The sequence below is a fragment of the Vombatus ursinus genome, unplaced genomic scaffold, assembly GCF_900497805.2.
Source record: "Vombatus ursinus unplaced genomic scaffold, bare-nosed wombat genome assembly UNPS02014794.1, whole genome shotgun sequence".
NCBI classification, from domain to species: Eukaryota; Metazoa; Chordata; class Mammalia; order Diprotodontia; family Vombatidae; genus Vombatus; species Vombatus ursinus.
In genome coordinates this window covers 11,618,355-11,906,712 of record NW_020954572.1, presented here as the reverse complement: position 1 = coordinate 11,906,712, position 288,358 = coordinate 11,618,355, and the positions used below count along the sequence as shown (strand labels likewise).

At 35.9% G+C, this 288,358-nt stretch overlaps 2 protein-coding genes and 1 pseudogene across 8 annotated transcripts; all 3 read right to left on the bottom strand.

Annotated features, from left to right (window-relative positions):
- Positions 1 to 26,132: 26,132 nt before the first annotated feature.
- On the bottom strand, positions 26,133 to 127,180 carry SCFD1 (sec1 family domain containing 1). 3 transcript variants are annotated; one of them, XM_027870101.1, is made up of 25 exons: positions 127,080 to 127,180; positions 120,424 to 120,494; positions 118,940 to 119,028; positions 116,565 to 116,655; positions 115,062 to 115,184; positions 108,553 to 108,640; positions 106,036 to 106,125; positions 102,244 to 102,299; positions 99,858 to 99,943; positions 97,355 to 97,454; positions 79,236 to 79,375; positions 76,899 to 76,989; positions 75,902 to 75,975; positions 73,230 to 73,311; positions 71,422 to 71,518; positions 58,170 to 58,240; positions 48,491 to 48,570; positions 47,458 to 47,520; positions 46,143 to 46,218; positions 35,050 to 35,103; positions 30,932 to 30,984; positions 29,577 to 29,610; positions 28,530 to 28,595; positions 27,489 to 27,557; positions 26,133 to 26,373 (listed from the first exon to the last, which is right to left on the bottom strand). In XM_027870101.1, exons 1-25 carry the CDS (start codon positions 127,135 to 127,137, stop codon positions 26,350 to 26,352), a joined length of 1,926 nt encoding a protein of 641 aa, XP_027725902.1. In that variant the 5' UTR covers positions 127,138 to 127,180; the 3' UTR covers positions 26,133 to 26,349. The 3 variants fall into 3 exon arrangements, with proteins under 3 accessions (XP_027725902.1, XP_027725903.1, XP_027725904.1); XM_027870102.1 differs by lacking the exon at positions 28,530 to 28,595; XM_027870103.1 differs by lacking the exon at positions 118,940 to 119,028 and having other exon boundaries at positions 127,080 to 127,161.
- Positions 127,181 to 130,348: 3,168 nt separating this feature from the next.
- On the bottom strand, positions 130,349 to 196,246 carry G2E3 (G2/M-phase specific E3 ubiquitin protein ligase). Of its 5 annotated transcripts, XM_027870126.1 has the most exons (18): positions 196,174 to 196,210; positions 190,233 to 190,352; positions 173,709 to 173,772; positions 172,777 to 172,874; positions 168,130 to 168,231; positions 165,110 to 165,234; positions 162,503 to 162,668; positions 159,430 to 159,536; positions 157,034 to 157,150; positions 154,088 to 154,212; positions 153,861 to 153,993; positions 151,234 to 151,365; positions 149,434 to 149,493; positions 146,614 to 146,909; positions 144,810 to 144,991; positions 144,306 to 144,478; positions 137,472 to 137,671; positions 130,349 to 133,828 (listed from the first exon to the last, which is right to left on the bottom strand). In XM_027870126.1, the coding sequence occupies exons 3-18, from the start codon at positions 173,743 to 173,745 to the stop codon at positions 133,575 to 133,577; spliced, it is 2,307 nt and encodes a 768-aa protein (XP_027725927.1). In that variant the 5' UTR covers positions 173,746 to 173,772; positions 190,233 to 190,352; positions 196,174 to 196,210; the 3' UTR covers positions 130,349 to 133,574. The 5 variants fall into 5 exon arrangements, with proteins under 5 accessions (XP_027725927.1, XP_027725926.1, XP_027725928.1 ...); XM_027870125.1 differs by lacking the exon at positions 190,233 to 190,352 and having other exon boundaries at positions 196,174 to 196,246; XM_027870127.1 differs by lacking the exon at positions 190,233 to 190,352 and having other exon boundaries at positions 196,155 to 196,238.
- An 11,259-nt stretch (positions 196,247 to 207,505) lies between these two features.
- Positions 207,506 to 251,232, bottom strand: LOC114048998 (annotated as a pseudogene).
- Between the last annotated feature and the right edge of the window lie 37,126 nt (positions 251,233 to 288,358).

Here is a 288,358-nt window from a genome sequence, read left to right as displayed (position 1 = left end):
CTACTGTTGGCCAATCAATGAGACCAAGAGTCAGGGTGATTTGAGTTTAAGGTATGGTCCTTCAAAAAAACCTAGGCTGAAAACCCCAACATATCTGGTGAGAATGTACATCAAAATGTACATTCCTTTGGGCAGAGCACCTGCAGGTAAGGATATGATACCTTATGTGGACAGAGGGAGAGGAGAGAGGAAATAGAGGGAGGGAGAGTAGAGAAGAAAAGGGAAGAGGGAAGGGAAGGGGAAGGAAAGGGATTCCCTTTTAAGCAAAGACTGGATGACCACTTGTAAAGTACATTCTAGATAGGGCCTTTATCAGGTAGAGTTTAGACTTAATGGCCACTAAGATAATAATATTTATCACTTATACAGTATTTTAAAGATTGCAAAGTACTCTACATCGGTTATATCATTTGATCTTCACATCTTGATCTTGATCTTGGGAGGCGGGGGCAATTATCATTGCCATCTTACAAATGAGGAAGCTGAGGCAAACAGAAATTAAGTGGCTTGCTAGTAAGTGTCTGAGGCTGAATTTGAGCTAGTTCTTCCTGACCCCCAGGTCCATGCTCTATACTCTGTGCCGCCTAGCTCTATCAATCCTGAAATGCTGTCATCGTTCTTTACCAATTTTGCCCGTTTGCTGGGACTCTTATTTACAAGACTGAATTTATTTTGGATCAACATGTAAACATTATGAGCAGTTTCCAGTATATTTGAGGAGGTGGGAGGTGCATGAAGGACTGAGTAGGAGAGTAGAGAGTAGGATTGTAAGAGGAGAAGGGGAGTGGGATGCTGCCTGGGCTGGACAGCAGACAAAGGTCCCTTTGCTGTAGAAGGTTATTTTTACTCTTTGAAAAACATCACCCTTATTTTTCTTGCTTTAGATCAAAGGTGATCTGCTTCACTCTTTCCTTTGAGTTATTTTCCCTCTAAACACAGGGAATTTATTAGAAACAGAACGATTGTCTCTGGAGCTGGATCTGTTCTGAAGTTTGGCATTTTGGTTTTAGGAATTCTGGGCATCAGATATTTCTCTGAGCTCGGGAAGCCTGTGAATGCTGGGGCTTGTAAGGATGAATCTTGATCTTTGTGGAGACTGAGGAACAGGTTCTTGTTGTCATGACGGGAGTTCAAGTCCATGCCAATGTAGATAAATGGGCTGTAGAAACTGGCAGCTTTGGCAAAAGGACTGGCCAGGGTAGAAGCAACAGTTGGCACCTGCTGCCTACATACACACCACAAGAGGATGATCGAATCAAGAGACTCTGCCAGGAGGGAAGCAGAACAAATCACAGATGACACCTGAGAAACAGAGAAAATTTGTTTATACTTACTTCCATTTCTTCCTGTTGCTATGGTTTGGCAACAGTGCTTGGCATTTGGCTGCACTCGGATCCCTTTGGAGGGCGAGATGTACCACGAGGAAGAGAATACTCAGTGAACCTTAAAGCACTACATAAACGTGAATGAAGATTCAATGAGACTGAAGGAGAGTGGAAACAATATTGGACTGGGAGCCAGGAGACCACTATTGGATTACAGGCTTACAAACTTTTTAGTTGTGTGACCTTGGAAGAATATACCTTATATTTTCTTTTGCTTTTCTTTTTTTGATTTTGCTTTAAAAAATAATTATTGATGTTTTTTGTTTTTTTTAACATCACAAAAGTTTCCCCCCACTATCCCTCCTCTTCCTCTTTCACAGAGCAATCCATTATAGCAAATAATATTTCAAAACAAAAAAAAGAGATAAAATCAGCAAAACTGACCCATGTGTCACAAAAGTCTATAAATATATGCCATGTACCACTCTCATGGACCTCCTGCCTCTGTAAAGGGTTGTGTGTGGGGTGGTCTTCTCATATGTCTTCTTTGGAGGCATGTTTGTTCTTTTCAACTTTGCAACATTCACTTTTGTGTGTGTGTGTGTGTGTGTGTAGTCACCCATTGCACTTATATTGTTGTAGTTATTGTGCATGTTGTTTGGCTCTGCTTACTTCACTCTGTATCAAGTCTTGGTTTCTCTGTATTCATCATGTCATACAGTACAGTAATATTCATTATAGTCACATACCACAATTTTTTTTTAACCATTCCTCAATTGATGGACATCTACTTTGTTTCCAATTCTTGGCTATTAGGAAAAGTGCTGCTATAAATGTTTCTGTGAATATCATGGTTTTCTCCTTATTAATGGCCCCTTTGGAATAAAAGCCCAGTAATGGAATCTCTGGGTGCAAAGGTTGGACATTTTAGTCACTTTATTTGTATAATTCCAAAACACTTTCCAAAGTGGCTATATTGATTATCACTCCACCAACAATCCACTAGTGTGTATATCTTCCCAGAACCCCTCCAACAATAACTATTCCCAACTTTAATAATCTTTGCCAAATTGGAGGTTAGAAAGTAAGATGTGAGGGTTGTTTTTATTTGCATTTCTGTTATTATTAGTGACTCGGAAATCCTTTCATATGGTTGTTAATAATTTGCAATTTTTTTTGACAACCGTTCATATCCTTTGAGCATTTTGCTATCAGGGAAGGCTTTTAGTTTGTGTGCATTTGTTTATATGCACACATACACATGTTATAATTTATAATATATTCTAATAATAGAATTTATTTCTATAAATCATATAAATATTACATAAAAATAAATATATAATATGAATTGCTATAATTAAATAATTAATTATTAAATGAATTAATATAGGATAAGAAGAGATGGTAAAATGGAGGGAATCTTTGTATCAGGTTCTCTGAAAAAAAATTTGTTGTTCAATTGTGTCACCCCATTTGGGGTTTTCTTGGCAAAAATACTGGAGCAGCTTGCCATTTCCTTACTCAGATCATTTTATAGATGAGAAAACTGAGGCCAACAGGGTTAAGTGACTTGCCCAGGGTCACACAGCTAGTAAGTATCTGAGGCCAGATTTGAACTCAGGAAGATCAGTCTTCCTGACTCCAGGCCTGGTACTTTATCCACTGTATTGCATAACTGCCTGAAAAGATTTTAGACTATATATAAACAACATATAGATGCATGGTATGTGTATGTATGGGCTTGTTATCCAATACATAAATAACATATAGGTCTGTTTCTTACATATCTTACATACATATTTGTATTTATGTTCATATGCATACACATATGTATCTGACACACATATGTATATCTTACATGTGCATGTATGTCTATACACTAACATATTAATTGTTTGTATATCTTGTACACTAAATTTTTTTCAGAGAATTTGATACAAAGATTTTTAGAAGCTTTTCACTTTCATGTAACCAAAGTTATCTGTTTTATGTTTTATAATAACCTCTCTCCCTTTTTTGGTTAGGAATGTATCTCCTACCCATAGCTATGAAAGGAATATGATTTGGTCCTCTTCTAATATTTTATGGAATCATATTTAATATACAAGTCACATATTCATTTAGAATATATAGTGTATTATGGTTTAAGGTGTTTAAGCCTAATTTCTTCAGGACCAGTTTTCCCAAGAGTTTTTTTTGTTGTTGTTGTTGTTGAGTATGAAGTTTTTTCCTAAGTAATGTATGTTTTCTGATTTTTTAATATTAGGTTATTGAGTTCCATTGTTTCTGATTCTCTGTTGATTACATCTCAATTTTTTAAACTAATTACCAGATGGTTCTGATGACTGTCATTTTATAATTTAATTCCGCGTCTGGAAGTGCCATTCTCTCTTCAGTCCTTTATCTTTTCAATATTTCCCTTGATATGCTAGACCTTTTATTATTCAAATGAATTCTTTATTACGGTATTGAATTCTATAAAGTTTCCCTTTGATTGTTTGGTTGGTATAACATTAAAACTGTAAGTTAACTTTGGTAGTATTGTCATTTTTATTATATTGGCATGGCCCAGCCAGGAACACCGAATATTCCTTCATCTATTTAATTTGTTCTTTATTTCCTTAAGGAGTATTTTGTAGTTGAAACGATGAGTATTTTATGTGTTTTAATAGACCAATCTCTAAATATTTTATGTATTTTGTTATTATTTTGAATGGGACTTCCCTTTCTATTATTGACTCTTGGATTTTGTTATTATATGGAAAGGCACTATATAAAATATATAATGCATTGTATAAATTGTATCATACAGAAATGTAATTGATTTTTTTCATCTTTAATATTTTTTCCAATTGCATGTAAAAACATCTTTAACATTTATTTTTAAAATGTTGAATTCCAAATTCTCATCATCCCTCTTGCCCCCCTTATGTTGTGAAAGAAAACAAAGACTAACAAAAAAAATAAGAAAAATAAAGAAACTTTAAAAAATATGCTTCAATCTGCATTCAGACTCTATCAGTTATTTCTACAATTGATTTTTTAGGGTTTGTTTTGTAGCTTGTGACTTTGCTGAATGTATTGATTGTCTAAATGAGTATTTTTGCTGAGTCTCTGGGATTTTTTAAGTAAACCATTATTTCATCAACAAATAGAGATAGTTTTATCTCCTCTTTACACCATTAATTTCTTTCTCTTATCTTATTGCTATTAGCATTTCCAGAACTATTTCAAATAATCATGGAGAGGGTGGGCTTCTTTGCATGGCATTGTTTTTGTTTTTATTGGGAAAGCTTCTAGTATATTCCCGTTGCATATGCTATTTGCTTCTGGTTTTAGATAGACACATTTTATGATATTTAAACATCTATGCCTATACTTTGTAAGTTTTCTTTTTCAGCACAAAAGGATGTTGTACTTTATCAGAGGCTTTTTTCTGCATTTAATAAGATAATCAGTTGGTTTTGTACGTTTTTCTTTTCAATACGATTAATTATGTTGATTGTTTTCCTAATATTGTACTATCCAGGCATCCCTAGCATAAATAAAAATTGGTCGTAATGAATAATTTCTTGGATGAATTGCTATAGCCTTTTTGACAGGATTTTATTTAAAAATTTTAATCAGTATTCATTAATGTTATTGGTCTATAGTATCTCTTCTGTGCTTTATCTTCCTCTGCTGTAGGTATTAGGACTCTGTCTCAATTTTTGATATAGTGTTGGTATTAATTATTCTGTAAAGATCTGATAGAATTCTTCTATGAATTTATTAGGAAGAGGCAAGTTTTTTTTTATTAATTCTAGCTAGTTTAATTTATTTTTCTGAATTTAATCTCTTTTTGGTCTTCTATTACTTTGAGCATTTTTACATTTTTGAAAGTATTACTCTATTTCTTTTGTGTTCTGTTTTGGTAACATGTAACTGTGCCTAGTAAGTTCTGATCTATGTGAGAGTGTGTGTGTGTGTGTGTGTATGATTTTGCCTTGTTTATTTGCTATTTTGTTGATTTAATTTTCTCCCTCTTTATAATCAGATTGTTAAAGGTTTCTCAATTTTATTAGTCTTTTAAAAGAATCAGTTTTTAGTTTTATTGATAATTTCATTAGTTTTTTGTTTTCAGTTTATTTCTCTCATTTTTAATATTTCCTCTTTTGTGCTTATTTTAGGTTTGTGTATTTGTTGAATTTCTAATTTTTAAGATGCACAATCAGTTCTTTAATCTTCTCCTCTTCTATTTTCTTTTTTAAAAATCTTTTTTCCTCTTCTATTTTCACTAATTTAAATTTGTTGGGATATAATTTCCCCCTGAAAACTGCTTTAGATGAATCTTGGAACTTATGGTAGGTTGTTCCACTGTTATTATTTTCTTTTATGTAATTACTGTTTGTGTGATTTGTTCTTTGAACTTATTCACTATTTAGAATTTTCATGTTAGATTTTCACTTGGGTCTGTGTCTTTTGCTTGTGTTCCCTGTACCAACGAGTGTTTTTATTGTCTTATGGTCTATAAATCATGAGTTGACTTTCTACATTGCTATTTTTGCATTTATTTGCACTATCTCTGTACCCTGACCCATGGTCACTTCTGCAAAAGTTGCATATGGTGCTGAAAACTTTGTATATTCTTTAGTCTTTTTGCTCTAGTTTCTTCAGCAATTTATTCAATACACTATTTTCTTTTTTATTAATTTTTCTGCTAGAATTGTCCATAACTAAGGGACATTAAAATCTCCTTATACTTTTGTATTAATGTCTTTGTCCTCTTGCAATTCAGGTAATTTTTCATTTTTGGATTTAGATGCTGAAGCATTTGGTTTAATATTGATATGATTTCTATTGATATTGGTCTGTTATCTGTGGTTCCTTTCAGTATAATGTAGCTTGTTTATCTCTATGTTATGGATGTTATTTTTTGCTTTATCTGATAGCATGATTGAAAAGACTCCTTTTTTGGAATCTCTTGTAACATAATAAATTTTTCCAGTCTCTAATTTTTATTCTATGTGTGTTTTTGTTTTTTAGATATGCTTCTTATCCAATCTGATACTCTATTTTATGGGATTGTTTAATCCATTCATGCGTAAAGTATTGAGAGTTGCATTTTTTATTTTCCTTTATTTTTCTCTAATATTTTTATTTCAAAATCAGAATTTCCTGCCTCTTTTTCTCTAAAGAGAGTACTTTGCCTCTTCAGTTCTTTTATCTTATTCTTCTATAACGTCATGCTATTTCCAATGGCTCTCTTCCTTTCTTCCTCACACCTATCTCCTGTTTTTCAACCCTTTCCTTAGTCTTGGAGTTTTGCTTTACTTACTGCTTTTTCTTTGTTCTTTTATCTAGTTTTGTAACTCTTCTTTTTTTTTCTCTCAGTTAAGTAGTCAAGTAAAATTCCCCTTCTCTCTTCTCCAGTAGTTTTTAAAAATTAATTTTTAATGTGTTTCTTTTCCTTATTCTTTCCATTGCTTCACTTCCCTTTTCACCTGTTCTAGATTTTTATTCTCTGATTCATGGCTTTTAAACTTATGTGTTTCTTTTTTAATCTCTATATTTCTCATAGAATTCAAACTTCTAAAGTACCTATTTGAAGTTTCCTCTAGTAAAACAGTTTCTATGTCATTACCTTATAGTTTTTGCCCTCATGCCACCTTTTTTTATTTCCAGTTGTGCTTCATTCTTAGAAATTCCAGTTTCTGCAGGTGGTAAGAGAAGAAGAAATATTCCCCAGTGGTAGGCATTTCCCCATGTTCTTAATTGTGCAGTTCTTTACTACCTTTTGCTTCCTCATGATCATCTTTTCCCCACTTGCCATGAAATTTCCTCTCTGGATTGATACCTTCACACCTTTTTTTGGATATAGTTGGCCCTGAGAGCTCTGATTCCCCTTCCACGAAGGCAGGAATAGTGGTTCCCCTGAACACCAAATCCCTGTAGATTATAACCAATATAAGGTCCTTTCTCATTCCAGAATATTTCTCTTCTCCTGTAGGAACATTCTTCAGTGGGATCCCTTCCTATCAATGAAATGAGATTTCTCCTTTTCTTTCTCCTCATTTAAATTTCTCCTTTGCCTTCTCATCCATTCACCAATAGGCCCTGTTCTTCCTTAGAGGCTACAGGAGTTATTATCCCTTTACTGTGAACTATTGACTTCTGTAGGACTATATCATACATTTTCCTTCTCTCTTCTTCCTCTCCTCTCCCTTTCTATGTGCCCTCTCATTTCGCAGTTTAGTCCCACAAAAAAACATTGATTCACCTATAGGCAGGGTTCACCTTCACTTCTATTTGATTCTGCTTTCACTCATGTCTCCTGGTATACTTTTAGAAAGAAATCTTTAATGATCTCTCTGGAACAATTGTGTTGTTCTTTGTTGTTAACCCCATGGGTATCTTTCTCTTTTTAGTTTTTTTCCCCTTTTTTGGTGGTAATTTATTTTGTTACCTGTGCCTTCCTTGTTTGCTGTATTTGTTTACCTTTTTTGTATTTCTGTTGTCTAGGGTGTTTGCAAAGCAATTGATTTGTTCAGGTCTGGTTTGCTTTGTAGGAACGCACCAAGTGTCTCTCTATTAAACATTCGTCTTTTTTTGTTAATGCTTAGGATCAGGTTTGTCACTCTGGCTTGCATTTTGAGCTCATTTGTACATATTATTCCATTCCCTCCTGAGGTTTGTGGTGGTTGCTGAATAGTCTTGTTATTCAAATTTCCTTTCCTTTACATCTGAAGGTCTTTCTCCAGCTTGTTTAAAGAATTTGTTGTTTGTCATTGGAATTATAAATTTAATCAGTATAATTTGCTATCACATTATTTTCTGTGTTCACAAGTCCTGGGTAATTTTCTTGTATTATTTCTTGAATTATGGTGTTCAGGTTTTTTTGACTTGTAGTTTTCTAATCTAGGATCTATAATCTGGGAGATCTTGAGTTGTTTCTATATAACCTGTTTTTGCGGTTGATATTTTGAAAAAAATACATAAACATGATCAAATATATACATAATATTTAAGTTTTATCACTTTTTGCTTCTCTTTGTCCAGATTGTGTTTCACTTTGCATTCCCAATCTGTTGCTCTCTCTTTTGCTCCTTTATTGAGGTTTGCCAGTGTGACTTCAAGTTTTTCTATTCTGCCAATTATTTCTGCTGTGTAGGCCATAAATTCTGTTTTCACAATTTTTCTTCTCACACCACTCAGGAAAATTCTGCTGTGGTTCAAAACTCTCTTGAGAATCCATGGGATCCTTTGTCTCATCAGGTGTTGATTCATTTTCCTTTGTCTTACAATATTTATTCATAGATGTTTGGAGTCCTTTATGATCTGGGGGTCATCTTCTCTTCAGTTAACAAAATCTTCCCTGTTGCTTTATATCTGTATGCTCTAAGGTTTTGATTGAGTTTTCTTCCTTCTGAGACCTTTAGTAATTTTATTCTTTTTTCCTTATTTTCCTCTATTGTTCACATTCTGGGTATGAAATCTTTATCAGATAAAATTATTGTAAAACTTTTCTTCTCATTTCCCATCTCCCTACTAATTCTAACTGCATTAAAAATTTCAATTTGATGTAATCAGAATTGTCCATATTATTTCCTTTGATCCCCTCTTTCACTTTAGTCATGAAATCTTCCTATATCCATAGATCTGAAAGCTCTTCAGATCTGAAAGATCTTCCAAAATTTCTGCCAAACTGCTTTCTAGTTTTCCCAGCATTTTTTTTTTAAAAATCAAGCAATGAATCATTATCTCACTAATAGGAGTTTGGGAGTTTATTGAACACTAATATAAATTCATATTAATTAATACATTAATATAAGCTATATACATCTATACATATTATATACATATACAAATAAACATTCACATATTAACTTACTTCATTATGTTGCCTACCTAATCTGTTCCCCTGATAAATTTCAGTACTTTTAGACAGATTGTTTAAAGGATAATTTCTTTGTAGTATGGTTTGAGATCTAGTACTGATAGACTATTTTCCTTCCCAGTTCTTTGTCACCATACTTTGTCACCACACTATAAATATTTTTGTATATATGGGTCCTTTTCCTCTTTCTTGGATTTCTTTGGAAGTATGTCAAGTCAGCATGCATTTATTAAGCATCTACTATGTGTCAGGTACCATGCTGAGCACTAAAGATACAAAGAAAGGCAAAAGACAGTCCCTGCTTTCAGGGAGCTTACAGTCTAAGCAGTGGTGTCAAACTCACATAGAAATGGATCCCCATGGGCAGCATGTTGACATAGAAAACCAGAGATTGACATTATCTATGTTGTATTGTATTTTAATTTAATTTGTTCAGCATTTCCAAGTTATATTTAATCTGGTTTGGGCAGCACTCTGGAGTTTGTCTTTTTTTTTTTTTTTGGTTAGGCAATGGCGTTAAGTGACTTGCCCAGGGTCACACAGCTAGTTGTACTATGTGTCTGAGGCCAGACTCAGGTCCTCTTGAATCCAGGGCCAGTGCTCTATCTACTGCGCCACTTAGCTGTCCCAGCACACTGGAGTTTTGCTGGCTGCTTATAGCCCTTGAGCCACAAATCTGATGCCTCTGGATGGATAGCTTTTAGTCTAATGTATAGGCCTAGAAGCAGTAGTATCACTGGGTCACAGGATTTGCACAATTTAGTAACTTTTTGGGACATATTTTTTTCTTTATCACCTTTAATAAGCTTGCTCTCCGTATCATCAAAATATCTCTTTGGCAGAAATAACAGATATACTCTAATGAGTCTGGCATCCTCTGTTTTGGGGAATAATATAATAGCTTTTATTTAGGATAGATGTGTGAATCGTTCCAGAAGAACCTAGCCTTCACACGCATTTTCCAGCAAAGATCTAAAAAAGAGCACCATACTGAATAATGATCAGGCAATCCAAAGAGAAACTGTAGTAAGCACCCTTATCCATCCTAGGGATCTATCCGGGGAAGAAACCTGTGGGCACTGAGAACTGAGTCTCACCAGAGAAGTTAGCATGAGTGCAGTTGAACAAACTAGAAGACTGCCAGCAAGATGCTCCAAAGATACCTTAAGCCTGAAGAATTCTGTTCCCAGGGGCTGGATGACCTTTAGCTCTTTAGACTAGGAAACTTTCAAGTGAAACCCAGAGTTCTGACCATTGACCCTGGACCAGGAACTGGCTTCAAGCAGGGTAAGACATTCCAGGGGCTACAGAATTTTTCAGCACTCAGATCTGAGATTCTTCTGAGGATCCTACAGAATCCTGTGCTTTGAACCCAGATGATCTGGATGGGTTGAAACCTAACAATTCTCTGAGTGCAGATACAGCAAGAAAGTTAGTTAGCAACAAGAATCTAGAAAATCAAGGTCTGCCTATTCCATCTAAGGATACAGGAAGGGTGTGGTACAGAGTTGAACATCAGGATCTAAATCTGTAAATATGAGTAAACAAAAAAAGTTACTGACCACTTTAAAGAAATATTATAGATCCAGAGATAACCAAGAGACCAACCCAGGAGATAAAAGTAACTTTACAGTAACCACAAGTGGAACCCCACAGCAAAAAAGATGCCTGGCCACAGGACTATAAGAGAACTTAGAAGAAATTAAGCAAGAGATAAAAAATGATATTAGAAGTACAGTAAGTGCTTTGGAGGAAAAAAAAATGGAAGGACAAATATCTTAGAACAGAAGATGGTCAACCTTACTCCTGTAATGGATTCTCTGAAAATTAGAATGGAACAAACAGAAATCAATGACTGTATGAGACCAAAAAAAAAAAAATGAGAACGAAATTCAAAGACTGGGGGAAGAAAGAAAATTCAAAATTTTGTGGGGGAAAAAGGTCAAAAACAATTGACCTGGAAAAAAGTTCAAAGATAGATAATTTAAGTATAATCTGGCTTTGATCATACTCAATTTACCTAACATGGAGCCTGCTGTGTTCCCTAACAAGTGGGTGGAGGTAGCCTCCTTTAATTTCCTGCCTGTCCTCCATCTCATCTGTACCTGGATGCTCATGATCAGTTCTCTGGTTGGTCATTATGCTGATCAGAATTCTTAAGTCTTTCACTATTGTTTGTCTTGATAATGTTGTTTTCATGCAAATTGTTCTCCTGCTTCTGCTCACTTCATTTTGTATTAATTCATATGAGTCTTCTCAGGTTTCTCTGAAACCACCCTTTTTCATGATTTCTTACAACATCCCATTGCATCCATATACCAATTCAACTTAATTAAATAAATATTTGTTAAGCACCTATGATGTGTGGCACTGCTATACACTGGAAATATAAATAAGAAAAAGAATGTCAATCCCTGCCCTCAAGGAGCTTACAATCTAATGGGGAAGACAACACACAAAGAGAAGCTGAAAAATGTGGAGCGAGGAAGGCAGAGAGGCCACCAGGGGTATGTTCCCTGGAGTCTAAACCAAGTAGAATTACTAACGGAAAGTGGAGAGTTATCTGATGGTACCATGTACCATAATTTGTGGTCATCCTCTACTTGATGGGCATCCCCTTAGTTTCCATATCTTTGCTGCAAAAGAGTTGCCATAATTATTTTTGTACAGATAATTGTTTCCCCTTTTTCTTGGATATCTTTGTTCTAGTAATGGTTTCATGTGATATGTGACATTTAGCGACTTTTGAGGTATCGTTCCCAATTGCTTTCCATAATGGCATAACTCTACCAACAATGCATTAATGTACCTGTCATCTCACTGCCTCTCCAATAACTGTCAACTTTCCTTTTTTTATAATATTTGCAATTTGATAGGTATAAGGTAGAACTTCAGAGTTATTTCAATTTGTATTTCTTTTATTATTAGTGAGTTAGAAAATTCTCCCCCCCTTCATATATATGTGTGTATATACATTTATATATATATGTGTATATGTATATATATATATGTTAGATTTCTTGCTTTAAGAAGTTCCTGTTATTTTCCTTGACTATTTGTTGAGTGACTAGCATCTGTTCTTAAAAATTTGATTATCTATTTTGTATATTAGGCTTTTATCAGAGAAACTTACTGCAAAGATTCACCAGTTAAATGTTTCACTTCGATTTTTTTTAACTTCATTGATATTGTTAATGCAAAACCTTTTAAATTTTATGTAAATTGTCCCTTTTATATTCTATGACCCTCTCTATCCCTTGTTTGGTCCTGAATTCTTTCTCAATCCATATACGCAAAAGGTATTTTCTTTCCTGCTTCTATAATTTGCTTATGATGTGATTTTTCAATATATGTTATCCATTTGAAACTTATTGTGGTATATAGTATGAGATGTTGGTCTCAACCTAGTATCTGTCAGACTGCTTTCCAGTTTTCTCAGCAGTTTTTGTTAAAAAAGTAAATCCTTACCTCAGTAGTTTGGATCTTTGAGCTTATCAAACACTATGTTCTTCTTTGTGTTGTATACCTATTCCACTGATTGACTTTTCCATTTTTAATTAAATTTTTAAAATTATCAAAAATCCTTTTTCTTTCCCTCTAATGCTTCAATTCCCAAATGAGAAAGAAAGAAACAAAGCCCTGTTACAAATATGTGTAGATAAACAAAACAAATTCCCACATTGACCAGCTTAAAAAAGTCATCTTCTGCCCTCTTGAGCCCACCTTTCTATCAGAAGATAGAAGGTATATTTTATCATTAGTCCTCTAGAATTTTAGGTAGTTATTGTGCTGATCAGAATACCCAAGTACTTCATAGTTTTCAAATATTGTGGTAATTGTATGAATTGTTCTCCTGGTTTTGCTCACTTTACTCTTTATCAGTTCACACAAATCTTCCCAGGTTTCTCTGATACAGTTTTCTTTGTTAGTTTTTACAGCACAATAGTCTTTCATAACATTTATTTATTGTAACTTATCCAACCCTGTCTCAGAAGAGAGGGCACTCCCTCAGTTTCCAGTTCTTTGCCATAAGAAAAATGGCTTCTATAAATATTTTTGTAAAATCTTTGTAGTTAGAATTTGCTCTGCTTAGGACTTATCCCTTCATCAATCTACCCTTATCTCTTATTACTCCCTCTTCATCTCTCCTTTCCCTACTGTTTCTCTATTTAATGAAATGTTTTTCTGTACCCACCTGTACATGTGGGTACATGTACTATTCTTCCCTACTTTGACCTGTTCAGATTAGAGTGAGGTTCAAGTGCCAGCCATTCCTTCAATGCCTTCCTCCTTGTTTGTATAGACTTCTCCTTGTGTACCATAATTATGCAAGATCATTTTTTCATAAACTTTTTCCTTCTCCCCCACAGTGTATTCCTCTTCTCTTCCTTTTCCATTTTTCTTTTAAGAACATCAAGACATAACAGAACCACTCACATGCTGTGTCTTCTAATTAAACTCCTTCCATGAACCCTAATGATTTTATGGTTTGGAGGAGACATATGTATCATTCCCTCTTATTAGAGTGTAAACCGTTTAGCCTCTTACCATTGTTTGCTCATGTTTACATTTTTATCTTTCTCATGGCTCCTGTGTTTGCACTGCAAAAATGCTTGGAAGTCCCCTATTTCATTAAAGGTCCTTTCTCCCCCTTTGTAGGATTAGATTCCGTTTTTCTGGGGTCTGTGATATTTCAGTGCTCCCACATTGGTCTAATCCAGAACAAAGTTTGATCACTGCCAACCTCCACTCACTCCCCTTCCAGCGTCTGAACTTTGCAAGTTCCTGATCTAGATTTGGGTATGAGAAACACACCTGTGGGCTTGCTATATTTAGAATTTCAGTAGACTATTTTGGATTCAGCCAAGTCAGAATCGATTGGAAAAGGAGTACGACAAGGTTGTATATTGTCACTTTATTTGACTTATATGCAGAGTACTTCATGCAATATGCCAGGCTGGATGAACCAAAAGCTAGAATCAAGGTTGTTGGGAGAAATCTCAACAGTCTCAGATACACAGATGATACCACTCTGATGGCAGAAAGTGAAGAGAACTTAAGAAGCCTCTTGATGAGGGTGAAAGAGGACAATGTAAAAACTGGCTTGAAGCTTAACATCAAAAAAGCCTAAGATCTTGGCAACTGGTCCCATCACTTCTTGGCAAATAGAAGGAGAAGAAATAGAAACTGTCAGATTTTATGTTCTTGGGCTCAAAGATCACTGCAGACTGAGACTGCAGCCATGAAATTAAAAGATGATTGTTCCTTGGAAGGAAAGCTGTGACAAATCTGGACAGCATACTAAAAAGCAGAGACCATATAGTCAAAGCTACGGTTTTTCCAGTAGCTGTGAGAGTTGGACTATAAGCAAAGTTGAGCGCTGCAGAATCGACACTTTTGAATTGTGGTGCTGGTCCTTGGACAGCAAGAATATCAAATCAGTCAATACATGAAGAGATTAATTCAGACTATTCACTGGAAGATGAAATATTGAAGCTGAAGCTTGAATACTTTGGCCACATAATGAGAAGACAGGACTCATTGGAAAAGACCCTGATGTTGGGGAAAATAGAAGGCAAAAGGAGACAGGAGAGGATGAGATGAATAGATAGTAGCATGGAAACAATGAATGGGAACTTGGACAGACTTCAGGAGACTATGGACGCTGGAAGGTGCTGGTGTGCAATGGTCCATGGGGTCACAAAGAGTTGGCCTTGACTGAATGACTCAACAACACCAGCAATGATCAGCCAGCTGGAAAGCTTTGCTGGTTCAGAGTGACAGAACTGCAGGTTTGTCCTTGTCCAGGATTTTTGACATGGCTCTTTTGCAGCAGGCTTCAGACTGAACTGGAGGCTGAAATTAGGCCCCTGCTATGCTCCTGGGGGTGGAGCCACACCACTACTGCTTGATTTTAAACTTGCTCCTTGTTCAGTGTATATCCTAGGGCCCATTACCGTTACTCACCCTGGAATGTCACCCCTCAGCACAGGTCCCTTCCTCAGTCCACCCTGGATCTGTGACTCAGAACTGGGTAGTGAGCAACGGAGTTGTTAGTTGGCACCTGTTGCTGTATGCCACAGAAATGTATGCCTCTCTTGGACCTGGGACCTCTTCTTACCCTGGTGCATAGCCTCTGCATGGCTCTTCTTGGCCAGAGCCCATCTCCAGTGTCCAGAGACTTCTCTGTCTATCTCTAAGCAGACCTGGGCTGGAATAATGGCTCATGGTGATTTTTCTTGGATTTTTGGATCAGGACTCAGTTTAGTGAGCTTTCTAGATGTTCAAGGTAGGGAGGTGCATTTTGTACTTCTTTCTGCTACGCCACCATCTTGACTCTACCCTTTTCTTTTTTAAAAACCCTTGCCAAATGGTTTCAATGATAGCTGCTTTATAGTAGTTTTCCACTAAAGGAACTACTAAACCTCTTTCCTTACTACCTTTTTTGATTATTTTCCATAAGATTCTTGATCATTTCTTCCCTCAAATGAATTTTAGTATTATTTTTATCTAGCTTTATGAAGAAATCCTTGGGCAGTTTGATTGGTATAACACTGAATGAGCAAATTAAATTGGGCAGTATTGTCGTTTTTATTACATTGGCTTGGTGTGAGCTATCACTTCATGTGTGGACTTTTTAAATTGCCTTTTGATTGGTCTCTCTCTGTCTCAAGTTTCTCCCAACAATACATCCTCTACTAAATTTCAGTGGGTGCCTGTCATCTCCAGGATCAAATATAAGACCTTCTGTTTGGCATTCAAAGCCCTTCACAACCTGGCCCTCTCACTTCAACAGTCTTCTGATGCTTTACTCCTCCCCTCCCCCAAGTACTCTGTGATCCAGTGACACTGGTCTCCTCCCTCTTCCTGGAACAAGACCCTCTCCAAACTTTGGGTGTTTTCACTGGCTGTTCCCCATGCCTGCAATATTTCCCACCCTCATCTCTGCCTCCCAACTTCTTTAGTTTTCTTCGAATCTCAGCTAAAATCCCATCTTCTACCAAGAGGTCTTTTGTGGTCCTCCTTAATGCTAATACCTTCTATTGATTTTCTCCTATTTATACTCTATATATCTTTGTACATGGTTGTTTTCTAACCAGGGACTATCTTTTGTCTGTCTTTTTATTACCAGGACTTAGCACAGTGTGTGGCATACAGTAGGAGCTTTATTTTATTTTTTTTGCTAGGCAATGGGGTTAAGTGATGTGCCTACGGTCACACAGCTAGTGTCTAGTGTCTGAGTCTGGATTTGAACTCAGGTCCTCCTGACTCCAGGGCTGGTGCTCTATCTACTGCGCCACCTAGCTGCCCCCTAATTGATATGTGAGATATATATATATTTTTTTTTTTTGTGAGGCCATTGGGGTTAAGTGACTTGCCTTGAGTCACACAGCTAGGGTCAGATTTGAACTTGAGGCCTACTGACTCCAGGGCGGGTGCTCTATATGCTGCACTACCTAACTGCCCCCAGTAGGAGCTTTATAAAAGCTTATTGACTAACTGGTTGTAAGCCTTCATCTCTTACCTTTTGAAATATCATATTCCAAGATCTGTTCTGAATAATGGTGGGTGCCAAATCTCATGTGAACTTGTCTTATTGCTATAACTAGCATTTCTAGTACAATATTGAGTAATAATGGGCATCCTTGCTTTACCACTTCTAGTTCATCCCCATTATTCATAATGCTTATTCTTGGTTTTAGGTAGATATTAATTATTTTAAGAAAAGCTCCATTTATTTCTGTACTTTCTAGTGTTTTTTTTAAACAGAAATGAGCTTTATTTTGTCAAAAGTTTTTTCTGTATCTCTTGAAATAATATTTTTGTTGTTTTCATTATTTATATGGACAATTGCTTATAATGTTTACATGGTCAGTGCTTATAGTTTTCCTGATATTGAACCAGTTCTGCATTCCTGGTATGAATCCAGCCTGATCATAGTGTAATCTCTTTGCTAGTATTTTATTTTAAATTTTTCTATTAATATCCCTTCAGGGAAATCAGTCAATAGTTTTTTCTTTGTTTTGGCTCTTTGGTTTAAGTATCAAGGCCACATTTGTGTTATAGAAGGTATTTGGCAGGACTCTTTCTTTACCTATTTTTTCAAATAGCTTATGTAGTATTAGAATTGCTCTTTAAACATTTGGTAGAATTTGCTTGTAAATCCATTTGGTCCTGGGTTTTTTTCCTTAGGAAACTCACTTATGGCTAGTTCTGGCATTCACACACTCTCTCTCTAATTTAAATATTCTACTTCCTGTTCTGTTAATCTGGGCAATTTACATTTTTGTAAATATTCATCCATTTAATTTAGATTGTCAGTTTTACATGTCATATTTTCTAAAATGGCACATCATTGGGCAAAATAGCTCCCAACAATGGCTTTTATTTCATCTTCATTGGTTGCAAATGAACACTTTTTATTTTTGAAAATGGCAATTTTCTTTTTTTCAGCAAGGCAATTGGGGCCATGACCTGCCCAGGGTCACAAGCAAGTAAGTATCAAGTGTCTGCGGCCAGATTTGAACTCAGGTCCTCCTGACTCCAGGGCTGGTGTTCTATCTACTGCACCACATAGCTGCCCCTTATTTTCTTTTAAGAAAATAAAATTAGCAAATGGTCTATTTTATTGTTTTTCTCCCCCTACCCAAAACCAGTTCTTAGTTTTATTAGTTCAGTTTTAATTTTCAATGTTACTAATCTTTTGATTTTCAGAATTTCTATTCTTGTATGATGTTGATTGAGGTTCCTTATTCTATTTATTCCTGAATTCTATTTATGGCTGCTTACAATAGTTTTTTCTTTAATCTGTACAGTCTGTCTTTTGACTATGACATTCCCTGGAGTTTTCACTATGGTTTCTTTCAGAAGGTGACAAAATTTTGTTTTCACTTTGAGTTCTGATTCTTTCAGGTCAGAGCAGTTGTCATTTGATTTCTTGAAATATAGTGTCATTTTTGGTCATGGTTTTCAGGTAATCCAATGATTTTTTTCTAGGGGAGGGGGAGTAAAGGATGGAATCGCCCAATCTTGCACAGCTTGGAAGTACAGTGGCTACTCATAGGCCCAATTACTTTACTGATTGGCACAAGAGCTTTCAGCCTATTCCATTTCTAAACTGGGCTGGTTTTTCTGCTCCTGGAGGCATACCATAATCAGACATAGTAGGACAACTAGCTTACTTCAACTCAGAACTTCCAAGCTCAAGCAATCTGCTGCCTTCAACTTCTCCACTAGCAGGGATTATAGAAATGAACCACCATGCCAATTACTGTTAAATTAACCTCTCCTTGACCTGTTTTCCAAGTAATTTGGTCCAACCTAACTTTTAGGGAGTCCATTACTTACTTGGGTTTGATTTGCAACTCCTGTTTATTCTCCTTCTATTTCTTACCTTACAGCTCTCATTTAACTTATAATATCCTTTAAAACATCTTGTTTCTTATCTTCTAGGAACTATAATATATAAGACCTTGTGGCTAAACCCTACCTTGGGCAGATGCTCTACTTATTGTAGTTGTGGAGTTATTCTCCTCCCCTTGGCTTGAATCTTAGGCATTCCTGGATCCATAACATTTATCAATGCTATGTTGTATATTTACTCTTAATTTGCATCAGATAGTGGGTCTTTGTTCACGAACTGTATCATCTGGGGTCCTGCTACTCATCCTTCCTTTCACTTATGTATATCATGTCCTTGTCTTCAGGTTCCCCTGATTTAGGGGTATGCTTGATCACCCCAGGACTTAATACCTAGAGCCCTTCTGGGCCATCATAGTGGCAAGGCCTTTGAAAGCTGTGCTGCCTTCACCCTGGCTCCTATGGCTGGGCCCGCTTTATGCTTGCAGGTTTTAGAATATCCCCTTTTGCCAAGCTAGAATGGATAAAGGTGTTTATGGTAGTTTTGTCTTTATTTCTTAATTATTTAGTATAGAGCTCTTTTATAAGGAATTTGGGAATTTAACTTTTCTGCTCCTATTCACTTTATTGTCTTGATAGGTAGTCTGCTTTTGACACTGAAGCATTTAAAAGAAAATTACAGGATGACAGAAGAAAGTTCAGAAGGAACCACAGACCAGCAGTACAACTTTGTAAGTAACAATTTAAAGTTATTGTATAACTTTTAAAAAAGTAAGCTGTAATAGGGATTCCCATTTCATAAACATTTTTACCATATACATGAATATAGTATTTTTTTTATTCTTTTGCTGCTTGTTAGGTGCTGAATTTAAAACAAATTTAAAACATAAAGAAATGTACAATCGCTCCCCATATTTTGGTTAAGAAGTCATGTAGATGAGTTATGTAGCTCAGATCTCTTCCTTATGGGAAACTCAAAGACGGGAGTAATGGAGGAGCCAAGATGGCAGAGTCCAGGCAGAAACCCAGATGAACTCTCTCAACATGCCCCTCCAAACAACTTTCAAATAATGCCTCAAATCAAAGTTTGGAGCGGCAGAGCCAACAAAAGGTCAAGCTGAGACATTTTTCCAACCTCCAACAACTTAGGAGGTCACCAGGAGAGGTCTGTGACACCAGGATGGGGGCCGACCTGTATGTAATTCATGGGGCAATGGCATCAGCAGTGGATAGTGGCAGCAATAGTTTCAGGAGCTTTCATTGCAGAGATGGTAAGCGAGTTAGACAGTTGGTCAGAAAGAAATTACAGGAGACCCTTGGCCAGCACTGGTTGCAGCTGGCACTAATTGGCAACTCTGTTGCCTATACACAGTTCTGGGTTGCAGTTTCAGGGTGGAGACAAGTACTAGTACTTGTGGCTGCAGGGGAACAAGAGCCTTTCCTGGATGAAGACTAGAGTGTACACCTCCTTGGAAGATCAAAAGCTTGCAGACAGACCTTTAAAACTAATGCTCAAAACAGCAGCACAAAAAAGCCTGAAGCTTGGGATGTTGCCTCTCCACTCTCAGGTGAGCAGAGCCCAACTTTAACAGAAAGCTTAAAGTCAAGCTGGAAAACAGAGGAAAGAACGAAAAAAGAACTCGACTATAAAAAGCCACTGTGGTGGCAGGGAAGATCAAGACCCAAACTCAGAAGGCAATAACATGAAAACAGTTACAAGCAAAGCCACAAAGAAAAATGCTAATTGGACCCAAGCTCCACAAGAATTCCTGGAAGAATTAAAAAGATGAGTGGTAGAGGAAAAACTGGAAAACAAAGTGAAAGTGATGCAAGAAAACTATGAAAAGAGAATTTACATCTTGATAAAAGAGGTGCCAAAAATACTGAAGAAAATAACACCTTAAAACAGAATTGGCCTAATGGTAAAAGAGGCACAACAATTTACTGAAGAAAAGAATTCCTTAAAAATTAGAACTGAGCAATTGGAAGCTGACTCTATGAGATTCCAAGAACAATAAAACAAAGTCAAAAGAATAATAAAATAGAAGGAAATGTGAAATCTCTTATCAGAAAAACTAGAAAATAGATCAAGGAAGCTATGACAAAAAAAGAACCTATTCATATTTCAAGAAATTGTAAAGGATAATGGTCCTGATATCTTAGATCCAGAGGGCAAGATAGAAATTGAAAGAATCCACTAATCGTGTCCTGAAAGAGATCCCAAAATGAAAACTCCCAGCAACATTTTAGCTAAATTCCAGAGCTCTTGGGTCAAGAGGGAAAAAACTGCAAGCAGCCAAAAGAAAACATTAAATATCAAAGGTGTATTTGAATAAGATGTAGAGCCACAGTCAGAATCAGACAAGATTTAGCAAGTTCCATATTAAAGGAGTAGAGGGTTTGGAATACAATATTCCAGAAGGCAAAGGAGCTAGGATTACAACATATGAAATAATTCTCAGTATAATCCTTCAGGAGGAAAAAAAAACCCTGACATTTAATGAAACAGAAGATTTTCAAGCATTCCTGATGAAAAGACTAGAGCTGAATAGAAAATCTGACATTCAAACAAGACTCAAGAGAAGCATAAAAAGGTAAACATGAAAGAGTAATCATAAGGGACTCAATAACATTAAGCTGTTTACATTCCTATACAGGAAGATGATAAATGTAACTCCTAAGAACTTTATCATTAGGGCAGTTAGAAGTAGTCTACACAGATGGGGGAATGAATGTGAGTCAATTATGTTGGGAAGATCTCCAAAGCGGGAAAGATGAAGAGGTGAGGAAAGAGGAATGCCCTGGGAGAAGGGGGAAGAGAGAAATTGAATAGGGAAAATTTTCTCACATAAAAGGCAAACAAAGGAAAGCTTTAATAGTGAAGGGGAAAATAAGGGGGTGGTAGCAGGCAAAGCTTGAATCTCTGGATTTCGTTTAAATCTCACTGGAATTGGTTTAAAGAGGGAAGAATATAAATACACACTCAGTTGCATATAGAACTCTATCTTACCCAATAGGGAGACAGGAGGGGAAAGGGATAAGAGTTACGAGGGGAGGTGAGGAAGAAATGATATTTTATCCTGATAAAAGAGGTTAAACAGAAGAAAATAGTATAGAAGGAAATACACAGTTAGTGATCATAACTGTGAATGTGAATGTGATGAAATCACAGAATCCAACAATATGTTGTTTATAAGAGACACACTTGAAAAAGACACACACAGAATCTATTATGCTTCGGCTGAAGTAAAAAAGGCAGGGGTAGCAATCATGACCTCAGACAAAGCAAAAGCAAAAATAGACCTAATTAAGAGAGATAATTAATTATATTTTGCTAAAATGTAGTAAGGAAGTAATATCAATTTGACAATGAAGTAATATCATAAATTTTTATAGCAAGTTTCTCTGATAAACACATCATTTCACAGACACATAGGGAATGCATTCAAATTTATAAAAATAAGAGCCATTCTCCAACTGATAAAGTCAAATGATATGAACAGGCAGTTTTCAGAAGAAGCGATCTATAGTCATATGAAAAATGTTCTAAATCAGTATTAATTAGAGAAATGCAAATTAAAATAACTTTGACAAATGGTGGAGATGGGGGAAAGTAGGTACACTGATGGACTATTGGTGGAGTTGTAAACTGATCTGACCATTCTGGAGAACAACTTGGAACTATGCCAAAATAGCTATAAAACTGTGCAAACCTTTTAACCCACCAATACTATTATGAGAAATCAAAGAAAAAGGAAAAAGGCTGTATATATATACAAAAATACTTACAGCAGGTTTTTTTTTTTTTTTTTTTTGGTGAGGCAATTGAGGTTAAGTGACTTGCCCAGGGTCACACAGCTAGTGTCAAGTGTCTGGTCTGAGACCAGATTTGAACTCAGGTCCTCCTGACTCCAGGGCCAGTACTCTATCCACTGCGCCACCTAGCTGCCTGACTTTTTTTTTTGTGGTGGCAAAAAATGAACAAATTGTGTCGTATGATAGTGACTGTTATTCAATTGTTTCAGTTATGTCCAACTCTTCGTGACCCCATTTGGAATTTTCTGGGCAAAGATAATAGAGTGGTTTGCCATTTCCCTCTACAGCTCATTTTACAGGTGAGGAAACTGAGGCAAACAGGGCAAGTTAAGTGATTTGCCCAGGGTCACATTGCCAGTATCTGATGCTAGATTTTTAACTCAGGAAGAGGAGTCCTTCTGACTCCAGGCCCAGCACTCTATCCACTGAGCCATCGACCTGCCCCTGTGATTGAATACTATTGTGATATAAGAAACGATGAGGGCAGTTTTCAGAAACACATGCCAAAACCTATATGAACTGATGTAAAGTGAAGTGAAAAGAAACAGGAGATCATTGTGCACAATAACAGCAATATTGAAATGATAATCAACTGTGAAAGACTTAGCTACTCTGATCAACACAATGGTCCAAGACAATTATTCCAAAGGATTCATGATGAAAAAATGCTATCAGCCTCCAGAGAGAACGGATGAACTCTGAGTGAAAATTGAAGTCTAATTCACTTTTTTTTTTTTTTGGTGATATGGCTAATATGGAAACGTTTTGCATGATTTCACATCTAATTGACATATTGCTTGCCTTTTCAGTGGGTGGCAGGGAGGAAGAGAATTTGGAACTCAAAACTTGAAAAAAACTCTTAAAAATAAAAAAAAAGAAATGCTTATTGTGATTATAAAACTCAGGCTTCTATCATTCCCTCTGACTACCACTGAACTTTCTCTTTTAGTTGGCCATTGGGAGATGACATAAAAATTGAGTTTTGGGGACCAATTACTGTAACCAGGGCTGTGGAGCTGTCCATCAGCACTGCCTCTAACTACTCACTTGCTTTTCAGTAGATACCCATTTAAAGGACAGAAAAAATGAAAATTATTTTCAGGACCTCTGAGTTATCAGCCGGTCACCCAGGTTCACATCAGTATCATCTTTGATTTTTCATTCTCACCCTACATTGATCTCTTTGGACAACTTCCATTTTTTCTTTTCATTGGAATGGTGTCCTTTTTAGGCTAATTTTCCCTATAGAATTTTAGTACATGGCATATTATCCTTTCTCTGAATGCTTTGCAATCTGCTTTCCAGATGTTTAGAGTGTTTTTTGTTTTTTTGCTTTTTGGTGAGGCAGTTAGGGTTAAGTGACTTGCCCAGGGTCAAAAAGCTAGTGAGTGTCAAATGCCTGAGTCCAGATTTGAACTCAGTATCCACCTAGCTGTCCCTCTAAAGTGCACTTATGCCCAGTTTTCCTTAACCTCCACTGCCTTGAGATTCTACCTCCATAAAATCTCTTCTATCCATCTCTTTTTCTTCTGTTTTTAAAAATTTATTTTATTAATTTATATTTAGTTTTCAACAATCACTTCCACACGCTTCTGAGTTTTAAATCTATCTCCCCCTCCCTCCCCAAGACCATGTGCAATCTGATGTAGGGTCTACATATACATTCCTATTAAACATATTTTCACATTAGTCATGGTGTAAGGAGGAATTAGAACGAATAGGAGGAACCACAAGAAAGAGGAAACAAAACAGAAGGAAATAATAAGTAAATAGTATGCTTCGATCTGCACTCAAACTCCATACTTCTTTCTCTGGATGTTGATAGCATTTTCCATCATGAGACCTTTGGAGATGTCTTAGAACTCGCACTGCCGAGAAGAGATAAGTTTATCAGTGTTAGTCATTGCACAGTGTGGCTGTTACTGTGTACAATGTTCTCCTGGTTCTGTACACTTCACTCAGCATCAGTCCACACAAGTCTTTCCAGGTTCTTCTGAAGTCTGCCTGCTCATTATTTCTTACAGCACAATAGTATACCATTACATTCATATACCACAACTTGTTCAGCCATCCCCCCAATTTCCATTCTTTGCCACCATAGAAACAGTTGCTGTAAATTTTTTTTTTATTTTAGGCAATTGGAGTTAAGTGACTTGCCTAGAGTCACACAGCTAGTAAGTGTCAAGTGTTCGACCTGAGGCCAGATTTGAACTCAGGTGTTCCTGACTTCAGGGCTGGTGCTCTATCCACTGCGCCACCTAGCTGCCCCTAAAATGTACATGTGGGTCCTTTTCCCATTTGTATGATCTCTTTGGGATATAGCCTTAGGAGTGCTATATTAAAGGGTATGCACATTTTGATAGCCCTTTGGGCAGTTCCAAATTGCTCTCCAAAATGGTTGGATCATGTCACGACTCCACCAACAACGCATTAGTGTTCCAATTTTCCCACATCTTCTCCAGTATTTATTATTTTCCTGTTTTGTCATGTTGGCCAATCAATCTCATAGGTGTGATGTGGTACCTCAGAGTTGTTTTGATTTGCATTTCTCTAATCAATAGCGACTTAGAACATTTTTTCATATGACTATAGATGGCTTTAATTTCTTCATCAGAGAACTGCCTGTTCACATCCTTTGACCATTTATCAATTGGGGCATGACTTGTATTCTTATACATTTGACTTAGTTCTCTATATATTTTAGAAATGAGGCCCTTGTCAGAGAGACTGGTTGTAAAAATCCTTTCCCAGTTTTCTGCTTCCCTCCTAATCTTGGCTGCATTGGCTTTGTTTGTGCAAAAACTTTTCAATTTGATATGATCAAAGTTACCCATTTTGCATTTCATAATGTTCTCTATTTCCTGTTTGGTCATAAGTTCTTCTGTTCTCCATAAATCTGACAGATATACTATTCCTTGCTCTCCCAGTTTGCTTATGGCATCAGCCTTTATATCTAAATCATGAACCCATTTTGACTTTATTTTGGTATATGGTGTAAGATTTTGGTCTATGCCTAGTTTATGTCATACTCTTTTCCAGTTTTCCCAGCAGTTTTTGTCAAATAGTGAGTTAACCCAGAAGCTGGGGTTATCCATCTCTTCAATAACATGGCTGCTGCCTTTAGAATTCAGGACCTCATTATCTTTCCTGGACTATACTACAACAGCCTCCCTTCTTCTAAATAGTGCCCTTTCCAGCTTCCTTCTCAGAGCTGCTTAAATAATTTTCCTAAGATACAAGTCTGATTATATCACTCAAAAAACAATATTTCAAAGATAAAATAAGTTCTTCAGCATGATCAACCTGGAGTTCTCTCCATATTCACCTTTATCACAAATTATTGCCTTTCATGCACTTTACATTTAAGCCAAATTAAACTAGATTTTCTAGAATTTGATACTCCTCCTACCTGTCACTTTGCATAGGTTTTCCCCTCCTACCTCGAAATGAATTCCTTCAAGGCTAAGTTCAAGTGTCATCTTCTATGATACATACCCTTAGTTATTACTGTTTTGCTTTTCAAATTATGCTCTATTTATCTATACATACGTTATATTTTACCAATAAACCTTGGGCTCCTTGCCCACAGGACAGCTAGAATCTGCCTTGGAGACCAACTAAACACCTATGAGGAAGTCTTAAAGCAGCCACAGTGGGTGATGAGGTGAGCAAATTAAGTAAAGTATATAACCATATTGTATTTAAACAGAATCTTTTTTTAAAGGCATTTTTTCATTTATCATATACAAGGGAGATAACATGGCTTTAAAGGTTTATTTCTGAAATATTTTTAAATCAGTATACATTATATTAAGTACAATATTCTGTTAAAAATTATCAAATTAATGGAACGGTATAAGTTTCAATGCTATGACAGACAAGTTATTGACAGGGAGGCATCTGGCTCTTCTGACTTTATTTTTACATTTTGTCCAAGTTCCAAGTGGATTCAGATATTGAGGTTCTTCTGAGCTACTTTTGTCCAAGTAAGGATAGCTTAGGAGAAAACAAACCAGCAATCTATTAGTCATTTTAAATTCTTAGTTTCATCACTAAAACAATGAGTAGAAAAAATGTTCAAGGGAACATGAAATTTATCTTCTCTTCTACCCCCAATCTCACTATAAATTATATACCAGTGTTTTTTATTACTGTTCATTTAGAGGACATATAACATGGTACTTAATAAATGCTCATTTCTTTTTATGACTTTTAAGTATATATTAGGTATGAAGCTCCTACGTTAAACATTTTTACAAATACCTCCTTTGATTCTCACAACTTTGAGAAGAAGGTCAGATCTCTATTATCATCCCCTTTCTACAGCTGAGAAAACCAAGGCAGAGAGTGGTTACTTAGGTGACTTTCCCGGAGTCACACTGCTAGCAAACGTCTGAGGCCTGATTTGATACTCAAGTCTTCTTGATTCCAGGCCTAGTACTCTAACCACTGTGCATTTAGCTAAAAATGTTAACAAAAATTCAAGGTGAAAATGTATAAATTTGTACTGTGTGAAAACATACTTTTCTTTAGTTTTTAATATTATTAAAAGACAATGAAGATTATTTACACAGGAAAAAGTATGACTCAATGTTTGAGTATGAATAATCAGTCTTTAAGTCACTGCTCATCACTGGTCAGGCTTGTTAGTGCCTCAGTCATATTTTAGAAAGGCCAAGTCTAGGCAAAATTCTTAGCAATTAAGCACTGAAGACATGGTGAAACCCTGCAGCAGGTAGCAGTCATTCAGAAATTTAAGCTTCAGTGGTACCATTATCTTGCAATGTGGCCTTGAGGAAGAAACAACTTTCTCAGGGATGAATTTGCTTAGAAGTAAAATAAAGAAAGCAGAATGGCAAGCTTGGTAAAGTCAGAAACATAAGTACTTCACAAATAGAATCAATGAAATAGAATTCTGCCTAATAGAGGAAATAAAGAGTAAATAAAATAGTTTATCTCAGTGTACAAATGACTTCAAATTACAGATTTTGTTACTATCAATATAACTATGTACTTTAGTTTCTTTCCGTCAACTTAGTTGAACAAATCCTTAAAAAAGTGTGACAGGGTGATAAATAAGTTATAAAATTACCTGCAGCATAAAACTTTACCTGTTTTATAAACTGCGAAGCATTGAAAAGCTCACTGCAGCCATATAAGACGTGTTTACCTTGTTTGCCCTATGAAAAAGAGAATAAGGAATCAAGGAGAGCTCAGACAATGTGAGTAGTAGTGTATCTTTAAGGATGCTTCCAGTTCTAACACTTTATGTTCCAATTCATCTAGAAGTAGGTAATAAAATGATGGCTTACAATATAACACAAAGGATAGTAGTACTTTTACTTCCATGGAAGATCATGAAAAATGTACAATACACAGACTGCATATCAGAACTGCACTAACTCTGTCTAAAAAGTAAAGATGTAGTACACACAATTATAGATTATTTTCTGAATTATGTGGTATGTACTTAAAAGAATATGATCCAGTCTTGAGAGAAGCTTTGCACAAATCAGATTTGCTTAAAGTCAATTCAGGTAAATAATCACATCCATAAAGCAGAGGAAAAATTCTCATCACTCATATATTCCAGAAGTATTAATTTTTCCAGGCTACTGAAGTTCCTTTATGGCTTCAGCACACTAAACTAAAATTTGGCAGTGTTACCTACCACAAACTTTTTTTTATTGTCCATTTCAATTAATGATATCTATTTGAATAAGCTCAATGTTATTACACAGATTTTGCTACTTGGAGGTTGGTAATTCTTACCTAAGGCTGATTCACCAAGAGATTCAAAGTTTTTGAGGAGTTAAGAAGTAGGTAGAGGAGGGTGTCTCAGAGACCTAAGCTACAGCATTCTCTAAGGAGCTGTTCAATAGAGATGGAAAGACAAGCCATTTGTGAATTACTTTCCCCCTGTTACCACTGTCTTTTCTAATGTCACCTGTGTCCATTTTCCTACTAGCTCTCTCTTCCTGACTATTCTTGAATGGGTAAAACCTGCTAGTATTTTTTTTGGGGGGGGGACATCTTATAGGAGTGATATTTGGTGATAAAGGGATCTTTGGGGATTGTGAGATTTTTAAAAGCCTGAGAACTTATTCAACGCTATGAAATGACTAAATTAAAAAAAAATGACTAAAATGTACCTTTATGTAGTCAATAAGATTTTGATATTCAATGTAGTTGCCTCCTCCTACTACAAAAACAATTGCCTGAAGTGTAAACATAAAACAAAAAGTAAGTTAAATAAGAATGCATGTATTGAAAGCACGTTATGAAACAAAACCTTAACCATGAAGATATGGTTTTTAACACTCAGACTATACTAAGACTGAGGTCAGTTAACATGATGCCAAATAGGAATGCCAATACAAGGGATACCTATTAATATAAGAATGTACCTAGCGCCATTTAATGATCAAATGGACTTTAACTATAATTTCTTGTAAGAAATAAAATGAAGTTTGAATTTTTAGAAACTAAAGAAAAAAGTGATTATAGGCTACAATTAGCTAACAGCAAATAATGAGTTCTCTGCACTAAAGCCCTATTGTGAAGCCTTATCATTGTGTGGAGGTGACTAGAAGCTAGAAAGGATTTAAGTGTAGGCCTGGTGATGGACCATAAGTGTGCTATCTTAGGACCAAATCAGCCATGCTGTCTAACACATCACTATCAAGGTGCTATCAATTCACAAAGATCACTCACTAAAGGTATGGAAGGAAGTGCTAGAAAATAAATATCTATAATCAACAAAACCTGTTTTACTGAAGTAAATAAGAAGCTTACATTCACATTTCTAATTTTTTTTTTTTATAATGCACTTTAAAATGTAAACCTATTTCTCAGGTAGAGAAAAAAAAGAAACTGTAGTTTACTACAACGTATTTGTTTTACAAAAAAAAGTAATTAAAATCTCTTTACAAATGTTTAGAAACCAATTTTATAAAGAGGCTTCTCTTCACCCTTCCCCCTTTATAAAACTCCTACAAAAATAATCTTAACAACTTTGTTTTCTAGCGTTTTCATTAATGCCATTAGCAATATTCAAATTTATAACACTGAGAATGATTGTAAATAAAATACACAACAAAATGTAATTATATTAGTAAGTCTTATGACAGATCTGAGCACTGATCAAATCCGTTTACTTCTACTCTTCTTTTTTTTTTTTTTCTAAGTGAGAGACTTACCTCCTGGAATGGATTTTTGTTTCTTGGAACTGAGCTGGAAAAAAGACAGCAATGTAAATCCTACTTGTGGTTTTTAGAACTGACAAAACAAACACTTAAGAAATGTTTATTTACAGAATCCATGTTTTGCTTTCCTTTTACTGTAGTCTGGAAATATGTAGTTCAGACAGAACCTGGGTTTGTTCCTCAGGGATATCTTAACATATCATAAAAGTTTTTAAAAATACTACGTTCTTTTTGTTATAGCAAAGAACTGGAAACAAAGTATATTCTATCAACTGGGAAATAGCTAACATATTGTGGTATATGAATGAATGAAAAAACATGTATTAAATGCTTACTACACACCAAGCACTGTGCTAAATACTGGGAATACAAATACGAGAAAGAGTCTCTATACATTCCAATGGGTGAAGTCAAAATATGTGGGTGGAGGAGTAGTGGTCTTTGATGATTTATCTTATGTCACTGCTAGCACAAAAATCATTATTAAGTAATATACTGCAGTTTAATTATGTCCACCATGTTTTTCCACTCTCTGTTGGGTAACCTACAGTCCTAAGTCTTCTGATTCATAGCCCGTGAACCAGGCTATAAAATGAACTTTCATCTTTATCTTTTGGTTTTGATATGCCACCTGCTTTTAGCCCTTAATTAACATCTCCTTTAATCTTCACAACAACACTGGGAGGCAGGTGCTATTACTATCATTTTACAGTTGAGGAAACTAAAGTTAAGTGCCTTGCTGCCAAGGTCACACAGCTACTAAGTGTCTGAGGTCTATTCTGAACTCATAGCTTCCAGACTCCAAGTCCAGCACTCCACCTACTGCATCATCAGCTGTTTGTATGAACAAGTGTCCCATAAAAGGATGCTCAGTGCATGTGAGTACTTGATGAACTGATCCCATCTACTCCTTTATTCACATCTCTGGAAATACAGGCATTGTGTTCCCATTCAGCAACCAATTTGTCTTCTGGTTTCCTTTATTATAGACTGAATATGGATGTGGTTTTTCTGGTGATATTCCAAGGCTGTATGGATCTAAGAATCCATATGATCTACGAACCAAAATTATAGGTGGAATGTAAATGTTAAGTAGAAATGCTAAAAGGAGGTGGCTCAGTGTGAAGGATACCAGAATGACAGCCTGAAGGTTTCATTAGTATCCTAGAAAAATTAAAAGATACAAAGGCAAGCTTTTATGGAAAGGAATGGATGGTCTTTGAGCTAAATTGAGAGAGGGAATATCTATAATGATGAAAATATAATTCCACTACAGTATTAAAAATAAAGTAAAACAATTTTTAAAAGAATCTTGAAAAATTCAGATTTTTACGTCAAACGTAGCTTACCTGTCACTGCCCCGTAGCATTTTGGGATCAAAATATCTGTAGTCATCAGTTTCCTATTAATAAGATAGAACTTTATTAAAGCAATACATCAAATGGATAAAGTATCCATATTCTAATAAACACAAGTCTACAGTTTCCATCTGTAATTGCTAAACAAAAGATCTCTAATTAAAAAAGAAAAGCCTTCTTCAAAGAGTACTTCAAATTGACACTACAACAGTAAGAAGTAATGTTTTGTGGTGGCCAGAGCACTGAAGCAGAAGTGATATAGGATACTATTCCCAGAATGACCTTGAGAATGTCACTATCTTGTCTGACTTCAACTTCCTCATCTGAAAAGGAAGGGAGGGAACAATCATCTCATAGATTCATGACCACAGATTTAGAGGCTATCTAGTCTGGTCCCCTTATCTTACAGATGAGGAAACAGAGACATAGTGAGTTACCCAAGTCACACAGCGATTAAGTAGCAGCTAGATTTGAACTCAGGCTTTGTGATGACAAGTTCAGTACTTTCTCCAAGGCACCACCCTTCTCTAAGGTCCTAATCAATTCTAAAATTTTACTATGATTTTAATAAAAATTTGTGATTTGCTACTATCATAGAAACAAAATTCAATTTGAATTTTCCAGTATCAAATGATTAAATTCTTACATCTACATAAAATATTTATTCCATGAAAAGTGTATCAAATGTTTTCACCAATATTCCAATATACCAACAAAATGTTTATTTTTTGAACTATGAATTCTATAAGAGAAAACTTTATTTCAATACTCGTTCCATTTGGATAAGGATGTTACTCAATATTAAATTTCTTTTCCCTCTTAAAAGAGGATTGGATATATGTCAAATTAGTTCATATTTACAGAACGCTTCACTTGTAAATCGTAGTATTTTCCCTTGATTCCTCTCAGTTCCAGATTTAGTTACAAGAGTTCATTGGCACTCCCCACCTCCAAACACTTCCTATATTGTCCCTGTTTTCCCTGATTTCCCCAAGTTCAGTGATGTCAACAAAGCTCAAGTTGACTTCATAATGAACTCCCTTGTCACTGAGATTATAAGGGGCTTACCTAAGCTATGGGCTTGACAATAGTGACGGCAGTCTGCCCCAGTAACTCCATGGGGCACAAGGTCAAAGGATAGCATGAGAATCAAAGAAAGTCAGAGTAGAATGACACTTAAAGATAAAATAATTCTCAGCCCTCTTAAAAATAAAAATACCTGTAAAAACAGGTAAGGGAACTGAGACCCAGTCTGAGCTAGGATTATAACACAAGTCTCTTGATTTCTAGTCCAAAACTCTTTCCACTGCATGATAGAGTCCTTCTCTCCACTTTCTTTGTAGAATTTTTCTCAGGGGTATCAAGAAAATGCTGTGTAGTCTTCTCCCAGTAGACTGTGAACACATTAAGGGTGAGGGTACTGCTTTTGTCTGGGTCTCGGCATACAAGGTACACTTACCAACTACCTGGTGAACTAAACAAGGCTGAATTTATTGGCAGGAAAACTGTAGCTATGAGAGAGTACACTTATAAATGAGGGGAAGAACTGTACAAGATGATCTTTCATGTTCTGTTCATTTCTAATATTCTATATTAGTATGATATCTAAGCTCCAGCTAGTGAGCTGTGTTTAATGTGGAATACTGTGGTACAACCAAAGGGTCTGGATTGCCCCTTAGAGTTTATCATAACAAGATGGGACCCATAATCTAATTGAAAAGAGAAAAGTGATGAAAATCAGTAAAAAATTCCTCCCCCCCCATTAGGCAATCAGGGTTAAGTGACTTGCCCAAGGTTACACAGTTAGTAAGTGTCAAGTGTCTGAGCTTGGATTTGAACTCAGGTCCTCCTGACTCCAAGGCCGGAGCTCTATCCACTGAGCCACCTACCTGCCCCTAAAAAATTCTTGAAGTACAGAGGTGGCAAGCAGTATCATTATCTCACAAAAAGATAGCAAAAAAACTCACACAATTCTGTCTTTTAAAACAGCCAACCAAACAAAATAGTGAATTTTTATCAGCTATTCTTTTCTTATCACAATAGTACACTGTGTGGTAATTAGGACCTTTAATAAAAACGAAAAATAAGACCATACTTCCTTAAAGATTCTAATAATTGCTGCCTGCCTTCTTTCAATACTATCCTGATTTCTAATTTGCATGGCATTAAGACATAACTGAATTTTACGCTTTATCATCAAACAGAAATCATAGTTAACTCTTTCTATAAGGCAAACACAAATTAATACTACTACCTACATTTATGTAGAATTTTATACGATCTTCCTCTACATTAATTACAGCATTTGATGCTTAAAACAACCCTGTGAGGTAGGAAAATCATGTAGAATCCTTATTTTACAAACAGGAAAACAGCCTCTTCATGTTTTCAGCTCTACTAGCAAAAATAGGATGTGTGTAGCAACTAAGGTGTGATTGTAGCAAGTATCTGTCAATTTTGCTAGTTCTTTACTAATGTCTAGTGGTTACAAAGTGGCTACAAGGATGTGATGATTTTCTGTGCATTTAAAGTAATGAGCCTGACTTTGGAATAATCATTACTAGGATTTATATACCCAAGTGATTGAATACTTTGGTGGGAAGTGAAGGTTATACACTTATTACAAAGATCCTGCCATTACTCAAAATATTTTTGTTATAGACTTTCTGGTGGTAAAAAATGTTCTCAGAAAAAAAGTACCATCAAAATAAATGTACATTTTATTCTGGGGATGATTTTATAGGGGGACTATTTTGAAAAGAACATCTGGCTCTGCCAGAACCAGATGTGTGACCCTGTGTAGGTCATGTCATGTCTCTGGTCTTTAGTTTCTTCAATTATAAAATGAGATGACTGGCCTCGATGGTCCTGCAGGTCACCTTCCAGCCCTGATATTCTAGGGTCTGTGAGGTCATTCATGTTGTGGTTTAAAAAAAAAAAAAAAGCCACAGTTACCATGTTATAATCAAAGTGTATACACTTCAAGGACAGCATCACGAAGGGGGCATGTCCTCAATTTGGAGTAAGAGGACCTTGGCTCAAATCCCAGGTTTTTCACAGGCTGACCAACAGGCGGTCACATAATCCCTTGTCTTGAGCATCCTCATCTAAAAACGAGGAGGATGGTGTAAGGACCCTTCCAGCTCTAATTCTACGCTCTCATGAAAAGCAGGTGAATATGCAGTACTAGATAAATAAACTTTGCTTACTTTTCCAAGACCTATTCTGATTCAGAATAAACATTAAGCTGTTAAGTGTCTACCTACTATAGGTACGACACGAGGGATATGAAGTCAAAATTGTAAACAGTCTCTGCTGTCAAGGAGATTACATTCTGTCAGGGGAAATAACATCCACACATAAGTAAATACAAAATAATTGGAGGGAGGCATAAATAAAGACAATACAGATGGTGGAGGTGAGAAGTGAGTTCATTCCAGGAATGTGGCAAAGCCTGTGAAAAGGCAGTATATGCAGAACACCAGAACAGCAAGTGTACCAGTCTGGGTGGCAGGTAGAGTCTATGAAGGAAATAATGTGTAAAAAGCCTAGCAAAGCAGGCTGGAGCTAGTCAAAGGGAGATCTTCAAGTCCAAAGAATCTGTTTTATCCTAGAAGCAATATAGAGCTTCCAGAGCAGAGGAGCCAATTGCAGAATGTCTTCCCCTGATTGTGTCAGGAGTCAGATATCACTATATCCATGTTAAGTTATTTTAAAAGACTTTCTATTGTGTACCTAGTTTTTCAAAGTTCTCTCTGCTAAATGTTTTGCTTTAAGGTCAATTATCTAATGTTATCACTTCTTTTAGATAATGCGTGCTGGAAAAGAAGGTAAGTGATGCAGTTAATAGGGAGGAACAATATATAAACAATCCAAGTGATTCAACGAAAGATGACCAAGAAAGATGATCTAGGAAGACCTCCGGCATGTTGGACGAATCATCTAGGGAGGATTTATGAAGACAAGACAAGAATTACACAGGACATGAAGACACAGATGGATTGCAACCTGTACCCTTAGGAATAAGATCACTGATCTAGCAAAGTATAATATTAGATATAGTTTTATTTTTTCACAAATGCGTAATTATGCCATTATACAGTACTCACAGGATTTGACTTCATTTCCATAAGACTGTCTAAAATACGAGTAACTGGTAGATTCTGTGGAAGATAAAAAGGATTTTGTTAAATCACTGAGATAGTAAGATAGTTTTTTTAAAAAATCACAAAACATGATTTTGTTATCCTAGGTTCATTCCATAAGACTTTTGGGTGGAGACATGGTAAGTGATCACAATAGGTTAATATGCATCTAAATCATTGAAAAATTAATATTTGCTTTTCACCTAAATATATTCCAAGTTATACTATTCAGTTTTACATTAAAAAAAAAATAACCCAACAAAAACAAAACACCACTAGCAAAATTTCAAATAAAAAGCTCTCTTTAGTGCTCAACTATTCAGGATTAAGCCAGTCCATGTATTTCTAAACTACAAGCTTGAAAGTATCTCTCTTTTGGTTAAATGTAAGGACCATACCATATAATTTTAATGCTATGATGCTTTTAAAATTGTTCTGATTATACCATAATACAGAATTTTTGTTAAGTAACTATTGTGGACATTTAAAATTCATTCCCTACTGAGGTGGTATTTTTCTCTGCTTTGAACTGGCATTTCCTTTCGGTGAACTGTACAGGATGTTCTGGAAGTAAGTTTACCATCTTTGAGATTTTCTACAACAAAATCTGAACACTCAGAAGAACTGAGTAGATAACAAACATAACAATCTGAGTCAGAGGCCTTTTAGTTTTCTTATGTCATAAAACATTTTGCTTTTACTGAAATGGAATTCCAAAGAAGAAATGATGCTTTGTCCAGATAAAGAATGTGTGTTTTCTTTCTCAAGATCAGTAAATAAAAAAGCTTCTGAGATCATCCCAGGCAAATACAGCTATCTGGTTACTTGCTGATATTTTTATTGGCTAGAAACTTGGTAAATAAACATACGCACCAAATCTTCAAGCTGATCGAATGTATTTCCAAAGCTGCAGTTTCTAAAGCACACCATTCTACACCATATATTTTAATGATTTAGCATCTGTTTCTACATTGTAAAATTCACAAGACCATTTTAGGTGAACTTGCATTTCCTAGTTAAGATATATTCCATTAATAGCTACCATATTAAGAGGAGGTATAACTTAAATAGAATATGCTATACATAGAGGAAGGACAAGATAATTTGATGTTAATACTTCACACGTCATTAACACCTATGCAATACTGAATTAGAATTGTCAAATTAATAGTGACTAAGCAGAAGTGCATACTTGTGTATGTCTGTGCCCACAATCTTTCCTTTCATGAAAAGAGATATATCTTTCGTGGTACATCAGAATCACTATTTAATCTTGTTACAATGAGGAAGGTCATTGATCTTAATAATCAAGCTGAGTCTGTTATCTATGCCTTCCTTCTGATTATATGAACAATGAAAACCTGACTATAGCACATAAATAGTATGCTTTGCTACTTTCTAGTTGTCCGAAACGTATCTTATTGCCTGGCATATTATATAACTGTTGGCAGACAAAGAATATGATTTAATAATCCCTAGATATAACTGTGCCAGTGCTACTGTAATCCTTAAAATACAAAAAATTTGCAGGTATATGTTTCTTTTAAGGAGTTATGCATAATGTGATCATTATAAAATACGTTTAAAACTACACTGTATAAACCACAATTTTCTCATAACCTTTTTTTTTTTTTGGTGAGGCAATTGGGATTAAGTGACTTGCCCAAGGTCACCCAGCTAGTAAGTGTCAACTGTCTGAGGCCAGATTTGAATTCAAGTCCTCCTGACTCCAAGGCTGGATTTCTATTCACTACGCCACCTCGCTGCCCCTCTCATAACCTTTTTATGAGGTATATGGTAGTTATGCCCACTTAAAAATAAAATGAACTGGCTCAACTGAATACCAAAAAGCAACAGAATTCTAGGATTCCAATTTGATATCTAATGATACAGGGTAAAACGTGTCTTACAGAATTCTTTTTTTTTTTTTTTTAAACCAAGAATTGTAGTAGGGGCAGTGAGACAGTATAAATAAGAATGATCCTTGCTCTAGTGGAACCTAACAGTCTAGCTGAGTGTAAGACACTGATAATTATTATATACATGGGATATGTCCTTTTCACTAATTTTCACTCCACTAACATATATTTTTAAAGAAAGAAAAGAAATTCTGTTTCTTTGTAGGATTTCAAGGGTAGCTGTGAATAGGATGAGGCAACATTACAATGCTGACCACATGTTAAGAGCAACTTCCTTAAAGGCTTGTAACATAAAATTCAATAGCTACATGTGATGATATTAGCCTAATGTCTTCATATCCCTTTTTGGGAAATTTTATATTTAATTATATTAATTATCTTTCATGCAAAAACAATGTCTTCAAGATAAAAGGAGATCCCAGATTGTGAAAAGCAGATCTTAAGATCCCTGCAATGTTCACATAATCTATTTTGAATACATTTCAACACTCTATTGCAGTTAAGTAACAAAATATACAAAATCAAAACATCATTTCAGTACTTAAATGGAAAAAGGGAAAGCACATTTTATTATTGGTGTTCCGAGAACAAAAAGGTTCTAAATAAAAACTAGCTTAATGACCTAACATTAGTCTTAACGGAAACTCCTTTGATGAGCAACTGGTTGAACAGAAGTGTCACTACACTGTATTAGAAAACATGAATAAAAGGGGATGGAACTAGAAGTACTTACTGTACTATAATATGGATAAAATAGGGACTGAAAGAATTCTGGGGACACTGATTACTGGGGCAGGGAGAAATCTTCAGTATAACTGTCTATTTTCAGGTAGTTTCAAGGGTCTATTGAAACTTCAAAATCCTGACTTGCCAATTTCCCATGCAAATTCTGACATCAATATTAATTTCAAATAAACAACAAAAATAAGGGTTTACCAGACATTTTCAGAAGTAATAATTCTGGTATACTTTTCTTCCCCTAAAGGACGCTAAAATATGGAAGTATTTAACTATTTCACGTATTTTAAGAAATACATGAAATTTCCCTTTACCAACCATTGACTAGTTATGACTAAAGGCTGCTTACTAGTCTAGCAATAAGTGTCACTTTGGTATTTAGTATGAAAAAATACATATTCATTATAAGAGTGAAGTAAAAATAATTTAATAGCCCCAAAGAATTTATATGCCCTTAAAAGAGCCCATTTAAAGCAAATTCTTTTTTTGGCTTAATATCACCTATAATTTCTAATGTATCTCTTCCCTTAAGATACTTTATATCAAAAAAAGGTCAACATTATATACCCTATTGAATCAAACAATAAATCAATTCATTACTTATTGAGCACCTACTACATGCCTGACATTGTGCTTGCCACTGTAAAAAACTACAAATGGAACACCATAAATCAAACAGTCCCTACTTGCAAGCAGCTTACATTTCATTGGATAAGATAACATATAAAAGCATATACAAAATAAATACAAAGAGAACAAACAGTATTAAACACAAGGTAGCTTGAGAGGAATAGCACTAGCAGTTGAGGTGATCAGGAAAGGCTTAATGTCCAAGGTTATCCTTAAACTGCATCTTCAAAGAAGTGAGGGATTCTATAAAGTGAAAGTAAGCATGAGTACAATCCAGGCATGGGGGATGGTGACTTCAAAGGCAAGGGACGCGAATGTCATTTGTAAGAAAGAGGAAAAAAAGCCAGTTTGGTTACATCAGAGTGGAAGGGGAAGAGGAATAAAGGTTGGGGCAAAGTTGTAAAGGGCTTTGTGAACAGAGGCCTATATCGAGAGGCAGTAGGGAGCCACTGAAGTTGACTGAATAGGAGAATGATTTCGTCAGATGTCTCTATATTGAAGGAATATCACTTTGCCAGCACACTGCCATGCAGATGATGGTCTAAAGTGGGGAAAGACTTGAAGAAGGAGAGAGCAATTGGAAGGCCAATGTAACAATCCATGTAAGAGGTCATGAGGGCCTGAACTAGAGTGGTGGCTGTGAGTGGAGAATATTGGGCCTACGGGAGAGATGTTGAGGAGTTAGAAATGACAAGATTTGGCAACTGATGAGAGATGAGGATTAAGTGAAAGTGAAGAGTCAAGGATAATATCTCGTATGCTCTTGGGTGACTGGAAGAATGGGGGTGAAAATAAAGGCTTGTCAACAAAAAAAGTAATTTTTAAATTAACTTTTTAAAAAGTTAATACAAATATAAGAAACAAAAAAGAAAACTACAGGTTGAACTTATATTTTAGAATAAAAGCATATTGTACATAAGAGACCTACAATTTCCTTTATTCTTTTTCTATTCTACTATGTATATGGAAATGCCCATTTTATTTGGTGGTGAAGTTTAGAATAATTTTTTTCTTGTTTCAAAAACAATAAATAAATCAGGCCTTCAACATTAACAGGGAAATTTAGAAGAGGGGAAGGTTTGAGGAGAAAGATGTTGGGCTCTGTTTTGGACATTCTAACTTGAGATGCCTGTGGGACATCCAGTTTAGAATGTCCAATAGGAAACTGTTGAAAAGAATAGTGTCACAAAAGACTGCAGAGGAGAAAGTATCCAAAAGAATGTTGCCAACAGTGTCAAATGTAGCAGAAAGAGAACTGAAAGAAGGAACATTAAATATGGCAATTTGGAGAACACTGAGAACTTTGGAGAAAATGGTTTCAGTGGAGTGATGAAGCAAGAAATCAGTATGCAAAGATTTAAGGAGTGATTGAGAAGAAAGAAAGTAAAGGAAGTGATTGTAGCCAGCTTTTTATGGGAATCTGGGAGAGAAAGAGGAAAGATACAGAATGATGGTTTAAGGGGACGGCAAGGGCTAGTAAAGTATTTTTCCTTTTTTTAAAGAACAGGGGAGACTTTGGGCATGTTTGAAAACAGGAAAATAAAGGGCAGATAGGGAAAGACTGGAGGTGGGAGGGAAGGGAGAATGGTTGATGCTGTAACTTGCTAGAGGATAAGAGAAGGAATGGGATTAAGGGCATGTGTAAAGGAACTAGCCTTGCTATGAAGAAGGGCCATCAGATGTTTTCTCATGTCTCTTCTCTGGAGCCAAACTTAAGTCAGCCTAATGTTTTGGTATTCAGTTTTTACTATTTTATTATTATTCTTTCCATTTCAGTGGTTGTAGAAATTGTGTATATTGCTGTCTGGTTCTGATTACTTTGCTTTGTATCAGTTCACAGAAGTTTCTTTATGCTTCTCTGTAGTTAGTAGAATATTTTATTAATCCATATATTATAATTTCTTTATTCATCTCCTGATTTATGGGCATCTAATTTATTTCTACTTCCGTGCTACTACAAAAAGTGTTACTATAAATATTTTGGGGTATATGAGACCTTTCCTTTTGTCCTTGACTTTCTTGGGGATATAGTATTTCAAGTATACCTTGAAAATATTTTGGGCACAGTTCGAGACCCGCAATAAAACGAATATCACAATAAAGCGAGTCTCACATTTTGGTTTCCCCATACATTTAAAAGTTATGTTTACCCTATACTGCAGTCTATTAAGTGTGCAATAGTATTATGTCTAAAAAAAATGTACATACCTTAATTAAAAAGTATTTGATTGCTAAAAATGCTAACCATCACCTGAGCCTTCAGAGGGTCTTACTTTTTTGCTGGTAGAGGGTCTTACTTCAATCAATGGTGGTTACTGAAGGTTGGGGTGACTGTAGCACAATGAAGTTTGCCACATCAACTGACTCTTCCTTTCACTTGAATACTTAGAGGCCCTCGTAGGGTTATTAATTGGCTAAATTTCAATATTGTTTTAACTTGGTGAAAAGGAAGGCCCAAGGAGGGGGAAAGACAGGAGAATGTCCAGCGGATGGAGTAATCAGAACTTATACAACATTTATCAATTAAGTTTGCTGTCTTATATGAATGGGGTCGTGGCATCCCAAAACAATTACAACAGTAACATCAAAGATCACTAATGACAGATCATCATGACAAATATAACAATAATGAAAAAGTTTGAAATACTGTGAGAAATAGCAAAATGTGACACAGAGACACAAGGTGAGCATATGCTGCTGGAAAAATGGAACCAAAAACTTTGCTTGACACAGGGTTGCCACAAACTTTCAATTTTTAAAAAATGCAATGTCCACGAAGTACAATAAAGTGAAGCACAACAAAACAAGGTAAGCATATATGCCTATCAGTGTGGGACCTCTTGCTCAAAGGGTGAGGACATTTTTCATGTTCTTTGCATAATTTCAAACTAAAAATTTTTTGGTTACATTTTAAGTTCCAAATCATCTCCTTCTCCAACCTGCAGTAGAGAAGGCAGTCATTTCACTCATGTACACACTTATGTATGTATATATGTAAAACCATACTATGCATGCTTCTCTTTATCAGTTCTTTCTCTGGAGGTGGAAAGCACCTTCCTTCATTAGTCCTTTGTAGATCATTTGAGTATTTATGCATAATTCCAAACTGAAGAGCATACTTTTTTAAAGTGACACTGTCACACTACATAGTTCTCATATACTTCTGTGTAAAGCTGAAGCTTCTGCTGAATCAGAATACTTAATTTCCTCTTCATTTGAGGAAGTACAATATTTCTTTTAAAAGATGAGAATGAGCATTTCAGAAAATTCTCTTTAAAAAACCCATGTGTTCTGGAAAAATAAAAGCTGTATGCCTTTAATAATTAGCTAAAATATCTTGCAGAAGCAAACAGAAAAGCAGAGAAAAGACACAGGAAGGGCAATTTTCTTGGGTAAACAAAAAGTGCATTGTCCCAGGAATCTTTATAATCACAAAAGCAATTTGTTAGGGAGAAATAATAATAGTCATCAATGAACTTTAACCAGATGAGAAAATATGCCATATGTATTTCTGTAGGTCTGTGTGTGTGTGTGTGTGTGTATGCCTCCTTTCAAATAAAATCAAAAGAAAATAAAGATCTTTGTCCTCAGATATCTTTACAGATATCTTTCCACTTTCATTATCTTTTAAAAAATTATACTAACTTTGTTTTATAATACAGTGGTGGGTACCTGTCTAAAACTAGTATCTAGGAGAGAAAGTAGGAGTAAGAGAATTTGGATTTAAAAATAAAATTTAAAGAAAAAAAACCTCTAGCATTTGAGTGAAACTAACAGATGCAATTTCAGAATACAATTTGGAAAGCCAGGTTCATTGTTATATCTTTATCTATATATGCTCTATAAAGTGTCACCTTCTTAAATAAGGAAAACACAGATTTAATTTTAAATACAAGAAATAGATTATTTCATCTCAATAAAAATAATACTAGAAGAAATTTGCCAAAAATTCTTAACAAGTGTTATGACCTTAGTTACTGCAAAAGTTGAGACAATAATATTAGCCTTGTGTGTGACAGGTTATTCTCCAAAAAATTAAATCTCAAGTAGTATGTTTTTTTGTTGCTGTTGCTGTTCAGTCATTTTCAGTAGTGTCTGACTCTTTGTGACCCCATTTGGGGTTTTCTTGGCAAAGATACCAGAATGACTTGCCATTTGCTTCTCCAGTTCATTTTACAGATGAGGAAACTGAGGTAAACAGAGCTAAGCAGCTTGCCCTGGGTCACACAGCTAGTAAATTCAGATGAGTCCTCCTAACTCCTGGCCTGACAGTGTGGTACTGTTCTGTTCTCAACAGTTAGACTAACACTGTGCCCATTCTTTCCCTCATCAAATGACTTCTGAAAAGAACATGAAACTTAGTCTATGGTTACTTCCTTCTACATCATTCTTTACTTTCTAAGTTTGAACTTGCAATGATATCCTGCTATTAAGGATGTTGCTGTGCTAGCAATAGTGTAGAGATAAGCAAGAGTTTCTACTGTCCTGGCTGTCAGAACTCCTGTATATCTAAAAACACAGGTCTCATAGAAGGGGGTGCTTAGTTTGGAACCAATGTTAGTACTCCCATAGTCCTAGCAAATAAATTAAGACTAAGATGAGAAGTGTAAGGCAACTGTGACATAAAAGCAGAGGGGTGCCAAAGGAGCCTTCAGTGGCATAAAAACAGGAAGTAGAGCTTTTGGACATTTTAAAACTGAATTCCATGATAGTGAATAAAGTAAAGTAAGACAACATTACGCTCTTAATGACAATCAACAAGAGAGACTGCTGAGGAAAAACAGAGGATTTGCAGATATCTGTTATTACATGAAAGGCAGTGACTACCACAAATATTTTGCACATTGAATTACAGAATAAAAAAGAAAGATAATGAATAGAAGAACATTTCTATTTCTGGATATGTAATACTCATTCCCTAAAGAAAAAATGAAAATATGTAGCATATATCATAATGAACACCAAGGTTGAATACTTGATACCAACTGACGGAATTTGCACAAATCTGTATGGTCACAGCAGGTCTAACATTTAAGCGTTAACACCTTTTAACAGAAGGAATTATTTTGGCAAACAAATCTGAGTGAAACAGAAGGCTTTCAAATTATGCAACTCATTGTACTACATTATTCATCACCACATTCTTGCAAAATTATCTTCATATAAATATCTTCTAAAGCTGTTAATATCATTCAAGATTTTATGTGACAGTTGATATCTATAATGCACACAACTCATGTTGCCCATAAAAAGACGGCATTAAAATCCCTTCTAAGTTTACTAGAAAAAGAAAAGTCAAACAAACATGGTTAATCCTCCCTATTTTCATGCCCCATTGCCTTATTCAGCTTAGAGTTTAAAAAGTTCACGTGGATAGAAAAAGAACTTTAAAAACCCAGAACGTTTTAGAAACCAAAAAATGATCCCAGTATAACTTAATATATCAGTAGTTTTCATTTCTGAAACAACAGTAAGTGTATACTACAATTTGTGGGGGAGGGCAGGAAAGCTATCGTGGAAGTGTATACCTTATTCAACAAAAAAGACCCCCAAAAGATGAAAAAAGTAGTAGAGTAGCATTATAAATTAAGAACATGTACACGGGTGAGAAAAGCCAGGAACCAGAGTGGGAAACATTTGATTAGGTTTATGAAGAAAGAAACAGAAGTAATATGACGTATGCTACAGACCATTTGGATGGGAGGAGAAAAGAGATGAAGAAGGTAGCGAAATAGCACAATAAATAGCATGCAGGACCTGGAATCATAAAGACTAGAGTTCAAATTTAGCCTCAGATACTTCTTAGCAGTGTGACCCTAGGCAAGTCATTAAATCTGCCTGTCTCAGTTTCCTCAACTATAAAATGAGGATAATAATAGCACCTACCTCGCAGGGTTATTGTGAGGAGCAAATTTGATATTTGTAAAGTGTTGAGCACAGTGCCTAGCACGTAACAGGTGCTTAATGTTTGTTTTCTTCCCTTTCCTCACATGAGAAACAGATCACATCAATACAGTGATCCACCACAATTCCGAAGTACTCATGATGTAAAGTGCTATCCACCTCCAGATAGAGAACTGATCATCTCAGAGTGCAAAAAGAATCATATTTTTATTTCCTTTCATATTTCTTGCCTTCTCTCAATGGGTGGAGGAAAGGGTGGAGGGAGGAAGAGAACTTGGAACAGAAAATTAAAAGTAAATTAAAAAAAGAGAAAAAGATCACAAACCAAGCAAAGAAGTTCGATAGTTTTATGATAGTAACTACAGGGGCGAAAGCAAGTATCCCGACATTTGCAAGGGCTTTCTAAGTTTCTCTCTGCCAAAATCAAATTCTTAATGACTTAGTGATAATTTTATTTCTCAAACGGTGAAGGAAACACACGAATACATTGCTGGTGGAGCTACTAATGGTACAATCATTTTGGAAAGCAATCCGGAATTAAGCAAAAAAAAAAGTGACTACAATGTCCAAACCCTTTGTGAACAAGACATGCCACTCCTGGGTTTATTATCCCAAGGAATCCATCAACAGGAAAAGTCTCCATATACTCCAAAATATTTATAGCAGCACTTTTTGGGATAACTAAGAATTGGAAAAAAAGCAGATGTCCATCAACTGGGGAATGGCTAAACAAATTGTGGTACATGTTATCTAGTGGAATATTACTGTGCTATAAGAAAAAATGTGTGATGAATACAGAGAAGAACGAACTTATGTAGAGTGAAGTAAGCAAAGAATATACACAGTAACTACAATAACATAGATAGAAAAAACAACTACACAACAAAAAATCCAAAGTAAATGTATCAAGATTATAAAGATTAAGCAAGACTCAAATGAAGAGATATGAGAAGATGCCCCCAACCTATGCCTTCATGGAGGTGGGAGGTCCACAGGTGCTACACATTGCACAAGTTATTGGACTTTTTCAATGTACTGATCAATGGTGCTGACTTTTTTTCCTCTCTAAAAAATACCATTTGTCATATAAGATGGCTCTCTAGGAGGGCTAAGGAAAGGGATATTTAGATAACTATGGTAATGTAAGAAACAGAAAATATCAATAAAACTTATTTTTAAGAAAAGCAAAAGGAAATAAGAGCCCTTCCCAGAATGACTGGATTCTAACCAACAAAGAAGAAATGATGGTAGGGAGTGAGCATGTGATCTCTGAATTCATGATAAAGGAACCAAAACATTTATAGCATTCCTTCTATGATGAAAAATCATGTTAAGTTACAATTGACTTACAAATGGACCTTTAAGTAATTACAGTACAAAGCAGCAAACTCACAGAAATGTTTTAATAACGCAAACTGAGAAAAGGTAGATGGCTTATACTACAAACAGTAGTAAGTGTATACTACAATTTGTGGGGGAGGGCAGGAAAGCTGATTTTACTTCAGTTTGATTTGAAAACAAATCAACTTATTAAAACTGAGTTCAATTTGTCCAACTATTTGTGTTTATTACACAATAGCATACCTTTCATAAAAGTCAGTGTGGTACAGGAAATAGAAGAGTTGACCTTGAAGCCATGAAGACATGGGTTCAAATCCTGACTCTAACACATACTAGCTATGTGACTTGAGTTAAGAAACAATCTTTCAGCGCTTCATGCAACTCTCTATGCAAGTATAAATTGCATAGAAGGTAGAGGAAATTCACTGATGGAGTCCTACTTCACTGGTAGAGGGAATTCCCTATACTAATGAAATCACAGATGGAAGGCCTTCTCCTATCACCCCTCCTAATAATCTTACTTACTTGTTGTTTCAATACTAAGTTCTTCACTCCTTCCATCACAAACTGTGACCCTGTGTTCATGACCCGGGATAAGAGACTAGGGGCAAAAATACAAAGATAGATTACTAAATACAAATGACTTGTACAGATTCTCAACAGATTACCTTCATTTTCACAGAATATGAATAGTAATAATTTGTTTTCATAGATTTCTGTAATTTTGTTGACCATTATAATATTCACAACTATTTTTCTGTCAATAATCACTAACAAAATAATTAGCATGATGAACAGTCATTAGAATATTTTGTCTTGGGGCAGCTAGGTGGCACAGTGGATAGAGCACCAGGCGTAGAGTCAGGAGGACCTGAGTTCAAATCTGACCTCAGACCAGACACTTGACACTTACGAGCTGCGTGACCCTGGGCAAGTCACTTAACCCCAACTGCCTCACCCAAAAGAAAATTGTCTTTTAGGTATTTTCCAATTTTAAGGAACTTCCTTTGCTCTTTTCCTATATTCTTGATGCTGAGATATAACTCTGAAGAAAGCAATTTAAATACCTTGCTTTTGCTAAGTAAAACAAAATGAAAGAAGATGTTGAAAACAAACATATCTTTTTATGCCTGTTAACTATTAAAGAGCTACAACTCATTTCATATTTGAAAAATATTTTGGATTTGTCATCTGAACTTAAAGTGTTCAGTCTATTCTCATAATGGCACATGACTGATGCATCTTAGCCTGAATAACTGCTATATATATATATTAAATTTTCAAAAGCAGTCATATTGTTGAAACATTCATCATTCTTAGAAAATTTCATTCAATTATGCCATAAAGCAGTCTTCCTAATAATGTGTACTATCTGAATTATTTGACAAAATAAAAAAAAGCATCATAATGGATTAAATAGCAATTTTTGAAGGAAATAACCATTAGCAGGTATACAAAATGTTCTAACATTATCTTATAAAACCTGTTCACTTACATTTTTTTAAAATTAGAATTTAAACTACTACAAATACATCACAACTTGTGATTCCCAAATGAAACTTAGCATACTTTGCTATAGTTAATAACCGTTTATAAAAACATAAAGGTTTATCAATCTTTGGTGAGAAGAGTTTTACCACACGCTGATGCTACCCAGACTCTGGTGGTCAGGCTGTCCCCTACTAGCATGACTGTACCTTTGGCAGGATTCTCCTCTGGATTGCTGTGTTGTCTTTCCCAACAAGTGAATGTGCCTCGGGTGTAGTTTAAATTAATTATATTTCTGCTTGGTTAACTGAAGCAAGAAGAGTTAGATAATCATTAAAAAAAAGTTACTTACCCCATTGGTTTAGTGGCAGTATTTCCATAGCTGGTTGGAGCTGAAGCCATCTTGGCAAAAGCCCTACGAAATGACAACACGAAGATAAAGGCTGACTTTTAAAACTGGCTTTGAGAATCATGTTATTATAATTGTACTTAAGAATATTACTTTTGACTGTGGCAAACTCTGAGAATAGAGATGATTCCGCCACTAATTTCAACCTACATATTAAAAATAATTTAAGGGAAAATTCAAACTCTTGACAACATTCTAAAATTTGCTGGCTTAAAAGAGAACATAAATGGTCAAGTTTGCCTGAAAGGGATCTTTCAATGATCAAGATGCTGTGAATAAAGCATTTAGTAAACTGAAAAGCATCATGTAAATTTTAGTCATCATTATTATTACAATCATTCTAAAGGGAGGTAGAACAATGAACTTAGGAGTCAGGAAGACTTGAGTTCAAGGCCTTCCTCTGACACTTACTGTGTCACTCTGGGCAAGTCACTTAACCTCGAAGTGAAATGGGCAACTTTCTAAGCCTTAATCTGCTATGCACACCCATTGTGATCTGTGTTGGTAGAGAAAGCTCCTACCACAGTAAGTCTCATTCTATTTCTTTTTTTTTTAGACCAAGTACCAAAAAAGGATACAAGGATGGAGTGGAAAGAGTACTCACTTGGAAGTCAGGAGACCCTTACTTGGTTGGTTGTCATATGAGTAGAGAAAAGGAGACAGATAAGAGGGATGTTGTGGGCAGATTTGAAAAGATGTGGTAACTGATTGGATGTGTGTTTTTAAGTTTAAACTAAGAGATGTTATGAAGTAGTTATTCAAGGGGGACAAATAATAGTACACAAAAAGGGAGAGAGAGATGAAGACGAAATGGCGTTGTCTAGATGTTTACTATTTTAAATAATGTTATGAGGCATTGGGAGTAGAAAGACTAAGGAAGAGAGTTCTGACTCCACATCTAAACAGTGTTCTGCCCCATCATATTAAATGACACCTCTCAAGTGATAAATTTAAAGGACAGGTAAAAAAGACTTACTTCCACTGTTTGATATACTGCAAAGGAGTGAGGTTGCATCCTGCCTCAGTCAGAGCCTTTTTGTACTGTTCCAAGTCAGCCTGGAATCATAAAAAGGGATATATCAAGGAAATAATTATAAACTATTCCTTATGTCAATGAACAGAAAGAACATCTCTTCACTATAAATTTACTAAATCAGAAAGTTTGACCAGTGGCTGTAACTTTAAATTCCCAGAGATCCCATCAACTCTTGGCCCATCTCCAGAAATATTTTGGGCTTTGCACCCTAGAAGGCTCCTTCCCTTTGTAGGTTCCAAAACATATCAAGGTCTGATGGTGATGTCTTATGGATTTATCATTAATAGTCATATTTTACTAATAATTTGTTTATAATATATTTGACAAATGGAAAGACTTATAAACTATGCCTTATGCAGGCAGCTAAAATAAAAAAGTTAAATTCTCTTTGAATCAAGTTAAAAAAATTAAGGACCTTTTGAATTAAAAATATTAAAGCTTTTGTTCTTGGTAAATTATTTTACATAGCCTATTTTATAAAATATAGGTATAACTAAATTAGCAAGAAGTACTTATTAAGGCAAAATGCATTTATTTACACTAAAATTTAAGAGGTATGTTTATAGAGAAAAACATTTTGGTCACAAGCTTATCTGGTCTGTTGCCATTATACCTCAGGTTTCTAAAATGCAGAAAGTTATAAAGAAAAAAACACGAGCATGCTTCAAGCCTTAAACTAGCTATCTTAGGGAAGATAACACACCTTTGGGACCCTACTGAGGTATGTAGGATCAAATGTTCTCCCCCACCATCCCAGTTAAAATGGCAGCTTACTTAAATTGCAAGCAAAGTGAACAACTATAAACTAGATGTGGACAGGAATCATTCTCAACTGCTTCTTGCTCTTTTATAAAGTAATGCTGCTCATAATTATCCATCATCCTCTTTTTAAAGTTTGTACAAATGAGTTTAGATTTTAAAGTTGCATATTGTTCTTGGCCGTAATATTTCTTCGTATGGCAAGGAAATGAAGTGTTTGCTGACTGAGATGGCTTTCTATTCTATTTTCACCTCGTAGTTGTGGCAGTTAATTTATACTGGTTAAACTTCTTTAGGAAATGGTGAAAATCTGAAAGAACAAGCTATTTGTCTTTTACACTTATTTTTCATTTCTGCGCGTGTGTCAACAGCTTACTTAAAATAAGTTCAGTGATTGTTGCCTCACTATATCATCTTTCTTCTAATTTGTTGTTAGTTTTGTTCTCTGATCTAACTAGTCAGAGGTTTGACTATATATACAGAGAACTGATTTGGAAATGAGTACTCTAATAGTAACTAGCTGTTACTGCCTGTTAAAATATGTAATTAAATTCATTTTTGTCATGTTAATTAGTGCTTAAAACATCCCCAGCTTATCAATTATCTTCCTCAAGAATGTATTCATGAGAAACAGGGACAAGCCTTATCTTTATAAGCTTTACAAAGCCTTTGGCCTTTCTTGTTTCTTACAACCGAAACAACATTTCCAACACATTTTTCACCTTCCTTCTATACCCACTTTTCACAATGGCGTCACTGAGTTTTAAACATTAAATTACATGTCTCTTAACCTCTTCCTTCTCTGCACCAAATGTTGCCCTTATACCTCAAATACTTTCACCGTGAGCTTTTTGAAGATATATATCATAAGCTTGTGACAAGAGAGGATAAAGTGTTTCCTGAAATAACATATACCCATTCTACATTTTAAGGATAAATAGAGGTAAAATTAAGAAAGGTTCACAAATGTTTTTTCTCAAATGCAAAATAAAATAATTTAAACTCCATGTAAAATTTTTTCTTATAATTTTATTCTTGATATTTTTTTTTAACAGTTTGGCTTTAGATATTTTTTTATCCCTCAAAACAAGGACATAAGATTCAAGGCCAATACAAACAATAATACACATCTTTAAAAATGCCAGAGGGCAGCTAGGTGGCGCAGTAGATAGATCGCTAGCCTTGGAGTCAAGAAGACCTGAGTTCAAATCTGACCTCGGACACTTGACACTTACTAGCTGTGTGGCCCTGGGCAAGTCACTTGACTTCGACTGCCTCAACCCCCCAAAAAATAAAAATAAAAATGAAAATAAAAATACCAGGATAATCTGTCTTTAAGGGAGATATTTAAATAGAAGTATGGAAATAAAAAACTACTTATAATACTAAACTAGTCCTATAGAATAATATGAATTACCCGAAGTAAAACTGATTATTTTTAAAATAAGACAAACAAGATAATATGGTAGACAGTTTAATAATAGTTGTGACTGATTTATTATTTTAACATAAGTATTAATTCACCTATAATCACTAAGGGAGCTTACTTAGATAGGGCTAAAAAGAAGTACAAATCTGAGACTTTAATGATATTATATTGCAAGTTTTGATGTTTACCAATTTTCATTAAGTTTTTTTAAGGGAAATAATCACTCTCAAATTTAAAAAAAAAATTCATTTTGAACTTAACTACAAAAAGACCAAAAAAAGGGAACATTTTTATGTACACAGGACAACATAAAAAGAGGGTTCAATATAAAACCATGAATTTCCATTTCACACTATTAAAAAAAACCAACTGTAATGCATACTACACATTGTTTTCAAAACTACCCTGCTTTTCTGTGCTTCCAAGTTTTATTTTGTTCTCCGCTATTCACTTTTTTTCTCCCTCCCTCCCTCCCCTGCCCCAGGCAAAGCTACCATTAGACACAAATATGTCTGTATCTATTTATCAGTACTATCTCTGCATGTGGATAGTGTCTTCCTTCATAGCTCTTCTGTAGTTGATTTGAGTATTTATAATACTCAAAATGACTTAGTCATTGAAAGTTGTTCTTAGAATAATACTGTTACTGTGTACAACATTCTCTGGGTTCTGCTCATTTCACTCTTCATTATTTCATGCAAGTATTTACATGTTTTTCTAAAATCAACCAGCTCATTATTTCTTATAGCACAGCAGTATTCCATCACAATCATATACCACAACTTGTTTAGCCATTTTCCAGTTGACAGGCATCTCCCTCAATTTTCAGTTCTTTGCCACCACAAAGAGAGCTGTTATAAATATTTTTGAACATATAAGTTATTTTCCTTTTCCCCTAATCACCTTGGGAAACAGACCCAATAGTGATCATTGCTGGGTCAAAGGATATCCAAAGTTTTATAACTCTTTGGGCATAATTCCAGATTGCTCTCCAAAATGATTGGATCAGTTCACAGTTCCAACAACAGTGAATCAGTGTCCCAATTTTTCCACATTGCCTCCAACATTTGTAGTTTTCCCCTTCTATCATTTTAGCCAATCTGATAGGTGAAAGATACCTCAAAGTTGTTTTAACATCTCTAATCAATAGTGGTTTAGAGCATTTTTTCATATGACTACACATGCACACACACATGCACGCACATACATTTTGATTTCTGCATTGAAAAACTGCCTGCTCCTATCCTTTAACCATTTATCAATTGAAGAATGACTTGTATTCTTTATAAATTGGAGATATAAGACCTTTATCTAAGACACTGTCTATAAAAGTTTTCTCCCAACTTCGTTTTCCTTCTAATCTTGGCTATATTGGTTTTGTTTGCACAAAACCTTTTTAATTTCATGTAATCAAAATTATCTATTTTATACTTTACAATGCTCTCTCTTCATTTATTAGAGTTTATTTACAAATTGTTTTCCTATCCTTAAGTCCAATAGGTAGTATGTTTCATGTCCTTCTGGTTTTCTCAGGATATCTCCCTTTATACCTCTGTCATATATACATTGTGATCTTATCTTGGTAAACAGTGTAAGATTGGTTTATGCCCAGTTTCTATCAGAGGCTTTCCAGCTTCCCCAACAATTTTTTTTTAAACAAATAATGAATTCTTATAAAAAATTCTTATTCCAAATACAAGGTTACTATAATCATTTGCTACTGTGTATTCTATGTCATATCTGTTCCAATGATCTATTTTTCTATTTCTTAGCTAGTGCGAGATAGTTTTGTAAATACTGCCTTATATAGTACAGTTTAAGATCTAGTACTGCTAAACCTCCTTCCTTTACATATTTTTTTTTCTTTAATTCCTTTGATAGTTTTGACCTTTTGTTCTTTCAAATGAGTTCTATATAATTTTTTCTAGCTCAGTAAAACATATTTTTGGTAATTTAATTGGGATGGAAATGAATAAATAGATTAGGTAGAACTGCCATTTTATCATACTGACTCTGCCCACCCATGAACAATTAATATTTCTCCAATTATTTAAATCTGACTTTATTTGCATAAACAGTGTTTTATAATTATGGTCATGTAGTTCTCAGGTTTGTTTTGCTAGGCATACTCCCAAGTATCTTACACTATCTATAGTTATTTTAAATCTGGTATCTCTTACTATCTCTTCTTGTAGGGTTTTGTTGCTGATATATAGAAATGCTGATGATTTATGTGGGTTTTATTTTATATTTTCTAAAATGACTGTTTCCACTAACTTTTTAGTTGAGTATGTAGGATTTTCCTAGTATATTATCACATTGTCTGCAAAAAGACAGTTTTATTGCTCATTGCCCATTGTCATTCCTTAAATTTCTTTTTCTTCTCTTATCGCTAATGCTAGCATTTCTAATACAATACTGAACAATACTGGTGACAATGGACATCCTTGTTTCATTCCTGATCTTATCGGGAAGACTTCTAGCTTATCCCTATTACAAATAATGCTTTAATTACAAATAATAGTTTAAGGTGGATGCTTCTTATCATTTTAAGGAAAAATCCATTTACACCTATGCTTTCAAGTGTTTTTAAAAGGAATGAATGTTGTATTTTATCAAAAGCTTTTTCTGTATCTACTGATATAATCATATGATTTTTGTTAATTTTGTTATTGATATACTCAATTATGTTAATTGTTTTCCTAATGTTAAACCATTGTTGTATTCTTGGTATAAATCCCATTTGGTCACAACATATAATCTTTGTAATATATTATTATAGTCTCCTAATTAGTATTTTATTTAGGATTTTTGCATCCATATTCATTAATAAATTGATCTATAATTTTCTTTCTCTACTTTGCTCTTCCTGGTTTAGGTATCAATACCATATTTGTTTCATAAAAGTAGTTTGGTAGGACTCCTTCTTTGCCTTTTATTCCAAATAATTTATTTAATATTGGAAATAGTTATCTTTAAATGTTTGGGAGAATTCACTTGTAAATCCATCTAGTCCTGATGCTTTTTTTCTAGGAAGCTGATATATGGTCTGTTCAATTTCTTTTTCTAAAATAGGTTTATTTAGATATTTAATTTCTTCTTCTGTTAATCTAGGCATTTTATATTCTTCTATTTCACTTAAACTGTTAAATTTACTAGCAAATAATTGGGCTAAATAACTCCTTATAACTGCTTTGATTTTATCTTCATTAATGGCATGTTCACCCTTTTCATTTTTAGTACTAGTAATTGTTTTCTTCTCTCTTTTTTCTAATAATATTAACCAAAGGTTTATCTATGTCATTGGTCTTTTTTTCCCCCCATAAAACCAATTCTTAATTTTATTTATTAATTCAATGATTTTCTTATACTCAGTTTTATAAATCTCACCTTTAATTTTTAAGATTTTCAATTTGATGTTTAATATGGGAATTTTAATTTGTTCATTTAGAGACATAATTTTTCCTCTGATTACTGCTTTTGCTGCATCCCACAGACTTTGATATGTTGTCTCATTACTGTTATTCTTTAATGAAATTATCTATGTGTTTCTATGGTTTATTCTTTAACTCACTCTTTTTTTAAAATTAGGTTGTTTAGTTTTCAATTATATTTTAATCTTTGTTTCCATGTTACCTTATTGAATGTAATTTTTATTGCACTGTGATCTGAAAAGGATACATTTAGTATTTCTACTTTTTTACATTTAACTTCTAAGTTTTTATGCCCTAATATATGGTCAATTTTTGTAAAAGTATCATGTACTGTTGAGAAAAAGGTGTATTCCTTTCTATTCCCATTCAATTCTCTCCAGATAGCTATCATATCTAGTTTATCTAAGATTCTATTCACCTCTTTAACTTCTTTGTTGTTTAATGTTTGGTTAGACTGATCTAATTCTGAGCAGAAAGGTTAAAGTACTTCACTATTTTAGTACTCTATATTTCCACTTGAAATTCATTTAACTTTTGCTTTAAAAATTTAGATGCTATACCATTGATGTTGCTTCATTTTCTATGATACTTTTTATCATAATGTAGTTTCCCTGTTTATGTCTTTTAATTAAGTCTATTTTAGCTTTAACTTTGTCTAAGATCATGATTGCTATCCCTGTTTTATTTGCCTCAGCTGAAGCATAATAAATTCTACTGGAGCCCTTTACTTTAACTCTGTGTGTATCTCTCATTTTTAAATGTGTTTCAACAACATATTGTTGCATTCTGATTTTTAATTCATTCTGTTATGTTTCCATTTTATGGGTGAGTTCATCCCATAAACATTCAAAGTTTTACAATAATTAAAATACACAACTAATAACGTATATTTCCCTCTATCCTATTTTTCCCTTTTTACCCTATAGTTCTCCTTACACATTTGATTTGCTTTTAACCATTACCTCCCTAATCAATAACTTTTAAAAGAATCTCTCCCATATCTTTTCCCCTTACTGTCCTAGGTCCTTAATCTACCCACCCCTGTGAGAACCCCTCCCTTATTCCACTCCCTTCACTTCTTTTTTGAGGCAATCAGAGTTAAGTGACTTGCCCTGGATCACACAGCTAGTAAATGTGTGAGGCCAGATTTGAACTCAGGTACTCCTGACTCCAAGGTCAAACCCTCTTACTTCTTGATTTATATACTCTTCTAAAAATTCCTCTCTTAGCCTATCTCTTTGCCTTATTTCTTTATAAATTTAGAAGACTTTTACAACCTTCTACATTTATGCACCTGCACCCCCACCTCCTTCCACTGTAACAATTCTTTCATTCACACCTCATTTGCATGAGATAATTTCTCCATTTTACCTCTACCCACCCAATTTTATTTTTTAGAATCATCCCATCAAACTCAACCCCAAGCCTTTCATCTATATATACTTTCAAACTACATAAGTAATGATAACATTCTTAAAGAGTACAAATAACATTTTCCCATATCAGAAGTAAACAGTTTGACCTTAATGAGTTCCTTATAATTGGTCCTTAATATTTATCTTACTTTTCTCCTGGATCTTTATGTCAAATTTTCCATTGAGTTCTGGTCTTTTTATCATAAAAACCTGAAAGTCTACCAATTCATTAAATATTATTATTTGTTTTTTAATTCAGAACTATACTCATCTTTGCTGAGTAAGTTATTTCTGGTTGCAAACCTCGCTCCTTTGGTCTTTGAAACATGTTCCAAGCCCTCTGATTCTTTAATATAGAGGCTGCTAGATCTTGTGTTATCCTGACTGTAGCTCCACAGTATTCAGATTGCTTTTTTTCCCCTTATTGCTTGTAGTATTTTCTCCTTAACCTGGGAACTTTGAAACTTTGCTATGACGTTCCTGTGAGTTTTCATCTTGTGATCTCTTTCAGGTGGCAATCGGTGGATTTTTTTCTATTTCTATTTTACTCTTTCTTTCTTCAACTTCAGGGCAATTTTCTTGAATAATTCTTGTAATATTGTATCAAGCATAATTTTTAATCATAACTTTCAGGCAGTCCAATGATTCTTATATTGTCTCTTTTTGATCTGTTCTCTACACCTAATTTTTCTAATGAGATATTTCACATTCTCTTTTTTTTTCATTCTTTTGATTTTATCTTATAATGCCATTAGCTTCTCCTTACCCAAGTTAAGTTTTTAAGAAGTTATTTTCTTCCTTAAATCTCTGGATTTCTTTTTCTAATTGGTTGACTTTCTTTTCATAATTTCCTTGCAATGCGCTTATTTTTTCCCCTAATTTTTCCTCAATCTCTCTTGAGTTTTAAAGTTCTTTTTAAGCTTTTCCAAGAACTCTTTTTGGGCTTATGATTATTTGGCATTTTTCTTTGAAGTAGGAATGGCCTTTTTAACTTCACTATCTTCTTCTGAGCATGAACCTGTATTTTTTCTATCTTCATAATAGCTATCTATGGTTGAGTTCTTTCTTCTTTGTTTACTCATCATCATTATTATTATTATTATTATTATTATTTTCAGCAACTTATCATTATACTCATATTCTAGTCCCAAGGTGCAGGGATACTGCCTCAGACTTCAGGTTTTTCTTACTGTTGTTTTCTGAGCCCCAAGGGGCAGTGCCTGACCTTGGACACTCCTCTCCATCCCATGGCTAGGGCCCTGAGCCATGCGGCCACTGCAAATGTTCTTATTCCCAGCTGTTTCTCCTGTAGCTGCAGACTTCAGCTCATCCCTCTACCCTGGAAGCACAACTAGGAACTTTGTTTTCCTGCAAGTGCCCACAGCCAGTAGGGCTCCTCCTCACCAAAAGCCCAAGCTCAGGACTGAGTCTGGTCAGCACAACTGGGCCTGGCATCCCCTGACAGTGGAGGGTCCTTAAATATTCCCCTAGTCAGCTGCCCCCTGGGCTTCTTTTTTGTTAATTAAGCAGAGTCTGCCTGGAGGTGTCTGTACTTATCTTGGGCCAAACCTCTGCCCCTGGAGATTGAGTCTTTCCTGAGGTCCTCTCAAGCTGTCTTAGGAGGACAACTGTTTTATCCCAAGTTTTAATTATTTATGCTGTTTAAAGTTTACTGTGAGGTGATACTTTGTCTTGTTTGAGGGAGAAATCTGGAGAGTTCAGTATTTCCTGTCTTATTCTGCTATCTTCCCAGAACCCTCTGAGACATTATTTCTAAAATTACATCTACCTGGAAAAATTTCTAATGGTCACTTCAATTAAAAGATTTCTTTGGGGAAAGGGAAAAGTGCAACTGCCTATGACTTAAACGAAATGGGTTTAAAACCAGAATTTCAAGAACCATAAAAGCTACTTGTAGGTAAGGAATTTTTTCATATTTGCTCGGCATTCTCAATGCCTGGAATATAACTGATGCTTAATAAATGTTTGATGACTGAATGGATAGAGTGTGTTTTAAGTATATAGTTGTTTTTTGATGAGATACTAGAGTTACACACATTTCTTAGAAAATTAACTCAATTTGTCAAAAAGAGTAACAAAAAATTTGGTTTCAATAACTTGGAAAATAATATCTTCTGGTAAGATTTTTTCCTTTACTAGAATTATGTTCACATTTCATCAAATTAGAAATAGAAAGACAGTGGGCAGCTAGGTGGTGCAATGGATAGAGCACCAGCCCCGGAGTCAGGAGGACCTGAGTTCAAATCTCGCCTCAGACACTTGACACTTTCTAGCTGTGAGACCTTGGGCAAGTCACTTAACCCCATTGTCTAGTAATAAATAAATAAATACAAGTAAAAATAGAAAGACATGTTATGAATGGACTTTCCTACCCTCGTGACAAAAAAATGCTTACATAAAAATTGGCAGTATCTATGCACCAAATCTTACCAAACTTTCTTTTAATGAAAGGAATGAAACAGATAGTTGGTTAAAGTGACTTTTATTCTTTTTATGAAACTCCAGCTGGCAGCAGTTATTCTTCAAACAAGATTTTTTCAAAATAAATACAAAAAACATACCTCAGAGGGAGCTTGTTGTGCGCTTATGTAATAGATAAGGAACAGTCTCATTTTATCTTCTGGAGTCCCTGCTGTGTAGGGAAAGTATGGATTTTGTTAAAAAACAAAAATCTCATATATACGTACCACCATGTTGTAATAGATAGCTGCATACATTAACCTGAACGTCAAATTTACAGATAGAAAGAAAAATTCTAAGTATTTGTAAATAGAACAGAAGAAATAATGGCTCCAGGTATAACTGATCTAGAAAAAACTTACTGAGTTAAAATTAAAATCATCAGTTAGGCAATTTCTGACTAAATTCTATCTAAATTAAAATGGGATTAACTTAGACAACTTCTACCAAACGAATAACAACTTCATTCCTTACCACTTCAGTATTATTGCCATAAAGTACATCCTTCTGATTAGTAAGAATGAAGTTTCTATTTTACTGTAGGATAAGGAAAAAAAGAGACTTCCTTTCATAGGTGACGGATGATGAACCATCAACAACTAAGAAAAAAAAAATCTTTTTGCCTCTTGAATATAACAAAAAAATGACAAAATAAGAACAAATGACAGGGCCAATTCCAGACTATCTTAAACAAAACAAGCAATTGTACTGATTCCAGACAACCTCTTAAAAATGACAAAACAGCATTGAGAATTATCAATAATACCTCACATTGATGCAATACTTTAAGATGTGCACAATCTTACCACTCACCCCTTGTAATGTATAGAGCATGAGTATTATTATTCCAGTTTTAGAAATGAGAAAAATGAAGCTCAGAAAGGTTAAACAAAGTTCCCACAGTCCCATGGCTGGTAGCAGGGCCATGCCTCAAACCTGCATCTTCAGATGAGTTCTGTGCTCCTCCCCTGCCTCTTCACTCTTCCTTGGGATGTAGGCACATGTTCCTCATGTCCCCAGACAACCATCATTATTGCAATAATAAAATACTAGGGAGAAGGTGTAGAGCCATCACAATGTGACTTCTCATATACTTATGTCTTTCTTTATCCTTTCTTTGACATCAAATATACACATCAGAAAGAATTTCCTTAATATTTGTTTGTCACATTCTTCTTCTGGAATAAGCATGAAGCTTTTTATTTTATTTCTTAAGCCTTATGAAATTTGGATGGGGCAATAAATTTGGTGCTAAAATTTCAAAATGGGTAAGACAAGAAGACACCTGATTAGCAAAAGGCAAAAACCCCAAAACTTTTAATTGACTATTTTGATGTAAATACTTTATTTTTTATTTTACCAGAATGCAAAAGAAATAGATATTTAGATATGCCTATGTGTATATATCTACATAGAGGTGATATCCCTAATTTTTTGAGGTAAACTACCAATTTTTTTCAACCAAAAGTTTCTTTTGTGCCCCTATGAGACAAGACATTTGGGCTAGAAGCAAAACTTATGTCGTTGAGTTAAATTTTATTCAGTTCTTTATGCCACTAGAAGTTGAGAGTATTTTTTAGTTTAACTAGCCAAAGTTGATGTATTTATATAGTTTAACAGCTTTCAAGTGTTCTATATTCCACCTGTGTAGTTCCTTCTGTACCATAAGAATGAAAGCACTCAATGATACTTACTATTCAATTTATATTAAATGTTAAATCTCAAATGTCTATCCAAATCCAGCAGAGCTTAAAGTATCCAATAAAGAGGAAGTCTCTGGAGTCTGGATAGTTATCTCCTAAACTTTACAAATTGACTTTTATTATTATTATTTTAACCAAACCCAGGTGCCATTTATTACTCTATGCAGGGCTGGCACAAACATGCAACTGGTCACTTGGAGCCTTTAGGCTGGCTGGGCCTCAGTATTGATAGTAGCATGCCCAAATACTGAGACTGTTTTTTCATCATCTTAAAGATCCACCACTCATTCTTCAGTGCACCTTAGCAATACACGAAAGTTTTCGTGTTCAACACAACTGCATTTTCATTCAGCCACTTCACATATATTTCCACATGAAAGTGTTTGTCCAAAACAGTTATCTATATAGCCTGTGTTGATGACAAAGATGTTTCTGTTTTTGCAGGCCTCCACAGAGGCCTGAAGTATGATATTATGCAATATATTGATGTTAACTGATGTCTGTAATAATGAGCAGGATTCCAAAGTGGCAAAGGCTTGAGCATAACCTTTGCACACATCACCACAGCATGGAACCACAGCCACTTTGTCCATGATCACATTTGTGAAGCATCTGAGGCTATCAATGAGGAACTCGTGGTAGTGGTATAGGTTGTCAAAGCTTGCTCTTGGTGAAAGAACCATTCACATTGATGGCTAAATTGGAGATGTCCTCACCATCATCCTATTTAGAGAAATATTGCAGCAAGACCACTATTTCTTGGCAACCAGGGCCACTAGTGTCTCAGTAAAAACAGCTATCTCCATGGCCATGTGAAGGTAGCCACCTATGTGAAAATCTTTCAGAAGGGCTGCAGTCTGAGAACTATCTTTTGAAGTTTCATCAAACCAGGCATCTTATCTTGATGATGTTCAAGATGATGTCCTAGCCCCTAGGGAGCTAGGCTGATGTCAGCTGCAAATCTGTAAGACATGCTGGGACCTCGCCACAGTGACCCATTTTGCTATTCAATCATTTCATTAATGTCCAACTCTTCATAACTCCATTTAGGGTTATCCAGTTGGCTTTGTGACCTCCTAATGGGGTCACAAAGATTTGGACACAACCAAACAACACTCTGGGCAAGTCATTTAATCTCTGATTGCCTTAATCCAATGGAAAAGGAAAATGTTTTGAGGAAAAGCAGTTTTAACAGTAGGTAAACTGAAGTTTCAAGAAAACCCCAGAGACAATATGGTACTTGGGGCCATGAAGAGTCAGACATGACTAAATGACAGAACAACAATAAAATGTGAATTTGTAAGTAAATGTACCCATGTATATGCAAGGAATGATAAAGTCTAACTAGACACTAGTCTCTTAGTTAATAAATATTTGAGAATTAGAATTCATTATCTGCTGATAATTAGCTATAATTATTTAGTCCTTTCTCCAATCTCTTGGAATTGCCAAATAATACATGTCGTTGATTTGATATATTTGATACCTGTAACTCTTTTACGTATCTTCAAAACTGTGAAAACCTCTTCCTATCACTAAATTCATTATGTGGTTTTTGTCAGGAGGTGGAAAGATCACAATTCTAACTTCCTCCCAATTCTATGATAAGTCATTTCTCTATCTAGGATAAAGATGTACTCCAAATTCAAAATGTATCTAATCTTAACATTCAAATTTTTATAAACAGGATCTAAAATTTCATTTGCAGTCCAAAGGGGGAAAAAAAAGAACGAAAAACTGACATTAAAATACCAAGACATGTAGTAAAACAGTAAGATCACTAGAGAAAGGAAGTCTTACTTGTCTTTACAGGGGGAAAAAAATCATCTTAGAAAAAAAACCTTAAATAAAATAAAGCAGATATAAAGAAGGGAAACCTAAAATTAGAAATCTATTTATACTTCTCTCTGTGAAGGCTTTAACATGATATTGATAAAACAATTACTTCTCTTTAAATTAATTTTTATTTTGAATCTAATGATTTGTTATGAATAGAATGGGGCAGTGAGATAGAGGGGAATTTTAAATGATGGAATCAATATAAATTGTATGATAGGAAATGTATGTTGTGGGAATGGGAAATGAAATCAGGAAAAGTAGGAACAAAGAAAGGATTGACTGACTAGTATGAATGAAGTCTGTGAAAGAAAAAAGGAAAATGAAAAGTTCCACAGTTGAAAGAACTATACTATTCTTTTAGAACTTAGATGAGGTATTTTCTTCTAACTTCTTGAAGGAAAAATGATTTAATGTGCTTACTTTCTCAACTTCAGAGTAAAAGAAAAAGACAAGAGTTCTCGTTTTTTAGCCTAAATCTATGGAGTGTTATTAAAAGCATATAGCATAAAATAAAAGAAAAATGTTAATGCCAGTTAATCAACAAAAATTTACTGAGTGCCTACTATGTGTCAGGCACTGTGTTAAACACTGGGGACACAAAGAAAAGCAAAAGACAGCGTCTGCTGTCAAGGAGTTCACAGTCTAATGAGGAAAGCAATAAGCAAACAACTATGTACAAGCAAGCTAAATATGTGATAAATGGGAACTCATCAACAGAAGGAAGGCACTAAAATTAGGAGGAAAAGGCTTAACATTAAGGGAAAGGCTTAAAAAAAGCGAAAGGAAAGGCCAAAATTTTAGCTGGGATTTGAAGGAAGCCAGGGCATGTGGGTTAGCCAGAGGAAATGCTCAGAGTTGGGAGACAGAGTATCTTGTTATAGGAACAGCAAGGAGGCCAGCGCCACTGGACTGAGGAAGGGGAAAGGGAGAGAAGGGGAGGGAGGGAGAGAGAGAATGAATGAGAATGGTATGTGTGTAAGAAGGATGGGGGGGGTGGGAGTGGGGTAAGAGGGGCTAGGTTATGAAGGTTTTTGAACACCAAACAGGGTTTTATATTTGGTCCTTGAGGTTAAGAGGGAACCACTGGAATTTACTGAGTGGGGGCAGTGTCATGGCAAGGCTGGTGCTTTAAGAAAACTGCCTTTATAGCTAAATTGAAGATGGACTAGAGTGAGGAAAGACTTGAGGTAGGCAGACCAATCAGTAGCTATTGCAATAATCCAGGCATGAGTAGATGAGGGCCTGCATCTAAGTGGTAGCAGTATGAGAGGAGAGAAGGGGCTGCACATAAGAAATGTTACTAAGACAAAACTGAGAGGCCTTGGCATCTGAATAGATATGCTGGGTGAGAAAGTACAGTAGAGGATGACCCTAGGGTTGTGGTCCTGGGATGGTGGTCCCTCAAATAGTATTATTAAAGTTAGGAAAGGAAGAAGGACTTTTTTGGGGGGAAGATAATGAGTTCAGCTTTGGACACATTGAGCTTAAGATGTCTATTGGATATCCAGTTCAAGATGTCTACTATGCAGTTACAGATGTGAGTCTGGAGATTGGCAAGAGAGACTGGGGCTGGAAAAGTAGATCTGAGAATCATCAGCACAGGGATGTTAATGGAATCCATGCGGAACTGAGATTAGCAAATGAAATACTACTGAGTGAGAAGAGGGATCAAGACAAAACCCTGTAGGATACTGAAGGTTAGTGTGTGTGACCTTGATTAAGATTAAGCAAAGGAGTCTGAGAAGTGGTCACAGAGGTAGGAGAAGAACCAGGTAAGAATAGCATTCTGAAAAACTAGAGAGAGAAGAGGTTTAAAGACTATGTTACAGTGTTAAAGCCTGCAGAAAAGTCCAGATGGATAAGGATGGAGAAAAGGTCATTAGATTTGGCAATTAAGAGATCATTAGTAATTTTAGAGACAGAAAAGAGTGAGAAGATAAGAAGTGGAGGCACATATTGTAGATGGGCCTCTCAAGTAGTCTGGCAACAAAAAGTAGGAGATATATGAATAGAGGGGATAGAGGGATCAAATAAGGGTTTTCTGAGGATGGGGGAGACATGGGCATGTTTGTGGGCAGGTGAGAAACAGCAAGTAGACAGGGAGAGAATGACGATAAGTGAGAGTGGGTAAGATAGAGTGAGCAATCTGCTACAGAAGTTAAAATGGAGTGGAACTGTAGAGGGCTGGTTTGGTAAGGAGAATGGCCACTTAACTATACAAGACAGAGGTGAAGAGGGATATTGTGGCAGAAGGCATCTAGGCCATGTGAGATGAGGAGCAGAGAAAAGGGAACTCACAGCAAATATGCTTTGTGATGAGATTTACCATGAAGTTAGCTTTATTTTCCCCAATTATGTGATCCAAAAATAAACTGTGGAAAAGGAAGGAAAAGACTATAGAGTTCAGTGTTCTGCACAGTCTGCAGTTGAAGACGTTTGCCATAGACATCAGGTTCAAAACTAAACAAGTAAGATGAAACTTGGGATAATTCTTACTCTAAAAAATTTAAGAACACACTCCAAAGTGGATATAATATGGATGAGGTACTGTGATTTCATCACACATTTAAAGACTCATTTTGCCTAGGCATCTTAGGAAACAAAGCACTTTTTGAAGTCACTGTAAAGAAGTATTTATACTACAATGAAGAAGCCTATAAGAATCTCCATCACCCTATACTGTTCCCCCTAAACAACTCTCCACCATAAAAAAATCCCCTTCTATAAAAAGAATTTAAGACCAACATAAAGAGGTATTTAATTTTCTACTCATCAAAAACTAAATAAAATATACTTTTCTGTGGAAAATACCCCACACCAGGATAATTTCTGATTGAGTCAACATGTATAGTGTTAGTAAATAATTTCTAATACATATAACTAAACCATTAAGCCAAATTATTGACTTTAAATGCCTCTCCTGACATGTTCATTGCTAAGATCAAACCTTGAAACTTTTCCAGCTTGGGAGGATTTGCCAGAGCTTCCGCTATGCTACCATTACTGTCAAGAAGCCCATGGTCAATTTCATGGCATAATAAGACATCACAGTAGGATACCTTTATTGGAGGAAGCTACAAAATGTTTAAATGAAAAGTGTATTACATCTATACAGCAACTTTCAGTGGATCTTAAAGGTTAAGCTTCACAACACATATATATAAGGAATTATCCAAAGCTCAAATGCATTTTTTTTAGTTGAAAGAGAACTTTATTCTCTAAGTTAACAAAATGATAGTAGAAGCACAGGTTATTTCTCAGGGGATACTTTCTAAAATGTCTTTGGGGTAACAATTTCTGTAAGATTTAAGGACAAAAATCTACATTCTTGACTTTAGTCCAATGAACAAGCTTCTATCACAACTTTATAATAGCTTCCAAAGTCAAGCTGAGATGAAATAAATAATAAGGATTTTCTCAAAATGAACCTTCTCCTTTTTTAGTTCAAAATTCTGTCAGAAAAGATGCTGTGCCCTATATCCTATGGTTACATTGGCAGTACTATTTAGGCTACTGGTTAGGATATCCTAGGACTACAGTTCCTAATTTCATCATAATTATAAAAATAAACATGTCTAATAACAAGATCAAAAGCCATTTGGAAACCAAAGAAATATTTGGTCTGACAAGCTCAGCAGGCAACTGGAAAACAAATCAGTCTGAATAAGATACTTAATGTTCTATATTCACATTATGCATATTTTTGTGGTCTTTGTAGTGATGAGAATAATAATTAAAAAGTCAAAATTTGGGCAGTATGTACTTTGTTATTTCTAATTTTATCCTATGAAAATATAGCTGAATGATGACAGCACCTCTGATTGCTGTTATTCTGCATTTATATGGGACTGGTTATTATTTATGAATTAAAGCACAACTTAAACTTCTTTTCTACGTTGTGAACCACATTTTTGGATAACAGTACCAGCAGAATTGTTAGGAAGAGGTTCTTACCAATTTGCTTCCTGAAAGTTTATTGACTGGGCTGTGCCTCTGCTCTAGTGGCAAAGAAATAAATGAAGGCCTCAAACTAAGAAGGTACTACACAAAATCAACAGAGTCAAGCAAAATCTTGTTCACTTATCTCTAACATGGGAATTGTTGATTCTATGGTAATACTTCACATTTTACTTTTTTTAAACCATCACAACTCAAAAGCTGTTTCATACAGTAGTCCCTGAGTTATTTTCCAAATATCAGATATTTCTAAAGCATTTGGCTGAAAAGAGGTCTAAAGTACTAAATATTAAGAGGTCTTTTGTAAAAGGAGAATCCAGTGATTTACAGTACCTGAGAACTTCTGGGATTATACAGTTTTCATGTGTGCTGGCTTCTTGCTCATACTCTCTTGCTCTCTCTGTATATGTATGCATATGCATATACATATACAAACATACTACACATATACAGATACAATATTAATAAAATATATTAAAATTTTTTTTCCAGCATAACAGCATTTCTGTGTGTAAGGACTAAATTCTCTTTGATTCCCAATACAAGAAAAGTCTACTGATCTTATATATATGCTATTAAATAAAAAAGAGTTTAATTAGATAAATGTAATTCCAGTGCACTATTTATTTTGGAGTTAATTTTGGTGGGTAAAATTTTCTTCTACCAATTTAAAATTTAAAGAGCCTTTTGGTATGCTTTTTAAAACTAAAAGGGCCTGCAATGGATGCTTCCTTTCATTTCTTTTAGTGGGGAACAGAAAGTTCAATACCTTAGCACAAACTACTCATACTTGGATCATTTTTCAGGTACCATCTAATGCTCAAGAGATTCCATTCCATCCTATCCTCTTCAAAATACTGCCCTTTCCATAATCCCCATTCTATCACTTATTTTCAATTTCTCTCTTGTTTACTGGCTCCTTTCCTACTGTCTACAAATATGCTCATACCCTATCATCGAAAATCCCTCACTTGATCCTTCCTTCCCTTCTACCTATTCTCCTATTATTTCTTTTGCCCTTTGTGGCTAAACTCCTTGAAAAGGCCATCTACAAAAGGTACCTCCACTTTCCTTCCTCTCACTACCCTCTTCTTAACCCTTACAATCTAGTTTCTGATGTCATTATTCCACTGAAACTTCTCTCTCCAAACTTAGGAAATCTTTCAGTTGTCAAATCCAACAGCCTTTTCTCAATCCTCACCCTCCTTAACCTCTCTGAGCTTATGAAACTGTTGATCACCTTCTCCTTAATACTCTCTCCTCCTACCTATTTTTACTCCTTAGTCTCATTTTTTTTGCTAGATCCTCTTTCACACTGTGTCATCTAATTGTAGATTTCCTATAGGCTTCTGTCCTCTGCCCTCTTTTCTTCTCCCTCTACACTCATCAACTCCCAAGACATTAATTACCATCTCTATGCTGAAGATTTCTCAAATCAACCTATCCTGATGTGACCTCTCTGCTGACTTCCCATATTGCATCTTTCCAACTGCCTTTCAGACATCTTGAACTAGGTGTCCAGTAGACATCTTAAACTCACAATGTCCAAAACAGAATTCTTTATCTCTTCCCTTAGACCCTTTTCATTCTCCCACCTTCTCCATTCATGTAGAGAGCAAAACTATCCTCCCAGTCTCTCAGGCTTGCAGCTTAGGATGTATCCTTCACTTTTCACTATCTCTCATTCTCCCAATCAAGTCTGTTGCCAAGGCCTGTCAATTTCATCTTTGCAACATCTTTTGAATATGTCCCCTTCCCTATGACACTGCCATTATTCTGTGGCAGGCCCTCATCATCTCACAGCTGGATTACCGAAATAGCCTATGGGAGGTTCTGCCTGCCTCAAATCCTTCCCCACTCTAATCCATCCTCCATTCAGCCACCAAAACGATCTTCCTAAAGTACATGTCTGATCATATCACATCCTCCCTACTCAATAAACTCCAATAAACTCAATAAACTATCATCTCCAGGACAAAATCCTCTGTTTGGCATTCAAAGCCCATCATAATATACCCCTCCTACTTTTCCAATCTTCTAATCTATAAACAAGACACACCAATAATACCATTATTAGATCTAAACCCCAAAGAGATCCAAAAAATAAGGAAAGGACCCATATCTACAAAAATATCTATAGCAGTTCTCTGTGTGGTAGCAAAGAATTAAAAATTGAGAGGAAACTCGTAAATTGGGAAATGGTTAAATAAGTTATGGTATATGAATGTGATGGAATACTATTGTGTTTTAGGAAATGATGAAGGGGATAGATTCAGAAAAACCTAGGATGATTTGTATGAACTGATTCAAAGTGAAATAAGCAGAACCAGGAGAATAATTTATACACTAACAGCAATATTGTAAAGATAATCAACTGTGAAAGACTCAGTAATTCTCAACACAACGACCAATCACAATTCCAAAGGACTTATGTTGAAACATGCAATATGGACAGCTGCTGGGACTCGCACTATAGCTATATAGAGTATAATTTGAAGCATATTCTCTCTCCTCCCATGGCTACTGAAGTATTCTATTTTGCACTACTATATATATTTGTAAAGGGTTTTGTTTTTCGTGCATTCCTCAAGGAAGAAAGGAATTTGGAACTGAAAATTTAATTTAATTTAAAAAATTAAATACACACCAAGAAAGTCATCTAATCCAACCCACAACCCTGATAGAAAAGGTCAATGGAAGAAAACCTCCCAGGACACCTATTAGTCCTGTGCATTCTTTTCTTTGAGTACATATTACATATAGAAAAACAGATGCTCTCTCCAAATGTATTTACTGTCAGTGATTAATGAAACTTTCAAGTTAACTGCTAACATTAACTATCATGCTTTTGCCAAAATTTATTTAAAAATCTTTTCCTATCAAATATTCAAACATTTGAAAACTACTAAACACAAGAACATATATGATGATGTGGACAAAATGTACGTGTATGTATGTGTGTATATCAACATATATCCAAATGTTGACTATTTGTTAAAACCAGCTATTCAATTCAATAATTATAGTTCACATTTACAAAGGGCTTTAAGCATTACAAAGAAGCACTTTCTTCACAATAAGCCCCAATTTTGGAGATGCAGAAACTAAAGCTCAGCATGTTAAAAGTCAGGTAAATTATTTACCTATGTTCAAATAGCTAAAAAGTATCAGTGTCAAAAATTGAACTCAAGCCTCTTGTACTCAAGTCCAAAGCTGTTATCTTTAAGCACTTATTCTGTCCAATGTACTGTGCTAGCACTGAGGATACCAAAGTGAAAAAAACCCCCATGCCTGTTCTCAAGCAGATAAGCTCTATGGTTATAATATGATATTAGAGACATATCTCCCAAACCAGATACAATAAAAATACAGAAGCTGGAGGTGAGAGCAGCCACTACAGTGGTGGGGGTAGGTAGGGCTGAAGGGTCATAGGGCTCACATGTACAAGAGCTGGGACTTAGCACAAGCAATTCATTCACTGAAGTACTTTACTGTCTATATATCCCCTCGTTGTCTCCTGAGGTGATTTTTGAATTATATAATTATCTAAGCCACTTTAAAATACTTTTTTGACTGCCACAGTTCTGACTATAAGGGCTAATTACTACTGGGGTGATAGATTCTTTTGCTGGAGAATACTGAGAGCCTCTAAAATAACTCGTAGGGTGTAATATTAAGGGTTAGGGGTTAACTTTAAGAAGAAACCTCAAAATTAAAGGGGAACTAAATGGCAAACTCACAAATATAAGTACTCTGGTTTTGGGGACCACAGTGATTGCTAGTTATTAGGGTACTCCTCTGTCACTTAAAGGAGCATGGTATGGAGGAAAGGCTTGGGATTCAGATTTCAAGGACCTGGGCTGGAATTCTGGCTCTGCTCTTTACTATCAATGTGACCTTGGGTAGGTCACTTCATGTCCATATGACTCAAATTTCTGTTGTAAAGTAAGAGGGTTTGATAGATGTCTTTATCACTTCTAAATCGATCATTATAGTATCTTCTTACATAAAGTGAAAGATTATTCTGAGGAGAGAATAATCGATTACAATTTCCTATTTTGCCAGAAAAAATGCTCAACCTCAAAATATTTAGGATTATAATTTTTTTAAAAATTCTAGCTTTCTGAAGTCTGAGCAGCAAATGTAGTCTGAGATTTCTAAAGTTTAAATACTTCTTTCAAAAAACTGTAATAATCTGCTCTTTACCTCACTTTTTTCTATTTTTGGAAAAAAAACAAAACAGTATCCAAACATTACTTCACATAGTAACTCTTAAGTAAAAAATTCCAAATTACTGCCAGGACTTAAGATTGTCATTTATTTTATTCCAAAACCTTTCACAGGTTCCATAAGATGTAATTCACTAAGTGAAAGCAATAATTAGAAAGATAAATTGTCAAATATATATAAGTCTTGCTGTAAGAAAACCTAATTTATAATGACAATTTACATTACAGAAAAACTAGAGGGGTTATTTACATTATAAAAAGATACTTTACTTTGAGTCTTTTAAATAGCAAGTTTCCCAAGAAACTTAGAATATAATTCAATTTATAAGAATTGAGTTTACATGTAAGCATTTCATTGCCCTAATTTTGAATATAAAGGATTTTGTAAAGGCATATTTAGAATTGTCACAAAGCTAGGTGGCACAGTGGATACAGCATAAGTTCTGGAGTCAGTAAGACCTGAGTTCAAATCTAGCCTCAGACACTCACAGAACAGTCAGCCTGGGCAAGTCACTTAGCCCTGTTTGCCTCAGTTTCCTCATCTGTAAAATGAGATGGAGAAGGAAATGACAAACTACTCCAGTTTCTTTGCCAAGAAAACCCCAAATGGAAACACGAAGAGTCTGAAACGACTGAACAACAATCACTTCTACTAGTTTAAATCCTCTAATTGTATTAAGCCCCATGCAAGTTACTTTTGGATGCAATTATCTGATGGCCATAGCTTAAAAATCTTATCCTGATACTATATGCTCTTATCCCCAAAAAGCAAACAAATTCTTCATCAACTCCTCACTTAACTCCTGTTTGCTATCAAGTCACAGTGAAATCAGGCAGTTAAATTACAAAGTAATAATGCAAAAAACAACAAAGATAAAATGAGGGACAAAAAATATTCCCCAAACTCACAAAATTACATATAACTGGACAACCCTCAAACTTCAATTACTAGCTATTCTTGGGGACTCATTCACGTGTTCCGAACTGATAATTCAAGGTCTTAGCAATGCGTATGAGAAGTTCAATTTTTCTCTCTTTTTCATGGTGGTCCTATTCCTTAAAAATAGCATCTCATAATTTCAGGATGTTACAGGCCATCTCAGTTCCATCTAGTCTCTGGGCACCAAGGGTTCAGCCTGTGGATTTTATCTGAAAATATTTTAGCCAATCAGGAATGGCCATTACACCTTCATGCTCTTTCTCTCACACACTGAAGAGACAACTAATATGATACCAAAGAGATAATAAATCTAGTCAAATGATTTCACCCCCAAAATTCACAAAAATATTTCACTTCTTCACAGACTCCTCACAAAATTTCCTAAAATTAACTGAAAAAGAGCAAGACTCCCAGGTATGAAAAAAAAAAATTATTTTAAACTAGTACACTATGTTCAAGTACTACAGAAACAGAAAATTTCAATTAAACAAAAATGAAAGTCATGCTCTTGTCCAAAGCTCCCAAAACATTGGTATAGTTTTGCAACAGCAAATGTCTTATCTAATTAACTTAACAACGTGCTTGGCCCTGAAGAAATAGAACTTCTATTGAGAATAGGCTCAAACTTTAAATGGTGGGCTCATCCAATCTGAGCTAACAGCAGCCTCAGATTTGTGGTACTTACCATAAGGGTCAGAAATCATGTCCAGGAGAGATTTGTCCAAAGTGGTCTTGCTCATTATTTTTTCTTCATACTCAAAATACACATCTAGTTTTCGAGTCTGTTCCAAAACAAGCATGAAAAAGGAAATTACATTAGAAAAGCATACTAGATATAGTCTACCTGGTCTATAAAATTCTAAATGTTCCATGATCATTTTTTAAATTACTCATTCTTCATTGATAATTTTGACCACACAATTAACACCATCAAACTTAATGCTTTTATTTGAATAGATTTTAAGATACACACAGCACAGACAGAAAAACTGGCTGCAATTAAGCAAATAGTAGCTTACACCTTTACTTATTGGCATACAAATAATAAGTACTTTTGTGTCACAGACATACTAAAATGTAGCCACACTATCTAAAGGACTTGGTAATTTTATACACACATATATATATGTATGTGTGGGTAGTGTGTATATATGTATATGTATGTATTTATATATGTGTGATAATTGATTTCCAGGATGTTTTCATTTTTAGCAAAAGGAAAAAAAAAAAAGGGATTCTGGATATAGCTCTGGCCTTAGAGTCAGGAGGACCTGAGTTCAAATCTGGCCTCAGACATTTGACACTTTCTAGCTGTGTCACCCTGGGTAAGTGAATTAACCCCGATTGCCTCTGGGGAAAAAAAAGGGAGGGAGGATTTTAATATATTGCATTCCATTAATTTCAAATAAAGGCTAATAACCTACAAGCATAATTTGCTGTTTATCCACAAATGAATGACCATTTTGGGATCTCTGTGTTCTACAGCTAAAGGTCACTGAACTTAGTTCACTTCTCCCATATTTTTCCAACTTTCTGAAATGCAGAGCTAAGATTTTAAGCATTAAAGTATTACAAAAAGGAAATTAGATTGAAGAGTTTTATAGCTTTTTTTTTAAAATTAAAATTATTAGGGAAGGGAAAGGCAGTAAGAGGCTGATCAAGGAAAGCATAGAGTTTCTGCTTGATATACAAAGGAAGATAATGGAAGATGGAAAGGAGAAACTACTCCACTTCCATTTTACTTCCATTTTCTATCTGAAGGAGAATGATGTTTAGCATGGGAAGGACAGAAGAAAAATAGTATCACAGAATTTTAGGAGCCATCTAGTCCAACCAATATCTGAAAAAGAATCCCCATTACAAAGCACTTGATAAATGGTTATCTAGTCTCTGCTTAAAGACCTCCAATGAGAAGGAACAAACGAATGTGTTTTGTTTAACTGAAAATATCTGTTATTATGGTTTTGTTTTTCTTCCATTGGTTGGAGTAGTTTGGAGGGAGCCGAGATCAGGCTTGCTTAAAAAAAAAAAAGATCAAGCTTGTTTAAATATTCTGGAAGGAAGCTATAATGCCAATGATGAAATGAAGCTCACTGAATTTAAACTTCCTGTCCAAAGAAAAATGAATAGTAAGGTACTTAATATTTGATGTATGACAAACTGAAATGAGGTAACCATGGACATAGGGAAAAATTATTAAGAATTTGCTAACTTAAGAATCAATCTCAACAACAAGTGCAACATAAACAAACATCACAAGATGTGAAGTTAATGTGAAGTTAACCGATTCCTCTGCAACTGAAGAACTCAAAGTTAAGAAATAATATGGCATGTACTAATATTATGAAATGACTATCTTAGATACTACTTTAGAAAAGGGGGTCTTAAAATTATATTGCTAGTAGTTAAGAGTGCTTCAGTTTATCATCATTGGAATAATGTGGATGGATGTAATGCACATTTGTAGAACAAGAAAGGTTTACTGAATTATACCTTTATATGTTCTAAAACAGCAGTGGCAACATTAGTGTGAAGATCAATGAGCCTCTTCTTTTCAAGAAGTTCTGGAAGAGAGCTAAAGGAGTAAAAGAACCTGAAAATTATTCCTCATGTTTCCGAGAAAATAACGTATTACAAACATTACACCTGGGCTTTTCTTCCAATGGAATTGAGAACAGCAAAATGGCACAAAATAGTAGTTTGAATATTTCCTTACAGCTACTTCCAATCTCTGAATATGAACACTGTCAGTCTATATAGGTTTCTCTTTAACTAAAAAATAATCCACCTTAAATATAAGCATTTCCAGAATCTTAGCTTCTGCCTCTCAAACTAGGAGATTTTAACCAAAACAAGGTACTAGACATATACTTTTTTCTTCTTTTCAGAAATATTTTAACCTGAAAATTAAATAACAAGAGCATTTCTTAGTATAGAAAAAGAGGATTGTATATGAAACTAGGAACTTTTATTGTGTATACCTCTTAAAAATGCATATTAAACACAAAAGAATCAAAACCCACTTGTTGATATCCCCTTCTGAAACTGCTTTTGCCTTTTGTGTATTTTGCAAAAATTTTATTGACATTTTTTTCTTTCTTTTCCTTTTGCAAGTGAATTCTTGCCATATTAAATAGTGTCCTTGAGTTTACTGAATAATATGTGAGTACATGCTCTTTACTGTGGATCCTATTTACTTAATCCGATCCGATAATCAACTTTTCTACATTTTAAACAGTACCAAACAGTTATAATGATAACAGTATGGTAAGAGAGTTATGATCTAGCACTGGCAGGCCCCTTTCCTTCTACTTCATCAGTTTTTCTGAAACATGACTGAAGAAAAGTTTTTAATAATTTACTCTTCTGTTGTGATTTCTCCTATTTTCTTTTTAAATATAGTAATTTCATTTTCATCTTTTATTTCTGTCAAATTAGTTAATGGTACTTCTATCTTATTGTTTTTTTAAGTTCCTTGTTATATTTATCAAATTAAATTTTTACAAATTTTCAATTCTGATGATCTCTTCCTTGATTTTTACTATTCTCATTCTGCATTTAGTTGATTTAATTTTTTAAAACGTTGCTTTTCTAGTGCTTTTAGTTGCATGCCCAACTGAGTGATCTGTTAACTCACTCTGGCTAAAGAAAATATTTAGAGATATAAATTTTCCTTTAATGCTTTTGCTGCATCCCACAAGTTGTGGCACATTCTCTTACTGTTTGAAATCATAAGTTTTACAATTTGTTATTTAGGATTTTATTATTTAGTCTTCATTTAAGTTTGAATTCTTTCTTGAAATGCCCTTTATTGACCATAATTTTTATTGTATTGTGGTCAGCAAAGAGTACTTAACATTTTTTTTTCTGCATTTATGAATTTTTTTAATCCCCGAGCATAATGCCACCCAAAGCTGAAAATTTATATAGTCTCTTTTTTATCATCAAAAAATTTAATTTTTCCCAAAATTTTATCCATGGGCTTCTTTTCATAATTATCTTTTTGTTTAATTGGAAATATGCTTCTAGCAATATTTGTTTCTGAAAGCCTTTCTTCTCATCTTTATGCTACATATTTGTACTTGTATTAGATTTTTTATTGTCCAGGTTATCTTTGCTGCCCTGTACTCCCCCCAAGGTTATTCTTCAACATAACAGTGCCAGAGATAAAAAATAACAAAGACAGAACAAGCTATAAATAAAATATTAAACTGGGATTGGTTTAACTTTGGTGCTTTTTTTCCTATCCCTCTTCCCTTTCTAGGTTGTATGACATATGAAGAATACTAGTTAAGCATGACCTCTCAATGTTTAGGTCACAGTTTGACCTTCATTTTTCCCTTCCTAATTAAAATTATTGTGCCCTGGGCTTTAGTCCTTTGTCTCAACAGCAAAACTAAAAGTGTACTTCTTAGGGGTATTTTTTTCATATCATGAAACACAGTAGCAGTAGTAGTAATAATAATATTAATAATAATAATAATCTAGTTATTCAGAATATATAGATAGCTTGGATTTACTCAACTAAGAGAAAATGTCTTGCCTTGGATGCCTCGTTGTAGCATGGAAGTGATTCTGATTTCTTGACTGTCATGCCAGGGGAGTACAAGAACTAGTAGGTTCTACACCAAGATGGAAGGGGACCAAGATGAATGTAGGACTGCAGAACACTGCAGTAGAAAGTGTCAGATGGCATTTGAAGTCCATCATAGCATTGAATGTATGCAATTCTATGACATGATGTTTTCTAAACGCCAGGCTATGTTCTGAGAAGCCTATTACCAGACTAGCAGCCAGATGATTAATCTTCTGGACGATAGCAACATTTCAAGGCCTGCAGTCTGAAGTCGTGAAGGTTATACCCACATCGACAAAAACAAAGTGCTTACACATAATAACATAAAAACAAATGGCATTTATACAATGATATTTAATTTGTATAAATGGCTTTATATAAATTATATTACAATCTTCAAAAAAGCACTATGAAACTGTCAACAAGGGAAACAAAATCAACTTGAAAATGTACAAAAACAGCTCTTTAAAGTTAGATATAATGTTTTTTTATCATCAAAGATTTACTATTATTGGGAGTACCATCTATTCATCATAACTTTGTTCAAACTGAACTGAATAAAAACTGGGTGACTTTGTCACCCACTTACCTAACAGCTGAGGTTAGCTTGGCTGTATTGTCAGAAAGCATACTTATAGCTCCTTCATCTTCTCCTTCTAATCCCTAAGAAATGCAAAATCATACTATTAACCAAAAAATCCCAATATCTGTACACTCAATTTCTAAGATAGTTTATTTAACAGATCCCTCAAAATGGTACATTTGGCCCCAATTCCCCAACCCTCCAATAAATCCTAGTTCATGGAGTGGATAGAGTGCTCTACCTGGAATCAGGAAGACCTGAGTTCAAATCCAGCCTCAGACACTTATTAGCTGTGTGACCCTGGGCAAGTCACTTAATGTCTGCCTCAGTTTCCTCATCTGTAAAATGATGATAATAATAGCACCTACCTCTTAGGGTTGCTGTGAGGATTAAATGAGATATTTGCATAAAGTATTCTGTAAACCTTAAAGCATTATATTATTATAGCTAGTCTTAAAGCTATTATTATTATTGTCATTATTAATTTTAATAGCTGCTGTCAAACTATTTCCCCAACAGTAAAAATCATCATACAATATAATTTATAATTTATAATACTGATTGTCTAAGTGAAGTAAGGTCTTAGTTTCCCTGAACAATGTGATATCTTGCATTTGGAAGAACTTGACTAACCAAACCAATCTGCATAATACTAAAGGGCAAGATATCCGTTCTATTTTTGTGAAACAAAATGGTAGATAATAAAAGTTATCCAAATAGGCACATAATAATAAAAGATCACTTTTGTGTATAGTCCTTAAAATTTACAATGTGTTTTCTTACCTACAATTATAGTGCGAGGTAAGCAACATCAGAATTATTAGCTCTTTTTTGTTGAAATCAAAAGTGATGCCAAGCAAGGTGAAATGACTTGCCTGAATGAAATCTTAAGAGATGAATATTTACTGTGGCTACACAGAAAGAGCTTATGTAAATATATAAAACCCTTCTCCTTCTGGAAGCCTTTTTCCTAAGTATTCTCATGTAACAAACAGAATCTTACCATAATGCTTTTAAGCCGCTTTACTTCATCTTCCTGGGCTCTGTAGGATTCTAATTCTTGTTGAACAGATTCTGCAACTTCTGGGAAAGGACTAAAACAATATTACACATGATGAACTAATGAAATAAATCATTACTAACATCTTTATATATATTTAATTTAGTAAGAAGACAAAGTAATGTACTATTTTTGTATCATATGAGTAATAAGGTCATACTATTTTTCAAATTTATTTGTATATAATGCATATTATTTAAATATTCAGATATATCAAATGCCAGAGGTTATTTGCAAATATATACAAAAATTATTTTTAAGAGCAAATGTACATCAAACTAATTAGAGTATTTCAATATATATTAAAATTTCAATTTATATTTTTACTTTCTGTTGATCATTAAATTTTCTTTTGGCTTAATACTGTAAAAAAGCAGGAAATTAAAAAAAAATAAAGTGAGAGGAAAACAGTAGATGGTGGGGCAGACATATCTATAAAAAAACTACTCTAGGAGTACAAAAAACATTATATGTAATAAACAACATATAAACAATAAATAAAAAGATATTGAAATTATACACCTGGCATTCTCACCAAAAGTTCCAGGCAATTAAATTATGGGTTTAAAAGCAATATTACAATTATTCAGGAAAAAAATCCATTCAATTGTACATTCTTAATACCCTTAGATGCTACTGATATGTATCTAATTTTCTCTACAGACGAGATTTGTCTACTCTCTGGTATCTTCCTCTATATATGCAACTATAATTTAATGGTATACTATAAACATTGAAAATCACAAGAGATCCTATTCTCAAGAAAATCTAGGTTACATATGGGAACTGTAGCACAACAGTATAATAACTTCTCTACACTATGCAATGTAAAATTATACAAACTACTTCACTAGCAAAATTTGATTCTCTTGAATTATAAGCTATGACTTTCTAGTTTATAGGGAAGAAAATGGATTAAAATGTTTTGAAAGAATTTGATTTTTAAAATTAAACTGATAAAGAACTTGACCATGTTACAGATTTTAAGCATATTAGAGGTTTAACATCCAAAGTTTATGTGTAATAAAACATTTAGGAAGTACAATATGTATTTATTCTATAAACCCATATTATATTAGGACACAGAAAACATTCAAGGGGGAAAAGTAGTAAATTTTCCATCAAAGCAGACAAAGAGGGAACTCTACAGAAAATTGTGCTACTCCTCTAATATAAATGTGAGTCAAAGCAGAGCCACAAGAGAACAGAAAAATCAAATGTGTATATACATGATACATAACTTCAGAATTGCTAAGAGATCCCACATCCCAAAACAAAATATGTTTCTGATATTACTATTAAAGAGTGAAGTTTACAGAGTGAAAAAAAACCAAAAGTATTTTTTTCACTAAAAAAATATATTTTTTTTGGTCCTTAAAATAATTACAGAACAATTTCACCAGAAATCATTATTTAATATTTATATTACGGTTACTTACTACAGGCAGCACATTGGAATGGAAACAGAACTGAATTTGAACAAGATCTAGGTTCAAATTCCAGTTGGATTTAGTCTCCTTAACTGTAAAGTGAGGTCATTAAGACCAACTGGATGATGCTTAAAATTATTTTCAGCGCTAAATATCTGATCTTATAATACGAAGTGCCTGAATCTCAAGGTGCCCTCATAACCTAATATGCATATATATTACATCATACACACACACATACATGCTTACACACATGTACACTTAACGGGAATTACTGTCAAGTTTCAAGCCCTCTCTTACTTATTCTTGTCACCACTTTTATAAGTGGTTTGGTTCCAAGCTTTGCAGTTTGAAGAACTGCTGCCATGAAAGAAAAGTGACAAGTTTTGGAAATACCTGTGTTACAATTCCAACTCTAATACTTAATACCTGTGTGACCTTGGGTTAGTCAGTTAATTTCTCTGGACCACAGGTTCCTCACTTATAAAATGAGAAGGGTAGATGTGTAAGGTTCAGTCCAGCTATAAATCTATATTTCTATATGAGGAAAAGGTGCCACTGGGAAAGAGCATCATTTTCCAGTATATATTCTTGAAGGCGTTAGTTACCAAATTTAAAAGATTTATGAACAAGATGGTAACATATCTATTATTTAATGTAATAATGATCTTACAAAAAAGAGACCAAAGGACCAGAGACTGGGAACAAAGAAAAAATGGTGCTATAAAGAAAAAAGTATCTTATTACTACCTGTTGTAACTAAAGATAAACCACTAGAATCTTTTCATAATTTTTAGAGAATGATTCATCAAAGCATCTATCACCTTTGCTATCTGATAATTTGTCTTACCTGCCTTTATGTTTTTGCCAAAACTTATCAACTGCAGTTAAATCATATGACTTCTTGTTTTTTCTCTTTGGTCTAGCACCAGCTGGAGAATTTTCTACTCCTGAAGATTCTTCCAAATTAACTCGATTTAAGTGAAAATCCTGGAAAATAGTAATCTTGATTTTAAAAACTGTTATCTGAACATGCAAACCACAAAATATGTCATTTCATTATTTTATCTTCCATATAACACAGCAATGTTCTCAGATATCTAGCATGGTTGAAGATGTTGGTGTTCTACACTAGTGACATTTTAACCTGCAGAGTGTTCAATTTTTTTTCAAATCCTTTTTGATCTGTGTTCTTAAAATGTATTTCCTATTTCTTTGCCTTAATAATAATGAATCTGACAGTTTTTTCTTTATTATTCGGGATAATTAATTATGAGCTATTATACTGCATTGTCAACATAGATGCAGTGCATAGTAACGGATACAAAGGTGTTAGCAAAAAGTAGATATAGGCCAACGGGAAAGCACACCCAGATTGTGCTGATTTACCCAGACCACATTCCACACACGCCTATGGTGATGTCACACATCAGTACTAATTACATAATAACATATATGGAAACCATTTTCTTGAAGAGATCCCAAGTGTCAGATTTTCTTATTTTGTGCCTCTTTTTCATAGAGTCTGGTGAAGAATGCTCATAATCTCTTAAATAACATGTCTACCTCTATGAACAATCAATCCTAAAATCAAAGGCATGCAGAAGTAAGTTTCTTCCTGTTTTCATCAAGTCTAGTGAAGAGAGAAATTTAACTCTTGTTAGTAGGGAAAAGAGTAGCCATTATAAGTGATATTTTCCATTCATATTTCTGAGATTCCTTCTTGTAATTGGTTCTGAATTATATTATAATTATTTTCTTTAGCTGGGTTGAGAAAATATACCAAAAATGGAAAGAGTAGCTTGAGGCAACAATGAGGGTAGGACTTAATGGCTGGAACTACAAAGAATGGAATATATATTTCATTATTGTTCAATTCAATGAATATTAAGTGCCTGTAATGCGCAAGGTATGTATTACAAGAGAGATACAAATACAAAAACAGTCCCTGCTCTTTCTTTCTTTTTTTTAGGCAATTGGGGTTAAGTGACTTGCTCAGGGTCACAGAGCTAGTAAGTGTCAAGTGTTTGGTCTGAGGCCGGATTTGAACTCAGGTCCTCCTGACTTGAAGGCCGGTGCTCTATCCACTGCACCACCTAGCTGCCCCCCAACAGTCCCTGCTCTTAAGGAGTAATATATTATCTTTCACCAAAGGGTGTCTATGTTTTGTGTGTATTTCAAAGAATTTTTGATGATCTAATTTTTAAAAATTTTAGATCTAATCTAATTGATACTGAAAAAATATACACACAATAAATAGTGAAACAGCCTCTGCTTGAAGACATCTAATGAAGAAAAACACCCTAACGCCATTCCACTTTAGAATACAGCTCTGATTAGGAAATTTTTTCCCTTACCACAAGCCAAAATTAGCTTCATTGCAACTTCCACCCACTGCCATTAGTTCAACACACTGGGCCCCCAAAAAGCAAGTCCAATTTTTCATCTTTCAAATACCCAAAGAGAACTATAACATCCTTCCCTTGAGTCTTTTATTCTCCATGCTAAACATTCCCAGGCCAAGGTGCTTCACCATCCTGGTTGCCCTTCTTTCTAGATGTGCTCCAGCTTACAAAAAGCCTTCCTGTGGTCCTCAGATCTGAACGTAGTACTCAAAAAGGGTTTTGACCAAGGCAAAACACAGTAGGGCACAATTTTCAAGTATGTCTGAAAAGGAATAGTCAGAGACCCTCCATTAACACCCTCCCCCCCAACTCCCACTAAATTGTTGGCAGAATGATAAAACCTTTCTCGGAATAATTTCTTTTATCTATATTTCTTATAGAAAGAAATGCTACATTTCAATTTGAGGTTAGTAAAAAAAAAAGATGTAACTTTTTCTCCCATCTAATGTCCCAGACTCACTGATAATCTGTCTGTGGACCTCGGGTTACAAACACCTGCTCTAGAGGTTGCATCCTTTTATAAGGTAAGATTTTGGATAAAATAAGCTAAAACTTCTAAAAGCTTAATTAAGTAGAATTTGTAATAAGATACCAAGTGCATGATGAAAATACTGCTTTGAATCTAAAAATTAAACAAGTAGTGACAAGGTTCATTCCAAATAAATCCTTTTGGTTAACAAAATAAAAAAAATTCAACAGCATATTGTTTTCTGATGTAGAGTACAATCAACTGAAAACTAAAAAGCTATATAGTAAATATAAACCTTCTAAGAAACATTATTTAAAAAAAAAACAAAACATTGAATACCTAAGATAGAAAACGTACAGCAAATATTTACCTGTCATTTGCATATTAAGGCAGAAAAGGTAATGTTTTAATATTGAAATTGGGAACATTTTGTCCATCACCCAAAATACTGGAAAAACAGAAACTTCGCACACATTATACACCAACAGAAATGTTTTCAACAGGATGAAATACCTAAAATCTTTTCATATTATGAATCAGATTTTCCTGGCTTGTAGCAGACTATGGGCATTGGTGCACCAAGACACTGGCGCCACAAAATAAAGGTTGGCAGTTCACTAGGTACAAACAAATTACATTATGCAGTGCTAAGAAGTCTGGATAGTTTCAGCATGAGATTAAAAGGAGTTTTTGTTTCAGAGAAGTCTTTAACAAGTTGTGTTTTCTCTCTGTCTTTTCTGAATTGGGTAATCTTGGGAGAATGACAAATGCAACCTCTAGAGCAGGTGTTTGTAACCCGAGGTCCACAGACAGATTATCAGTGAGTCTGGGACATTAGATGGGAGAAAAAGTTACATCTTTTTTTTTTTAACTAACCTCAAATTGAAATGTAGCATTTCTTTCTTTGCCATTCTCCCAAGATTACCCAATTCAGAAAAGACAGAGAGAAAACACAACTCATTAAAGACTTCTCTGAAAAGCTATACTATAAATTAAAAAATTTTTTGAGATTTATTATCCACTTCCTAAGAGTGGTTGTAAGGGCAAAATGAAAGATCTGCAAAGTGCTTTGCAAACCTTACTGTTATGTAAATGCTTCTTAATATTATTACTGTCATTAGAAGAAAATGTTTAGCAATGTACAGCAGAGGAAAAGACAATTGGAGTGGCCTCTGGAAAGCTTTCAGTGACTTCAGTACAGGAACTTACCGAAAATAAATAGAAAATATGCTGTTTAATGAACACACTTTCAGGCAATTAATAAAATTCCAATCATAAAAGGGAATAATCAGATAGGCAGTTGGAAGAAAAACAGAGAATCATTAAATTGTAGGGCTTGGGTTCAAAGACTATTCCATTTTTGTATTATGAACACATAACTTAGCCCCTAATGCACAGTTGCTCTTGACAGATACTTGTTAAACTGAATTGGAAGATGATATCAGAGATCATCTATGACCAGAAGTATCAAACACACACACACACACACACACACACACACACACACCACTACTCAGTGCCTTAAAATATAATTGGGAAATATTTAACAAAATAAATACAAATACAAGATGATATTAATATGTGGTTTTCTAAGTCAATATGTGGTTTGTAGGCATCCTGTGTTTCTATTTGAGTTTGACAGTGAGTTTGAGTTATGCCAGGAGGATTTCATCTAAAGTGAGATTCGTATAAATATCATTTATAAGTATTTTAAGGTTTATGAAGTGTGTTCCTCACAATAACACTTTGAGTTGGTAATGAAAGTATTATTATTCCCACCTTATAGATCAGAAAACTTAGACTCAAGAGATTAAGTGAATTATACAAGGTCACAAAGATAACCAGTAGCAAAGCTATGACTCAAACCCAGGTTGTCTGACAGAACTCTTCCTATGTTAGACTATCTTTCCCATGCAGAAATGCTGCCAAGTCTATTCTTAACAGTTTTCAGTGAAAGGGATTCTAAATCTCCAATGCTTTAGACTCCTCCAAAAAACATGGCATTTTCAGATGAGTGTTCTTTTCATGTCTAACCTAATTCATATAATTTATATTTTACTATATATATATATTATACAATAGACTAAGTATAATTTAAGTAAACTTCCATTTATATATCGAAAGAACTTTTTGCCTTCCAGAATATCATGTTCCATGACCTCCAATCCTTTAATGTTGCAGCTGCCAAGTCCTGTGTAATTCTGATTGTGACTCCCCGATATTTGAACTCTTTCTTTCTGGCCACTTGCAGTACGTTTTCGTTGAACTTATAGCTCTGAAATTTGGATATCATGTTCCTTGGAGTTTTGATTTTGGGATCTCTTTCCTGAGGTGATTGGTGGATTCTTCTAATGCTTATTTTGCCCTCTGGTTCCAGGACACCAGCACAATTTTCCTTGATATCATTTCTTGAAAGATGCTGTCAGCGTCCTCCTTTGGATTAAGGCTTTCAGGTAGTCCAATGATTCTGATATTGTCTCTCTGGGATCTATTTTCTAGGTCAGTTGTTTTTCCTATGAGGTATTTTACATTTTCTTCCATTTTTTCATTCTTTTGAATTTGTTTGATTGATTCTTGATGTCTCCCAGAGTCATTAGCTTCCACTTGCCCAATTCTAACTTTTAAGATTTTCCTCAATTAGCTTTTGTACTTTCTTTTCCATTTGGCCAATTGTAGCCCCCCCTCTTTTTTTGTAAAATTTTTTATTTTAAATTTAAATACAAATAAGAAAAGAAAAAAGAAACAAACTTAAATACAACTAAAATAATACAAAATAAGAAAAAAAAGCATTGCCATGTGCACAGCAGAATGTAAGAAGATTCAAAATATATAGCAATAAATTTCCATTTCAAGAAAGCCTATATAATGAATACTATGCATTGTGTTGAGAGCTGTCCATCTTTTCTTTGCTTCCTTCTAAGTTTCCTTTCGTTCTCTGCTGTGCACTTCTTCCTTTGTTCTTTTCCCCTCTTCCTCCCCCAACCCCGAAGGCTACAATTAAGTGTGGAGATACACACACACACACACACGTACACACACCTACATATAGACATATACACACAAAGATATACTTATATACACACATATGCCCACACATACATAAACTTACACACATATATACTTAGATATCTATAATCATACTCATATATAGACATATATATTCACATACATCTATGTAAGAATGTACTATACAAGAATATACTATCATCTTTTTCTCTGAGGGTGGATAAGTCCAAGTCTTTCATATTTTTCCAAGTCCACCAACTTGTCATTTCCTACACCACAGCAATATTTCAAAATTATACTGTACAGCTGTTTTAAACAGTCAGAAACAATGCTGATGAATATGGTCGACACACTGTACAGTTTCCCTTTTTTTCTCTTTTGATTAAATCTATTTTAGCCTTAACTTTGTCCCAGATCATAATTACCACCCCTGCTCCTTTTTCTCCTAACAAATTCTACTTTAGATCTTTATTTTGTGTGTGTGCATATCTCTTATTTATCACTCTTATACTTTACTTCTACCTACTACCTTGCCCCCACATTACTTAATCTACCTCGCCTCCCCAACCACGATCCCTCCCTTATTCTCCCATTTCTATTAATCTAAACACCTTTCTATACCCCCCCCTTTAACCTATTCCTTCAAATTCCCCTCTAAAGATGCCTCCCTTATCCTCTTCCCCTCCCTATCCCCTTAGCCTTTTATTTTTTTCGGAATTTAAAAGACTTTTATCTTTTAGATAGACTTTTGTCTTCTAGATATATGTATTGTTCCCTCTTGAATCCATTCCCAATGAAAGTAGATTTCCAGAACTACCAGCCTCCCTCCCCCATCTAATTCCTCTGTGTTGGTTCTTCCTCTTGCATCTCATTTGTATAAGATAATTACTTTTTTTTAGCTGTTCCTAAACAGTTTTGCTTTTTAAAATTGTATCATACTCAGGTCTACCCCAATCTTTCTTACAGACTACCCAATTACTAATAACAATCTTAGATATATATATTTTACATTTCCTCATAAAAAAGGTAAATAGTCTGTCCTTATTGAGTCCTTGTAATTAGTCTTTGGTTTATACCTTATATTTCTCTTGGCTCTTGTATGTCAAATCTTCTATTAAATTCAGGTTTCTTTCTTTCTTTTTTTTTGTTAAACAAAATCCTGAAAGTCTGACAATTCATTAAATGTCCATTACCCGCCCCCCCCCCCCAATTCAGAATTATGCTTAGCTTTGCCGGGTATGAGATTTTCAGAGTATGTATAGGGGAAGGGATGGGGGGAAAAGTAGTAAAAGGACAAAAGTTATTATACTGTTTCAAAAACCTGAAGATTTTATATTTGGTCTTACAAGCAAGAGGGAACCATTAGAGTTGACTGAACAGGGAAGTGAAAGATTAAGACCTGAAAAAAAAGTAAAATGAATTTACTTTCAGCTACCTCACATCTCTCTGAAAATTTATTTTTTAAAAAAATCTTCTTGATAAAAAAGTGAAAGACTGTTTTAGCCGAAAAGATTCATAATATTTCAGTGGCAGTAATCCCAAACACAGATGTCAAAGCTGATAAATTCCATGAACACTTCATTAACCCTGTACCATCTAAAAAATCATTTAAACAAAAATTTTTCCTTGAGATAGGGATGACACGATAAATGACAATCACATGAAATAGAAAGGTGTTTACTTTATAAACCTCTTTTAACCACTAGAAAAGATTTTGAACAAAAATGAAACTCTTCTTTTAGACCAGTTAATTATTTATACTAACCATATTATTAGCTATATAGATATGACAAAAAGATTGGTAGTTAATTTGAAATTTTATTCGTCTAACCCACATATTCCCACGGTTTTAGAATTCTGAAGACGAGATGTAAAAGTACAATTTATGTAATTGTCACAAATTCTTTTTATGCTAAAAGCTAAGGTTTTCAAAATATGTATGTACTCAAGCTCCAATACAGTCCTTATAGGAAAGTGGTGGCTCCCTCTTACCTCTAGGATCAAATACAACCTATTTGGTATTTAAAGTCCTTCACAGTCTAGTTCCCAAACTGCCTTTACAGGAGAATTTATTCCCTCATTTCACATACTCTCTGGACTACAGTAATTTGCCTTCTTATTTTTCTTTACACAACATTCCACCATCCCATCACTTCCCCACCTGCCCTGTCAACCCGTCTCTTTGATTTTGCAAAGGCTGCTCCCATGTCTGGAAGGGATTCCTATCTCATGGCACCTCGCAGTATACTTAGACTCTTTCAAAACTCAGCTCATAAAAGCTTCGGTTCCATTCTGCCTTTGCAGTGACACAAAGGTCCTTTTAGCTATCTGGGGTAGTGACTTTGAAGAAAGAATGGCTGCCACCTTGTTGAATATAAGTTAATTTATGCAGAATTCAAAGTCATAAGAGAATCTATCAGAATATAACAAGTCAGCCAGAAAACACATCCGTCACTGACCTTCACATGAGCAAATTGTATAAGCAGAAGAGTTGGTGAGGACTGATCAAGACCCTTTTAGAACGTAGGGTGAAATCAGGAAATAAAGATTTCCTTTTCAAAGGCCAAATGTACTTTGGGGATATCAGATTAAGCTATGCTCCTTGTTTCAAAGACTTCAAAAAGATATAGATAGATGAGCACACACATACATGTGTGTGAGTGTGGATGTAATACTGAGGACAAGGACATGAATCCATGTGAAAAAGGCACAGATGGAAAAACTAATGATTTGACTAGAGAGTCATTCTTACTGAATCTGTACTTTTGTCTGACAAATTCATTATTATGCCACTAATAAGGGAAAGGCCATTAATTCAATTGAAAGCAAATTCCAAAGGGGTGTTGGCATCTGGAAGCCCCATCCACTGTAGTCTCCCCTTATCACTGTGTACTATTACACAAGTCAAGTCAGATGTGATATACCCCAGTTTTTTTCCTTAACCAACTGGAAATTTTACAAAATTCAAACTTAGTTATTATATACATATATGTATATATTTCTAAAAGCAATTGTCATAGCAAACTCCCATGTCTTAAAATACTTTTGTATTTTTATGCCTTTTAACAAAATATTAGGACAAAGCATATGGTCTGCTATAAATGCCATAAATATTACTAAAATACTAAACTATAGGAAGATTATAATTATTATATATATAATAAATATTATAAATATTGTAATTATTTTTAAAAAGCTTACATTTTTATTACATTATTACATTAAATTTGAACTTGTTTCTTGTGACAGAAATTTATGGAACCAATCACTGATTTTTACCCTAATTATTTAAAAAATTTGAATATATACAGATATAGATACATAGATAATTGCTATAAAGCTAGGAAGGAGACAGACTATACATGACTTTAAATGTCAAGCTGAGAGAGTTTGTGTTGCATCCCTAAAGGCAAAAGGAAACCACTGAAAGTTTCTAAGCAAGGGAACAACATGGTCAGATTTGGGTCACAGAAATTATTCTGGCAACTGTGTGGAAGATGAAACTTTCTTGTCACCTGGCTCTCCATTTTCTCCGCTTGACAGGAAAGGGTCTAGTCACTTACACTCCTGCCCAACACACCAAAAGAGTAAGTATTAGAACTTTGGTATTACTGAAGAGACATACTTGCCCGAACAGCTTGAGTAACTACTAGTTTAATTCCTTAGAACTTGTCTGATCAAGTGAGAGAAGGCATGATTTAATTATTTTTTAAAAGGATACTCTATAGAACAAGAGAACTCATAACCAACTGATAAAACCTGGATTCCAAATTTATCACTGTCTCTATTAGATTGTGCTGCTTTTCTATGTCTTAGCATTTTAAAATTTAAAACACCCTACCCTGTTCTAAATCAATCATAATATGCATAGCCTAGACATATTAAGCAGATTTTAAAAACAAAATCTGCTTAGAAATGTAGTATCAAACTACTGGTTTCTATGTAGAACATCGATCCCATCTAGTGGAAGTAAAAGGTATAAAATATGCAAAACCTATAATAGATTAAAAAAAAAGTGGAAAGAAAAAATTTTTAAAATAATACTTTAGGAAACCACCATAGTTACATTCTGTGAAATTTTTATATCAGTTATTATCTGGCACATCTCCAAAACCAAATAAAAAAACAGCTCATGATTAAGTCAATATAAATTATATTATCCTATTATTTGAGATTACTCCCATGACAATAACTTCACATTTACATACACTCTTAATATTTATAGCATGCTTTACGATTCTATTGCAAAGATGGCCTAAAAAGTGATAGAAAGGAGAAGAATGGCATGTATAATAAGAGTTCAAGATTAACTGTTTATTTTATAGGTATGTGTAAATTACTTGGGACAGAGCAAAATAAATTAATTTACTGATTTACACAATAAATGCCACAAGTTTTTAGATCTTTAAAAAACCTTTAGCATGCAATATGTCCTTTTTTTTTCTCTAATCACTCATTTTGCACAATTTGGCATTGAACTGACAAGATTTTGACATGTATTCTTTAATTCTCAACATGACACCACAATTTTATCATATTAAATATTAGGAATACCCCTGATGTACAGTCTTTTTTTTTTTTTAACTCTAGCTTTGATTATAGCCCATAGGTTTTTAATGAGGTTTAAATCAGGTGAGGTCTCCAAGCAACTGAAACATGTTTATCTCTGTATCTTATAAAAGGGAAATGCAAATTAAACAACTGGAGGTTTCACCAATGCTAGGAGATGTGTAAAAACAGATACACTAATGCACAGTTAGTGGAGTTATAAACTTAGTCCCACCATTAGGGAAAAAAAGATGTGGAATTATGTGAGAAGAGTAACTAGACTATGCATCCTTTTTCACCCAGACACAGCCTTACTGGGCATATACCCCACAATGGTCAAAATGAAGAAAAAAATAACCCCATATACACAAAAATATTTATAGCAAGCCTTTTTTTGGGCAAACAAAACGCTGGAAACAAGTGGATGAATACTGATAGGAGACAGTTGAACAAATTATGGTATATAAATGTAATAGAAGTACCATAAAAATCTACTATAAAAATGTGAGAGATTCAACTAAATGGGAAGACTTGTATGAACTGATAAAGACTAAAGCAGAACTAGATATACAATATGGTACTACCATATTCCATATCCTAAGTTCCTGGAGAAGTTGATCTACTCCTCCTTGGAGCAGACTGTGAGACATACACACAGACACACAGACACACACACACGTATGTACATTTTGGGGATTTTTTCCCCCAGCAGGCCTGAGATACTTTAGTGCTTCAGACACTTCTTAGCTGTGTGACCCAGCAGAAGTCAAGTAATTTCTCTAAGCTAGTAAGAGTCTCTAACATACCTTTTAAGTATTATCCTCAATGAAGGAATGATGAATTTAGATGTATATAGGTTGATATATTGATATACTGAGAAGCAGTCCAGTTGACTGGCTGATTGAGTGCAAACTAGCCCACTATATCTAAAAGGCACTTGGCCATGCTCCACCTTCACATTCCAACAAGTTGTCCACTCAGAGAATCTTTCCATCTGCCTGATTTTGGGCACTTACTCCTCCCTTTTCTGCTGTCTCCTGCTGTGGGAACAGTAATCAAACCAATAGTACCAATAGTATACACTAAACATGAACTCTCTGATGCTCTAGACCAAAATTAACTTCCCTGGCCACAATTCCCCTATATGTGCTCCTTGAAGGGAGGAGCTGTCTCTGTTTATATATTTGCAGAGATCATCAAAAGCAATAGATTGGTTGGTTTCATTCAACTATTTTATTTTCTAACAAGAAAGAGCTCACTGGAATGCAAAAGTATATTTGGAAATGACATGTAAAAAAGAAGGTAGCAATAAAATGTTAAAAAAAAAGTGAAATGCTAGTAAGCCCAGATAATATATTATCTTTCCTTTCTTCTCACAGTACAACTCCTCTAACTATATCTACATTTCAATGTCCTAATTTCTATTCTTACCAATCCACAGCTCTTGTTAAGGTAATCAATGATTCCTCATGGACAATCCATGATTTCTTTTCTTCTTTTTTAGTTTCCTGATGTTTAGAACTGTTGACCACCTTACCTTCTCTTCAATACTCACTCTAGCTATACTGAGAGACAGTATGGTATATCAAAAGACTGTAGATTTTTAAAAAAAAAAAATTCTTAAATTTCAATTCAATTTAAGCAAATGCCATAAACAAAGTTATAAACTGGGCCCTACAGAAATAACAGTTAATCATAAAATCAGATACAGCAGATGTAATCTATCTATCTGTATCATTAGAGGAAACTCCTGAATCAATCATTTCCTGAATCCATTTAAGAATGCCCCAAGATACCTAGTATACTTTCTTGCACACAATAGACACTTAATAAATACAAATCAAATGATAGATGGTTAATGCCTCAACAATTTACTTTAGAGAGTTGTCATGAAGTGCAACTGAAACAATGTATGTGAAAGCATTTTCAATTCAACAAATACTTGAAAAATAAGGTGCTATATTAACAAACTCACTGAAATTATTAGGGCAAGAAGACTACACAAAGACATAATTGCTGTGCAGTCTGAAGACTGGCAACCAGCTCTAGGGGGGATCACAACGCCCATTCCATTTTCCCTTTCAATCCACTTAACCTCTTTTCCCATCACTATCAGTATCTTATATTGTCCTTTCAGGTCATATACTTAATCATCTTTTCAATGCTTCACTTTCCTTTGGCACCTATATTCAACGTATTACCACATCCCAAATTTTTCTATGTATGCTTTTCAGATATAAACTTTTGTCTCTATTCCTACAGTTACAACTCTATTAAAAAGGATATTTATCTTATGCCTTGAAGCAACAAACATTTTTACTGGGATCACTTATTCCAGAATCTAACCCATCAACTTTATACACAGGTATTTTATGGACCAGTCTGTTTCCGGAGTGATTCCCAATTCCCCCCATTCACGTTAGAATACCTAATTGGAGGCTTTCAGTCCTACCAACTACACTACCCTTTCCTAAATGTCTTCATATTTTATTGTGCCTAGTACATCATCAGCAACTACTTTCTTTTTCTCTTGCCTGATTTATCTTTCATGTCTTAATAACATTCTTTTTTATGCATCTTCATAAAGCTATCCTTACAATTCTAGTTAGGAATTCTCTTACACAAAACTTTATCACAATTATTCTATTTTGAGCAAGTTTAGTAATTCCACTTACCCCAAATGCCCATTTGTCACATCCATCCCTCAAATACCTAAACAGTCACAGTTATCTGTGTAGTCCTATAAATGATTTCCATATTTGTCCTTTTGATTAGTTTTGCTAACTGAAGCAAAGAGGTGTAAATCATCCAATAAGGTGAATATTCTAAAAACCATTTGTATTTTGAATAAATTTTTGTTACTATATGTGGACATAAGCATGCTGCTTAAAAAGTTCATAATACTATGTTTCAATAATTGAGGCAGAAATAAATGAAAAGTAGTAAGATATGTCACCATCACATAATGCAAAAATCTTCAGAGATCTTTTAGTCCAACTCCACTTCCAGTCTAAGCACAATTCCTAGGTAAGTTATTGATGTAAAAATAGTTCCAACAAGGAGGCCAACTGCAACTCATACTGCCTCAGCCAGCAACAACTTACATCTTTGTCAAGTGGAAAGACACAGTAACCAAAGGCAACACTAATTTAGAACATTAACTTATTTGCAAAAAGTTAAAAAGAGGGGGCAGCTAGGCGGCACTGTAGATAAAGCACTGGCCCTAGAGTCAGGAGGAACTGAGTTCAAATTCAGTCTCAGACCAGACATCTGACACTAACTGTGTAACCCTGAGCAAGTCACTTAACCCCAATTGCCTCACCCCCCCCCAAAAAAAAGTTAAAAAGAGGAAGAAAATGTCAATCATTGGAAGGATCATGGAATAACAGGTACATTATAAACTATTAGTGGAACTGTGAAATGGTACAACCACTCTGGAAAGCCATTTGGAATGATATCCAAAATATCACTAAGTTGTACATGATCTCTCACCACTAATACCATTACTAGATATATAATCCAAAGAAACCATCAAAGAAAAAAGGAAAGGATTCATATATACAAAAATATTTATAGCAGCACTTTTGGATTTAAATAAAAATAAGTCTGAATGCTGCACTGAGTACCCTCAAAATATTAAAAGATGTAGACAGTTTACAATATATTGGGTAGTATTTCTATAGTGAGTCCATATGAGAATAAAAACAAGAGTTTCACAGGATGAGCTTGGATGTAAATTGTACTGTAGAAGGGGACAGCCAGGGATTCATGTAAGTGTTGACGAACTCACAGAAAACCCAAAAGAAAAAGGCAGATTAAAATGTACAGAACAGAAAAATTAATTATTATAATTTACATTATAATCTCTTCTTTTTAAACAGCAATAACAATTATTTGATGTATCAAACATTATACTCAACTTAGCATTTCACTTAATTGTTCTAAGAGCTTCACGTGCTTAAGTTTCTTCTCTTCCAAAAAGACTGTGATTAGGAACAACCTTATACATTTCCTTTTTAAACCCCACTGTGTTTAGTAGGGCCCAAAGACAAAATAATGCACAATATGAAAAATTTCTCCAAATTATTAGTAAGAAAAATGCAAATCAAAACAACTCTGAAGTTTCACCTCTCTCCCAAAAAACTTGCAAATACGAAAAAAATGGAAATAGTAACATTGAAATGAAAAAACAGATAGACACAAATGGCATAGCTCTGAATTGTTTCAACCATTTTATTAAGTAATTTGGAATTATGCTAAGAAAATGACTAAAATATTTATTCTCTTTGACCCAGAGAACCCTGCTAGACATTTACCCCCAAAGAGGTCAACAATAGGGGAAAAAAATCCCGTATGTATCAAAATAGTAATAGGAGCACTTTTTATGGCAGCCAAAAATTCTAATGATTGTGGAAAGGCTAAACAAACTGTACTATATAAATATAATTATTACTACATCATAAAAAACAATGAATATGAAGAATACAGAGAAACATGGAAAGACTTAGGTGAAATGATGCAAAGTGAAGTAAATAGAAACAGGAAATCAATATACATAGTTACAATAATGTAAATGGAGAACAACAAAAAAGAAACTGAACTTAATACTATTTTCTTTATAATAATATGAAGAAGGAACCAAGCACCTCCCACTCTTTTTTGCAGAGGTAGAGAACTATGGGAGTAGAATATTATGTATACTGTCAGATTTAGTTGATGTACAAGTTCATTTTGCTGAATTACAACCCCCTATACACACATACCTCTTTAGATTTTCTATTACAAGAGATGACATTGGGGAGGAGAGCTGGAAGGATATATTTGGAAAGGAAAGAGACATAAAAGCAAAATATAATCAATAAAAACTAAAAACAGAAAACAAAAGTGGTATTGCTCACCAACCAATTCAGAGATGTTTATGGCTCTGTGAAGCTTGGCTATAATTTATATTTTCATTTTCAAAGATTTTTCTGCCAGAAGAAATGACTGTTACAAAACAAAAACAAAAACAAAAAAACAAAAACGACACACACACACACACACACACACACACACACATACACACACACACACACAAGACAAATAAGTATATCCAAGGGAAAATCACTTTCTAAGTCGAACCAGGAATACAAACTATATTTTAGGTTTTAGGATGTCAGATGCTTCAGAAGTCTCTTGTCTGTATATGACAAATAGTCTCTTCCAGAAGAGAATTCAAAGGCACTAAAAATGGTGAATACCACAATCTTAATATATGTGACGGAAGACAACTTGTTTATGTAGTTGGATGGGTAATTCATTGAGACAGTAGGTATAAGTTGGACAATCACTACTGATGGACAATACACTGAAGCCAGAATTGAACAGGAAGACAGGAAACTAGATTACATATGGAAAACTACCTCGAGATTTCAATGTTTCCAAGCTGCAAGTCCATCTTTTTTTTTTTTAAAACACCAATATTTTCCTGGTCAGTGATCTGACTATACACATAGATGGTTAATTCTGAAAAGAATACTACATTTGCAACCAACTATTTCCTGATACTATAACACACTGCCAAAGATTTATATAGGAGGAACATAATGGTATCATCAAAGATAGAAAAGAAAGTATGCTAGTATTAAAGGAGCAGAGGGAGATAACCAATAGGGATTGTGGGGAAATGGCTACATGTCATCCTAGATGCCCCAAAAACAATCCATCAGGGCTGAGAGATGCTAGGCCATAGAAAAAAATAATTTCTCAATCTCACCACCCAAGCACAAGACTTCACAGAGGAATCCCTGGATTTCTGCAGCAATCCTGGGAAAAACAAGCTAATCTCTATCAGTAGAGCAAGTCAAAAGTGCAACAGGAAGAGTGCTGGTAAACACCTCTGGAGCCTTTAAGGCAGTCTCAACACTACATGCTTGAGCTCAGCAGCACCCAAGACCAGTCAAGCCTAGCTAGACTTCAGAGTTGTCTCCAAGGCCTTTGCCAGCAGAAGAGTAACTTTAGGGCATAATGAATGGATCCAACATGGCAATCTCAGACTACTCCCTTCCTCAAAGCCATGGCTGGCTGCATAAGTTCAGCTCAGAAGGAAGCAGTCTCTGGGTGATCCAGAAGCACACAGTACAGAGAATTCTATGAAATAGAGTCTAAGGCTAGCCCAATCCCAACAGGGTCTATGCAGCCAAAGAGTAACAGAGAGAATATCCTCAGAGTGTTCCAGGCAGGGTCCAATAAGGCCTAGTTGTCTCAGATACATTACAGAAGAAAGTTCCTAGGCAAAATCCAGTCCAAGTAGGCCCAGAAGCCTGTGGTGAGAATCCAACATAGGAATAACTTCTGAAGCCAACACTAGAGGGGAAAGTCCTCAGGTGGAACATACAGCAGGGAGAGGTCTTAGAACCCTGTGACAAGAAGCCCATGAGACCCTGAGTCCCTTGAAGGAGTGACTTGGTCTGGCCTACTCCACTCAGGACCAGGCAGGACCTCTGCCCACACCATTTATTTACAGAGCCTGACACAACTAAGATGACCATGAGGAAATATTTTATTTTGAGAGAAAAAAAGAAATGGAAAGACTGCACATTCCACTGGTATTTACACAATATCAACAGATCGAAAGGAAGGGGAACAGAACACTGGGTGGACCCTGTGTGGAAGATTTATGAGGACATGGATGGTTATAATATGTACAGTTTTAGGGAGCACCCACATCAGTTAGATTGAAAAAAAAAAATTCCACTGAAGTATTTGGTACTCTCCATGGTTAGTGCCTCCCAACTCCCTTATGGAAGAAAATATTCACTAAATACAGAAATAGGCTAAACTACATTTCAGAAATTACAAACAATTTTCAAAGACTCGAAGCTGCTTCCTATTACAGAAACTCACCTTTTTAACAACGATACTCTTCTGTGATGCTATATGGCTATGAATCATGGAACTTTAAGATCTTAGAAGAATCAAAATTGTAAGTGGTCCAAAGAGCAATGGAAGTCAGAGGAATAGGTCTCATTTACACTAAATATAGCAGCATTTTTTTTAAATAGCCAAAAACTAGTAAGAAAGTAAGTGCCCTTTATTTGGGTAATGGCTAAATAAACTGTGGTATATGAATGAAACAGAATATTATTGTGCCATATGGAATGACTAATATCACGAATTCAAGGAAACAATACAGAGTGAAATAAGCAAAACCAAGAACAATTTACATGATGACCATGGGAACACAAAGGAACCAATACTGAAAGATTTCTAAACTCTGTTAATGTCAGAGGACTCAACAGTGAAGCATCCCACTTACTAGAAAAGGGGTGAAGAATGAGGCAAACATTTTCAGATATGAACAATGCAATGGTTTGTTTTGCCTGAATATGTTTATTTGATATGAGAGAGGGCTCTATTGTGGGGCTGAGAAATGTCACCGGGAAATGACAATAATGTTTAAAAAAAAGAATAGAATACCAACAACTATTTTTAAAAGGGAGGTAGATGAGACAATGGCTTGGGTATTTGACATCCATAAAACATTACAAGAAGCAGAAAAAGGTTTCCAGCTTACTGGGCAGATTCATCTATGAAGGATTCATGGAAAGACATACACAAGAATTAAACAACATGAGACTTAGATGGGTTGTGATCAGCACTTGTACAGCAAATATTCATAAGGAGGAAATCATGGATACATTGAAGGAGAGTGCCTTAATACTCTCCTTTTGCCTTACTGCTTTTCAGAACTGCTATTAACTTCTTACATTTATAATAAAACTTTGTTTTTGAAGCATCTAACATTTATCCAGGATTTCTAAAGCACATTGGCTCTGTGAAGTTTTAAGGAAAGTTATTTTTCCTATGAGTTTATTCCGCCAAGCTAAAATAGTCAGAAATAAATTTCACTTTGAATTTTTGTGAGTTTCCTTTTAGTGTGTTGATGTTACAATTGATAGTATGATTATTAAAATGAAGACCTGAAACACATTTCTAAAAATGAATAATTTGGAGATACACCAATATAACTGTAGATACATAAAAGAGAATCTCAGAATTATAAATTACTATATCCCAAGCAGAGTTGCCCATAGAGCTTTGTTCATATAAATGAATTTCCCAACAGCTAGGAAATTATTTTAACCAGAATACTCCTTTGAATGCCCATGACATAGGTGAGATTTTACTATAATTATATAAAGATGATTTTAGGGAACAAAAGCATTGTAAAGAGGTCTGGTGGACCCCTACTTAAAAATCCTTAATAATTAGTTTCAGTCACTGTTTATACTTTAATGGAATTTCACCTATTTGAAAATATTCTGCAATGAAAATGGATTTAATTTATTCAAAATAACAAGGTTTTATTTGACTTACTAGTAATAACTTTGAATACTGGAACAAATCTTTCGTTACAACTTCAGCACAGGGATATTTGTCTATGTGTTTATTAATGATTAACACATACATTCTATGTATTAGTAATGGTGTAATGATGTTACATTAAACGACCATGAATATACTACACTGCAGTACTAAGTGATATATTTAGTCTCTTACCAGAACGTCATGCACCAAGGCTTGGTATGTCCACGTATGATGTAGAGGGGTAGCCAAATCTATGTTCCTGTCAACAAGGACTAATAAAGGCCTTTGGAAACTGTAAATAAAAAATATTTATAATTCTTGATATGTATGTAAATGTGTAGAAAATTCTAATTTTTTTTTAGTATTTAGTTATTTTTATGCAAAGAACAATTATGTCATTACCAAAGGATCATAAGACTTTGAAATTATTGAATCAGGTTAAGAAATGCTTTAGATTATTATTACTATTACAAATTCTATGCATGGTGAAGGATATTTACCTAATTTGGTTTTCTCTCTTACAGAAAGGCAAACAAAAAAGCATTATAAAATACCTATGACTATGAGGATAAGGATAATACATTCTCATTAAGATACTACCTCCATTAAAAATAATTTAAAAACAACAGCCAAAAAAGACATGTAATTGGTAATTTTGTGCAAGAAAATTTAAAATTCAGACATGCATAATCATACTATCAATATCTATACTGAAAAAAAATTAAACTAAAAAAAGTATTGCTCTCACCTTGGTCTCAAATTTAAAAGATGTGCAAAACTGGCGAGAACATTTTTTAAAAGACTAAGTAAGACGGTTATTTCATAGATGTTTTGGCTTTTTAAAAATATACCTCCACCCCTAATTCACTACCCTAACAACAATTCATTTTATGAAGAGGACACTAAAGTTCCTGAAGGTTATGACAAAAAAGCACAAGTTCTGGGATTTCTTAGGGACTAGAAATGCTTCGATCATGAAGCTGATAATTAAATGTATTTATTTCCTAAGGACCAGGGCTAAGTTGGGAGAGAATTATTGCCAGAGGGTTGGTCATCAGATGATGAACTGTTGTAGCCAAAGTAATTCATTAAAAACATTTTATTAAAGCATAAAGAAGTGATCTGTACTGATGTAGAGACTAAGTTCAGATAAGAAATTAGAGAGCCTTGAAATATTTAGTTAAAATAAACCTTAAATGAGAATTTGCTTTTTGAAATTGTTTCCAGTAGCTGCTTTTAAAAACATATTTACAACTACTGATGAAACTTTGGAACAATTTAAAGGAACTAATGAGCCAGGAAAAAGCTCAAATGATTGTAAAGTTTGCCTACAGTAAAAAAAAAAAAAAAAAAAAAAAAAGAAAAGTTATATTCTACTTTAAACAAACATGTAACATGATTATCTGGATTTAAGCTCCTCCAAAAAAAAAAAAAGAATAAAACTAGGGGGCAATTATTTTTATTACGAAATGATTTCCCACTGATTCCCTAAAATGGCATGTCATTTAAAATAAGATAAAGTACAAAAATAAAATTTAGGAAGATACGTATTGTACATATTACATAATATATTGCAAATATTAAGATACAATGATCTTCTAATCTCCACATTATTAGAGTAGCAACATAATCCTTTACTATATAAAGACCAAATTTGGGTCAAGGGGTATGGACAACGCAAGAAGTAGTTTGAGCTGATGAAATGGATGCTGGAAGACAGTTTTTCTCAATTACTCAAGACAGCTAGCAAGGTTTAGGCTTGAGGGGTAAAAATCTGCCCAAAAGCTATCTTCCCCTGTGTATACAATTGTGAGTCAACTCAAGCATATTACCTGCTGTTTTATTATTTTAAACCTTCATCCCAATGCTCCCTCCATTATTGAGACTTATAATCAAGTTGATTATATCATAATTTGTAACTTAATATAACTCTCTCCATCATGTGATTAGTCAATATCTTCATGCTTGAAATACAACTAATCCATAACTCAAAAGCATCTTAATAGGGACAACTTCTTGTTTAAATAATTGATGCTTTTGATTTCATGAACTCCTGTTGTACCAGGCCTTTGCTACTACAAATGAAAATCTACAAAAGAATCATCAGATAATGGCATTACACACTTTCCATTGTTTTTTTTTTCAACACTAAGTGAGTTTAAATGACTACTACAGAAAAATACTTCTCACCTTCAAAGACATACTACCAGAACTAGGCTTTCTTCCTAAAGATAATAGCTGCAAATGAATTTTCTACGAAAGAAAGGCAACTATTCAACAAGACTCCATTCCTACATCTTAAGGATTAATTTAAAGTCTACAAATTCGAGCTTTCCATCTAGAAATATTGGAAAATTTATAAAGTAAGTAGTATTTGCACAAGCATGAAAAATGTGGTGATTTTAAAACTGTGCATTCTGCTTCATGAGTACTAACATACATTATACCCTGGCCATCTAATCTTTATAAATTTCATAAATGAAATTCATATTGACAGAATCAATATTATATTCTTTAAAGTACTTCATCAACACTTTGGATTTCATATCTTAAAAAACCCGATAGCAATTATACATTTAAAAGGACCATATTTTGGCTTTACATCAGAAAATGGGAAAGTAATCTTGAATGAGGGTAAAAGTAGTAACATCTTATTTTTCAGCCACCATAAGCAAAATATAAACAAATACAATACCTGAACTGGCCAGCCCCAAGTGTGTCACCTGTAAAAAGGCTGTTTCTTGCATCTCTTAGATTTTCTCGAAGTTTCTTATCTAGTTTCTGGGGAAAAAAAATCAAATTTGGGATTAATTCTTGAAGTACATTTTCACAAAATGGATATAAAGATTACATAAATGGTATTAAACATGTAAAATTCCCTATGAAAGAAAATGCTACTGCTAATGTAAAATATGCTATATTTTTCTGTTATTTATTTACAATTATTAACTACTTATTAAGGAGCCTTTAAGGTAGGCACTTATTTAATAAGGCCAAAGCTCCTTTTTCATGACAGACACCCCATTTAGATGGTCCCTTAGAGAACACTGAGATGCCATCAATTCATTCAGTCACATAGCTCTAAAGGACAAGCACAAATTTCAGAAACTTCTAGTTTTACTTGAACTCTGACAATTATTCACGTTCTATCATGAGGAACTGACTTTGTTTCACTAAAGTTTAAAAAGATGTAAGCTTATTTGCAGAGACAAGGGTTGAGGCTGGGGACAGAACAGTTTGCAAGTGTAGCTGTCTAGAATGGAGGAGAGAGGCTTAGCAGGTAAGGTGTTGCAGTAGATGGAAGTAGCAAAGAGCACCTCAGGACCACACTCCAAAAATAAAAAAAAAATCTCCCACACATTCTACAAATCACAGATCCACTGATTTTATCATTGGGTTTAAGAAATTCCTTAATTCAGAAGGCAAATGACCCAGAGGACCAAGGCACATTTATGCCTCGAGGTGAATTATTTTGATCAGCAAGCTAAATACCTAACTCATCTCAGAAGGGCCAGCAAGAAGTGCCCTGGCCATCAGAAACTGGGATGCCCAGATGTGCAATTGAAAACTGTTAATAATAGTACCTGACTACATACAATCAACCAATTAGTTGGATTACTGCTTAATTTTTTTGAAGCACAAAAGGAAAAAATGCAAAAGGAGACCTTCTGCCTTTTAAAAATCTAATTCTTTTTTTATTGCGAACTTTAAACATATTTCTTAAAGAAAAAAAAAGCACTAGTTTGTTGTTGGTTTTTTTAAAAATACCGTCCTTTCCCCTGTTTTTCATATTTTGGGATATTTGTGTTTGTTGCTTAAGTTCATAATAAAAAGGGAAAATATTTTTAAAAGGCACAAACTGACTCCAACATATCTTTCTATGATGATTTCTCTGTCACAAATTGTATGTTCCAGTCAACTGGCCTACTTGCTCTTCCCCAATCCCACCTCTGTGCTTTTGTGCCCAGGTTGTCCCCAAGGCCCAGAATGCTCTCCCTCCTTACCCTTACCTCTTAAAATTCCTAGATCCCTTCAAAGCTTAGCTCAAGCTTTTCCTCAATGAAGCCCTTCCTTATCTCTGCAACTGTTAGATTGCAGATTGTTCCCAAATTTCTCCCACTACTCTTTTTATCCTGTATTTACTAATCTATGTACATGTCACTTCTCTCCACTGAAAACTCCTAGAGAAAGAATTGGCTCTTTTTTTGTCTTTCTATCTGCAGTGCCAAGAACATATAGTAGATGGTTAAGAATACTTGTTGAATGGCTAATGTGAAAATATGTTAGGAAAGGATATATAGAGCCTATATGAGATTGCACACTGTCTTGGGGAGGGAGGTGGAAAGGGAAATTGTAGCCTGCAAGTCACATGTGGCCTTCTAGGTCCTTGGGTACAGCCTTTTGATTGAATCCAAGTTTTACAAAACAAATCCTTTAAGTGGATTTGTTCTGTGAAGTTTGGATTCAGTCAAAGGGCTGCACCTGAGGACCTATAAGGTCACGTGGCTTTGAGGTCACAGGTTCCCCACTCCTGGATGGTCCAAGAGGTCACAGTTTCTCCAACCTTGGTAGGATATATCAAGAAATGGCTATCATGTAAAAACAAAATGCTTCAAAACCCTTTTTTTGGGGGGGGGGGGGCAGCAGCAACCAGGGTGTTATTGCCCAGGTTCACATAACCAGTAAGTATCTGAGGCCAAAAACTTTTTTAAATAAACAAAAAACAATGAAAAAGGTGCAATTCTTTGTTGTAGTAGAGGAATGAGCAAAGCATGCTGGGCTGACATTAATGCAGGTCAAATAGAAGGGCTGAAAAAACTATGCAAGAGGAACAAGGATAAAAGTAGAAATGTAGGTTGCGATGAAAAATGTAAAGTGGAAAAAATGAAATATATCAAAATGCTTAATGTATCAATTAGCACTATCTATATAAATCAAAAGTAATAGAAGTATTTACTCCATAAGCAATATAGAGCCATGCCTTTACATATCCACAAAAAAACTGAGCCATGGAAAGAAGACACACCACTAGATAATAATTTATTCTCTTTATGAAAAGTATCATTAAAAAAAAAACTTACCACTGCCACCATTTCTGCTGCTGTTCCCCTTGAACATCTAATTATAGGTACAGCACCTAGTTTAAAGTAATATTAACAATGGTATTATTATTTCTATTTAAATGTTTCCATTTAAGTAAACTGAACATTAAAAATTACAAACAAAATTCTTAATGGAGGCTCTGAGTGGTTTAAAATGAGGCTATAGATCTTAAAGAAAGTCTCACAGTAACCACAGTGTTTCCAATAAAATTCTCTTAATAGGCAGGTCAATTTATGGGATTAACAGATGATTTAAAAGAAACTAGGTAATTCATTCTCCATTTAATTTTGTGTGTTTGGTTTAAACTCAGTAGCAAAGTTACTGAAAAAATTTTCCAGTCAGCTTGGAGTGGGAATCAGATGACCTGAGTAACATATCACACACTAACTTGTTACAAAATCTCCATCTTTTTAAGGTTTTTTTTTTTTTAAAGACCATACCCAAACATCCTCCCCTTTCTTAATTTCCCTACTTCTCTCAAGTACGCTACAATCCTTCCAATAAACCAGGTTCCCAATTTGGGAAAGTCATTCTCCAGTCCTCATTCTCTCATTCTCTCTCACCTTTGATTCCATTCAATCAGTTGCCAAGTCTTACTGATTCTATCACAACATCTCTTGCACCCATCTAATTTTTTTCTACTCACAAGGCCATACTGGTTTAAGTCCTTGCAGTCTCTCACCCAGACTACTGTAATAATTTCCCAATTTATCTCCCTGCCTCAATCCCTCCCCTCTTCAATCCATATTCTACATGGCCACCAGATGAATTTTCCTAAAGTACGGGTCTGAACAAATTATTGTTTAATAAACGTCGCTGGTTCCCTACTTCCACTAGAATCAAGAACAAACTCTTCTGTCTGATATTTAAAGTTTTTTAGATCTAGTTATAACCTGCTTTTCCAGGTTTATTATATATTACCCCACCCCAGACTAACTATAGCCTAACCAAAGCATCCTTCCTCTTCACATATTACACCTTTCATATCTATGCTTTGCACTATATCTGATATGTACTCCCTCCTCAAAAATCCTGTTTCCATTAAAGCTCAACTTAAACAGACCTCTACATAAAGTATTTTCTGTTCCTTCGAGTTGTTAGCGCCTTCCGTTCTCATATATATCTTCTACATACACATGTACATGTCTCCTTTAATAGAATGTAAACATTTCACAGCAGGGACTTTCACTTTTATCCACGTATTCCCAGAACTTGACATAGTGCCCAACACACAGTAGGTGCTTATTAAAAGTTGATGATATCACAATTATCATATTGGCTAAATGACAAAACAGGAAAACGATAAATGTTGGAGAAGATGTGGGAAAACTGGAACACTAATGCATTGTTGGTGGCGTTGTGAACTGATCCAACCATTCTGAACAGCAACTTGGAACTATTACCAAAGGGTTATAAAACTGTGCATGTCCTTCGATCCAGCAATAACACTTCCAGGCCTGTATCTCAAAAAGATCATAAAAATGCGAAAAGGACTCACATGTACAAAAATATTTATAGCAGTTCTTTTTGTGATGGCCAAGAATTGGAAATTGAGGGGATGCCCATCAATTGGGAAATGGCTGAACAAGCTGTGGTTTATGAATGTTATGGAATACTATTGTTCCATAAGAAATGATAAGCAGGAGGACTTCAGAAAAACCTGGATAGATTTATATGAACTAATGCTGAGTGAAGTGAGCAGAAACAGAAGAACACTGTACACAGTAACAGCCACATTGTGCAATGACTGACTTTGATAGACTTAGCTCTTCTCAGCAATGCAAGGATCTAAGACAACTCCAAAAGACTCATGACGGAATGCTATCCACATCCAGAAAAAGAACTATGGAGTCTGAATGCCAGTCAAAGCAAACTATTTGCTCTCTTTTTCTGTTCTTCTTTCTCAGGGTTCCTCCCATTGGTTCTAGTTCTTCTTTACAACATAACTAATATGAAAATATGTTTGCTATCAATGTATATGTAGAGCCTATCTCAGATTGCAAGCTGTCTTGGGGAAGAGGAAAGGGAGATAGGAGGAGAAAATTTAGAACTCTAAATCTTATGGAAGTGAATGTTGAAAACTAAAAATAAATTAACTGATTTAAAAATCGAATAGACTGATTATATGAAGTTGGAAAGTCATAAATTATATGGGGTACAGTGTGTTCATCTTTAAAATGAAGAATACCTAAGATTCCCTCTAACCTTGTGATTTTATGATCTTCATATTTCTCTCCAAACTTCACAACTAACCAATTGCTTCAAGAAAATATCAGAAGTCACATTTACCACAATAAGTGAACTTCGGTAAAACAACATGGATTCTGCTCATTCAATGAGTGATAATTATTAAAAATTATCAGAGTCTGTTAAGACTTTTTTTTTTAATATTACATATAAGGCACTCTATTAAGGAGAGGAGTTTGCACAACTAAAAATTACTGTGCACAACTCTCTAGATAAACCAGAGTTCCAAACAGCCAGGCAGAAAAAAGGAAGCTGTCTTTTAGTGTACAATCTGTTGTAGATTAAATTATAAATAATAATAGTTAACATTTATGTAGCACATTAATGTTAACTCATTCAAATATGATTTAATTGATGGTATTCCCTGTACAGATAACCCATTCATACCTGCCCATTCTGTAGGCATCTTCCTCATGCCCTCCCATAAAGTTCACCAAGGATATTCACATTCCCCACTTTGTCTTGAAATGGGGAGGATGTCATTGGAACAAAAAGACTTTCTTAGTGGACCAGAGCATCTTTTTTGGTCACAGATTTGTTTGATGGCATCCTTTACTCTACTCCTCATTCATAACTGCTTGGGTATAGGGCAGGCCATTTATACACACCTTTCATTGCCCTTTGGGTAATACTAATTTTCAATTATTCAGAACCTGTAGTGATCCATTTTGCAAAGCCACGTAATACCAACAAAAGAATATTGGTATTAAGATAAGTCTCTGTTTCAGGAAGAATTTTGGGGTTATTAAAAGAATTTTCCAAGGGCAAACCAGCCCACTTTCTTCATTTCCCAATTCTGAGCCCAACTCATTACTGTCCACTTGCCATTGTCCATCTACATGTCAATGGACAAACTCTATAAACTATCCACTCAACTGCATATCATAATCTGGACCACAGGCATTCTTGATACACACTGTCTCCCTCAATTGAATTAAGTTCTTTGAAGGCAAGTACTATTTCATTTTTTCTTTGTATCCCCAGGGCCTGGTATGCACTAGGCATTTAATAAATGCCTATTAATTTATTGATCCTTTATCTACTTGGTTGTTCCAAGGTTAGTTAGGCCCAACTTTTTTGAGTGGTTATGGAAGGCATTTAGGAATTCTGAAAGTCTGAAAGGACTTGCTGCAATCAATGTCACCAACAACATTTGGAAAACCTAATCACTGAGAGGAAATGCCTGTTCAAATAGGACTCTAAGCAGCTTTTCTTTATGACAGTGGCACGGATGTATCAACCTGTTTCATGCCTCACCTAATAGTAATGATTAGAGGATAATCAAACAACGTTCTCTTAATTGTTCTATCTCATATAATTCTAATTTTTGGATGGTGGACATCTTAATGCAGGAAAGCTTTTCAGCCAGTTCTTTTGATCTACCATATCAAATTTTTTTTTTATAGTCAGCAATAAGCACAGCAGTATCTTCTATTCTCTTCATCTTACAGCCAATTGCATGATGAATAACATAAATTTAAAATTAAACTTTCCTTATATAAAAGAATAAAGCTAAAACTTACCAAGTGTAACAAAAAAGCAAAAGAGGCTGTCAACAATAGTGTCCATAATGGTCTCCATTTCCGTGTCTGTAATATCTGGTCTGTTAATGGCTAAAATGAAATTGGTGAAAGGAAAAAGGTAACAAAAATATATGTCTACATCAAATCCTTTAATTTATTAACAACTGTTCAAATAGTTCCATAGAGTTCCTAACACTAAATATTTCTAGTACTAAAGGCTGTATGAGACGCTTTATTACATTCTTAAAATAAAAAACATGATGTCCAAATTTCATTATTAAATTTTACGTTTAAAAAATGAGGAGTAGGAAATCAGTGATAAAAGCAACTAAAACTCACTTTACTATGGAGTCACTCCATAATTTACAAATAGAGTTTAACTATATGTAACTCATTTAAAAAACTCAGAATTTAAAAGACATTAACTTTACCTAAAACTTCAACTTCAACAAACATAAATACCTATATGGAGAGCAATGTACTAGGACTAGGAGAGAAACAAATATTAAATAAAAGATCTTTTCACAGTCTCTGCCCTTGTGGAGCTCAAACTCTGTTATGTGGATGGGATATTAGCAGAAATCACTATATTATCTGTAATATGCATCTCAGAAAAAGAGATCCCTAATTTGAGTTTGAGCTGAGCAGAAAACAAACAATTTTCCAACTTTCTACCAAGGTGACTCACTAAAGCCCCTCCAATAACACAACACAGTGAGGAGGCTACATTAATTGAATGTAAATGCTGGGAGGTTCTATCAGACTAGAACAGTTTCTCATACAGTTTCTGAAACAGACTGTATTATTCTGAGGGCCCATCTTACTAAGTTAAAAGAAGACTTTCACCAGAAGGTTAGCTACAAGTGATGAACTGTTTTCAACCACAGAAAATCAGGAAACTGTCTCCTAAGACAGAAAGATTCTTAAGGGATTCTTAACTTGAGGTCTGTGACCTTTTTTTGGTTAATAATTGTCTATTTTATTGATAACTGCATTTCAATATAATTGGTTAACTTGGTAATCCTAAGTGTTTTTTGTATTTAAAAATATTATTCTGACAAGGGACCCTTAGGCTTCACCAGGCTGCCAAAGGAATCTATGACACAAAAAATGGTTAAGAACTATTTTTAGGGGGCAGCTAGGTGGCGCAGTAGATAGAGTACCAGCCCTGGATTCAGGAGGACCTGAGTTCAAATTCGGCCTCAGAGACATAACACTTACTAGCTATGTGACCCTGGGCAAGTCACTTAACCCCATTGCCTAGCAAATAAAAAAAAAAAGAACTCATGTTTAGAATATAGCAAGGCCAGAAGTATTAGTGGAATATGTGAGTTGAGACTAGAGTGCTAAAGAATTTATAGTAGTGCTAAAGAACAGATGAGCTTTCTCTTTAGTACACAGGAAGCAAAATTTTGAGATGACAAAAGCTTGAGAGCTCCTCTCACACGATTTTTAAAATACTCTATTAGTGATTAAGAAAAAAAATTAAAGGCTTATTGTAAGAAATGTACTTGACTACTCAAAAATAACTACTAGATTTTAAACAAAAAAATGGTTGAGTTATTGAGTCCTTTGGCTATTTAGGAACTAGATCATTTATGTTTTAACAACAGGATTAACAGATAACTAATTACGTGCATATGCCAAAATTGAAATCCTCTCTCTCCATTTATCCACCATCTACTCTAAGCAAACAAGCTGATATTCCAAATGGTAAAAGAGAGGCACTATGCAGTAGTGAAGTAATACCTGGCCCTGGGGATCAGGAAGATCTGGTTTCAAATTTTGCCTCTGACAAATACCATCTGTACAGGTCACTTCATCCCTGAATGCTCCAGGCAACTCTAAGACTACTATTGCAGAGAAGAATCAATCTGGATAGATAAAGTAAATTCCTCCCTGGGAGCTCCCTACATGTAAAATCACTGCTTTGAGATGGGAGTGAGAGAAGAGACTAAAATTGCTAAACTATCTTTTCAGTTATTTCATTTCACAACACATCTGACAGTGAAAACAATGAAAGTCCAAATAAACTAAAATAACATAGTTCTAAGTTAAGTAATAACTTAGTGTAATAAGTTAATAAGTGTAATAAGTCTTGCTATCCCACAGGTGTAACTTAAAACTGGAAAGACTTTACACCACAATTTATAGTTGTATTTTCAAAGAGTGGGAGTTATTCTATCTCAGTGCTGGAAATCATTCACTATCTATTATATGAGCCCTGTTTTAAAGAAACTTATGTCTTAAAACCTACACAAAACCTAATATAACAGTGTAGAGGCACTAGATAAATGCTTTTTGATCTTAATATTCATAAGGTTGTGGATATCCAAGTATACATTGGGATCTACTAATGATTTTACATCCATAGATCTATGAACAATTCTGGTGTTAAAGTACCAAACATTCTCTAATTAAAAAAAAATTATTATCACAGTAAATCATTTACTATTTAAAAGAAAATCTTTAAAGTTATGTACTTCTACACACATGACAATCTTTACTTTTACCTACCACGATAAGAGACAAGTTCCTTATTTTGATTGCATAGCACAAACATATCATCTTCCAAAGTAATAAAATTGAGATATTGATCAAAAACCTAAGGGAAAAAAGGGAACATCTATGAAAGAATTATTATAACTTGGTTCTAGTCAAGGTAAATACAATTTGATAAAATCTATTAGAGCTAAAAAATAGAAACTACTAGGACTAATAATCATGCTAGCTAAACTATTACCTAATTTAGTAGAAGTGAAGTAAAAATGTGGATAATAAAAAATATACAATTTGCCAAAAAAAGCAAAGGGGATATCCATTCTAAGATATTTAAACTTAAATATAAAACTTAAAATAGTGTTTTGACAACCATATTTTCCCCGAGAACTTTAGAAATAAAAAATACTCTATAATATAAATTGGGGATAAATCCATACTCCTAAAAAATACCAACTACAAATTGCAAGATGAATGTCTGAAATGCATTAAGGGAATTCAAATGAGACTATCATTTATCTTTTTGTTTTCTGTCAAATAAAAAGATATTAAGAAGAGACTTGGTGGGAATTTGAAAGCTATTTTTAAAGAAAGTTATAGAGTGGCATACCTTTTAACCAAGTAGAAAAATGCAAGTATAAGCCTATAACAACTAGAAATACAGTGGACTCTTCTGGATATAAGGAAGAGAAAGTATTAACAGTAAAGGAACAAAATGGGAAGTAAGAATGATGATTCAAGTGCTTTGTACAAATGAGTCACTCAATTATTGAATGAAAAGCTGCTTTCCAACCCAACCCTTCCCCACTAGCCTCGAGGATTATCTTTTATTTATATTATCGTATAGATCTTGTATGTACATAGTTATTTTTCTCACTGCAGTTTCTCCATTAGAGGCTGAACGACTTGAGGGCTGGGACTATGTTTTTACCTTTCTTCATATTTTGTTTTTTAGTTGTTTTCAGTACTGCCCAACTCTTCATGACCTCATTTGGGGTTTTCTTGGCAAAGATACTGGATTGGTTTGCCATTTCCTTCTCAAGCTTATTTTACAGATGAGGAAACTGAAGCAAACAGGGTTAAGTGATTAGGCAAGGGTCATACAACTAGTAAATGTCTGAGGACAGATTTGGGGTTTGCTCTTTATTTTTTTTGGTGAGGCAACTGGGGTTAAGTGACTTGCCCAGAGTTACACAGCTAGTAAGTGTTATGTGTCTGAGGCCGGATTTGAACTTAGGAAGATGAGTCTTCCTGACTCCAGGCCTGATACTCTATTCATTGCACCACTAACTGCCCTTTCTTCATATGCCCAGGGTTTAGTTAAGTACAGTACTAAATAATAAGAGTTTGCTGACTGACCTACTTTTTAATCTGCTTATTCCATTACACCTACAGTCTGATCCATACACAAAGAATTGAGATAGCATTAAGGAATTTGAAAAAAATTGAATGATATTATTTAAATTAGGACAAGAAAGGGTATTAACACAAGCAGCATGGGGACAACACCTATAGTACCCCATAGGGTTTGATTTCTTTTAACCTTTCTGAAAATGTTTATCAAAACATAACTCCATAGCACAGTAAAAGTACTTTTCCTTTGTAATAAAATGTCTCCTCCAAGTTCTCTTAAGCAATATGTAGACAAAAATAATCTAATCTTCAAAACTGTGTTCATAAAAATATAATAATCACTCAAGCCTGTTTGTGGCCAAGAAATTAACAACTGGCTATCCAGAAGCACATATAAATAATATAAATACTTGGAAATAAAGTTTTACATGTTGCACAAATTGACAAACAGACATCTGCTTTCCTAAAGGAAATTTAACTTTTAAAAAAAAAACACTGCAATACTATTAAACTTTTGACTGTTAATAACATTTCCTCCCTGGGAAGGCTAGGTGGCACAGTGGATAGAGCACCCACCCTGGAGTCAGGAGGACCTGAGTTCAAATCCAGCTTCAGACACATAATACTCACTAGCTATGTGACTCTGGGCAAGTCACTTAACCCCAACTGCCTTTAAAAAAAAAAATTCCTCCCCTGACAGCTGCAATCTTTTTTTTTAAGGCAATTGGGGTTAAGTGACTTGCCCAGGGTCACACAGCTAGTAAGTGTCAAGTGTTTGATCTGAGGCCACATTTGAACTCAGGTCTTCCTGACTTCAGGGCTGGTGCTCTGTCCACTGCCCTGTTTTGTTTTTTTTTAATTTAATAGTACATTTTCTTTTCTTTTTTTCTTTTAAAAGCAATTGGGGTTAAGTGACTTGCCCAGGGTCACACAGCTAGTAAGTTGTCTGAGGCCACATTTGAACTCAGGTCCTCCTGACTCCAGGGCTGCTCTATACACTGCGCCACCTAGCTGCCCTGACAGCTGCAATCTTAATAAAAATTTTAAAATTTTATACACAGGATTAATAGGTAGGATGCACAAGATAAAGTTAATTACAATTTAAGTTAAAATGAGACAGAATGACTTATATAAATGAGGTAAAGACCTAGCAAGAACAAATTAAAATAAGACTATACAACAATGTTTCCAGATTCTATCAAATGGCCCACTTATTTCAAGCAACATTAAATAAAATTTAATTCCCATAAGAAAATAATTTGTTACAAGATAACAGCCAGCATCTATAAAGTGCTTTTCATATATTATCTCATTTGAACCTCATGACAACCCTAGAAGGTATATACTCTCCTTATTTTATAAATAAGGAAAGTGAGGTTAGTGAGAAGTTAAATAACTTGACCAGCATCATACAGCTATTAAGTATCTGCAGCAGGATATGAATTCAAGTCTTCCTGACTCCAGGTCTCTATCCACTATACTAACTAGCTGCCTAAGATTTTGCCTGTATTCTAGGCAATATGTGGAGAGGCTGAAAGTACAGAAATAAAAAACATTTAAAATGCCTCCACCAAATATTAATAACTGAAATGTTCCAAGATAGTTCTTTTTATGAATGACTGAGTACAGCAAGAATATAAAGTGTCCTGAGAAAAGTAATAAAGTCATTGATGATGAATATATGTTAACAAATTGGATTTTTGGCATATTAGGTCACTCTACTAGGTGGCAGAGACATTGTGTACAATAAAAATAGTACTGGTATACACTGCACTTAGAGCAAAACAGGAGCTCTCTCAGCCAGGAACAGGTTCAATTACTGAAATCAGCCAACTTTTCTGAACCCTAGTTGGTGAGAATCATCAGGAAGGATCAGACCACTTCCAGCACAAGCCTTAAGATAATTTTTAAAAATTATTTTAGTACAGCTAATCTAATACAACTGGTCACATTAAAAATGGAGAAATTATCTCCAACTGTAAAAATTAGACTGAAATAATATTTTAAAAAACACTTCATCAACATCCTACAATGAAAAAGCAGAAAAATGGAGTAATAGCATACTTGATCAAAATGTGCTTTACTTTTGGATTTCCTAAAAATTCATTTAAAAACATCCTTACTTACAAAGAATGATTAAAAAAAACCCTAAAAAAATAGCATTTTACTAGTATTTATGTAACTGATTTTTAAAATGTTTTATAACCCTTTTAAATATTTCTGCGGTAACTTTTTAAAGAAGTAGAAACTGATCATGGAGATACTTCCTTCTTCTGTCACTTTAGGGGCAGAAGAGATGCTCTAAAATCTCCAAGGGTCCAGGGAAAGGAGTTAAAAAGAAATACTATTTTCAATTCTGCCTACCTCTACCACTGGTAAATTCAATGAATCTCTAGAATAAAAGAAGGTTGTGCTGGATCCTATTGGATGGAATACAACAGAGGCCTTTCCATTTTTTCAAAGAAATTGCACTCGATAGAATCTAACCTAGAGAGATCATTTGATGCTCCAGGGGAATATAATTCAGATTTTATAATTTTAAGTTTCAGTATTCCATTTTCAATCTTCTCTATTAGGAATTTTTCTGTTTTCTCTTAACAAAAAGATTTGAGTAAAGTATCTATTCCCTTAGGGTTTTACTGTAAGTAGTCCAATAATTACCCAGCTATAAAATTAAAAAAAAAAAAAAGATATTTGGCAAGAAATTTTCAGTGTCCTTGCTAGTATTTTCTTTGTATGTAAGTGGTCAAAATGTCTTCTGGCTCAAATATTACTACAGATTTTCTTTTTCTGTAAATTAAGTAATAAAAAACATAGAGTCCATCTCTCTCACAGCTCTATCCCTCTACAACCACTTCCTCCCATAACCACACCCCCACAATGGAACAACAAAAATTTTCAACGTAAATATACATGCATAGCCCAGCAAAACAAACTGTCACATTAGCCATTTAGGAAAATATATGCTTCTGTATGCATTTTAAGTTCATAATCTCTGTAGCAGGAGGCAAGTGGCTTGTTCCATGTGCAATCTTCTGGACTAGTGTTTATCACTGTATTGATCAGAGTTCTAAAGTCTTTCAAAGTTGTTTTTCTCTATGTCAATGTATAAATTGTCTTACTTCTGTTTGCTTTTCTCTACATTACTTCAGAGAGGCCTTCCCAGTTTCCTCTGAAATTCATTCTAACATTTCTTATGGCACAGTAATATTCTATTAAATTCACATACCATAATTTGTTTAGCAATTTCCCAATAGATATGCACCAATCAAGTTTCCAATTTTTGGCTACCAGGAAAAGAGCTGCTACAAGCATTTTTTTGTATTGGTTCTGTTTCTTTGATCTCTTTAAGATATAGTACTTACAGTAGTATAATTAAGTCAAAGGGTATAACTTTATGGACGTAGTTATAAAATGCTTTCCAGAATGGCTGGACCAATTCACTGTTCCACCAAGAATGCACTAATGTGCCTGTTTCTCTTTAGCCCCTCCAAATTTGTGATTTTCCTCTTTTTTGACAGTAAAATAGGTTTAAGGTAGAATCCCAAAACTGCTTTAATTTGCATTTCTGTAAATATTAGTGATTTAAAGCATTTTTATATGGTTATTGATAGCTTGAATTTCTTCCTTTGAAAACTGCCCATTCATATCCTTTGACTATTTATCTATTGGGGAACTGGTTATGGCCTTATGCATTTGAATCAGTTCCTTATATATCTTGGATTTGAGACATTTTTCCAAAAAGCGTGCTACTAAGAATTTTTCCCATTTACCTGTTTCCTCACTAATTTTAACTACATTAGATGTGTTTGTGCAAAAACTTAATTTTACATAATCAAAACTGTGCATTTTATCTTGAGTTGACATTCTTTCTTTATCACGTATTCAGTCATGAACTCTTCCCTTATCCATAGATTATCAGTTATCAGTTTTGTCTGATTTTTTTTTTTTTAAGCTGCCTTCATCATTCTGGTCTTGTACTCCTTTGTCTATCACTCAAGCTGCAGGTTCCATGATAGAGGATCCATCTGGCCGCAGATGCTGAAAATACCTGAGTGAGGATCTGAGGGGCAAGGCCAGAGGGGAAAGCAAACCACCTCATGTCCCTAAAGAGAAGTGAGGAGTACCTCTACAGGGTTGTAAGGTTGTTCTCAATTGAGAAGGATGTATGGAAAGCACTTTGCAACTCTCCAAATTCTATCTGCCAGTTATTATTACAAATATTTAATACTGACTTCTGACTATAATGTACTGCATATGTCATAGTTAAGATTGTTCTCCCCATCAATTTTTTTCCTTTCAAAAGACAATATGACACCACTTTTATATAATGCTTACTTTTTATAATTGGTTTTCTTCACAAAAGCCCTGTAAAGCAGGTATGGCAATTATTATCTCCATTTTACAGATGAGGAAACAGAAGCTTAGAGAGTTTTAAGTGATCTGTCCTTACCCTCAGGGAAAGAAAGAAAGAGGACTGTGCTACAAGTCATCTTAAGACATGACTTCCCTGGGGCAGCTAGGTGGCGCAGTGGATAGAGCACCTGCCCTGGAGTTAGGAGAGCCTGAGTTCAAATCCAGCCCCAGACCAAACACTTGACACTTACTAGCTGTGTAACCCTGGGCAAGTCACTTAACTCCAACTACCTAAAAATAAAAAAAAATAAATAAATAAAAAGATATGACTTCCCTATGACTTTCCTGTGATTAAAGAGCTCTAAGGCTGTAGTAATTGATATAAAACGAACATCAGCACAGTGTGAACAAGAACTCTTGGTAATTTAAAACAGCAAGTTGCTTCTGATTCATGCTATGCAGAAAAAATAAAGCAACACCTCAAGATAAGGACTTGCTCTACTTTATTTTTTAAAGTTTTTGAGTAAAGCCTACTTATCACCCTAGTATTACTTTACAGGTCCTCTTTTTTACTTAACTTTTTATACTCAAGCAGAGGTAATGTGGTTTTTGCATTATTATCATATTTGGTACAAAATGCATTGACAGTGTGGTTATTTATGAATGTCCCTTGATTGCTGAAGCTTAGACAGACCCTACTTAGTCATATCAATATAAGTGTTCATAAGTGGGACCAGAATACTGGTCATTATAAGTATAAAATAATATAACATTTAAATTTTATCTAGAATGTCAAGAGCTAAACAAAATGTTCTTACCTTTGCTACTTGTGTGACTGCACTAGCCGCTAAAGCAGCATTTGCAATATCTTCCAGTTTACTTCTTGAAATAGCAGAAATAAAATTTAAATAATAAGATTCATAAAGTTGATTTCGAAGATCCTGTCAACACAACAAATATACTTTACCTAAGATTTTACAATGCTATCCATTTTAAACTTGAATAACATAATTGCTCACAAATGCTTGAAAAATTAAAAAAAGGATAAATGTGATACTGGAGAAAGTAAAAAAAAGACTATCATAGTTATTTGGTACTATAAATTAAGATTTAAAAAAAATAACTGAGGAATCAGAGATAAAATATAACATAATGGATCAAGAACCAGCATCAGAGGCCTCAGACAAGGGAAGAACCCAGTTTAAGGGCTTCCCTGGATACAGACTGCTCGTGTATCCCTGGACAATTATTTAACCTCAGAGACCCAGGCATCTCTGGCTCTTTAAGTGACACAACAGCTAACAATCAGTGTTGCTAGAAGGAGTTGCCTCACCAAGAGTTCCTTAAATCAATGAAATCACAGGTCCAGATGAAAAACAGCTGATGTATATTTATCAATGAAATGTTCCTGAACCCAAAATGGCAAAGAAACAATGCAATTAAAAAAAGAAATTACAACTGACCCTAACAAAAATAAGAGGAAAAAAAAAAAGGAAAGCAATTCAACAAAATTAACCACCACTCAATTGAGTTTGACAGCACACACAATATTCCCCGGCCATAGTTCCTGACTTCTCCAATGAAGGAGAGATGCCCACTTTTTCATCTCTTTGATACAGAAAAGTTTGATCACTGTAATTACAGAAATTAGTTTCAGGTTTTTGTTGTTATTTCCATTTACACCACTGCAGAGTAAACCAACAGATTAACTGCCAAATCTAATAGCATTTTCTCAGGGACGTGCCCTTCTTACTTCTCTGCAGCATTTGACACTACAGACCACCTCTCCCTCAACACTTTATCCACTTTGGGTTTTCGTGACATTACTTTCTCTTGCTTCTCTTAGCCATCTAGCCAATCCTTCTCAGTTTCTTTTGTAAAATCATCATTGCCCTGCTTACTTCCCATCCCCTATGTGTGGGGTGCCCCCAAACATTGTTCTAGGCTCTCTTCTCAAGGGCTCTATCAAATAGCCAATTAAAAGTAAAAATTCTTCTTCAACAACATTTTTTCATGGCAAATCTGAAGATAAAAAAAAAATCTGTCCTGGTGAAGAAGGGAACTATGATGTAGCATATTACAAATCCTGCTAGTGACAGTCACAATTGATGTGTTGGTTACTTTAGCCAAGCCATTTCTCTTAAAATCCTTGTTACAAGAGAAGACTCATTGTATAGGGGAGGAAGGAAGCACACACGACATAAAAGCAAAAGGCAGTCATAAATTTTTTCCAGCTTTGATTGTTTTTAAAAATCAATCAACAATACTTTGATTATCTACTATGAAATCCAATATTCAATAATAAGGAGAAGTTATGTTACCTGGCACATTCTGTCAATATTTTCTTCTGTTGGCATTACAAAATAAACTGCTGGGACATCAGGTATAGGGTCCCGATCAGAGTGCAAAAGCCTGTCAAAAGTCAGAAGTATAAAATTAACCACTTATCACAAACCACTTTTCTTCTTAATGATTCAAGCCTATAAGGAGGCCTTAAATAGCAATTCTCCACCAGAGGTTATATGGAAAGGGCTCTGGAGAGGCAGGATAGCGTAATGAATTTGGTGTTCAGTTGTGCGATCATAAGCAGATCGTTTAACCTTTCTGAGTCAGTTTCTCAGTTTCCTCTTTGGAAACAATAACCTCAGAGTTGTAGTGAGACTCAAACAAGATAATATATGCAAAGCAGGATATAAAGTCAGTTATTATTGCTATGAAAATAAAGCTAGCTGGTTGACATCTCTACCTTACAATGATGCTCACCTGATGTTAGCCCTGCCCTCCTTATTATCTACCTCACTGTCCAGCAATTCACTGTAAAACAGTTCCTCTTGTCATCTCTTCCCTTTAATTGACTCTGAGCTAGCAAAGCTAGATCACAGAAAATTTATCAAATGATAATAAAGATGACTGTTCAATAATTCTGCAAAGCTTTATTAGGTGCTTACTGTGAACAAGACACGTAATATAGAGATAAAGACAAAACAGTTACCTAGGCTAAGCAGCACATATCCCACCTGTCTACAATATGTCTACTCTAACACACAGTAAATGTGGCAGCAGAGAACACTAGCAATTAGATGAAGGGCATGGATCAGAAAAGGTCACAGGGGTGCAGAAACATAGGCTGTCTTGAAGGAAGACAAGCTGCCTCAGCCAGCTGGTAATACAGTGCAGAGAGAGCAGGACCTGAAATCAGGAAGACCTGAGTTCAAATCCAGCCTCAGACTCTTATTAATGTAACCCCAGGCAAGTCACTTAGCCCCTGTCTGACTCAGTTTCCTCATCTGAAAATTGGAATAGTAATATCACCTATCTCCTAGGGTTGTTTTTGGCTCAAATGAGATAGTTATGAAGCACTTTACAAACCTTAAAATGCTATCTATTAATATTGGAGGGCATCTAGGTGATACAATGGATAGTGTGCTGGGCCTGAAGTCAAGAAAACTCCTTCCTGAGTTCAAATCTGGCCTCAGACACTTACTATGTGACCCTGGGCAGTCACTTAACCCTGTTTGTGTCAGTTTCTTCATCTGTAAAATGATCTGGAGAAGGAAATGGCAAACCATTCCAGTATCTTTGCTGATAAAACCCTGAATGGGGTCACGAAAAGTTGGACACAACTAAAAAAAGAGTGAACAAATTAATATTATTGTTGTTATTATTATTAATTTTTTTTTAGGCAATTGGGGTTAAGTTACTTGCCCAGGGTCACACAGCTAGTAAGTGTCAAATGTTTGGTCTGAGGCCAGATTTGAACTCAGGTCCTCCTGACTTGAGGGCCGGTGCTCTATCCACTGTGCCATCTAGCTGCCCCTGTTGTTATTATTTATGAGAGGCAGAGATGAGGAGGAAATGGATTACAGGTATGTAAAATAGCCTCTGAGAATGCAGAGAGGAAAGGAATGGAACACAGGGCTTGTAAAACAGTTATTAGTCCAGCTTGGCCAGAATGCAGGGCCTATAAAAAAATAATATAAAATAAAGACTGAAAAGAAAGGTAGATGTCAGAATACGGAAGTGCTTTAAATTCAAGACTCAAAAGTTTGTATTATAGCCTAGAGGCAATGGGGAGCCAAGGAAGATTTTTGAACAGGGGAACACCAGTATTTTAGGATTATCATTTGGGCCGCTATGGGGAAGAAAGATTAGAGGCAGAAAAGATCTGAGGCAGGGAGGTCAATTAAGAGCAACTAGCTTGGATGAGAAGTGAACAGAGCCTTAGCTAAGGTAGTGTCAAAAGAATGGAGAGGAGATTAATGTGAGAGATACAGAAGCAGAATTGATAAGACTTGGAAAATGAGTGCATATAGGGAATGAGGATGAGGAGTTTAATTTCAGAGTATCTTTTAAATGGAAAAAAAGTTAATAATTCTGAGTATGAAGCTGTACAAAGTATGAAGGTGGGTAACTGGGAAGATAATGAGTGCCTACATATGCTAATTACGACAGCTGAAAGAGTTAAACAAATACATCTTTGTAGTCCCAAAAAGGAAAAGCAAACTCTTGGGGGTCCAGAGTCTCACACTGAGAAATTCTCTTAAGAGTTGAAAAAGACACTGGCAACTTCTGTCTCACATTTCCAGTTTCACCTACCATCGATCAAAACATCCAGGAATCACAGTCACGCAGCAGAAAAATTTTTAACATTTCTTTTCAAATAACTTAAAATGATTTTGAATGTATTAAAACTCACAGATGCAAAGTGATTCCCATGTCTCTCAATTCCTTCACAGACAGCAGGGGAGAGATAATATCTTGGCCAAATCTGTCAAAAATGAGCACCTGCCCCCAAACAAACCCCCCAAAATTCCTTTGAAACAGTGTTACTACTGAAAGACAAATAAACTTAATTTTCAGACATATTAAAGTAAATTTTGGCTAATTTTGATAATCACACTGAATTTTTAAGCATGCCTAAATTTAACATTTCTTAACAAAGTATGCAACAATACAGCAACTCATATTAAAAATTATAGTACTATCAAATTAATATATGGCAATGTTATACATTTACTATTCTAAAAGATTTTTTTCTAGGAAAAATGGAGTGTAAAAATACCAATAAAATTTTTTTTTTAGCTAAAGAAAAATCTGTAGATACATAACAGCATAATACACTTTTCCTTTATCAGGGACAAACAAATAAGCTGAAGATCTTCAGAACTCTATGGAAACAAGGTTCATTCCTGAACAGAAAGTTTACCAATATCAGATTCCAAGGAAATATAATAAGCTCTTACCTACTTCTATAAATGGGTCAATACACCTTATGGTATCAAATAATAGGGCTCTAAGGTCTTTCTCAGTCCTAAGATTCCATGATTCTCCGATTTTATATACGTATGTTTTTAAAAGAATTGTGCTTGCGGAATGTGAAGAAAACCAACTATACCTTTACTTTTAGCTCTAAAATCAAATCCAAAATTAGTTTTAAAGAGAAAAAAAAAAATAAGGAAATATGGAAAGACCTTCATTAAATAATTCTGAAATGGAACTACAAGAACACATATACACACGATTACCATATCAGATGAAAAGTGAATGAGAATGAATGGATAAAAAATCCTAAATAGAATTTTGAGTGAATAAATGAAAAGTTGTGTCATTTTATGAGTTGGAGCTATTTTAATGAAGATATTTGCAAAATCGGAAATAACGCTGTTGAACATTGTTCATAACAATTTTTAAAAAATTTTTAATATGAAGAAGAGTTATGGACAATTGAGAGATAACAACTATTAATAAATGTTTTTATAAACATTTCAACTTCTTCTCCAATAAATAATAAGTAATGAGACAGCATGAAGATGGCAAAGTTAATAAGGGGCTTTCTTGTGTGCTAGAACTCTCCTTAGAGAGGCTAAAGCTTTTTTATCTTATTTTACAGAGTATAATACTTTTAAAAAATCTCTCAGTGTTCTTTCCCTCCAAATCTCAAAACATCTAGGTTATCAGACTTGTTGATGTAAAGAAAACTTAACTGGACACACACAATACTACCCAACTTTCAAAGTATTTATTTTAAAGCTGAAGGCAGGCTTCCAATAAATGAGGTACTTAATTTTTTTTTTAAATCTAGACTTGAAAGTAAGTGATGTAACATCAAATAAATTAAATCCATCATATGCTATATTTAAGGAAAGAGATAAATTCTCCTCATTATAGTAAATGTCTTACCTTCCATACTGGTTCTCCAGTGTTATTTTTAACGTGAGGAACATTAAAATTCAGCATACGTTTCAAAGCCACTAAAAGAAAAAAAAGAAGACATTTATATCAAACACTACTACTTTTGATTTGGTTTTACTTTCTCTCTCACTTTAATTAGGAACAGAATCCCAAATACTGTCCAATTTACAAACACAAATTTACAAAAGAACTGGGGAGGCTGCTGCTCCCATAATCCTACAATGCATACTCGCCCACCAGTCTTGCCTCGCCTCGGAACCACATGGCGCCAATGCCACAGAAGTTGATACTACCATCATATACGTGACATCAATATTAAAGTACTATGCACAACACTGTAATATGGATACTAAAGTATAAATCTGTATCATTAGTACTATATAACTTATGGTATTAATAATGTTTTGGTTTTAACAATATGTTTATCCATCAAATGTTTATTATGCACCTGCTACACAAAATTAGTAATGCTTTTTCTACTTCTCAGGACCATTCCCCATCCACTGGCATGGAGACAACATGTAAATGGTTCTTTTCATATGCTTAAGTTACCAAGCTATTTAAGCGCCAGGAATATAGCCCTAACCTTAGCTGGGTCTAGGACCTGGCTACTAGAAAGGGCACAAGAGGGATATCACCTCTGTTTCCATTTCCTACTACCACCAGCACAATAAAAGGGAAACTGCAACTTCCTTCAGTCTACACTTTGTAATCAAGCCAGCTTTGCCTGAAGGAACTAAGATTCCCACAGGATTTATTAGTTGAGGTATCAGAGGTACTTAGACAATCTGAATGGCTCATGAACCTGTAATATTATCAAAAGTTGGTTAAGTACACAATAGTAATTAGTCAAAAATAGCATCTCCAAAAAATTTTTTTTTTTAAAATACACTTCTCAACTTCAGCAAAAGCTTATAACTGCGGTCAAACAAAATTAAACCTTCATTAAGTTAAATATCACAAAAACTAGAACTACAGAAACAGCATAGAACTGGAAGTGAACTTATCAAGTCAAATCTCTTTATTTTATAGATAGAGAAACTAGAGTGAACGTGTATTCAGCTTACAGTTACACAATAAGTGGCTAAGCTAGAATTGGAGGCCAAACCTCTGGCCTCTGATTCCCAATCTAGAAGCTCTTTCTACCAGGGCAAGATGTCTTTCCTGTGTGAAGTCCATTACCTGAGACAACCAAGCCTGACTCCAGGTGCGAGCAGGAGGTGGTAGAAAGAAAAGGCAATTTTATCAAGTATTAGAGACTCCAGCATGGTCCCCAAAAGCTGAGGGCACAATTTTCATGGGAAAGGGCTTTGCAAAATGTGTTTGGGAAAAGGTAAAGTTGGAAGCAAAGAAGTACTGCTCAGCCGCAATCTGAAGGGTCTGATAAAAATGGTTGGACAGGTCTAGGTCTATCTAAAAATATATCCAGCAGTTGGTAATAATGGACTTAAGAATCTGAAACTGGGAATAAAATTATAGATCTGAGATTCATCAGCAGAGATGGGGTGAAACTGAAAAGGGAGAAGATGAGCTCACGAAGAGAGAGCAGAGAGAAGGGAGTCCAAGACAAATCCTTGGCGTTACACCCACAGCTACAGGGCAGAACGTGGATGATGATCCTACAAAGCAGGGAGAAAAGCTGAACTGGTATAAAGTTAAACTGGGTCGAAAATGAGAAGGGAAGAAAAATAAACGAGAGCAACAATAATGGCTGGGGAGTGCAGTGAAGGGTGCTAATAATTCTTTCTGAGGATGAAAAGTTTCAGAAGCAATAAGGCATAAAGAGAGATGGAATGTTGGGAGGTTATGATTGGATAGATGGATTTAAAAATTATTGATCATAAAAGTAGAACATAGGGAGTGATGCTGAGATCAAAGATAAGACTGCTCAGTTGTGTGAATGAAGACATATATCACGGGAGGAGTTTGATAAGGTGGTTGAACATTGAAGCCAGAATGTTTGATGGAACATCAACATGTATACTGTATGCAGAAATCCCCTAGTGTAAAAGGGCAGGAGTTGGAGTGCAGGGGAAGACTGACAAGATAGGATAATTAGTATTACATGAAAAGTCAAGGATAAATGAGATATATTAACACATACTCTGTCTCTGTCTCTCTCTCTTGTCAGGCAGTTCTAAACCTAGGTCTCTATAGCTTCATGGTTCAAATGAAATGTGGGTGGAGGGAGGGAGGCCAAAGCTGCCACATTCTGAGTCCCTTCTCAGCATCCAGGAAATGCTATATTTATTTTTGCTGTGGCTTGACATGGCTCTCAATACTTCCTTCACTCTCCCATGGGCCCTAGTTACCTATTCGAGTACCCTTAACTATGTCCAGCTCTTTTAGTTTCCACCTCTCACCCTACAAGCTTTCTTGTCCCCATACCACCTACCCCATCCTGAGAGGCAACATATAGTGGAAAGCACATTAGATCTAGAATAAGAAGACCTAGGTTCAAAACTCTGCTCTGCCACTTACTGCTTACACAACGTTAAGCAAATCACTTTTCCTCTCTGGGCCTCAGTTTCCTCATCTGCAAAATGAGGGTGTTGGACTAGATAATTTATAAAGTCCCTTCCAAATCTCAATCTGAGTTTCTATGAATAGATTTCTCAAAATAATCCTCACAGTTCTTCAGACAACCTTACAACAAAAAAATTAGACAAGCACATAGAGGAATAGTTCACCAGCCATCATTAATTTGTTCTAGAGAAATAAAGTAGATAAAACAGTGTTACATACACTGGCTACCTAAACTTAAGGCTATAAAAGATGAGGTTGTTCTATATACAAATCTACCACCCAAAGAGGAAATGGAAGTGCAGGGGCTGTGGTGAGTGAAGCTGTCAGGAAGATGCCCTGGGCAGGACAAATGCTGTCACACTAGAGCCAGGGAATCAAAAAAAGAAGATGGAGAACTTAAGGGAGAAGATTTGGGTCCTGGGCAAGCCACAGAAAACAGGAGAAGAAGAATCATAGATTCAGGATCGGAAGGAATCTCAGAAGTCAATGATTCCAACTCCTTCATTTTACAGATGAAGAAGATGAAACTCAGAAAGGTTCAGTCACTCAACGTCAGGTCCTGTATCAGAAAAGATATGACTGGCAAAGTAGGCTGGAACTAGATTGTGGACAGTGCTGAATGTCAGTATCAGGACAATGTGTTATTAGGACAATGTGTTATTACAAAATGACATAAATGAAATCTTTTAAAAGTCTACTTCTATCTTCTATCTAAATCTGTGCTTTGCCTTCAGAAAAGATACTAAGCCTTCTTCATATTCCTTTTGAGATGAGAAACCTCTATCATAAATACAAAGATTAAATAGTTTATTTCTCATAAAACTTAAGAAACCCATTCCAGAATGTCATTTAAAATTCATTTTTAAGCTGTGAAGAGATTTTTGAAAATATGCATTAATCAGAGATTATCATTTTAATACTTTTTCCAAAGAATCAAACATATTTCGGTACTACTTTTGAACTATTTTAATCGAATTTAATTATGCAAGTTCCTAAATTGCACCTAATTTGTGACCTTGTGTTTAGGATAAGAATACTGGACCCAGAGTCAGTCAAGGAAGACCTGAGTTCAAACATGACCCCAGACATTTAACTAGCTTGTGTGAACCTGGGCAACTGAACGTCTCTGATTCTCAATTTTCTCATCTGTAAAATGAGGAAGATGGAGTTGATAACCTCTAAGATTCCTGCTAGTTCTAAATTTATGATCCCATTACCAGAAAATGGTTTATTACTTCTCAGACGTATTGCCACTACTTGAGATCCTTTTCTCTCCCCTTCTCACCATCAGTTTATCACAAATCCCTTTCCCCAAATTTTGTTCCAGCTGTTCACTTGGCCCCAGGGCTAGTCCATGGGGGGGGGGTGTGTGTGTGTGTGACAAGACTGGAGGAGCTAGGGATAAAAGGAGAAGAGTGAGGATAAAATCCCAAAGCCATTCTTCCTTCTACCTTCTTAATTTCCTCTACTTCCATTATCAGTCTCAATGGCAACAACACCTCCAATTCCTTCCCCTTCCCTATTTTATTTTCTGCCCCAGAGGCCCTGTCCTGTTCTGTTTTAATGGGGAAAGATCTACAAAACTGAATATGAATGTTAATTTAGGAGGTTCATAAATTTTACTACAATCCTTTGCATACCCAAAGACCTATCTTTATCAAATACATTCATCTTTGACTTTCTTTATGAGACCTAAGTAAAAAAAAAAAAAAAGAGAGAAGCAGGGCAAATTGGGGCAGGTGCCCTTCCTCGCCCTCATTTCTTATTACTGGTATCAGTAAAAATCATTAGAAATCCTCCAAAGAGGAAAGCACTTAACAACTTGGTGAGGTAGGTAGTACAGATATTATTACCTCCCACCTCAATTTACAAATGAAAAAAGAGAGATCAAGTGGTTTGTCCTTAATCACACAGCTATTATGTCAGATACAGGATAAGAACCAAAGTTTCAGCTGGTTCCACACTCCAATGACATTCCCACTATATCATGAACCTCCATAGAATGGTCTGGGAGTCTAACCACTACATGTAACATTGTTTCTATTGGAAAATACATTAAGTTCTAAACAACACATAAACATTTATAACTGGAATTCTGGTAACCGAAGGTGTGTGAAACTCCTGCAACCTTTATACAGCATGAAACCTGATTGCTGCATGTTTTTACAGTGAACATCCTAAAGTTCTATGTGTTAAAGTCCTTTTTTTTTTTTTAATCAACCAGATATCTCATAAAGAGTTACAACTTTCATGGTAACAGATTTCATTCATTAAACATTTGGGTAAAGACAGTGACTAATTCTAGGTTCTTTGTAGTGTACTGGAAATTGCTAAAATTAAACAAAAGTTAAATTACATTAAAAACAAAATCTTTTTCAATCTCACCTCTCTCAAATCCTCTATAACAATACTGCTGTCTGGCTAGATTGTCTACTTACTGTACTTAAAACCTAGGATAGTGTTTGTCAAGTGCATAATAAAAACTTAAAAACACACCAAGTAGTATATTAGAAAGAACACTAAATTTGAAGTCAAAGAACCTAAGAATTTAATCCTAATTTTGCTGTTTATTTTTAATGAACTTTGGCCAGTCTTTTACACCCTCTGGGCTTTCTATCTTCTCCACTGTAAATTAGGGGCAAGAGAAGAGGGGAAAGAGAGAAGTTGGACTAGATCTTAATATAGTATGATCCTGTGACACAAATCTTCCAGGCTCTGCTCCTGGGTTTCCTCTGCTTAAATTATCCTGGGTTCATGTATACCTGTTCATGTATATTCAGAGTATCTTAATTCTCCAACTAGAATGCAAGCTCTTGCATATTCATAAAGGTAATTCCCTAAATACACCAAGAAAAAAATTCTTATTATTCAATTAAATGTTAGGAAAATGAATGTTTTATTTTCATTTAGGGGTATGAAACAATGACTTCAGTATCTAAGTTAACGAATAACAACAGATCTGGTGTTGTGACCTACCAATGTAGTACTGCTACATTGAAGTTCATCTTAACTGAAATTCCCCTTGAGATGTTATGCTAAGGTTTATTTGCCAATATCCTTAACATTTACATTTTAAAAACATGTGGAAAATCTATAATGAAAATTTCTATTTATAAAACTTCCAAAAGGTCCGTTTCAAATTGCTTTTCATCGTCAGTAGATTTGTAAACGTCTATGGTAACAAAATCTTGAACTGAGCATAGTTCCAATACAAAATACAAAGGAAAAACTCAAAGCTCCAAGGATCAAACTATGAATTAAAAAATAAAACTAAAAATGCAAAAAAAAAAAAGGAAAATAAACACTATATACCACAAACATTTTTAGTGCATAAACTGGAGATAATAAAAATTGTATTCCTTTAAATCTTGCACATTAACCAAAGTTATCAAAATGCCCACTTGAACCTTTAAAGGGGAAAAACTGACATAGGAAAACTTTGAAAATATGCATATATATGTATAAATGCCCATCTATGTATATTTTGCCAAAACCACTTGATGTAAAGACTAGAGATGTGAATTCCCTCGGCACCAAATATTTTCCAGGAATAACTGAAGCAACAGTATCGTTACCCATATGGAAAAGCATGTCCCTTCAGGTGAATTCTCGTCCCTGAAAGTGCCAACTAAATCACCGGCCCTGCAAGCTGCCTAACAGGGGCCCTTCATTCCCTCGACCACGAACCCAGGAAAACTGTTTCAAAGGACGCCCGTCTGACTAGAAGACAGACGAACCTGCGGAACCTGGACAAGGAAAACCGAAAAGCATAACGAGATCACTCGGGACTCCTCGGGTGTCCGGGATGCTGCGGAAGGACGCAGAAAGGAAGCCCGGTAGCGTCGGGCAGCAGGCGGGGAAGGCTGGGGGTGGCGGGGAGCACAGCGGGCCCGGGGAAGCCCGACCCGAGCCCCGCTCCCGCCACCCCCGCCGCCCCCGGCCGCAGGAGGAGGCGCCCCGCGGCACCCAGGCTCCTACCTGGCCAGGCTCCACCAGACCAGAGATGCCGCTCCTATCGGGCGGCCCAGGCCGGAAGGCGACCGTGGCTTTAGGCGAAGCCAAGCATGGGAGGGGGGAGGAGGAGGAGGAGGAGTACAAGGGACATGAAAGAAGGGTACCTGTCTGCCTCTCTCGGATACTGGCTGCAGCCGCGGCCGCCATCTTTACTCTCACCATTCACCGCCCGGCCCAAGAGCCCGGACAGGCAGGATGACGTGGCTGCCCCAACGCCCCCGGAAGTAAAGGGGGCGGGACGCAGGATTGGAGCAGAAAACGAAGAATCAAAAGGCGCTCCCGAGGACACGTGGCTGTGCTGGCCCCGCCTCTTCTAGGTCTTATTGAGTCACGTGGCATGCCAGGCCTGCGCTGGGCGCTCCGAGATTTTAAAAGTCTTTGGCATGTGGCGGTTCCGCGATACTGGAAGCTAGTCCCTCTGAGGGGAAGGGGGATCGCTGGGAACCGTTCTCACCTAACAGGGGTTGAGAGATGGGCAATATCCCATTGTTGGTATTCTATGAATTAATCTTTAGCCTTATTGGCCTTTTTTCCTGTCCGGTGGTGGAGAGGGGGCGGTGGAGACTTCAGACTATTGGATAAAGCAGAGACAGAAGTAATCAACTTCCCATCATTATGGGGAAGTGGGGGAGGGGAAGGATGGAAGGAGAAAAAGGTTCGCGAACTTATTGAACTATTATTTTTTAAAAAGAACCCCAAATTATTGTTTTAAATTTGAATCCTTGGACTTTATTGCACTTCAAAAATGGATACACATGACAGTTCATCTCCCATAATCAATATATCTAAAACATGGAGTTCAACACTGACATACTGCTAAATCTGAAGCTGTACCAAATTCTGCAGTGTAAATTTTAAACTATTTACACAACTAAAACATAATAAAATTCTAATAATCGCTATTATATTAAAATGTAGCAATCTTTTTTTCTAGCGGCAAGTATTTTTATTTTCCACATCAAAGGTTTAATGAAATCACGTCACACTATTGGTTACCTATCATTTATTCCAATAGAAATTACCCAATATTAAAGAAAAATATTGGCACTCCAAAATATTTCATTAGCCATACTTAAAATAATTTTTTAAATTGCATAAATTTATTCAATGTCTGCCAACTTGTAAATTTATTCATTGATATTTTAATTTGCATGCCAGTGATGTAAAACTAAACAGTACATATAAAAGTCAGCCCTTTAAAGGCTTGTGAGGAGCTTGATAGAATATGTGAAAGCTTCTATTCCTAACATCCTTTGAATATTATTGGAGTACAGACAGTTCTTGCTTTACTTCAGGGCACCTTTCTGCAGACCTCTACTAGTAATGTGAATTTGCCCCTACCTACCCATTTTACTTGGGCTATATAACAAAAACATACACAAAATAATACCTTTACACAAGTCATAAAATGTACTAAAATGTAGACACACATGTGAATACTGTACCATGATAATAAACAGAATTATGAAGTGAAAGGTAAAGTTAATGATAAAGCATGCACAGTACTGTACAATAAAGTTAACGTAGGTTTGCAGTTTGCCCTTCCCCCACCCACTGAACTTTTTAGCACAGATAGCTGACTGTGCAACTTTTTTAATGATGCTATCTAAATGTTTGGACAGTGGCTCTCTTTCTTCCTTATATATGAAGATAGCAAGCAATATTATCCTCAACTAGTCTTTGAACTCTAAAAAATTTTTAAGTATTTGGATCCATCTTTTCAATACCAGAAAAAAAAATTCACTCAAATGATGAAATGCTTCTGCCAACTGTTTCCTTGTGAATCTTTTTGGTCTGATCTCAAGTTCCAAAGCTTCCCTTTCTTCTTCTGCAGTCTTTGCAGCTAGCAACTCAATTAGTTCCTCCTTCAACAGTTCTCCATGAGACTCAATCAACTTCTCCATATCATTCTCATCCACTTCTAACTCCAATTCTTCTGCTAATTTTACAATCTTGTTACTCACTTCTTTGAACATTTCATATTTGTGAAATCCATTAAAATCGGGAATGAACTTTGAGCACACTTTTTTTCCAAACTTTCTTCATATATATTTTCTGTTACATCTTCCCATACATGAAGAATTCTTCATATAAAGTCAAATTTGCATAATGCAAATTTACATAAAGTGAAAACTGTATTATGATATTCCTTTTTACCCTTCTCAGCTTTCTGTATTTGCCCCTATATTCGGATCCTCATTTTTCCCTCAATTTTTAAACATTTTTATTTAAAGTTTGGAGTTCCAAATTCTATCCCTCTCTCCACTCCCCCTCCCTGAGATGGTAAGCAATCAGATACAGGTTATATATGTGCAATTATGTAAAACATTTCCATAACTCTTTTTGTACAAGAAGATTCAAAAAAAGGAAAAAAAGTGAAAAATGGCATGCTTCAGTCTATATTCAATCAACATCAGTTCCTTTTCTGGAGGTGGATAGTATGTTTCATCATTAGTCCTTTGGAATTGTCCTGGATCATTGTACTGCTTAGAATAGCTAAGTCATTCACAATTCTTCATTGAACAACGTTGTTGTTACTGTGTACGATGTTCTCTTGGTTCTGTTCACTTTACTAAGCATCAGTTCATGTAAGTTTCCAAGTTTTTCTGAAATCATCCTACTTGTCATTTCTTACAACACAATATTTCATTACAATCATATACCACAACTTGTTTAGCCATTCTCCAATTGATGTGCAACCCTTGATTTCCAATTCTTAGCCACTACAAAAAGAGCTGCTATAAATACTTTTGTACAAATAAGTCCTTTTCCCTTTTTTGGGATATCTTTGGGATATAGACCTAGCAGTGATATCGCTGGATCAAAGAGTTTTATAGCCCTTTGGACATAGTTCCAAATTGCTCTCCAGAAAGATTGGATCAGTTCACAACTTCACCAACTGTGCATTTGTGTCCCAGTTTTCCCACATCCCCTTAAATTTCTATTTTTATTTTTACTTCTTTGATTTTATTGTATCTTGATGTCACATAGTCATCAGTTTCCACTTGTTCAATCCTAATTTTTAAGGAATTTTCTTCAGTGAGCTTTTGTACTTCCTTTTCCATTTGGCCAATTCGATTTTTTAGGGAGATTTTTCCTTGGCAAATTTTTGTATATCTTTTCTCATACTACTGACTTTTTTTTTCATGGTTCTCTTGCATTACTCTCATTTCTTTTCCCAATTTTTCTTCTACTTCTCTAATCTGCTTTTTAAAATCATTTTTAAGCTCTTCTAAGAATTCTTTTTAGGTCCAAGACCAAATTACATTTTCTTTGAGGTTTCACATATAGCCATTTTGACATTATTGTCCTCTTCTAAGTTTATGCCTTGATCCTCCCTATCACCATAGTAATTGTCTATAATCAAGCTCTTATTTTTTTTTTGCTCATTTTTTTTTTTGCCTTTTTTTGTGACCTGGTTTTTTTTATGTGAAAATTGGGTTTTGGTCCTGCACTCCCAAGCTTTTTGTGCTGGGGTTTTTTGGTCTTAATGCTGGCTTTTATTGGGCTTCAGGGCTTAGCTGCTTGCTTTCTCTAGAAGGTAGGCTTCTCTTCTGGCTTGTTCTGGGTAAGGGGGGGCTCCCCATTGGCTTCCCTTGGCTGTGGGGTTTAGTGGCTGGCTTGCTTCAAGGGTAGGGCCTTGCTGCTGGGTTGTTACGGAAACAGGGCCTCTGCTATTGGCCAGCCGTGGGCCAGGGCTTTAGTACTGGTCAGTAATGGGGTCAATGCTTAAAATTATAAAGTGGTTAGTTATACAGTGGTAAACAAATACAGCTTATACCCATGAAGGCAATGCAAACAGGTGGTCACTTTAGGACTGAGAAGTAAACAAGGATTACATGGGGGGGGTTGTGTGTGTGTGTGTGTGTGTGTGTGTGTGTGTGTGTGTGTGTGTGTGTATGAAATTTTTCTATCTCTTGAGAATAAGTGAGAAATTAACTTCAGAGTGCTATTTGTCTTATTTGAAGATTTAATTATAATGCTGCCTCATTTATGTGGTACTTCCTATCCATATGTTCAGTTTAATAAAACTTTTATAGAATTTAATTTATAAAAAGAGATTTTTCCACATTGTACAAAAGGAATCTTTTCACCCTATCAGAATAGACTATGCAGGAAAAGTCCTAATGTGTCAGTTTACACAAAAGTATGCTTTCTTCATGTATTTTTCTGGTTGCTTCCTATGCAACAGAGACATCATTACAAATTACCCAAATTTGCATATCAAAGTGAGTAGACAAAGTTATAGTGTACTGAAAGGCTGTCAACATAATTCCGAGACGTTTCTTTCTAAGTTTCTCTATAGTTCAAAGGTTTGTACACTTTAGAGTAGTTAAGGATAGGAATTGAAACTAATTTCATTAATATAGGAAACTCTCAGGTAAAGATACTCCCTCTACCAATGCAGGCCTGCAACATCTCTGTAATTTATAATCTTAGAAAAACACTCGGGGCACTGGCACTGAGAAGTCACACAAACCAGAATGTGTCAAATGCATGCCTTCAACCTCAGTCTTCCTGGCTTTGAGACCAGGTTTCTATCCATTCTGCCCTGCTGCCTAACGTTAAAAAAATAACTCATGTATATAAAACTGTCACTAGCAGAATTAAATTTGAGATTGGATTATTAAAGCAAATTTTAAATTGTATAAATCCTGGACACAAACTACATACATTAAAGTAAGTAATCAAACTAAAATGAAACATTTTACATTTGATATTACAACCAGAACATGGTACAATTTATCATAAAAGTAACAATAAAATACCATTTAAAATGTTGCCTATTTACAAACAGAGTAAATCTTATTCTAAGTACTTTCCTTAGGATGAATAAACACTAAAGGCAAAGCGACTTGGCAAATTTATCTTTTTTTCATATTGATTTTTGTTGGGATGGAGTCACTGGTCATTCAATTATCAATGACTCAGTGATTGTTTATACCATTTCATTTGAAAAGAAAAATAAACAGCACAGGCCCAAAAGGCATCTCAGGAGAATACTAGAATATTAGTGATTAAAAGAAACATGCTTAAGTGAAAAAAAGAACCAAGCTTATTCATAGGTAAATTTTTGAAATTATATAAGTATGAACATGTGAAAAGTAAAACCACTAACTGATTTCTGTTTAGACATAATTGAAAGTAAAAGACTTACTATATCATATTACCTAAAGGCTTTAACATGAGTGAATCCAAGAGAAGTAAAGATTTGCTGAGTGGTTCCAGAAGCCATAAAAATTTTAAGATACAACTACATTCAAAAAACATGTCAATATAAATAAGTTTAACTTTCAAAACTAAAAAGGAGTAATGATGAAAAGAAGCTGAGATTACGCTATTCTCTCCTCCAAATTCAAATTTGCCCCAAAATACTCATCAATACCAACAAATGTCAAAGGAATCTAGAAATAAATTTAAATCAGTAACTTCATAAGATTTCTTGCTGAATTTTAATTTAGAGGAGTTTAGCTGGCATTGCACTTGTAAGTTAGGGTGAAAAAACATAGTTAAGTACAAATGTAAAAAATCATTAAAATTTTTGGTGGAGTAAAGATGTTCTATCTACTTTAATACTAACTTCAAATTATAGATATGGAAGATGATGAGAATAGGTGTTTTCCAATTTTTAAAAATGCATACATTTGGAAGGAATGTATTAAAAACAGCACTTACATGGAAATTAAGTGAGAATGGCTTCTGGAATGAGAACACGGATTTCTAAATATAATATTTTTGTTCCTTTAAATAATTTACCAATGAAATTAATAGGTGCAAAATCATTTTACATGTATTAAAAGTTAATATCTATGGGGAGACTCATAAAGGCTTACATGGTAATTCAGCTAAGTTAACAATTAATATCCACCACCATAATCAAACCCATAATGTGGCAATAGATGTAGACAGCTAAAATAACTAGATATTAACCCACATTCACTCACTTTGAAGGCACAGAACTGCCCTAAGTCTACAGAAACCAAAACTGTTACCATTAAGGCCAAAGATACAGTTAATAAATATTAACTTTTAGGCACAATTTTAACATAATTCAACTTCACAGGTGCATAAGGAGCAGTTCTATCTTTTACCAGCTGACCTATCTGCACACTTTGATTTCTAGCTTAACGCCACTCCATCTTGAGATTAGGATATTCTTGATTCATATGCTATAATACCTTTAAATTCTGTGGCATTTCTATTTAATGCTTTAAAAGAAAAAAAAGTTGAAAGACAATTATTTTTCATACAAAACTGGAAAATAATTATAGTTTACCTGAAGTAAATATAACTTAGAAAACCAGTCAATAACAAGTTTTTATGTGTATCATGACAAAGTAACAACTTACTAAAGTTACTTATTTTGAAGTTCATAGATAAAAGCATCAAGAAAATACAAAATGTTACATCAAAGTTGAATAAGAAATTCCTTAACATATTGTACTTTTTAAAATGTCACCACTTTCTTTAAAATTCATATCAAATACTAATGAATTAGGACTGGCAAGTTTTAAGACAAGGGAGCATTAAGGACAAAGTTCTATAATGTTAAGAACATAATGATAGCAGCTTACAAGGAGGCACTTCTGAAATAAGATTTAACATCCAGTGTAGTAATTTTTTTCTCTTTCTAGTTCTAAAGCATTTCTGATGGCAAAGTCCATGTTTTCTTGAAATTCCTTATATGTGTTGGTTATAGGAAGAGTTAACTTGTTGTAGTATTTGGTTCCAACAGGATAATCAGCATGCAAAAATTCAATGGATGGAGTAGGCTGAAATCCAACAGGTGGAATGGAGCGGCAACCTGTTGCAAAAAGTAGGATATCTTCTAATGTTACTACAGATTCTCCACCTGAAACATACAAAAAAAAATGACAGGAAAGTTAAAATATTTGCATAATTTTAGAAAATCTTCAGCATTTTGGAGGTAGGCACGGTGTTAAAACAAAAAAAATTTTTAGGGGCAGCTAGGTGGCACAGTGGGTAGAGCACCGGCCCTGAACTCAGGAGGACCTGAGTTCAAATCTGGCCTGATACCAAACACTTGACACTTACTACCTGTGTGACCCTGGGCAAGTCACTTAACCCCAATTGCCTAAAAAAAAAAAATAAAAAAAAAATTCTTAAATCATTTCCATTTAAAATTTTAACAAATAAATTTTGGCATGTTAATTAGAATGAAAAACAAAAGGTATCAATAAAAAAGTGAGCAATGAAGAAATTAAAGTTAATTTCAAAATCAAAATCTTATTTCTAGATCCTAATAAAGCTCATGTTGAAAATGAATTGCTTTACATTATTCATACCCACTGCTAAGTTGAAAGACTGTAAATATACCATTGGGAAATATATGTAGGATACCTTTTAAGAAATTTTGAAATAATTTTGCCTAATCAGTAATAACAAGGATAAGGGGAATGAAAGGGCACTTTTTTTTCCCAGAAATATTTTGAGAAGCTTACAATGTTTCCTTCACCTGAAGCTACTCACTTTGGACCATCTTATCTTTAATGGATTTCATGGAAGGATTTTCTCACTAATAGGGCAGACTATTACTCAACCTGATCTTTTCCTGTGGGATTCTTGTCAATTTCTTCCCATAAATTCCTCCATATAAAATTCATCCAATGTGTTCAAGGTCTTCTTCATGGTATTTTAACATTCCAGAGTACCACATTCAGGCTGTTCACCTAAAATCCCTTGATCTTGCTACACAACAGGCCCAGCTTTCTTGGATTATATATTTTCTGGACACCACCTTAACATTTTAAGTGCAAGTCCATCTTTGACAATATGCATTGTCCTTTGGGTAACCTGCAAGTTTTCAGAGATTTTGATGTTTCATGATTCATAGCCATATTATATTACCACACAAAGATAGATTTTATTTCAGAAAGCATCATGAGATAATGGGAAATTCTGTGCTATTTCTCGAATGTAATCTAGAAAAATCTCCTATTTAATTCTGGGCCCAGATCATTATCTATCTGGAGTGCCTTCCAAATTAAGTGTATTAATGGCCTAACTCACTGGCCTGTATATTCAGCTGCATTGTCATTATCCAGATAATAGCTTTCTTCTTCATTTGGTTTTCCCTTTATGGATGGTTAGGTTGAAGTCTTTAGAACGGTTGTAAATTTCATTAAGGAGACCTTGTAATAATAGTGCAGGGAGGGACTGATGCAAATTAAACAATGTCATCCCTGGAACAGGAGTGCCTGGAGGCTTTAATCATTTATAGAGAATTACTCATCAATCAATTTGCATCATGTGGAACAGTCTACACAATGAGGGGAAACATCTTTGTTGAACTATTTTTCTGTTTTATGCTTAATATTAACAATTAAGCTTCACTGAACAAACTTCTCTTTCATTACATTTGTTGTAATGGTGTTTTCATAAGGATGGTAGACACCTCACAGAAGTAACACTTCTATCAGAAAGGCTGTAGGAAGAGAGACATACTAATGCACTGTTGGTGGAGCTGTGAATTGGTCTAACCTTTCCGGAAAAATATTTAGAATTACATAAGCAAATTCACTGAAGGGGCAGCTAGGTAGTGCAGTGGAGAGAGCACCAGCCCTGGAGTCAGGAGGACCTGAGTTCAAATCCAGCCTCAGACACCTGACACTAGCTATGTGACCCAAGGCAAGTCACTTTACCCCAATTACCTCACCCCCCCCAAAAAAAATTCACTGAAGTGCACATACCTGCTAATTCAGCAAAACCACCAATTTGCTTATACTTCAAAGAGATTAGAAAAAGGGAAACATCCAACACATACATATGTGTATATATATGTGTATATATATATCTATAGATATATATATATATGTAAAAAGATATTTATAGCAGCAGTTTGTGAAATAGCAAGTAATTGGAAGGAAAGTGATTGTCCCTTCTCCCATTTCTTTCCAGAGGTGAAAGGCTATGGGTGTGGAATACTTTATAATGTCAGACTCTTTCATTGTGTTAGCTAGTTTCACTGAATCTTTTTTCTGCTTTTTATTTATTGTTAAATGGCTCTGGGGAGGTTGGGGAGGAAAGATAGACTGAAAAATATAGATTACATAAAAATAAGAGATAGCTATTTAAAAAAATTAAGTGGATGCCTATTGACTGGGAAATAGCTTAACAAAGTATAGTGTATGGATGTAATAGAACATTACTATACTGTAAAAATGATACATATGAAGAATTCAGAAATTTGGGTGATTAATAAAACGAAACCAAGAGAACAAATTGAATGATGACTGCAATAACATGAAGGAAAACAACACTGAAAAACTTCAGAACTCAAAGTAGTGACCAGTTATAATGGTAAAACATAGATTGTGTCTCTTGGCAAGGAGGCAGTCTATTAAGGCATACATTTTCAGACACAGCCAATAGGTTGATAATTTTACTTACTTGATACAAAGGAAAGTTTAAGGAACTCAAGAAATGACTGACATAAAAAAAGAAGACCTCTCTGGGCCTGCCTTTAACGCTTGCTCCATAAAGTCATTTTTTGACACTCTACAAATAACAATGAGAGCACCTTCAAATCAAATGCATAACCATGAAGCTGTGGCCTAGTACAGAAAACAGTTTATGAAAACTTAGCTATGACATCTCATATTTTCTTAGGATACACTTGATGTAAATCAATCTCAAAATATTATAGAGAAATTATAGAGGAACACAAGTTAGTTGTTATTGATTTCCTTTTGATCCTATTTCTTTGAATAAAATGAAAAAAATTATTCTTTGGTAGCAATTCTGTATGTAATTTTTTTCTGATAATAATCTAGTATCTTCCCCTTTTTCAGATATCTTGAAAATTTATCTCTCAATGCTTTCAAAATTGGGGTGGCTCTAGCACAGATATTTTTCTGTATGTACTTGGTCCAGTTCTGCTTTTCTTCCAAAGTACAAATATGATGATTTCACTATCATCAATAATGAAAATGGCTTATTACAAAAATATTGGTCAGCATCTTATTTTCCTTATTTTAATATTGAACAGAACTGTAATAGCTGCTTATAATAACTCAGACTCATCCTAAAGCATCAAAAGGGCCATGGAAGGACTGACGTTGACCCCTGTAAATTTCATGAGAGCAGGGATAATGGTTGTTGAATGAACACTTGCTGATTGATAGCCTTCACTATAAATTTTCATAGAATTTGCCATAGCATGTAAACTAGAAAAATGTCAAATGCATGGATGTGTATGCAGTAGAAACTTACATTATCAAAATATGTTTCTCTAAAAAGACTTAAATGTTCCTTAAGAGAATTTGGTAGTTAATTTTACTGAGTATAATTTATCTCATATCACTCTACTTTGTCAGACAACTTGGACTGAAATATTAAAATTTTAGTGTAAGCTAAGGAAAAATGAGGAATTTGTAAGATTGAGAGGCAAAACTAAAATACTAAAAAAAAGAGAGATAAAAACCTAAACAAAATCTAAACACAGATACTTTGAAAATTTTAAAATATTCACTTACTTTCAACATTCTGCAAGTAATTCATCCAAAACCCCACAGCTCTGGTGTCCTGTGCTTCAGACAATTTGTGCATAGTAAAAAGATCACTAAGGATTTTGGTTGTAAGTCTCTCAGGCTTGTGACATAGGACACTATAAAATGCTTCTGGATATTTCTGCATTGTTTCCAACACACCAAGAGTTCTCAAACCCTGCTGAAAACTAAAGAGGAGGGAAAAAAAGAATGAATCCATTGGGGGGTTGGGGGGGAGGGGAGAACATTGGTTTTGTTTTGCAAACATTCAGGAAGATGAAAAAATTTATTTCCAGCTGAATGTTTTCTGACTAGATTTTCATGAATAATTTGTTACAAAAGACCTAAGGTTTGACATCAGTATTTTAGAAAACATTTCATTGTATTTTAGCATTCAGTAGTTAAAGTGGAACTTCTTTATAATCTTGAAGAGATAGGACTAAAAGCCTACCTTTATAAGCTAACCACACTAGATGTATATTTATGTACATTCGAGTCAATACCTGAATTGAATACCCATATTCAATGTACCATATTAGGTGCTAAGGATATAAGAGTAATAAATCTAACTTGGAGGTGGGGGAGAATAGATAAAATAAGTAGTCAGATAATTATGACATAAAAAAAGGCAACATCTATGTCAAGTGCTAAAAAAAATGTAGGGTGCTAGACACAAAAGCAAGAGCAAGTAACAAGATGAATATGAGATTGTGCTAAGACATTGAGAGAATAGTGATAGGAGGACTAAGGCTTAGAAAAAGCCAAGGCTGTCTTGAAAAGCTAATAAGGATAAGCAAAGAGATTAAAAAAACAAACAAACCATAACTATGGGGAAAGAGGGAATCAAAGAAGGAAAAGACCTCCTACTTTGGGTGGGAAAAATGATGACAATAACAGAGGAGGCACAGCTACTGAATTCTTACTTTGCTGCTATTTTGGGGCAGCTAGATGGCACAGTGAATAGAGTGCAGGACCTAGAGTCAGGAATACTCATCTTCATGAGTTCAAATCAGTCCTTATACACTTATTAGCCATGTGACCCTGGACAAATCACTTAACCTCAGTCACTCGCCTCAATCTCCTCATTTGTAAAATAAGCTGGAGAAGGAAATGGTAAACAACTCCAGTATCCTTGCCAAGAAAACCCTAAATTGGATCATGGAGAGTCAGACGTGACCAAAAAACAATTGAATAACAACTTGCTGCTATTTCTCTGACAAAAATGAACTTCAGTTTACAAGGAATGGAACAAAAAATGGCTCAGAGAGTTGATACTCAAGCTAAGCAATGAGCAACAAGCCAAGCAACTTAGTTACCCTTTGGTGAATTTAAATTATCTATTTCTGATAAACTAAATAAATTCTCAGGTATGGAAATAGCTGACATTTAATAGTTGATTCACTGTAGGAGAAATATAAAAAGTTGGACAGAATACAAAGGCAACATGGGCTTACAGACCAAGTGCTGTCCAAATTTTCATTTCAAAGAAAGAAAAGAGAATATGTAAACTACAGACAGTAAGCTTGACTTCTTGGTAGAATTGTAGAATGTCTTAATAAAGAGGTGGTTGTTTTTGTTGTGTTCTAGTCATATTTCAATTGTTTCTGACTTTTCTTGACCCCTTTTGGGGGTTTTCTTGGCAAAGATACTGGAGTGGTTTGCCATTTCTTTCTCCAGCTAATTTTACAGATAAGGAAACTGAAGCAAACAGGATTAAGTGACTTGCCCAGGGTCACACCAGTGGTAAATGTCTGAGTCTGGATTTGTACTCAAGAAGATGCCCTAATTTTTCCTCCTTACATTTGCTTTCACAAAAAAACAAAAAACAAAAGACCGAAAACCAAAATCTCCCGGAAAGATTGTTGCAAATGGTTGTTGAAATCAAACTATTATATATAGTAGTCTTCACAGTTTCAAGACAAGCCAGAGAGAGGAGAATTCCTTGATTCTAAAGAATGGAAGAATACATAACAACCTGCTGTGTATTTCAGAACCCCTATTTTGTCTGTGGCAGTAAAATATTTCTAGATCAGGGATCTTAAACTGGTGAATCTGCAGATAGATTTCAGGGGCCCTAGGAACTTGGATGGAAAATAAATTACACCTTTACTTTAACTCACCTCTACCTGGAATTTAGCCATTCCCTCAATTTATTTTATGCATTTAAGAACATTCAGGCTTTATTAGACAGCTTATGGGGTCTATGACACAAAAAAAGTTTAAAAATCCCTGATCTACTTAATGTCAAAATGTTTCTCTCACTGGACTTCCTGATTATGAGACCACCAAGATGAAAGTCTAGATATTTTCTTTCATCTCCATGACCTCTCAAATCTCTCTAAAACAGAAATAATATACCAAAGAGAATGCCACTTTTGCCATCTCCATGATTTAGGACAATTCAGAATCCAAAAGAAGGTAAACAAAACAAAACAAACAAGAAGCCCAAGAACTAATCCCTACCTTGAATTTACTTCAGACCCCTTCCCCATTACTCAAATGAGCAGCAGTGAGGCTACTGTAGCACACCAAGGAACTAAACCATGGGCTTGAAATAAAACCCAATGACCTAGTACATAAGCTTGTAATAAAACTCAACCCTACAAATTGAGAATGTAAATAAACAAAAGTACAAGAAAACCTGGAAGAAAAGCAACAAAAAACAGTAATATTAAAAGAAAATATGCTTACTATCCAACCAAAATATATTGATCTTGAAAAAAAGGATGCAAAGAGACAAACTAAGGATCATAGGTCTCCCAGAAGAACATGAAAGGACAAAAACCTTAACACCATAATGCATTAAGTAATACAAAAAACTGCCTAGAACTTCTGAACATAGGAAATGAAATACCAATTGAAAGAACTGATAGATTGGGTCTCAAACCAAACCAAAACAAAAAAATCAAGGCTGTAGACTCCATGACAAATAGTGATTAAATATAACCATTCAATTCAGAAACAACAAGTTCTGCAAGGAGAAAAACCTTTATGTACAAAGGAAAGGAATAACATCAGACTATTCTGCACCAGGTAGAAAACACTGGAGTAGATAGATTAATATGTTCCAAAGAAGAATGGGGCTCAGGAAGCAGCCCAGGGTGACCTATCCTGCAAATTTGAGTTTAACAATAAACGGAAAAATAAAATGGAATAAAGAGACATTTGAAACAATTTAAGAAAGAAAGCCAGAACTCAAGAGATTTGCTTCTCAAACACCCCGGAAAACAGAAATGCAAGAGGTGTGAACACATGCAGCAGCCAAGGACAACAACAGCAATGGAGTCACATCAGAGAAACTAGTAAGAGACTTCCTTCTAAATATACATAAAGAGATGTAGGAAAAGACATAAGTCATGTGGAGTTAAAGACACAGGCCGGGGGCATTGTGGACAGAAACAATGATGCCCATTCTGTGTACTATTAGTTGAGATAGTTCTGGAAATGCTAGCAACAGTTATAAGACAAGAGAAAGAAATTAAAGGTAAAAAGTAAAGAGGAAACAAAACTGTCCTTATTTGTTGATATGATGGTAAATTTGGAAAATCCTAGGAAATCAACAAAGGTACTAATTGAGACAATTAAAGCTTCAGCAAAGTTGCAGGCTACAAAGTAAACCTTCAAAAGGCAACAGCATTTCAACAAAATCCAAGAAGCAAAAATAGAGAAATCCCATTCCAAATAATTACAAAATGCAAAATATATGTGGAGAGGGACCTACCAAAAAACACAAAAGATTTATAAAGATTCAATTATAAAGTTCTCCTTAAAGAAAGGAAGTTTAAATAGCTAGAGGAATATTCACTGCTCATGGTTAGGCTATGCCAATATAATAAAAAGGACAATATCTGGTATTGGGGGAGAGAGAGAGAGAGCGAGAGAGAGCGAGCGAGAGAGAGAGACAGAGAGAGAGAGAGAGAGAGAGAGAATGGAACAGACTAGATAAAGGAGAATCAGAAATAATAGAACTCAATAAGCCAGTATTTGATAAAATGGAAAACATAAGTTACCTTGGAAAAACCTCCTCATTTAATAAAAATTGCTGGGAAAACTAGAAAGCAGCCCAAAATAATTTTTTTTAGATTGAGACCAGCACCTTATATCATATTCCAGAATACATTTTAAATGGATGGCCTTAATATTAAAGATCATATTACTTAAAAATTGAAAGAGAATAGATCATATACCTCTCATGGGTATGATGGGTAAGAGAGATATTCTTAACCAAACAAGTGATAGTGGCAATTACAAAAGATAAAACTGATAGCTTTGATTATTTGAAACTGAAAAAGCTTCTGCACAGACAAAATTAATCGATCTAGGATAAAAAAGGAAATGGTCAAATAGGAAAAAAAATTTTTTCAATCAAATTTCTGGGATTAATGTCTTTTTGTTGTTGTCATTTCAGTTATATTCAAACTCTTCCTGACCTCATTTGGAGTTTTCTTGGCAAAGATACTAAAGTGGTTTGCCATTTCTTTCTCCAGCTCATTTTACAGATGAAGAACTGAGGCAAAAAGGGTTAAGGAACTTGTCCAAGGTCATACAACTAGTAAATGTCTGAGGCCAGATTTGAACTCACAAAGATAAGTCTTCCTGATTCCACACCTGGCTCTCTATCCACTGTGACACCTACCTGCCCCTATTTGTGTCTGACAGCCAAGATATATAAACATTTAATAAGTGTATATAAGACTAATAGCCATTCCTTAATAGTGGTAAAAGGATATGAACAAAAAGTTCTTAAAAGAAAAATTACAAAGTATTCACAACCATATGAAAGAATGCTCCAGTAATGCCAATCAAAACAACCTTGGGTTTTTGTCTCACACCCTGAAAATTGACAAAGATGACAAAAAAAGTAACAGTCGATGTCTGCAGGGGTTGTGGGAAGATAGGCACACTGATTGATACCTTGTTGGCGGAGCTGCAAAATGGTACAACCATTTTACAAAGCAATTTGAAAAATAAAGAGCAAATAATGTGACTAAAATGTCTACATCCTTTGAACCAGAGCTTCTATTACCAGGTTTATACCCCAAAGAATCCACTGATAAAAAGAAAACCTCCATATACAATAAACATTTATAGCAGCACTTTTCGTGATAACAAAAATTGGAGGGGCAGCTAGGTGGCGCAGTGAATAGAGTTGGGGCCTTGGAGTCAGAAGGACCTGAGTTCAAATTCAGCCTCAGAAAATTAACACTTACTAGCTGTGTGACCCTGGCCAAATCACTTAACCCTGATCACCTCACCAAAAGGAAAAAAAAAAGAAAAAAAGTGGAAACAAAACAGATACCCATCAATTGGGAATGCAAATTGTGGTAGATAAATGTAATGGAATTTTGTATGTGATGAATAGAAAGAAGCATGGAAAGCTCTACATGAATTAATATACTTTGAAGTAAGTAAGTCCAAGAAATCAAGATACACAGTAAACTACAAAAATATAAATGGAAAAGAATCACCACCTACCAAAAAATCAAAAGTGAATGTAACAAAATTATAAAGATCAAGTAGGATTTGAATTAAGAGACATGAAAGAACATCTCCAACCCACCCCCTTTCATGGAGCTAAGAGATCCATAGATGTTACACACTGCACATATTTTCTAACTTTTTTTTATCAAACAGTTGTGCTCATTTTTTTCCTCTTTAAAAAAATTCTATGTGTTAAACAGCATGTTTCTCTGGAGGGGGAACAGACACTGGGATAACTATGACAATCTAAGAAACAGAAGGCATCAATAAAAATTTATTTTTAAAAAGTTTATCTCTGACTGCATCCCTTTTCCTTTCCATATCAAATCCCAGTTACCTGGACATGCCATCTGGGTGCTATTATCAGTTTTAGTAAAACTGTACTAAACCATTTTATTTGTTTTGTTTACTATAATAAAAGTGATACAGAATAGGCCTTAAAATAATAATAGCTAGAATTTATATACTGCTTTAAGGTTTGCAAAGCACTTTACATATGTTACCTCATTTAACCAAAGGTATCATTCATATGTAACGGAGAAGTAGTATATTATATTCTTACACGTTCAATTGTTCTATGTTTTAATACATTTGTATGTAAAATGCATCAAAAGAACATAAAGCTTAGAAAACTATCTGGTTTTGAAGAACTATTTGAGAATTAAATTCCTGAATGTTATTATAGTAATATAAATAGAGAAGCTTAACATAAGGAATGAGTAAGGCATTTCAAATGTTAATCATTCTGCTATTTATTAAAAGATGAAAAATGTGCCCTTGAAAGCCATGATTTCAAAAATGTTAAATTTGCAATTAAAGTCAACTACGGACAAAAAGAAATGAATAGCTAGTGCCATAATATACTTTTATTATTTTTAAATTAATATTTCTGCCTTATAAAGGACATTATATGCTGAAATGATTGCTACTTTCTCCTATTACATACTAGTATCATGGCAGCCTCAGAAACTTTCAGTCACTTAACCTTGCTGAGCCTGTTTCCTCACCTGTAAAAAAGAGACAATAATAATAATAATAATGATAATGCCTGCTTCAAAGGACTATTATAATGACCAAAGAAGGTAACATGCTTTGCAAACCTTTAAGAACAAAACATGCAAGCTGTTATTGTACAATAAAACCAATTCCATAAGATAAGACCGGTAAAATTGTTGTCCATTGGAGGAGCTGAAATCCATACAAAGAGCATACTAAATGAAGCTGATTCCTATGTTTGGTATGTCATGTATGGGACCAAATATACCTTCAGTTACCAGTGAGAAACTGGGGCATGTAAATTAAAACATGTAATTCTAGAATTCCACATGCAAACAAACCTACCTGTCCAAGGGTGCCTGCACTCTTTTAATTACATGATGGGTGAGTATGTCTTTTACTAACACATCCTTGTCACTTAGCACTGTTACAAGTCTTAGACATCCAATGTGAGACAGGTATTCAAAGCAATCACGTATTGCTGACCTTAAGTGAGTCAAAGTTTTTGAACTTTTTATCTGCACCAAGAGAAAATAAACATATATATATATATATATATATTTACTAGAGATGTGTATGCCTTAAACAAATCTTATCTACTGCTTTATCTCTACTTTGGATTACATTTGAGAAATTAAAACTTTTTTCAAGCTAAAAGTTTAACAAATACTTCAGTGATTAATAATAGTAATTTTCTGTTGCAAAATACAGTTCCCTGAATATGCGATAAGCTACAATCAGGAAGCATACAAATCCATCCCTTGTCTTAATCCTAAGCTATGGCGTTTAAATTTACCAAATAATGCATGCTCTTAATTATGTTTTCATGTACATTGGTAAAGTTCTTACCTTGGTTATTATTTGCATCATATTACTGTCTTCAACATCTTCTAGAGTTGGCTCCACATTCTCTGGTCCACAGACAAGGCAGTTAAATAATGTTTTAGAAAACAAAAATGGCGGTGGCCCACCATGCACCAAAGAAATGGCAATCATTCTACCAGCCTCAAAGTAGAGATTCTCTTTAAGAGCTGTAAGTGTAGATGAAAATTGAGGATTCCTTAAATTTTAATTTTTAAATTTTTATTTATTTTTTATTTATCTATATAAAATAAATATATTAATCTATTTAATTTTTACTTAACTATCATTTTAATAATAATAAATACATTTAAATGAAGAAAAATATAATCCAAAATATGGTAAAGTAAAACATCAAAATATAAAGGAATAAACAACTAGCTAGCCAGAACTGTCAAAGCTTAGAATTGTATAAGACAGACCTCTACTGAATTTGTTGAAAGGGTTTTAAAATACCAGGACAACCTCTTCACTATGGATTTATTTGTACCATGCTAATACAGATTCTAGAATGTTTCTAAGGGGAACTTTGTGATTTATCAATACGGAGCAACAGGAACTTGATAAATTTTTGCTGAATTAGGATTCCCAAAATGGTGAGTTAAGGGAAACATGAGAGGAAGAAAATTCTGAAGCATAATTAAATTTTTTTTATATCATCTCCAACTTCCACTTACAGCAGGGGTTTGCTGGTATTTATTCTCATCATGAAGACCTAACATAAGCAATGGTGGCATAGAAAGGTCTTACAAATTAGATATTTTGTCTAAGAATCAATATTGCCCAAATCATATTTAGAAGCTATGTCCACTAATTCATAGGTTTTATTTTTAGTCACGTGAAGTAATGAATATTAAGTTCTTTAACCAAATCCTATCAAATAAGCAGCCATTCAAATTGCCTACTCTAAGTTAAATAAGGGGCAGATAGATGGCTCAGTTAATAGGGTCCTGGATGTGGAATCAGGAAGACCTGAGTTCAAATTCAGCCTCAGACATTTTCTAACTATATGACCTGGGGCAAGTCATTCAACCTCTGCATAGGAGGCAGCTAAGTGGCTCTGTGGATATAGCATTGGGCCTGGTATCAGGAAGACCTAAGTTCAAATCCGACCTTAGACACTTAATCTGTGTTATTCTGGGCAAGTTATTTAATCTGTTTGCCTTAATCCACTAGAGAAGGAAATGGCAAACCAGTATCTTTGCCAATAAAACTCCATGGACAGTAAGTATGGTCCACTGGGTCATGAAGAGTTGGACACTACTGAACAAAATAACAAAAGTTAAATAAAGCAGTGTAAAGAAAACCCCTCAATTTCAAATGGTAAATTGCATTTTGTCATAGAACCAGAGAATCTCATGACTGAAAGAGAATCACTACAGACATCCTCAACAAAAGAAAATAATTCTTTCCCAAAATTTACTGTACTAAACCTATTTTTCTATTATACTCTTTCTTAGTAATGAATGAATGAAAAAATGCTTCTTATATTCCAAGCACTATGCTAAGCTCTGGGGATACAAACGAAAAAAGCAAGTTAGTCCCTCCTCTAAAAAATTCATACTCTAATTGATAGAAACAGCACATAAAAAGTATATTCAGCTGCAGGATGGATGGAAAGGCCTCAAAGTTCTAAGGCTGCAATGGAGGTGAGGATGGCAATGCCCAGATGTAAATTCCATTTTAATATTTTAAATCACAGTTGCTAATTTCTGTTTTTAACTTCTTGTTCGTTTATTTCTTTATACTAGTTAATATACTAAGCATGCTTAATTATAAATAAAAGGTTTACCTTCAGAATTAAGGGACAAGTTCTTTGACATGGACCCTTCAAATAGTGATGAGCTCTCAAGCTGTCCCATTAAAAGGCTTAAGAATTCATGCTTTGATCCATCAGTATCTCCATTTCCATTACAGAACTGTACCTCAATTGCATCTGATGGATTAAAGTTTCGCCTTCTGAATCCTTTTATGGCACTATTCCAGATATTTTCTTTGTTGATATAGAGTTTTCGAGTTTTTTGTTTAATTTGGTATCCTAATTCTCTCAATATGTTGGAAATGTCTCTTTTCAACATGCTGACTTCCCTAAAAAATATGAATTTAAAACATACATATATTCTGCATATGCAATATAGTAGTTATAGCTAGAACATGAGAATAGGGAATCACAAGAAGGCATTCCTTATTTGCAAACTGTAACAGCTGCCATCCCACCCAACTAACTGCCATTTTAAAACCTGAGTTGCCACACATACTCCTTCCTAATCAGAAGTACTTATGTCAAATATAAGAATATTTGTTTATGAGGGTCCTAACAAACTTTAAATTGAAAACTTGCCCCCACTCCTAGTGAATGCAGTCTTCCAGATAAGGGTTCAAAAGGTCTTTTTGTTGGCTACTCTTCACAATACAAAAGTTTATTTTTCAAAATGCTTTCACATGAATTATCTCATCTCATCTTCACAAAATCCCTGAAAGGAATAAAGGGCCGATTTTATTATCTATGTTTAATATATAAGTGGTAACTAAGAGATTATGTTATTTACTTAAGGTCAGTCATATGGCTACTTTGCTGAACTGCCTGATTTACCATAATTGCTCCCTCTGAAAAAGTTAATTTGCCTATCAATGAAGGCTAGTAGCAATAACCTAAACATTTTTCCTGGGGTCAGTACAAACTTATAACATGGGCTCTTAACAATGATCATATAAACAGAGTATGCATCTCTCCTTAAATTTCCTGGACCCAGAAAATGTATGCCCTTCCCCTGGCTATTTGAAACCTTAAGCACTGGCTTAAAAGGATAACATTTAAAGCACTCTAGAAGAATAACAGGAATAGCTGAGCAGAGGGAGCAAGGATAGCCACTGCTTATAAGGTTGGAAAAGAGGCTAAGCTGGTTGGTCTTTAAGGACATTATGATAGAGTTTTTATTATTTTTTTCTTAACAGTATTCTAATACAACATTAGCTATGGCAAGGTACTTATAAGCAACTGGATTTCCCAGACCCAGCTCCCATCCTCCATCTCTGAAAACAAGATCTGATACAAGGGTATTCATTCAGATGCACTTTCCCTGTCTCTCCTATTCCTCTCTAGTTTTCTTTTAATTTTCAAAAGAATATTTAACAGTAATGTCTTTTGCATTTTTTTTTTTTTGGTGAGGCAATCAGGGTTAAGTGACTTGCCCAGGGTCACACAGCTAGTTAAGTGTCCAGTGTCTGAGGCCTATTTGAATTCAGGTCCTCCTGACTCCAAGGCCAGAGCTCTATCTACTGTGCCACCTAGCTGCCCCATGTCTTTTGCTTTTATATCACCTTCATTTCCAAATATCTCCTTCTTCTTTCTCTACTCAGAGAGCCATAAAAAGAGAAAAAAAAATTCAACAAAACCAACCAGCACATCAACCAAATCTCACAGTATATGCAATATTCCATACCAATAGCCCTCTACCTTTCCAATAAAAGGAGATATATTTTCTAATTTCTTCTTAGAACTGAGTTTAGTCATCATAATTACACAGGTTTTTTTTTCTATTTACACATTGTTATAATCACAGCTTAGTTTTTTTGGTTCTGCTCTCTCCACTCTGCATCAGTTCAAGTAAATAGAAATCTTTCCATCCTTTTTTGAATTATTAGTTTTCATGATTTCTTATCGTACAGTAATTTTCCATTACATTCGCTTACTAAAATTTGGTCATTTCCCAATTAATAGGCATCTACTTTGTTTCTAGTCTTTTCCTACCACAAAAAGCACTACCAATACTGTGCAAATTTTGATGTAAATATAAACCTTCTGTATTATATATCCTTGGGACATACGTCTTGTAGTGGAATCTCTGAGTCAAGGATATGGACATTTTAATCATTTGTTTTTAAAAGCATAATTCCAAACTGCTTTTTCAGAATGGTTGAGCTTCACAATTCTAAAAAAGTGTATGTGTGCCTGTCTTTCTGCAAACCCTGAAAATTGACCATTTTCATCCTTTGCCATCTTTGCCCATTTACTGGGTATGAGGTAATACCTCAGAGTTGTTTTGATTTTCATTTCTATTATTAGTAATTTGAAGGTACCTTTCATATGGTTCCTAATAGTTTGCAATTGTTCTCTTGAGAACTATTTGTTCATATCTTTTAATCACTTAACCACTGGGAAATGGCTCTGAAGTGATTTTGTGTTAATTCTCTACGTATCTTAGATATCAAACCTTTTTTAGCAGAAGTATTCCCCGCAATCAATAGCTCCCCTTCCTATCTCAGCAGGTTAAATTGTTTGTGCGAAAGTGTTAAAATATCATCCTTCCCTAGCATTTGCAATCTGCCTCTATGTTTACTCAGTGACTCTCTCACTCTTTCATTCTACTTTCACTCTCTCAATAACCATGGTTCACTGCCAGATGCTCCTTTATCTCTCTCTCTCTCTTGCATACTGTTCTAATATGCCAACTCCATTTTCACTCTTTATACATCATAAATATCCACAGCAACTTATTCTTGTATATCCATTACAAATCATCATCAGACCCAATGGGAGACATTCTGAGGGAGTAGTAAGAGGGAAGAGTTTGGAATCAAAATATCTAGATTCTAATTCCAAATCAGCTACTTGCTGTGTGATCTTGGCAAGTCATTTAACTTCTCTCTCTGGAACCTCAGTTTGTCATTTCTAGAATGAAAGAATTAGATTAAATTACCTGGAAGATCCTTCTCCATTGCTAAAGCTATTATTCTCTTATGGGTATGTATTTTTGTATGTAAGGGAGGGTAGTAAGAGGTAGAATAATAAACTTCCCACCTTCCCCCAGGGTTATTAGCCCTAATAATATCGTCTCCTTCCCCTGGTTGTAATGAGAGGCTTGTCCTAGACATGGCACCACCTCAGATGGATTCCAAAAGATAAGGATACAAAAATATTCACAATAATGTAATATGATAGCAAAAAAACCAAAAAACCAAAAACCAAAAACAACCCCAAAAAACTGAAAACAAAGTGAGTAGTAGAATGACTATAATGGAATATTATTGCACCATAAGACACTATGGATGTAAGGAAGTCAGAGAAAGGTGAGAGTACTTGAATGAACTAAAAAGCTTAGTAAAATAAACAGAACCTGGAGAATAATATATACATAATATCTATAATAATGTGAATGATGACTAACCAAAAGGAATTCAAACTCTGAGTAACTACAGTGACTAATCTTATTTCTAAAAAAGAGATGACAAAACATACCCTCCCCCTTTCTAGTAGAGAGCTGGAAGGCAATAGGTTCAAAATGTCAGATATGGTTATTGTCCATTCATTTAGCTTGTTTGTATCTTACAAAAGGAAGGCTCAATGAGGTAGGTACATGAGAGTGGGGAGATACAAAAAAATGACTGTTGTGAAAACAAAGGTATCAACAAATCTCAATTTTTTAAATTAATGAAAGAATGGCAGTCTCTATTACAAGATAGAGAGAACATTGGCCTTGAAACAGATTTATTATAACCTAGATTCTTCAATAATTCTTTATGGAGAAAAGTAGGCAGTCCCTCTAATAGATAACTGGTGAAAGTATGTGGTCATAGAGTTAAATATCTACCTGTCATGAGGTCTGAGTTTAAATTGTGAGTTCATGTACCCAATCACCAGTTCCCACTTCTGATACTGACAATAGAACATTCCACACTTTGCCTGAGGGCATCTCCTACTTAGTAAACTTCAAAAGAAGTAGCCATAGTTGTTCCCTTGTTCTTTCTACCACCCCAATATTAAACCTTCCAAAATCACTGGGAAGACCTGATTCCCATTACGGTGCTGTCACAGACCCAATTCCCTTCCTATCACTATGAAGGCATACACTCAATTACCTTTTGTCCCTCATATTTCTAGTGCTCTATACTCATTTTTTACATATACCCAATAATTATTGGACCCTCAGTTTTATCTTTCATATTCATGGTCTATTTTACTCATTTATTAACTAAACATTCTAATTCTACTCTTCATGAAAAAGTTCCCATCTTTGCTCATCTCCAATTCTACTTCAGTAATCACCTCCTCTTTGTCCCACCCCGACAACAGAAAAAAAAAGATAACATCTAGATCAGGTGTTCTTGACCTTTTTTGTATCATGGACCCCTTTGCTGGACTAGTGATGCCTATGGACCTCTTCTCAAAATGCTGCTTTAAAATGCATAAAATAAAATATATAAGATTACAAAGGAAATCAATTATATTGAAATACAATGATAAAAGTACACTTTAAAACATGTTTACAGAACTTAGCTTAAAGATCTTGATTTAGATCCTAAACCTAATGGGAGATCATTTAAGATTATAGATAGTTTTTTATAATCCCCTACCATTTTTAACCATAATATATGCTAGCAAATAAAAAAAAGTAGTATTTCTGCAATATACCTTTTAGTAGTAGAAGGATTCTTTGCAGCAACATTAATAAGTGGTGGAATTAACCTGAGTCTTCTAGAACATGGTGGTCTATCTAAACAGGAATTAGGAGTCAAGCTTCCTTGACGTAATATCTTTGGTGACCTAGAAAGAAGAATTATTTCAAAAATGAAAACATTTCTGTACTTTCAAACAAGAAACATTCACTTAATAATAATAGGTCCTTAAGTTTTTACTTATAGTATACAGCATGTTCTAGAAATTGTTTAGAATTATTCTAAATTTGTTTTATCTCAATGCATCCACAGCAACATGCCAATAGGCAAACCTTCAGAACAATGTTTAAAATGCTTCATATTCCTCAAGTCTAATGATTACATCTTCACAGCTTTTCCTTTCTCTTCTGAATCTCTTTACCTACTCACGCAACATGGCATAGTGGATAGAGAGCTGGTTTTGGAGTCAAGGAGACTTGAGTTCTACTTTGAACTCTTACTCCGGCTGTATGACCACTGGCAAGTCACCTCACCTCCTTTCAGTGTTCCAGGCAACTCTAATATTGTAAATTACAAAGATAGATCAGTCTGCACTGGTAGAGGAAGTTTCCAGGAGCTCTCTACAAAAAAAAACCTCTCCCCAAAAAAATCACTTTTTCATTATGTATTGTTGTCCTCTGTTTTTCTAGAAAGAATAATGAATTCATATACAACGGAGAAATAAGCATAGGATTTCTGGGTCATGTGGGCATTTATTTTTCCAATCTCCATGACTTTTTAAACCTCCCCAAAACAGAAATTATGCACCAGAGTCAAAATAATTTCAGCTGCTTCTATGGTCTGGGACACCAAAAATCCAAAAGAAGGTTAAAAATAACAACAACAACAACCAGGAACTGATGCTCACTGACCCTGAGCTCACTTAGCACCCCTCCCCTACTTCCCATGCTCCTAACAGCAAGACTGTACTAGAGGATCCAAGGACATGACACAGACATATCAAAACACTTTCCTACAACTTGTCCCTGTAACCCTCTTCTTTCCAATGTCATGGAGATCCTGGCTTTAGGAAACTAGAGAATGTACAACATTTGCTTGGCAGCCAGCTTGGTCATAGCTCTTTAGAAGCAAAAGCCTGCTGGAGGTTGCAGCCTAGAAGCAAAGCGCTCAACTGCCAGTGCCAGACCAGAGAACTGAGGAATAGACGAATAGGACAAGTCACTAGGAGAGGACCCCAGGCATGTGGAGGTTGTGTAGTACTCTATCAAGCCTGAGGGAAAGAGTACCCAGATGGGGCCAGTTCTGACCACCCAAAAAGTCAGCTGCGGCAGAGATCTAGGGTGGTGAACTAGGAATTGTTCAATGTGGGCAGAGGCCGAGATGTTTTGAAATCTACTCAACAAGCATTTATTCAGTGCCTACTATGTTCCAGACACTTGGAACAGAAAAAGTGAAACAGTCTGTACTTTTAAGGCTCTTACAGCCGAAATGGAGGTTGGGGGGAGGGAGAGGTGGACAACACGTGTGTCTCGTGCTCGCATGAGCACGTGTATGTAGAATAAACAACAGAGGAAGGCACTAGCAGCTGGGAGGAGGGAAGGGGTAGGATCTGTAAAGCCTTTATGTTAAGGTGGTGCTTTAATTAAGCCTTGAAAGAAACAAAAGTATTTCAAGAGGTGGAGGTAAAGAAGAAGCATATTCTAGGCATGAGGAATTGCCAGTAAAAAGAGCCATGTATCAGATGAAATGAAGAGTTGTTTGGGTGTTATTGCCACTGCAATCTGAGCATCACTATTTTAGGTGATTAAAATTTCATTATCATCTAAAGATCAAATTCTATTCTCATTTAAGTCACCAACTGTGAATGACCATGTAGAGAGCAAATTTTTCTCAAGCACAATTATTCAATAGTCATTCACTAAATGGATAAAAACTAATTAGCATTTTACTATTATGAATTAAATAATACATTGTGTTTATTATATTTAATGTTCAAAATAATTTTGATATTATTGTGTTTGTATGTATAGAAAATGTACCTACTGTCATGTGATCTGCAAATCTAAAGTATTCATTATGTTTAAAAATGACATGGCACATATCAACATTTACTGATTATTGGAAGATAAAAAACAGCAGTTTCTCCAGTCAGTCCTTTGCCTTCCCTAGGTCCTCCTAGTCTTAGTTCATTACAATACATATTAGTAAAGTTTTCTACTTTCTATATTATCAGTTATTTAATATCCATGTCTCCAAACTTCTCTTAACATCAACATTTTCACCCTGGAGATGTGTCTTCTATAAGGCCCACTCTTTTAAAGTCCCTACCCTGGACCACCATTTTATGTGTGATCCAGGCCACATTAACTTACCTCAGCACCACTATTCTCTAGATTTCATTCCTCAACTTGTACCTTTCTCTCCCCTGCTTTCCAGCTGTTTTTTCTTCCCTCATCATAAAGTTAAGTTCCTTGAGGACAGGGCATTTATATCCCTAGAATTTAGCACAGTGCCTGGCTCACAGTAATCACTTAACAACTGTTTTATCTATCTATTTAGCATTTAACATTCTAAGAGGAATGTTCTATCATTTCATATTATAACCTGCTCCAATCAATTTTTCTTCCCATATAAATTACGTACCTGAGCAAATCTTTGTTCTGAGTTCTAGGGGACTGTCTGGAGAATTTGGGAGAGGGCTGCTCCAACAAACAATTAGTAATTCCAATATTTTCTGTGTTAGGTAGAGAGCGTTTTTTTGGTCTTTTGAAATCCCCTACAAAATTAAATTCTAGTGTTAGGTAAGAATATTTTGAAAAGTAGTAAGTGGCTGAATAAAAGCATATTGATTCAGAACTAGAAAACATTACCTGAATTGTAGATAATGCTTCTGCACTCAAAGCATTCCCAGTTTTGTCTCCATGTTCTTATTGAGGAACAGGCTAGATGTGTTCCTCTAGATCCACAATACTGGCAGCGTTTTATTTCCCATTTACTAAGGAAATAAGGGAAAAGAGGTAATTATGTTTAGTTATTAACACATGAATAAGACACAATTTTACAGCACTGCTATTCTTAACCACCCTCCACTTCCTTTGCAATTGTTCACATATAGATAGATCATCTGCTTTGGGATTATTTTAATCCTTCATTTTCTTGTCTTTGCTATTCTGTAAATTTGCAAACCTCCTCCTCTGCTAACTAATGCCTTTAAAGGAAATGTGTACAAATTTTAATACATACACACACACACATACACACACATACACAATACTAAAAAGAATAGAAGAGCAAGCATTCCTTTGTATTTGAAGATGCGGACTGATAAAGACTGACATTTTTATAGAAGCTGAAAAAAAATAGTGAAGCTGAATAGCTAGATAAAACCCCCAGATGAGGTGATTTGGCTCTGATTTAAGTGAGGCACATGTTTATGCTATCTTTTTTATTACAGGGTAATATTTATTACATGGTACAGTGCAAGTTATGCTGGATTTAAAGTCAAAGGACACGAGTTCAAATTCTAACTACCATTTTTCCTGTGTATCAGTATGTAAGTAACTTAATTTCTCAAAGTCTCAGTTTCTTCATCTGCAAAATAAAGCTGTTAGGTTAAATAGCCTAAAGACCCTTTCAACTATAAATCTTACTTCTAAGACCTTTCTCATTGGTGGTGAATGTGTTCCTGAAAAAGGACACTCAGACACACAAGTGACAATGCTGGTGCATCACTGAGGCAACCAAAATCTCCCTTCTCTAACAGGCTTGCCATGATAAAGGAACAGTTTTAGATTTATAGAAAATAAAATTAGAAGATTACAGAATGAAAGACACACAATAGGAGTCCATCAAAATTTTAAGTTTTAGTAATAAAACATTTGAAAATGATACATGACACCTGTATTAATAAGATCCAACTATCAAATAATATGTGAGAATTGTTTTCCCACACTGTAAGTTGTATTTTGCTAATTTGTTTAACAAACATTCAGGATCGTTATAGAATCCTAGATTTAAACTTGAAGGAAGCCCAGGGGTTACCTGGTCCAACCCCTTTATTTTATAGCTGAGGGAGGGAGGTGTGGTCACTTGCCCAAGATCACACAGGTAATTAGTATAAGAGGGTGGACTTGGATTTGAACTCAGGTCCCATGACCTAGAAAAAAAATAAAACCCACTACTTTTCCTTTTATGTACCAGAACTGTATCAGATTGAGAAATAGAAAGATAAGGGGGAACTCTGGCACAATCTATTTAACCTTAGGTCCCAATTATATTGTTTTATCTAATCCAGTCTCCCTCTGTAAACATTGTAAGATGGATGGATGGAGTAGAATGATGAGTTAAAGTTTCTCTGTGTACCACCAGCCCCTGGCCTGTGACTTCCATACTACTTTATATATATGTATATAAACATATATAAACATATATATAATTGCTGAGCATTTATGCCTATCATACAAGTTACTCACTAGGTTTTTGTCAGCAGGTTTGTTGAAAGAATTAATATAGACAACAATTTTTACTGCAACCTTTTGTGGGAGACCAAATCCAATTCTTAAGTCATTTTCACCAATTGTGGCCATAATTGAGGATAAATTGAGTAGAAGATACAGGACAAGGAGGAAGAAACCTGCTGTCTCATAGTTTTATATTCCAAGAAAGAAAAACTAGAGTGGAAACATAATGGAAGAAGAAACAAAAAAAGAAAATAAGATGAAGAGGGCAAAAGACTTCAAGCAAAAAATAACAAGGTAATTACAACAAGAAAAACTGTAAACAATATAGAGTTAAATAGCATTTATATTTTGAATATTCACAGTTAGATTATGCTATCATAGCTTCTTCATTAATGTTGTTTAGGGGAAAATGTCAGCAGAAGTGGGAATTAACTATAAAGATTAAATAGGGTTCTAACATTACTCCTGTATGTGTGTACTTATTAATACATTTAGAGGAAATGAATACTTATAGCTTTGGAAGCATATTAGAAACTGAGATAATTGCATTAACAGAATTGCACAGGGAGATTCAAGCAAATTCAATTTAATTGTTCTTTGTGTATGAGTGGTACAATTCAAAGTGACCCATTCAATTATATTCAATGATTGTCCTTTTAATTCAGATCCCAGCTAACTAGGCAGCAGTTGCCCTAGGACCTGCACAAATAGAAAAGGATAGGAAAAATACAGGTTGCAATACAGTGGGTGTAGGACAAAGATAACTGTGCAAAAAATAAAAATCTCTTGCTACCTTATGTTCCATGACCTCTGCACCTTTTGGGGACTAAGATCTCTCATACATGAGCCTTGATAGAGTGAGAGAGGACAGGGGAGATGGTAGAAGAGAAGACATGATCTTTCTGTTAACCAGAAAACATTCACAGACACCCTAAGTATCCTCAATACAACCTAAAATATGCTAACCTTCAGAGATTTGGGATGAATGGCAACTGGTAGAAAAAAATTACGCGCACACGCACACACACACACACACACACACACACACACATTCCACAAATGTTTCCATTTCCTCATGCTATAGAGGAAAGTACACTGGTTCTTGGGTCAGACTGTGACTTACCTACCTGTGCAACCTTGGGCAAGTTACTTAATTCCTCTGGGTCTCACTGTCTCATATCTGAAAAACTGGTTGGGAGAGAGGTGGGAGGAGGTTGACTAGATGACCTTAAGTCTTTCAGCTTTAAACTATGATCTTATGACCTACCTATTCCCATCTCCAAGTAAAAGAATGCTTATTATTACATACAGTACATATTTCTATAACAACAAATTGGATTATATATTCACAAATACCTATCAGGTTCATTATATTCTCTTCCTTCTTTACAACGACATCTTCTTACATCACAACGTTGGTAGTGCTGCAAAAGTTCTTGATATGCATTTTCTTCCAGTTCCCAAGATGCATCTCTGCAAAGTATAGATATGAAAAACCTCTGATATCATAATGACATTTAGAATCTCATGATTCTAAAAATAAAAATAAAGAATAAGAATAGACATGTATTCACTTATGTACGGATTATCCATCCTTTCAAGATTTAAATTCAGTAGTGCAATTTTTATTCTACAATTTGTTACTCCTTTAACAATGAGGTTTCAAATGTTAAACAGATAATTACAGAATTTACCATTTTTTAATGTCATCTATTATTTTTCCCACATATCTCAACTCACAGAAACACTGAAATTGTCAGAGTTGGGAAGGACTTCAGAGGCTAGTTAGTCCAACACTAACCCTAAAACAAAATGCCCTCTATGACATTTAAGACAAAGAACCACCCAATTTTTGTTTAGAGACTCCCACTAAGGAAGGTACACTACCTTCCACAAAAGTTTATTCCTCTTTTGGGAAGACATACTTTCAAAGATCCCCAAGTGATCACATCTGCCAGCTCTTTCAGTACCCTTGGACTGTAGTTCATCTGGGCCTCATGCCTTGAATACTTCAAAGACAGCTAATATTCTCATATTATTATTTTATTTATCTTGGGTATCTACTCCCCTTTAGGCAATATTATTCTGTCTCCTTCAACCTAAAGATAATGCTCCTTGGAAAAGAAACAATAGCAAAATAAAAGTTGAACACTTCAATTTTCTTTCCACCATCCAATATCATCATCTTACCCTTTCCCCTCAATATAGCTACAAAAGAAGCAAGACGAAAAACCCTTCTGGTTATGTTGTCCTAACCTTTCCTTACCAGCTTGGTTCAACTTTCTTGAACTTTCTTACACATTCTTGTCTAACCCAGGATGCCAGAGTTATGCCTTAATTTCTAAAATTTCATTTTGAAGTATATTAGACTTTTGGCATACATGAACCAATTCAAATGGTTATGCAGCTAAAATCATTTTGTATTGACTCAGAAAATACTGAAGATTAAATAGATTAAATACTGAAGATTAAATAATAGGTAAAATTCTAAAAATGCATAGCACTCAAAAACTCAACAAAACACAGGAAATATAGTATGGTTTAGTAGAAAGAATATAGAACTATGATACTTGATTTTAGTCCTGGCTTTTTTTTTTAACTTACTTGCTATGTGGCCTTGGGGAAATCATAACCTGCGTGTCATTTCCCTTGACTGTAAATAGAGGTTGGATATTATACTAAGCATACTACATATACTAAGTATATTATATATGGGATGTATGACTATATGGAATAATAATAGGATGAGATTTATCCATTTTAGCTTATGCCATTAGTTTAGGTGTCATAATATATTAGTTACTTGCATTTATCCAACTGTAAAATGAAGTAGTTAAAGAACTACTTTTCATGATCAAACACTTGGTGATTATTTTGCATAAGAAATAAGTGATAAGCTTTGGCTTCAAAGAAAAATTCATTAAAATGGATAATTATGGAAAAGAATAGAAATTCTGTTGCATGTATAAGTGGTATTATGAAAAGAATATGAACTTGATTATTTTAACAAAAGAAAACTTGCTATAGTAGAAATGTAAACTTTGAACAATTATATCTTGAAATAAATTCAAAGAGTTTTTATTACTAGAAATACCAAAAACACTTACAGCAAAAGTCTAAGAAAACACAGTCCCAATGTATATATCCATTATACCACCTATAGAAAGTGCTCTATAATAATTCTAATGTGCAGGTCAAACCTGTGTTTCTCAAAGCTTTTATTTTTCTCACAGTAAGATAAAATTTTAAATTCTATTTCACTGAGATCAGTCCCTTTTTATTTTGTTATCTAATGGACGCCTGTCCGTATTAATATTCCTAGACATACACTGATTACAATGTGTTTAGTATATTATTCTGAGTCAAAGTTATTTGAAAATTTGATAATTTTATAAGGAATGAATCTAAGGTAAATTATTTAGTAAGAACGTTAAAAATACTAGTTTAAGATGGTCTTTGAGATCTTCATTAGCAACTAACATTGAAATACTATAAATTAGGAACCCCAATAATTCTTCAATGATGAGGTTGTACAGACTGATATATTCTGTTAGGGAGGGAACAAATGACATGAAAGACAGCATGGCCAGAAGCTGCCACAGCTATCAGCCCATATTATACAAATAACTGTATTAGCTACCATCTGATAATTGACTGGGTCGGAAAACCTTGAGATTCAAATATAATTTCTTAGTTATTAAGCCCCACATTTAAAATGCTGTTTATTCACCAAGAAGCTAAAAGCAACTCACTTTTCAGGAATATGAATACCCATTCTCAACATTTCACTCTGAAATTTATCACTGTTATTGCATAATGGGCACTTGAAGAAAAATTTTCCAGCACTGAGTGCCTGAACCTATAATGGAAAGTAGGAAAAAAATTAATTCTAATCATTTATTTGGTCTGCAAGTTACATTTCTAAAAAAATAAATATTTTTTACTTTAAATAATGTGGAAATATATATTTCATGCCAATTAAAATACAATTGAAACAAAAACATACCTGTCATGAAGAACAACGAACTGTTATTACTAAAGTAATGGAATTTATGAAACATGAACAAGTTGACATTTGGTATAAATTTTTACACATGGAATGATCAAACCCTTGAGGTAATTTTTTCAACAACACTCATACGATGAATTTTTTTACTAACAGGTAATCATAATATAATAATGATATCTATGAATTGTTCTGAGACATCTTATATGTTATGTCGTAGTGGAATAAATTGGATTTTCAACATTTTTTTTCAAGGAAACATAATACTGTCACTTTCAACTGAATCAACAGCTGATTACAAAAGTTAAAGGCACAAGGAGTTTGAATGCCCACCCTGTGTTTGTAAAGGTAAGGACCTACATTCTATTCTTCTTTGTATTCCCCTCAAAGTCTTGCAAATAGGAGGCATTTGTTCAATTCCACGAATGTTGTGTAAGTGCCTGCAATGTACAAATTACTATGCTAAACTCTGAGAATTCAAAGGTGATAAAAAATAGAGCTCCTACCAAAGAGCTTACATGCAAACTGGTGGGATTAAAGGAGGGAAAGGGGTGCAGGACATACACAAATGTATATATTTATACAAAGAAGCATAATGCTTATGACAGGAGGGAATCAAAACAAAAAAAAAATAAGGGAAGGAAAAGATCACTTTAAGGTGAAAGGAATCAGGGACAGAGGTGGCACCTAAGCAGGTCCCTAAAGGATCAGAATTTTGAAAGGCAGAGATGTAGAAGGACATGAGGGAATGCCTATTCCAAATCCATGAAGGCATAAATATAGGTCAAAATATCCTAGATAACAACCAGCAGTACTGTTTGGTTGAAATGTGAAGTCCATCCAGGTTGAATAAGTATGAAAATATAAAGATAAACTCGAGTCAAAATGTAGAAGGCCTTAAATATGAGCCTAAAAAGTTGGTGTTTGATTCTTAAAGCAATAGGGAACCAACTAAAAGTTTTTGAGCACAGAACTATGTATCAGGAAAGACTACTTGAAAAGCTGTTGAATGCATTAGAGAGGGTAAATACTGGAGGCAGAGAGTATTTAAAGAACTGGTGCAGGTGATTGCTGAGTCACTATACATACATACATACATATATACACACACACACACAACACACACACATATGTGACTATGATATCTTGGAGAATGGGAAAAATATGGCAGAACTGGAAGAGAAAATTGGTCCAAATTTTTTATAAAGGAGAAAAAAAATGGAGTCTGCAAAAATTAGAGGATACTGAGGTTGATTCCTAGCAAAATTTTCAAAATAAATTACCAAAGGTATGGTTAGTTAACATCCAGAAAAAGAGGCAGTGATCACAAATAGCCAAAGTGGCTTCATTAAGTACAAGTTATGCAAGGAGAACTTTGTTTCCTTTCCTGGCAGTTACTAGAATAGAAACCTGCGGAATGCTAGAGGCATAGTTTGCCACATTTTAGCAATGCACGTCAGTGTCTCCCATGCTATCTTCGAGGAAAAGACGCGGAAAAGATGAAGACATAAGAGCTAAAACAACAGCACGTAGTTAGGGAGTTCAAAATGAATAGAATGAATGGCCCCATTAATGATTCAATGTCAAATTGTAGAGGTCTGCATAGGAGGGTCCAGTGATCTGTCTATGACCTTAAGGAGTTTAACCTTTTTATCAATAACTTGGATGAAGGCATAATGAGCACACTTTCTAAATTCGTGTATGAGCCAAAGTTGGAGGAATAATTAAAATATTATTTCAGAATAAGAATAAATTTTTTTTTCACCAGGTGCAAAATTGGGGCTGATAAAATATAAAACTTAATAGATAAAATAATTGTTGTATAGTCACTTACATTTGAAAAATAAGAGGCTTATGGACTACAAAATCAGTATCAGTCAAAAATGCTACAAAGCAGCCAGATACTTAATGAAAATTTAGGCTTCACTAAAAAAGAAACTAGGAAGGTTAAGTATCTCACTGTACCCTCCTCTGGTCAGACTTCAGCTAGAAAATAGCATTCAGTTCTGGGTACCACATTTCAGAAAGTCACTAAAATACTGAAGAGAGTCCAGGAGTGTGACCAAGATAATGAAGGGTCTTGATATCAAGAAATTGAGAATATTAACCTGGAGAAGACTTGGGGGCAAAATGATAGCAATATTTAAGTATCTAAGTGCCATTCTAGAGAAAGGGTGCTAAGTTTGTTCTGTCTGGCCCCAAAATGTAGAATTAGGGGCAATTGGTAAATTGCCAAAGGGGCAGATTTAATTTTCACTTAAAAAATTAGAACTATCTAAATAAGGACTAGGTAGTTCCCCTTACAAGGTCTTCAGTCGAGGCCTGGAAGTTACATTTAAAATTGACAAGACTGTCCTACTTCTCCACAAAATCCTTTGAGGAAATGATGTTTACATGTATCACTTAAATTCTATTGTACTGCCTCATTGTGACATAAAGGTGATCCTAAGTTCCCAAAGCTAGGTCAGCGGGAACCAAGTTCTACTAAGTTACACCGAATGTGAATATACAACCAGTCATAGACTATATGTCTGCTGTCCAAGGACCAGCCTAGAATAATTTCAAAGAAGTGACAAGGCTTCAAGGTGATTCATTTTTCAACCAAAGTACCTGGAAACCCACCAATTATGCTATAAAGGGAGCCAGAGCATGTACCATCAGAGGGTATATTTATGATAAAATTACAGATCCTCAAAGTATTGAACTAAGTATAAACAGGAACCAGAATGAAAAGACTAATTCTACCACAATTTAAAGTCAAATTTGTTAGTAAAAACTTTTTGAATAAATTATTAAAAAGCACAAACATGTTATGTTACCTGCAAACAATCTCTGTGAAACCAGGCATTTTTACAACAAGGACTTCCCAAAATGCTGTATGTTGGAAGATGTTCAACATATTCCAAACAAATGGTGCATTTTGAAGAAACTGTACAATGGCTAGACGGTGTATTCTGAACAGGCCGATGATCCCAACAGAATGATCTTTAAAGAAAAAAATGTGTCCACTTTATTTGGGCTGAAGAATTATACTTTATATAAATAAGACAAATAAGTCATTCAAGTCTCTCTCATGATTAACCAACAACAAATACATTGAAACTTGCTTTAACATTATTCTCAAAGATCTTTGGAAGGAGCTTTTAGTGATCACGTTGTCCTTACAATTAAGAAATCAGAGGCTCAGAGTGGTTAAATTACACAGCTGGGATGGGATTAGAACTTAGGTCACTGAGTGAAAGGCCAGTATTTTTTCCACTGTGCCATTAATGTTAAGAGTCATTACAATTTTGCCTCTCACACAGTATTTAAAGAGATTTGCCTTATACAGAATTCTGAGCTATAGTAAAATGTTATTTTCGGGTTGTAGTGGATTAGTAAAAACCTGAGTGTGCATGTTATTTCATAAGCTAATCTATAAGACTGCACATATGCTCAAAAGAAACTTACAACTTAAAGGCAAAATGCTTACATGCATAAAAATTAGATTCCAAACAAATAACCTCCTCTTCCCCACAACAATAATGATAAAAAAAAGCCCTTTAACTTATCATTCAATAAATTTATTTTCATTTTTATTAAATACAGGATATTAACTACACTAAATAACTACTCTAATGCCATTTCATGGTATGGAAGTGTCCCTAGATTCCCAGCTATGACATCTGAGGACAAAGTCTAGCAAGTCCTATTAAGTTAGGAAAGCTTCAAATATGGGTCCAGTGACATCTGTTGTCCAAAGACAAACCTAGCTAAATTCAGAGTTCATCAAATTGGCTTCAAGACTTTTTTTGTTTTTTTGTTTTTTGTTGTTGTTTGTTTGTTTGTTTTTTAGCTATGGTAACTCCTGAAAACTGTTATGACGTTGTCGGAGGAAATGCACATTGTGAAATTATAGATTCTTAAAGTATAAGACAACATCTATTTTTTGAAATGTCAGTTTAAGTAAAAGTGAAAAGAACATACTCATATTACTGCCAAAAGGCTAGAAGGGAAAAATATATAAATTCAAATCAATTTAGTTCAATTCACTAAGCATGTATTAAGCACCTACTATATGCAAAGTACTGTGCTAGAAACTGGGGATAAAAAGACAAAAATTAAAAAGACACTCTCCTGAAGAAGCTCACATTTTACTGGGGATATGGCATGTAAGCAGATAAGTTAATAAATAAGAATTTGAGAAGATTGGTAACATTAATAATGAGGGAAATCAGGAAAGGCTTCCAATGGGAGGTAACACCTTATCTGAGGAAAGCTAAGAATAAGGATAAGATATGAAGGTAGGAATGGAGATGATTCCAAACATACCCTCTAGAGGTAGGTCTTTGAAAAGGCAAAAGATGGGCGGGCTGAGTTACGAAACTTGCTGAATGCCAGTCTGGCAGGACCATTCAGTAAATGAAGACAAGTAAGTTTGGAAAGGTAGGATATGCAAAGGTAGAAACAGATTATGAAGGGCTTTATATGCCAAAGAGTTGGCATTTTATCTTACAGAAAACAAAGTGCCATTTGAGCAGGGCAGTGACATGGTAGCCCTGTATTTTTAGGAAGATTTTTTTGGTAGCTTTGTGGAGAATGGAATGGAAAGAGAAAACACTGAGAGCAGAGGACAGTTAGGAGACTATTACAACAGTCTAGCAACAGACTATGAGGGCCTGATGGTAGGGGCTCTATAAGGAAAGAAAATGGATCTAAGAGATGCTGGGAGACAGAATTGGCAAAACTTGGCAAATGATTATACGTAGAGGATAAAGGAGAGAAGAGTCTGAAGTGGCTAACCTTTCAGTTGAAGTTAAGAATAAAACATGAGTAAAACAAAGTTGAGAGTAAAACAGTCATCATAATACAAGAACTCATATTTCAGAATGTCATTTATATTTTACTCAGTATGAATACTTAGCTCTTTGGAAAAAGTACTATATGTTATTATAACTGTAATTAATATTAACAATGGAAAATCTAATGAATTTGTACATTTCTCTAAGCATATGAAAAGGAATAATTGCATATTAATTCTCAGTGGTATTATTATGGACCTTAAACTTTAAGTCAAGTGAACCATAGTCCCTCGACTATAAAAGTTAAAGTCCTCTTCCTAAGGCCAAACAATGGAGAGTATTCTTTGAACTAGTATGTGCTTGGCACACAGAAAGCGCTTAATAATTTTTTTTCATTGATTCATTCACAGTTTCAGAAAGGGATAACAAAAAGAGGCTAAGCGTGTAACTTGAGGGCAAAAGTAGGGGTGGAATAAAAGTAGACAACATCAAATTGGCACTAACAAAAAGCTTCTTAGAGCAGAAATTAAACTACTGGTGGCAGGGATTCCACAGCATTGTATTGTTTTATCAGGGTATTTAAAATGTACTAAATTAAGATGTTTTCTTCATTATATTCAACAGTAAAGTAAAATAAAAACTTACCCAAAGTTTCCAGTAAACTGGAAAATACACTGTTTCTGAACTCCACAAGGGAAATGATAGCTTCGTTTACATTTGCTGGCTACACATCCAATTGAAGCACCACTTTTCTTGCAAATACAACATTTCTAAAACAAAACAACAGAAAAACATGGATTATCTCAGATGAATCCAATTACAAAGGATTTACATTAAAATAAAAAGCCAAGATACTCATGAAAAAAATGAATACTTTTTTTTTTTTTTTTTTGCTTTTTGGTGAGGCAATCGGGGTTAAGTGACTCTTACCCAGGATCATACAGCTAGTTAAGTGTCAAGTGTCTGAGGTCTCATTGGAACTCAGGTCCTCCTGAGGCCAGAGCTCTATCCACTGCGCCACCTAGCTGCCCCCATGAATACCTTTTAACAACATTAAAATTGCTTTTATAAGGATATCAAAAATATCCTTATTTTTGATAAAGTAAAGACTTAGTAAGTTTCCTAATCAGACTATCATTCCATTCTGATTTCTAGAGGTGGTCTAGAAATAAGAGTCTATACTCTGCTAGTTTAATAAGGATATGGACTAGACCTGCAATTTCATTAGTCTAGGGAACTATTAAGGAAACTCCTCTACCAATGCTAGTTGGCACTTTCTTTGCAATGTACTATTTAGAGAGCCATTTCAAGCACTGAGAAATTAAGTGGCTTATGTGATTGTAGTAAAGGTCAGTGGCAGCATTTAAACACAGATCTTCCTGACTTTGAAATTAACTCTCTAGCCACAACACCATGATATTTTGTAGAGAAGAGGAAGTAAATTATGAAGGTATATTTTATTATGGGAAATAATAGAGCTTGAGAAATGCAACTCAAAAAACAAACAAATCATGTTCTTTTCAGACAATAAGTCTGTGACTACACTACTCAATCAACTCCAATGGCTTCCCATTGCTTCTGGGATTAAATACCAACTGGATATAAGAAACAATGAATAATATGAACAAAGAAGTATAGGAAGACTTCTATGAACTGATGAAGAGTGAAGTGAGTGGAACTGGGAGAATAATTTATTACAGTAACAGCCACATAAAGACAACTTCAAAAGATTAAAGAACATTTATTAACACAATGACCAATCATGATTCCAGAAGACAGATGATAAAGCATGCCACACACCTTCTGAAAGAGAAGTAGTTGAGACTCAGGGTACAGAATGAAACATATTTTTTGGACACGGTCAATGCTGAAATTTGTTTTGCTTGACTATGCATATTTGTCACAAGAATTTTACTTTTGTTTTCAATATTAGGGGTGGGGTGGGAGAAAAAAATCAATTTTTGTTCATTGAAAAAATAAAATTTAATTAAAAGAATAAAATTAATAGATGAGAACATAACAATCTTACAGGATAGATACAGAATGAATTTCATGTAAAATGTGGATAAATAACCTGCTTTGTATCATAATATCCAGCTACATGTAAAACTTTCATTTGTGTAGTGTATCTATATCTATAAACATGGTATCCCAAGAGTTTTAATGCAGTTTTAAGCTACACTATAAAAGCTTTAAAACTGCACTAAGATTTTTGGGACACTCTGTATCTTTATATTGCCAATTCTAATCAGAACAATCAGGCTATAGACAACTCTGTCTAGCTTCAAGTACTATTCAAGAACATGTTCTAAGGCCTAAGCTAATCTCAAAAGGTTGCAATGTATCCCTGGAAAACTTTCCTGACAGTGCAAGAACTTGAAAAGACTAGAATCTTGAATATAGAAATGCCCTAAAATTAACAGAATGCTGAATGGCAAGTAGCTGCTCTGAACTAAGAACTAACCTAGATCCAAAGCCCAGACAGATTGCCATTTCCCCAGACCTAATGCGACACAAATTCATACCAAAAGAAAGAAATCTAGAGGTCTACATGGGAAGATTCATAATTTTATAGGATTCGACAAGAAAGGTTTCTTATGGAATGTTAAGGGGTTTTCTGAACTTGTCTTTTTGAGCTGCCATATTTTCTAAAAACACTGGACTCAAGAGTATGCAGTATGCCCTGAGTGTGTCAAGGATGGAGCTGACAAAATGTATTGTTTACATCCCAAGCTGGACCCCCTGTGTGTCCCTGGGAATCAAGATAGGTGTGTCACTCTGCACTAGGTTGAGAAGTTGCTGAGACCCTTGTAGATAAGCAGACCATCTTATCTTCTTGATTCCAGGACTGGTGCTCTATTCACTGAGCCACATAGCTCCTCCTAGACCATCCTATCTTCATAGTCTAGCACAGGCGTGGGGAAACTGTAGCCTCAAGGCCACATGTGGCCTTCTAGGTCTTTGAGTGCAGCTTTTTGAATGAGTCCAAGTTTTATAGAACAAATCCTTTTATTAAGGGGACCTGTTCTATTAAGTTTGGATTCAGTCAAAGGGCTGCACTTGAGGACCTATGGGCTACATGTAGCCTCCAGGCCTGCAGGTTCTCCACCCCTGGTCTAGCAGTTTTCAAGAGAACCCAAAGAGTTTTGTCCTTTTCCCACCTTTACTGCAATTTTCCCCCTCCCATGCCACACCCCCATAGGTGGAGATTTCTAGTGCCTCCTTCCTTTGTCCTATGGTTATAAAAATGCAAAGTTCTGCATGGATTGTGAACTCTTTGGGTTCCACATGCATGTTCATTTCTCTTGTAATAAATCTAGTTTTCATGTAAGTTTTGTGAAGTTGTGATTTCCTTATGACACATTGCAGTCTATTAAGATTTGCAGCACCAAATCTCGAATTGTCATTAGTTTAAGATGTTCCTTGGGTCAAGGAGGGTTGCTGAAATACTGGCATTTAACTTTGTTGAGAATCACTTTTTCACTATTTTATTTTTAAAGATTATAAATTATAATTGACTAATATTTACTATATTTTATAGTAGTTAGCATGAAAACATGAACTTAATATCTTAGAAATTTCCAATGTAAACAATGTTAAAAGAAAAAAATTCTTATGAATTATATAAAAGATATTTAAGATAATATTCAAAATTGCCTTCTTACCAGCTTAGAAGCTCTATTTACTTCCTTCTTGATATCTTCTATTAGAAAACCATAAACACCTTCTTTTTCTTCACCCCTCTGCCAAATTCCACTTGACATCAACTAAGAAAACAGATTTAAGTTAGAAAATAAATCATGACAACCTACTTTTGAGCAAAATATCTACCCTTTCAAAGCGTATCTCTCATTAGCTTCTTTAGCTATGCGACCTCACAAATATTAAGCACACTAATTCCTATGATTACTTTTCATGTCAACAAAGCAAGATAATACTTATGTCCTTTGATTTAGGTAACTTATTGTGATAGGTTCACAGATTATATGGGAATCACAGATTTAGAACTTTATGGTTCTAGGGGACTTCAAAGGTTACCTAGTTTGAACATTTTACAGCTATGGAAACTGAGACTCAGGAAGGTAAAATTGCCTAAAGTCATACAGGTAGTAAGCATCAGAGACAGGATTTGAACTCAAATCTTCAGACTCTAACGCCAGTGTCTTTCTACATTATCACACAGCCTCACCAACCAGGGACTGAAGACACAATAAATAAAGACGAATAAAAAAGAGGTAAAAGAAGTTATTTTTAAAAATCTTTATTGAAAAAAAAAAAGATTTCATTGGTTCTTGCACAGTCACCAGTGCACAGACACTATGAACAATGGGTATATTTTTTAATGCCAGTATTAAACATCAAAAAACTACATGGAGGGCAGCTAGGTGGTGCAGTGGATAGAGCACCGGCCCTGCATTCAGGAGGACCCAAGTTCAAATCTGGCCTCAGACACATAACACTTACTAGCTGTGTGACCCTGGGCAAGTCACTTAACCCCCATTGCCCAACCAAAAAAAAACCAAAAACAAACAAAAAAAAACTACATGGATGTAATCCCTTCCTAAACCATTTTTTTTCAGTGACTTTTCTGCTTTTGGGGTTAGAAGCAAGTGTCCCCTAAAACAAGGACATTTAGTACCAGTGTCAATATTATCGAAATTTCAGGTCTTCTACAAAGAAAAGTTCCACTAACTGTAAAACTGAACTCTCTACAAATATAATGTTTTCCAGTATTGCTCAGTACATTAACAAAATTAGTGGAAAAAGTTAATACAACCACTAGAAATATAACAATGCTACAGTTAGCACACTATTATCAAAGTGAGATCTGAGATTGGGGGAAGTTTTATTCAGGAAATAATTCTACTGAAGATAAGATAGATACAGAACATAAGTATTTAAATTGTTAAGATCTTGAAAAGTCATAGTTATTACTTCTTATTTTTAATCTGTAATGCTTCATTTTGCAAATTATAAATACTGCCTATGGATCTCTCTTAATCAATATTCAATTAAATTCTAGTATAAAAAATAAACCAGAACATTATATTACCTCTTTTAAAATGGTATTTATACTTCTATAAATATGTAAGATTGAAACAGAATGAGGCAGGTTCCCCACCCCTGCTCTAGAGTTTTCATTTGCAAAAGCTAATTTAAAAATTTCTATGAATTATAGAAGGAAGTAGCACGGTTAAGTGAAAAACGACTTGGTTTCTTTCTTTCCTTTTGAATCAGAGTCTGGAACCTCCTCATTTTAGTTTTTCCATTTCATTTGGGCAAATCATCTTTATTCTCTTTTTGGTAAGTCACGTTTTTTGTACATGAACATTTTCCCCCAATTTATCTTCTATGCTATCTTTTTGGGTTCAGGTTCAACCTCTTCAGGGATGAGCTTAGCTGACAATCTTGCTGACTTTCTTTTAAGGAAAGGGTAAAAGGGATGTAACTACTATAATGGGAGGTACAGAGCTGCAACTAAAGCCTGACTCCTCTGTCTTATTACTTCTCTTCCCACAGCATTTGTTCCTGGTACCTAAGATATAATTTTTAATTAAATTACATATAATTTGGGACAAATCAGCCAATTACTGACTTCCAGTATGACTTTCATTATAGAAAAGGCATATGGAATAATAAAAGCTTAAAATTTTTATTTTATTATAACAGCTCCTTTTACTTAAAAACAAGTATATATTACAGGTGTTGTGATCAATTTTTTAAAGTTACATTTCTTACTGTATAGAAAACAACAAAAATGATTAAGTTACTGACTTAACATGGATTAGATACAGTGACCATTTTAAAAAAATCAACAGAGAAGTGTGAATTGTGAGCAAATATTTAATTTATAGGTAATAGGAAAATAATATTCCAAGAATATGAAGAATGTTGGAGATTTAGGATTACTCTGTAGCAACTTACTCTCCTTGTATGTACCTGGATCTCTATATATTTATTCACTGTATCTGACTGTAACTTCAAAGCCATTTGATTGGCAGCATTTTTGCTCCGCCCTTTTTCCTTCTGGATACTCTTTTTTCCTTTGAATTCTATGAACTTCTTTCTCCTGGTTCTCTTTCAATTTATCCAACTATTCCTTCTTGGTGTCCCTTTGCTGCTTCTTCTATTCCCTGAAAGTATTCCAAGGTTCTAGGCATTAGCCCTTTTCTCTACTCTTTTTTTTTCTATACCTTTCCCCCCTTGATCTCACCTGCTTCAATTATCACTTTTCAATTAGCCAACAAAATATTCATTAAGTACCTACTATATGCCAAGAATGCAGAAAGCCCCTAAAAAAGACAAATTGTACATAAGAAGTAGTTTCATATACAATCTCCTTTTATCATTCTTTGAATATTGAGATATTCATGTTGATGTTTATTAACATCCTAGGAAAAGAAAAAAAATCTGAAAAAAATACTCAGTTTAACACAATTTTTTTTTAAATCTGAAGTTTTCACCCATTCCCCCAAGCTGTGAGGTAAAACTGCATGCACAAAGATACATATACACAGAGAGAGAGAGAGAGAGAGAGATCTGGAATTTTTTGCTTACTTTTAAACCCACCTTACAAGTAGTAATGAGCAATAGTAGCAACAGTGGCATTAAAATATTTTTTAGTCAATTTTTTGTTTATTCAATGGACCAAAGCCAGATATAGTCAGTAAAATGCAGCTATGCCTACGAGGTGTCTGATGTTCAAGGTTTGTCTGGCCTTTCTATTTTTGGTACTGCTGAATGCTGGTACTGAATTCAAATTTTTTTTTTGACAAGGAAAGAACTAACTACCATAGGGTCCATATGGGCCAGTGTTGGCTTATAATTTACATTTATTACCATCCATACTGTGAGGTTATAAGACCAAATCTATTACTTCACAAGGATGGCCTTGGGAAGTAGCAATATGACATTGGGCAAGTCATTTAAACTCTCTAAGCTTTTATTTCCTCCTGTAGGATCAATTTATATTCCCATTTGACATTTAAAGATCTTCACAACTTGGCCCCTTCCCACCTCCTTAAGCCTTCTTATACATTACTCTTCTCCAAATACTTCACAGGCCAGCCAAATTGGTCTGCTCATTGTTTCTCATACATAAAGCTCATTTCCCAATTTCATGCGACTCACTGACTACCCAAGAAGCCTAGAATGCTCCTGTCTCAGCACTTTCACTTTTTGGAATTCTCCTTTTCCCCTAAGAATCACCTCAAGTACCACATTTCCGCAGGAGTTCTTTCTCGGTCCCTAGCTACTAATGTCTTCCCATAAAAGGTTATGTTGTATTCGCTTTGTATAGGTCTTATAGATGCCAATATATGTACATGTCTCTCCAGTGGAATATAAGCTCCTTGAAGACAGGTCTGTTTCACTTTTGTCTCTGTATATCCAGTCCCTAGTATAATGCCTGGGACATACTTTGTACTTAATAAATGCCTGTTGATTGATTGCAAAATGAGGATAATAATATCTACCTCACAAGAGTGTTATGAGAGGGGCAGCTAGGTGGCGCAGTGGATACAGCACCTGCCCTGGATTCAGGAGGACCTGAATTCAAATCAGACCTCAGACACATAACACTTACTAGCTGTGTGACCCTGGGCAAGTCACTTAACCCCACTGCCTAGCCAAAAACAAAAAACAAACAAACAAACAAAAAAAAGAGTATTATAACACTCAAATGAGATAACGTATGTTGTGCAATTTTTAAACCTGTCAGCGCTATAAAAATGTTAGCTATTACTGCTACTACTACTACTACTACTATAGCTACTTTGTATTAATTTAAGTAAGCAATATTCATTTCAACGTTCTAGTATACAGAGCACTAGATAGAGAATTTTAAGCAACATTTTTCTTCAACAACTGAGCTCCCACGGCTTGATACCTGGTAAAGTCCATTAAACGGCTACTGTAATTAAGTAAATTTCATTGGCATTAAAATCTTACACAACCTAGAAATTTTATAAAAATTAACCATGAAATTCTTTAGACAAAAAAGCATAGGTAGACTTTATCTGTATGGCCCATGAGCTAAGAATGGTTTTTACATTTTTAAATAAAATTTTCTTATATTTAAAAATATAAAAACCATTTCTTAGCACACAGACCAGGCAGCAGGTAAGATCTGGCCCTTAGGTTATAGTTTGCAGACCCTGATCTAAACAAATACTCTCATTTTACAAAGGAAGAAATTAAAGTCTAGTTTCGTTAAAATTTAGGGAGGAATTAGGCGATTTGCCAGTCATCAAAAATAGCCTTATTTTTTCCAAGAATTAAAAATTCAAATGATTTAAATCAATCATACTTACCAAACAATAGTAATGTATAGTGAGATTGTGGTCCTGGTAAATTTTCTTTTCTCCATACTTTTCAGGATAATCATCAGTTCTTCGACAGAGAACACAAGCTGAGAGTGAAAGATATTTTCAAATGTATTTTAGAACAAGAGCTATGTATCAGATGACAATATACAAGGCCAATGAACAGTAAGTGATATAGGAGAGAGATAAAGAGAAGAGAAAAATATCACCTTTGGTTGAGCTAATTGAGTAAAATTTCATAAAAAGGTTTTGCCTTACTAAGCTAGTTGTAAAAGCTGTAAATATGTGTGGACTTATTACCAATAAACAGTATACATCAGGTTCCCTTCTTATATTCCTTTGCGTCCCCATGGAGGACAATTGGGGAAACAACAGTGAATGAAATGTCTCTACCCTAACATTTTATAAAGAACAGATAGAAAAGAAAAATATTTAGGTGACCCAATCCCATTAAATCTAATACTATACATTATAAACTATAATGTACGTACAGATACAAAAGCACAGAACAAGATCTTCAGGTACGTATCAAAAGTAAAATTCTAATTCTAACTGAATTCCATATTGTTGCAAGTGAAATTTTGTTACAATATTTACATTCCATGTTGAAGCTTGCCCATTTACAGAGAGTTTCAAATAACTAGGTTTTTCAATTCAATCAAGTCATTCAAAATTATTAGAAATATCAAGATACTTCAAAAAGAGGTCTTATAGAACTACAAAATAGAATTTTTAGAACTTAAGAGATCATCTATTCTAAACTCCTAATTTTATAGTCAGGAATCTAAGATGCTGGTGAAATAGAGTATAAACAAGAACATTGGTTTAAAAAAGCTTAATTTAACCTTTTGAAAATGTTAACAACTAACTGTACTTAGAGTGAGGATAAAATAAGTCATTAAATTACAATGTTTACTCACCAAAGTTCTGAAGCTGACAAAGATTATTTTCATTCATGCTAATGTGTTCCTTTGAAATCGAGTCCTAGGAAAAATTGCAAGTAATTGATCAACAATACCACCTTACAAAAGAAAAAGTTATCAAAAACTTTGAACCAACTTATTTAGTCTGCTTAAGATTTATTTATATGTGAGTCTGTGGAGTGGTTACAACTAAGAAAACCATTTAATTATTTCCAGCCACAAAAATTGAAACATTCCTTTTAGGATGGCTTAAAGACATATAATTTTAAAGCTGAAATGGATATAGACAGCATCCATTTCAACTTCATTTAATGTATGGAAAAATGAGGGACTTATTATTTAACTAACTTACCCAAGGTCAAAGAGGTAATTAGTAGCAGGACTAGTTCTAATCTAGGTTTTCTACTTGAGCATTCCATATTCTTTCCTACGTCACAATAAATTTCCCTCATTCCAAATATACATATTTTAGATGGCTAATTAGACTGACTAGAATATAGAGAAAATGACAAGCAAGTTTGTACTGGCTTTTGGTAAACTGAGATTTGGATTTGCATTCCACACGTTTCATTTTTGCTTAAAAATGCTAATTAATTAACCTACTATACAGATACAACTCCCTCATTGACTCATTTCCACTTGTCAGTCAGTGAGCTTAGCCCAAATTTCCTTTCATCCCTGATAATTAGCATTTAAATAACCACCTCATCAATAGCTGATCAATCAACAGTTATTTATTAAGTACCTACAAGGTACTAGGCACTGAGGTGCTAGGGACTAAGAATACAAATTAAAAATATAACAGTCCCTGCCCTCAAAGAGCTTAAAGTCTATTGACTTTCAAATAGCCTCCATTTTTTCTGTGAAGTATGAAGTGAGGTTCTCAATTGAGATGGTAGGAGTGGAAAGAAGGAGTGTAATAAGAAGCTTGAGGATTGATGAAAAGGCTTAGGACAAATTATTAGGAATACAAATGCACAAAAACAAAATACAACCTATGAGAAGAAAAAAAGCAATGATGTTAAAAGAAAATATGATCTCCATTCAAACAAACATTGATCCTGAAGACAGGATACAGAAGACAACTTAAGGATCACAGTTCTCCCAGAAGAACATGACAAATCAAAAACTTTAACACCATTATGCAAGAAATAGTACAAGAAAAAAAAAAACCACCTTCTGAACATAGAAAACAAAGTACTAATTGAAAGAATCCACAGATCACCTCCAGGACAAAAAAGCAACAAACCACCACCAACAATAAAAACCAATGCAGCAAACTTCAAGATATACAGTGGTTAAATTTAACAATTCCAATGACAACAAACTCTGCATGCAGGAGAAAGGCCTTCAAAGAAAGGCAATTTGAATAATATAACACTATTCCTCTTCCAACATAAACTGCAGAAGGGAATGGAATAATGGTCCACAGAGCAAAGGGACTCAAGATGCAAATCAACACTCTGCAAATTTGAGCCTAATAATCAATGAAAAAATACAGACTTCAACAAGAAAGGCATTTGAAATGTTAGAAAAAAAGAATAGGAGCAAATAATTTGCTTTGCAAAACCCCATGCAAAAGAAACACAAGATAAAACAAATACAGAAACCAAGGAAAGCTCAAGTAAAGAAATAAATTGCCCCAGGAAAAAAAAATGGAACCCCACCACCCCCCCTAACAACTTAGAAGCAGGAAGACTTTTACAAGGTTAACAACAACAATAACAGGAAAAGGTGGTATAGGAAGAGGAGGAGCATTAGATTTCTTCCTAAAAGTCCACAAGAAGAATACCAAAATTTAAACAGGTATGACGGAAGAATGGATGTGAAACATTGTAGATTATGTTTCCAAACACTGCAGAATGGGACAGTACACAAAAGAGTAGTGTGGTGGGAGTAAAGGGAATTGTGTGATGTATCCTAGTCAATGAATGGTAAATGGCACTAGCACTTGCAGGAACTAACACTTTTAAAACTGAGGCACAACAGAAAAAAAAGGGGAGAATGCAAGATCTATAAAGCAATAACATAGATGCTGTTTAGAAGAAAACTCAAAATAGGTACCTTACAAGTTTTAATTCCATGTTGAATATAGAAACTAAAAAAAAAAGAAGTGCAAAGACCATGAATCAAAGAATAAAAGTCCAGAAAAGGAAGAAAACTAATGAAGATAACAAGGGGGGGAAGGGGAGAAGTCCTTTTTAGAAAAAGGCACAGAAGATGAAATTAAAAAAAAAAACCCAAAAGAATTTGAAGACAAATATTTTACTTAATTGAAAGACAAAAAAGAGTGGAAGAAATAGATGATTAAATAAAAGGAAGAAAGAAAAAGAAGCAAGTAAAACTACAAAACTATGGAAAGCAATGACAAACAAAAAGGGGGGAGAGAAAAAATGCTTGGGGGAGAGGGGAAGAAAGTGGGGAACAGAGTTGCCTTAAAATAGATTAAGCAAAAATAAATGGGAACAAAATATTTTCTTTACAGAGGAAAAGATATAACAACAAAAATTTAATTCAGAAAAAAACAAATGGAGGAAAATGTAAATGTAATTTGCAAAACTATAAATTTGAATGGATTAAAGAATACAATAATATGAAAGTGACATTTTAGAAAGAATATAAAACATCACAATCTGTTGCTTACAAGAAACATACACCAAAAAACAAGGACATACATAGAATGAAAACGAGGGACTAGAACAAAATTTAGTATGTATTACGTAAATCCAAAAAAAGTAGGAGTTTCAATCATGCTATCATATTGAAAAAAAATTACAACATAAAAGGAGATAATCAAGGAATTTATATTATGCTGAAAGGAAATGTAGAAAATAAACCAATATTAATATTGAATTTATATGCTTCAAATGCTTTAGCATCTAAATTTATAAAGGAAAAATTAAATTACAGGAAGACATAGACAGTAACACATGACAGCAGGAGACTTTAATGTCCTCCCAGTTTTGGACAGATCTGACAAAGATAAACAAAAGAGGAAATATAGAATTGAAAAAAATGTTGGAGAAACTAGGCTTATGGTGTCTATTAAATGGAACTACTAAAGAGTATGTGTATTTCTTAACAGCATGTGGAAATTTTACAAAAATTTACCATACTATGACACAGAGATAAAAGAAATAAATGTAAAAAGGCAGAAATAGTAAACACATCCTCTACAAAACATTACATAATATGGACAGTAATTGGTTTAGGAAGCACAAACAAAAGACACAGACCCAAATGGATTTATCAATAAAATACAAAATAATGAGTAGATAAGTAACAAATCATAGAAAGAATAATTATGTGAAAGAAAATGATATTGGTGAAATAATATACCAGAATTTCTGGAATGCTAAAATATTTCACATGAGAAAAAATTACATCCCTAAAAACATATTAACAAAATGAAAAAACAGAGGATTAATGGACTGAATAGTCATTTTTTAAAACTAGAAAGCCAACAAGGAAACCCAAAATAAGCACACAAAAAAGAAGATGAGAAATAGAGAAATGAAAAACAGAAGTAAAAACTGATTATGCTACACACACACACAGAGTATAGGACAGAGAGACTTTTCTGAACATCATAAAAAGTATCAATTTTAAACTAAAAGCAAATATCATATGCAATGGGGATACATCAGAATCTTTCCCAGGAAATATGGAAATAAAGCAAGAATGCCCACTCTCATTCTCGATTGATATATTTCTCAAAATGCTAGCAGTAACAATAAGACTAGAGAGAGAGAGAAATTAAAGGCATAAAGACAGGCAAACCATAATGAATAAAGGCAATTAAAAAAAAGATATTAAAAATAAGTAACTGATTATATTAAAGTTAACAGCTATCTGCATCAACAAAGACAACGCAGGTAAGTGAGGAGAAGCAGTCAGTAGGAAAGTAAATCTCTTTTTATCAAATTTCTGAGGTAAGGATTTGGTATTCAATATATATAGACAAGTCAATAGAATGTTGCACACTAGTTAGTGCATGGTTGTTGGAGATGCACAACCAATTTAGAAAGCAAATTGGAATAATGCAAATAAAGTGACTAAAATGTCTATACTTTTGACCTAGATATTCCACTACTAGGCATATACCCTAAGGAGTCACTGATAAGAAGAAAGTCCTGATAAAATAATAATTACCATTTATAAAGCCTGTTTTTAAAGTGCTTTATGTATATTATCTCATTTGATTTTTCACAAGAACTCTGTGAGGTAGTTATTAAATATAGTATATATTATGTAATTATATTATATTATATGTTATATAATATAAACTATTATTATATTCATTTTACAGATGAGAAAACTAAGGCTAAGAGAGGTTAAGTGACTTGCCCAGGGTCATATGTTTCAGTGTCAGAGGTTGAATTTAAACATCTTTGTGACACCAAGTATATCACTCTACCTGCTGAGCCACCCACGACAAACTATCTAAAAAAAAAAGGTGATGCCCATTCATTAGGGAGTGACTAAACTAACTGGAGTACATGAATGTAATGGAATAAGATTACTGTGCTCTAAGAAATTACAAATATCATGAATACAAAGAAACACGAAATCATTTATACTCTGATATGAAATGAAATAAGCAGAGCCAAGAAAATGTTATACACAAAGATCACAATGTAAATGAAAGAACCATAAAACATTCAAAAATGAGTGTTACAAGAAACTACAGGGAACAGGCAAGGCCACAAAGAAGAGATACCTGAAGACATTCCCACTGCACTCCTTTTCAGAGGTGGGACATAGACAAGTGTGGCACACTATCTATTTCTTACTTCTTAGATATATTGACTGTTTTTACTGATTTTTTCTCCCTTTATCCTTTTTTTTTTTTTAAATAATGTTATTTGCTATAATGGATGGCTGTCAGAGCAGGGAGGGAGAGGGATAGTGTGAAAAATTCTGGCACTATAACAAGCAAAAGATATCAATAAAAATATAAATTAATCCTAAAGAATCGGCAAGTCAAAGAACAAGTCAAGAAAAATTGGTAATTTTATTAAAGATAATGACAGCGATGAGACTATATAGAGATGTAGATATATATATGTAGATATACAATTTTTAGAAGTAGGCAAAACGATCTCTTAAGGGGAAATTTTCCACCTCCAAACACTTTCATCAACAAAAGAATGAAGAGATCAGTGAATTGGGCATCCAACTTAAAAAACCTAGTAAACCAACATTAAAAAAATTAAACAAAATTGCTGAGGGGTGGCTGGAATAGCAGATAGAGCACTGAATTTGGAGTCAGAAGATCTGGTTGAGAAGACTCCAGCCTCATTTACTAGCTGTAAGACCCTGGCCAAGTCATTTAACTGGTCTGTCTTTAATCTCATCCCTAAAGTGGGAATAATAATAGCACCTGTTGTGAGAATAAAACAACATAATATTTGTAATGCACTTTGCAAACCTTAAGGCACTAAATGCTAATTTTAAAAAATCCTGAAAAACCAATGTTACTCAAATTTAAAGCAAAAAAAAACCATTTTACTGAATTAGCAAAGACACATTTTTTTTTAAAATTAAAAAATACATAATTATTGGTTAAAAAGGAGAAAAACCAAATTATCAGTATCACAAATGAAAAAAGTGAATTCATAACAAATTAACACAAAATAATGAAAATTACTAGAAACAAAATTATTTTGTCCAATTTTATGCCAATAAAACTGAACTTCTAAATGAAATGTGTGAATATTTACCAAAAAAAATAACCATTTTAACACAGGTAATGGAGAATTTAACTTGATCTCAGCAAAAGAAATTTTAAAATGTCATAAAATGGACTCTCCAAGAAAAAAACCCCCAGTACCAGATTGCTTTATAAGCAAATTCTATCAAACATTTAAAGAACAATTGATTCTACTATAAAAACTGCTAATAAATTTCTTCCATGATATGAATATGGTCTTGATACCTGAATTAGAAAGAGTCAAAACAGAGAAAGAAATCTATAGACCAATAATATGCCTCATGAATACTGATGCCAAAATTTTAAAATAAAATATTAACATCACAATAACATCACAAAGATTATACATTATGACCAGGCTGTGTTTATATCAGCAATACATATCAGGAACACTATGGACATAATTGATTATATTAATAACAAGAACAACAAAAATATGATTATATCAAGAAATGCAGAAAAAAGCCTGACAAAATAACAGCCATTCCTTTAAAAAAATAAAAACCAGAAAGCATAGAAATGAAATAATCTTCAATCTTCTTTAATACAATTAATATCTATCTAAAACAAAGAACCAGCATTGTATGAAATGAGTTTAAACTAGAGGCCTTTACAATAAGATCAAGGGTAATAATGCCCATATAACTGCTACTATTTAACACAGAGCTAGAAATGGTGGCTATAGCAATAAAACGAGACAACAATGAAGAAATAAACACTAGCAAAGCAGAGTTCTCTAAGTATACCAACTTATTATTGCTGCCTCTTGCATATGACAGGAATGGAACACCTGTGCAATAAGAACTGACTGAAAGGACAGTTCTAAAGAAAGCTGGGAAGACTCCTGTGAAGTAATGCAGAGTAAACCAAGCAGAACCAAGAAAACAATAGATAAAATAACAACACTGTAAATACAAACAAATATTTTGTTTGACTCTGCATGTTTGTTACAAGAATGTTGTTGTTAGGGGCAGTTACATGGCGCAGTAGATAGTGCACAGGCCCTGGAGTTAGGAGGACCTGAGTTCAAATGCATTCTCAGACCAGACACTTGACACTTACTAGCTGTGTGACCCTGGTCAAGTCACTTAATCCCAATTGCCTCAAAAAAAAAAATGACAAGAATGTCGTTGTTATTGTTGTTGTTGTCCCAATGGTGGTAAGTTGGGAAACTAGATTTGTTAACTAAAATAAAAGAAAATTTATTTAAAAAAAAATCTTAATCTTAACTTGAGCCTATCATCCCCTCAAGCTATCATCCTAAATATAGTTCACAGCCAAATTAAAAAAAAAAAAAGCTGTGTAAACTCACTGGCTCCCTTTCTCTAACTCACTTTCCAACCCCTTGAACATTAATCTGGCTTCTGACCTCATTATTAAACTTCAAAAACTGCAAATAAAAGAGATAATAAATGAAGGAGTCTCTACCCTTAAGCAGTTTACCGTGACATAGGATAAGATATGTACACAAGTAATTATTTTAAAAGTCGAAGTGTGGTAAATATATAGTAAAGATTAAACGGAGAGAAAAGAGTTTTGAGAAGGGATGGATCACATCTCGCTGAGTGGATCCCAGAGGCTTCATGGAAGAGATGGCACCTGAGCTCAGACCTTGAAGGAAACTCAGCAAGTAGAGAGGGATAACATTTCAGGTATGAGGGAAAGCTTGCATAATTGCATAAATGTAATTGCATAAATGTAAAAGAGTACAAAATTAAATTAGTAGTTCAAGTTGGCTGGAAAGTAGAGGGCATAATGAGGAATAATAATAGATGAAGTTTACATACAACTTTCAGGTGTAGGAAGCACTTTACATACGTTATTTCATTTGCTCCTTCAACAACTCTGTGATACAGGTAAAAAAAGTAAGACCTTTAGAGGTTAAGTCATTCGCCCTCAAACAAGTGTCAGAGAGGTGGGATTCAAACATAAGTCTCTCCTGACTCTTAAGTGCTATGCTTAGAAAGCTTATGAGGGACCTTAAATGTCAAGCTAAACCTATTTTATCATATATGAAATCAGGAGCCAGAAAAGCTTTTAATTAGAGAGGGAAATGAGCAGACCCATAAATAGGAAGATTATTTTGTAACGGTCTTTCACATTCCTTCCCCTTCCACCTTCTTGTTCTCATTGAGACCTGATCTCCCCACAATACATGCAAGATCCCTGGCCATCCTCTCCAGCATGGCCTCTACCTTCACTCATTCCCCATCCCCCATTGCATTCCACCCCCACCGGCACACCTTGGTCCTGGAAAGGGAGTTCAAATACTTTGTGCTCCCCATTCTCACTTTCAGACTATCCCTTTGCCACCATCACTCAGCGACTTCTGTTTTGAAGTTCATTGTAATAAAATTGTCCAACCAATTCAAATCGTGATGCCTTGTTTGCATTGACTGCCAGATAATTCTCCTTCCTTTCTCAAGGAGTTCAGCACCTTCATTATCTTCTTCTCCCAACTCCTGCCATTATACTAGGGGACTTCAAAATCCCTGTTGAAGTTCTATCAAACTCCCTAATATATCATCCCAAGTCTACCATCTCTTTAAATCCCGTTGCTGACTCACTTTACTTCAGCTACTGATTTAGGATGGTCACAATATACACAGTAACTACAATGATGTAAATAGAATGACACACCAATAACATCAAAAGTAAATGTAACAAAACTAAAAAGATCAAGTGGGGATCAAATGAAGACATGTGAGAAGACACCTCCAACCTACCCCTTTGTGGAAGTGGGTGGTCCATATGTTACACATTGCATATGTTTTTGGACTTTTTCAATGTATCAGTCAATTATGCTGACTTTTTTCCCTATGTGATATAGGATGATTCTCAGGGATGGGGAGGAATACATGGGATACTTTGGTGATATAAACAGAAAATACTAATAAAAGCTTATTAATATTAAAAAAGGTAAAGAAAACTGACATTTGATCTTAGAGGCAATAAGGAGCTAGTGGAATTTATTGAGTAGAGCAATGACATGGGCAGTCTGCATTTGATAGCTGTATGGAGGATGGCCTGCAGAGGGAAGAAACTGTTAGATAAAAAATGATGAGGTAGCTCTATGAGTGAAACAGATATGGAAGTCCAGAGAAAGAGAAAAAATTGCATAACATGAATTTATAGTGTATTGGGCCAGTATAGTTCTGTGAGTTCCTCCAGATCCACTCAAAAGTACTATTAACTGAAGCTAAGGAGGCAGTGGGAGTCATCCATAGTTGTTATTTAACAAGGGATTTGAGAGGAGATGATAGTGTAGAGGTGAACTGGTCAACAATAAGGTTAAAATTGAGAAGGGAGCAAAATGAAGTCAGAGCAGGGGTAAAGGCTTGAGAAAGTACTGAGGAGTAGAGGAATGAGAGGTCTTGATGTGGGTATAGGTTTAGAAAGATGAAAATTAGGGAGAGATCAAATGATAGAAGGTTATAGTCAGAGGAATACTAGAATTTTTTTTATTAAGAAAGTAGAACACTTGTGGGTAATGCATACATTGTTTTCTTGGCTCTGCTTACTTCAAACTGAATCAGTTTGTATAGTTCTTTCTAGCCTTTTATGTATTCATCACACACATTACTTCATTTTTGTGTGATTTCAAAATAGTTTTAATAAGGGTTATTCCAGTTGGTTTTGTTTTTTTTGCATCAGTCTCCTCAGTGCAGCATAGCAATTCACCCAAAACCAAATGATTCCAGATCCCAGCTTAGCAATTCCCAAGAGCCATGATTAAGGCAAAAGACAGGATGGGGAGGGTGCTCTGAGTCTCAGTAAGACCCAAGGTCTCCCTTCAATCCCTGTGGGATAATTCAAATCACAAGACTAGGCTGGAAATACTGTCCCTGAAGGAAAGAAGTATCCAGAGAAAAGCATAATATGGCCCTCTAGGAGAAAGTCTGACGATTATTCAAAGCAAGCTTCTCTGGGTTTGAATCAGAGCCTTATGGGTTTTGCTGGAGGTTTAAAAACAAGTGGCCTGAAGTCAGAACAGCAGCATCAGCAGCAGATGCTAGGAAGAGGGACATAATACACTTTTTAAAAAATTCCACATAATTTCAAATCACATTTCATTAATGTATTTAAAAATACACAAGCAACAGACAAACCAGGGAGCGTGTGCCTCACTTTTAAAAGTGAGCTCATATGTTCTTCTACCTGTTTCTTTCCCTCCTAATTGTACATTGTTTCCGCAGAGTAACAAACTCTGCAAAATAATAATAATAAAATAAAACAAAAACTACTTAGGACTAGATTCATTAGAAATGTTAATTGGCTAGAAGACACTCAAAGGGATCTATGAAGACCATCTAGACCTGAAATTCTAAGGCAAAGTGGAAATGGGATGGTTAAATCTTATTGCTGTTTGTATAAAAAAACTCTTAAAATTTTATATATAATTTAATATAATATATGTGTATATATTTAAAAACAGGCTGTCCCCTAAAACTCCAGATGTTTGCTAAATTGCTGAAAGACAGCAATCTTTGAATTTATTTCACAGAGATTCGGGTACTTTTAGAGAATAGGTGGCCTCAGGGATGATGCCTGGTCAGGGGAACCCTGGGCTGCTGCTATACCTTGTAATTGAGCTTGGCGTTCACCTTTTTGTACATTTCATAAATGATGTCCATGGTGGCATTGAAACTCACCAGAAACAGGCAGACCCTTTCCAAGCACTCTTCTTTGGGGACGTCTTATCCTTCGGAGAGGGCCTTGAAGAAGTCAGACTTGTATGGGGCAGCGTACAGAGCTCCCTGAAAGATCTTCTGCACCAGACAGATGTGGTTATTTCTTCAGGGCCATCTCGCAGGCTTTGGTCACACTGACTTGGATGAGGTTGGGCTGGTTATCATCTCACTCCCCCCCCCACAGATGCTCTGCAACAGCACCTGGATGAACCTCAGGCCTCCTTTCAACCACATCAATGCCAGTGTAGCCCCAACCTTTGGCCGTTTGGTCTCATACATCTCCTTCTCTACTTCTAAGATATTTTGCAGTGTTTGGAAGTTGGTGGGGTTTGTGTTGTAAACAGCTCAGGTTGTCTTGATGTTTTTGCTGATATCCACTTTGATCAGGATGAACGCTGGTGAGCCAAAGCAATCAAAGAAGGGTGGCAGGTGAGCCATGACATCCAGGAACGGTCCCGTCTTGATCTGCTTGTCCGCCAGCAGTCCCTTCAGCCGGTGCTTGGCCAGCAGCACCACGGCCAGGTCCAGCACAAAGGCAGTAGCTACTGCCAGATCGTCCCCCCTCTCCCCCCAACAAAGCACTGTCTGGATTCTTGCTACTGACTCCAGCCTCCCACTGAGCCAGCAGCCAAACACATTACTTCTTTTATTTGTTTATTTATTTGTGAGGCAATTGGGGTTAAGTGACTTGCCCAGAGTCACACAGCTAGGAAATATTATGTGTCTGAGGCCAGATTTGAACTCAGGTCCTCCTGAGTCCAGGGCCAGTGCACCACCTAGCTGCCCCTAACACATTACTTCTTATGGCACATTAATATTCCATTACATTCATGTGATTTGCTTAGCCATTTACCAATTGACGGGCATTTTCTTTGTTTCCAATTCTTATCTATCACAAAAAGTGTTACCATAAATATTTTGGAGTATATAGGGACTTTTTTCTTATCAATCACTTCCTTAGGGTATAAGCTCAATAATGGAGTGTCTGGTTCAAAGGGTATAGATATTTTAGTCACTTTATTTGCCTAATTCCAAATTGCTTTCCAAAATGGTTACACCATTTCACAGCTCCACCAATAATGTATTAGTGTGCCTCTCTTTCCACAATCCAACATTGACTACTGTCATTTTTGGGTCATTTTTGTCAATTTTCAGGGTGTGAGGTAAAACCTCATGGTTGTTTTGATTTGCATTTCTCTTATAATTAGTGATCTGGATCATTTTTACATGTGGTTGCAAATATTTTGCAGTTCTTTTGAGAACTGTTTATTCATATCCTTTGACTACTTATCTACTGGGGAATGGCTATTAGTCTTAAATATACTTATTAATTATTTATATATCCTGGGTACCAAAACCGTTATCAGAGAAATTTGATACAAAGATTTTTTCCCACTCAACTGATTCCCTTATCATCTTAGATGCATTAATACTGTCTGTGCCAAAGTTTTTCAGCTTCAAATTTCCATTTGTGCAAAAACATAGTATTATGTTCTTTCAATTAACTTTGCTTTAAGTGGCCCTGTTCCCATGGTCTTTCTTCCCTTCATCTCTGATCGCCTCTTCTCATTTAATACCCCTTTCCCTTTAGGATTTTATTAGTTCCTTTTTTGTTCCTGCTTTCATATGGTTATAAATTTCTTCTGCCCCTTCTTTTCTTGTTAGTCGAGTAGATTCTCCCTTCCATACCTCTCCCTTCAGATAATCCCACTCCTGAGTTTTTAAATTTCATATCTTTGTAACCCTTTCAAAAATGGATTTCTCTCACTCTTTCCATTATTCATCTTCTCTTCCTCTTTACAGTCACATTCTCTGATTCATGACTCCTAAAATTACTTGTTCTCTCTCTTTTCTCTATCTTCTTCAAAGCTTCCAGGAAGGTATCTATTTAGCCTCTCCCCTCTAGATGCTTTCTGCCACTGCCTTATAGGGCTTGGTTCATGGATTCCCCTTTTCCATTGTGTCTCACTTTCAAAACAATGCCAATTATTTATTGCAGGTTTCAGAGAAGACATTGGCCCATGGTGGGGTTCTTTCCCAACTATGTCCTTATTATGCAGCCCATCAATGATCTGTAGCCTCTCTTGTTGACCTTTTTTCACACATCTACCTGGAAATCTCCTCTTCATGTCAATGTTCTCCCACTTCTCCAGGTGCCAGTTGCTTGCAGGTTCCAAATCTTCCCTTCCCAGGACAAGTAGACTTTTCAAGCACCAAATCCCTCAGACCTCATCCAGTGTAAGGTCCTCACCTCTATGACTCTCTTCACCCATAGGATCATTCATCAGTGGAACTCCCTACCACCTCCAATGTAAAGCTTCCTTCCTCTCCATCTCTTTTCATCTTTCCCTCCTTTTCCTTACCCACTCCCCTTTGTAGTTCTCTTTCTGAGACCACAGAGATCACCTTCCTTTGATTGTTAGCCCTTGATTTGACCTTGGTGTATCACTCACTCCTTCCTCTGTTCCCCTTTCCCTCTTTATGTACCCTTGAATATTGTAATGTAGTTCCACAAAAAAGCACTAATTCAGCTGAAAACAGGGTAGTGTCAGGTTCTGTCCATAATATCCAGTTTACCTTTGTTATTTCTACCAGACTGCCACTTTTCACCAGTATCCTTCTGTACATTTAGAAAGATATCTCTTACTGGTCTCTATTGTCACCCTGTTGTTTTCTTTGCCTGCTGCATTTATTCACTCCTCCTGCATTTCTGTAGTGTGGGGTGTTCAAGAGGCAAAGAATCTCTTCCTTTCTCTAAAAATGTTTTCAACTCTTCTTTATTATTGGATGTCCATCTTTTATCCTGTATGGTTAAGCTCAGACTGCAAGACAAGTCACCCTGGGCTTCATCCTGAGCTCTGTTGCTCTTTTGCAAAACATTATTCCATTCTCTCCTCCTTTTTCTTTTTCTTTTTGGTGAGGCAATCAGGGATAAGTGACTTGCCCAGGATAACACAGCTAGTAAGTGTCAAGTGTTTGAGGCCGGATTTCAACTTGGGTCCTCCTGATTCCAAGGCCGGAGCTCTATCCACTGTGCCACCTAGCTGCCCCTCCTCCTTTTTCAAGTGGGTATGCGACAGCCTTACATTATTAGAATGTCCTTTCCTTTGTAATTGAAGGTATTTCTCCTGTTGGTTTGAAGAACTTATTTCTGAATTTAAATTTAACTACTATGTGCCTTAGAGTTTGCAGCCTTCCTTTTCTTTCTGGAGGAAATCTGTGAATTCATTTTTGTTGAGAAGTTTTGGGCAGTTCTCTTCTATTATTTCTTTCATTATGGTGTCAAGGTTTTTGTCCTGGAATATTTTTCTGGGAAACCTGTGACCCTTAGGTAGCTTCTGTGCAGCCTGCTGAGTTCATTATTGCATAGTGAGCATATTTTCTTTTAATATAATTGGTTTTTGCTTCTCTTCCTCTAGGTGATCCTTCACTTCTATGTATTTGCATTCCCAATCATTGTTCTCCCATTTGCTTTTTTTGGTGAGGCTCGCCATTGCAGATTCAAGTTTTTTTTTCTATTCTGTTCATTATTTTTGCTGTGTAGGAACATAAATTCTGCTCACATAATTCGTGTTTCTTTTTTAAATGACTCAGGGATAACATGTTGTGGTTCCATGTTCTCAAATTTCACAAGGTCCTCTGTCTCATCAAGTATAAGATAATTTTTCTTTATTTTTTATTATTACAGTATTTATTCATAGATGTTTGAAGTCATTTATTAGATCTAGAGACCTTATATTTCCTTCTGTTGTTAATGGTTTTCCTGACGATTTATCTGTTTATGTTCAAGGTCTCTGAATTTTCTTTTTCTTGAAATCTTTAGTATTTGAGAGTTTTTTTTTCCCTTTTATTTTCCTTATCACTCACTTCCTGATTCCCTCCCCCCAGATTGTGGTTTCCTTGGGGCCTGGATTTCAAAGCCTCTCAACCTCCTTCTACACTGGGCAATTCACAGTTCATCATCATAGGTCTCTGCTCCAACCGACTTTTGCGTTGTAAGAACTGGACCCAGCTGGGTGCTCTTTCTCCTCAGGCTTGGTATTGTACAGCACTGCAACTCTCCCCCACCAAGTATTGTCATTCGTTCTCTCTCTTTCTCTCTCTCTCTCCTGTCCTGATGCCCTGTCTCATGCCTTCTGTTCCTCAGTTCTATGGCCTGTCATCAGCAATTCAGAATCTGTTTTTCCCAGCACCAGTAGGTCATTGCTTTGTGGTATTGGTGCTTCCAGGTTACAGCCTTGGGTAGGCTTTTGCTCTAGAAGGGCTGTTGACAAGCTGGCTATTAAGATCTAAGCAAACTTTCTTCTGCAGCCTAGAGCCAGGATCTCTATGGCACTAGAAAGAGGGAGGCAGGAATGGGTGCTGAGTGTGCTCAAGGTCAGTGAGCATCAGTTCCTGAGTTTGGTTGGTTGGTTGTTTGTTTTTTTAACTTCTTTTTGATTCTGGTTATCCTAGACCTTGGAGATAGCTGAAGTTGCTTTATCTTTGACACATAATTTATGTTTTGGAGAGGTTGTGGGGATCGTAGAAAATGTCTAGATCACCATCTTGTTGCTCATGCGAGCTGAAAGTTCCCTCTCTCTGGGTTTTAAAACTCTTTACAATATGGTCCCAACCTATCTCTCCAGGTTAATTATGCATTATTTCCCACCCTATAGCTCAATGTAGTTCAACTGGCCTTCTATCTCCCTCACACACCACATTTTTTCTCCCACTGTCCTTCTGCACTGGCTTCTCCCTTGCCTGGAATACGCTCCCTTACCTCCTTCTCCTCTCTGCCTCACAGACTCTGGTGTTTCTTCAAAATGGAGCTCAAGCTCCACCTTCTACAGGAAGGACTTCCTGATCCTCCCAATTGCTAATGCCCTCTCCTCCTTAACATCCTTCTATTTGACTATCTGCTATTTCTTTTTAAAACAGCGTGTGTGTGTGTGTGTGTGTGTGTGTATGAAAACTTGTCAAGTCAAACGGAATCAACCAAAAAGTATTTATTAAGCACTTAGCATGTGCCAGGCATTGTGCTAAGAGCTAGTAATACAAAGAAAAAGGAAAAAACAGTCCCTGTTTTCAGGAAACTTATAAGCTAACAGGGGAGACAACATACATAAACCAGAACATACAAGATAAATACAAAGTAGATGGAACCTTGGAGGGGATGGCAGTAGCAGATAAGAGGACCAAGAAAGGCTTCCTAGAGGTGGCACTTGAATTTAGTCTGAAAGGAAGAGATTCTAAGATGTGAAGGCTAGGCAAGAGAACATTCCAGACCAATCCTGGATAAGAAGGCAGGGAGATGGCAGATAGAATGGTAGATCTGAGGAATAGTAAGTAGTTTGTGAAGGGCCACAAAGATGACTAGAAAGGTAAGAAGGGGCCAAACTGTGAAGAACTTTAACTCTAGAAGGATCAAGCGTCAAATGACACAAAAATTTTACTTTGAAATAAAAAAATTCATCCCACTATCTCTATTTTCTTTGCCATATAAATAAAATTTCAAAAAATACATGGTGTCAACTAAGCTTGTTCCTTTAAGGTATTCTTAAATTCCCATCCTCTTAAATGTTAAATACGAAAGGACTTTATATTTGATTTGGATTTAAAAAGAAATTACTGGACAGTGATATGACCAGATTTACACATTAGAAAAATCACTTGGCAGGCATATGAAGGATGGATTGGAATGAGAAAAACCTTGAGGGAAGGCTTTGGCAGTAATCTAGCCAAAAGGTAATAGAGGGCTGAATTAGGCTGAGAGCTGAGCAGAAAAAGGGTCATATGCATGAGATACTGTAGACAAAGAAATTATAAGGTTTGACAACTAAATGGGTATGTGGGGGTGTACAGTGAGAGCCAGAGTATGAGAATGTGACCTATGACTCCACAGTTAATATAAGATAACTTTAATTAAATAGCAAAAGATGCTTTAACCATCACATGGGAAAACTTGCATGTGACCATGGGCATATCCCTGACACTACACCTTATTTGTTTTGTTTCTATATAATACCTGGCCTGACCTGGCCTGAGGGTGTGTGGAAATCTACTACCATTGTCCTGCTACCCAGGACTAGCCTTTGTGAATAACCCCTCCCCCCCATTAAAAATCTATTTACTTACATGAGAGTGTGGACTTCCCCTCCTTCTTTGCTATCTCAGTATTTCTTGGAGGCGTTACCATCCCTCAGGTTAGTCTGCCACTCTATAACTGGCATAATCAGGGCAGAACAGATCTGCTACCTTACATGGGGTGAGCAAAAAAGATGAGTTAAAGATGATGAAAAGTTGTGAACCTGAATGATTAGAAGAGAAATAAGGAAATTCGAGCTCCTTTGAAGTATTTATTCATTCTATGTATTTATGTCTCTAACTTGATGCCTAGAACAACATAATATATACTTATAGATTATTAAGAATTGTGTTCTACTGCATATACCCTTTGACTTGGAAATACCACTACTAGGTCTATATCTCAAAGAGATTTAAAAAAAGGGAAAAGGACCTATATGTGCAAAAATATTTATATCAGCTCTTTCTTTCTTTCTTTCTTTCTTTAATGGTGGCGAAGAACTAGAAATTGAGGGAATGCCCATCAAATGGGGAATGGCTGAACAAGTTGTGGTATATGATTGTGACGGAAAACTATCGTGCTTTAAGAAATGACAAGCAGAATGGTTTCAGAAAAATCTGGAAAGATTTCCATGAACTGACGCAAAGTAAAGTGAGAAGAACCAGGAGAACAGTGTACACAGTAACAGCAATGTTGTGCAATGATCAACTGTGAATGACTTAGCTATTCCCAGCAATACAATTATCCAAGATAATTCAGAAGGACTTACAATGAAAAATGCTATCCACCCCCAGAGAAAGAACTGATGGAATCTGAATGCAGATTGAAGCATATTTTTTTAAACTTTATTTTTCTTGGAGGTTTTTTTTTGGTTTTATTGTTTTGGTTTTTTTTTTTTGCACCATGGCTAATATGGAAATATGCTTTGCATCACTGCATATGTACAATTTATATCACATTGGTTGCCTTCTCAGGGAGGAAGATGGAGGGAAAGAATTTGGAACTAAATTTTTTTAAAAAAAAATGTAAATATTGTTTTTACATGTATTTGGAAAAAAAGTAAAAGATGAAAAAAAAAAGAATTTCATTCTATCATCCACTTTTTTTTTTTTGGGCTAGGCAATGGGGTTAAGTGACTTGCCCAGGGTCACACAGCTAGTAAGTGTTATGTGTCTGAGACTGGATTTGAACTCAGGTTCTCCTGAATCCAGGGCCAGTGCTCTATCCACTGTGTCACCTAGCTGCTCCCCTTATCATCCACTTCTTCCTCAACCTCTTGTAACTAGCTTCTGACCATACCCTATTGCAACTAAATGACCTAATTACCAAATCTGAAGGGTTTTGCTTTTTTTTTTGTTTTAGTCTTTAATGGCTTCATGATTTCTTCTGTTACCTTGGAAGTCACTTAACCTCTCAGGATCTCAGTTTCCTCATCTGGAAAATGAAGGGGTTGAATGAAATGACTTCTAACGTCCCTTCCAGCTCTGGATCCATATGATCCTATGATGAGCAACATGACACTGTTGACCACTTCCTGTTAACTAGAAATTCTCTCCTTGTTATTCAGAGACAACAGCAATTCAACATTTATTAATCACCTATTGAATACAAAGAAGATACAAAGACAACATAGTATCCGACCTCAAGAAGATAAGATTCTACTGAAGGAAATACAACATGTACACAGATAAGTAACATAGTATATACAAAGTAATTTCATGAGGGTTGGGGCACTAAGAACAAGAGTGGGGTTCAATAAACACCTTGTGTAGAAAGTTGTATCTAACTTGGGCCTTGAGAGATACTAGGACTTCTAAGAAGCCAAGGTTCAGGAGGAGTACATGGGGAGACAACCTGTGCAAAGGCAAGAGAAATATGGAATGTCATGTATAGAAAACAACAGGGAACTAGCTCAAATGCTGAATGAATTTCTTCATTTGCTCACACTCTCGCCAACCCCTTAGTATGGATATTCCCCAAGTTTCCTGATATCTCTTGTTAATCTTCATTCTTTCTCTAGGCAACCTTGTTCACTCACAGCTTCAACGACTACTTGTATGCAGATGATGATGAAATTTATTTCTGAAAACCAGAACTACTCCACCAGTTCTCTACAGGACATCTCTACTTAAATATCTAATTGGCACAAACTAAACATATCAAAAAACAAACTTTTCTTTTTGCTCCCTAAACAGGCTCTTCCTTTTGACACTGTTTGTGGCCTTCAGCCTCCGTCTCATTTTTGTAACCTTTATTAACTTTTTATCCATCTCATTCACTTCCCATATCCAATCAATAACCAATTGTCAATTCCATTTCACATCCCTTCTAACTCACACCATCCAAAGGCAGGTCATTACTACCCACCAAGACTACCAAAAAAACCTACTTTCTGCCTCCACTCTGCCCCCCTCATCATACTAGATCATGGTGCTTCCAGAATCAACTTTTTTATAGATTTGTTGTTGTTCAGTCGTTTCAGTCCTGTCTGACTCTTTGTGATCACATTTGGGGTTTTCTTGGCAAAGACACTAGAGTGGTTGCCATTTCCTTCTTCAGTTCATTTTACAGATGAGGAAAGTGAGGCAAACGGGGTTATGTGCCCAGGGTTACACAACCTGAAAGTGTCTCAGGCCAGATTTGAACTCAGGTCTTCTTGACTCCAGGCCTGGTACTCCATCCACTGGCCACCTAACTGCCCCTTCGTATAGATCAATCAGGTTATGCTGCTCTTTTGCCAAAAACAAAACAACACAAAAAAACTCCAGTGGCTTGCAATAAGCTAGAAATTCTGCCTGGCATTGATTTTCCTTCACAATTTGGTATCACTCTGTAATTTGCTAGCCTTATCTCATATTACTTCCCTCTAAGCACTTTGTGCTCCAGGCAAACTGAACTAAAAGACACACTGTGGCACAGCAGAAAGGGCACTGGTTCTAAAGTAAGAGAAGCAAGTCACAGTCTACCTGGGCTAGTCTCCTCTTCCCAGCACATAAAATAGAAGAACTGGGCTAGGTGACCATCTCTGAGATCCTTTCCAGCTCTAATGCTATAATCCCAATTTCTGGCCTCTAAACATGCTAAGCATTCTCCTTACACTCTGACTTGATTCACAGCATTTCCTATACTAAGAATTTACCTTCATCCGCTGAAAATCCAACTTTAAAAATCCCAAACCAAATGCCAAATCCTCCATCTATCATACCTTCCCTAATCTGAACACTCTCCCCATTTCTTTTAAATCTAGTACAGGAATTTGTTTTGCAATTCCTTAATGCATTTCTCAAGTAATACTGTGTATCATGTTTTCTGTTGGTATTGTATTTCTATTAAATGATAAACGCTATGAGGACCAGAACAATAGCTTATCTTAATTTTGTATGCTGAAGTAAAAAAAAAGAAAAATATGCCTAGCCTAGCATACTTGCACAGAAAATGTAATAAGTGTTTGCTAAAGGAATGAGTATCTTTTCTATATATAACATTGCCTGTACCCATGAACATATAGAAGTACAATAGTACAGAGGAAAAAGCACCAGATTGGAATTCAAAAGACCCAATTGAAATCCTGGTTCTCTCATTTGCTAACTTTGTAACCCTGGCAAAATAAATTCATCTCTCTGAAGGGGGCTGCAATGGATGATCACAGCCTTTCCAGCTCCAAATCCTCATATGCTTTCAATCAACCACTAAGTTTTCATTAAGTGCTTGCATTATGCCAGACACAATAAATTGAGGGGATACAGATTCAAAAGCCTAAGCCTCAAGGAGCTTTCATTCTATGGGGGAAGACAACATGTTTACATTAGCATGTACAAAATATATGCAAAATAAATAGAAGGTAATTTGGCAGGGATTGAAAGTGATCAGGAAGGGCTTCAATGTAAATTAAGTTTAACTGTGAAGTAAATTACGGCTTTTCTGAGCAGGGGTGAGGAGTGAGGATTGCATTCCAGGCAAAGGGAGGAGGGTAACAACCAGTGTTAAGATCATACCTATAATCATCAAAAAGTACAGGGGATATGAAATTTTCTATTTCTAACTCATTCATCCAAATTAGATCCAGGGTGGCACTCAAGCAAAGCATTACCATCTGTTGTGAAATACTGAAGTGGTGGGCTCTGCCCAGTCCTCAGTAAAATAGGTACTGTTAAGCTTTCTTATGAGAGGTGGTATGTTTTAGTGCACAGAGCCTGGAACTAAGACCCTGTTTAAGTCCAGCCTCTGACCCTTATGGATTATGTGCCCAGGAAAACCATTAAACCTCATAGTGTCCCAGGCAGAACTGATCAGCATTCATTCATGGAGTTTACTTTTCTTATAACCAACAAAATCACAGGGTCAGTCGAAAAACGACAAAAATTTTACTTATAATAAACCTTTGAAAAGCACCAAAACTGAACGAACACAAAAACTCCTATTTTATTTATTTTTCTTTTTTAGGCAATTGGGGTTAAGTGACTTGCCCAGGGTCACACAGCTAGTAAGTGTCAAGTGTTTGGTCTGAGGCTGGATTTGAACTCAGGTCCTCCTGACTTCAGGGCCGATGCTCTATCCACTGCACCACCTAGCTGCCCCCAAAACTCCTATTTTAATATGTCGTTATGGCTAATGTTGAAGTTGGCATGAGCCCTGAGCACCCAGTAAAATGAGAGAGAGAGAAGCTACCTTTTCATGCTAGCTGATTAACATTATTGGTTAAGTTTGCAGTAGTTAATGCTATAATGTCCACAATGTGCAATTCTTGTCTGTATTGAACCAAAAAGTACTGCCCTGATAAAGCTACTTAACATTCACTAGGCAGTTTTCATTCCTGCAAGATGGAGTATCTTGAAAGCGTAATTTATGGTTGAGCTAATAAAAAGAGTACCTTTTTTGTAACAAGCAAGCTAGAGTTCTGAAAATTCAGGATAATCAAATATAATAAAAAGAATTTAATTCTGGACAAGTTAATATAGGGGTGTGTGTGTGTGTGTGTGTAAAACTTAATGACTAAAATTCCTGATTTCATTAAAAGAACACAAGGTGAAAACGCAGGGCTGTGGTTCTGTATGTTTTGCTCCACTGTTATCAAACAACAAAGACCTCGGAAACTTGGGGCAGATCTCATTTCAGCCCAAAAGTACAGGCCTGGAATTTAAATGAGCAAAGGTGTCGGATTTTTTGCGGTAAGGAAAAATGTTAATGTGTTAAAAAATAAATTGGGATTCTGTTTTACCAAAGAATACTCAGATTTCAGTCTAAATCCCCCAAAGATTTTAAAGAATAGACACTTCCCCACCACCATATTCCCAGACCTGCAACTCAGGCTAGAAGTCATGAGTATTTTTTTGTACAGTAATTTTTCACCCAGAAAGAAACTATTTCAAATAACAAGAAAGGAACGAGAGAAAGAAGAAAGGGCTGATGAGGTAGGTCCATTCCCTAGCCTTCCATTCCGAACTTTCCTGAATCTTCCACATTTTTTTTTTAAACAAAGCAGGACTTGTAGCTACTAGGAAGAGCCCTATTTATGGAACGGAATTTACATTTCCTTGCCAGGGCTTCCAACCAACCTCCCAGGAAACACTAGCAAGTTTCAGGACCAGAAATGGATTGTTGTAAATTCAGACTCTTGATGTTGAAATTGCATTGTGCAAATTGCAAAGCCTCAGACACGCACGCCGAGGTTTAGGACTTCGGACATACAAAGAACAGCCCACGGGTACCCATTCGATGCCAGGGGCTTATTCCCCCAAATGCTGGACTTCCATTTCCCCGTATCCACACCTTGGGGGGGGGGAGTGTGGATCTGTACGAGGTCCTTTCAGCACCCCCCACCTCAAACACACACACACCCACCCCCTCCCCGCCCCCAGGCATCCCTGGAGCTGACCAGCGTCAGGGCTCCCCGAGAAGCTAAGGCAGGACCAAGACAATACCCTTCGGCTCGCCCCGAGACCCTCGAAGCCCCAGCAGAAAAATGTCCCGACCTCTATTCTTGAGACTCACCGAGGAAGCGGCCGGAAGACTTCCACAGGACCCCGCGACGACAATTCTTTTTTTTTTTCCCAGTCCCCTTCCTCCTCCTCCTCCTCCTCCTCCTCCTCCTGCAGCGACCAGAACCTCAATCTGAACCCCGACCAACGGCCCCGAAGATTCAAATTCAACCGACTTCCGCCCGCATCCCGGAAGGGGACCGCGGCCCCCACCACCCCGCTTGGGCTCGGAGACGGGGCGGGGATGGGGGATGGGGGATGGGGGATGGGGGAGCGGTGGGCGGAGTAGGGGACTCTGCGGAGGAAGCAGTCCTCCCGGCTCCCTTCGGCCCGCGCACCTACCGCTCCCCGATCCCCAAGTAGAGATCCTGCGAGCGCAGGGGAGGGAGGCTTCCCGGGCAGGACTGGCGAGTGTGGGAAGACGGGGAGGGGAGACGGGATGGGGCGACCTCTGGGAGAAACTTGCCTGCGCTTCCAGCGCGGCGGCGCTCCTAGAACCAGGAGCTTTTCACCATCCGTGCATCCTGGAACAATCCTGAAACCTATGGACCCCCTCCCAGAATAATGGTTTTAAATGCATGAAATATAATACAAGAATTAGAAAGGGAACCAGTTATATCGAAGGAGTTGTAAAATATGTGTATATTTGTAAATGTTTATCTCTCCATCCTTCCCCTCTTAAGACACATAAGAGCAGGGTGTCTGGTGAACTATTTCCTGCTCTTGTGTGTCCCAAGAGGGGAAGGGTGGAGAGATAGATATGCATATACATATACATATATGCGTACATGTGTACATATACACATATATGTAGGTGTGTATATATGTATGTATATATATATATATATATAGGAAATTCATCGGACCCCCTGCTCTTGCGTATCTTAAGAGGGGAAGGGTGGAGATACAGAGATAGATGGAGAGAGAAATATACACATATATTCACAAACACACACATATTTAACACACTCACATATATTTTACAGAAGTTCACCAGACTCCCTGCTCTTGCGTGTCTTAAGACAGGAAGGATGTAAAGAAAGATCAACATTATCTATTCCGTGTTTGAAAAAAGATGGATCCCTAATTTTATTCATTTTATTGCTTTCATCTATCTCTTGACTCACTGGTATTCTGACAAAACAATACCTCTCTCCAAAAGAGGTAATGAGGTTAGCAAGGACACATTTACAAACTGACAATTTCTTACAAGGATTCTGCTGTTTTTGACCACAGAATAGCTAGTGTTGATCTCTGTATCTCTCCACCCTTCACAATACTTTGTTGTGTTGGTTTCCTATTTCTCCAGGACTACCCTCTCCTCATAATGAATTTTTAAGTGTCAACTTCCTTTCGCTTTCATAGTCTCTGAACAAGGTTTTAGACTAGGAAGTACCTTAGAGATACTGTCACATCGTGCGAACTTCGAGAGTCAAACCCAGATTTTTCTAACTTCTAATCTGAATACTTTTCCCACTACGCCATTCTTTCTCCCAAATCTATGAAGCTGACTCCTGTGCCCATCTTAGAACAAGAGGGTAACCTCAAAAGATTATACAAATCCAGGTAGCACAAAGTCTCTGAAATTTGTTTCCTTACAGGGTCCCGGACCTAACTAGATGGTGTTAAAAAAAAAATCGGGGGCTCATAAAAACAGTCAACACAAAGGTAAAGTTATGGAACAGTCTTTAACATACATCCTTACATTGCTTGTTGCCCTTTTGATATTAATTTTCCCCTTCAAAGCGTCCATTCAAGAAGCATTTGTGTCAGACACCTGGGATTTAGAGACAAAAAAGAAAGTACTACTAGTCACATTTTAGAATCCCTTCCTTTTCCATCTGACTTTCCACTCTCTTAACCCAATAAGCCTACTTTTTTCTCTAGACCTATAATTTCATGGGTATAAGGTTGCAAATTCATGGGTGTAATGAGGAAACTCTAGCAATGCAGATCAGAGGCTGTTCTGCAATCTATAGCATTATAAAGTTGTCAGGGGACACTGAGAAATTAAGTATCTTGTCCAGGTTCGTGTAACTAGTATTCCTCTGAAGTAGGAGGTGAATCCAGATTGTCCTGACTTCTCCACTTAGATTTATTCCAGTATTGCTTCTGGCTACCAAGTTGTTGAGAATCACTAAAGAAAATTACACAATCCAGCTGATTTCACTTATTACAAAATTTGTCTACCTTTCACTTCCATTCATTCACTGTTCCTAGTTCTAGTTTCTAGACCTATCTAGAATAAAAAAAAAATATCCTTGTGAAGTATGACAGCCTTCCCAAAACTTGAAACTCTCCAAAAATGGTCTTTGTGTTTCCCATAGATCTCCATTTCCTTCAGCTAGCCTTTAGATAAAATAGCTGAGAATATAACATCACTTTGGTTTCTCTCCCATGTCTACATTTTGTTATGTCCTAGGCCAAACACTAAATTCAGAAATTTTAAATAAATCACCTATGACTAAAAAACACAAAAAAATAGCTATTACTCAGAAATTACTTATTTTTAATTTTCCTTTTTACAGTAGGGATCTGACAAACATCAACAAACATATACATTTCCATGGATGGATAACAGAGAAAGGTATGTGAAACAATGAGTCTGTCACACACAACTTTTTTTTTTTTGAATTAGGCAATGGTGTTAAGTGACTTGCCTAGGGTCACACAGCTAGTAAGTGTTATGTGTCTGAGGCTGGATTTGAACTCAGGTCCTCCTGAATCCAGGGCCAGTGCTCTATCCATTGTGCCACCTAGCTGCCCCCACATAACTTATTTTTAAAAGCATATAATAAGTTTAACATGGTAGTATCAATATTATCCTGCACGTCCGCATTCATGCCTGAACTTCCTTCTCTGCATTTTTAAAATGGCCCATTGATAACCTTTATGGAGTGTGTGTGTGTTTTGCCCAATCTGTCAACAATCAACAAGCATAACTTGCTACTACAAGTATAGCAATGCTACTACATACTAAAAGCATCTACTATGATCTAAGAATGGTACTAGGCACTGGGAATACAAAGAAAAAATTTTACAAGTCCTTGTCCTTAAGGCACTCATAGTCTAATAGAAAACATGCAAACTATGTACAAGCAAGATATATACAAGATAAATTGGAGATAAGCAACAAAGGGAAACTGCTAGCATTAAGGGAGATCAGGCATGACTTCTTGTAAAAGGTGGAATTTTATCTGGGACTTGAAGAAAGGCAGGGAAGCCAGTAGGCAAAGATGAGGAGGGAGAGAATTCCAGGCATGAGAGATTGAGTCAAGAGGTAAAAGTGTTCTGTTCAAGAAACCATAAAGAGACCACTGTCAGAATAAGTGGGGTTGTATAGGGTATAAAAAAGACTGGAAAGGTAAGAAGGGGATAGGTTACGAAGGACTTTGAACAACTGAGGATTTTATATTCCTAGAAGTCATAGGGAACCACTGGAGTTTATTGAATAGATTGGGTGTGTGCAACAGGATTTGTCTAGATGTGGCCAGCAGGGAAGCATGAATAAATACTGTAATCTCTTCTGCCTGCCTATGTCCAAGGGAGACTGATTCCTGCCAGTCTGGGAGCAAGAGATTGGGACAGTGAGGCTTGCTGCTCTGTTCTCCTCAGAGAGAGGGTATCGGATTAGAATTATATTTATTCAACCCCCTAAATATTGCTAGCCTAAAGCAGTGTTATCAAACTCACATAGAAACAGGGCCCACTAATCCATACATAAGGATCCCTGAGGGCCATATATAGTCTTGTTTTTAAAATTCAGTTCAAAAAACACTTATCAAGTGCCTATTATGTGCCAGCTATGGGCAACTAGATGGCACAGTGGATAGGGCACTGAGCCTGGAGTCAGGAAGACAGAGTTCAAATTCAACTTCAGACACTTAACGGTATTACCCTGTACAAGTCACTTAACCCTGTTTGCCTCAGTTTCCTCATGTGTAAAATGAGCTGGAGAATCACTCCAGTATCTTTGCCAATAAAACCCCAAATGGAGTCACTGAGTCAGACAGGACTGAAGTGACTGAACAACAAAAATGTGCCAGGCATCATGCTAAGTGCTGGGGATATAATAAGGAAAAGAAGACAGTTCCTGCCTTCAAGGGACATACAATCTAATGGAAGACAACATACAGAAGGAGGTTGGAAAAGTGGAAGAGAACCAGGGGGTATCTGGCACAGAGGCATCTTGTTTAAAGGAGTTGAAATCAAACAAAACTTTGGATGGAAAGTTAAGTGAGTAGAAAATCCAAATCCTTTCTGCACTCTTTGGTGCTCTACCCCTCCAGCCCTTCAATCAGAGGGTAGATGAGGTTGAGGGAAGATGAGAAGGTGTTGAGCATCTAAGGCTGTTTTATATATCTATCTATCTATCTATCTATCTATCTATCTATCTATCTATCTATCTATCTATCTATCTACACACACACACACACACATATATATATATACACACACATTTATATACACACACATTTATATACACACACATATATATACACATATATATACACACACACATATATATATATAATGTTATCTATGTTTAATTGTATTTTTATTTATTTCATTGAATAATTCCTATTACATTTTAATCTGGTTTGGGCTACACTTGGGAATGTTACTGCCATGTATATGACACCTCTGGTTTAGGGGAAATAATTTTTAGGTTCAAACTACTTTTTCTGCTTGCTTTGCCTTTAATGTGGAAAGAGTGCCCCAAGCTGTATCTGAAGGCCTGACTGTCTTCTGACCAACTGCCAGCTACACAAAACTATCATACATAGTGAATAGCAAATAAAACTAACCTGATAGCAAATTGAAATTAGAGAAGTTATACAGATTGGAATAAGTCAGACGATAAACAGAGTGAATGATCTCTCCCAATGGAAGCAAAATCTCTGCTCAACAGAAAGGAGAGAGTCCCTGATCTCATTCAAGGGGAAATTCCCTGAAGACTATAGTGCAGTTAGAAATAGGGATATGGCTGAAAGCAATGGCTCCTCTACGTGTTAGCTCCTTCTCAAGTTCTTCTCTACCTTCAGGAATATCTCCCTGAAAGAGTCTGAACTGAGTGTACCCTCTCTCAAAGCCAGAAGCCAGAAAAGCAGTTTTCTTCTCAAGCTCTCACTGAGGCCACCCCTCAAGCAGGCACGAGCAGGGGGTACTTCTCACTCTTTCCATCAATGAGGAGAGCCTTAGGCAAATACCTAGTCTCCAGGCTAGGTTACATTCATAACAGCCTTTTACATTAAAGCCTTTTCATAAAAGTTTTGATGACAGCTATTATTACCATCCCCCACCTATCCCTCTGTTCCTTATATGCATAATCTCACATCCTTTCCCCATCCTGGTCAACCTCCAATGGTCAATGTTTAACGTGTCAATTTCCTTCCAAAATTTCAGGGGCCCAGAACTGAACACAGTAATCTAATGAGTTCTAACTAAAGCAAAGTATAGCAAATACTATGTAACCTCCCTCATTTTATAAATCGTGATCCCATTAATCAAATCTTTTTTGCCGGGTGTATCAAAATGTTCAGTCATATTAACCTCTCAATCCACTAAGACTTTAAAAATATTTTTTTTAATAGGAACTATTATCCAGCCAGGTTTCCCAATCCTGTATCTATCTGTACAATTGATTTTTTAAAAAATTGGTACTTGAAAGATTTTATTCATTTATTCAACAAACTCATCTTAAGCACCTCCTATATGTAGTGAAGCCCTATAACAGGAAAGTAGTACACAAAGGCAAAACAAAAAACTGTCCCTACCCTTAATGATTGTGCTTGGGGAGATAGCAGCTTAGTATATTGGATAGAAAACTGAGATTAGAGTCAGGAAGACTGGGATTCTAAGCTTGTCTCTTCTACTTATTAGTTGTATGACCATGGGCAAGTCAACCTCCCTGAGTCTCAGTTTTCTCATCTATAAAATAAAGAGGCTGGACTAGATGATCTTTCTTAGGTCCCTTCCAGGTCTGCTCTCTGATCTATGTAAACAGATAAATAAATACAAAATAATTTAAAGAGTAAGGGGAAACTAGCAACCAGAGATCAGGATCAACCTTTAAGAGGAGGTGGTAATGAAGGATTTATGATTTTTTTCGGCGTTAGCTCTAATTCCTACTCTCAACCAATGACAAATCACTATCCTAGAAGTGGCATGTTGTAGTCAATGGGGCACTGGACTAAGAATCAGAAATTGAAGTTCAAATCCTTCCTCAGACATTTATCAGCTGTGTGAGTCAGTTAACTTCTCTGTGCCTCAGTTTCCTCATTTGTAAAATGAGTTGGTTGGACTTAATGGCTTCTGTAGGAGTAGGAGTAATACTCTAACCCCTCTCTTCCTCCCTCACCCCATACTAGGCTATTTTTTTTTAAAAGGCATTGAAACATTCCTCAAAACTCTATTGGCTCAGGCGACTAACCATCTGAACTTATCATGGAGCTGGAGGGGTTCTCATGTGTTTGGCTGATAGATTACAGTGATAGCTTCATTCAGCTGAATCAACTCAAGGAGTCCTCAAGGCTTCTCCTTGTTGAATATCCTCTTGCTATAGCTAAATAAATCCTTAATTTTTTAAATGGTAAATGACCTACAAGTATTTCATTTTGTTCCTCACATACTACACGCTATTGCTTGACTCTTGACATTTTAACTGTCTGTCTCTCATGCCCAGACTCTCTCCATCCTGGTCTCCTCATCCTGCTCTCCAAGACTCAGCTCCAGTATTTACCTTCTGGGACAAACCTTTCCGAGTTCTCCAATTTGTCCTGTGTATATGTTTGTACATGATTGTTAACATGTGGTCTTCTCCTTTAGACTGTGAGCTCCATGAGATAACAGATTTTTGTTCATTTTGGGCTTTTCTTTGTATCCCCAAAGCTTAGCAAAATCATTGGACTCAAAACAGCAGTACCAGGCCTGAATTCAGGAAGACTCATCTTCCTCAGTTCAAATGTGGCCTCAGACACTTCCAAGCTGTGGGACCTTGGGCAGGTTATTTAAATCAAGTCAGTTTCCTCATCTGTAAAAATGAGCTGAAGAAAGAAATGGCAAACCACTCCAGTATCTTTGCCAAGAAAGCTCCAAATGGGGTTACGTAAAGTTGGACATGACTGAACCACAATAATAAATAAATGCTTATTGATTCGATTTGACTTTGTTCCATTCTTGAACCTAAATTACCAAGGGTGATTCTTCTAGCTCTAAGATTATGGTCTTACAGTTTAGTCTGAGGTAAAGAGAAGTTGTGACTTATTCTTATTCAGTGTGATCTTACTAGATTTGTCCAGTCATTCTACTCAAGATCTGAGATGACATTTGGGATTACTCTCAGAGTGGTTTGTTCTGATGAACAACTTCTGAGTGCTGCTTTTTAATGGCCTGCTTGTGGGATTTTCTTGGAAGCCCTATCCAGGTGATAGCCAGGCTTTCTCTTAAAGTTTGTATTTCAAGTTGAGCCAGTCATTTTCAATAAAGAGTTGTGGGGTTTTTTTCCTTCTAAACTTTCTATTTTAATATACATATGGCAGGGGATGGAGGGGAAAGAAGGGAAAAATACATATTCAAATTATTCACTGATGAAGTATAAGAACTTACTACTCTCAAAGTCAGAGACCCTGGATTGTTCCTTCAATATAAAAGCCCTATACAAATAGCAATTAATGTTACCAATCCCACAGCATTGTTGGTGGTTCCAAATTCTTTTTTTTAATAGTATTTTATTTTTGTCCAATTTTACATGTAAAGAATGTATAACATTCATCTTTTTTGTAATTTTTTTATTTTAAACTTAAATACAAAACGAGAAAAGAAAAGAAAAAAAACATTGCCATATACACAGCAGACTATGAGAGGATTCAATATAAAACAAATTTCCATTTCAAGAAAACCTATATAATAAATACTACACATTGTTTTCACAGCTGCCCAGTTTTTCTTTGCTTCCTTATTGGTTTTCTTTTGTTCCCTGCTGTGCACTTTTTACTTTATTTTGCCAATGAAAGTTTTCCTCCCCAATTTTCTGTATTCCTTCTATTCTTGGCTATATAGGTTTTATTTATGCAAGAAAATTTTAATTTAAAATCATCAAAAATTATTCTTTTTATTCTTCAACAATGCTCTCACCTCATAATATAGTTTAAGGTTTGATACTGCTGAATCTACTTTCTTTACATCTTTTTCCCCCCTTATTTCTTTGAAGTTCCTGACCTTTTGTTCTTCCAAATGATCTTTGTTATTATTCTTTCTAACTCAGTAACATAATTTTTTAGTAATTTAATAGTGATGACATTGAATAAATGATTAGTTAAGTAAAATTGTCATTTAAAATTTATGTTGGCTTCACCTACCCATGAATAATAAATATTACTTTCATTATTTAGATCTGAGTTTATTTGTATAAAAAAGTGTTTTGTATTAATGTTCATATATTTCCTGTGTCTGTATCGTATATGCTCAGGTATTTTATACTGTCTAGGTATTTTAAATGGTCTAAAACAATATTGATTAATATTGCTAACACAGGGTGTAGTTTCTCTATTTTTTATTTTTGATTAAATCTTTTTTAACTTTAACTTTGTCTGAGATCATGATTACTATCCCTGCTTTTTTTACATACCAAATTCTACTCCTTCCCTTTGTTTTTATCTCTATGTGTATCTCTTATTTTTATGTTTCCTGAAAGCAACATATTGTTGAATTCAAATTTTTAATCTACTGTTTCCATTTTATGGGCAAATTTGTCCCATTCACATTCTTAAGCTACAATTACTTGTTGTATATTTTCCTCCTTCCTATTTTTCCTCACTGTCCTCATCCTATTTACTCAATCCCTCCTCACTCCTTTGCTTTATTTCTACCCTCTACCTTGCCTACCTGTTCCTTAACCTACTCACCCCTCTAAGAGTCCCTCCCTTATCCTCTCCCCCACCTTATCCCTCCCTTATCCTCTCCCCCACCTTATCCCCTTGACCTCTTATTTCTTTCTGAATTTAGAAGACTTTTATACCCTTGTAGATAAATATGTTGTTCCCTCTTTAAACAATTCCCAATGAGAATAAGGTTCCAGCACTACCCTCCCTCCCCTCTCCTAGCTTCTTCTCTATCAATTTTTCCTTTTATGCTTTATTTGTATGAGATGATTACTCTTTTTTATCTCTCCCTACAGAGTTGTTTTTAGAAGCACCCCATCATACTCAGCTCAGCCCACACCTTTCTTTCAAACTACCCAAATAATGATGACAATCATAAGAGTACTGCTAATATTTTCACATATATGAAGTAAATAATTTGAACTTATTGAGTCCTTTGTAACTGTTCTTTAATGTTTACCTTATATTTCTCCTGCATGTTATATGTCAAATTTTCCCCTAAGTTTTTGTCACAAAAACTTGAAAGTCTTTGAGTTCGTTAGATGTCCATTTTTTTCCATTCAAGATTATGCTTAACTTTGCTGGATAAGTTACCCATGGTCATAACCCCAACTTTTTTGCACTACAAAATATAGTATTCAAAGATTTATGGTCCTTCAGCACAGTAGCAGCTAGGTCTTATATAATCCTTATCATAGCTCTACAATATTTAAATTGTTTTTTTTTCTTGTTGCTTCCAATATTTTCTCTTTAACCTGGGAGTTTTGAAACTTGACTATGATATATATTCCTATAAATTTTCCTCCTAGGGTCTCTTTCAGGTGGTAATCAGTACATTTTTTTTCTATTTCTGCTTTGCCTCCTTGTTATAGAACTTCAGGGCAATTTTCCTTGATAATTTCACGTAAAATTGTTTCAAGATTCTTTTTTATCATAATTTTTAGGTAGTCCAACTGTTCTTATATTATTTTTCCTTGATCTGTTGTTCAGATTGGTTGTTTTTCTGATGAGATGTTTCACTTTCTCTTCTATTTTTTCATTCTTTTGATTTTGTTTTATATCTTGGTGTCATTGCTTCCCCTTGCCCACTTCTGGTTTTCAAGGAATTTTTTTCTTCCTTAAGTTTTTGATTCTCTATTTCTAGTTGGTTGACTTTCTTTTCATAATTTTCTTGATTTTCTTGGATTACTCATTTTTTTTTCTAATTTTCCTTGATCTTTCTAATTTCATTTTTAAAGTCCTTTTTAAGTTCTTCTAAGAATTCTTTTTTTGCTTGGGACCATTTGGCATTTCTCATTGAAAAAGGAGTGGCTTTTTTTTTTTTTAGTTCCATTATCTTCCCCTGAATATGAACCCAGATCTCTATCCCCACAGTAACTATCTATGGTTGGGTTCTTTCTCCTTTGCTTACTCATTTTTATTTATTTTTTGTTTTATTTTGATTTTAGTAGCTATTGGTGTAATTAAGTTGTAGTCACCAGGTATGGGGAATGATGCCCCAAGCCTCAGGTCCTCCTTACTGTAATTTTTTGGGATCTGTCTCAGGGCTCAACCTTCGGCTGTCCTCTCTACTCCTGAGTCACAGCTAGGACCCCGCTAGCCACACTGTCTCACAAATGATCTTGCTCCCAGTGGTCCATTAGGTGGCTGCAAACTACAGCTGTCCTCTCTGCCCTGGAATTGACACCAGGGCCTCTGCTCTCCTGCAAGTGCCCACAACCAACAGTGTCCCTGCTGCTTGCTATTGCACTCACCAGGTGTGTGCTAGCTCCTTCTTCCCAAAGCCACAGCCCAGGATGCGCCTGGTCAGCAAAGTTGTGCTTGGCATCCCTCAACAGTGGAAAGTCCTTCAGTCTTCTCCTGCTCAGCCATCAGACCCCAACACAGTCTTTGAGATGCAAGTTTCTAAGGCCATCTTCCCAGAATCATCTCCAACATTCATTTTTTAAAAATTTTGAATTCCAAATTTTTATGCCTCCCTCTTTCCCTAAAAGAGCAAGCAATTTGATGTAGGCTATATACGTGTAATCATGTAAAATATATTTCCCTATTAGTCATGTTGTGAAAGAAGAAACAGACCAAAAGGAAAAAAAAACACGAAAAAAAAATAAAGTGAAAATAGTATGCTTTGATCTGCATTCAGACTCCATCAGTTTTTTCTCTGGATGTGGATTGCATTTTCCATCAAGAGTCCTTTGGAATTGACTCGGATCATTGTATTGCTAAGAAAAGCTAAGTTATTCATAGTTGATCATTGAATAATGTTGCTGTTACTGTGTGTAATGGCCTTCTGGTCCTGCTCATTTCACTTTGCATCAGATCATGTAACTCCTTCCATGTTTTTTCAGAGGTTCTGAATTCTAAAGCAACCACTAGTGAGTTGTAGATGTAATTCTATTTATGCAGTTTCCAAAATAATTTTTACTATTAGGATTCTGTACAGTCTTGGTATCCTGGAACAAATCAGTGTGCCCAGGCAGCGATGAGATCAACTTTTTGTCCAGCTGGGGCATCTTTTCAAATGGTAGTTGGTTTTCCAAAATGCTGATGATTACCTCCTCTGAAGGAATGTTCCACAGGATTCATGGCCACACCCTGGACACGAAGCTAGCAGTTTCTCTTGGCCTTATATTTGTGCTAGGCATGGCCTGCCTTAAGGATGGACTTATCAGTATGACCTCCTCTAGCAACAATACCAACCACAGCTCTCTATTTGCAGAGATCACTTTCTTGAGCCTGAAGGTAGCTTCACCAGTGTCTTCTTGGTTTCAGGATCCTGGGAAATCACTGTGGCATAGTTTCCAGATGCATGGGCAAGTTTACCCTGGGCCCCGGGCTTTTTTTCTTCAGACAGCACACAATGGTCCCTTCAGGCATATTGCCAATTGACAAGACATTGCCAATGTTGAGTTGAGCTTTCTTACCACAGTACACAAAGTGGTCTATATGGATGCCCTTAGTAGCAATGAAAAGCTTTCCTCTTTTTAGATCAGTAAAGATCCCAGAAAGCTATTTTCACAAGAGGATCCCCACTTGGCTTAGACCTTGGTTTATGTCCTTTATGATACCCTTGATGTAGCCATACCTCTTGGCAAAGTCAACAGACTGGAGCTTGGTGGCCCCTTACCTGTGTTTCCCATGAGTGAACTGGAAAGACCAAGCCTGCACCCTTCCTCTGACAGCAGATCATCCAACCTATCTAGTGGGATCTGGCTTTGGACTTGCTAGAAAGAGCAAGAGTTCTGTTTGTAATGGAAAAGTCACAATTGAGCAGCCTGGCTATTTGGATCATAACCCAATTGGGCCCCTAGGGCTGCCACATTTTGGGGCAAAAGTTACTCAGGTGATATTAAGGTAGTCAATGCTGATTGCCAAATAGGAAAAAGGGAGAGCTCAGGGGAACTACAAAGCCAAACTTTTGCTGCTTTTTGTGCAGATGATCTTGATGTCCTAATTGGCAGCTTGCTTAGGTTGTTGGCTATTAGACAACGATTCTGCCCTTGGACTTGAAAAGAAAATCTGAAAGTTCTTCTCTCCTTTGCTCTTAAAGACATGCAGAAGAGAATGAGGCTCATTGTGTCTGAACTGTTATCAACTCAGTTTTTTGCTAAGTATTCCAGTAGAGATTAAGAATCAGAGCACAAGGGGTGAAATGAAAACAACTTTGATTGCCAGCAATTGTATCCAAAAAATTTGAAGACTCAGTTCAAACATTTAGTTTATTACTTGACTTCTTCTGGATGGTACTACTAGCTTGTATACCCATATTCAGAGTTGCTTATAACTGTAATGAGGCAGTGATTTCTCTGAAAAAGCTTGGGGCCAAAAGCCAGATGAAAAGCAATTTAGACATCCATCTGTCTCAAAATCGAAGGAATGAAGAGAGACAATGTTGCATCAGCATAAATAAATTCCATCGCCTTAACCCATATTAGAATACTATAAACTGAAATGGCTACCAGCAAAATTTGCACCCTCTTTGATAAAACCATGTGGTCACACAGCAGGAGTAATAGCATTCCCAAGTGTTGTTGTTCACGTACCTACTTATTATCCAAGCAACCTTGTAACAAGAGACCTGAAATCGCTGTTTGGGGTGGAAATTCCTGCTGCCAAGAGGTGGTATGTTTGACTTTAAAAGACACCCCAGCACAATGGGAGAAAGATTTAGATCAAAATAGTCAAATGAAGATATGAGTCATTTGGGAAGAGCGCTTTATGTTTGTGACAAACAATAACTTAGTCTTACTAAAATGTATTTGATTGAAGTTTAAAACTATGACTCGTGGATTTCAATTGGTTGGCCATATGAACTGATATAATGCACGAGGCATTATTGGCCAAATGGGGAAAGGGCATATAAATGGGTAGGTTTGTTTTGTTACTACTGTTGTCATGGTTATATTGTTTGTTTGCTTTTTCCCTTGAGGTGATAATATCTATTCCTGTCATTTCATTAATATTGGGGACTCCTGCTAAGGAGTGTACTCTACTGCAGCAGATACAGCAACTTACCATCTTAGAGATTTGCCTAGGGCATTGAGAGGTTAAGGGACTTACTCAGGGTCACGCAGCCAGCATATGTTAGGAAAGACTTGACAGGTGTTTGTGATTACAAGGCTGACTTTCGGCTAGGCTATGCTTATTCTCATATGAGAATACATGTTTTGTTTCATTAATGCTTAGCACAGGGCTGATCATACAGTAAATATTTAAAAAGAAACTACTTAGGTTATCATACATTTAGGATGGAAAGGGACTTTGAGATCACCCTATCCAATTCTTTGTTTTACAAATGAGGAAACTGAGGTCCGGAGAAGATAAGGGACTTGCCAAAGCAATATAGATAGTAAGTGACAGAGTTGGAATTTGAACTCAGATACTCAATTTCAAATCCAGAATTCTTTCCATTCTACCACACTGAAATTAAGATTAAGAATAACAAGACAGTACATTAGTAGTAAACAAAAGAGGTGGTGGTGATGATATTTTTAATTTTGAACACAAAAATTTATACATTTATCAAGAATGTGTGGTGTAGTGGTAAGAACATTAGATTTGAATTCAGAAGATTTAACCTCTCTGGGCCTCAATTTCCTCATCTGTAAAAGGATATTAGACTAGGTGACCCCCTTCCAGTTGTAAATCTGTAATACTGTGACCTTGGTTCAGATCTTGCCTCTTTGTTGTTCCATCATTTCCGTCATATCCAACTCTTCCTGACCCTATTTGAGGTTTGGAGGATTTTCTTGGCAAAGATACTGGAGTGGTTTGCCATTTCCTTCTGCAGCTCATTTTACAGATGAGGAAACTGAGGCAAACAGGGTTAAGTGACTTTCCCAGGAGTCACACAGCTAGTAACTGTCTGAGGCCAGATTTGAACTCAGGAAGATGAATCTTCTTGACTCCAGGCCTGGCACTCTATGCCTTCTTGCCTTTTCTACTTACTTGTTATGTAAATTGGTGGAGGTGCTGATCAAGGAAATCCCTCACTAATTTGTGGAGTTCCCTGAAGAATTGGTTGAAGTGACAAGACATGATCCCATACCTGGAGTAAGGAGAGTACTTCCCCATAAAGTGTGTGCCTATACCTATTGGTACCTTTTTGAGAGAACACAGACAATTGCAGTTTTGTTTCTGTTAACTAGGTCTTCTCCCAATATGACTAGGTGGCTGAGACTCAGGTCTTGTCAGGTCTCATTGCAGGGGTCTGTGAAAGAGATTGACTGATCTCAGTCTTTTTTTGCTTTTTCACCTTAATCTTTTTGTGTGTTTTCTTTTATGCCTTTCTTCTGGAGTGTCATAGTGTTGGAGGAAGGGTGAAAGGATTTCTTTCTTCCTCATTCCCCAGGAGTAGTTTAGTAAAGGCAAAAAGTAGAAATAGAAATGTGTTCATCCATGCATTTGAGAGAATGCCCATAACTTGATTTATCAAGCCCAAGAGATGGCAGAACTAACAGCTTTCTGTGAGAAGCACATGGGAGAAACAAACATGCTTGCCTGTATAGCTCAATAGCTATACAGCTGTTGTATAGCTGTTCATAGACAATGTTCCTGAGCCCGACTTATTGTGTAGAGGTGAAGGAAATGTCTGTTTCCTAGATAGCATGATCTCAGAATCTAGCCACCTAGTCAGAAAAGAAAGCTTTCTTGAGTAGTAGAAGCCTTTGGGATTTTGGGTAAAAATAAGTTTGAGATTTTGAGAATCTGAACTTCTAGGGAGAAAAGGAGATTTCCTGAATAGCATGTGTTTTTATAATCAGTAAATGAATCTCTACCAGTGCGCTTCCTTCCATAATTATCAATTGATTATCAATCATTCAGCCAGACTGAAGAAGCTTTTAAAAAGGGGTATTTTACTATTTCAGTATCGTTGGCACAAACAATCCCCTTCAAAAACCTGTGACACACACTCTCACAAATATATACTGTGTTCAAGGGAAAATGTTCTCAAACTTACAGCATATGTGGCAAAAGGGAACTCACAGCTCTTTGAAATCCTTTTGCTGTAGTCCTCAAGGTTTTCCTCTTAGGTTTGGGATAGTTTTTCCACATAGATCTTTATAGAGCTCTGAATCTGCATCCCGTCTGTCCTTGGCAACTAATGTGAACACTGCCATCAGCTGTTCCTGGGACACTGAGAGGATGCAATGGGAAGACAGGAAATCCAAAATCCACTGGACCCTTTCAAGCTCTCAAGGTTCTCCACCAGACAAAGGGAAGGAGACTGAGACCAAGTCAAAGAATGAGGCATAGCCTCTGTTCCTCCTCCTCAATTGATTCCTTCTTAAAAGTTTGGCTCTCCCCTCCAATGCTGGCACTCAAAACTCTCCATACCACCTAGGCCCTAGAGGGAATGACCAAGTCCTTCAGCCAATCTAAACAGACTTTCTGTCATATGTAGGGAAGTATTCATGTTTTGTTCATATCTAGTGGACAATCAGGCAGCTAGGTGGCACAGTGGATAGAGTGCAGGACCTGGAGTCAGAAAGATCTAAGTTCAAATCTGTTTTCAGACACTATCTGTGTGACCCTGGGCAAGTCAATTAACCTCTGCTTGCCTTAATCCTCTGGAAAAGGAAATGGCAAACCACTCCAGTATCTTTGCTAAGGATGCCCTATGGACAGTACTGGCATGCCATGGCCCACAGGGTCACAAAGAGTCTGATACCAACGAACAACAAGGAAATCCTCAAGAAGAGTTTTTACCTGATAAATGTATCAGGGCTAAAGAAGATGGGTTGATTCTGATCCCATCTTTATATTCAGAACCTAGTTTTCTAGTCTTACCTCTGAAGGTGGAGGCTTTGCTTGAAGGAGCTACTTCTCTTTCTTCCTCCGTAAGCTTCACCCAGTCCTCCGTTGTCTTTTTAATTACATCCTCATTTCTCTCTGGATCTTAATAGCTCCAACCCTTGGAAAACCTGAATCACTCTGGACCCATTTCACTTCCCCCTTCTCCAAATTTGCCTGAAATAGATTCATCAGTCAGCTATTAAGACTGGGTCTACTTTTATGGTGGAGTTTAGTTGCTTCATCTAATACTCAAGGTCAGTGTCCAAGGACCCAAACAAGTCTAATTTCTTCTTTTATTTCAAATCTCAAGTCCCCCATTGGGAAACCCACAACATTTTTGTTTCTTTTCTGGGGGATATCTCTTTTAGCTTATTTGCCAGGCCAAGATGATTGACTCTCTCCAAGTCTAAAGATGATTATACTTCTACGACCTTATATTGCTATCATGTCCTGGGAAGGCCTTTTGAATACAGAATTGTGATGTCTAGTAATTACTTGAAGAAATAATTGCTTGTTCTACAGTATATTTATAAGTACAATTATAAAAAAAAGGAAAATTAAAATTTATTTTGAAATCTTTATTGGTTTTGATCAGCTAGAAGTGGGAAACTTTTCCCCTAGAATTAAATTTGATAATTCTGAATTTTTTTTTTTAGGGGATATATCACACTGCTAACTCATATTGAACTTGTAGTTCATTCAAAGTCCCAGGTCCTTTTCAGAATAACTGCTGTATATCCAAACCTCCCTGTTTTACATTTGTGGAGTTTATTTTTTTACAGTTGAGTGGGATGTCCCTATGAAGACTTCTCAGTGTAATTAAGGTTTGGGATAAGACTATCCTGAATTTGGAGATAAGCATAGGATAAGTATAGATTTCTACAGTTCCCCTTCTCTCCCAGTGCCATATCAGTAGTTAAAGATCGCCAAGCCTAAAACCCCCCCCGTATTCTGTTGCTACATTCTGGTCACAGTGCCCTTCCCACAGCAGCATCTAACTTGATCACACATTCTAAATTGTTCATTTTGGCAGCAAACTAAGGAGATGGATATGTATATTGTTTCTTTGTTCTCTGTCTCTGGGAATAGATTTTTGTGCTTAGATTGTAAGCCAAATATTGGATAGTTGGTGGGAGGGGGAATTTTCCCCATTAGGATTATTTAAACTGGCTTTTTGCTTCTTTATTTTGTCTCCCTTCATCAGACCATACTGGTGGAAGAGACACCTGATTCTTGAGAATTGAAATAAACTTTCTGTTCCTACCTTGAGATACCTCTAAGTGTTTTTTTTTTTTTAGGTTGCATCCCACACATGCTTACATGCAAGACTTAACATTTATCCCTATTGAATTTTGTGTTATAAGATTTAGCTCAATGCTCTGGCCTGCCTGGATTCTTTTGGAACCTGTCATCCAGCGTGTTAGCTATCCCTCCCAGCTTCATGTCATCTGGAAATTTGATGGGTAGACCAGTGCTGCCTTTGTCCAAGTCAATGATGAAAATGTTAAACATTGTGGCCTCAAATCCATCTGATTGCTTTATCATCTAAACCATAGTTATGCATCTTATCCACAAGAAGAATATGAGTTTTTTTCAAAGCTTAGCTAAAAATCTAGGCATACTATAATCCATAGTATTTTTCAAATCTATTATTTATATAGTAGTACTATTAAAAAAGGTAATTAAGTTAGTCTGGCAAAACCATTTCTTAATGAAATATGCTGGCTTTTTGTAATTCCTATTTCTCTCTCTAGATATTTGTCAGCTATATCTTTAATGAACCTTTCTAGAATTTTCCCAGGAATTGAAGTCAAGCTTACTGGCCTATAGTTTGAAGACTCTGTTTTCTTATTTTTTTTTTAATTAGAACAATGTTTGTCCTTTGCTTATCTTGAAGGACCTCTCCCATTTTCCATAATCAAATATCACCGACAGTGGTTTAGTAATTATATACACCAGTTCTTTCAGGATTTTAAGGATGTAGGTCATTTGGACCAGATGACTTACATTCATCAAGAACAGGTAACTGCTCTCTTTTGTTGTTGTTGTTTTTGTTCAGCAGTGTCCAACTGTTCAGTAGTGTCCAACCCCATTTGGAGTTTTCTTGTCAAAGTTATCAGAGTGGCTTACCATGTCCTTCTCCAGCTCATTTTACGGATGAGGAAACTGAGGCAAACAAGGTTCAGTGACTTGCCCAGTGTTTCACAGCTAGTAAGCATCTGAGACCAGACTAGAACTCAGGAAGAGCAGTCTTCCTGACTCCAGGCTTGGCACTCTATCCACTGTACCTCCTAGCTGCCCCAAGTGCTCTCTTACTATCTCCTTAATTATCCTGGGGATATCAATTCCCTTTTCATTATTTTGTTCTGTAAGTTCCAGTGTAAAGGTCATTCTGCTTTTCAGAGAAAACAGAAAAAATAACAAGAGCTTCTCTCTGTTGTCAGTTATTACTGTCCCATATACCCCAAGGAAAAGTCCTTGCTTTGATCTTCTTTTCTTTCCCCCAAACTTTAAAAACTGTTTTCATTGTCCTTAGCTTCCCTTATCAGCCTCAGTTCATCCTGAGCTTTAACATGTTGAATAACTTTTTTTTTATGGGATTGTATCCCACTTTTTTATTCTTGCTTCCTTACTTAGTCTTGCTTCCATCTTCTATATATCTCTTTTTAAAAATCCTAGGTTGGTTAGTGAGTTCACTGTGCATCCACATCAGTCGCTTCAGACAAAAATTACACTTTTCTTCCACATCAGAATTTTTTCTTTCTGTTTCTTGAGAGTCTCTCATCCTCCCTGGACTGATTTCCCTTAAAGCATTTTGGTCCAAGAAATCCTACTTATCTACTCCTAAATCCTGCCTACCAAACTCACTAAAATTTGTTTCCCCAAAATCTAGGGTGCATGGCAAAATCTAAGGTGCATGTGGGACTGGTAGTGTCATTTATATCTATGTGAATCATTACAAGTGGGTAACCCTCTCCTAGGGTTGAGATTTGATTAATATAGCTTTTCAGGCCCACTTAGAGTACATAGCCAATCAGGAGCATTCTGTGGTGAGTACCTGAAACTTAACCAACCAATGAGGTGTTAGGTTCCCATATTTGGAAGAGTTATTACAGCACCGCCCAGATCTGGAAGTTACTTCAGAGAGTAAAAGTCCTAAGTTACAGAACTGATGGTCACAGACATTGTACCAGAGCAGAAAGTCATGAGTGGCTTAACTGGTATTGAGGTAGCTAAGGGGCATTGTCATCATATAATTATCAGAATGGAAGTTCTTCCTCATATAAAGCATTTCTAAAATGGCCTTTTTCTCACTTTACAGGAGCTCCAGGAATTTTGATGCTTGGCTGGTAGAAAATGATGGGCAATGTAGCCAAGGAAGTTTCACTCAGCTTCAGGTATTCTCAATGCCTGTCCTTGTTAAATATCCTTCTCCTGCTATATGGCTAAGTAAAACTCATTTGATTACCCATTAAAATGACCCATGAGTATCTCATTTTGAAAAAACCTGAAGTACCAGGGGACTGGCCTGAGTTAGGCTGAGTGTAGAACAATTGGCTTAGTCTTGTAAGATTCGAACACAATGATCTTGTTTAAGTGGAGGGTGGGCAGTATAGAGGAAGGTGAGACAAGATTGGCCTTCATGATTTTGGTGGTACTTTTAGTGATGTCCCTAGAAATTGTGGTTTCTTACTGTGTAGTTTCCCTCACTCCTGGGAGTTTAGGGAATAAATTGCCTGAAGCCATTCAGCAATAAGAGAGCAATGTGAAAACAGTCTCTGCCCTTAAGAATTGTACCTAGAAGATAATTGTACTAAACGGTATCCCCTAGCTTTCTTGAACCTTAAGCCTGGTAATTTAAGCTGCCTTCAAGTTCTGCTAAGGGATCTTTTCAGAACTTGGTTCACCTTCAAAGCAGCCTGGAGAGACTGAATTTTGGGAGAGGAAAATTTCCCCTCATTAGAAAAGGTCTAATTGAGAGAACTAATTGTGTTTAAACCATACCTTTATATTGCTAATGGTCATCATCACTCAGTTCCACAAGGAGAGGCCTCCTGAAAAAAAAAAAAAAAGAAAAGCCTTTCCCAGGTTTAAGGGAGTCATATTTGTGTAAATTGTTTGGTTTTGGATGACTTTTTGGAAATTATAATACTATGAACCACCAGTATTCGGTCTTACATTATTTTATTATATTATATATGGATTGTGCCAGCCATTGAGGTGTGGCATGAGGTACGTAGACATTGAGAGAATATAAACCAAGGCAGATTCCTTTAATTTTAAGATTGTCTAACAGTTGTGCTGAAGAAACTGTTTTGAGTATTGTTTTTTGCTATTTTTTTTAAGTTTAGAATTTGACAAACCAGTCAAGATTTTGCCACATGGATTCGGTTGTGATTCTTTGGTGCAAGCCATTTGGAGAGACACTTGAAAAGACAATACTAAATTCTCCGCAGGAACTTAGACACATTTTTGGAATTTGGGATATAGACAAATGTTCCAATTATCCCCATTTAATTAACTGAGGACATGCAGGGATGCTTCATCACTTAAACATTTTTTGTCCTCACTCCCAAATTATGAACTGTGAGGTGTGAACTATAATTCTTTCTCTAGAGCTTCCAGTGAAAGTCCTTTGAAGAGCACAGGAATCAGTCACCAGGAACATTTCCCTAACCCTTAGCAGACATTTGTGAAGGGGAAATAGAGCACTTGTACTAGCCAAGAGGATTCTCTGGCTTTTTTTGTCTGTTGCTTTGTGTCTTTTCCTCAGCACAAGAAAGTAGAGTCAAGTCCCAGCAGCAGCACCCTCAGCATTCCTGGTGGGCATAGGAGGCCAGTGGCAATGCAGGCCTCCCATCAAATTCTGCATAAGGTGGTAGAGTCAGTCTGCCGTAGCAGGGAGGAGTCAGGTTCCCACAGTATCAGAGCAATAGTGCTCGAGCCTACAGGAATGCTCTGTCCTAGTGCTGGCTAGAAAATCTCAAGCTCTAGTAGCCGTAGCTGTCCTGTCCCGGCACAAGGTTAGCAGTTGACTCTACGGAGTAAACAATGGGCAGAGACAAAGGTCTCAGAGGCAGCAGGTAGTGTTCAACAGGGACACATTCAGGCCTGAGTCTCTGGAATCTCTGGCTTTGTCAGTTTTTATTTTTTTGTATGTCTTTCCCAGAGCATAGATAAAGTGATCCTGGGGATCAGTAAATTATAGCTATCAGGATCTAAATTGGTTGATAAATTTGGATAGAGTAAACCTCAGAGCAGGAGAGGTTGTTGAGTCAAGGAAGTAGAGGGAGAGTGTGGAAGTAGCATTGGGGAGCAAGGAATATTTTTACTTACCATCCCAAGACTAAAGAAGGTGCAACTATATTATTGTAAGACTTGTGACAGTGCCTCTCTCAACCAATGGGACCTGCATTATGTGGCTGCCGTGCTGCTTAAAGCTTCAAAAAATAACTTTTAAATAGGAATGGATCACAATATCTGAATTGAACACTAGATGGCACTCTAGTCATCAGTCCAGTCTTCCATGTCAGTTTCTCTTTGGCACATGCTATGGATAACCTTTTTAAGAAACTCTGGTATCCTAACTGGCCTTACTTAGCAAATGTCCAGGTTGTTCCCCCTCCCCCTCCCCCTCCCCCTTAAAGCCAATGCAGTGGTCTTAAACATTTTGAATCGACCCTTGTTGGTCCAGTCCAAAATTAACTTAGGGGAGAAAATCAATTGCTCAAAATATTAAAAAGTAAAATCAACTATCTGAACCAAATTCAGAAACTTCTACTCTAACTGGACTCCCCTCTTTCAGTTCATTGCCAGTTTATTCACAAATTCAGAGACTTACCATGCGGTGATCACATAATTTATTGTACATTGAAGAAAGTGCCAAGAAACTAGATTAAATGATCTCATCCGGAAATACCTCCTACAGCTCCTCCCAGTTGCTTTCCTGGATATTTGGGAATGTCCCTGGGAAAAATCCTATCCAGAGGTGTTCTAGTAAATATTTAATAACTAGTTTTCAAGAGGAAAAATCTATACTGGCACATTTTAGGTTTAATCTGTATTATTAACATTTTCTCAGCTCTCTTATGTGTAGACAGTCAATATAACAATGAACCAAGCTCTGATTTGTAGTGGGTGTCAATTCTGAGGTGTAAATGCTTACATTGAAAGTTTAGCAATTTGCTCTGGCAGAGCTGGCTCTATCTGGGTCAAAAACTTTTTGCTTAATAAATTGCTTGGCCCTGTTCTGCTTTGAAGAAGTCTTTGTTTCTGTATCTGTGACCTTGCATTGATAAGAGAGAAGAAAAAAGTTCCCTCAGCACCACTGAGTTTCTATTCAAAATAGAGATGTGAGGCATCAATGTCAGTCAAACTAACACTAACTGTTAGTCAATATATTGTATATCTACATAGCCTTCTTTCCCAAGTAAGCCTCCCTTAATAGAAGCATACACTCACTAGAAAGGGAGCAAGCATTTCAAAACCTCCTTTGGTTATTGAGGTCCCTATCTCTGGGGGATCTCTGCTCTCTTATGAAGAACTGTTTCACTTGAAAGTACCTGCTTAGCAAAGGGGGAAAAAAAAGGCCTTATCTGCAAAAAAAAAAAAAAAAAAAAAGGAACAGACTTTTTACAAGATTTTCCCTTGTTTTTCACAGGAAGAAATTGTATATGTATAGACACGTATGCATATATATATATATAGGTATATACATACATTTTGTTATTGTTGTTGGAAACTAGGTGGTACAGTGAAATGAGTACCTTTCCTGGAGTCAGGAAGACTCCTCTTCCTAAATTCAAATCTGACCTCAGACACTTACCAGCTGTATGACCCTGCAAGTCACTTAACCCTATTTGCCTCAGTTTCTTCATCTGTAAAATGAGCTGAAGAAGAAAATGGCAAGACACTTCAGTATCTTTGCCAAGAAAACCACAAGTGGAGTCACAAAGAGTTAGACAAGACTGAAAAATGACTGAACAACAAAAATATGTGACATATATGCATGTACATAGGTATAAATATACATATATACATATATATACATATACATGTACAAATACATATATTCATATGTGCATATGCATATTTGTACAAGTGTACTTTTAAAAACCTGATCTATAATTTCATTGATACGGGGAACTGTCATTGAGGAAACTCACTCTATCGTTGCTACTTTTTATGCAACTTAGAATCTTAGACACTTGCCTGGGGGCACTGACAGGTTAAGGATCTTGTCCAGGGTCACATAACTAGTATTTAACAGAGGTAGAACTTGAACCCAGGTCTTCTTGACTCCAAGGCCAGCTCTTATTCCACTACTTCCCACTGCCTCTTTATAATATGGATCCATACATACGTATTTTATAGTTAAAAAAAACTTTTAGTAAAAGTTAATAGTACTTTCTTTCATTCCTAATGAAACAGTCAATGACTTGCTCTAGAGGTGTTTTCCCTGCTCTCACTATTGCCCCTCATGTTGAAATAGTATCTTTTGGATTTGGGGAGCAGGGAAAGAGCCTGACCAAAACCCATTTAATATAGAATTACCAAAGTAGATATTGAAATTCTGCAAAGATCTTGCACAAGTAAACTTCTATATTTCTTTTATGTGAAATAGTGTTAAACAGAATTAGAAAATGCTTCTTGTCTGATGATTAAATACCTTATTTTTCTTGAATGCTCCAAAAGTCTCTGTTCCCTCTGCCTTCAGATTCCTAAAGTCAAATTTTGGCTATAATCACTGAGTTGCATAAAGTACAGATTTTGGAAGCAGACTGCTAAGATACAGCAACTTATATCAGAGTTGGGAATTTTTCAGTATATAACAAGGAAATTAGGAAACTATTTTGTTGCTGTCATCCAAGAAAACGGGGCCACACATTCTTCTTCACATGTGTTGGGTTACCAGTAGGTATAGGATTTAGAAACAACCCAAACCAGACAGGGACATTATTATTATTAATATCATTATTGAGATATACTGGTATATTATTGTACTGTGAGAAATAATGAGTATAAGGGTTCAAGGAAACGTGATGGTAATTGTAAAAACCAATGTAGAATTAAGTAAAACAAACCAGGAGAACAAAATACACAATGACTATTATAGTGTATGCTCTAGGGTTACTTACCCTCCCAACCTCTACTTGTAACGATTACATTTCTCTAGTGATGGCCCTATACATAGCCCTGAGATATTGAGAGTATTTTTCTACTACTGTAGCTCATGAGCCCTTACCACAGTGTGCTTTCTGCCATTTAGTTATCAGTCAGCCACACTTCATTAGCTTTTAGAAAAGTAGTCTATAGAGAACTGACCCTGGAGTCAGGAGGACCTGAGTTCAAATCAGGCCTCACACACTTACTAGCTATGTGATCATGGACAAGTCACTTAACCCTAATTGTGGAAAGAAAGAAAGAAAGAAATAAATAAAGAAAGAAAGAAAGAAAGAAAGAAAGGAAGGAAGAAAGAAAGAAAGAAAGAAAGAAAGAAAGAAAGAAAGAAAGGAAGAAAGGAAGAAAGAAGGAAGGAAGGAAGGAAAGAAAGAAAGAAAGAAAGAAAGGAAGAAAGAAGGAAGGAAGGAAGGAAAGAAAGAAAGAAAGAAAGAAAGAAAGAATGAAAGAAAGAAAGAAAGAGAAAAGTGGTCTAGTAAGGAGAATTGGCATAAAACATTCAGAGACACTGTTACAATGCTAGTGAAAAAGTCCGAATTTACTACAAAATTCACTAAATTTCTCTCTGCTCAAGGTGGGAGGGGAAGAAGCTGACACTTTCCTTCCTGCCCCACCTCTAATTAATTTATTCTCAGGGGCTTTGCTAGCTTCCACCAGTAAATTGACAGATGTTCATATGCCCAATTTCAAACCAACTTGTGAGTTTTACAAGAGTCCCATAGGCCTAACCAAGTTTCTTACCCAATCCCGACAGACTTCCTTTGAATGCCTTGATGCAGTGGGAAAATCTAGGCCTTCTTCACACCTCTGATTCATTGATTCAGTAGAGATTTTCTCACATGTTTAAGGTAACTGGGGCTCTTATCTCCATAGTTGATTTAAATGGGATAAGGTGGTTTGATGGATTGACACAGGTGACCCCACTTTTCCACTGCAATAATGTAAAAGAAAACATCACTAAGATGAAACCGAACTCAGAGTAATTGAAGTGATCATGATAATTCCTGGATAAGAGTTTTATCAAATACACCTCTTTCTTTTTGGTGGAGAGATAGGAGATTTTAAGTGAAAGAATATTACATAAGGTATCAGAAATGACTAATGGGTTAGTTTTGTTCAACTGTTTCTCTTTGTTACAAGGGAGAGCTCAGTGTTGGAGAAAGGTCTATATGGAAATGACTATGATATAAAAATAGAAAGCACAATGCAAAAAATTACTTCTCATATTAAAAAAAAGAATAGGGTTGTTATGGATGGGTGGGTGGGGGCAGAGAATATTTGGTAGTAATGTGGAGCCACTATGATGGCTCTGAAAATTCTAATACCCTAGAGCTTTGTTACAAATTATTGTTATAAAGCACTTTTCAGACAATAAGACAGAAAATTCCATGCCAAAATAACCCATTTAGATAGATATTTTCATTACAGTAATCTGATTTTGTATCAAATGACAAATGGAACATTTCATGCTATGTTTATACACTTCCCAAGAGATTAAATTACTTATGCATAATTTATTGCAACTTTAAGCTTGCCACTTGGTTTACATATTAGTGGAAAATACTTATTGTGGAACACACAATAGCTTTAGAAAGGAAACTACTTAAGTTTCTGTGGACGATTAAAGACCTTAAAGATAGTGCATTAGCTGGCAAAGAATTGGAAAGTGAGAGGATGTCCATCAATTGGGGAATGACTGAACAAGTTGTGTTATATGATTGTGATGGAATGCTATTGTGCTAAGACATGATAAATGGGATGGTTTCAGAAAAACCTGGGAAATCTTATATGAACTGAAGCAAAGTGAAGTGAGCAAAACCAGGAGAACATTGTACACAGTAACAGCAATGTTGTAATGACTCAGCTACTCTGATCAAGACAATGATCTAAGATAATTCCAAAAGACCCATGATGAAAAATGCTATCCATCTCCAGCAAGAGAACTGATCTAAGTACAGTCTGAAGCATACTTTTTTCACTCTCTTTATTTTTCTTTGTGTATGTGTGTGTGTGTGTGTGCTTTCTTCTGCAACATGACTAAAATGGAAATATGTTCTGAATGACTTAACATGTATAATTGATATCATATTGTTTACCTTCTCAAGTTGGGGAGAGGTGTGAGAGGGAAAGAATTTGGAACACAAATTTAAAAAAAAGAATGTTAAAAATTTTTTAAATGTAATTGGAAATTGTATAATGAAATAAAATATATTAAAAAAAGATAGTACATTATCAAATTTGCTCTCACTAGACCTAGGTTTCAGAAAAAGAAGCTAACTAGACACAGAAAGAGCACCAGTATTGAGCAGGACATGACTGACAGAATGTAACATGACTCTTTAATTTGGAGAATGGATGGAGAAACTAGTTAAAAGAAGCTCTAGGAGAAATCTACCAGAGACCGATAAATATAACTTCACCTGGAGAAAGCATGACCTATAGAGCTGTTCTAATGCCGATGAGAATTCTTTTTTTTAGTTCATTTGTCTAGATTGGAAACTGGACTCCTGAAATGCTGTCTGAGGTTAGAAGCTCAAAGGGAGAACTTGGACTTTGCTTAGCACATTATCTGTACATTTAGAACTGACTGCTGTGGTAGGACCAATATCCTCCTACCTCTTTCTTACCATGCATGTTGGGCTAGTTTGTCCTGAACACTTGGTTTGGCTCTGGGTACTAAAGTCTTAGAACTATTGACAACATTTACTCATTGCCTGAGTGGAAAGTGGCCACAAGTAGCTCCAGGGGCACTCTGATGTTGCCTGGTGGATCACAATGGGTAACACTGATAGTGGAATTTTGCTCAGCTAAATCAAGTTGAGGTATCCTCAATGCCTATCCTTGTTGAATATCCTTCTCCTGCTATGACTAAGTAAATTTCTTCTTGTTAATTGTTGAAAGACCTAGGAGTATCTCATTTAGTTTCAATATTGAATCTAAACTACAAAGGAATTGGCCTGAGTCAGGCCCAACAGAGAACAACCAGCACATGGACACACAGCTGCTAATTTCTTGAGGTTTACTGCCATTTTAGGCCCTTATTATGTGCTACCTAAAATAATTCTTTATCCTATTAACCATGCATCTCACTTGTATAAAATTATACATAAAATGCTTTATGTGGTCACCTACTGGCAAACTGTTGGCAGATTCTGAGGCCAAGGGATAGTCAAAGGGATGTTCAGAACCTTAATAGAGAATTGCAAAGTCAAGAATCAACAGGAGCTCTGGGGCCACTTTTCCAGATTTTTCCTAATGGAAAAAAAGTGACTCTAAGAACTGAGTCATATAGGAAGTTAGTTATTTCCAAATGATCCGTGCAACCAGAACTCTCTCTTTTTTATTTTTTATAGTTGTATCGTGTATTAAGTGAGAAAGGAACTGTATTTACAAGGCTGCCCAAACTTGCTGATTTAATTAATCTGTCATCCAGTAGATGGAAAGGTATGTATTAGGGGGAGGGGGAAATAAATCGAATCAAAAGAGTTGAACTAATAACCTTGTAAAAGATGCAACTATAGAGAGTTAACTTTTTAAAAAATATATTTTATTGATGCTCTTCCTGTTTTTCTTTTAAACAACACTGTAACTTTCCACTAACTGCTTGATTGTCCTCTCTCCTGATCACATAGAATGCCAGCTGCTTGTAGTCAAGAAAAAACAAATATTGACTCCTCTGCCTGGATGTAGAAGGCAAACATCATCATCCCTTTGCAGTAATGATTGGACAGAGTTCTGAACTCTTTTATTGTTATTTCCTTTACATAATTATGGTCAACAAGTAAATTGTTCTCCTGCTTCTGCTTACTTTGCTCATTTTTGCTTACTTTTCCATCAGTTCATACAAGTCTTTGTATGTTTCTCTGAATTCTTCATATTCATCATTTCTTAGAGTAGAATACTATTCTATTATATTCATTTGTAACAATTTATTCAGCCATGTTCCAGTCATTAAGTATCTACTTTGTTTATAGGTCTCTTCAGATGCAAAAAGTGTATGTATATATACACACACATATACACATATACATGTATGTATGCATACATATATATGTATATATACATAAATATATATGTACACATACACACACACATATATATATATATGAACTTTTCCTCTATCTCTGACCTCCTTGATCTACGCCTAACAGTGATATCACTGGGTCAAAAGCAGGGGTATGTTGGAGCCAGCTCTAGTCAAGGAGTCCATTGTTAAATTTTCAGTGTGAGCATTTGCACCTCAGAAATCAGTAATAACTATAAATCAAGGCTGGATTTTTTGTTTTGTTGAATGCCTAGAGTTTAGTCTCTAGACTTAATTAAGTGTTAATAATGCATCTTAAACTTAAAAGTTTATGCAGATGTTATTTTTCTCTGGCCAGATTGTTAAACATTTGCCAGCACACCCCTATACAGCTCTATAAACATTTCTAGAGCTCAGTAGGACTACAGTAGAAGACTCAGACCAGATAGGAGGCCTGATGACTATAGGTTAAAATAATAATGATATGCATTTATGTGGCACTTTAAGATTTGCAAAGTCCGTATGAGAGAGAGAGAGAGAGAGAGTGTGTGTGTGTGTGTGTGTGTGTGTGTATGTTAGTAAGGCATCTTTGACACTATGGTCCCAGAATGGTCTGTAGAGTGCAGTGGGATAGTAAAAACAAAGCAAAACAACAAAACTATTGCTCCATCAATAGTGGCAAAAAATTATGAACTAAACTTAGCTGGAAGACATTTTTTATTTGTCTTGCTGATCTGAATTTGTCTATCCCTCCATAGTTCCTCAAGTGCTGTTCTCTCTGTGGCCATAATTCAGGAGACTTGGGCCATTATTTTTACAAGTCATTTAACTTCTCTGTGCATCAGTTTCCTCATCCTTAAAAAATGGGGCTAGACTACACGATTGCTAAAATTCCTTACAGAAATAACATTTTGTGATGCCATGATTTTGTTATTCTTAAATAACTCCCTAGGCATAGTCTAGCCTTAGTGTTGGCAAAAAAGTACATTTTTTTTGGAAGCAGGAGATCTGGAGAGAGGGATGAGGGGGGTGAGGACTGACCCAGGTTGCAACATTATTAGTATGAGGAAGAAATATTACAATGAAATTGTAGGTCATGCTTGAGAGTATTTGTAGAAAGTAAGGTATCAGAAGCAGAGGAAGCAGTGCTTGGCATAGTGCCTGGAACAGAGTAGGTGTATAATAAATGCTGGTTGACTTGATTAAACAATGAGTGCCTGTTTTCTGTAGAACAGAGACAGTATACCTTTTTTATAGCAAAACCTAAGACTTTGAGAACAAAGGGATTTATGCTTATCTATTTGACATGCTCTTTCAACAAAGCCCAATTTCCCTATTTGTAGAGATAAGGACATTCCCAGGAAGGATAATAGAAGCCACAGCACAGTTATCCTTCCACATCATAGGGGTTATGGGCATGGTATCCCTGTGATCTAGAAAATCCATGTAAAATTTTTTTGCCCTCCTTTCATACCAGAGAAGTCTGAATTTTATCTTTTTCTTTTATGGGGTATTTACTGTACCTTATTATAAAATTTTGGTTGATATCATATAATGCTATACATATATTTTATGCATTTCTGAGTTTCTAAGCTTTTTTGGTATCATCTGCTGGCCTTCATGTGTTGTCTACGACTTCCACAAAACTCCCCAAAAATTCCCATTTAATTTCTTAGGCTGACCCACGATATATCAAAACCATGATGGGGAAAGTTGTGGTGTAGAAGGGGTAATGTATTATTTCTCCTGGAGGATTTATAATGCTCTTTATAAGGGAGTATTAGTTGATCTTGATGTGTCAATTCATATGGTTCTGCCCTTACTGACCATACTTCCTTCAAGATTTAGTGGGTTATTTTAATTACTCATCTCCTCTTAAGGACATGGTTGAACAAATGGCTTAATTTAATTAAACAAAAGCACAGTAAAATTAAAGCCAGTAGATATATGTTTCACAAAGTGCCATATTCTACTCCTTCCTAGTCTCAACATCCCTCTCAAGTTGGAGTCTGACTCTTCCTCCTTCAGTCCTCTACCTCAGCCTGGGGAAGAGAAGAGAAGCAACCTGGAATTCAGTGTATCCTGTTAGACCTCAACTCCCAGTAAAGTTGGGAACAGCCAATAAGCTTTAAACTCTTGATCAATCAATATGCATTTATTAAGTGTTTACCATGTGCTAGGTACCATGCTAAATGCTGGGGTTATAAATAAAAAGGAAAATCAGACCCTGCCCTCAAGGAGCATACATTCTAATGTAGGAGACACAATATAAATAGATACACATAAGGTATATACAGAGTAGATAAAGGTAACTTTGAAAGAGAAGGCACTAGTAGCTGGAGGACTTGGAAAGGCCTCCTGCGTAAGGTGGTGTTTGAGCTGAGTCTTGAAAGAAGCCAGGGATTTCAGCCGGTGAAAAGGAAAGGCCCTGAGACAGGAGATTGATAGTCTTGTGTAAGGGACAAAAACTAGACCAGTACTGCTAAAATGCAGAGCAGAATAATGAATAAAAAGACTTTAAAGGAAAGGGCCAGGTTGTGAAGAGCTTTAAATGCAAAACCAAGAGGTTTGTATTTGATCTTAGAGTAGTAAGGAATCACTGAAGTTTATCAAGTAGGGGTATGTGTGACATGATCAGACCCACACTTTAGTAACATCACTTTTGCAGTATGTGGAAGATGGTTTGGAGCAGGGAGAGACTTGAGGCAAGGAGAACAGGTGGGAGGATATTAAAGTAGTCCAGGTGAAATGTGATGAGCACCTGAACTAGGCTGGTAGTTGTGTGAGTGGCAAGGAGGTGTGGCCAAGAGACAGTGTGGAGGTAGAAAGGAGGTGAGTGAGATAGAGTGAGGATTTGAAGATGAACTGAAGTTGCAAACCTAGGTGACTGGGAGGATAGATGGTGTTGCCCTAGGCAGTAACAATGATGCACTGTGATGCATTAGGAAGTATCTGATGATTCTCACGGTTGCAGCAGCTTAAATCAATAGAACCACAGGAATCCCATTCCAGAGCCTTTAGATACACCCTTCCATAGTCTGGCTCACTAAGGCAAGAGCCACCAACTGCGCCAATTGTAAGGTTTGGGCTCCAGTCTCTAGCAGGTTCACTCTTTATCTGGACAGCCAGAAGGACAGGAATGGAGACATAACGAGGAGTTGAATAATTACTTTATTCTTCTATTCTACTCTATCTTTCTCAAGGTGGTTGCTGATAATGCGAACCCCAACTCCTACAGCATCCCCCAATTAATCTTCTCACAGGGACTGGCAAGAATAAGAGTAGGAGCACAACTCCTATCTCATTCCACTAAATCGTGATGGCAGCCAGTCGAGGCAGCACAACATTACAGCTTGTACATTCCCACTAAGCCTCAATGGGGGCTGGTTGAAGCAAGCACAGCATTACACTGTCACATTCCCCCAAAGCCTTGATGGGGGCAGATCAAGGCACACACAGCATTCAGCTGGCACATTCCCCAAATCCTCCCTCATTGACCAGTGCTCACCTGATTTATAGGGGAGTGCACAAAGAAGGCAATTTGTCAGCAATAGCTTCACAAGTTTACATTAGCTCTAGCAATATCATGCTGACTTAGCACAGCACAAGAGCAGTAGATCTTTACAACTCGAGCACAAATGTTTACATTGTCTCACGGTTGTATCTCATTGCGCAGTTGTAGTAGAAATTGTTTATAGTGTGAAATCCTGGGAACTGGTAGATTGTTGTGGCCATGGATCCTGGGAACTATTATCTAAATATGAATAACAAAATCCACCTTACTTACACTCACATACTGTGTCTGAAGCATTTTTATTGCAAGGGGTTGCTGTTTAAGGACTCCTTAAGACAACACTGCCTGGAGCCCAGCTACAGAGGGGCTGGTGGGGTTATGAGGCATTGCTCGGCCCCCTCCCCCATTCTATGTTTTTATCCTTCTTTAAATTCCACACACTAGTTCTACACTGTACAGCAGCCTTCTCTAGGTGCTACGTATCTCAAAGGGCAAAATGCAGCTTGTGGGTGGGTAGATATGAAGTTTGTGGGAATGAAAAGAAAAGATCTTTTCTCTATCTTTTTCACCTTCTGTTTAGGCTATTCTATGTGTCTACCACTTCCACTTTTACTTTCTCTCCATTCCCCATCCCCACTGTCTTCATACCATCTCTGATGTTTGGTTATATGCACAAATCATAATTATAAAGAGGCAAATCATAAGGAAAAGAATACCAATGAACACAGCAGATTTTCAAATTAGATAAGGCTGTTGGCAATTGATGGTGATGAAGAAATACTCCTGGCGGATGCATCATGATGACCCAATTGATCTAATTCCTCCATCATCGTAAGAGAGTCAGGAAATATCACCATTAGCATAAAAATGTTGTGGTTTGGGGTTTTTTGTTATTTTTATGAGAGATTGGCAGTATCAGTAATATATTTTCTGAATTTTGGTTTTTCAAAGGTTGAGGTCTAAACCTGACAATTCAGCCTGTGAAATATTTGTTCTACCCTGTTTCCTGAAAGTTAACAAAGTGAATGGGACCATTTCTAAAATATTAACCAAGTTGAACCATTAGCAAAAATAACCAAAATTTTTAAAATCAACTGAGTAATACCATCATTAGTGCTCATGATCCCAAATATTAGTAATAAAGAGTTTAACTTTTGAATTAGTAGTCATTAATGTTTTGATTTCAGTTGAAAGTAAGTCTCAAAGGGGATGGCCCAGTGATTGGGGTTTAGTCCTACACTGTTTAATATTTGCATCAATGACTTGGATAACAGCATAAATAGATAAATGGATAAAGATAAGCTTATTAAATTTGCAGATGATTAAAGGTGGGATAGATAGCTAACACAGTGGATTATATAATGAAGATATTTTTAAAAATTGTGACAGATTAGAACATCGAATAGAATCAGATAAGGTTAAATGTAATAGAAAGGAGTGTAAAGTCCTTTTACTTAGGTTCAAAATTCAACCAAGATAGGAGAAACAGAATTTCTGTCTGAAAAAGATCTGGGAATTTTAGTGTACTACAAGCTCTATTCATGTCAACAGTGTAATATGGCAAAAAAAGTGAATAAAGTCTTGGATTACATGAGAATAAATAGCTCCTAGTAGTATGGCAGTGATACTTCAGCTCCACTTTGCCTTGGTCAGATTATGTCTGAAATATTGTATTCAGTTCTAGTAACCAAATTTTTGAAACGGCATCGATAAGGCAGAGAGCATCTAGAAGAGGGCAATTGGGAGAATGAGGGCCTTAAGTTCTTTTTGTATGAGGATTGGTTGATAGAATTGGGAATGTTTAATTTGGAGAAGAAAAGACTCATAGAGAGATGATAACTATTTTCAAATATTTCAAGAGTTTTCATGTAGAAGAAGACTTAGACACTTTCTATTTGCCTCTAGAGGGAGGAATAGGTAGAAGTTTCAATCAGATAAATTTAATCTTGATGTGAGGAAAAACTTCCTGACAATTTGAGCTCTCAAAAAATGGAATGCTCTGCCTTAGGAGGTATGGATTCCCTTTTCCTGGAAATCTTCAAGCAAAGAGGGGATGACCACTTTTTGAATATGTTGTAAAGTGGATTCTTTTTCGGATATAGTTTGGACTATGTGGCCACCAAGGTTCCTTCCAGCTCTGAAATACTTTTAATCTCCAAAGGAAGTAACTTTCATGATTCATGAGAATTTATATATGTAAAGGGATAGCATGTTTAAAGAGGGTAATGGGGGCCAGATAGGCATCCTACAAGTTAATACTCATTAGTGTCAGAATAAGTTAGGCAATGCCCATTGGCAGATTTTCAACTGTGTGAGGCAAACTGGCAGGTAACAAGTGTTTATTAAGAGCTTATATGTCAGGTACTGTACTAAGTGTGTGGAATACAAATACAAGCAAAAGAAAGATGGCTCCTGCCCTCAAGAAGCTTACGTTCTAGTAGGGAAGACAACACATAAGAGGGAGCTGAAAAATGGGTGGGAGTGGGGAGGACAACCTGCATAAGGACATCATGGCAAAGTATGTTATGTCAGGAGAGCAACTGGAAGGAGAATAAACTCAAGTTGAATTATGAGATCATGTAGGGGTCATCCTAGATCTTCAGCTGCCTGTTGGTCCGCTCCACCTGCTTTCATCTCCAATTTAACGTCTCAAACCAAACATCCTTTTTCTTTCTCTTCCCTCCTCCTCTTTCCCATCTCAACAAATCCTCCTCTGAACTTATTAATTATATCTCTCTTCTCCAGCCACTCAGGTACTAAAACATTAGTGTCAACCTTAACTTTTCCCTCTCTCCCTTTACCTCTAGTCAGTCACTAAATTTAATGGATTTTTCTTTCATTTTTCTTATATTCATCACCTCTTTTCCATTTCCATTACCACTTCCCTAATCCACGTCCTTTTCACCTCACTTCTAAACTATTGTAGTAGTCTCTTAATTGATCTCCCTGCCTTGAAACTGCCTTCTCCAATCAAAATGATATCCGATTGATCTTCCTAAAGCATAGCTTTGACCACTTCAGTCATTTGCTAAAAAGACTTTTAATGGTTCCCTCCGTCCAGGAATAATGATGATGATGATGATGATGATGATGATGGCTAGCATTTACATAGCACTTTAAGGTTTACCTTATTTGATCCTCACAATAACCCTTGGAATTAGGTGTATTCTCCATTTTACAGATGAGAAACATAAGGCTGAGAGTTTAAACAACTTTCCCAAGCTATATATCTACTTCCCACCAGATACCAGTTCTACAGTGAACAGCTCCGCCTTCACAACATCCCTTGTGTCAGTCCCCTTCTCTTCGCTAATGTGGCCATCTCCCTAGCTTAGGAGACAATAGTCTGGGTGAGAGTTTAGGGCCTGAACTAGGATGATGGCCATATGAGTGAAGAGAAGGGGACTTACACAAGGGATATTGTGGAGGCAGAAGCTATAAGACTTAGCAACGAAAGTACAAGGACTGTGTCTGATTGGCACTCAGTTAATATTTATTAATGAGGTGCTGTATACTTGCTTTAGGCAATAGTAGAATGATATATAGTATTAACAGAATGCAACTCATTTCCCACATGATTATTTGTTATACTTCTGGGCATTTTAATAATCTTTTGATTAAAATGAGGTTCTTGTGGTATAGCAGAAAGGAAGTTATATGTAGAGTAAAGAGACTGGTTCAGATCCTAACTCAGCTACTTACTGCCGTGGGCAAGTACTCAGCCTTGATGGGCCTCTATGTCCGAGTCTAGTATAGTGAAAATTGCACTAGATTTTGAATTAGCCAAATATTGGTTCTTGCATTTCATACCTGAGAGACCTTGGGAAAGACACTAAACCTCCCCGTACCTCAGCGTCCTTATTATTTAAATGTAAAGGTTAGACTAGATAATATCTAAGGTCCCTTCTAGCAAATTTATAATCCTGTGAAATGTATTGTAAAATGCAGGAATAAGTACATCCAGTTACCACTAGATGGAGTAAGTGATTTTCTAAGTCACTTCGAGGCCTTTTCATTTACAGAATCAAATGATTATGACCATTGCTTAGGCCTCAGATGGTTAAGGTGTCAGGTTACTGATATCTTTGAGGATTTATTGAGGGCTTGTTCATAATTTTGCAAAGAATACCTTCTGTCCACTGTCACCCAGCAGATTAAAAACAGAAGTAAAGGAAACAAGTGGGATTTATACAGAATGAAATAAATTGCAAGTGATTAAAAACAGTCCTGTGGATGAGGGGTGAAATTTCATACATATTCAATTATAAATTAGCATAACAAACATCCACTTTTAATAAGAACATAGTTAGTTTTTGTAGTTTTTTTGATGGTGAGGCACCCAAAGGTCATTCTTTCTGGGGCACATGTGGACAGCAGTAGCATTTACTTTGACTGTTTTTACTACCGTTGTTTAAATCCTTAAATTTCACTGGCATTTTAAAGATCAAACATGACAACTTTTTCTTTAACTCACTTTTGTTTTGAAAGGCCCTATATTTTACTTCCAGTGTGTAAACTGGCAGTTTGGTTTAGAGTGAAAAGAATTTAAAATAATTTAACTGAGAAAATCACTTTTTACTTAGGGCAAAATTGGCATCATTGCACCAGTCAGAAAGTGAAACCCTTCACCTTGTTTTTGGCAAACGTTGTCACTTTTCCATAGCTCTGGCAGAAATGTTAGAATTATTATAAATCAGCTCTGGAGCATGCTGTTATTTCATCTTCTGTAAAAAATTTCAATCATATTCTTAATGTTTCTGTTTCCAAGCCAACTGTTTAATGCTTAAGTCTTTCTTTGAGACTGCAGCTCAGACTATTCATTTATGCTAACAGAGGAGCTTGAACAATACTGTAAATTAAAGAAAATGTAATTTGGAGATTTGTCTTATAATTTACCATTTTCAAAAAGCACTCTCTGGAGAAATTAATAGCTTAAATATTACTGGAATAATGAGGATCAAGTTTGAGGAAAATATAGCTTGAAAGTCTATTACTGAAAATGATGGAAATAGGCATTTTTGCATTGCTATCTGAGCAAATATAATACCATACCATTTATCTCTAATTATCCCCAAGAAAAAGAACCAGAAACCCTGAAGAAAAAAAACAAAGAGTAAAGATTTAAATGGATCTGTTATTCTATTGCTTTCCCTTGCCTATTATTTCTGTTATTATAAATATTAACAAAAATCAGCAAATAGGAACAGAAAAGAAAAACAGAAGGCTGATATTCTTTGGGTCAAAAAGAGCCTATACTCAGTTCATATGAAATCTTGGGCCTATTATTCCAGCAAAACATCTTCACAGAATCCAAATGTTCATTTTCAAATCTATTCTTATCCAATGAAGTGTGTGATTTTCCTATTCATGTTAAAGAAAGCGAGACTGAGAATTTATCTAAATTCAGCTAATTACATTTGGTCAAGCATTGTCCTTGGCACAGTTATTTGTCAGTCTTAAAAATTTTTGTACTCTTAATCAGCTATGGCTTCAGGGGCCATGGGCTGGAAAATACCCACTTTAATTACCTCAGGATACAGGGCTACGGCTAGGACCTTTATTCTGTGTGTTGTTGCTTTGCAGTCTAAATAAATGGATGGGTTTGTGTAACAGTTCTGTCCTGTGGAGGTAAAACATGAACAAACAACTTGGAACATTTCAGAGAGATTAACTTGCATTTTAGTTTAGCATTGGAAAGTTTATAGTTGTTGTTTTTTCTCCCCCTGAACTGGAGGTCGGTTCTGATAGTCAGCTGCATTGTGCCCCTGATGAAACAGTCATCATTTGGGCTGGGTGATTTTTACCAACACCACCCAATTAATTTTTAAATTATACCACAAGGAATTGACACATTCTCTTTATGCATTTATATCTGTGATCTGGAGCTTTGATGCCTCCCTAACCCCCCACTTGTGAGAAACAGCTCTCTCCTTTGTAAAACCAGGAGGATGGGAGAGAATAGAAACAGGCAGATTTTTTACACCTCCTCTTGTCAGTCAAGATGATTCACTAAGCCTGGTAGGCTGCGTGCCCTGTATCAATACAATCACATAATCATTACCTGTAAGTTAAATCACTCCATACACCCACTGGTAAAAATATGACAATAAAGCTATTCTTATGATTTTTTTTGCCTTTGAAGTAATTACATATAGTTGAGAAACTAAAGTACCTTCAAGCATTACCTTTCTACTAGTGAAACTTTTTTTTTGTCAGTCCTCCTCATCTCCTCCCAACCCCCACTACTGAAACTGAAAAAAGTCATGGTGCAGAGATATGAATTTCTGGAGTATTCAGCAGACATTTTCAGCTAAATGGAGGAGTATGGAAAGGATAAGACCATGGAAAATGCCAAGGATTTCATCATCTTTAGCATGGTATCTTGCAGATAGTAGAAGCTCAGAAAATAACTACCAAATCAATGTTGGATGAATTAATTTCTTTTTAAAAGATGTGAAAAATCCCATTTTCCCAGAAATAAAACTTTGCTGGAGAGTGCAGGGGCAGGCCTATCTTCTGCTAATAAATTCAAGCATCAGTAACTGTCTTGAGAATGAAGAGAAATGCAGATTAAAATTTATAGAGCACCTCTCTAGTTAGCTTTGAAAAAAATCAGTTTTGTTTACCTCAGTGTTGGGATATCAAAATTGAGAGTGGATGAAGAAGCCACATAACCTCTTAGGGCATGGGTTTGAATCCAACACAGGTTGTCACAAAAAGTTGTTACCATCTGACAACTGTCTTGTGAAATGAGCTGGTTTCAGTCCAGTGGACAGATGTCCATATCACAAAATACTCTAATTGGCAGTCTTAGCAGAGCAGCCAAGAACTGAGTGGGCCTAGAATATGAACCCTCTTCTCACTCTCTGCAAGGGCAAACAGAGATATGTATACTCATCAAGAAAGCTTGGAATTGTTAGTGGCCATGCCATATATGTGTCTTTATGGATAAACAGAGAATTTTGTGTTTCAAAGCTGTCAATTGAGTTCCTTTCATTATATTGAACTTGCTTTAAAAAAAAAACCCTCTAAGTTCAGACAAGCGAGCATCCATTCCTTCCTGTGGCAAATGTTACTGCGCAGATACTTTTTCTCCCCATCGTATTTTAAGTGTACCTCATATTCAGGGATGTGAGTTTTCATAACTGTTTCTTATCCTTTTAAAAACTAACACATGTTGCAAAATCCAGCATGTGCAAAATTAAAGAGATATTTGAGCTGAGAGTATTTTGCCCGTGGCTGAAAAATATGGTTTGTCCGATCTGCTGCAACTTGGCTGTTTGGCCACACGAAAGTGAAGACCCAGAAAGACCAGTCCCGCTCCTTGAGAGATTGTTTTAATAAATGTTGGAAATTATACAGACTGAATTTTTCAGTGCTTCCATTCCATGTCAGCCATGCATAGACAGGCATAGCTGGAGCCAGCTGTTATTGAGTCTAGATGATGACCTGGGGAGTGGGTGATAGCCTCAGTAATGTGACTTTGGAGGCACAGGAGAGGCCTAGAGACTCAAATACCAAACTGATCTATCTGTTGGCTAATGCCTAAAATTCCATTGTTAGAGCTCTATTATTTTTTTTTAGCTTACAGTTTTGATCTCTGTTAAAATGCACTTACCACTGGGGAGGGTAATAATTTAAACTCTCATCAGACTCATATATCTTGGTATGAATGAGTTTCATATTCTTTCTTGAGAACAGGTTCTGCCTGAGGGAAGATGGAAAAAGGGGAGAAGCTAGGAGTGGGGTTCTGAAGATGAACTTTGCCTTCTGCACAGTTTTGTCCTAGGCTTAGCCTTTGTCAGTGTTAAAATTCCATAAATACATGTCCCTGTTTCAAAATAGAATGTAGTTTGACTTTTTTTTTTTTTTGGTGAGGCAATCGGGGTTAAGTGACTTCCCAGGGTCATATAGCTAGTGAGTATGATGTGTCTGGGGCCGGATTTGAACTCAGGTCCTCCTGGCTCCAGAGCCGGTGCTCTATCCACTGCCCCACCTAGTTGCCCCTAGTTTGACTTTTTTTAAAGAATAGTTTTAAATACTGAAAATGTAAGTTACTGTTGATTATTCATTTATTTTTACACTTATGCCCTTAGTCTGTGTTTACTGGCCTAGAATAAAAACCGATTTGTGCCCAAAGACAGAAGCAACGATCTAATACATACCAAATCATACAGTATGCTTTATGGTAGCAAAGAATTAAAACCAGAATTGGAGAATGGTAAAGAATAGTGTAACATATGAATATATGGAATATTATTTTGCAGAAAGAAATGAATATGAGGAATTCAGAAACATGAGAAGACTTGGATGAACTGATTCAGAGTGAAATGAGCAGTATCTAAAGAACATTATATATAATGACTTCTCCAGTGAAACTGAAAAAAAAAACACTAAAAAGAAAGCCAAGCATGGAATAACCAAAAAACCAGTGCTTGTTCTGGAGAACAGATAATGAAGCATGCTTCACTTCTCATGGCTTGCAGATAAGGTCAGGATGTTATATATGTTGTCAGATACAGTTATTATATCCAGAATTTTTGACTCAATTGTTTTTCTTGGTTTTAAGAGAGAGTTTCATGAGGAAGGGAAGGAGGTTTCTTTCCCCCCCGCCCCAGAAATGACTGTGATATAATATCAGAAGGCATCATACCTTTTTTAAAAATATACTTAAAAAACTGACTCAGCTGCAACTGTAAGCGTCAGTTACTATTTGCTATTGATCTCCATTGGCATGGTATTACGACTGAAATCAGAATTTCAGAAGAGGAAGGTTCTTTGTTCATAATCTAGTTCAATCTTCTCTTCTTACAGATGAAGAAACTGAAGTCCTGAGAAATAAAATAATTTTCCTAAGGTCATATTTCTAGTATTAGGATTAGAATTCTAAATCCAGCCCTCAGGAAAATAAGCAAAAATGGTTGAAATTAAAAGTTGTTCTGTTCCCAAAGGGGTATAAAACTGTGCATACTCTTTGACCTAGCAATATTGCTACTAGGTTTGTATTCCAAAAAGGTCAAAGAAAAAGGAAAAGGACTTAAATTTACAAAAATATTTATAGCAGTTCTTTTTGTGGTGGCAAAGAATTGGAAATTGAGGAGTTCCCCATAAACTGGGGAATGGCTGAACAAGTTGTGGTATATGATTGTGATATAATGCTATTGAACTATAAGAAATGATCAGGGAGATGGGTTCAGAAATACCTGGGAAGACTTATATGAACTGATGCAAAATGAAGTGAGCTGAATCAGGAGAACATTGCACTCTGTAACAGCAATATTGTTATTATGATCAACTGTGAAAGACTTAGCTACTTTAATCAATACAGTGATCCAAGAAAATTCCAAAGAACACATGAAGAAAAATGCTATCCACATCCAAAGGGAGAGAGACAGAGAAAAGAGAGAGAGAGAACTGGTGACATCTAAGTGCAGATTGAAGAATACTTTTTTTTTTCCACAACATGGCCAATATGGAAATGTGTTACATGATTTCACATGTATAATTGATATAATATTGCCTGCTTTCTCAATGAGTAGGGAAGGACTATAGGGAGGGAGAGAATTGGGAGCTTAAAATTTTAAAAAATTAATGTTAAAGGGGCAAGTAGGTGGCACAGTGGACAGAACACCGCCCCTGGAGTGAGGAGGACATGAGTTCAAATCTGGTCTCAGACCAGATACTTGACACTCACTAGCTGTGTGACCCTGGGCAAGTCACTTAACCACATTGCCTAGCAAAAAACAAACAAACAAAAAAAATGAATGTTAAAGCAATTATAAAGTATAATTATTAAAAATAAAAAGAAATTAAAATTTATTTGGAAATCTTTATTGTTGTTGATCAGTTAGAATTGAAGAGGGAAATTTTTTCCCCTTATAAATTAATTTTTTTAAACATATACACTGAAATATTTATAGTAGCACTTTTTTATGGTATCAAAGAATTGTAGAATTATAGAAACAAAGAAAATACTCATTAATTGGGGAACAGCTAAACCAATTGAGGTACATGAATGTAATAGAAAATTACTGTGCTTTAAAATCTATGAATGTGATGACTAGAGAGAATCATGAAAAGATGTATATGAATGTGTATAAATACAAAATTAACCAAGAAAACAATGTACACAACGACTTCAATAACATAAATAGAAAGAACAGATACAAAACAATAAAAAAATGAAGCTTGCAAAATTATGAAGAATAAGAGATAAGAAAAGATACTTCCCCTGACTTTTTTGCAGGTGTTGGGGAGGGTCCACAGATATGGAACATTGTATATATTGTCAGATTTTTTTGATGTATTGATTGCTTTTAGTGATTTTTTTTTCTCTGCCTGTTTTTCTTTTTAAAAAATTCTTTGTTTTACATAGAATATCTTTCAGGAAGGAAGAAGAAGGAGAAATATATGGGGAAATAATAGTGACGTGAAAAAGGAAGATATCAATAAAACTTACTTTAAAAATTAACTATTTTTAAAAAATTTTTAAGACCCACTGATTTAGTGGGGACAAAAAGGAAGTGGGAAATAGTTGAAGGTCATAAGTAAGTAAAAACAACTCAACTGAATTAGATTATGGTTTGGTTTGGGGACTTTTTGAGAGAGAAATTTAAAAACTTTTAACTCACTTGATTTTAACATTACAGATGGGAAGTACACAATTTAAGTTCAATGAAGTCAAATCAACAAGCATTTATTAAACACCTATTATGTTTCAGACACTGTGCTAAGCTCTGGGGACACTAAGAAAGGCAGTAAACAGTATCATCAAGGAGCTTATGGTCAAATCGGGATGACAATATGCCAACAGCTTTGTATATGGGGTATATATATGGGGTATAAGATATATATGGGGTAAATTGGAGATAACCAACAAAGGGAAGACAGTTAGCATTAGAAAGGACTGGTAGGATGTGATTTAATCTCTAGGTTTTGAAGGAAGCCAGGAGGCAGAGATGAGAGTTAAGAATTCCAGGGAAGGGAGACAACCAGTGAAAATGTTTGGAGTTGGGAGATGTTATGGTTTGAAGAGTATGTGGAGAGGAGTAAGATGTAAGTAGATCGATAAATATTTTAAAAATAAAATTAATGTCTATATTTGCTAATGAAGGGATTGAGGAGAAGGGAAAGAAAAAGGAAGAAGGAGTAAAAAAAAAGTGTTAAGTGTAAAGGGAGAGAAAAGAAAGAGTCAAGCAGGCAGAGAGTTCTGGGAAGTAAGACCCAGATAGAGGACTGGTATATCAGAGAGATGGACACAAAATAGTAGAGAAGTGGAGAGGAAGAAATATACAAAAAGGGAAATGCACACGTAAGAGGATGAGAGAGGGAGAAGCTAAGAATCTGAAGGAAACATTAGGTCAGATAAGTTATTTTTGTCAGAACTTATTCACTTGGTCTATAGACTTTACTTGTATTATTTTCCTTTGAAAGGCTTGATGATGTAACCATTGTTCTCCACACTTCAAAGCCTCTTTATCCTGCATAATTTCCTTTTTAAATGCTTATTAGATGATTTAACCACTATTCACAGCACTTCAAGTACTCTTTATCTTAAATTTTCAGAGGCTCTATTTCAACTATATAGAAAACTACCTAGGGATGAGGAGAAAGGAAATGATTTTCTGAGCTACAGTCACACTTATGACTACAACATTACTCAAAAGACCAGATGAAATTAAACTAAGGACTTGACGTAGCCTTTGGACCGGATAGTCTCCACTTCTCATTTAGACATGACCTCAATGTATTTTGTTAATAAATTTGTTCCTTATGAAAGTTGTTTCATTATGAAAAATGGAACGTGAAAATCAGTTATGGTCTAGGATATATCTAGAGCATTGTGGGGATATGATGGGACAAGTCCTTCAGAAGGTTTAACTAAGACAAAGATAGAGGGAATAAAAAAGAATGAATGAGGAAAAAGGGAAAGAGAAAAAAAGATTGAAGTAAGAGATAGAAAAGGAGAAATGAAGAGGAGTGAGAAGAAATAGAGAAGGCAAAGAAGAGATACAGAAGGAGAAAACAGAACTCTATTTGGCTTGGTTTTAAAAACACCTGACAACTAGTTGGCCTCTCAGGACTTTTTCATTTCTAGATCTATGATTCTATGATCTTTCACTATGAGAGCCTCTGACATAGGGGTAACAAATAGCACTGCAACTATTCATGTAAGGGGGTCTGGCACACATACAGACCCCATCAACTTGCCAAGATGGTGTCTTTATATGAAGGACACTAGGGAGTTCTTCTTGGAGAATTGTGATGGTATGTAAGGAAAGTGACTTGGAGAGGAAGACTCTGGAGCAGGCACAGACATCCTATAACTGGTTATGGTTGGCTCGTAACAAGTTAAAATGTAGGTTCTTTGGGTGCTGGAGTATTCAAAAAGGGTCTGTCAGTTTCAGCTATGGTCTTTTTGCTTCAGCACTGTTGTGAGAGCTTGGATACCAATGAAAGGAATAGGGCCCACTAGCTTGAGTTCGAAAGGTCCAGAGGACTTGTAGGCATCCAGTTATTCCAAAATTCAGCTTTTCAGGCACCAAAACATTGATGAGTATGACTTCCTAAAGTATGAAAAGAGTGGAGCTTCCTTTCCAGCCAGTGCAGCACTGATGTACCGATAAGCAAGGAAAAACCTTTGGGACTCCAGCCCCTTGTCAAAAGCTTCTCAAAAGTCTAAGGTTATATCAATTTCCATTTATCTAATTGGCCTTTTTCTATAGGTCTTTGTCTAAAAATTTTATATACGTTTGAGCCTTAAGTGCTTCTATGATTTCAGAGTGGTCATCCCACTGCATGTCCTAGCCATCTTGGCCACCTAGCTGCTTGTGGAATTGAAAGGACAGTTGTGTCACTCATCTAATGCTATTCTCTGCTGGCATCTTTTTTCCTCTTATAACAGCTATCCCTGTGTGATCATGGCACTCTCTGAGAACAAGTGCCTCCCCCCTTTTCACTATACCAATTAGCTTTAGTCAGTCAGCAGTCAAGAAACATTTATTAAGAAATTAGTATATGCCAGCACCATGCTAAATGATCGAGATACAAATACAAGCAAAAAGAAAGACAGTTACTGCCTTCAAGGAGTCAGAACATGGTGGCTAAGTCTGGAGGATGAGAGTTGAGCACCTTCCCCCAAATGAAAGTTCTAGTAGAACTCACCATTGGGAGAAGGGGCCTGTAGGAGCAGAGTGAGAAGCTAGGTGAGGCATAGTGTTAGATGTGGCAGAATATGTGATATTTCCGTAGTCCCCTAATATAAACAGAGGGAAGGCAATGCTTTTCCTGAACTCTTCTCTGGGAACAAACTTGGTCATTATAATTTCATAGCAGCACATTTTCTAACTTAAAAATGCAAACAACTCTAGGGAAATATGCAGAAATTGAATTTTTTTTAAAAAGGGAAAGTTTAAAGTTCTTAACAAACTATGGATCTTCATTAAACTATAAAAGGGGTTGGGCCTGTTAGTTCTTAGTCTTCCTCCACTGATCCATGTCTAGTTTCTTGTCTTTGGAGTGAAGACTCTTAAGGTAAAGGGAAGGATCAAAACTACAGGAAAGGATGATCTTTAGTAAATATGAATTTCTTATACTAAGGTAGATAAAGTCAAGCCACAGACTGCCTTGACTAGAATAGCTGACTGAGTACTTTTTTCATGCTTACCTTTTTTTTCCTTTGTACCTGAACCTGTCAGGATGAGATGCTGGAGCCAAACACTTAACAGCTTCTAATTTGAAATTAGGAGGGATTGGCATTACTGCTTAGTTTGGTGTGATTTTTAAGTCTCTTGCGTTACTTGTTTTCGGGCCTTATTTCTTGATGAGAACTCCTAAATCACATTAGAGAATTACAGATATCAAAGAAAGAAGGTACCTGGAGGACATATAGTCTAACCTAGATCTAAACAGTATTTATCTCTACCAGACTCTTTGGTAATCCATTCTTTCCTTGAAGACCTCCATTGAAAGGAAACCCACTACTTTCTGAGATGGTTGATTCTATTTATCACCTCCTCTTAATAGCTTTAGTTTTTAGGAAACCTTTTCTAAACAATAAATGTAGGTCAGTTAATGCAACAAGTATTTACTTAAACACCTACTGTGCTTAAGGCATAGTCTGGCACTATGCTAGGTCTTGGGGATGAAAAGACAAAAAAAATCATCCCTACTTTAATGCAGCTTACATTCTTTGGCATGTATACAGATAAGTATAAAATATAGGCAAAGTAATTTTGGGAGGGATGCTTGCAGCTAGGAAGATCAGGAAAGGCCTTTTGAAGGAAGTGGTACACGAGCTGAGATTTGATGGGAATTAGGGAATCTAAGAAGCAGAGTTGAGAAAGGGGTGCCTCGGAACAGTCTATGAAAAGGCATGTAGACAGGAGATGAAATATCATGTAGAAGGAGTAATAAGTAAGCCAATTTGGCTTGAATGTAGAGTGTGTAAAGGAGAAGAATAAGTATAATAAGCCTAGAGAAACAGACTACCTATAGATTATGAATGGTCTTAATTGTCAAACAGATAAGTTTTTATTTTATCCTAGAGGCACTAGGGAGCAACTGGAGGTTTTTGAGCAGGGGAGTAACATGGTCAGGTCTGTGGTTGAGGAGTATCAGTTTGACAGTTATGTAGAGGATGAACTGGAGATAGATCTGAGTCAGTCTAGTTAACAGTCTAGGAGACTAGATTAGGCTAGAGGTGATGAGGGTCTGAACTAGGGATGGGAGCTGTAAGAAAGGAGAAAAATAAATGGATGTGAGAGATGTTGTGGAGGTGGAATCAATAAGACTTGGCAACCTATTGGATATTGGGGGGTTAGAGAGAACAAAGGATATATTAAGTACTTGAGGATGTATAGCAGGATAGTGGTGCCCTTTACAGAAACAGAAAAATTAGGAAGAAGGGTGAGTTTTGAGGAAAAGATAATGTGTTTTAGACCTGATGAATTTGAGGTGTTTAAAGGACATTCATTTTGAAATGTCCAACATGTAGCTGGTGATTCAGGAGAGACTAGGGCTGAATATATATGAATATATTATCTACATATATACATACATACATACATATATATATATATATCTTCCCTAGTCACCCCTTTCTCACCTCTGTCTCTTAGATTCCCTAATTCCCTTAAAATCCCAGCTCAAGTACCATCCCCTTCAAAAGGCCTTTCCTCATCTTCTTAGCTTCAAGCTAAGCTTCAAGCATTCTTTCCAAAATTACATTGCCTATATTTCATAATTATTTGTATATATGCCATTTTCTTAATAGAATGTAAGCTCCATGAGAGTAAGGATATTAATTTTTTTTGTCTTTTCATCCTTAAGACCTAGCACAGTAGTGGAGGCACAGTCGATCCTTAAGATATATTTTGTATGTATGTATATGCATGTATGTATGTGTATATCTCTCTATGTATCTATATATCTATCTCTAGGAGGCAGCTGCATAGAGCTGACAACTGAACCCATGGAACACAGTTATCCCTTCAACATCATGACTTCCCATCATGGTTTTGATATATTGTGGGTTGGCATAAGAAATTAAATTTTGGGGGAGTTTTGCAGAAGTCACAGATGATACTTGCAGACTAGCAGGTGACACAGAGCCTATGACCAAATACTTAAGATAAATTTTACAAGAAGGTACTGTAAACCCCCTAGAAAAGTAGAAGAAAAAATTCAGACTTCTACTCTGGTATGAAAGGAGGGTCAAAAATTTTATGTGGATTTTCCAGATCACAGGAGTGCTGCAACCCTAACCCTCGCAATGTGGAAGGGATAACTGTATAAGGAAGTCACCCGGAGAGGAAGTTTAGAGAGAGAAGAGAAGAAACTCTAGCAGAGCTTGGGGGCGGTATATCTACAGTTAAGTGGTATGACATGGTGATGACCCAGTAAAAGTGATTAATCCGTGCCCCAATAGGTAAGAGAAAAACTAAGAGAGAGTAGTGGCATGAAAGCTTAGAGAGGAGTCAGTCTTAAAGAGGAGTTGGTGTCAACAGTGTCAAATGTTGTAGAGATTTCAAGAAGGATAAAAAAACCTGAGAAAAGGTCTTTGAATTTGTTAAGTAAGAGACTGTTGGTAACCAGAGAGAACAGTCTCAGTTGAATGGTGATGCTGGAAGTCAGATTGTAAAGAGCTAAGAAATGACTGAGAGGAGAGTGAATGGAGATAGCTTTTTCTAGGAGTCTGGTTATAAAATGGAAAAAGATATAGGGTGATAGCTTGAGGAAATAGTAAATTCAAATGAAGATATTTTAAAGATGAAGGAGACATTGGAATGTTTATAGGCAGTAGAAAGGAGTTAGTAGATAGGGGAGGGATTGAAGATGAGAGAGAGAGAGAAAGAGAGAGAGAGAGAAAATATGGAGAGAGGAAAAATGGGGAAGAGATGGAGAGGGAGAGAAGACAGAAGGTGGAGAGGAAAGAGATGGGGCAAGGAGTATGAATGGGATCCAGAATACCAATGGGGGATGGGGTTGGTCTTGGTGAGAAAGGGGCCACAACTTATAACCAGATACCAGGATAAGGGTGGAGGAAATGAAGGATAATAAAAGGGCTTTTGAGAAGTAGAGTAGGTAACAGAATAGCCTCTATTTTCTCTAAAATATGAGGTCAGGTGTTTTGCTGAAATGGAGGTAGGGATGGAGTAGCTGGGAAGCTTGAGGAGAAAAGAAATCAAGGCTTTGAAAATCTGCTAGGAGAATACAATAGAGAGTCAATGAAGAAAGTCAAATGATTGCCTTTTGGAAGAGAGGGCCCAGTTGAGATTACCTAACAAACTAGTAGTGTGACTTTTTCCAGCACTATTTAGTAGCATTTGTGTGTAAAGAAAGAAAGAAAGTAGTAGGAGGTAATCTAGGGTTGGGGTTTGATAAGATATGAATAACAATAGGACAAGGGGCCAAAGAATTCAAGAGTGCAGAGGCCTGTGTAAAGTTGAACTAGTTAATTATAAGATCACAATTAGAAAGGTAGGAAAGTAAAGCAAGAGCAGAGAAGATTGCCTGGGAGTTTACTGAGATATGGAGGGACTGTAGGAACATGATGAGGATAAAGGATAGTCTAGGAGGGGTGAGACACAGAGAGAAATGGAATGATAAGAAGTTATTGTTGGATAGAGGAATTTCAGAGTTTTTGATCATGAAAGTAGAATACTTGTTAAAGGATTTCTGAGATGATCTAGTTTAAATTTCTGATTTTTTATAATAAATAGTAAATAGTAAAACTGGAATTTGAATCTAGATTTTCTGATGCAAAATCTAGTGTTCTTTCTGCTGTATCACATTGGATGTCTCTAATCCACCTCAAATGCTTCATTGTGGTGTGAAAGTGACTCTTGGTTTTTGAAGGCTGTGCTGACAGAGTATAAGATCTGGGAGGTCTTATCAAGCTAGAAAGATATCAAGTATGGAACCACTGATGGCTTCTATTTCTGTGTCTATCTGTTTGACAATCACAGCCAGCTGTTGAGATGATAGAGTTGGAACTAGGACAGGGTGGTTGATGTTTCATCCTTTTCAGTCATTTTTCAGTAATGTCTAACTTTTCATTACCCCATGTGGAGTTTCCTTGGCAGAGATACTGGAGTGGTTTACCATTTCCTTCCCCAGCCCTTTTTACAAATGAGGAAAGTGAGGCAAAGTTAAGTGACAACTAGTAAGTATCTGAGGCCAGATTTGAACTTATGAAAATAAGTCTTCTGATTCCAAGCCCTGTGCTCTATCCACTGCATCACCTAGCTGCCCTGAAATTTAGAGTTTGTCAAGGCATAGTTAGGGATCTCTTCCAGTGTTACGAAACTGAACAGAAAATCTGCAGATCCAGAGGTCATGTCATCTATCATGAAGACAGGGAGGAGGTGAGCCCCAGGTCCAGGATTCTTCAATCTTTGCCTAAATACCAGCCTTATTATATGGTGTTAGTTGAACATCAACTAGGAACTGTGCTGTATTTTCTATATTCACTCCTTTGCCTGCTCTTAGAATGAGTGGTAATGGGGGTATAGCCAACTGAACTGTGCCTTTCCTAGAGCTCCTGGGTTTGGAGTAACCCATGTACTGCATGAGTCTGGGAGAGACTGTGGGCATGTAGCTATGAGATACATATTTTATTACTCACATGTAATCTCAAGGATTCAGAAGATCTCTCCAACAGTATAGTTCTCTCTACAACCCATCCATGTCTGTTCATTCTGTGTGACTCTCATCTTCTCCAAGGTGCAACACAGAGTCTCCACCCACCATGCTAGATGCCATTCTCATTTATTCTTAACATTGTGGAGATATCTTGGGAGCACTCTAGCTGTCCACCTGTCATCCCTTGCTCTTACTACACGATTAGCTCATTTTCTCTTTCTATCATACAATATTTTGATGACATTCTTCATTCTTGTTCTTCTTTGGGGTTCTTCATTGGGTTATATGTGACAGCCTGTACACCCACCATATGCCTTCCCCTTGCTTTTGTAAGATGTATCAAAGGCAGTTGTATTACAGAGCTCACTGACATAAAACAACACAAGTAAAATGTTTGTTTTGAAAGGATTAGTTCTTTGTTATTATGAGTGACTTGGGGTCAATAAAAATGCTTTGCAATTTCCTAAAGGCAATCCAAGCTACCGATCACCTCCCACTATCCATCTGTGTTATCTGTATGCATTTAGATGCATGTTGAAATCTGGGCAAAAGACATTCTTCATCCATTTGGTCTTTCCTGTATGGAGGGAAAAGCAAACTCTCTCAAGTGATGACAGATATCTTTGAGGAGGTTCTGCAAGGTCTTGGGGCTTGATATATATCTGCAAGCAGGAACATCTAGAGCAGAGTTGGGCAACCTGCGGCCTCAAGGTAGCTTCTAAACCTTCCTACTGAATTAGGATCAGGTTAGTGACTAACAATGCCACCTAGTGGTTAAGTCAACAACTTTAGTTGATTGTATTTATATTCAATATTAAATTTAAAACATCTATTGTTTGCATCTTTTGTTTCTATATTGCCCTCATTTCCTGATATTCTTCCTTTAACACATTGAACCATCCCCTGCAAAAAAGAATTTTTATAAGATGTAAAGAAGAGAAAAAGCATTTAAACAAAAACCAACCAACACATCAACTGAGTCTAACAGGATATACAATATTTCACACCCACGTTCCCCTCCTAACCTCTGCAAAAGAGGAAGGGAAGTATTTTTTCTCAATTCCTTTCCAGGGCTTTCAGCTTCATGGCCATATTAATTACACAGCATTCAGTTTCATTTATTTGTCCTTTCCATTTACATTTTTGTAGTCATCACATGTATATTGTTTTCCTGGTTCTGCTTCCTTCACTTTGCATTAGTTCATATGGATCTTTCCAGGCTTTCCTGAATCCTTTATAGTTATTGTTTCTTATTGCACAGTAATATTTCCTTACATTCACATACCTAGATTTGTTTATCCATTTTTCAATAGATGGGTATCTACTTTGTTTCAGGTTCTTTGCTACTACTCCCCCAGCCCCCCCCCCCCCAAAAAAAGTTTTACTGTGAATATATGAATTTAATCTGATTTTGAATATGAAACTGATATTAATTATAATGTGAATTTAAGTCATCTTCCCCCAACCAGTTTGTGCATATATGTATCCATATGTAGTAGAAACATTTTGGTGATTAGCAGTTGGTGAACTTACCCAAAATGATCAAACCAGTTGTTTGTATAAAAATCCAATTCAGGTTCCCTTTTGGAAACATAGTAAATTACCTGCCTCACCATTTATATTTGCTGTATTTTTTTTTGTTTGTTTCAGAGAGCTATTCTGCAAATGTAAACTTTTTATTATATGAGAAGTTGAGAAATGATAATGGGACTGAAAAGTTGGAGCTAAGAGTGCTACAGAGCTACAAATGACTGGGATAGGGAGAAGGTGGAAGATTAAGGATGAAGAAGGGATTGAGGTGAGGAGTCTAGTAGTTTGAAAAAGAGTATGTGAGAAAGAGATACTAAAGGGGATATTGAAGTCAATCAGGGCAGCCACTTGTTGCTTTAAGAACAATAAGAACAAGACTCTTACCTTGAATTAAATAAAAAAGGACTTTTTTTCTTTAAGAATCAGGGCTTGAAAGAAGTCATCCAGTTGATCTGGGCGTGAAGCAAAGAGTGCAGAAAAAGAAAATCCTGTTAAATTGGATTCTGTAACTGCTCTGTGGTATTTATAATTTGCCTTCCTGAAGATAGTTTGTACCCTGAGATTCCCTGCATTCTAGCCAAGTAGTATATCCTCTCTAAATGGTTGGCTGAGAGGGAAAAGAGTTGTATTAACATAGAAATAGGAAGAACAGCTTTGGGAGAATGAAGATCTAGACTCTAGTATCAAAGTTCAAGTCTAATTGGAGAACAACTTTTTGTCCTTTGGGTAATAATGAACAAACCCAATGATAAGTGGAGGAAGACTTTCTTTAGGGGGTGTCTTTGGCTATTTCAAGTGACAGAAAATGTGGTGAAGGAAGTGGGATGGGAGACCAGTAAGGCTATGAATGAGTTTTCTACTTCTATGAATAATTATACCTCCTGCATTGCTCTTATCTAGTGCAGCAGACAGTACTGGAAACTATAAAAACTAAAATTTTACATTAGAAAGAATGAGTATTTGAAAACTTTTTCTAAGGCCCAAGTTATATGGCCTTAAAATTGTGTGTGTGTATGTGCGTTCCATGCTGCAGATAAAAATGAACAGTTAGTTAAGAAACTTTGGCTGATTTTGTTAAAATTGTCATATGACCTGAGATAAAATGAAATGTTTTTGTAGAAAGATTAAGATGAGTAACTTTTACCCAAGACATGGTTAATCACTTTACGACAAGGAAGAATGGGAGAAAACCCTGTAAAATGTTCCATAACTAATTATTTGAATTATGCATTTATTCTTTAGATTAAAGAAAGGAAAATTATGTGTATAAATGTACTATATATGTTTCCATATGTAATTAGAGACATATTAATAGCTTGCATTTACGTAGCACTTTTGAAGATTTGCAACACACTTTGCATATCTATCAGTCTGTCTGTCTGTCTATCTATCTATCTATCTCATTTGCTCTTCATAACAATCTGGTGCTGTAGATGCTACTGTCCTTATTTACAGATAAGCAAATTGAGGCTGATAGATTATAAGGGTGGGAATCTAGATAAAAAGTATTGTTCCTTAGAGATAATTTTAACAAATTTTATTGCTATTCAAAGAGAAGGAAGAGAATGGCTGCCAGCAAGGACAGTCTTAGTGTGTGATCTGTGGGCCCACAATGGGCAATACAGGTGGGGCGCATGGCTGGGGGATGTGAGGGAATATTCATATTCCAGTCAAAGACCTAGAGTTCTTCAGGGTTCAGCCTTATATGGGATTTGAGCCAAAGAGGCAGTATGATATTGAGGGGAATACCCTGTTGTCTATCAGAGGTCTCAGACACATAACCCACAGGCCACATGAAACCCACAACACTTGAGTACAGCTGGAACCAGATTAAAATGTAATTGGCAAATACTTAATAAAATAAATAAAAATGCAATAAAATATATATAACATTACATTTAAAAACTAAACCAATAAGTAGCCTGTAGAGATCTTTCTGTATCAATTAGTGGTCGGCCCCTGTTTCTATTTGAGTTTGACATTGCTGGGTGTATAGCAAAGTGAAGGTATTTTCTTTTTTCTTTTTTTAAAAATTTTATTCATTTTAAACTTAAATACAAAATGAGAAAAGAAAAAAAAGAACATTTCCACATACACAACAGAACATAGAGGGTTCAATATAAAACAATAAAATTTCATTTCAAACTGTTTACTTTTTAAAAAACCCTATATAATAAATACTATACATTGTTTTCAAAGATACCCAACTTTTCTGTGCTTCCTTCTGTTTCCTTTTTCTCTGCTGTGCACTTTTTATTTTTTTCTCCCTCTTCTCCTAGCCTAGAAAAAGCTACAATCTAACGTAAATATATACATGTACATATATACACCTACATGCATACATATAGGTACATATATACAATATACATGTATGTAAGAACATACTAACACATTTCTATTTGTTAGTTCTTCATCTTGTTGTAGATAGCATCTTCCTTCATAGGTCCAAGTCTTTCCATGTTTTTCTAAAACCACCCAGCTCATTATTACTTATATCACAGCAGTATTCCATCATAATCACATACCACAACTTGTTTAACCATTCCCCAATTGAAGGGCATCTATCATTTTTGCCATTCTGATAGGTGTAAGATGATATTTCAAAATTGTTTTAATTTGCATTGCTCTAATCAATAATACATTAGAGCATTTTTATATGACCATACATAGTTTTGATTTCATTATAAAAAAACTGCTTGTTCATATCCTTTGACCATTTATCGACTGGGGAATGACTTGTGTTGTTATAAATTTGACAAAGTTCTTTACATATCTGAGAAATGAGACCTTTATCTGATATTGTCTATGAAAGTTTTTTCTCAATTTTCTGCTTTCTTTCTAATTTTGGTTAAATTGGTTTTATTTGTAGAACTTTTCATAAATTTCTTGGATTGCTCTTGTTTCCCCCCCCCTCCCAATTTTCCCTTGAGGTCTCTTATTTGATTTTTGAAGTCCTTTTTAAGTTCTTCCAAGAACTCTTTTTAGGCTCATGACCATTTGATGTTTCTTTTTGAGAAAGGTGGCTTTTTGAAAAGGGTGGCTTTTTAAGCTTCACTATCTTCCTTTGAATATGAACCCAGAACATCTCTATCCTCATAGTAGCTGTCTATGGTTGGGTTCTTTCTCCTTTGCTTACTCATTTTTATTTTGTTTTATTTTAGTTTTAGCAGCTTATTGTTCTAATCAGATTCTAGTATGAAATTGTGGGAAATAGTGCCTCAGGCCTCAGGTTTTTCTTACTGTTTATTTGCTGAGTTCTGTTGGGGACCCAACCTTGGGCACTCCTCTCCACCACTAAGTCATACTAGGGCTCCCAGCCACACTGACTTTGCCCTGGAACCAGGGCACAAGAACAATTAGGAACTCTGCTCTCCTGCAAGTGCAAACAGCCAGCAGGGTCCCTGCCCCTCTGCTTCCACACTCACCTGGCATGTGCTCACTCCTTCTTATCCCCAGACACAGCTCAGACCCTGTCTTGGTCAGCACAATTGTTCCTGGCATCCTGTGAAAGTGGGTGGTCCTTGCTGTCAGACCCCCACACAGTCCTACCTCCACATGGTCAAGGTGAAGTTCCTAAGGCCAGTATTGTCCCCAGGGTTTGTTGTTTGTTGATTCAGCAGAGTTGGCCTGGAGGTGTTTGCGCTTCATTCTCCATCCCTGGAGGTTGTCTTTTTTTTTTTTTTTAAAGGCAATCTGGGTTAAGTGACTTGCCTAGGGTCACACAGCTAGTAAGTGTCAAGTATCTGAGGATTTGAACTCAGGTCCTCCTTACTCCAGGGCCAGTGCTCTACCCAATATGCCACCTGGCTGCCCTGAGGTTGAGTCTTTCCAGTGGACTTTTTAAGTTGTCTTAGAAGGAAAACTACTTTACCCCATATTTGTTTATTTTTGCTGTTCTACATTCACTTTGAGGTCATGTTCTGCCCTTTTTATGGAGGAAATTTGTAGAGCTTGGAGTTTTCTGACCTACTCTGCCATCTTCCAAGAATCAAGGGTATTTTCTAAATGACTTAATATGGATGGAGGAATGAAGAGCAGGGACATAGGAGACTTAACCCTTATGGTACCATTCTAGCAAGAGACAGACTGAGAAGGGTTAATGTCCAGCGTCTGAGTATATAAGCCTTGACATAGCTTCATAATGGGGGACTGAGCCATATCAGTCAGAGCAGTTTTCACTGGTTCAGGGAGACATAAAGTGACTTCCCCAGGCTCACATAGCTAGTAAGCATTTGGCAAGATTTGAACTTGAAGCTTCTTAATTCTAAGTCCAACACTCTATTCATTTTACCATCTAGTCACCCAAACACAAGGAAATATTTTGGTCACAATCACACATTCGCATACCCATTTGACTAAGTTTTTAAAATTAATTTATGTATTTTAGTTTTCAATATTCACTTCTACAAGATTTTTAGTTCCAAATTTTGTCCCCATCTGTCTCCTCCCCTCACCCCAAGATGGCATGAATTCTGAATACCCTTTCCCTCAATCTGCCCTCCCTTCTATCACCCCTCCTTCTCTTATTCCCCTTTCCTTTCTATTTTCCTGTAGGGTAGGATAGATTTCTATAACCCATTGCCTGTATATCTTATTTCCCAGTTGCATGTAAAAACAATAAAACTTTAGTTTCCAAATTCTCTCTCTTCCTCCCTCTCCACCCACCCTCATTGAGAAGGCAAGCAACTTGATACAGGTTATACATGTGCAGTCATGCAAAATACTTCTGTAATATTGACTAAGTTTTTAAAAAATGGAATTTACTGAAAGCATTTGTCTACATGTGAAAAAATTTTTAATGGTGTTACACTGAGTTGAGAGTACCCTGGAAGCCAAGCATGCAAAAAATGAGAAAAGATCTGGGTAGTAATGAATCAGAGGTCGTGCAAAAAGCAGAGATAAATACCAGGAATGGTATGTCCAAAGTTGATGCAAATAACATTTATAGAACATCAACAGGATGTGAAGGGGCAGAACAATAAGTGTAGTCAAATAACTAGGAAAATAGAGATCATGAAGTCCATAGAAACTAAGGTGAGAAGAGGGTAAGGTCCCTCTCAGGTTTTTAAGTCTTGTTCAAGTCCTGGCTCAATTAGTTGGATTAGATGATCCTGAAGGTGTCTTCCAACTGTAAATTTTCGACCATAACTTACTGTGTGACACTGGGCCAGTCACTTAAACTCTCTGAGTTTATTTGTAAATGGGAATAATAATACTTGCACTAACTACCTTACAAGGTCATTTTGAGGATAAAATGAGAGAATGGATTTTAAGCACTATGCAGGGCATCCCAAAAGGCTTAGTGAAGTTCAAAGCCATTAAAGTTGTGTATAATAAGTAACTTATTATTATATATAATGTATATTCAATATTATATGCAACATATAATAACCTTATTACATTATTACTAATAATGGCACAATAAAATAAGAATGATGTTTATTATGCTCATGTTATAATTATTATATCATGATATCATATGTAATATATTATAGCATGATAGTGGTAGATTATGGCATACCATAATAGTTATATGATGATAATATTATCATATTATAACTATAATATGATCATATAAACACCATTCTTATATTATTATAATAACAGTATTGTGGATAACAATGTGATAACATTATATTGTATATAATCTTGCATATATATTAAAATAATACAATATAAGATGCTATTTATGTTATATGTAATATAATTATAATATGATAGTATTATTATTTTATAATTATCAATGATATGATAGCATAATATTTTATATTACATACAACACAGTAAATGACATAATACATAATATACAACATATAATATATTAGCATAATATAATATACAAAATATTAATACAATATACTGTATAACAATATATTAATGAATAGATTTTTATAACATATTAAAGCTTAAAACTGCACTAAGACTTTTGAAATACTCTGTTTAAAAGTGAACTATTATTATATATTTATGAAGCATTTTTAGGTAGAAAAGTTACTTTTGTTCACTAGTGAATTCAACACATTCCAAATCAATTGTTGGAAAAGAAAGATTACCTGTCTGTATCATTAGTATTCGAAAGAGCAATTATAAACAAAACAATGGGAATATTGGTTCTTAGCTCAAAAACACTGAGTGGAAATGAACATCAACTCTGTAGGAAGCTGACTTTTCATCACATCCTGTCATAAAGCCCAAGTTAATAGGCTTCTTCTGACCATATCCCACGAGAGAAATCAATTGAGGCATACAATTTATAATTTTACAGAATCTTAGTCCCTCATTGGAAGCTGAGGTCCAAAGGTAAAATAACTTGCCCAAGTTGGCCCAATTAGTGGTAAAATCAACACTTTAACTTGGGTTTTTTGATGCTAATTGCTACCTTCTTTCCACTGAACTACAGTGACTTGAGTTGAGAGACTTTGAATTTGGAGCCATTATCTACAGAGAGCTATACAAATCCCAACATTGTTAGCTTCAATGCATTTTCTTTTATTTTGCAGCTAATAATCAGTTTTCTTTACCTGTTTTATTTTACTGTTTTGATTTACTTCCATTTTGTGACAGGTCTCTTTTATAACAAAGTAACATAGTTAAGTTAAACTAATAATACAGTGACCTCAACTGAAAGTTCATGCAACATTTCACATCTGAAGCAATACCTCTCAAAAATTAACAGAAATCTATTTTCTCTCCCCTCCTACCTTCCACCCTATTGGAAAAAAAAAAAAAAGAAAACAAGGAAATTTCATGTAACAGATAGGCATAGTCAAACAAAACAAATTCCCCCAATGGCCAAACATTCAATGCATTATTTTTTCATTTCTAAAATTTAAAATTCTTTGTTTTTTAAAATTCAATTTTATTTTATTTATAGTTTCAAATTATCTCCCTCCCCACCCTCACTATCCCACCTGTTGAGAAGGCAAGAAACACAAAGCCCATTACAAATATGTATAGCCATGCAAAACAAATTTCCACATTAGCCATATCTAAAGGAAGAAGAGAAGAAGGAGGAGGAGGAGGAGGAAGAAAAGAAAGAGAGAAAAGAAAATGTATTTCAATCTGTACTCTGAGTCCATCAGTTCTCTATCAGTTAATACACTCTTTAAAAAAAATTATTAATTAATTTTTAGTTTTCAACATTCACTTCCATAAGATTTTGAGTTCCAAATTTTCTCCCCCTCCCTCCACCTCCCCACCCCAAGACAGCATCCTCTCCTCTCCTGTCCTCTCCTGTCCTCTCCTGTCCTCTGCTCTCCTCTCCTCTCCTCTCCTACAACATTAGTCATGTTGTAAAGAAGAATTAGAACCAATGGAAGGAATCACAAGAAAGAAGAAACCAAAAAAAAAAAAAAGAGAGAGAGAGAGCAAATAGTAAGCTTTGATCTGCATTCAGACTCCATAGCTTTTCTTCTGGATGAGGATAGCATTTTCATCATGAGGCTTTTGGAGTTGTCTTAGTTCCTTGCATTGCTGAGAAGAGCTGAGTTTATCAAAGTTAGTCATCACACAATGTTGCTGTTACTGTGTTCTTCTGGTTCTATTCACTTCACTCAGCATCAGTTCATATAAGTCTTTCCAGGTTTTTCTGAAGTCTGCCTGCTCATCATTTCTCATAGCACAATAGTATTCCATTACATTCATATACCACAACTTGTTCAACCATTCCCCAACTGATGGGCATCCCCTCAATTTCTAATTCTTGGCCACCACAAAAAGAGCTGCTATAAATATTTTTGCACATGTGGATCCTTTTCCATTTTCTAGGATCTCTTTCTTTGTGATACAAACCTAGAAGTGGTATCAGTCAAAGAGGCTTCTCTTTGTCCAAGTTGATCTGTAGTAAAAACATCTACCCTCATAGGATCATAGACTTAGAGCCTGGAAGTATTTTAAAGGTCATCTAGTTTAAACCACTTAGGCCAAGAAAAGTGAAGTTACTTGCCCAAAGTTATCTATCATGAAAGTGGTAGAGGTGGAATTGTAACCAATGTTCTCTAACTGCAAATCCAGAGCTCTTCCATGCCAATGCTGCCTAGGTGGTAATTAGATTCCAAACACTAAAATACTAGGGTATCCAGGTAGCACAGTGAATAGAGTGTTGGGCCTGGAGGCAGGAAGACTCATCTTCTTGAGTTCAAATCTGGTCTCAAATACTTACTAGCTGTGTGACCCTGGGAAAGTCACTTCACTCAGTTTACCTCAGTTTCCTCATCTGTGAAGTGAACTGGAGAAGGAAATGGTAAATCACTCCAGTATCTTTGCCAAGAAAACCCCAAATGGGGTCACGAAGAATCAGACACAACTGAACAACAACAACAACAAAAATACTAAAAGGCATATTATATGGCTGCCTTTTATTTGGCAATTTAGCCTATATGAAAGTGGGGAAATGAAGCTGCATCTTCATGACATCAAAATGCCTTATCAGTTAGGCCAAAGGATGCAATTATTATTGCATAAGGGGAAAAAACCAAACAAATGTAAAACAATTCAATTCGGTAAACATTTATTAAATATCTAAATGTTGGGGATACAAAAAGGGGCAAAAGACAGTCCCTACCCTAAAAGAGCTTATAATCTTATGGAGGAGACAGCATGCAAACATATAATCTACAAAGCAAGCTATATGCAGGTTCAGCAGTTTCAGTTGTGTCCAACTCTTCATGACCCCATTCGGGATTTTTTTGGCAAAGATACTGAAGTGGTTTGCCATATCCTTCTCCAGCTCATTTTTATGATGAGGAAACTGAGGCAAACAGGGTTAAGTGACTTGGCTAGGGTCACACAGTTAGTAGGTGCCTGAGGTCAGATCTGAACTCAGGTCTTCCTGATTCCGGGCCCAGCACTCTATCCATTGTGCCACCTAGCTGCCAAATATAGTCTAAATAGGAAATAATTAAAAGAGGGAAAGCATTGGAATTAAGAAGGGCTGGGGAAGGCTTCCAGAAGAAGGTGGGATTTTAGTTGGGATTTAAAGGAATCCAGGGAAATCAGTAGTCAGAGTGGAAAAGGGACAGCATTCCAGGCATGGGGGATAACCAGAGAAAATGACTGGAGTGAGAAATGGAGTGTCTTGTTCATGAAACACCCAAGAGGCCAGTATCACTGGATCAAAAAGTGTGTTTTGGGGAGTAAGGTATAAGAAGGCTGGAAAAGTAGGAGGAGGCTAGCTTATGAAGGATTTTGAATCCAAAGATAGCATTGTATACTTGCTCCTGGAGACAATGGGAAGCCACTGGAGTTTATTGAGTATGGGATGTGACATCATTGGATATGCATTTTAGGAAAATCACTAGTTATGTAAAGGAGAATAGACTGGAGTGGATTAACTTTGTGTAATCCTCCATCTCAGCTCTCCCTCCACCCCAAATTGAATTTTTTACTTTTATGCTGGTTGTTGCAGTAGAGTCATTGCATGACTGCTTTTGCCGAAGATGAATTGGCATTTTGATTGAATCATGAGCATGGAGATTCTGAGAACAAATGTGCCACCCAAGACAGGAAAGTAGGAGTAGTGGGGGGAGTAGATGAAGTTAAAGCAAAGGCCCCTTGGATTTCATGAATGCAGACCATTTAAAAAATATCTAGGTAGGAGGAATCACAACCAACAACACTATTTAGAAATTTCTGGTGTTGTTCATGGGTAGATTTTAATACATAATTAAATATGCAAAAAAACTAGCAGGGTGCTGCCACATTGTTTTATTTTGGGAAGCTGAGATTGTGGTGCTGTAGAACTTAACATGAAAAAAAATTTGGATCCTAAGGGATGATGAAAAACCCAAAATTATTACCTGAAAAACACACACACACACACATGCTGGTTGGAAAAATGTGGATTTGTCCATGATAGTTTTTAAATTTTTTAAGCATTTTATGATTTTTATTTTGTCACCATTTTTTAATACTTCCTCTTGTTAATGGAACCCTCTCTTTTAAGAAAGAAGTGCAGTTAAGCAAAACAAACTGATAAATTGATCATGTTTGACCATGTATGCTTCATACTGCACTCTCAGTTCAATACATATGTACCTAAAGGATTGAGGTATGTGTCCTGTGGAGTCAAGAGGGGTCATTGTATTAATCTGAATTGCCCTTTTTTGTTTACTAGTTTTACATTATTGTGGTAACTGCATGAATTTTATCTTTGTTTTGTTTCACTCTGAGTCATTTCATACTAAGTTTCCTGAATTTTATTCAGAGTTATTATTATTTTTTGGTCATTTCTTGTGACTCAATAATACAGGCATACCTCAGAGATATTGTGGGTTCTGTTCCAGATCACTGCAATAAAGTGACTATTACAATAAAGCAAGTCACATGAATTTTTTGGTTTCCTAGTACATATAAAAGTTATGTTTATATTATATTGTAGTCTATTAAGTATACAATAGTGTTAATGTCTAAAAAAAGTAATACATTAATTAAAAAATATTTTATTGCTAAAAATGCTTCAGTCAGTTGTAATCTTTTTCCTGGGGAAGGATCTTGCCTTGATATTGATAGCTGCTGACTGATCAGGGTGGTGATTGCTGAAGGCTGGGGTGGCTGTGGCAATTTCTTAAAATAAGACAACAATGAAGTTTGCCTCATCAATTGATTCTTCCCTTCACTTGAATGCTTAGAGGCCGTTCTAGGGTTATTGATTGGCTTAATTTCAATATTGTTGTGTTTCAGGGAATAGGGAGGCCCTAAGAGAGGGAGAGAGATGGAGAAACAACTGGTTGGTGGAGCAGTCAGAACACACATAACATTTATTCATTAAGTTCCCTGTCTTATGTAAGTGCGGTTCATGGTATCATGAAACAATTACAAGTCACATCAAAGATAACTGATCACAAATCATCATAACAGATATAAGAATAATGAAATAAAGTTAAGCACAATAAATGAGGTATGCCTGTTTTCCATTACATTTACATGCCATTTGTTCAGCCATTCTACAATTAATTAGCACTCGCTTTGTTTTCAGGTTTTTTTTTTTTTGTTGCTACCATGAAAAGTGCTGCTATGAATATTTTGGTATATATAGGAACTTCTTTGACTTATTTTTATTAAAAATGCTAATTCAGTTACTTTTCTGAGTAAGGTCTTACTGCCCTCAATAAATTATTCTATCACTATTAGGAGTTTTATTATAATTAATAGTTGAAACTCATTCTTCCAAAATACCCCATGGTGTATTAATGAGGAGTCTTAATGATAAGACTTCCATTTTTAAAAGAGACTAGAGAATTGAAGAGAGAGTATTTCAATAGAAATGCATCAGTTGAAAATTTCATTGTGAATTAAATTGATTAGTACTTAAAATGGCCTGGGTCTGACTATTTTGAATTCTCATTTCACACATTTCCAGGATATTCTGATTCAATGTTGCTCCTTGACTTACGAAAGAAACTTCGCTGCCTCTCTAGTCTGAAGGCTTCTTTTCCATTGTCTACATACCTGTTCATGTGTCTCCTATCTTTAAAAAGCAAAGCAAAGCAAAGCAAAGCAAAACCCTTATCTCCTTAAGTTATCATTCTATATCTTATTTCTCTTTTATAGTTGAACTTCTAGATAAAGTAGTGTATACTCTGTGCCTTCATTTCCTTACTTTGCTGTGTGCAAGCTGACTTCCAACCCACCACTCTACTATAACTACTCCTTCTGAGGTCAATCAGCAATGAGTGGCCAGATTGTTCAATCCAATGGCCTTTTCTCAGTTTTTATTCTCCTAGTTCAGGGGTGGGGAACCTTCGTCCTTGAGGTCACATGTGGCCCTCTAGGTCCTCAAGTGCAGCCCTTCGACTGAATCCAAACTTCACAGAACAATCCCCTTAATAAAAGGATTTGTTCTGTAAAACTTGGACTCAGTCAAAAGGCCACATCCAAGGACCCAGAAGGTCGCATGCAGCCTTGAGGCTGTGGGTTCTCCACTCCTGTACCTAATTCATTCTTAAACATCTGACTGTATTGCCTATTTCAACAAAGCAGATGCTTTCTCTTCCTTTGACTTCTGTAACACTACTCTTTCTTGGTTATCTTCTTACCTGTTTGACCTGTAAGTCCTTTCTTAATGTTTTCTATTTGTCTTTCTCCTGCTGGCCCTCAAATGTGAGTGTCCTCCAAGGCTCTATTCTTGTTGTTCTTCTCTTCCCTTTTTACAATTCTCCAAATTTATCTAACCATTCTCTATCTTTCCCCTCAGCTATGGTCCCACATTTTCAGCCACCCATTGGAAACCATTTACCTCCAGTTGCCGAGTCCTTTGTTTTACCTCTACCTCGGCAACATTTGTCGTATCTGTCCCCAATTAGATTTGAGCTTTTGCTGCTTCCTCTCTTCCCTCACCCCTTTCCCCTTACTCCTAAGGATGTGGCCACAGAAGATGAAGCCACTGGAACATTTCATGATGTAAGCATCATAAGTATCTTCATTCTTCACTTTGTCTGTGGCCCACCAAGGGAGATAGTTGATGTGTACCCAATCCCAACTCAATTCCATTTATCTTTTCAGGGGTTTATAGAATAATGAATACCACCTTAAATATATACCTATATACATATATAGCCACACATGTAATACATATACACATTAAAACATGTATATAAAATATAAAATGCATATTAACCTATATATGTATGTGTACAGTATGTTTCTCCTAATCCCCTCCTCTATTCTGTTATCCCAGTCAGAATTACTTTCGTGCACAAGGGTTGTAGTATAAAATTTCTTCGCAGAAATGTAGCTTTTAGCTAGTCAGAGCACCCTGCTTATCTGTGTGGTACCCTTCTGGACAATACAAAGACAGAAATACATTTTCTAGGGGCAGCTAGGTGGCGCAGTGGATAGAACACTGGCCCTGAAGTCAGGAGGACCTGAGTTCAAATCTGACCTCAGACCAAACATTTGATATGTATTAGCTGTGTGACCTTGGGCAAGGCACTTAACCCCGATTGCCTCACTTAAAAAAAAAAAGAAATACATTTTCATCCAGTTACTATGTATTCCTTTTGTTTAACTTATTTTCTAGTGACAACTTTCACCATTCCATAGTCCTCTGAGCTGGTGACCCAAATCCTGTTTATGCCCAAGAGGATCCTATCTTAAAACTTTCTGTTTTCACTTCCACTGACTTAGTTATCTCTTTCTTAAACCATAGTAGTAGTTTGCTAATTAATGTCTATACATATTTCTCTCCTCTATAATCCATTCTTTATACTCCTGCAAAAAAAAAAAAAATCTTCCCAATGCAGAGCTCTGACCATGTAAACCAAAAACTTCTTATTGCCTGGAAAGCACATTGAATTTAATGATGGTAGAAGTAAGGTTGCATTCTGCCTTTGCTATTTACTACCTATGTGACTTTGTGACTTCATCTTTGTGACCTCAGTTTTCTCAATCAATATGTAAAATGAAGAGATTGGAGTATATTATTCAGGTCCTTTCACTTCTAAATTCTTTTACCTTTTTAGTGAATATTATTTTCCAGGTACAGTTTCTAAGTAAAAATTTTCTTAAAATGAAGAGAATTGATTATGTTCTGCTATACATTTCACTTCCTACATTTAGTCATAAATGCCTCTCTAAATGAGTGGGGTGTGTGTGTGTGTGTGTGTGTGTGTGTGTGTGTGTGAAATCAAATTATACTAAGTAAGAAAAAGAGAGCCCAGGAACAAAACTGATGTATTCATATTAGACTTATTGAAGGATATTTTTCAATATTCTGAGATTTCTGGAGGGCTGAAAATGAAGGCTGTTATGAGTACTCAAGTCTACATCTTGAGATGGACCTCCCCAGTTGTCTAAGTGGCTGCCTTTACATCATGTCATCTTGTGAAGGGTAGGCAGCAAAAAAGAGATAGCTTTGTTTCTTAATACAGGAAAATTCCTATCTCTGAAGTTTGTTAGTGATATTCCACTCATTCTCCTTGCAACCCAGGGATTCGAGGACACTGACTTGTGGAGAAGCAAGGTGTCATCAATTAGTTCCTCTCCCAAATCTGTGCTTTGGGATCTTTGAGCATTGCAATTAGTTGAGTGGGTAAAAGGGAGAAACACATGGGCACACAGTCTGATGTTGGCTTTATTAGACGTGGCCTCTTAATAAAGGTAGGGGTTTGCCCTCATGACCTTGGCTGGACTCCGAGAAACATTTATATGTAAATTTCCCAGAACCTAAAGACTTACTCCACTGCACTGGTATCCATTAACTCAAAAGGAACTTCATAGCAAAACAAAGAACAAAGATGCCATTGTTTATGGCTTGTGTTCTAGGCCAGGTGTATACTGGTTGTAAGTGTAAGTTTAGGATTTGGTGAGATAGAGTCAATGAAGCAGTTAGCAGGAAAAAAAAAAGACCCAACCCCTAAAACTCTTTTATTCAATAGCAATAGTAAGGATACAAAAACTCTTAACAAAGATGTGCATTCATAGGCATGATTTTCCAACACCCCCACCCCCATTCCAGCTGCCCCCAGCACTGGTTGAGAATGATCATTCCAATAGATCCAAAGAAATACACCTGGTTCTTTAAAATGATTCATATGGGCTTTATTACTGTTACTAAAAGTAGAGCCAACCAGATAAACAATTAATACCTTACACTTGTGCTACCCATATCCTCATGTTGTGTTTCCATGACTAAGGACTCTGCGATTTGCCTTGAATGACTAAAACCACGTGGGCTAGTCAACTCCACAGGGTCTGAGGCTAGCAGCACACACAACAGCGTGAATTCTGATTTAACTCAACTCTTTTGAGTCAGCCTTTGGACTCTAAAATGTGATTTAGGTGAAATAAACAAGTTAACATCCGCATAGAGGTTTTTGTTAAGTGCTTTATATATTAGGTGATCTTGCATTTGCGAGATGGGTCAGCAGGCAATCATTGGGAGCTGGAATAGACCCAAAGATCTTATAAGAACTTCTTAACTTGGCATTTAAGGCCCTTCACAATCAATTCCAATGTCTCTTTCCAACCTTACCATATTTTACTCCCCTTCGTCCACTATGTTCCAGTCAAACTGTCCCACTAGCTGACTTGTGAAGTTGTTACGCACTCTCCTCCCTTTGTACATGTAGTCCTTCCACATGTCTACATGTTGAAATTCTTTTCTTTTTCCTGGTTTAGACTCTACTTCTTTCTGGAGTCTTCTTTGATTCCCCCAAATGAAAGTCATCTCTCCTACCTTGTATTATCTTACATTGTCTGGTTTTCTTCTGTGCCCTTATCACATTCTATTTCGAATCAAACATTTGTTTCCTGAAGTGTAGGTCTAACCATGTCACCCTCTTTCTCAAAAACTCCATTGTCTCCATTAGTTCTAGGAGCAAATCTAAATCTCTTTGTTTGGTGTTTAAAGCCCTTCATAGCCTGGCCCCAACCTGCCTTTTCAGCTTATTATACATTACTCTCCCTTCTCTCTTCCTTCTTTACCTCCCTTCTATTTTTCAGCCACTCTGGCCTTATTGTTCACTCATATGGGATAGTCCATTTCCCATCTCTGGGCCCTTGCATCATCTGTTTCCCATGCTTCAAATGCCCTCTGACTCTTAGCACTGTTGTTTCCTACATCCTCTACATGGGAGAGAGAAGGGAAGGCAAGGAAAAATGCATTTATTAAGTGCCTACTATGTGCCAGGTACTATGCTAAGCACTTTACAAAAATATCTCATTTGATCCTCACAGCAACCCTCTGAGGAAGACGCTATTATGATCTCCATTTTACAGTTGAGGAAATTGAGGCAGACAGAGGTTAAGTCCAAGGTCACATAGCTAGTAAATATCTGAGGCAAGATTTGAACTCAGGTCTTCCTGACTCTAGGCCCAGTGCACTAGACACTGTGTCACCTAGCTGGAGGACATGAAACCTTTCTTTTTCTTGCACACCTTTTCCCATCTCCAGCTCCCAGTTCCCTCTCCCCCCATCACTTTGTATCATTTTTGTACCAATTCCTTTCATGGCTTTATGAACAAATTGTTCCCCTCCCCTCCAGGATGTTAGTTTCGTGGGGATAGGGACTATTTTCCTTCTGTCTCTGTACCCCAAAAACTTAGCATAGTGCTTCACACAAATAGTAGGAGCTTTATAATGCTTGTTGATGGATTGATTTGTGTAGGTGTCTGAATTCCTCTATTACAGTATAAACTCCTTGATTGCAAGGATTATATCTTTTGTGACTTTTGTATTCCTAGGACCTATCACTGTGTCTTTGCATTTAGCAGATGATAAATACATCTTTGTTAAATTGAACAAAGATGGAAGACAGGATTTCTAACAAGAAAATAAACTCTTTCCCACTTAAGTCTTATATAATCCCTCACTTTTGCCTGGAGATGACTCTGATACTTGAAGATTCTATCATAAGAGTAGAAAAGCAAATTGGTCTTACCAAGATGGAAAAGTTTTGAAATACTAACTCTGTCTCTGTAAATCTGGCTGGGCAAGGGGATCAGTAATTTTCTGGTCAGTCTAACCAGGTCAAAGGACGAAGGTTTTGAACTTTTCTTTTTTCTGGCCTTGAAGGTCAATTGTATTCATCTCACTCCATCGAGGAGGTATCATCTATCACTTTGGTGGGATTGTACATGTTGTATGTCTTCAAAGCCAGAAAAAACACCTCATCTTTTAATCATGCTAAGTCGACCAGGTTTACCTCTGGTTATATCCTTTCTACTAATCATCCAAAGACAAGCTTAGGCTTTATCCGAGATTTGACCACCAAGTAATGGTACACACATACACACATATGTATATATGTGTATATGTATAAATATATATATTTTTTTGCCACAGACTCTCATGAAGACAGTCCACTTAGAGCAGAAGTATAAAACATATAACCTCCGACTGCAAAGCTTCTGAGTGGGGTATAACCAGATTAAACTATAATTGGGAAATATTGAACAAAATAAATAAAAATTCAATAAAACATAGATAATGTTACTATGTGGTTTTCTAAGTCATTATACTGCCTGCAGGGATCCTTACCACATCACTATATTAGGGCATAGGTTAGAGAAGCATGGTTTCACATACTTTTGAAGTATGTGAAAGTTTTATGCATTTTCTCATTGTGAACTTCATTAAAATCTCATGGGACAAATAGTGAAAAGTGTGCTGGACTTGGAGTCAGGAGAAACCTGGGTTTGAGTCCTGCCCCTTCCCCCGAAACTTACTAGTTACCTGATCCCAGGTAAGCTACTTGGTGTCCTTGAGTATTTTTCTTAGTCTATAAAAATGAGATAATAAGATTTGTAGTCCTTCCCTCCTGGGGTCGTAAGATCACATGAAATAAAGTGTATAAAGGTCTTTGCCAGCCTTAATATGCTATTTAAATATCATTTATTATCCGCTGCAGCCTCTTCCTCCGACTGGCTGGTTCCTCTCAGAACCTCCATGTTTTCAGTCCTATCCAGGCTGAACTACTGATTGTCAGGACTTTCTGTACTGTACCTCTGAATGAGACCTTCCTGACATTCCCCCACTCTTTTTCTTCTTGTATTTGAACAGTATTCCTAGTGTTTAGCACAGTTCCTGGTACACAGTAAACACTTAACGAATGCTTTTTGACTTGAAATCATGAATCCTTCAAGTATTGAAATAAAGAAAACCAATTCTCCATTATTCTTTCCAATAGAGGAAAGGAATAGAAGAAATCAACAAGTAATCCCAAATTGTACTTTTGCTATTGCCTTCAAACCCTTCTGACCAAAGGCAGTGGAAGATGACATCATGGGATGGTTTTAAGTTTGCCCCTTTTCATCCATGATTGGAAGAACCAATGTGAAGCAACAGGGCCAAAAGCCAGGCACAGAAGGAAGAGCCTGGATAATCCACAAAATATACACTCAGCCTCTGAAGTAATGGGATGGATTATTTCTTAACTGATGGGTTATTCTGTGCAAATGTGCAGACCTCTCAGAGTATTCCCTCCCTACCCCACCCCTCAATGGACAACACCATCAACACCTAAGCCTAAAGTAAAATTAAAGACTCACCACAAGAAGGTGCTATTGGTCCAATACCCAAGAGGGGATTAGGGTAGTGTCTCCATAGTGTTTCAGATTGAAGGAGGGATCAGTTTCAGTATCTGTTTCAGAAAGTCTTGGTGGCTTATTGTGTAGGTGTGCTATAGGTGCAAGGATATAAATTAAGCTCCTCCTGAGCTCCTTTAATTAGTTTTACATTGAGAAGTCAGAGGTATTTAAAGAGAAGGGTTATTTTTTTTTTTTTTGGTATACAGTGCAGGTGATATTTATTAACAAGAGACTGTGTGCATAAAGAGTATGTTTGTATGCATGCAAAGTGCTATTTTATTGAAGAATGCAAGGTAGGTTGTCATGGAGATTAAAAGCCTTGAAGTGCTATTCACTGGTGCTAGTTATGGTTGCTGGGCACTGGGATATTAGTTCTGGCACCCTGAATCTTTCATTGTTGTAAAAATAATTACACTTTTATCTTCCCCGTAAGGGCTATTCAAGTAGGATAAATAAATACAGACACATGAGAAAATCTAACTTCAAGGTAAATATAGCAACCCTGTGACCCATCTGGGTGCAAAATTATGTAGCTGGCATTACTCCACCATCCGAATGCTTGATTTTCATTGCAGGGTTATTGTGGCTGTTTATAAGGTGTTATTACAAAATGCCCAAAATCTGCACTTACATTAAAAAGCAAACGAAAAATGGAAGGTATTGACCATTGGAATGGTCACTGGTAAATAGAAAGGTTTTCTGTAGCTGCAAAGGGAATAAATGAAAAGCTTGTGCTATGTTTTGTTAGCATTTACTTGAAATACTGTATTTATATGAGATTTCCAGCCTCACTTAGGGCTTCATGTGAAGCGCAGAGCTATTTTTCTAGTGTGGTGGGTTTTTTTTTCGTCTCCAACGATTAGATGAAATGATCTTGACAAGTTTACCTCAGTGAGAAACTATGTATTTTCTGTACAAAAGGAACACTTATGCTTGGCAGACTCAGTATGGACATTTTCTTAACCAATAAATCAATAGAGAGAGTTGCAACATAACAAACTGTACCACACACACACACACACACACACACACACACACACACACACACACACACACAAAATGTAATGCTGGAATCTGCCGCAGCCCTGAGTTATGTGGTTTTCAAAACTGACTTGAAGTGGTGATTAACTAGAATTATATATATTTATATTTAAACTGACACCACAGAATTCTTTTAAGCCTTGACAGATATGTGGAATATTTAAATGTAGTAATTGCAGTTGCTAAACCTCCTGGGATTAACCTGCTGGAGAGATAGTGACATCTTATGTGAAGAAAAATGATTTTTATGCTATGGGGGGAAAAGAAACTAAAAATGATCTAATTTCATGTGTGTTTTACATAACTCTGGGAAAAAAGTTTATTGTAACTAATAAAGAGTTAGTAATATTCTATAATAATCCACTATGCTAACAATTACATAATTCACATGTATGTAGGCATATAATTTATTTTTTTTCAATATTGGCATTTGTGTTTCATAATACAGCACATTTCACACAAAGTAAAACAGAATTAGAAGGAAATAGATTGGCAGTGTCTAACCTTTGTGGTTCTTAAAAACAACAACAACAACAACATGATGGGGATCTATAGATTTTGAAACAACAATTGAGTAGCAGGTTCTACACTGCTATGTCCCCATTAGGGAGGAAAGGTAGGGAAGATTACTTCGGAGAAGCAAAGTAGAAAAAACAATGGATACAATGTCAGAGGACCTGGATTCGAGTCCAGACACTCCCTATCCCTGACTACCTTTGGGACATTGGGCATAGAACATTTCTGGACCTCAGTTTCCTAGCTTGTAAAATGTGGGAACTGGACTAGATGGCCTATAAGTTTCCTTCTAGCTCTAAATCTATGTTCCTATGAACAAAATCAAGAGATGGAAACCAAAACAAAGGGAAATAAGATTAACATGCTCATTTCTAGACCAAATTATTTGTAAACTATTCTATCATATATCAGTCATACCATCAGCTATCTGCTAACACACAGCAGATCTGCATTCATAGAGGGAATTAAAGGGAGACATTGCATAATAATAAAAATCATTTTTTCAGGGAGACCATTTAAGACCATTATGGTTCTGCCTAGCCTTAAATCCATTATCATGTCTGCTAAATAGCTGTAAGTCTGACTTCCAAATTAAAGAGGGAGTAAAATCAAAACATCTTATTAATAAGTCAATGTAATTTGTATTGTATTTTTTTAAAATGAAAGCTACCTACATGGATGACATTAAGCTACATGGCTCCAATAAAATTACCTTAAACAGCTATTTCTTCTTGAGGAATCTTTCCCTAATGATAGAAAAATGTCATTTGGATGAAATGAGTGTAAATTTCTTACTATATATCAAAGAAATATCAATCAACAAGTATCTGGTAACTATCTACTATGTGCCAAGAACTCTGCCAGGTACATGGGATACAGATATGAAGAATGAAACAATTTCTACCCTCAGGGAACTTAAAGATAGATATCAAAGGTTTAGAACTTGGATCCAGAAGTCAACTTGAACCAATGTATTAAGAAGATACCTATCTTTTACAGGCAAGACACATTGAACATAGAGATATCAAGGAGAAACCTGTTTGAAAAAGATTTGCTGGCATCCTGAAATCAAAGTTGAACGGGACACATTTAAAACAATTAGTATCTATTTAATACCAGTCTTAATGGAAGCTTTCAGAACTATAATGGGCTATTAAGATCTGTAATGGACTATTATAGATTTGGTAAATATCCTATCAAAAACTGTACAGTGTTAATTAAACCCAGGGCTCACTACCCTAAGGCACCTAAAGAAAGATTTGCACATCTTCACCAAAAAAAGGAGGAACAGGATAAAAAGCCTACAGAAACAGTTTTGGAATAAGAAGGCATCACTTCACTGAACAATAGTAAGGGCTAATAACATGTGCATGCCATTAGATTTGTTGAATGTAACCAAGAGTTGTTACCTCTTAATGGAGCCTTCAAAACAAGATCGAGGATGTAATCAAAAGGCTGTCCATGGGTGACATCCACATGAAATCAACTAACAACATGTTGACAAGAAAGTATTGAACAAATGACTGGATCAAGCCAATCTGTTTACATAACTAGAGGCTTTTTAAAATGATAATCTAGGACTGGGTCATTATCACTATAGAATTGTTCTTAAGGATTTCAAATTGATCAGTGTAGATTATGCAAACTGTGCAACATATCACTGAAGGTTGTAAACATTTAACACCTACTAAATGCCTATAAAGGCATGATTTTGTGGCATGATCTTGTGGTTAGATACACAAGAGTCTTACTATCTTTCATGAACAGATGACCAAACTTCATACTATAAATACAGAACCCCCCAAATATTCTTGGGAACTCAACCAGTAAACAATATTAGAAACAGAACATTTTCAAAGACTTCACTACTTCCCATAGTCGTCCAGAAGTAACATAGATCTATAGAAATAAAAAACAGTATTTTAATAGATGTCATGTCAAATACTTATGATCTCCAAGTTGTATGAGGAAAAAAGCTTTCAAAATATATAGAGACCTAGCAGAAGAAATCAAAATTGTGTTGGAACAAAATCATGGGAGTACATATCATCTCTATCATTCTATCTGCTACTAGAGTTGTACCAAGGATACTTTCAGGGAACCAAAAGAAGATGAGTTTTTATACTAATACTTTTATTCATAACAAAAAGGAGTGATTTTATTCACCTGTGCAACAGTATGTAGACCATTAAATATAAAAGAATAATAACAGAATAGTGACTTATCCCCAGATTGCTTCTACTTGGACTCCAAGGAACAAGAGAAGCATGTTTTTTTCTTTATTATTAATAATTACAGCAAACCTTGATAATTCTTTAAAGTTTCCAAAGTTCTCCGCATCCCAGTGATTCTTTAGTGTCCTAGATATCTCTAAACCTTCAAATGAAAGGGCCTTGAGCACTAGAGCAAGACTCTAAGCAATGTTACAAAATCAGTTACAACATGAAGAATTTATTCTTTGAAGATATACTTATAGTCAATTTCTTTAAGATCATTTGGACTGGCCCTGAGGCAACTTAAATTGATTAAATTGGTCCCCAAATGCCAATTTGACTGTTGTTATGGTTTTTGTTGAAGTTCAAATTTCTCCAAGCAAGGAAATTCTAATTATTCTCACATCTACACAGTCTTTCAAGGTACACAGAGTGTTTTTCTCACAAGAGCCCTGTGAGGGAGACAGTGTATTATTTATTATCTCTATTTTACAGATGAGGAAACTGAAGCTTGAGGTTCAGCAAGCTGAAAGGGTTATTCTCATGGTCCCACAGCTTGCAAGGGTACAGAAGCAGTACGTTTCTTGTTTACAAGTCTAACATTCTCTCTACGGCACTGTGTTCATTAGAGTAAAACATAATTATGTTTATTTTGATGATAATAATGAAGATAAAGAGGATAATAAAATAATTGTCCATTTAACAAAATTTTCCTAGAGTTACTATTGGTCCTGGTCAATCTCCGCAATATTCTTATGAGAATTCCAATGAGTTTCTGTTAGGAATTTTCCAGATCACTTATTGTGCATCTCAGGGAATTCTTCAGACCATTTGATTGTACCTCAAGAGAGTTCTATTGATTCCAAATAATTCAGGTAGAAAAATCATCTGCAATTTTAAACAGAAACAGTCAAGTCACTTCACCTTTCTGGGCCTCAGTTTCCTTTGTTAGGGTTTGAATAAAATGATCTTTAAGGTCCCTTTTAGTACTCTAATTCAATGACCCTAGTTCTTTAAAAGAAATTTATGCTGTTTTTTTTTTTAAATTGTCATTGTCACTTCTCAGTGCCTCCCTGATAGCCCTTTATTTTAACAAAGAAGTATGTTAAGCAGAACAAATCAATACATTGTCCATGTCTGATAATAATATGCTTTGTTCTATACCTATATTCTACAACCTCTGATTAGAGGCAGGGAATACATATATTTCCCCCTCAGTTCTCCAAAGTCACAGTTGGTCCTTGCTTCGCTCAGAGTTCTGAAGTCTTTCAGTGTTGTTCTCCTTTATGGTGCAGTGATACGAGGTGACCAAAAGAACACCAACTAAATACCAGTTGTTCAGTCATTTAGTTGTGCCTGACTCTGTGACCCCATGGACTTTAGAACGCCAATACTGTCCATGCAAAGATAATGGAGTGGTTTGCCATTTCCTTCTCCAGTGGATTAAGGTAAACAGAGGTTAAGTGACTTGCCTAGGGTTCCACAGCTAGTAAGTGTCTGAGGCTGGATCTTAGGTCTTCCTTGCTCCAGGCCCAGCACTCTATAAACTGAGCCATCTAGCTGCCTCCTAAATACCAATTACGGAAGGTGACATTGGCTATTAGATTGGAGGTCTTAAGATATAGTTTCAGTTCTGATACTTGCTTCTTCAGTCCCTTGAAAATAATTATATAGTAATATAAGTAATTATATACTTATTAGATTATATAACAACTGTATAATATAATTATAGAAGTAATTGTACTTACTTATATGCCTCCTTTCCCTGCTTATACAAAATTATTATGAAACTTATCTATACATTCATCAGGGACATCCTGAATGAATAGGGAAAAGGCAGATTTTAACAAATAATATACTATAATGGACCACATCTTTACCGTTACATAATTGATTGAAAGATGTAGAAAATATAAGATACCACTCAAATTATTATTTTTTGATCATGTAAAAGCATTTGCTATGGCAAATTAAAATATCTCCTTAAAGGTTCTTTTTCAACAAGGTAGATTCTAAACATACAACAAAATAATTCAGTATTTTTTGAGATACTATGTCTTTCAGAAATAACCTTGTTTGATGTTTCATCACAAACATCAGGTAATGTAAATCAGGGAGATGGATGCTCGCCAAAGTTGTTTGCCACTGTTATGGCCCAAAGGATAATTCAAGTTGAAGAGGGGTTCCCTATGAATGGTGGAATCCTTCAAATGCTTGTTTGTGAATGACATTTGTGCTGCTTTGCATCAGGCCCAAGAACATTGCAGATCCTATCTATAAGCACTCAAAGGAGTCTGATCATCCACACAGGAAAAAAAAATGGATGAAGAATGTCTGTTGCCCAGATTGACAAGCAAGATAAGGAGACGACCTATGCAGCTTGTCTGTTAGTATACATATTTGGGACATTTAGAACACACAGATCCAGAATTGAACATGAAAAGGAAAGCAGGCTGAATTGTCTTTAGGAAATTGGGAAGCCCTTTGAACAACTCCAAGATTTTTCCAGAAACAAAAACCTATCTTTTTTGTACCAATATTTGACTTGTGTTGCTGTATGATTGTGAGACATGAACCATAATAGCCTCTGAAGACCAGATAATGAATATTACATAGAGGGCAATGAAGAGGCACATGGTAGGTGTGAGTAGGCTACAGTATACAACTAATGAGGAAATGTGAAGTACAGGAGTAAAGATATTATCAAGGAAGTGCATGCTTAGAAAAGAAGATGGGCTGGTTACATGGCAAGGGTGAAGGACATCAGGTGGGCATGATGAGTTCTCCATTGCTATTACTGGGATATCAAGAGAAAGCAAGAAAGGCCTCCAGCACACTGAGTGGACCTCATATGGTCAGATTGTGAAAGGCCATCGACTACAGGAACACTGGATATGTAGGCATGGATATGTATCTACATAACTGGAACATCCGAATTGATGAGATCAGAGATCCATCTAAGGATTTGAATATTGTGGTGTGACTGTGATTCTATACAGGGTAACAAAACTACTCATGCTAACCAAGGATAGGTGCTAAAATTCATTGTCAAATTACTACAATCATCCTTTTATAAAAATATTTTTCCTGTAATATCTATGCATGTTTTTGTGTTGCCCTTTTATTATATAACTCTTAGATTTCTATGTTGTGGTAGCTTTTTAGGTTTTTCAAGGGACATGATATTCATTTGAATTATAACAGTAATAGCAGGGGCCTTCCTTCCATCCTTCATTATTACTACAAGAACCACATGTGAAATTCTGAAACATTGCTTGTGGCTCTGTGGATTCAAGAGTAGTTTATCTGTGCCCCAGAGAAACCGAGGTGACATAGCCTAGAGTAGATTCAAAGGGTTGTGCTAACAATTTAATGGATTTATTTTTTTTCCCTAGCGGATGTGAATTCTTCTAGTAGTACTCTGCCCTAACACATCTGTGTAGTAGCTTAGTTTGGGGGTCTGGTTTTTCTAGTGGCATAGTGCTGTGCTCTGGACATATCCTCTTCTGCCTGGCATCCTCTCCCTTTTCTAGATATTTTTAAGGTATCCTTCTGTGCAAAAAAGCTTCCATTTCCCATGCATCCTCAATGACTGGCACCTCCCTGCCATTATAACATCAGAAGTGAGAAGCAAATCAGATGTGCCTGAATGAGACCCAGATGCATCCCCTTTTTTCTTTATTCTTCTCCTTGGTTCTGGTCCTGGACTGTGGTTGCAAAAGCCTCCTAATTAATTCCTCTGCTCTAAGTCTCTTCTTTCTTCAATCCATTGTAACATAGCTGTCAAAGTTATCTTCCTAAATCATAAGTGATTATGCCATTCTCATCCCCATTAAATTGGAAGCTCCTTGAGGGTAGGGACTGTTTTCTCCCCCTTTTTTGTATCCCCAGTGCTTAGCACAGTGTCTGGTGCATAATAGGTGCTTTATAAATGTTTTCTGAATTGAATAAACCCAGTGTCTCCCTGTTATGACTAGGGTCAAACGCAAACTTCTCTGTCTTTTAAAGCTCTTAATTACCTGGTTCAAGCATACTTTTTTTAGTCTTCTTATACCTTGGCCTGCTTTATGCTTCCTACAGTCCAGTCAAACTGTTATTTTGCTCTTTATATGTGACACTTCATTTCCCGTGATCATATCTTTGCACCAGCTATCTCCCGTGCCTGAAATGCACTCCATTCTTACTGCTATCTCTTCAAATACTTAGTTTCCTTCAAAGATCAACTTGTTTCACCTCCTAAATTAGTCCTTTCTTGAACCTCCCAGCAACTAATGACTGCCCTCCCGATTGCTTTGTATTTATATTCTAAATTATATTTATACATGTAAAGATCTTCTCCCCTGAAAGAACATAAGCTTCTTGAGGGTAGAGATGGTTTCATTTTTGTCTTTGTATCTATGACATCTGATAGTTCCTGGCACATACTAAGCTTATTGATCAAGAATCAATGCTTATTTATTCTGAATCAACATATTATAATCAGTATAATTTTATCATCAAGTATTTTGTTTTCATCTATTTTGATATATTCCAATTCTTAGAAAATCAATAATACGTGCATGGTAAGGTAACTCTTTATTAACCTAAACAAATAACTACTCTGATCTTACTGGATAACTAAAAGGTCTGTTTGTTCACGTATCATGTTCTCCTAGTATTTAAACTATATTCTAGTTAGGCATCCTTGGGAGCTACATACTTTTTTTTTTTTTTAAGGCAATTGGGGTTAAGTGACTTGCCCGGGATCACACAACTAGTAAGTGTCAAGTGTTTGGTCTGAGGCCAAATTTGAACTCAGGTCTTCCTGATTTCAGGGCTGGTGCTCTATCTACTGCACCACCTAGCTGCCCCCATACTTTTTTTTTTATATTAACTAGTAAGTTAAATGGAACTAAGGAATTCCATTCTCAACCTGGAGGGACATAATGAATGGTATAGCTTAAGGATTAAATCTAGGAGCTTTGAGAATTTTATGCATTAGGTGCACAGATGATGTGAATTTGGGTGGCATTACCTACAGATAGGAGGATAAAAATAAAATTAGATGTAATTTTGATTAGAGAAATAATTTGTTTAAAACAGGATAAAGTTCAATAGAAATAGAAGGCTGTAGGTTCTGTCTACTTACTCATCTCATTTGACAGGAACTTCATTACTTTGATGTAGTGCTTGCTCCCTGGTGGCAACTCCCCTCCCCCCATCCCTTAGGGCAGCACTTCTCAGACTTTTTGGTCTTAGGACCCCTTCGCTCTCTTAACATTATTGAGGACCTCATTTGTTTATGTGGGTTATAGCATCATACTATATTGTAAATTGAAATGCCTCAGTATTATTATGAAAATAGTTTTGACCTTCAGCACCTCCTAAGAGGCTCTCAGGGACCTGCAGGAGACCTCCATCATGCCTTGAGAACTGCTGCTTAGGCATGCTCACTTAGCGTTCCAGTAAAGTGCATGGACTTCCCCTTCTTCAGAGGAGCCACAGATATGCTCTACCTGCTTCCTGACAACCATGATGACTCAGGAATCTGTTGTATGTGATGACAGTCTTTTAATTGGCTGCTCAGCTGGAACTCTGCTTATACCGAATGGGCAACTCACTCTTCAGCTGCCCCTCTTCCTTTCTGGCTTAAAAGCAGAAGGATTATTTGTAAGTACATAGATGGGGAAATGGCAGAAATCTTATCTCCCATCTGGCCCCATATAGAAGGGAAAATGTTTTACTAGGCAACCCTGTGCCTGGAGTTGGGTTGCCTCTCTTTTTTACGTTTTCTTCTCTATCTAGGTAACTAATCAGCAACCTCAAGATGGACATGTCCAGATGACCGTATGAGTTTCAGATTGTCATGAAATCTTGGGAGGCCAGTAAGGCAGTGGTTGCAATGTTAACTTGAGTGGTCAATTATGTTTGGAGCAGCAGAAGTAGGTTGGTGGGGGTGGGGAGGAGGGGGGAGAGGAAACAAAATTTTATTAAACACTTACCCAGTGCCAGGTAATGTGCTAAGCATTTTATGCATGTTATCTCTTTTGGTCCTTATGACAAGCCTGTAAGGTAAGTGCTATTATTATCCCCATTTTATAGTTGAGGAAATTGAGTAGGACAAGACATTAAGTGACTTGCCAGGCCAGAGTCAAGTTGGCTAATGAGTGTCTGAGCAAAATTTGAACTAACGTCTTCCTGATTCCAGGCCCAGCAATGCTTTATCCACTGAGCCATCTGGCTGACTTGGGAGAAGAATCTGCATCAATGAGAGTATGGTCACCAGAAAAGAAGATCCTATTAGGTCACATCTGATGTTTGATCGGACTGTGCTTAGTAGAGGTGAAATGCCTAATTAGCAGGATTGCCAAACTGCATTACATCTGGATGAGCTTTACTCCTAGCCTCCCAGACGATTGTAATCTGGTGATAAATTGAGTTTCTAAATCCTGTTTAAATTGCTCCTGTTAATGTATGCTGTGATTCTCTGATGTCCATCATTGCTTTCTTTGTGGGCCTAAAATGACTTGTCCTATACCAGATTCATATGATGCAGTTACTTCTCTCCTCTACCTTTTGGGGAAATCCTAGATTAGAGCCCATAACAGAATTGCCCCTGGATTATCTGGTTTTTTACTTGGGTTTGGATTACCTGGGGTGATTAAGCAGTGAATGTGAGAACTGAGGAGCCTAATTCCCCCATTGAGAAGTCAGACAACTCCAGAGCAATGAATGCTACACACAGCTGCTTCACTGGTTATAGAGCAGGGAGAGCTGGGGACCCTAAGCCCTTGTGAATCCCAGCAGCAGCTGTCTGGAGTTTTTAGCCTAGATTTTAACACCATGATTTTATTAATATGGCTACTCCTTCCACTGATGCAAATTAACTACCCTTCCACAGGTTTTCATCCTGAGCATTTTTTGTCCATGTTGTTCCATAAGTCTTTCATGTACAATGCCTGACACATAGTAGGCATCTAATAAATGTTTATTGACTGAGACATACCATCATTTCACTGAGGCCTGCTGTTTTCCTTGTAGTTTATTTCCCTAATGTACTGTTTTAATTTCTGTTCCTCTCGAACTTTTGTTTTTGGCAAGGCAATTGGGTTTAAGTGACTTGCCCCGGGTCACACAGCTAGTAAATGTCAACTGTCTGAGGCTGGATTTGAACTGAGGTCCTCTTGACTTCAGGGCTGGTGCTTTATCCACTGCGCCACCTAGCCCCATATTTTATGAACTCTGATGCTTGACTACTTAGCCCTTGATTTTGGTAGCTCTGTGAACCAACAGGCCATCCTGGTTATACTTCTGGATCATGATTTGTTTGAACCATGCCCTCCATCTTTAGGAAATACTTTAAAAATAGTCAAACAAACCCTGGTAAATGATTATGTTTCTCAGCATACAACCTATTGATAAGCTGCTGTTGTGATAGAGTGAAGAGGTGATGTTGGAGTTAGGGAAACTCAAGTCTTGCCTCTGAAAGAGACTGTGAGACCCTGGGAAGTCATTTAACCTCTCAGTGCCCCCACTTATTTAATCTCTCTAAGATTATAAATTGCAGAACAGGTGCCAATCTTCATTGGCAGAGGGAGTTTCCTAAATCAATAACATCATTTGTCCTGGTTTAAAAACAACAACAATCCACGCAGCCCCAGTGATATATACTGCAGGCCACATTTTGCTTTCATTGTTGCATTGTTAGCAACATGTTACAGTCTATTCAATCCTTATCACATTTTTTCTATTGTTTTTCATTTAGGTCATTTGAAATGTTGATTCTTTCAAGATAGTGTGGTGTTCCACGATTCACATCTGTATAGTATCACCAAGAAAACACTGGAGGCACCAGACTATTTCAGACTAAAATCTGACAAAGTTAGATTTTAAAAAATAAATTCAGTGAAAAACCAAAGTAGCTTTTTTGGCGGAGTAGGGGAGTGATAGACAGTATTGAAACAAATAACTGTTTTGGTTGAATTTTTCTTTTCTTCTCTCTCTGTCTCTGTCTCTGTCTCTGTCTTTGTCTCTGTCTCTGTCTCTGTCTCTCTCTCTCTCTCTCTGTGTCTCTCTCTCATAGCTTTAGAATTAAATAACATGGAAACAAGATCAGGAAAGGCTGGCTAGGTGGTAGAAAAAAAAAACCTCAGAATTATAGCAGATTCCTAACCTGATTAGAAGTCAGCAATGTCATGCTGTGATAAAAGACGTCAACAAAAATACTGGTCTGTATCAACATTCATATGACAAAAACTCGGAAGTAATCTTTTCACTGTAGCTACCTGTGGGTAGATAGACCTCTATTAGATATCCTGTCCAGATTGGTTTCTGTGTTTCGCAAAAGAGAAATGGGAGAGGTTTAAGAGAATGGTTAAAGAATGAAAAATAGGCTCTATATAGAAAGTTAAGAAAAAGGAATTGGAGTTTAATATGCAGAATGGGCTAAATGGTAACTTAATAATGATCTTCCAATGTAGGAAAGATTGTCCTAAAGATGAGTGCTGGCTACTGTGCTTCGTAGAGGACCAAAGAAAGAGAACTTGTATAGGTTTACAATATCCCTGATACTTGTATAGGTTTACAGTATCCCTGATGCATACGTTAGAGAGGATCAGGGATTAATCATAATAATCTCAATAATAGTAAATAGCTAACATTTATATGGGATAGCTAGGTGGTGCAGTGGATACAGTTCTGGGTCTGAAGTCAGAAAGACTGATTCTTCTGAGTTCAAATTTGACCTCAGACAGTTCCTAGCTGTGAGACCCTTGGTGAGTCACTTAACACTTTTTGCCTCAGTTTCCTTATGTGTAAAATGAGCTGGAGAAGGAAATGACAAACCACTCCAGCATCTTTCCCAAGAAAACCCCAAATGGGGTCACAGAGAGTCAGATACAACTGAAACAACAACAATATTTATATGGCTTTCACTAAATATCACTGTGCTAAGCACTTTAAAATTAGTATTTCATTTGATCCTCACAACAACCCTGGGAGGTAGGTGCTGTTATTATCCCCATTGTACAGTTGAGGAAACTGAGACAGAGGTTAAGTGACTTGCCCAAGTTATATAGCTAATAAGTGTCTGAAGCCAGATTTGAACTCAGGTCTTCTTGACTCCTGGCCCAGAACTCTATCCATTAAATCATCGAGCTGCCTAAGATGCTGCCACAATTAATGAGTGCTATCTTGGGCAGAGAAGTTATTCAAGAGAAACCATAATTGGGAGGGAGGGAATAAACATTTATTAAGTGCCTTCTATGTGCCAGGCACTGTGCTAAGTACCTCGTAAACATTGTTTCATCTCATTATTACCATCATTTGACTGAAACCTATTGCTTCTTTATCATTTGTTTCCCTAACTTCCTTTGTTTTGATGTCTGTACCTTTTGAATAATTGCTTTGGACTCTGATGCCTGACTATCCTGCCTTTGATTTTGGTAACTCTGGTTTAACCTAGCATGGCATTCTGGGTGGATAAAGGGTGGACCCTGAGTCTAGATAAAGGCTGGAATATACTCTTGAGGGACTTAATGGAATCCATATCCCTGGAAATCTTGAAAATAGCATAAAGATGGGTTCTATATTGAACTCCTTGTAGACAGGGGTGAAACCTTGGTGGCATTTAACTTCTTAAAAATTTATTTTCTATTTTCTAAAAATTCTTTTTTTTTTTTGAAGATAACCCCAGTTTTTCAGTATTCTGTTGAATGGTAGATACTCTCATGGCCTGAAAGATTTAATGTAGCTTTCAAGGCCACCTAATTACAGCAAGTAGGAAACAGTTTAGGAACATGGCTTAATGCTGTATACTTTAAATCTAGCCTTGAGCAGTATTTTCTAGAAATTTGTCATCATTGACATAAAGACATTTTCCTTAAACTCGGTAAATACTTTGTCCTCTCCTAGCTTCAATTATTTCATCCTAGCCTAAAACAGCAGTCTCCCCCCTGCAAAAAAAGCCCATTACTTCATTATACAGGCTTTAGGCTTCTTTTCTCTTTGCAGAACATTTGTATCAAAAAGTGGTTAGATGGTGAAAGCATGATTACATAAAAATTTTAAAGAAAGATCTTTCTTTGGTTTAAAAAAATTCCATAATAATAAAAGGTACCAACATAAAACCAGATATAGTTTTAATTAGCCTGAAAATGGAACATCCTCTTAATTAAATCTTGTCATATAATCCCAGAGCCATAAACTCTGGGCCACAGGTTGCAAAAGCAATAAAACCATTATTAAAACCACCAATCAATGCCACCGAATGAGTTAACTGGCAAACAATGCCATTCATTCCCATTTGATAGATGGTGATAACTGAGGCCAAGAGAGATATTCAAGGTCAAATCATTATACAATCAAGATTGCAATCTAAGATTTTGACTCCATTCCCTTCCCCATCCTTTACCCTCCCATTCTTTTATTCCATTAAAATGTAAGTTCCTTGAAGACAGGGGATGGCTTTGCTTTTTCTTTGGGACCCCAATGCTTTCCACAATGTAAGAGCACACAGTAAGCTCTTAATGATTGTTAATTGATTAAAATCAATAAAAAGCATTTCCTCCTAATATTCTTCAAAATTTAAGCATGAGAGGTTGTTAGGGCTATCATGCACCAGCTCCAATTATGGTTGCTTTTGTTACTTTGTGTCAAAGCCTGCACTTTAGGTAAAGACGGCTTTATTTGCTCTAACTCATTTTGCCTTGCTTTCGAGCCATCCAAATGATTTGTGTGGGAGTAAGAAGCATTTAAGAAAATTGCTGGACAGAATTTTGAGTTTTTATATATGTCATATTTTTAAGTCATTAGGCCTACAAATTTTTTTTTTCCTCTGTGCGACACCATTGGTTTATTTGTTTCACGTCTCTCTAAATTTCCCCTGAGTAATTGTATTGGCACTTTCCACTGATAACAATTGTGATGGCTCCAAATTATATTTAAAAAGTTCTGTGTAAAGAACCACAGCTTTGCTGCGGATCATTTAGGCAGAATGGAACACCAGCTGAGAACTCAATTCAAAGACAAAGACCAGCCAAGTTGTGCACTGGTGCATTGTGATGTGTAGCTATTGGTCTGGGCAGCTGTGATTGAGGAAATCAAATATGGGCATGAGGAAATATTACCTATTGCTCACTTAGCATTGATTCTTAGTGGCAGTTGGTTTGAGCAAGGTCTGTGATCAATTGGGTCTGTTACAACTAAATAAGCCTATCCCATTTACAGGTGCAGAGGATATCTCAACTAATTCTGAAGTCTGATGGTTTACTCAGATAAGTTTCAACAAGGCTGTTGGTATTTGGCCCCTTTCTTAAAGTGTCCTTAGTGGAAATTCTAGATGAATTTCACTGGGATCTCTCCCTGTCAACCAGGGCTGCTGATGTCCTCTGGTGTCCTTATGCTGCTCTTGGTTGAGCATGTTGTCTCTGCTGAGCATTTCCATTATCTCGTAGTTTTGAGTTTCTCTTTGCCATCATCTTTTGGTCTTAAGTCTTCCAAGGCCATCAGCTGAACTCTTGGCTTCCATCTACTAAAGTGTCCAGAAGGCCTCTTCCTGATACAGTTGAGGTTGTGACATCACATGTAACAAAGGACCGGGAATAAAAGCTGGACAGAATGCATCCCCATTTAACACTCTTCTTCCCCCGCCTCCAGCTAAGATTGTCCACTCTTTTGATTGTCTATGTCAGGAAATGACTTGAACTCTGTGGTCACCAAAACTGTATAACAGGGTAGAAATACTCCTAGTAACTCCTGTTTAATTCCTAATGGCTATTCTAGAACTCTCCCCAAATAATTTTGGGGATTTGGCTTAAAAAAAAAAACAAAGGAGACATGAAGAAGATAAAGAAACAATGAAGCATTCTTTATTCTGGAAATTCTCTTTGCTTGGCATGTAAATAAAGTTGAGCCAGCCCCAAAACTAAGCAAAGCTTAGCATTTCTTCTTTTATTGGGTGTATCTGCCACCAGAAAAGATAAATCCTAGCTCTGGCCAGCAGAGAACCTCACTTTCATTACATTAACTTACTAAATTTAATATGACCTTTTTGTGAGTTGTTTTTCAGTTTTAAGGAGAATGGGTATCATGTTTTGGTATATTACTCAATAACAACAACAACAATAGAACTTTATAGCACCTTAAGATTTGTGAAACACTTTACATATGTTAACTCATTTGATTCTCACAACAACCTTATGGGGTAGCCGCTATAATTCCTTGTTGTACAAATGAGAAAACTGGGGCAAAGAGTGGTTAGATGAGTTGCCTGGGGTCACACAGCTAGTAAGTGTATGAGGTCTGTTTTGAACTCAGGTCTTCCTGACTCCAAACTCTCCTGTCTATCTACTTTTTCATAGAATCTTACAAATGGAAGGGATTTCATGACTTTATTTCCATCTATTGCCTCTGCTCTCTAGTTACTGTGTACTTTTAGATTCCTCTGCCCCATAATCTCTTTGGATGGGAGAGGCTAGCTTGTAAGCCAAAATTTCCATGTCTTCTCCCCTCCCAGTAAGGACAAGCTCCTCAGAAGTGGAGGAATGGAACTATGGAGGATTTCTGCTCCATCCATTTATAGCATCCGCATCTCCTTGGCAACAAGATAAGGCTACGTAAGGAAATCATGAGAGGCAGTATTGCGTAATGGTCAGAGAACAAACCTTATGTTCTCTTACAGAGACCTGGTTCAATTTCTGCCTGTGGCACATACTGGCTTGTGACTACAGCTACTAACCTTTTTGCCTGCAGGGTAAATCTCTGAAGACTGAAAATTGCACACACACTTGCTTACCTGCATTGGTGGATAGCGTTTTTTTACCTGGAATTCCCTGCACTGATAGGTTATCAGTCTGCATTAGTAAAGGAAGTTTCCTCCCTGGGAGTTTCTATCATAGATGAAATTTCAGATCTGGACCAAAAGAAAACAAAGGAAGAAAAACAATAATGAATATATTAGATACTTCAGAGCTTCCGTTTTGTATATCTGCTTGCACAATTCCAGAAGGTAGTCTGACTTTGTTTTTAAATGAGGAAATTCTGGTCCTAGATTTAAGTGAATTATATGTATTTTGTTTAGGCTTGAGCATTAGAATCCAAATGCCTGAATCTCCTTCATGGTTCATTTCTGTTGTGAGCTTTTATATCATTTATATAATATTTTGCCAAAGATTCTGAAGACTACCGAGCTGTAATAAATGCATTACTGTTTTTCACTGGTGTTTTCTGGAACACTGGAAGAATAGAACCAGGACTATATTAAAACTTCTGATATTTTGCAAAATTCTGACTGGGGATGATACTCCGCATAGTTGACCTAGATTTTGGTTGATATTCTTGTCAACTGAAAATCACTCAGTAAAAAAGAAAATGAAAATGCTCATATATTTAGAAGTCTATAGTGACCTGTAAAAACAAAAATATTTACATGGAGTTTATGCAGTTTCCCTCTAAGATTCCTCAAACATCCATTTTATGTTACTGGTCAAAATTCAAAAGGAAGCAAATGCAAGAGGTAGGAATTTTGCTTTATGCAACAGACATTATTTTAAAAAGAAAGATTAAAAATTGCGGAAATCCACTTTAACATTGGTTAAATGAAACAAAAACCCTCTGAGAAGATACTTTCACCTAAGCAAAAAACCAAAAACTCAAAACCTACATTCTGGCTAAGTGGAACTTGAATTTGACATTGCTATTAATTGCTTTCATTCAAAATCAGACAGAAAACGTAGTGCTAAAGAGCACACCTCATTCTTGCCCATTCAAAATTTTGCTTTGCCCCCAAACTGAATATTCCATTTGTCCTTTACTTTTAGATGATTTTTTTTTGTGGAAGAAAAGATACAAGAAAAGAGACTAAGGGAAATGGGAAGGAAAATAAAATTTCTTTTTTCCAAATGACTAAAAAATTTTCTGAAATGAACATTAAAACCTGTAGATGATGCCAATGAATAGCATCACCTTGTAACACTGCCCACAGAAACACTGTAAAAAGTACAAAAGTTCACAACATATTGTAAAGTAAATTCCTCAAGAAATTGCTCTGTTATCTCAGAGGTACCAGACATACCATATGTTGTGTCTGGCAGTTGTCATGGCAACTACTTTTAAAATTTAAGAAGAGGGTAAATTGTTGCCTAAAATCTCCATAACTTAGAGAGTAGATTAAGGCACCTCTGAGTATTCATTTTTGGCACCTTTTAATGATTTGTTTCTCTCATTTCCATAGCACTTGGACTTTGTGAGCTAGAGGAGAAGAATGGGTTCATTTCTGGCTGTAGCAGAAGCTTATGGAAAGGGAAAATATTAATATTCATTTGATTTTTTTCCTGCTTGGCCAATTTGACATAAATAGGGAGACTGGAAATAGGTGATGGGTATGGGAGGCATAACTTTTTTTGAATGAATTTGAGTTTCTCTCCTGGGTTTAGAAGCAACATCTTCTACCATTCAGTTTGCAAGGTGTAAGAGTGTTCTCCCACTGAAATTAGTTATGCGGTACTAAGGAGAAGAAAAAAAATGGGAATAATAGGAGAAACTGAGGCATTTGTTCAGAAACAAAAAAGCAAAATTCTTACAGACTTTTACTTTGGTTTCTTGGGCCAACCACATTTTAAAGTAGATTTCCTTCTGCAAAACTAAGTTTGGTATGGATGTCTCAAGTCCATTGTCTCCCTCTAGTTGTCAGGTTGGGAGATGGCCCAGAATGAGTAATAATGAGGGCAAAGGCAGTATCATGCACTTTTTATCTACATCGAGTCTTTTAGCATGATTCCATACATGTAATATTTTCTCAATAAAGTAATGAGTCCTAAAATTTCAAAAATTCCTTTGATGACTGAACCAAAACAAATTTCCTTTAAAACAGATTTTAAATTGACCATATATTAGTTTTGTATAAATGCAAAAATTCAAATTTTTCTTCTTTTCCCTTCTCTTCTTTATCCCTCCTCCATAATATTAACCTCACATAACCAAGGTCTCTAGTGTATGTACAGATCCCATAACTTATTTGGCTGATGCAACTTACCCACATGGAAAAGATGGAAAGCCTAATTCTGGGAGAGTCATGAGGATATGTAAGGGAAGTGCTTTGGAGAGACTGTGGAACATACTTAGACATTCTCTAACTGGTTCTGGTCTGTTAACCACATGGTTAGGAGGAAACTTTTAGAATTAGGTGTGTAGCTAGAATTGGAGGTATTTTCAAGAGGGCCTGAGTCAGCTTCAGCTGCCTCTCATGGCTTCATTTGGTGACTCTATCATGGTATCTACTGAGAGATCTTGGACATTTCTCTGTCTGAGGCCATGCAGCTCCAGAAGACGGGCCTTGATCTTTTAACTGTGAGTCTGTGAGAATTAAGAAGAATCCTAGGTGAAGGGAGTAAAATCTCTGATTTTGGGAATGTCAAAAGATTGGAAGCAGGAGATGCAGGAATCCAGGAGTCAGTGTCTAGGCTAGGTTTTGCAGCCTGTGCAGCACTGATGCCTTGAGGAAGAAGGAGCAACCCTGAGATATGACTTTTTGGATCTAGGCAAGTGGACTCATCTGGCAGTCATGCCATATCTGGACGTGAACTTGGCAGAATTCATGCTAAATAGGAGCTGAACTGAGTTATGAGCCCACTCCCTCTAGAGATAGGAGAGAGTATGTTCCTGGGGTGTCAGTCAGTCAATAAACACTTATTAAGCACCTGGAAATGTGCTAAACAATTGGGATACAAAGAAAGGCAAAAGGCAGTCTAATGATGAAGGCAACATATAAAGAACAGCACAATCAAGCTACATAGAGAATAAATTGGAAATAATCAATAGAAAGTATTGGTAAGGAGATATTTGGGCTGGCATTCCTGTTAGGCCTTTGAAGTAAATATATTGTAAAAGCTAATTTATGTTAAGTGCTTAAAAGGAAATGGGGTGCTCCTCACTATTTCTTAACAATGGGAGGGAGCAAGGAAGCTGGTAGGGGCTTGAGCCAATGGCAGTAGAGAAGAAAAATAATCCACAAACCCTTCAGGATAGCCTAGAACCTTGAAGGAAAGAAGACTAGCAGTTTGGCCCTGGGAGAGTGCCAGATCATATTTGTTACATTCACACTGTGCATTTTACCCTTCTAGCCAGCTTCTCTCCTCTTTTCTGCTATCCTCCCAAAATCTTTAAGTATCTTTATTCTTTCTTTTCCTCGTTTCTATTTAACAAAGCTCTTTCTTTGAATCCATGAGTTGCCCAGTCTTTCTTTTCCACAGTTTTAGTCAATTGGCTCCAAAAATCTTTTGCTATATTGAATTCAGACACCCACCTGTATTTTTTTTGCAGGGTTTATGAAAGGGGTGGCAATCTTTCTCCCGTTCTATACATTTATATTTATTTTCACTAGGAATTTGCTATACAGAAAGTTCTTCATGGTACCTCTGCTTTGTCTTAAGTCTATTTCCTGCAGAGATGAAGAGGGATTGTATTCCAGTCACGGAGGATAGCCATTGCAAAGGGAAGGAAGGAAATTTGCATTTGTTACAAGGGTAGTTTGAGGGGGGAGTGCACAGCAGTTGGAGAGATTCTGAAAAGAATTCCTGTGGAAGTATTACTTGAGCTGACTATGGAAAAAAACCAGGGATTTTAAGAGACAACAATAAAGAGGGAGTATTTTCCAGTCAAGGAAGAAAGGAAATAGATATTTGTTAAGACCTACTATGTGCCAGGTACTGTGCTAAGCACTTTACAAACATCATCTCATTTGGTCCTCACAAAAACCCTGAGTTAAGTGCTATTATTTTACAGATGAAGAAGCTGAAGCAGATAGGTGACTTGCACAGATCAAAGGGAGATAGAATGTCATGTTCAAGAACAGCAAATAGGACAGTATAGTTAGATTGCTGAATGCATGGGAAGAAATAATATGTAAGAAAACTGAGAGGGTGACATAATCAGACCTGTGCTTTGGGGAAATCACTTCATACCACTTTTTCCCTTACTTCTTTTATCTTCTGGTACTTAGGGAGACTTGGTTTCCTCTGGATGGTACTTAGTGTATTCCTGGCCATATTTTCCAGGGACAACTCCATTTTCAATCAGATCCTGAGTCACTGCTCATGATGAAAGAGTAAAAATATTTCTTGCTCTTCATGGACACTACAGTTTCTCCCTTTCCTACCATCATTCAGCAATCCTTTGTCCTCTGAGAGTCATGCAATCCAAATTCATGACTCAATCCAGATTTTTGTAGCCATCATCTACTGAGCTCTGCATTATTTTCCTTTCTTTCTCAAAGGATCCAGTGCCTGGCTCATAGTCTCCCTTTCCACCCCAGCTCCTACCTTCACAATAGGGACTTCAACATCAGTATTGATGTTCCCCTAAATACCCTTAACTTCTAGTTACTTAGTATACTTAACTCCTATAACCTACTTCTCTACTCTACCTCAGCCACATACAGGGATATTCACTCCCTTGATCTTACCACCATCAACCAACCATTCCATGTTCAAGAGTTTTGAAATGCCTTTATCTGATCAAAACACTAATCCTTCCATCTTGTCCTGTACCTCATTTAACGGTGTGCTAATAAATGTTTACCAACTGGCTCTCTGGAAAAAAAAGTACCCACAACACACTTTTAAGTTTAATTTGTATTAACACTTTCTCCATCACTTTCTTAAGCCTAGAAAACCAACAACAACAACAACAAAAATAAATCAAGCTCTGATTTGTAGTGTTTGCATTTTTCTGAAGAGTAAATGTTCATGCTGAAAATTTAATAGTTGTCTCTTGTGAGTCTGTTCCATTTGGCTCTAGCACACCTCACCCCTTACTCCTCCTGAACTGACTCCTCTTCTTTGCCACGGTCTCTAATTCTTCCATCCCTCAGTGCTTTCTCCCTATTCTTTCTACATTCTTTTCTCTTACTAATCTATCTCTGGACAAACCAGTTCAACTCTAAGTATTTTTTATTCTTGGTTCTCTTGTTCTTTTTTCTCATAACTTATTACATCTTGCCAAATGTCAACCCTGGATTATTCCTCCCCTCTGCCACCACTACTCCTGTGTACATGCTACTGAATGGAAGGACAGGGACACAAAACTGCTGATTTCAACTAGACTCTCAATGCACCAAGGCAATTCTTTTCAGCCTTATTTAATTCTCTAACACATAGCAACTGCTACTCTAAACTATCTCTTCTCTCCTCAAGCCTCCTACACATCCCTCTTCCTCTCTCCTCTCAGCTCAAAATGTTTCCTCATACTTAAGCAAAAAAAATTGAGTCCATTCACTAAGAGCTCTCCCCCCCCCCCCCCCCCCCCCTCCCCCCCCCCCCCCCCCAACAACTTCCCTCCCCCTTCATAAAAAAAAAAAATTGCCCCCCTTCACAAACCCCCCCCCCCCCCCCCCCCGCCTCTTTATCTCTTACCACTCTAACATTACTCTCCACTATGGGGCAGCTAGATGGCTCAGTGGATAGAGTGCTGGACTTGGAGTCAGGAAGATCTGAGTTCAAATACAGCCTCAGACACTTAGTAACTGTGTGCAAGCCCATCCTCCCTACATGAAAAGAAAACAGGACCTCAAACAGAGCCTTGAGGTATGCCCGAAGTTAGTATGTTTGACATGGATAATGAACAACAAAAGAAATCGAGGACAGGTTAGGGTTAGCACAGTGTCATGCCTATCCAGATTGGAGAGGGACTATAGAGGAGAAAGTGGTTAACAGCATCAAATGCTGTTAATGTGAGCAGTCAAGGCACACTACTAACAGATTAGAACTAATGAGAATCAGGCAGGGCAGGACAGGTCTAAGGTTCTTTGACTAGAAATCCAGCATTCTTATTAATGATGGTTCTTCTTCTCCTACCTC

What these genes read in the sequence shown, in the direction of transcription:
- G2E3 (XM_027870125.1), bottom strand. Translation starts at nt 173,745, where the DNA reads ATGAATGAAAATAATCTTTGTCAGCTTCAGAACTTTG. An exon ending in TTGTCAGCTTCAGAACTTTG is followed by an intron (nt 172,875 to 173,708) that starts GTGAGTAAACAT and finishes TTTCACTCTCAG; the next exon opens with CTTGTGTTCTCTGTCGAAGA. An exon ending in AATCCTTCTACTACTAAAAG is followed by an intron (nt 149,494 to 151,233) that starts GTATATTGCAGA and finishes CTTTCATTCTAG; the next exon opens with AAATGACAAACTGAGGTTCC.
- SCFD1 (XM_027870101.1), bottom strand. Translation starts at nt 127,137, where the DNA reads ATGGTGAGAGTAAAGATGGCGGCCGCGGCTGCAGCCAGTATCCGAGAG. An exon ending in CTGGAGAACCAGTATGGAAG is followed by an intron (nt 119,029 to 120,423) that starts GTAAGACATTTA and finishes GTTTGGGGGCAG; the next exon opens with GTGCTCATTTTTGACAGATT. An exon ending in CAGTATATCAAACAGTGGAA is followed by an intron (nt 47,521 to 48,490) that starts GTAAGTCTTTTT and finishes GTCATTTCGTAG; the next exon opens with GGCTTTTGCCAAGATGGCTT.